The sequence below is a fragment of the Talpa europaea genome (assembly GCF_964194135.1).
Source record: "Talpa europaea genome assembly, chromosome: 4".
NCBI classification, from domain to species: Eukaryota; Metazoa; Chordata; class Mammalia; order Eulipotyphla; family Talpidae; genus Talpa; species Talpa europaea.
Genome location: NC_140070.1, coordinates 35,017,968 through 35,306,325, shown reverse-complemented (window position 1 = coordinate 35,306,325; position 288,358 = coordinate 35,017,968). Strand labels below are relative to the sequence as shown.

At 37.6% G+C, this 288,358-nt stretch overlaps 1 protein-coding gene across 1 annotated transcript; it reads left to right on the top strand.

The window, feature by feature from the left end:
• Window positions 1–118,668: 118,668 nt before the first annotated feature.
• Window positions 118,669–263,919, top strand: KCNU1 (potassium calcium-activated channel subfamily U member 1; the record flags this gene model as incomplete). The annotated part of the gene is made up of 28 exons (XM_084232597.1): window positions 118,669–118,863; window positions 121,958–122,077; window positions 131,606–131,667; window positions 132,735–132,825; window positions 135,054–135,165; window positions 136,145–136,220; window positions 138,956–139,031; window positions 141,930–142,100; window positions 143,640–143,731; window positions 147,856–147,966; window positions 150,742–150,847; window positions 152,223–152,305; window positions 153,770–153,839; window positions 158,932–159,084; window positions 162,509–162,621; window positions 162,990–163,058; window positions 164,807–164,896; window positions 165,047–165,147; window positions 175,579–175,690; window positions 212,889–212,985; window positions 216,418–216,642; window positions 218,062–218,248; window positions 223,494–223,568; window positions 226,686–226,825; window positions 230,748–230,924; window positions 232,477–232,610; window positions 234,531–234,657; window positions 263,776–263,919. 28 exons carry the CDS (start codon window positions 118,669–118,671, stop codon window positions 263,917–263,919), a joined length of 3,309 nt encoding a protein of 1,102 aa, XP_084088723.1.
• Window positions 263,920–288,358: the final 24,439 nt, after the last annotated feature.

Genomic DNA, 288,358 nt, shown 5'->3' with positions numbered 1-288,358 from the left:
AAAAAGACACAGAGTTGCAGCCTGGATTAAGAAACAAAACCCAACCTTTTGCTGTCTCCAGGAAAAACATTTAGCTACAAAATATAAAAATAGACTCAAAGTTAAAGGATGGAAAACAATCCTACAAGCAAATGGACCAAAAAAGAAAGCAGGAACAGCTATACTTATATCAGATAAAACAGATTTCAAACTCAAAAAGATAAAAAGAGACCCCAATGGTCACTACATTATGATCAAGGGGACAATACTTCAAGAAGAAATAACACTCATTAACATATACTCACCAAACGAAGGAGCACCAAAATATATCAGACAACTGTTGTCCTCTCTGAAAACAGACATCAGAGAAAACACATACGTAGTGGGAGACTTCAACACACCACTATCAACAATGGATAGATCAACAAGACAAAAAATAAGTAAAGAAACCAAAGCTCTAAATAAGGACCTAGAGCAATTGGGCTTAACAGACATCTGTAGAACACTAAACCCCAAAAAAACGGAGTACACATTTTTCTCAAGCGCACACGGATCATTCTCCAGGATCGATCACATACTGGGGCACAAGACAAACATCAACAGATACACCAAGATTGAAATCATATCAACCATCTTTTCTGACCATGAAGGCATCAAACTAGAAATAAACCATAAAAAGAAGGCAAGGAACTTTCCTACCTCATGGAGATTAAAAACCACACTACTGGAAGACCACTGGACTAATGAGGAGATCAAAGAAGAAATTAAAAAATTTTTTGAATTGAACGACAAGGAGGACACCAATATCCTAAATGTATGGGATGCAGCAAAAGCAGTAATAAGAGGAAAATATATAGCAATAGAAGCTCACATCAAGAAACAAGAAAGAACGCAAAGAAACAACCTAATCTCGAAGCTCAAAGATCTAGAAAAAGAACAACAAAAAAACCCCAAAACCAGTAGAAGAAAAGAAATAATAAAAACCAAAGCAGAAATAAATGAAATTGAAACTAAAAAAACAATTCAAAAGATCAATGAAACCAAGAGCTGGTTCTTTGAAAAAATCAATAAAATAGACAAACCCCTAGCCAGGCTCACAAAGGAAAAAAGGGAGAAATCACAAATAAATAGGATCATCAATGAAAGAGGAGAAATCACAACGGACACAGCAGAAATCAAAAGAATAATCAGTAACTATTATGAACAGTTATATGGAAACAAGTTTAACAATCTAGAGGAGATGGACAAATTCCTACAACTCTACAATCACCCAAAGCTAGATAAAGAAGAAATAGAACACCTAAACAGACCAATTACAATTAGCGAAATTGAAATGGTAATCAAAAACCTCCCCAAAAACAAAAGCCCAGGACCTGATGGATTTACAAATGAATTCTACCAAACATTCAGAGACAAATTAGTGCCTATCCTTCACAAACTCTTCCAAAAAATTGAGAAGGAAGGGACAATACCAAACACGTTTTATGAAGCCAACATTACACTAATACCAAAACCGAACAAGGACAACACAAAAAAGGAAAACTACAGGCCAATCTCCCTAATGAACACTGATGCAAAAATCCTCAATAAAATTTTAGCTATCAGAATCCAACAATGTATCCATAAGATAATTCACCACAACCAAGTTGGATTCATTCCAGGGGCACAAGGATGGTTTAACATCCGAAAATCAATCAACGTTATCCAACACATCAACAAAAAGAAATATAAAAACCATATGAAAATATCAATAGATGCTGAGAAAGCTTTCGACAAAGTGCAACACCCATTCATGATAAAAGCCCTTGAAATTCTTGGGATACAAGGAACATACCTCAACATCATAAAGGCCATGATGACAAGCCAACAGCCAGTATCATTCTCAATGGTGAAAAGCTGAAAGCAATTCCATTAAGATCTGGAACAAGACAAGGATGTCCACTCTCACCACTGCTTTTCAATATAATACTGGAAGTCCTAGCCAGGGCAATAAGACAAGAGAAACACATCCAAGGAATACAAATAGGAAAAGAAGAAGTCAAACTATCACTATTTGCAGACGATATGATATTATACATAGAGAACCCCAAAAACTCCACAGAAAAGCTAATTCAACTCATCAATCAGTTCAGTAAAGTGGCAGGATGCAAAATCAACACGCAAAAGTCAGTAGCCTTCCTATACACAAACAATAAATCTGAAGAAGAAGAAATCAAAAAGACCATCCCTTTTGTTATTGAAACAAAAAAAATCAAATATTTGGGAATAAATCTAACAAAAGAGGTAAAGGACCTATACAAAGAAAACTATAAAACACTGTTAAAAGAAATAGAAGAAGACACAAAGAAATGGAGAGACATCCCCTGCTCATGGATTGGAAGAATAAACATTATTAAAATGGCCATCCTTCCAAAAGCAATATACAGATTCAATGCTATTCCAATCAAAATTTCAATGTCATTCTTCAAAGAAATAGAACAATTATTGATGAAATTCATATGGAATCACAAAAAACCCCGAATAGCCAAAGCTCTCTTGAAAAAAAAAGAAGGGAATGGAGGCATCACACTCCCAGACTTCAAACTATACTACAAAGCCATAATCATCAAAACTTCATGGTATTGGAACAAGAACAGACATACAGACCAATGAAATCGAATAGAAAATCCAGAAATAAACCCACAGATTTATGGTCAACTAATCTTTGACAAAGGAGCAAAGAATATGCTTTGGAGCAAAGAAAGTTTGTTCAATAAATGGTGCTGGGAAAACTGGGTCGCTACACGCAAAAGAATGAAGCTTGACCACCACCTCACACCATACACAAAAATCAACTCAAAATGGATTAAAGAACTAGACATAAGACCTGAAACCATAAAATATATAGAAGGAAATATAGGCGAAACACTATGTGATTTGCATATCAAAGACATCTTTACAGACACATCACCCAAAACAGTGATAGTGAAGGCAAAGATAAACAGCTGGGACTATATCAAATTAAAGAGCTTTTGCACAGCAAAAGAGACAATAACAAAAACAAAGAGAAACCCCACCAACTGGGAGAACATTTTTGCACCCAACACTAATGATAAAGGACTGATCACAAAAATCTGCAAAGAGCTGATGAGACTCAACAACAACAAAGAAAATAATCCAGTCAAAAAATGGGCAGAAGAGCTTAAAAGAAACTTCTCTGAAGAGGAAATGCAAATGGCCAACAGGCATATGAAAAAATGTTCAACATCACTTGTCATCGGGGAAATGCAAATCAAAACTACCATGAGATACCATCTTACACCAGTGAGAATGACACATATTAAAAAAACTAGCAACAACAAATGTTGGCGAGGGTGTGGAGAAAAAGGAACTCTTCTGCACTGTTGGTGGGAGTGCAAACTGGTCCAACCACTGTGGAAAGCTGTATGGAGATTTCTGGACCTACTAAACATAGAGCTTCCATATGATCCAGCAATTCCACTCCTAGGTATTTACCCAAAGAACACAGAAACATCAATTCCAAAGAACACCTGCACCCCTATGTTTATAGCAGCACTGTTTACAATAGCTAAGCTTTGGAAACAACCCAAATGCCCAAAAATAGATGACTGGATCAAGAAGATGTGGTACATATATACCATGGAATATTACTCAGCATTCAAAAAAGATAAACACATGCAATTTGCAGCAACATGGATGGCGCTGGAAGGGATCATGCTCAGCGAAATAAGCCAAAAAGAAAAAGAAAAATACCGGATGGTCTCACTCATAGCAGGAATCTAGAAAACTTAAATAAGGGACCAGGAAAATGAATAACTATAAGAAAGTGAAAATCAAAATCAACAAAAAACTATGAACCAGAGACACTTTTAGGGGGGCGGGGGTGGGAGGGGAGGGATTGGGGTCAGAATGGGGGGGCTGCAATTGTATGGGGAATATAACAATAAAATTTATTAAAAAAAAATGGGCAGAAGAGCTTAAAAGAAACTTCTCTGAAGAGGAAATGCAAATGGCCAACAGGCATATGAAAAAATGTTCAACATCACTTGTCATCAGGGAAATGCAAATCAAAACTACCATGAGATACCATCTTACACCAGTGAGAATGGCACATATTAAAAAAACTAGCAACAACAAATGTTGGCGAGGGTGTGGAGAAAAAGGAACTCTTCTGCACTGTTGGTGGGAGTGCAAACTGGTCCAACCACTGTGGAAAGCTGTGTGGAGATTTCTGGACCTACTAAACATAGAGCTTCCATATGATCCAGCAATTCCACTCCTAGGTATTTACCCAAAGGACACAGAAACATCAATTCCAAAGAACACCTGCACCCCTATGTTTATAGCAGCACTGTTTACAATAGCTAAGCTTTGGAAACAACCCAAATGCCCAAAAATAGATGACTGGATCAAGAAGATGTGGTACATATATACCATGGAATATTACTCAGCATTCAAAAAAGATAAACACATGCAATTTGCAGCAACATGGATGGCGCTGGAAGGGATCATGCTCAGCGAAATAAGCCAAAAAGAAAAAGAAAAATACCGGATGGTCTCACTCATAGCAGGAATCTAGAAAACGTAAATAAGGGACCAGGAAAATGAATAACTATAAGAAAGTGAAAATCAAAATCAACAAAAAACTATGAACCAGAGACACTTAGGGGTCGGGGGTGGGAGGGGAGGGATTGGGGTCAGAATGGGGGGGCTGCAATTGTATGGGGAATATAACAATAAAATTTATAAAAAAAAAAAAAAAAAAAAAAGATAAATACCAGATGGTCTCACTCATAGCAGGAATCTAGAAAACTTAAATAAGGGACCAGGAAAATGAATAACTATAAGAAAGTGAAAATCAAAATCAACAAAAAAACTATGAACCAGAGACACTTTTTCGGGGGTGGGGTGCGGGAGGGGAGGGATTGGGATCAGAATGGGGGGTTGCAATTGTATGGAATATAAAAATAAAATTTATTATTTAAAAAAAAAAAACATAATCCCATCCAATCCTATCCATGTTGTCACAAATAGTAAAATTTCATCTTTTAAGTTGCAAAATAACAATTCATTGTATAAATATATGTGTGTGTGTGTATATATATATATATATAAAAAGAAGAGTAGATAGATAATATATATATCACATCTTCTTTATTCACTCATCTGTCATTGGGCACTTAGGTATTTTACATAACTTTTCTATTGTGAATAGTGCTGCAATGAACATGTGAGTGTCTAAATGTATGTTAATTTACAACAAAGGAACCAAGAGAATACAGTGAAGAAAGGAGAGTTTCTTCAAATGTGGTTGGGAAAACTGGATAGTCACATGCCAAAGAATGAGAGCAGACCACTATCTCACACCATGCACAAAAATTAACTCAAAATGGATTAGAGACTTGGATATAATGTTGGAAGCCATAATATAGGCAAAAACCCATGGCATTGGCTTCAGGGATGGCTGCCTTAAGGGAGTTATCTAAATGATAGAGAAAACAAAAGCAAAAATAAATAAATGGGACTACATCACACTAAAAGGTTTCTGCACAGTGAAGAAAACTACACTTTTTTAACACAAAAAGTGACCCTATTGGGTGGGAAAAAATATCTGCACATCATACATCTGACAGAGGCTAACAATGAAGACCCCTAAAAAACTCATGCAGCTCAACAAGAAAACAAATAACCTAATCAAAAATAGGCAGAAAATTTAGATAGATACTTCTCTAAAGGAGACATACAGACGTCCACAAGGCAAGTGGAAAAAATGCTCATCAATACTTACCACGCAAATGCAAGTAAAAAATACAATGCAATACTGACTTACACATGTTATGATCCATGACAAAGAACAAACAAACAAAAACAAAACAGAAAGACGTGTTGGTGACAATGTGTAGAGAAAGGAAACTAGTACACATTCAGTGGGAACACAGACAGGTCCAGTGGCTACGGAAAACACTATGGAGACTCCCCAAAATATTAAAAATAGATCTACCATATGATCCAGCAATTCTACTCATAGGTGTAATACAAAAGCACTGTTCTTAATATGGCCTGTCTGCCTAGAAAACTAGCTAACCAGAAAACAAGTTACTGAGTTAGGGAAACACCCAATGCCAGTCTGCTTTAAACTTCTATGTCAAATGAAAAACCTAACCTAATCTACTCTCATTATCCTCCCCCACCTAAAGGGAAGGAAAAATCCTGAGTAGCACTTGGGAAGTTCACAGTTCATTGTCATAGATTTACTGAAAGATTGAAATCTAATTATAGGACTATAGAATGCTTTCCCTTTCCATATACTTCACCATCACATTACTAAAAATGTGTTTATAGTAGGTCCTTTTACCTTATATATCAGTCCAGTAATCAAGAGAAATTACAAGATATACCAAAATGCAAAAATCACAACTTGAAGATACTAAACATAGCAGCGGTGTTGGAATTATCAGACTGGGAATTTAAAACAATTATGATTAACATGTTAAGGGGGGCCTCCCTAGTGGTGCAAGGGTTAAAGACTCAGTGCTATCAAGCAATCACCAGCCACGGCAGCGCAAGCTTGATCCCTGGCCAGGGAGCTACCCACATGGCAAAGTAGACCTCTTCTGTCTCTCCCGCTGCTCCCCTCAACAGTGTATTTCAGTCAGTCTACCTGTTCGGTTCACCACTCTGTCTCTGGTGAATCCTCTCACTGCCCCCATACCTCTGGCCTGTACCCCAGCTCTTGCATGCATATATAAATTAAAAAAAATAAAATATGTCTACTTGAATCAAGAGAATTTTTGTTTTATGTGTGTATTTATATTACATATAATATACATTATATATAATTTTCCCACTCATAAACTTGAAAACGGAAACACTTTGTTCTGTCTTCCTTCCTTGAATGTGGCAGAATATGGTTCATCACTGCATGTCAGAAATATTGATAATCATGCATATTTTCCACAAGTATTATGGAGCATTTGCAATGTGTTCAAAATTATGACTGAATGTTGGAGATACAAGGAAGTGTTGGTGATGATGTGTAGGAATTGCCCATGGTATACCAAGGCATTTACTGTATTAAAAATTACTTGGTTGAAAAAATGTCATTACCCCCGACTCAGGCATGCTACTGGGATCACCTTCAGTAGTGGGTGATGATTCAGCAAAATTTTATCAAGAATTTTATCAAATTAGAAATTGGCCTTCTGTCTTTAGGTGGGTAACAGCATCACTGTTGTGGAAAAAGGGGAGAGAAAGGGTAGATTCAGGGAGGATATTCGAGGGGAAAAAATATGTGGAAAGATAAAATAGTTGGAGTAAGGAATGAAATTCCATCCTGATGTTAGAGGATGGGATGTAAAAGAGATGGGACTGAAACAACATTTACATTTTTCCACATCAGCAAGATTATTTGAATTAAAGCATGTGGAATGATTTTCCTGATATTTAGAAGTAACTCAGTGGCCTTTCTACTCAGGTCCTGAGACCTCTGAAAAAATTCAGGGATGATATGCAGATGTGTCATTTCCAATTAGGTATAAGCAGCAGTGTCGCTGCTATCAAGGAACGGACTCACATCAGAATCTAGCCATTAAACATGTATTGCTCTGATGTAAATGGCTGAAAATGAGTTTTCTCAGTTTCCTCCATCCTCATCATTAAACAAAACAATGGGAGAAAAAAAGGCATAGAATTTTCTCTCTCCATGTTTCCAGTACTGCGATATCTTGGTAGAACAAAACAGATGAGTCAATTTAAATCTCTAGGTTTCCTTTCTTCCTGTCCAAGAAAAGTGATTATTTCTAGATACTGACATAAGCTCTGACATACACAAAATAAGAGCCTGCTTGTCCTATTATGTATGAATCCAAGTGTAATCCTCTGGGTTAGTGTGGAAAGCTAAGTCAAATATTACAAGGGACCTTTAGATTGGGAATGGAGTCAGAAATGAGTACAACACAAACATATTAAAGGGAGGCAATTAAATGCAAACAAACACTATTGCAGTTTTCTCCTAAGGAAATATAATTAGATTGCCAAGTAGATTGCTTTTGGATTATTTGGATTAAGTGTTGCATTCTTGAAAGCTTAGCGACTTCCTGGCATTTCATTTCCTTGGAAACCACAAGTTTCCACTGCTCTAGGCTATGCAGATTTTCTCATAGGCTTTGGGCATTTTATACAGTGCTTTTGTTTCCAAGACTGGGAATTTTAGCATTAGAAAATAGGACATTGACAAGAAGAACAACGATTAAGGTCAAAGAGCTCTGGCTGATTTGGAAAGTCTGGGCAAGCATCATCATCATTGTGACCTCAAAATGCACACACACTAAGTCCCACAGATCAAGTAGTATCAACAGCCTTCCTTGCACATAAAATGATCATTTAATAAAACTGTACAACTACATTAGATAGCACCTGCAATAGTTAACTCAAGACCTTTCATTTGCTTTCATTTTGCTCACTTTTCAGCCCATGAGACCTTGAGAAATAACCTTTATTTACCACGCTTTTAGTTTCACAGTGAGTTGAAAGTCACCTCTCAGGAGGAAACACTCCTGAGATTTCACCTGTGTCTTATTAATAAAGTTTTCCATTTACAAAAAGAAACCCAGGCATCTAAATGAGGAACTTTTCTGCATACATAATAAGAGATGAAAAGGAGAAGGCCAGAGAGATGCCAGTGGCAGAGATTCATTGGAAAAGCAAAAATAACACAAAACAAAAACAAAAAGCCATGTTGCCACTGAATGCCTGGTTGAACTAGATGGATCCACCAAAGAGTTTGTATAATTGGAGCTCACTGATGGTGTGAACTTGATGGAGTAAAGAATCACTTGTCAAATACATGGACATACAACTGTGAAATAGGTGCAGACATAATATATTAACTGCTCTGCTTGAAGCTGGAAGTGTTTTTTTTTTTATTTTTCCCCCTTAAATTCTGAGTTTAGTATACCCTGAGAAAGTAAGCAGTTTCTCTTCACAGGGCTGTCCTTAGCAAAATTATGACATGAGGAGTGAGGTTGTATTACTCCTCTTGTATGTTGGCCACCAGACAAAGGTATCTATAGTTTTTTTTTGTTTGTTTGTTTGTTTGTTTTTAAGGATTCAGGTAAGTCTGTCCAATGCAGATCAGTTCTGAGGTTTGAACTAACTGGTTAAATTATCCCCAATCTCCAACATGGACTTCTCTTCTGCATTCTGCAATTTTTGCCTTGTGTTCAAGTGAACTTAATTCTTTGATTAATAGATGGGTATCAACCACTCTTAATGTGAATTGGTAAAACCTAGTGGTATATTGATAGTCTTATTAGATGATTTCTGGAAGTTTCTATCATCCCAACATGGAGGTTTTAGCAAAACAATCAGTAACGGAGATATTTGGTTTACAGCACTGTTTTTGCTGCCTATCTCTGAACAATGGAATGTGGAGGTAGAAGCTCTCTGAAGACTGTCTCAAGTTGCAGTCCAGAGAACAGCCCAAAGTAAAGCTTTATGTAAGGGGTCAGCAAACTTTTTATAAATGGGCAGATGATAAATATCTTAGGCTTTGCAGGCTACAAGGTCTCTGTTGTAACTTCCCAACTCTGCTGTTGTAGTGGGAAACACCATAGACAACACATAAAAAAACAGAAATAGCCGTGTTCCAAGAAAACATGTTTTAAAAAAATAGGCAGTGGACAGTCTATAGTGTGCTGACCTCTGCTTTACACTAATCAAAGGAAAACACCACTGACCTATCTGTCTCAGATGAAAGAGACTGAACATCCAGGCATTTGGAGAAAATAACAAAAACATTCCTTTTCAAAGAAGATACTTGTGTATATATGATTGTGTCCATATATCCAGACTTATACAAATATTCACATACATACACACACACACACAAACACACATACATAATTCACAAAACTTTATTTACCAGACCCTTTAAATTATAATCTTCATCTGGATTTGCACTTTTAGTTTAGCTAAGGCAGAACTATGTTTCACAGAATGTCAATCTTTATTTCTGCCTTGACATGGGTCACAGGACATATTCAATTAAATCTTAATGAAGATAGGCTGGAAGCAACCACCATCTTTTTACATTCCTGGTATTGGTTCAGGAACTGCTGGTTCACCTTATTGGTCTGAGGCAGCTGCTGAGTCCTCAGCTTCTCTAACTCCTCTAACTCCTAACTCCTTTAAATCCTCTAACTCTAACTCCTCTAACTCCTAACTCTAACTCCTCTAACTCCTAACTCCTTTAAATCCTCTAACTCTAACTCCTCTAACTCCTCTAACTCCAGACCTCATCCTTAACTTTTCCAGATCCTGGACAGGTTTGTAAGAAGTTATATGGAGAAAGACAGCAGCTTGTTCTGCAGCAGTTCACTCGCATTAGTGGAGTTGGGGTCCTCAAAGCAACGGAGGCAGACACAGTTGCCAGTTTGTCCTTGGGGGCTCCAGCTTACCATGCAAGTTGCTATTCACTCTGCTCTCCCCACTTTGCATCCATCTCTCCTTCCCAAGTGCCATTTCAACTAAATAAGGCCCACCAGCTGGTGAAGCAACTGTGTTACACAGGCTGTTTAACCCATTCCCACAATTGCATAAAGTGAAACTCCTATTAAAAAAAATAATAACCTGTTCTATATAAGTCATAGTGATTCTGATCAACTCCTAAGAAATTCCCCATTCAAACAAAAGAAATCTAAGAATTATCAATTAAAACTAAGAGGAGTTTAGATTACTATAATAGGAACAATTGTTTCTCCTTGTGAAGTTCACATGTTTCTATTCAACCTGAAGATTCTATAAATGCTATATTCTATAATGATTATGACCTGTGTATTGACAGGGCATGAACTCTGATTTATTTCCTTCTCCTCTATGTCCAGTGACAGACATTAGTGAGGTGGCTGGTGGAAGGACAGTAATGCTGCTTTCTGACTCAAAACTAAGCAGAGCCATCTGGCCTTAGAGGAATTAAGTCTACATCATTGACCTCAATTAGCACCAGACTTTAACCAGCTGCAGAAATAAAAGCCATAATTAATCCAATTGTTCCCTCTTTATTCCCAATTATGATATCCTATCCATATTTACCTTGTGAAACCCAAAAGTTCACTCTCTTGGGAAAGCTACATTGGGGGACATTATATCATAGTATCATCACTATTACATATGAAAAGATTCCCAAGATTTTCTAATTTTAATTCTCATCAAAGTCATTTCCCCAAACCCATACCATGTTAGATAAGAAAATTATCTTCTAGAGAACCGAAGTCATGTACCCATTTAATTCATGAGAATTCATGTGCACTGCCTCTAAACTTATCCTGGCCCTCATTCCCATGCTCTATGCTCTTGCTTGGATTCCTAGGAAAGAAATCCTTTAGGAAAGAAAAGCTCATGTTAAATAAGATAATTTTGTTTGTTACATAATAATTTTCCATGTAAAGTATATTCAAATCTCATTCACTTGAGTGACTGGACAAGTTACATTGTGTTTTCTACTTTCTGCTATTCTTATTTTCCTCTTTAATAACATTTTGAATACTAAGGGAACTCTATTTAATCTGTCAACCACTTAAATACTCCTACTTGTTATAGAGGTTTGTTTACTAGACTCAGGGCATGGACTCTAGATTATTTGCAACAAGTATCCCATATGTAAGCTTCTTGATGGATTAGCTAATTTGTGTTTATTTCTACTATCCTGTAGACCAGCTTACATAAGAAACTACATCTAAATGGATGAATACCCTGTTATCTCATGCAATGCTATATGTTTCTATTAAAATCAGCAGTGATTTTACCTGAAAACCTTTGTGTAAAATATTCATAAACATAGACAAATGGTTGCCAGATAGACAAAAGTAAATGAAATGTGACTGATAGGTCAACTGCTGAGATTTTGGAAATGGATGTGGTAGGCTGAAAATAGCCCTTAAAGATTCAGTCCTAATTTCTGGAACCTGTAAATGTTACCTGATTTGAAACTCTTGGCAGATGTAATTATCTTGAAATTGGAAGATCATCCTGAATGAACTGTGTACACCCTACATGCAATCACAAGTGTCATCATAAAGGAGAGACAGATTAGACACACAGGAGAGAAGGTACTGTGATGATGAACACAGAGACTGAAGTGATGTAACAACCTGCCAAGAAATGCTGGCAGACCCCAGGCAGTGGCAGAGATGTAGAGCAGAATCTCTTCTAGAGTCTCTGGAGGCACCACAGTCCTGCCAACACCCTGATTTGGATCTAGAGATACAAGATTTCAGGGGTTTGGCCTCCAGATTGTGAAACAATGTATCTCTATTTGTTTCAAGCCACCAATTGGTGGTGATTTGTTACAATAGCCATAGGAAACTAATACATAAAGTTTGGCATAAAATGGAAGTTTTCTGTTAGATTAACTGATTCTGTAGGATTTATTGGCAGAACCTCCCAATGCAGGACAGCAAAACTGCAACTGGAAAGATTTTCTTTGGTCCATGTGGATACTGGTTGCCTTCCTTAGGAAGCTGAGGCACATACAGCAATCCTTCTAGTAATCACACAGCATGAAGTCCAACCAAGTTATTCCATGATTAGGTCTTGATGGAAGTAATAAATTCCTAAGTCTCCTGGTTCCAGGACTTTTTCCAATAAAACCCTTGAATATCTGCCATCATTTTTATGCTATAGTGGTGGCAGTGGATTTATGATATAAAGATGGCAGAATAAGATTTTTGTCTCCCACTTCAAAACCACTTTCTGTCAAAGGATAAGAAGAACAGAAATTCCATACTTTCTATAAATTAGTTGATTTTCATAATTAAGAAGGGCAGAAGTATGGATTTGTGGAAATAGGTCAAACATTTGTGTTTGCAGAGCTCAGTATTCCAAAATAGGTGATAAATGTTAAGGAGCAAGTCAGTTTCATTTTGAGAACAAATGGAGTAAAAGTAGGAACTTCTGTCTTTCACTTTCATTTCATTTCTCCAAGGGGAAAAGTGGGGAAGATAGACAATATAAAAAGCTATGTTTAGAGCACTACATTACATAAGGTAATAGTAGAGAGGTGAAAGGAATTATGGGTACAGGGGGACATATTCTAATTTCATATTTGCTCTTATGGTATACAATACTGTATGTTTTAAATGCTTATGTTAACAGAACTAAAATAATAGAAAACTTTGCAAATTATGCTGAGGAAAACACACACACACACAACACCCCAAAGCAAATCACCAAATAGTGACATACTGTTTAAAAGCATAAAATATGACAAAACATAGTCCAAACATATTTTCTAATAACATATACAAATAGGATAAGATAATCTAATTAAAAGTTCAAAGTACTCAAATTTTATCACAAACTAATGTTGAATTACATGCTATATACAACAGATACATCTAAAAGAAAGTAACGTAAACATGGAGAAACTTCATAAAGTTAAAGCAACCACAAACCAGGGAAATGCAATAAAATTAAGACAAGGTATAGGTTCTTATTGCTATAAAATGTTGAATTTAGTACCTGAAGCATTAAGTGCAACAATTAAGACGCTTTGTAACAAGACAAATAATCAACACTAAAGATATGACATTGATGAATAACTACAAGCAAAAGAACAAGACCCATGTGCAATTAGAATTATAGTAAATATTTTATAGTAAATCTTTTACAAAAATATTTATAGTAAATATTTTTCTAAAATATTTACTACAGGAATTTACTAGTCATAGGGGATATTTTTAAAAGATTTATTTATTTATTAATCCATAGAAGAGCTGGGGTACAGGTCAGAGGTACGGGGAGATGAGAGGACTCACCAAGGCAGAGTGGGGAACAGAACAGGTAGACTGACTGAAATATACTGCTGAGGGGAACAGCGGGAAAGACAGGAGAGGTCTGCTGCTCCATGTGGGTAGCTCCCTGGCTGGCCAGGGTATCAAACCCATGCCACAGTGGCTGCGGACAGCTACCTAGGTTGTGTCCCAACCCCTTGTGCCACCAGGGAGACCCCATGGAATTTAATGCACTTTTCTTCAATCCAATGTAGATGAAAATAAAATATAACTATGAACATAGAAAATAAAATGACACAGCAAGATATATCTACTTGAAACTTATCAAATTTTATAATTTAAAAAGAGATGTTTCTGTCCACTGCATAATGACTATATACAAGGCCTCAAAGAAAACCACAATAAGTTCTTCCTTTTATAAACACTCTGATAACTACCTTATAAAACTAAAAATTAATAGCAAACTTGAACATTAAAAGATAAAAAAAAAGAGGGCCTCTCCCGGTGGCGCAGCAGTTGAGTGCTGGGGTATGAAGCTGCCCGCAGCCTTTGTAGCACTGGTTCCATCCCCAGCTACCGGCAAGGGTCCTACATGGCACAACAGACTTCCTCTGCCTCACCTGCTGCTCCCTTCAGCAGTGTATTTCATCAGTCTGCCTGTTCTATTCCCCATTCTGGCTCTTGTAAATTCTCTCACCCTCCCACGCTTCTGACTGTACCCAGTGCTTGTATAAATAAATAAATAAATAAATCTTAAAAAAAATAAAATAAAAAAACTCTTCCAATTGGAAATTGTAATGCTTCCAAATAAACTTTGTCAAATGGGAAATCACAAGTAAAATTTCAGAAAATCTAAAAATAGTGATAATGAAAATGCTATAGAGCAGAACATATTTAATATAATCTTCCAGAATAAGAAAAAAAATGGTTAGAAAGATTAAAAAAAGTAAACAACACTTTTCAATGCACTTGTTTTGAGTCTAGTAGTACCAGGAATCAAGACAAACCAAGTATAAAAGAAAAAAACCTACAAATATTTCACAAGCACATAACACACAAATACACAAAAACGATTAGTAAGCCAAATCCAACAATATATAAAAAGAATTAGACACTGTGACTAAGTGGAATTTATTCCAGCTATGCAAGACTGATTCAACAGAAAATCAATCAATGTAATCCACTATAGAAAAAAAGCATATGATTACATCAATTGATTGTAAAAGCATTTGGAAAAAACCCAACATCATTCATGATAAAAAAAGTAAGCAAATGAAGAATAGAAAACTATCTCAAATTAGTGAAGAACATTTATAAAAACCCTACAGCTAGAAATACACAGATGTGAAACACTAAAGCATTTTCCCTGATTTCAGGAACAAAGCAAGTCAGACTTTACCACTCTTATTTGACATAGTACTAAAAATTTTATTTGCTCTTGCAGGATAGATGGATGGATACAGGGATGAATGGATGGATAGGTGTAAGGACAGATAGATGATAGCCCACTAGCTGGCTAATTAGAATGCAGATCATGAAGCAATAAAGCTATCATTCCTATTGTCACATGATCTTACTATCTATATGGATAACCACAAGATATGTACAAAATAACTCCTAGAAACAATAGAATTTAGCTGTCACAGAATACAAGATCAACATGCAATAATCACATTTATATCCTAACAATTAACACGCGGAAACCAAAATTAAAATTTTAATACCATTTATATTTGTGTCAAAGAAAATAAAATCCCAGGTATATACTGAGCAAAATATGTATAGGACCTATATGCTGGAAATTATAAAATACTGATGGAATAAAGCAAGAACTTTTAAAACAAAGAGAGACATATCACTTTCATGGTTTGGAAGATTCAACATAGAAAGTTTAACCAAGTTGATCTATAGGTTCCACGTAGTTCCTACCAAAATTCCACTAATTATTCTTGTAGATACAGGTTTATTCTAAAGTTTTTATAGAAAAAGGATAGTTTACAGAGTGGGAGAAAATATTTGTGAACCACAAATTTGACAAAGATTCAGTATCTGCAACAATTCCTATCAGAAAATGGGAAAAATATATAAAAAGACATCTAATAGGTACATGAAAAGATAGTCATCATTAATCATGTAAATAAATGCAAATTAAAACATTAAATGTACCTCTAAATTAATGAAAATTAAAACCAATACATACTTACTAGGAATGACTAAAGTAAAAAAAAAAAAATACTAAGACTAACAAGTGGTGTTAAGAATGCAAAGATCGGGCCTCCCTGGTGGCGCAGGGGTTAAGACGCAACCTATGAAGCTATCCGCAGCCACTGCAGCATGAGTTTGATCCCTCACCAGGGAGTTACCCACGTGACGCAGCAGACCTCTCCTGCCTTGCCCACTGCTCCCCTCAGCAGTGTATTTCTGTCGATTTGCCTGTTCTGTTCCCCACTCTACCTCTGGTGAATCCTCTCACCCACCATACCTCTGGCCTATATCCCAGTACTCATATGCATAAATAAATAAATCTTAAAAAAAAAAACAGAATGCAAAGATCCTGGATCACTCACACATTACTAGTTGGAATATAAAATAGTATAGCAACTCTGGAGAATAGTTTTGTAATTTCTTAAAGTATGAAATATGCAACTACTTCTGACCCACCAATTGCTGGCTTGGGCATTTCCTCAGAGAAAACATGTTCACACAAAAATTTGGCCAGGAGGAACAAACATAAGGGATCTTGCCATAAGTGGCCTGGATTGGGGAGCCTATTTGTCTTGGTGGGCAAATAATGTTTCCCTTAAACAACTGGAAACCTTATAGCAGCACTATTTACAATAGCTAAGCTTTGGAAACAACCCAAATGCCCAAAAATAGATGACTGGATCAAGAAGATGTGGTACATATACACCATGGAATATTACTCAGCATTCAAAAAAGATAAACACATGCAATTTGCAGCAACATGGATGGCGCTGGAAGGGATCATGCTCAGCGAAATAAGCCAGAAAGAAAAAGAAAAATACCGTATGGTCTCACTCATAGCAGGAATTTAGAAAACTTAAATAAGGGACCAGGAAAAAGAATAACTATAAGAAAGAAAATATCAAAATCAACAACTATGAACCAGAGACACTCTATGGGTGGTGGGGGTGGGGAAAGGAGGGCTTGGGGTCAAAATAAGGGGGTTGGAATTGTATGGGGAATATAAAAATAAAATTAAAAATAAATAAATAAATAAATATCCATATACTAGGGACCCATAAAAAATGGATACTTACCCTTCAATAGTTAAAATGATTGTAATTGTTTCATACATTCTAATAAATTATAATACAAAATGTATTAAATGAGAAATTAAAATCATTTATACATTATGCTACAAATGTTAAATCACCTAAAAGCATGTTTTTGTATATTACTCACATAAACTATATGAAGCATATATATACATGCATATATAAGCTATGTGTTTTAAATAGCATTGGAACAAGGTACGCACCATTTTAAATGAATTCTTCTAATTTTACAAGAGTTTAAGCTGGATTTTCTTTTACTTCCAATTGAACACATTGTAGTGATACACACTATTATACAAAACACTGTAGAATAAATGGGAAGGCACATTACAGTCTATTTTCCCATTTTCAGAGGTGTTATACATATTTGTCCCTAGCAGAACAGCATACTACAAGTAACAGAAGCATGTGACTTACCTTAATTCACCCCATTAAATTGACTCTGGAACATGGTTTTGACCAATAACATCAAATTCAGTTCTCCTAAATAAAAACACCAAAACATTGTTTCACATATTTTACAATCTTCCCCAGAAGCTTAAAAAAACTTCTTATGGGAAACTATAAGAAAGCACTATCTCTAAATTATACTAGATTTTATAAACAATAGAGATTTTCATCTTCACATCAATGTATGGACAGCATACAATAATAACTTTTAAATGGGGAGAAATTTTATCTAATCTACCACCCCTTATTTAATACCAGAGAGGTAAAATGACTTGTCCAGATCATAAACTAGTAAGAGGATGATTTAGATTCCTAAATTCAAGTTTAAAATACTTTACATTACACCATATGGCCAAATACTAAATAAAAATGTACTAAAGTGCTTCCAAAAGATTAGTGTGGATTCCTAGTCCATGAAATGTTGATACCCTAATGTAGTTCATCTTCCCTTGCTAGTGGTGCAGACAACAATATTTGTGAGGAATATCCTCTGATCTGTAAAAACAAAACCTGGGTGTTGTATAAACCAACAACCAATATCTACATATTGTTTAATGGACAAGAACAAATAGACTGTGTTCTCATTAAAGAGCTTTCTGTGATGGCTCCAGAGTATGCTCATAAATGTAATTTACTCTCTGGCTGTTAAGGTCTCCTGACTAATTGTTCCCTGGTCCCTTGATTGTCTTAAACAAGCACTGTTGACTGGCTTAAAATATCAGGTGACTCAATTTTGCAGCAATACTGAATGCATATTTTTCAGAATAGTCATAAATCTAGAGAGTACGCCATTTCCATCAAAAAGATAAAACAGCAGAGAGATATGCCAGGTTCAGAAATAAACCCTCACTAACAGTTATGAGCTAATAAAAGCATTTACAACATATATACCCAAAATAATCAGACACTATATTCTCAGATTCTGTGGTTTCACTATGACTATAGCCCAGAGTGATTTTTAAAATCAATCACCTTATGAAAGTCTTTGTCTTTGAATATGCCCTGGAAAGAGAGAATGGGGTGGCTGGAATCCAAGTTCAACCAACATGACCTTAAATGTTACTTATCGTCATGTGTGCAATAAAATTAATAATAGTTTCTATCTCAAAGTTATTTTATTTCTGAACCAGCACTTAGTCTGCCTACAATCAACAAGTAGGATCTCAATAAATGAATGCCAGCCAGGTGTCAGGGTCTTTGCTCTGTTGACATCATGTGGAGATGGGTATTACATGTTTTTGGTTGGCTAATGAAATGGTGGAGGAAAAAAAAAAAGACAAGGTAAGTAGAATACATAGTTATAAGTCAAGTTCTTCAGAGATTCAGGGAGGCATCAAGTCACAGTCAATCTAGGAGGACTGGAAATTGTTTCATGAAGGAGGAATGATCAGAGAGATAAGACTTATAAGATGAAATTTTGAAAATATGGAAGTGGAGATATATATCACATTTTTTGAGCATACTGCAAACTCCAGTTTGGTTGAAATAAATAGTGGAAATCTGAATTGGAAAAAAGAAACTGATAGCATTAGTACAGCAGGACACTGTGTGAAATATTAAACTAATTTCCTGGAAGACATGAGCTAAGTGGCTGATGTAATGGAGCTTATAGCTAAATGGAGGAGATATATGAAGTATAAATAAATTAATACTGATAATATAGTCGGGTCATGATAAAACAAGGTAAAAGTGTAGAGCAAGATAAGGGCTGATATCCTATACAGTGACGACTAGATACTGTGAGGTGGTGAATTTTAAATAAAGTTTGAATTAAGAGAAAGTCTTTGCGGCAGAAAAAAAAAATTGCAATGTTGAAAGAAGAGCAAGATAGCCAGAGTGGCTAGAAGGGAGTGAAAAGCACAGGAAGACATGGGGAAACAAATGAGAGAGGAAAGTGTAGTTCAAATTATGTAAGCCCTTTCATGTCATGGCTGGGAATTTAGATTTTATCTTCAAAAAAATGAAGTGTTTTGATTTCCTCCACACTCGAGAATATGTCGATCTTAATGCTTTTCTCTAAGTTTCTAAGACATTAAAAGCAAGATTAAAAACTGTCTCTGTCTTGGTATTCTATTTTTGACTCTACGGGAAATTTGGATTTCTTTTAATGTTCTATTATTAGAGTTAGTATTTCAGTATCAGTCATCTAAAGAGAGACAACTTTGGGTAGGGTACTGGACTTAGACAATGGCTTTTAGCAAATGTGGAAATGTCCATATTTCTCTAGACTGTTACCTTGGGCGTGGATTTCAAGAAGTTTAGTTGTTCCCAAATGCATCTCAATCACCCAGAACATGTAAAAAAGTAATGATTCTCCTATTTCATTCCCAGTCTACAGAGTTAGAATGGGTAGAGGAAAAATGAAAATGGAGCATGGGAGGAGGGAAAAAAAATACAAACAAAACCTATGTTGTGGGTATTCTGAGCAATGAGAAATTTAAATGTCTCTTTCTAGTTGATGTTCAGGGTACTCTTCTGCCTTCCGCTTACATTTCCATCCCCAGTCCTTCATGTTAGTGAACAGGGACCTCCGTCACAGGGAAGAATCCCATGAAACTTACTTTGGCTAAGCAAGTTTAGTCCATTTTTATTTTTAGCATTAGTTTCCATTTTACTATCTTTGAGACAATCTTATTTTTAATGTTACAGCCTGCCCTCTGCTGCTCTGTGGGGAAATCAAAAAAATAATTTTGATTTTATTTGAGCTCAGGAGTCATTTGTAAGAAACTAAGAAGGAATTAAGATTAAAAGAAGGAAAAAAATGAATCAAAACTTAGAGATTCAGGGTACTCACCGGGTAGAAATCTTTTCCATTGTCAGCCTTGCAAAGTCATGACATACTTTATGCAGAAATCCTGAGATTTCTTTCTTGGGGAGAGCAATCAGAATATATAATTAATCTGACACCAGAAAACCATGGCTACTTAAGCTGATAGTTGCTCTGGCCAATGCAGTACAGAACTTGTTGAAAGTCCGTATTATGCCTTTTCGCTTTTAGGAGAAACCTGTACTGAACTAGCACCTGCTTGCGATCACTGAAAGCAATCCAAAGAGGGTTTCCGCTTTTGCGACAAAGGCGAAAACAAAACTGGTCTGTCTTTGTTTTCCGGCTGTTGCTCTGGAGGCAGAGGCAGCTGCACCTGAACAGCAAGTGGGACCCGCCAAGCCCCTTCCCCAGGACTACACTCAGCGTCTCCGCATCAAGGTGCCAGAGCTTTGAACTGTGTCCACGAGCATCTTTGCTTTATCTCGATTTATTTTGTGCCTCCGTTTACACCACCTCGCGGCCTCGGGTTTGCTCGCTGTCTTCCCAGGTCTGGTAAGTGAAACTCGGCGGGACCCATTACTTGTGCTTTACACAGGCTGAGTGTTCATCCTGCATTTCCTATATGTTAGTGTTAATTTACTTTTATGTCATTTAGGATTTAGTATGATTTGATAGGTTAACTTGGGATCTAGGAATTTGCAGAAATGTTTCCATATTAGTTAATGACTCTTCCGTCTTTGCTTTACACCATTTCAGCTTATGAAAGTTCTATAGAAACTCTACTTCTGGGTAGAAAGGAAAACCTGTATGAACCTACCAGGCTGGGTAGCTTCACTGTTGGTTCCAGGCAGCTTGAAAGAGAACCTTTGAGACCTTGGCATCGTCACCACAGGTTTTTTAATAGTAGGCAGGGGACACTAACCAGCAGGGCCAAGACGAACCTCCATATGCTCCTTCCTCTGGGCTTTCCCCTGCGTTCTCTCGTGGTTTCTTCCTCTCCTAGCATCGTTTGTCCTCTCAGCCCCTCTCTGGCGCAGCCATCTCTGTTGATGCCGCCCTTATAGCCTCAGCCTCCCGGCCTAGGTGTGCCCCCCTACGCATGCGCACACGTACTCCAGGTGTTCACCATCAGGCACGCCTGGTGGCACCCAAGCGCCTCCCGCATTAGCACAATCAAGGCCTCAGGTGATAGCCACAGAGGCCAAAAGGGTAAAAGCCTGAGTATCTTCCTTTACCTTACATTGTACTTTACAAAGAGGGAAACAAAGGTCCTTCTAAACTCTGCATGGCCCGTTGAATTACCTCTTTGCTTAAGGGCATTTTTCCTGCATTATTTTGTTATTTTATGTTATGCTGTACTATGTTAATTTCTCCTGGCTTGGGTGAAACCCTAGCCGTTTTCTAAGCAGTTGCCACATAGTATTTGTGGAGATGGGTTGTGCATACAAGGGGAAACTGAGGAAACTATCACTTGTAAAAGGCAGGACTGGACACAGTGCAGGTTTTCTGATCCAGCAGACCGGGTAAAGGAGGAGTCAGAGTCCTCAGTGGCTTTTGCAGGTCTTTTATTTAGATTTACCAGGCACATGGCAGGCAGGGGTGAAGGGGGACAGGGAGGCTGGCAGTCCTCCCAGGCCCCAGCAAATCCTCACTCTATCTGGGCTCTCTGACATTCTCTGGGGGGTCTCTTCTTCTTCTCTCGGCTTCCGTTCGTTCTTGGCTTCTGCTGGCGTCCCCGTGACACCGCCCTTAAAAGCCCAGACTTAGCCCAGGTGAATCCCATCTACCTATGCCCACACCCTACTCCAGGTGCCCGCCATCAGGCATGCATTCGGGACCACAGGGTTCCGTCATCTATCCTAATGGGGGAGGGCAGAAAAGCCTGACACTTTTTCCTTACCCTACACACTGTAGACAATGTCTCAGGTCTCTGAAGCTGCCACATACTTCCTTTCCAGTCTCCACAGTCAGTAAAATCTACAGGCTGCGAACTTCCATAACTCTCAGGTATAAACCTGACCCTAGAGGCTCACACCTCCACCACTGTAACAGCATTTACCCAGCTGACCGTGACATACACGGATAAACATTGGTGGAAACACAGGACATATTTATATGTCATGGGACAAACCATAGTGTGGTATAAGACATCTCAAAAATCTCAAGAAAGGATCATTAGTGCATACATAGAGGCCTTTATAGAGAGGTGAATGTTGGCACTTTAGGAATCAAAGGAAAACAGCTGTTTGTAGTTGGGAGTGGACTGAATTCCAGTGAGGAATGTATGTAAACTGACTTTAGGAAGCAAAATCTAGCATTGATACTGAGCTAAAAGAATTAAGGAGGTGATACCAAATTAAAAGAAATCAAGTAGAACTGTCTCACAGAGAAGATGATGAGAGCCTGGATGATGATGCTGAGATGAAAAAGTAGAGATGAATATGTGGCAAGTTTTTTTTTTATTTTTCCTTTGATATTAGTAATTGACTTGCCTTAATATAAGAATTAGAGTCATAGAATGTTAGAGATGGAATGGATTCTAGAATTTGTCCTCCTAATCTATTCATTTTAAAGATAGAGAAGTTAGGGCCTCCCCAGTGGCGCAGCAGTTGAGCGCTGTGTTGCGAAGCTGACTCTGCAGTGCCAGTTCGATCCCCGGCCCGTGGGCAAGGGTCCCACATGGTGCGCAGACCTCTCCTGCCGCCTGCCGCTCCCCTCAGCAGTGTACTTCGGTCCTTCTGCCTGCTCTGCTCCCAGTTCTGGCTCTGGTGAATTCTCTCACCCTCCCGTGCTTCTGACTCTACCCAGAGCTTGCATAAATAAATAAATAAATAAATCTTTAAAGATAGAGAAGTTGGGGTCTACATTGAGAAAGAATTTTAATTGAAAAAATACTGTTTTCATTTATCTCTTTTATAAGAAAATTTTGGTGAAAAAGATGACTTTCAAGGAAATATAACAAAAATTAACTAGCAATCAAAGAAGGAAATATGAATAAAACAATAAAGTAAGAAATCTGAAATGTCAAATAATCACTTTCAAAAGATGCCAATTCCAGCTGTTTCCTGGATAAATAATTTAAAATTCTAAAATAAAATCTACTCCTATATTATATAAACTATTTAGAACACAAAAAATGTCAAGTCATTTAACTAGTGTAGCATAAACTCAATGTCAAAATCTGACAAGCAATGAACTTTGAAAAATTAAACTCCTATCCTACTCACGTATACAGATCCAGTTATCCTTAATAAATATTATGAAATCAAGCTCAGCAGTTTATTGAAGAATATATCAAACCTAAATGAGATTTATTCCAATAAATGGTTCAATAACATCTGCTAATTTAATTCTAAACATTAGATCAAACTTATAAAAACACGACTTCATATAATAGATGACAAAGATATCTGATAAAAGCAACTCCATAATTTAAATTTTTCAAATAAAAAGCAACATCCCACAAAAAAGAAGTGTATGACTAAAATATTGCTATTTTTAAATTGATACATTATATGCCTCAAGCAGGCCCGCACACACTTTAACAGAAATACCTCTCATGTGTATAGACCAGCACCAAGAGAAGAGAGGCACATCCACTATTAATTTAGGATTTTCCAGAATTTATAATTACTATGATAATATAAGAACTAAAATGAACTTTAGGTATTACAAATAAATTTTCAATTTTTTAGTTATTATAATATTATTTTCTAATGCCTACATGAAAAACTAAAAGAATTAACTGAAAAAATGTTATAATTGGAATTTAATAGATCAGAATATTGTAAATAACCCCCAAAATTCTTCCTTGTATACCTATAAAGTCTGGAAAATACAGAAAAATATTAATATTCATAAAATTTACATAAAAGAGCAAATAAATATAATAAATATAGATATACCTGTAGTAATTATTCTAATTTATTGAACAATTATTACTATGTCAGGTACTATGAGACATGCATTTATATTCATTGTTTCATTTAATACTTAGTACATCTCTTTAGATGGTTACTATGGTTACTATAATCAAGAAAACTTATACTTTAAAAGGTTAAATGACCTGCTAAGTTTACTATCAACTAAATACACAGAAATAGAATATATTTTAAACTTTCTGAGTGGTCTTTTAGTAAAAAAATCTGAATATATTGAGTAATAGATAATTGAATAGGAAGATTCAGTATCATGAGATCAGTTTTCCCGATATACCTGTATATATTAAATTCTGAAGTTTATTAAATAGAATAAATAAGGAAATATGGTGCTTAAAGTTTGTAGAGGGGAAAATGAAGCCTTCTGAGGAGAAACCTCAATCATGAATATTTGGATATATAATATAAACTATGAAAAGTTGTGAAGGTGTATTGAATGACTTGGGAAAATATTTGTCATACATATTTATGTGAAAAGCAAGATGCAATATTTTCTATGAGGTATTATTTTTCACAGTGCCTCTGCTATTTGCAGCACTGCCTCATTCTCTGCCTGCCTCTACTTATGATTCCACAGCTGCTTCAGAGAATCATGCCTTCTGGCTCATTGAGAATGGCATTGTTAGTCATATTTTTCTGTTTTCTGGATTAAATAATTTTCATAGGTGCAGTACATCTAAGTATGGTTGTAAATTTTCCTGACTCAAAATATTTTCCATATACTTCATTGCAGGAGTGTGCATGTGTACTTTGAATGTTGAGGTGCATGTGTACCTCAGTGTTGAGGAGAGCACCTGCTAGATTATGTTTGTCAACAGGCCTTGGAGTGACTGACCATCTCCCATTTGGCCCCACAACTAGACTACATTTCCCAGACTCTCTTGTTAGGTGTGGCTATATGACTAAGTTTTAGCAAATGAGATGTGGGCACAAGTCAAGTTGGCTCTCTGAATCCTGACCCAGTGAAGATGCTCTTTCCTCTCCTGGTTTGATATTTATTCACATAGAAATCTATTGTTCAAGGCAGAAAGAGACTGGCTCACTGAATGTCTGCATAGAAGGGTTAGAAATATCTGATTTGATCTTGAGGCAAGTGAGAACAACTTTCTATTGTGTTAAATGATTTATGTTACTGTTAGAGCAGATAGTGTCACCTGATAGAGCTCTATAATAATGAGATAGGTATAACACATTCTCATACCAAGAGAGCATTTTGCCACAGTAGGAGATAGAGAAATTCCCCCAATTAGATCTGAAGTGAGGGTCAAGAAAAATCCTGTTCACATTCACCATGTAGATTGCTGGGGAATCAGTTCCTAATTCCTTGTGTATTGCAGACCATGTGGACTAGTTTCCAAAGGAAAAAGAAAAATCCCAACTTCCCAACTTAGTGAGATAATGGGGATAGTATATATATAGATGAACACAAAGACTACAGTGAAATGGGATGTGACACCTACAAGCTATGCTCAAGGCTCTCAGATGCACTTCTCCCCAAGTTTTCCTTGGTCAAGATTTTTCTGTTTTCACTGAATGCAGGTCAGACTGCTTTTTGAAGGTAAATGTTATTAACCTGGTCCCATATTAGGATGATTTGTTCACAGCATGTTCTAGGATTTTATGTAAGAAGGTGTTTTATGCATTGATCATGGTAGTGGCTTGCATGCACATTTACATCTAATGCTCAGAAGCAAACTTTACACATGCTACTGTTAGACGTGTCTGACAATTGAGGGTAAGTTAAGCTCTTTATTGTCAATCAGCTTCTGAAAAGTGAAAATGTGGGGAAAATAACAGAATTAGGTAGGAAAACAAAGAAAGGCAAACTTGTATTCTCTTGATCGCACTGGAAAGCATCCCAGTCAACAATGAGATAAGGATAGACAAAGAAGAGAAAGGTGTTAGCATTGACAAAGGAGGTCTGCTGTGTTTAAGACTAAAGGTTGCTTTATGGTGTCATTATTATTGATTTTCAATATTTAAAATAGTTTACTGGCCCATCTTCCTGGTGATAAGAAATCCACTTACATGCTGGGGAAAAGACCCTTTGTTTGTATACCCAAGGAAAAAGTCAGCTTTCTCAACTAATCCAAAAGCCTAAAATTTAAGTATATAATTCATTTCATACCATGGGCTATAATTGGGCTATTAAACAGGTAGCTGGCAAGTTTACCTTCAGAAGTATATAACTATAGGACAAAATGAACTACTGGCTACTAGCTTATTTCTCATGATCAGATATTCTTCTCCAGGAGCACAACAGGGCTGAGTTCAGTTGCCTTCTCCTGGTATTTGATTTGCAGAAAAGATAAAATACAACTGTTCCCTGACACAAAGTGTTTGCCCACTTGGCATATGTTAATCAATTGACCAGACCAAATTGGAGATTCATGGCAAGAGAGTTTTATTACCTGAATATGCATGTTGCTTTAAGACCTTAACTAAATAAGCCTAAAATAGCATCAAGGATTTTTCCTGATAATATAAAGTCTACTTTGTCAACCTTCTGCCTTCTGGGTAACAGAACATCAGTCCCCATCTTATTCTAAGGCTCCTCCTCTCTCCACCCTACCCCACAGTTTATCTGTTAGGATTACTGCTCCAAAACTCAGCATTCTACCACCAAGCCCCTCTGCTTCCTATATTTTCTTTCTGAACAACATACTGGATAGCCTCAAAATTTTTTCTTGTTCAGACATTGGATCTGTTGTTTAACAGGTAACAAAGGAATAAGTTGGAACCTTAAAGTTCTTTAGGAGGAAAGTTTACTCCCCTTCATGTGTATATTGGTATCTGTCACCAATCACAAATATCTTTTGACATCACAAACCTTCCAAATACTGGGAAATCACGTTCTGTTACACAGGATTACGTTTTGATCCAAAGTCATCGTTTAGGGATGTGTGTATGCAAATGTGCTTGCATATGTATGTGTTTTCTCCAAATTTCGTAAGAATTTGGGGGGAGTTGAGCATGGCAAAATTGCCGTCTTAAACAAGAACCAACACTATACTTTGAAAGAGAGCTTAAGATGTATGCTATTTTCCAACATAAATTATATTAGTGAATTTAAACCCCTTATGAAATTCCCTACTTGATTTTCTTGCCACCTTGGGCTAAAATGCTTCAATGCTATTTATATAGGGAAATGGCCCATTATTGTCCAAAGACATATTTCTCATGGCCCAAATAATCTGACTTCCTGTGGAAAACACAAGACGATTGGTTCTTAAAGGGTAAAATCACATGAAATAAGAAGAAGAATTCTCCTGAAAGACTCAGAAACAGCCTTTCAGGATGAACCGGGTGAATCAAGGTTAATTTACATTTCTGACCCTATTCTCTACATTTTTGTATGTTGACACAATTGAGTCTCTAAGAGACAACTGTAGTAAAATAGTAAAAATGCAACATTCTTGCCATTAAAAGCTAGGAGTGGTCATGATTAATTACCTAAAAGTGGAAGGGAAGAAGGAAAAAATTCAGGAATCTGTTTAATTAATCACACAGTTTGGAATAATGAAATTCCTCTAGACTTGGTAAGAAATAAGGATGGACAGGGGATAAGTGGTATTTACTGTCAGGAAATTCACACAAACTCTTCATCTAGAGAACAATTGAGTTTTTTCCTTTTATGTCGCTTCATTTTTTTAAAGTAAACAAAGTAGACTCCGCTCCTCTGCTTTTGGTTTTAAAAGATGGCAGTGTGGTCAAGGAGGTTCAATAGGCCTTTGCAAAGACGTGATTATTTCATTTGGGCTGTGTGCAACTTACATGGTGTGCTGATGCTGGCTCTCCTCGTGATGCTAATCAAAATCCCACAGTGAAAGGCTGAATTGAGAGTCTGTGGAATGAGAAAGAGAATTTTGTAATTATATGGTACATTTGATAAATGGTCGTAACCAAATCACAGCTCCCATTCCCAGACTATATGTTTCAGCTTGAATAAATTGTTTACCCAGATGTACCCAGATGGCCCCAGAGGTTAACCAGGTGATTGCAAATGTTTTCCTTTATCATGAGATGGTAGAAAGGACCCACAAGACCAACTTTAAATTTATGAGAGAAATGATGGCATGCATTTGGATCAGCTTTTATTTCTCTAAAGTGAATGGGAATGCATATCTCTACCTGTATCTAACCCAGACTGCCCCATGCACTGCCCTACCTTACGTCCTGTCAAAGCCTCTTGCCCTTGTACTCAGGGAAGAGGAACATCAATGAGCAGTATCACAGCAGTAGTTAAAGATTGGTAAAGGCTTCCTATTTAGCATATGCAGTGTTGTCAGGATACGCCCCTGAATCCCCACAAGGACTATGTAAAACCAATATTTGAATTCAAGTTCACCTAATTCTAGGTAAAATTGCTGAAAACAAAGGATATCTTACTTGCATGTTTGTGATGTGGTAGTCGTAGTTCTTCAATCCACAATATAAACATTAAAAAATTTAAATCAACATTATTTATTATCAATGGTTAATCATTATTTCTCTCATCTGATGTACCCAAAATGAAAGTTTAGAAACTGGTGTCATTAAGGTAATCTCCCCCTACCCCAGATTTCCCTCGAAAACTAAAATCTCTATTCATCTTTGTTGAAGAAATATCTTTAGAGTTTTACATTCCAGACTGAAACTGACTAATCATGTTGCTGCAAATACCATTGAAGTTATCAAACAATAAAATGAACATGAATACTATGAGCATGATGGTTATACATCCAAGATTATTTTGGGGAGATGCCTTATGCAGAACACTCCTTATAGTATTTCTAAGACGAAACAGTAGTGAATGAGTCAAAAACTATTTTATATCCAGTTTGATTCTACCATCAATTTGTAAAACAAAACCCACGTGCATTGAAATTTATTTGTAAATAAATCTTAGGAGAATGGCACATTTGAAAGCTGTCCCATCTCATAAGTTTAATACACCAGCATTGGATGAGGCATTTCCTCTTTAGGTTTCAGATGAAGGGGTTGACTTATGCTTCAGCATATGTTCTCTAAGAAATGTTACCTCTAAATACTCAAATCCCAGTAGGTGTGGCTAAACACTTTTTACCAAACCTAATCCTGAGGCAAATGTCCACTAAAGGGGTTATTTTAGCTCTGCTATTTAAATTCTTCTCTTATCCCTAGTTCCTCATTGCCTTGTTGTTTTCTCTTAGCTTTTCATCTTTCTCTGCCAAGTATGTTTAATTTAACTCATTAAAGGTTAAAGTGCATATAATAACCTAATTTAAAAATGGGACAAAGACCTTAACAAACATTTCATCAATAAAGATATACAGATGACAAATCAGTACATGAAAGGATGTTCCACATCATATGTCATCAGGAAAATGCCAATTAAAACAAATAGATACCACTGTGTACCCATTTGAATGACCAAAATCCAGAAATGCACCTTACATGCTGGTGAGGCTATGAATCAAAAGGTGTTCTCTTTCATTGTTTGGAATGCAATATAGTAAAACCACTTTGGAAGCTAGTGTGCTGGTTTCTTATAAAACTAAACATACTCTTAACCCTGTAGTCTAGCAGTCATTTTCTTTGGTATTTACCCAAATTAAAGAGTTATTTCCACATAAAAATGTGCACACTATTTATAGTAGATTTATTCATATTGCCAAAACTTAAAAGCAAACAAGATATTCTTTAGTTGGTCATGACCAAAGATACTTTCATTATCCAGATAATGGAATATTAATCAGGCTAGAAAAAAAATGAGCTCTCAAGCCATGAAAAATAATGGTGGAAGTTGGCCTTGCCTGGTGGCGCAGTGGTTGAGCAGTGGGCTGCAAAGCTGCCCCCAGCCTCTGCAGCGCTGGTTCCATTCCTGGCCCCCGGAGAAGGTCCCACATGGCACGCAGAGCTCTCCTGCTGCCCACTGCTCCCCTCAGCAGTGTATTTCTTTGTCAGTCTGCCTGTTCTATTCCCTGCTCTGGCTCTGGTGAATTCTCTCACCCTCCTGCGCTTCTGAATGTACCCAATGCTTGTATAAATAAATAAATAAATCTTTAAAAAAAATAAAAATTAAAAAAATAATGGTGGAAGCTTTAAAGAAGCCATATGTTGGCGGGGTGTGGAGAAAAAGGAACTCTTCTGCACTGTTGGTGGGAGTGCAAACTGGTCCAACCACTGTGGAAAGCTGTGTGGAGATTTCTGGACCTACTAAACATAGAGCTTCCATATGATCCAGCAATTCCACTCCTAGGTATTTACCCAAAGGACACAGAAACATCAATTCCAAAGAACACCTGCACCCCTATGTTTATAGCAGCACTGTTTACAATAGCTAAGCTTTGGAAACAACCCAAATGCCCAAAAATAGATGACTGGATCAAGAAGATGTGGTACATATATACCATGGAATATTACTCAGCATTCAAAAAAGATAAACACATGCAATTTGCAGCAACATGGATGGCGCTGGAAGGGATCATGCTCAGCGAAATAAGCCAAAAAGAAAAAGAAAAATACCGGATGGTCTCACTCATAGCAGGAATCTAGAAAACTTAAATAAGGGACCAGGAAAATGAATATAAGAAAGTGAAATCAAAATCAACAAAAAACTATGAACCAGAGACACTTTTAGGGGGTCGGGGGCGGGATGGGAGGGATTGGGGTCAGAATGGGGGGGCTGCAATTGTATGGGGAATATAACAATAAAATTTATAAAAAAAAAAGAAGCCATATGAAAGACTACGTGCTGTATGATTTCAATGATAGGACTTTCTGGATAAGGCAAAGTATAGAGAAAGTTAAACATCACTGGTTAGGGAAGAAGGATGAATTGGTGGAGCACATGCTCCATATGACACTATAATTATGAATACATATTTATTCATCCAAACCCATAAAATATGCACCACCAGAAGTGAACCCTAATGTAAACTGTGAACTTTGAGTGGTAATGATGTTTCAGTATAGGTTTATCATTTTAACAAATGGTGATGGGAGAGATTGTGCATGAGTGGGGACACGGGCATATAAGATATTTCTGCATATTCCTCTCAATTTTGTTATGAATCTAAAACTGTTCAACAAAATGGAGGTTGCATTTTCAAAGTGCATATAAGGTAAGTTCACTCTGTGCTGCTGTAGCATCAAACTACCTGATGACTGCAGTATAGTTTCAACTTGGTAATTAGATTATGTTGTAAAGGTGAGATAATGATTCTCTCCTGTGCCTCCTGCTGCATCTTACCATTTTACCATTTGAGCCAGAATCATTTAGAAAGAATGATGGTGATAATGAAGAAGAAGAAGAAATGGTGATGATGATGACAAATATAGTAATAATAGAGGAGGAAAAAGAAAGGGGAGGAATAGAGAATGGAGGGGGAAGAGGTGCTCATATTCTAATATTTATGAAACTCTCATCATATGTCATACACTATGCTAATTGTTTTTTCTTAGATTGTCTCCTACAACAACCAAAGAACACTGGGAAAATTTTCATCCCCCCCCCCAATTTAAAATGAGGAAAATGACGCTTAGTAATGTGCCTAAGCTAATAAGTTGCATAGCCAGTATTCAAACCCAGACAGTCTGACACCAGCATTGATGCTCTTAACAATTATCACAGCTTGTGTCTGAGTCATCTCCAATTCTATCCTCTCTACCTACTCTTCACACCACCTATGTTTCTGTCAGTCTAATCATGAAACTTCTACTTCTTGAAAACTAGTTCCTTGTGCCACATCCCACTAGCACGGCTTGATTCAGCCTTACTTGGACTTCAACTATTGATATCTGCCTAAGTAACCTATTTCCTCCGCTGCCTAAGAAGCTTCTTTCCTTTTTCTAGTTTTCATCTCTAAACTATTCTTTCCAGCGTTTCCATATTACTGAAAACCAAATATCTCTTTTCTGCTCACCACTTAAAACCTACTCTATGAGTCCCATCACTGAGGAGATACAGCCAGACGCTTTACTGTGGCATGCAGAATATCCTGTGATCTTATTTTGTTCTGCCCTTTTACTTCATTCTCTTCCATATCTCTTCCACTTACCCTTGACTCAGTTATATCAAGTGACTCCCCCTTGCTCTCTTAGGTCATTGTTCATTCTGTTTCTTCTGCTTAAAATATCTCCCATCACTTCTTCCTAGAAAACTCTTACCATCTTTCAGCTCTGTAGCATTCACACACAGTACCCAATAAAATATTACAAATAACCCCATTCTAAACAGGATAAATGCTGAATTCACTGAGGGAACTTTAAAATTTTAAAAGAAACAAATGATAAAAAGTCAAGAATTTTTAGAAAGTTATAATGGTGAAAACATGGGCAGTGACATCTGAATTCTTTGTTTGGAGTGGGATGTATTGAGAGTCCTCTTATTGTCAGCACTTAAGATATTACTTCCTTGCCATAACCCTGGTATTCCTGCTCACTAGCTGAGTTTTTATTACAAAAATGGAAGTCTTAAGGCTGATTCAAGTTTCAATCATCATATTCAAATGTACCTTGAAAAGTACTATTTGTATGTCTAAATGTGAAAGGTAAGGAAAAGCAGCTCTGTGTTCTCATGGTGAGTAGTCACATTTTTTAAGGATGTTGATTTTGAAACATGCTATTGTAATGAGAACATTTTGGATATGATATGGGAAAAATCCTAGCTTCATTCCTTACTAGCTCTGTGACTTGGGATATATTACTCAATTTCTTTGCAACTTAATTTTCTCCTCTGTAAGATGAGGATAGTAATGCCTATATTGAAGAGTTGCAGGTGGATAATGTGATTTATTTTCTCCTCTTCCTCCTTATGGGATTTTCTATGCTTACCAGGAAGGGTATAAACTATTTAATGACATCACATATGCTGTTATTCCAGTACAAAGTGGTTTCTCTCCTTTTCTGTTTAATCATGGCTCATTCATTTCACCCAACAGATTGATTTTCTCTGATGATAGCCAGCAGTTACATACAGAAAGAAGTCTTGATACTGAGCTCCATTCACTTTGGGTGGCTCTTTTATGCACTTTGTGCTGCACAAATATCTGTTATTTTCTATTATTTATGCTGCTGTCATTTTTAAGACCTCACATAGCTTATTCTTTGTCAAAATAGGGCCATCATTCAGACTTATCTTCTGAACTGACTTGCGTTAGCATCCTAGGAGAAACTGGGAAGTGATGTACCAAGTCATCCACAAGACACTTAGCAGCTCCCTCTTCTTCATCATTCTCCCATTTTCTGCCCTCGCCCTCAAGGTTCTATAGAGTAACAACCAGGATAAATAGAACAGAGTAGAGGAATATAGCAAGATAGGAATTTCCTGCCAATATGACATGTTTGAGATCTGGGTGACATATAGATGGTGTTGGCTGAATTCATACTTCAATGGATTCTCCATTATCTTAAAAATCTGTTATCTTGTTCTGTCCCAGGACATTTACTGACAGAAAGTAGCATTTCTCAACTTCCAGGAGAAAATTGTGGAAGAAACTCAGAACAAGGAAACTGACAGTCTTTTTCATTCTAAATAGCCCATGAAATCTGGGGTGATTTTAAGCATGAATTCCCTGACCCAAAGGGTATTTGAGAAATATCTGTTAGGGGACACCACAGAAAACCAAGGAGGGACCTGAGTTTAGGGCTCTATACCTAGTTATATCTGAGGAGCTCAAAGTTAATCAATTTTTAATATATTAAAATTATTCATGATTTTTTAAAAAATATAAAGGAGCTGTAGTACCAAAAAGACATCTGAACACATCTAAACTGTTGACTTTGAGATTTTGTGTGGAAACTACCAATACTACCCAAAACTGGATGCATTTTTATTTTTCAAAAATCAATGAATTAAGGGCAGACCAGGCGTGCAGGGGAGCGCATCCCAGCATCGCCATTTTGCAGCAGGGACCTTTCTTGCTGGATACTGTGTGAACCCAGCAGAAGGCTCACCGAGGAGACAGAGGTAAGCTGAGAGGCTTGCCATGCTGGGCGCCTTCTAGCCTGCAGTTCCAGCCCAGAGGGGAGCAGCACCCAGCGCTGGGGCAGACCGGGCATGCAGGGGAACACGTTCCATAATCGCCATTTTGCAGCAGGGACCTCTCTTTGCTGGAGACTTGTGAACCCAGCAGAAGTTCCCCAGAGGAGCCAGTGGTGAGCTAGGAAGGTCGCCCAAGATGCCGGCCAGTACCAGCAACACAGTGTCACAAGGAATACGGCAAATTAGAAAACAGGCAGTAGGGAGTAGAAAAACCACACGCAACCCAGCAACTCCTCAGCAAAAAAGCACACCGCAAAAAGAAAACCATCTACCAGATTGCAACGACAGTAACTTGGAAGAACTTCTGAGCCTTCCAGATAGAGAATTTAAAATTGCTGTGATTAAAAAACTGACAGAAGTCATAAAGGAAAACAATGATAAGGGGAAAATAATTAATGACCAGAAGAATGAAACTGAGTCCCTAAAAAGGGAAGTAAAAGAAATGCAGGAGATCAAAGAATTAATGGAGACGCTAAAGAACTCTGGGAAAAGCAATGAAAGCAGAATAGATGAAATGGAAGAACGAATAAGTACTCTTGAAGACACAGAAATAAAAAGAACTAAAACAGAAAAGGAAGGAGAAGTACAAAGGAAAAAGACCGAAGAAAGACTGCGGGAACTATCTGACTCCATGAGGAAAGGAAATATAAGAGTTATAGGAATCCCAGAAGGAGAGGAGAGAGATGTAGGAACAGAGAAAATATTCATGGATATAATTGAAGAGAATTTCCCAAACGCGAAGAAGGATCTGAAAATTGATATACAAGAAGCAAGAAGAACACCAAACTTCCATGACAAAAGGAAAAATACAGCAAGACACATAATAGTAAAGCTCCCAAGAATCCAGGACAAGGAAAAAATAATGAAACTAACAAGAGGGAAGAAACAGATAACATTCAAAGGGAAACCAATCAGACTGACATCAGACTTCTCTGAAGAAACACTACGGGCAAGGAGAGAGTGGAGGGACATAGTCAACAGACTCCAAGAAAACAGATGCCAACCAAGAATACTCTATCCCGCAAAGCTCTCCTTCCTCTTTGAATAAAGAATAAGGACCTTCCCAGACAAACGGAAACTCTGGAATTTTATTATGACTAAACCCCCACTCCAAAAAATACTACAAGGAGTCCTAAAGCCAGAACCTCAGAGGGACGAATAACAACAAAAGAAGGCCAAAGAAAGTTATTAAAAGAATAAATAAATAAAATCAAAGGAAAGACAAACACAATGGCAAATACAGATACTAACATATCAATACTAACTCTAAATGTAAATGGACTAAACTCTCCAATAAAAAGACACAGAGTTGCAGGCTGGATTAAGAAACAAAACCCAACCTTTTGCTGTCTCCAGGAAACACATTTAGCTGCAAAAGATAAAAATAGACTCAAAGTTAAAGGATGGAAAACAATTCTACAAGCAAATGGACCAAAAAAGAAGGCAGGAACAGCTATACTCATATCAGATAAAACATATTTCAAACTTAAAAAGATAAAAAGAGACCCCAGTGGTCATTACATTATGATCAAGGGGACAATACTTCAAGAAGAAATAACACTCATTAACATATATTCACCAAACGAAGGAGCACCAAAATATATCAGACAACTATTGGCATCTCTGAAAACAGACATCAGAGAAAACACATATGTAGTGGGAGACTTCAACACACCACTATCAACAATGGATAGATCAACAAGACAAAAAATAAGTAAAGACACTAAAGCTCTAAATAAGGATCTAGAGTGCTTGGGCTTAACAGACATATATAGAACACTAAACCCAAAAAAATCTGAGTATACATTTTTCTCAAGCACACACGGATCATTCTCTAGGATCTATCATATACTGGGGCACAAGACAAACATCAACAGATACACCAAGATTGAAATCATACCAACCATCTTTTCTGACCACGAAGGCATCAAACTAGAAATAAACCATAAAAAGAAGGCAAGGTACTCTCCTACCTCGTGGAGATTGAAACCCACACTATTGGAAGTCCACTGGACTAACGAGGAGATAAAAGAAGAAATTAAAAAATTCTTTGAATTGAATGACAAGGAGGACACCAATTTCCTAAATGTATGGGATGCAGCAAAAGCAGTAATAAGAGGAAAATATATAGCAATAGATGCTCACATCAAGAAACAAGAAGGAACTCAAAGAAACAACCTAATCTCGAAGCTCAAAGATCTAGAAAAAGAACAACAAAAAAACCCCAAAACCAGTAGAAGAAAAGAAATAATAAAAACCAAAGCAGAAATAAATGAAATCGAAACTAAAAAAACAATCCAAAAGATCAATGAAACCAAGAGCTGGTTCTTCGAAAAAATAAATAAAATAGATAAACCCCTAGCCAGGCTCACAAGGGCAAAAAGGGAGAAAGCACAAATAAATAGGATAATAAATGAAAGAGGAGAAATCACAACGGACACAGCAGAAATCAAAAGAATAATTCATAACTACTATGAACAGTTATATGGAAACAAGTTCAACAGTCTAGAGGAGATGGACACATTCCTACAACTCTACAATCACCCAAAGCTAGATAAAGAAGAAATAGAACACCTAAACAGACCAATTACAAACAGCAAAATTGAAATGGTCATCAAAAACCTCCCCAAAAACAAAAGCCCAGGACCTGATGGATTTACAAATGAATTCTACCAAACATTCAGAGAGGAATTGGTGCCTATCCTTCACAAACTCTTCCAAAAAATTGAGAAGGAAGGTATAATACCTAACACGTTCTATGAAGCCAACATTACACTAATACCAAAACCGAACAAGGACAACACAAAAAAAGAAAACTATAGGCCAATCTCCCTAATGAACACTGATGCAAAAATCCTCAATAAAATTTTAGCTATCAGAATCCAACAGTGTATCCATAAGGTAATTCACCACAACCAAGTAGGATTCATTCCAGGGACACAAGGGTGGTTTAACATCCGAAAATCAATCAACGTTATCCAACACATCAACAAAAAGAAATATAAAAACCATATGATAATATCAATAGATGCTGAGAAAGCTTTCGACAAAGTGCAACACCCATTCATGATAAAAGCCCTTGAAATTCTTGGGATACAAGGAACGTACCTCAACATCATAAAGGCCATCTATGACAAGCCAACAGCCAGTATCATTCTCAATGGTGAAAAGCTGAAAGCAATTCCATTAAGATCTGGAACAAGACAAGGATGTCCACTTTCACCACTGCTTTTCAATATAATACTGGAAGTCCTAGCCAGAGCAATAAGACAAGAGAAAGACATACAAGGAATCCAAACAGGAAAAGAAGAAGTCAAACTATCACTATTTGCAGATGCTATGATAATATACATAGAGAACCCCAAAAACTCCACAGAAAAACTAATTCAACTCATCAATCAGTTCAGTAAAGTGGCAGGATACAAAATCAACATGCAAAAGTCAGTAGCCTTCCTATATACAAACAATAAATCTGAAGAAGAAGAAATCAAAAAAACCATCCCTTTTATTATTGAAACAAAAAAAATCAAATATTTGGGAATAAATCTAACAAAAGAGTTAAAGGACCTATACAAAGAAAACTATAAAACACTGGTAAAAGTAATAGAAGAAGACACAAAGAAATGGAAAAACATCCCCTGCTCATGGATTGGAAGAATAAACATTATTAAAATGGCCATCCTACCAAAAGCAATATACAGATTCAATGCTATTCCAATCAAAATTTCAATGTCATTCTTCAAAGAAATAGAACAATTATTGATGAAATTCATATGGAATCACAAAAAACCCCGAATAGCCAAAGCTCTCCTGAAAAAAAAAAAGAAGGGAATGGAGGCATCACACTCCCAGACTTCAAACTCTACTACAAAGCCATAATCATCAAAACTTCATGGTATTGGAACAAGAACAGACATACAGACCAATGGAATTGAATAGAAAATCCAGAAATAAACCCACAGATTTATGGTCAACTAATCTTTGACAAAGGAGCAAAGACTATGCATTGGAGCAAAGAAAGTTTGTTCAATAAATGGTGCTGGGAAAACTGGGTTGCTACATGCAAAAGAATGAAGCTTGAACACTACCTCACACCATATACAAAAATCAACTCAAAATGGATTAAAGAACTAGACATAAGACCTGAAACCATAAAATACATAGAAGGAAATATAGGCGAAACACTACGTGATATTCACATCAAAGACATCTTTACAGACACATCACCCAAAGCAGTGCTAGTGAAGGCAAAGATCAACAGCTGGGACTACATCAAATTAAAGAGCTTCTGCACAGCAAAAGAGACAATAACAAAAACAAAGAGAAATCCCACCAACTGGGAGAACATTTTTGCACACAACACTAATGATAAAGGACTGATCACAAAAATCTGCAAAGAGCTGATGAGACTCAACAACAACAAAGAAAATAATCCAGTCAAAAAATGGACAGAGGAGCTAAAAAGAAACTTCTCTGAAGAGGAAATGCGAATTGCCAACAGGCATATGAAAAAATGTTCAACATCACTTGCAATCAGGGAAATGCAAATCAAAACTACCATGAGATACCATCTTACACAGTGAGAATGGCACATATTAAAAAAACTAGCAACAACAAATGTTGGCGAGGTTGTGGAGAAAAAGGTACTCTTCTGCACTGTTGGTGGGAGTGCAAACTGGTCCAACCACTATGGAGAGCTGTGTGGAGATTTCTGGACCTACTAAACATAGAGCTTCCACAGGATCCAGCAATTCCACTCCTAGGTATTTACCCAAAGAACACAGAAACATCAATTCCAAAGAACACCTGCACCCCTATGTTTATAGCAGCACTATTTACAATAGCTAAGCCTTGGAAACAGCCCAAATGCCCAAAAATAGATGACCGGATCAAGAAGATGTGGTACATATATACCATGGAATATTACTCAGCACTCAATAAAGATAAACACATGCAATTTGCAGCAACATGGATGGCGCTGGAAGGGATCATGCTCAGTGAAATAAGCCAAAAAGAAAAAGAAAAATACCGGATGGTCTCACTCATAGCAGGAATCTAGAATACTTAAATAAGGGACCAGGAAAATGAATAACTATAAGAAAGTGAAAATCAAAATCAACAAGAACTATGAACCAGAGACACTTTTTGGGGGGTGGGGAGCGGGAGGGGAGGGATTGGGGTCAGAATGGGGGGATTGCAATTGTATGGGGAATATAAAAATAAAATTTATTAATTAAAAAAAAATCAATGAATTAAATAACTACAAAGATGCAAAGCTTGTCCACAGGAAAGAAGGGAAGGGGTCAGAAATTCAAATAGTCATTGTACCTGAAAACTCGTGAAAACTAACATCTGCCTTGTCTGTGTTTTTTTTTCCCCGACAACACAATTTCTCAAATACTTCATATTTCTCACTGCCCTTACTTCATTAGCACTCATTTAAAATTTAATCCTGTCTTGCTTGACTTCTGTCTTCTCTGACCAAAATCCTCTTTGTAATAAATGAATGTTTATCAGTTCTTATCTCACACTGTATCTCAGAAGCATTAGGTAGCAATGGCCAATTGTTTCTTGACATCATGCTGTACAATAAGATTCTGGCTTCTAGCTGTCCTGCCCCTCATCCATCTTCCATGAGGATTCCTTCTTTTTTTCCAACTCATTAATTCTACCATCTCTTGTCTTAGTGTCCCCTTTGCTTGGGTGACTTTTTCACTCCCCCAGTTTCAATGATATCCAACTACTAATGACTTAAATGTTTCTTTCAGTTCTGATCTGTAGACAACAGCATAACCTTCATTTGTATTTCCTATGATCACCTCATTTTCAAAATATCCGAAGCCTATTTTATCATTACCTATAACCTGGCTGTAGGATTTTTAGCATAGCCATCATTGTCACTGTACTCAGCACTACATGCCAACTACCGCTGACTTGGTGCATAATTACCTACGCCAGAAAACTGAGCATCATCCTTGACTCCAGAATTTTCAACTTTCCCTTGCCTTTCCACCTCCCTCATATTGAATCAATATTTTTTAATATGTATAATTTTGATTCCTAAGTATTTCTCATGTCGTTCTGTTTCCTTCTTCCCCACTTTCAGTTCTTCCCCATGTTCATGATCATTTGAATGGCATACGTAGCCTCCAAGCTCATCTCTCAGTGCTCAGTTGTGCCTTCTCAAACCCATTCTCTATACTGATCTTTCTAAAACATGCTCTTTCAGGCCTATGTTTTAACAGTCCTCACTTGTTTCTCACTTTTCTTTGATAAAGTCAAATTACTTTTACATGGCTTACAAAACAGTGTGTAAGGTTAGTCAAGCTTAGGTCTAAAGCCTCATCTCTTGAATTTTGTTGAAATCTGAGTTTAAACATTGTCTTTGTTTTAGTGTCTTACATTGAACTTGCGTCTTGCTGGAATCTTCTTCTCCCAGTTATTTACTTAACTAACCATGATTTGGTTTTCAAATTTCAGTGTGTATATTACTCACTTCTGGCTAATTCCCCAATTTAGTAAATTTCCCATTCATTGTTTCCATAGCCATCCTTCCATTCTTCATATGAGCATTTACACCATTGAATTATCTGTTTAGGTTTTCTATCGCCCTTCTGGACTCTAAGTTTGAAGAAGACAGAAATTTGTTATGTCCCTCGCACTTAGCAGTGTGCTTGGCATTCAGTGAAGACTCCCAATGAATGAGAAAATGAACACCCTCTAGAGAACGAAGGAGAAAGTGTCTTAGATTTGGGACTCAAGATATATGACATTTAAGGCATATAAAATATGTACTTAAAACAGGCAACTAGAATGAAAGGAATTGTTTAATGAAATTCAAAGTATCTGCCCTGTAAATCAAGTAAGACAAAATATGCAATATTTGAGGTGTTCTGGAATTGACTAGTAGCTGTAAAAACAAATTATATTTTTTGAACTGGACATATGGAACTGAGATGAAAGATAAATGTTAGAAATAGAAAGACTAGAAAATGACCGATACTCCCAAACATAAGATATAATTCTTTGATGGAGAAGTGCTCAGTCAATAAATACTCAACAACAATTACTTTCCATAAGGTAAGGCTATGCTAGACCCTAAGGATTCAAAAATTAGGAAGACATGTTTCTTCATAAGTTCACAGCATTGAGAGAAAACCATGCCTAAAAGAGATGAAAGTTAAACTAAGTCATGAAGAACAGATGAATAGGATTTAATCTCATTGATGAAAGGTAGGGGAACTTTAAGAACTTCTGGGCAGAGGAAACAGCAATCAGAAGACAATAATCATAAGGAAAAGTATGGCATCATGCTCAGGAATGAACATCAGGGGAACTATGGAATCGATCGTAAGGGTCATGAATAGTAGTGTAGGGTAATGAGACTGAAAGGCCAGGAAAACTGACCTTGACCACCTTGCCAAGGTGACTAAACACATTGAATAGACACTACATTGTTTAAGGAAATTAATAACATAATCGGATAAAACTTTTAGAAAATACCCTACTGATTGTAAAGTGAATCAATTAGAAGAGACAGTGCTTAGATAAGTACAAAGGCAACAGTCCAAGGATTTGGCGCTAACTTTAAACATAAATGCCTTGCTCATAGAGACAGTGGAGTTATGTGTGTGGGTAGGATGGGGAAGGGGTTGTTTGTGTGACAGATGGGTTTGTTGAAGGAAAATAGCTGAAATACATAACCCCTACTTTTCCAAATCCTGTATTTTTTCACTAGTGGTACCTTAGCAATTTTATTCCTCCACACAGTCTGAAAAGGTCAAATTCCTCTACTAATTTCAATAGGTGAAGGGTAACTCAGAGAATAGATAATGAAGCAAATCACAGGAAATAAAATAAGATATTCCTTAATCTTCAAATGACTTTGTGCTATCTAAATAAGTCCATCCGCCAGGCTTCATCTTATCTCTATGGAGAACCTTCTAGGTGCTGAAGCAGTATTTTTCCTCAACATACTATATATGAAATATTAAAATTCCAGGTAAATTCAGAATGCTAAGATCAATGCATTTGTTAAAATATCAATACAATGAGAACAGCTGGCTAGTTCCCTTCTCTGGAAAAAAAAAATAGTCTTCCTGAATGTTCCTGGCAGATCTGTCATCTCTTCCTCAAGCAAGTGACAAGTGAGTTATACAATGGGGCTTCAAAAGGTTCTAACCATATTGCACAGCAGATGCTCTGAAACTATTATTCAGAAAGTCTGCCCAGGCCTCCTATTGCCCTCTGATTCCCTTGAAGCAATTTATGACCTACTCTTTCTTTGCATCAGTTACATTATGACTACATTAATCCAAAAGATGCATTAACCTCTCCTCTACTTCAATTTTTCTGAATCTCATCCCCCCCCATACACATACCTTACATCTTTCCACCATATATACACATTATGCTCTTTCATATATTCTCTAAAGCAGGATTATTTCAGAAATGCATTAGTACCAAAATGACCAATTTGATATATACTGAACTTTTACTTAATTCACTAGTTCTGTTCCTTTCTGTTTTTGTCCTACCATAAATCCTGCAATACCTTTCACTTTGGAGGATAATGATATTTCTTCCCATTTCTATTTCATCTTATTTCCCAATCAATTTCACCTTAAAATTAACCCAGGTTACCACTTCATATGATTCTCATCCTACAAAATTCTATAGATCGTCCTTAGATCCATATCTTTCAAGTACTCAATAATGTTCATTATAATGCTACTTTCAATGAATCCTTATCTTTGACATATTGAGAATACAAAATACTTTGCATTTATAGATCTTGTTAAATTCATGACTATTACCTATACAGCAGCAAATCATGAAAATTAGAGTTGGAAAAAGTCTTATTAGGACTTAGAGTCCATCCCCAGAGGCTATGTAAGAATGTTGCTTATAATTCAACATTTATTAAGCCCCCAAAATGCACTTGGCTTTTTTACAGAACAAAGATCTGGACAGAATCAGCTTCTCAAGTTGTACACAGTATTGCTTTATCACCCTGTCCATTTTTCTCTTTAAAGGACATCTGAAATTGGCTTCTAATCTTTTCCACAAACAATGATTCTATGACTTGATAAATTTTTCTGATGAGAAGGGTTTTTTATGGCATCTAGCCTATATATTCATTTGAAGAGAAATTTAATTTTACCTTATGCCAGTTAATAATCAGGAATAAAATAAGTTTACACAATATGAACACAAGAAGTAACCTTTGAGTTTCATCCAATTTCCTTTCCTATCTTGAAGTAGGACAGAAGAAAACCAATTCTCAGTAAACATTGTTTATATATTTTTAAATAATTGAATAGTTGAATAATGTCACCATATCTTTCTCTTCTCTTTTTCTCTTTCTTTGATAAAAATACCTGTTGCTTAATATATGTACATAGTGCTTGGCACATTGTAAGAACTCAATTTTTTTAAGTAGATATATAAAGCCAATTTAAAAAATGTGATTGTGATATATTTGTTTCATCTTTGTATTATTAGGCTGAGAGTGCTATAGAAAATATACTAGTGCTTTGAATATTCAAAATGATTTAAAAAATCCAGTCCTTCAAATACATAATTTTTTAGACCACCTCTAATATATAGAGTCACACATCATAGGGAGTTTAAGTAAACTAAAATTCACAGAAGGGATTTTGATTACCACTCAAAAATTATTTTGACTAAAATATATTATTGTCTACTAAGTGAGAAGCTTTAAAACAAAATCAGAACACTGAGATGGATGGGTGATGGAAACAAGCAAGCAAACTAATCTTGTCTTTTTCTATTTCATCGATTTGATTGAAATCAGATATACACTTATTATTAAATAACATATGCATTCTATATAAACTAAATATTCAGTTGATGAACTGATATATTACTATATCTTGCAACTATTTCAATGCCAGGACCTAAGTGTTTGGTGGTAAAGAATATGATCTCATACCTTTCTTGATTCTTCTAGGCTGGCAACTACTTAAACAAGCAACAGGCATAGTAAGAAGATTTTAAAAAGTCAAAGAGAAGTTCAATAATAACACATATACATGGGAGAGACCCAGCAAAATGGGTCTTACCATATGACTTTGAATGCATCTTAGTTTAGCAATAGACAATGGAGGTTGGAGGGAAAGGAAAGGGAAGGTCAGTAAAGGAATTTACCAAGGAAAGCAAAGTAATCAAAGGTATGCAGATTAAAGTTCTACCTTCTCCTTTGAAAAGATTCCCATTATAGGGCCTCCCCAGTGGCACAGCGGTTGAGCGCTGGGCTGTGAAGCTGCCCGCAGCCGCTGCAGTGCCAGTTCAATCCCGGGCCGCTGGGCGAGGGTCCCACATGGCACTCAGATCTCTCCTGCCACCCGCTACTCCTCTCAGCAGTGTACTTCATCAGTCTGCCTGTTCTGCTCCCCGCTCTGGCTCTGGTGAATTCTTTCACCTTCCCACACTTCTGACTGTGCCCAGTGCTTGTATAAATAAATAAGAAAATCTTTAAAAAAAAAAAAAAAAAAGATTTCCATTATTGTGAAGGAGATGTCCTTACATAGAGTAGTTTACATGTAAATGTCTTTTTCGAAACTAACCTCCACCCAGCCTTCAGAGTCCTCCCATAAAAAAATCAATGTTTTGTCAAAAAGACAGATCTTAGGGTGGTAGATTTTTACACTTCTACATATGTGATCAATGAAAATACATCAGGCTACAATTTTTCAAATATCTTATCACTTTGACTATAAAAATAGAGTGATTACTTTAAGATTATTTGAATCTTATGATATTTGCCATATGATATATGAGATATTTATTCTTAATTATCCTGCCAGAGACAAAATGGGCACTGTGTAGTATTTCCTCATGCATGTGCTCTCTTGATCTATCACTTCATTTCTCCCCTTACTGAAGTCCCCCACCCCCAAGCAAATAGGGGATAATTGGAGAGCTATCACTAAAGTATTTGTCTGAAAACAAAAATATTTTCCTTCAAGGAGACCTATATGTTGTCACTGGAGATGAAGAAAATTCAGGTATGTATGAAAATTGCAGTTTAAAATATAAAGATCTTCATTATTTACATTGCATGGTAGGCATTTGCTATAGACTTAGATGTTATTAGAAGTCTTGCTTGGGAATATAGCTATGGGAGAAACCTGAAGCAGAGCTGTCTGCTAGTCTGAGACCTATGTCCTCAGATCTGCCATTAATGAGGTTACCTTCAGGAACAAAGTACCTGCCTTTTGTTGGCTGTAGTTCAAAAAAAAAGTTTGAAACTAGATATTTCTAGATTTCCTAATAAATGTTCTGCATTTAAAATATTATGCTTTAAAAATATTTCATATGTCTTGATAAGGTATAAAGGATATGATTTGACACTTGGAATCATAACTATAAATAATAAAAAAACTTGCTATGACATTGACCATCCATAAGGTAAATATGAGAAATGCCATTTCTTACTGAACAAAGCATTTAATCTTTGTCACTTTTTCATAGCTCTTCAAGGAAGACACCATTACCTTCACTTTGCAGATGTGGAAAACAAATCTGAAAGAAAATATAGCACTTGGTCACACTGTCTAGTAAGAGGTAGAGCTAGAATTCAAACTCAGGTCCAATGCAAAGCCCTTGCTCTTTACATGACACCAAAATGAATCTTAAGCAATAAATTAGAGTCTGGTACCATATGTAAAATATACAGTTTTGTAGTCTAGGAACCACTGAAACATAATAGTACCTAATATATTTGAGACATTCCATTGTCACTGCTCTAAGCACATTATATGTTTTATATCTTTTAAGTTTACAACAATCCTAAGAGGAAACATCAGAGGGCCAATGGACAGGCAGGCAAATGTCCAACAGCAGCAAAGTTTGAAAGTTAAGATTTGAATCCCTGAATATGATGTCAGAACTTGGTACACATCATTCAGCTGCTAGACAAAAAAAACCTCTGAATTTGAAAGTGAAGTTCTTTCTTAGGTAAACGGAGAAAATGACTTAAAAGTTGGGTCACTGTGTTGTTATTTGAAGGAAAATATTTTTTGGTGTGTTTTCCATTGTGAGTCCTACTTTCAGGCATATCCCAGAATAGAGTAATTGGTTAAATTGCTGCTCTCTGATACTCGTGAGTGCTCAAAACATTTCCAGGAACCCTGGGTTACTGCTACATATCTCCATGCCCCACCAGCTCTTTTAACCTCAGTCCTCATCTCTAACCTATTCTCATTCCATATTTAACCTCTGACGGATAACTGAAGACATAAATAGGTTTATGTAGTCCATCTCAATAGTGAATATGTGCTTCACGATTTTCAATAGCTTCCTGTTTAGTAAATGATACATAAATTAGTATAAAATAAATCTTGCAATGTGTGTATACATATGTAAAACATAGAATCATTTTCTTTTCAAGTGCATCTGCATTGGATTTTAATTTTCATACATCAAGTTGTCATGAAGTTTGGCATAGCAAAAATCTGAATGTTTGGGAAAGACCAATTTTTAAGGAAAAGTCACTGCAAACCCTGTTGACATGCTATTCCTTGGTATGATTTGCATTTATACTAAATATGTCTAAAGTGTCATCTTCAGAGGATAGAATTCATAGTCTCTTATGACCTAGAAACACAAAATTGTTCATTTCCTCAGAAAGGTTATGCTTCTGACTGTGACACATGGAATAAATCCATCATATCTTTGTCAGAATGTAGTATCCTAATTTACATTGCTTAACCCAAACAATCATACTGTTTCCACAGATAAAAACTGACATCAAAGAAAACAACTAGCTATTGACTAAGTTCAACAAAGGTTTCATTATGCCATCTTCTTCAGACAACTAGTTCATTAAATTTATCCACTTTCCTAAGCGTGTATATGTCATCAGAGTTTGAAGACCACATTGGCTTCTAAGAATGTTTTCACCTTACATGGTGTAGAGGTGACATTTACTCTTAATACCTCCTTAGTTAAATAAATATTGTCAACCAATTTTGATTCTTTAGTCTCCAAATTGAAAATCTGGGAATCCTGCACTAGCTGCAGAGAACTGCTCCTTCAGTTTGTAATATGTGTAATGTTCCTCCCCCATGTCTCTACAGAACTCACTCCCTTTTAACTTCAAACCTTTGCAAAAAGGTCACTTTACCTGTGAGGTGCCCTCTGATCAGCTAGCTTAACTAACCACTGCATCCCCTATCTCTGTCACTATTATATCTGACTTTATATATAGTTCTCCTATATGCTTTATGTGTTTTCTTGTGGTGTCTCTCCCAACTAAAGTGAAAATTCCAGCATAGCATGTTTGTTCACTTCCTTACCCCAGAGTACATAACAGTGTCTGATACATAGTAAGAGCTCATTTTTTGTGAAATGAATGAAGAAATGATATCCTCCAAGTAGACTTTTGGCATATCCTTTAATGCCCAAGCTTGTATCTAAAAATAGCTTTTTATATAGTCTATTAAGAAATTTACTTTCTTTTCATATGAACAAACTAAGAACAGGCCTCCCCAAGATACACCACTTTGGGAAGCAGATTATTTTAAAGTAAGGTAAATTGAGACTCTGGAGACTCAGGGGAAGCTATTGTCATTCTTTTAACCTCTTAAAAGAATGAAAATTGGGGGTATTATACAGGTATACTGTTATATTCAGAAATGATATTTCTGTTAGGGAATGCATTCTATACAGTAGGGCAAATGTGTAACTATAGAGTCTCTGGTTTTGTCTTATGAAGTTTCCCTCTCTTTCTATTCAGTCCCTGTCCTCTCTTCTTGATGCCTCAGACTCCTATGTGATTACTTGGTTCAGAATATAATCTATGTAGATTCCCCATGCGTAAATAATTAGTTGATCTTTTTCTCGTGCTAATCCATCTGATGCTTTTTTGATTACTCACTCAGCCCAACCTAGAAGGGAGAGGGGAATTCTCATATGCCCCTACACAAAATAATAACAGAAGTATTAAAATAATACCCACCATCTTTTTTAAAAGTTCTCAAAAGTCTAGGTATCTGGGAGTTACAAGATTTGGGTCGTAGTCTAGTTCTACAACTGTCTCCTGAGCAGTGATCTTATTCAAGTCACTTAGAGTCTCAGAAGCTCAGCTTTCTGGGAAGTAAATTAAAGAACATAAACTACATGATATTTGATTGTTCTGAACTCAGCAATTCCATGATTCTTTAAATACTTTCTGCAGCCCCTCTAATGTTTTAAGCATTTCTTGTGTGTATGATATGTACTGGCTGATAAAAAAAAAAAAGGTGTAAATATATTGACAAAATAGAAGAGCTAAGTGTGTGCTCAGTGGAGATAGAAAATAAAGAATCAGGGAGATCTATCATCCAGGTTTTTAGATGTAAATTTATGTAGAAGTTATTTAAAAAGTCAAACGCTTTAGCTTTCTTGCCATTACCTCCACCACTGACAGTTCTGAACTTGTGAATTACACCCTACATGAGCACAGCTCAGAGATTCTTTTTTTATCCAGATTACAAAGCCACTGAACTGTCTTTTCATCTGGGATGCTCCATTGAACATACTATACAATTTTTCAACACCATAATTTGATCTGAGAACATCTGCAAAAAATCTGGAACACATTTTTCCCCTTCTCAGCACTTGACTTCAAGCTTCACATATCAGTCATTCTTCCAGAGTTTCTGTGACATATTATTGGGCAAACCATCAGCAATGCTTCTGTTTTAAAGAGTGTCAATAGGAACAGAAAATGAGCCAGATTAACTTCATCATTAACAGAATTCTTAATTACCTGCTTAAGCTTTGGATAAATCTGTTCTTTTACAAATAAGAATCTGGTGGCACTTTCCACTGTTACTTGTCATTTGAAATTGCTTCTTACATACCATCAAAATTATTTCTCTCATATACCTTTATTCTCCCAAATAATCTAAGTTTCTTGGACAGGACTATAAGTTCCCCTCTAAAGTGAATATTTCCAAAGGTGAGGAAGTTCAAGAAAACATTCAGATTTTACCTCAATCTCACATATAAAACCCATGTTTACTCTCCTGTGCTTTCATTCCATGCAGATTAACCCTTGGAGGCCTCATTTCTTCCTTCCCACAGAAATTCAACAAGAAATGCCATACTGTCTTTTAATTTACTCCTCGTTTTCTGCCTTTCTTACTCGCATCTTGATAATCATTTATATTCATCTTATTTTCTTGTGGATTGCTAGTTATCTGTTTAACTTTATTCTTTCTATTTATCCTAGGAGAATGTTACTTACTTTCTGTCTGTTTTTGATAGACTAGGTGGCTTAAACACTAGAAATTTATTTCCTCTCATAATTCTGGGTTTAGAAACTCAAGATAAAGGTGTCAACATGGTTGGTTTCTTCTGGGGTCTCTCCCCTTCCCTTGCAAATGGTCTCCCTTCCTGTACTATTACATAACCCTCCCTCTTTGTGTGTATTCTGTGTCCTATTTTTATAAGGATACTATAAGTTGGATTAGGATCCATCCATATGCCCTCATTTTATCTTTATCTTTTATCTTTATCACCACTATAGAAGCCCTACCTACAAGTACACCTACCTTCTGATGTACTAGGAGTTAGAACTTCAATAAATAAATAGGTGAGAGGGCACAATTCAGCTCAAAAATGGTCCCCCCCTATTTTTCATTCTTTTCATTATTAAATTACTATCCTATGATTTCCTTTTACGTGCACACACACAAACCCTTTATATTTTTATAATGTTTTTATCCCCTTTCCATGCCTCAGTGGCAACTTTAATCCACTACTCTCAAGGAATACAGCTCCAAGAACCCCAGCAACAACAAACTCTATTTTTTTTTAAAGATTTATTTATCCATGAAAACAAGAACTGGGGTATAGGCCAGAGGTGTGGGGGTGAGAGGATTCACCAGGGACAAAGTAGGGAACAGAACAGGTGGATCTATTGAAATACATTGCTGAGGGGAGCAGCAGGTGAGACAGGAGAGGTCTGTTGCACCATATGTGTAGGTCCCTGGCCAGGGATCAAACTTGTGCTGCAGGGGCTATGGATTGCTTCATAGGTTGTATCCCAATCCCTTGTGCCACCAGGGAGGTTCCAATAAATCCTATTTTGATCTTGAGAGTAAAGAGAAGAGTTAGAGGGCAAGATGTAAAAGTGATCATGCATGACTCCTTCACCCTGATCCAGCTCCTTAGAGGTCTTTTCTGCCCCCCAGAAACAAGAAGGGAGACAAAAAAAGTATAAACTGCCAGATTTTATCTTTGTCTTTGTTTCCATGAAGGATTCGAGGCATATTATCAATTTTGTTCATTTCATATTGCACTTGAGTCTTCACACATAACAACCAAACAAAACTACATCTGCTCTTTCATAAGCAACATCTTTACAGAAGGGAAACCTACTGTCTTATCAATTATCTGTAGACACACTGCTCAGTGATCACATTGCCACAGAACTCCAGAAAAACTTTCCATGAATTTCTTACTCAGAGGTACCACATTCATTTTCCAGCTAACCCTTTCCACTAAAAGAGTCTTGCCTCCATTTTATGAAGCTGGAATACAACCCATATTTTAATGACTCCTGAATAGATTTTGATTTTGTAAGCATAAGACATCGGTAAAAGTCATGGTTCCAAATATTCACTAGTTCTGGGCTTACAGCATTTTTATTTTATTGTGAATTGTACTTATATTTTCAAATGCTCTTAAATTTCTACCTATTGATGTCTCTAAGTATTTTGTTCACGGGAACCAATCCAACATGAATTGTTAAGATGTCTGCTGTCTCCCTGAGGATTAAAGTTATAGAGTGACAACTCAGTCTTCAGCCTGACCCTATCTGCAGTCTTCAACTCCATGTAGACATGAGGACATATTCTCTTCCCATTAGGGAAACTTGAACAACTCTAGGTTAAGAGTTAAAAAAATCCAATTAACCTCTTTCTCCTCCTTCATCTCAAGTTCATGTAACTGAGTCCTAGTCCAAGAAAACTGTCAGCTCCCAGCCCTGCTGGAATTTGGAGCTTTTATCCTACTCTTACCAGGGAACCCATTTCAATTCTTACAGTATATTTTTCACCCACAACTCAATCATCCTAACAACAATACTGAGAAGGTCTTACAGCAGTAATTAGCTTCTTTTTTCTCATTCTTTTCTGCCAGTTTATTAATAAGGAAAAGAAAGTGCAATGACTTGCCCCACATTCCAAATCTTGACAAAGATATTTTGATTTGACATCAGGTTTACTTCGACAATAGTCCCCACTTCCTCCAGAGAGTAAGCATTTTGCTTTGCAAAATAAAAAGAAGAAAAAAAAATTGGCACCCAGTATGATCACCCAGGGATTTTTTTTTTAAGATTTATTTTTATTTATACAAGAACTGGGGTACAGGCCAGAGGCGTGGGAGGGTGAGAGGATTCACCAGAGACAGAGTGGGGAGCAGAACAGGCAGATGGACCAAAGACACTGCTGAGGGGAACAGTGGGCATGACAGGAGAGGTCTGCTGTACCATGTGGGAATCTCCCTGGCCTGCTGGGAATCAAACCCATGCTGCAGAGGCTGTGGACAGCTTCATAGAGCTGCACTCAACCCGCTGCGCCCCCGGGAAGACCCTATCACCCAGGGATTATTCAAGGGAAAAAATTAGCAAGAAGAATCAAAGAATTTTCTCTAGATGTTGGAGCAGCTCAGGTATCCATAGTTAAACACAGATTCTATACTTGCCCTGTATATTTCAAGATTAGAGGTAGCATTGGTACCTATTTGTGACTGCTTTCACTTCCCTGCCCTTATTGCATTATTTATAAAGACCCAAGGTTCAAAGTCTACTGCTGACACTATCCATGTGTATTGAAAGTATCTTTTGTTCAGCTACTCTTGTTTAGCAGTTTGTAGTACTATTTTTGTGCTGAAAACTGCAAAACTCAGAAAGGAAGGTAAATACTAGAATAATTTGAGAATCAATGTTGCATTTACTAGAAATTTCTGCTTTTAGTTTATCTAAATATTTCCACCCAAATGAACTATAAATGACTTGTATATAGTATATGTCCCCATTTCTGCAAGAACCACTTGAATAATGTTGTAATTAATATGCATAGTCCCACAAATTTGCCCGTGAATATAAATACATTCTCCACAAAGTGTGCCTACATTTATACTTATTCAACAGAATAAACATCAATTGACTGGAGTGATATGCACAATCTGCAACAGAATACTGAGCGTGCAGAATGTACTAAAAAAGATGCATAAATGATGGAGTCAATATTAAACATGTAGCAACATGACTGATGGGAGTTCACTGTAGCAAAGTCCACTGAGTGGGGAACATCTTGGTGTGTTGTTAAATGCAGAGCAATGTCTGAAAGCTCATGTATAATACTTGTACAAGCAAATGATTTGAATGAGTATTGAAATCTCCAAAGGGCTATAACTGACTTTTGGTTTTAGTTTTACTTTTAAATCAGAGCAAAATAATCACAATTGGAATCTTAAGGCAGAGCTTCCTCTTTGTTGCTGCATATGTCACTTGCTGGAGAAAGGGCTGAGTGGTCAAAGCACAACATTCATTCTTTCCCAGCAGGAAAAAAGGAAGGAGAAAGTTATGAATGACCTCTGTGTTCAGTCTTCAGTAGGGCAGTGTTTTGACAAATGGGATTGTGAACATCTCCTGAGATAGTCAATATGTAGTAAGGAATAGGAATGGGAAATGTGGCATTTTCCTCAAATATCTTCATTTTACTAAGGTGCAATTTAAAATTCAGCAAAGCAGGATAACATACTTATAATCATACAAGTAGTTAACGGCAAAGTCAAAATCTAATCCAAAACTAAATTCACCGACTCTCCATGTTGGGTATTTGGAGATGCAGCAGAAGTTGAAGATAGTCAACTTATCATCAATACATAAGGCTATATGATAATTCATATCTGAAAATTTATTTCTAACATTGACAGGCTGGCCTCCAAAAAGTGATGAAGTGAGTATTGATATCCAAAGGACCAAGTACATTTACAAAATAACAAACTATCATTTTCATCTTCTCCAAGAGCTGTTCACACCTAACTTCACAGAGATCTTCAGTTAAGTGTGAAGGTCAATTGTCTCTGCTACAGTGCTCTGGGAAATCATGGATCAGTGGCACAATTTCTGGGTCAGAAAGGATCACAGAAGCCACCTTTTCCAATGTCCCACCACCCACCCATCACAGCAATCTTCCCTGCGTTATTACTAGTAGATGATGCTGATTCAGCTTTTGTTCTAAAATTTCTAGTGGCAGAAGTTTGATATTCTGAGGCAGTGTGATCTATTGTGTTATCCTGTTTATCTAAAAATATAAGCATTTTGAGATCTGCACAATGATATCCTGCTGAGCAGAGAAAAGGACAACTCAAATACAGTAGCCATATACCCTGCAATTAATTGTGGCTACTTATATGAAGGGGCATTCGTCACTGAAAAGTACTGCTGACACTCAAGCCATGCATGGGGGGGGGGGGCTGTATGGTTTTGGGGATAGGAGAAAGATGGAAGACCAATTTTATTCAATTCCTATAAACACAGTACAGGCTAGAGGTGCCCCTAGTGGTAGTATGTATAATGCTCTCGCCTATCAAGTGACAACTGAGTAGAATGGCAATATGAGAAGAGTACTAACTTGGTACTGAAGTCCAGAGGTGATTTATCCAGTAACACAAGTAGTAAAACAGTCCTTTGCTGTTGTACCACTAGTGATTTTTGCATTCAAAAAGCTGCGGTTTCTGGATCCCCTTAAAGATGACTGTTGGAACACAAAGAAAACATCCCATAATCCTCTGTGTTCTTCTATGCTGGCAAATAACCAGAAATATTGATAAGAAAAAAAGCCAAAGAGAAGTTCAATAATAACATTTATACTTCTATATACATTGGAGAGACTGAATGACTGTATAACGATCCACATAGCTTCAGATGCCATAAGAAAATAGCTTAACTAAGACAAAAGGACTTTGTAGGGGAGAAAGGGAAAGTAAGGTTGGTTACCTGAGAAGACACAGTAGACAAACATACACAGATTTAAGTTTTGCCATTTCTATGGAAAAGAGATAAGGAGACTAGATCTTCCTAGTAACATGCCCCTACAGAAAACTTTACATGTAAATATATTTTTTCAAAAGCATCCTCCACCCAAAAGAAACCTATAGAAGCAATTAATCTGCACAGTGAGGTAGGAGACTATAAAATAATTATATAAAATATTTTATATTCCTATATATGAATAACAAACTAGGATAGAAACAAAAAGCAATCCTATTTACATTAGCATCAAGAAGTATTAAATACCTTGGAATAAAGTTAACCAAGGAGGTGAAAGACCTACGCAGTGAAAACTACAAGCTGTTGCTTAAAGAAATAGAAGAAGACACAAAGAAATTGAAATATGTTTCATGCTCATGAACTGGAAGAATTAACATAGTCTAAATCTATCTTACCCAAAGCAATTTATAGATTCAATGCAATCCCTATCAAAATACCAATGGACTACTTCAAAGAAATAAAGCTAATATTATTGAAATTTATATGGAGCCACAAAAGACCCAGGATAGCTAAAGCAATTTTGTCAAAAATGAAGAACAGAGGTATCATACATCCAGAATTCAAACTATACTCTAAGGCCATAGTAAACAAAACAGTATGGTATTGGAATAAAAACAACACAGAAACCAATGGAATACAACTGAAAGCCCAGAAATAAACTAATATGTATATGGATAGTTAACATACAACAAAGAAGCCAAGAGTATACAATGGAGAAAGAAAAGTCTCTTCAGTAAATGGTGTTAGGAAAACTGGAGGTCATGCAGAAAAATGAGACTAGGGCCTCCCCGGTGGCGCAGCGGTTGAGCGCTGGGTTGTGAGGCTGCCCGCGGCCTCTGCCGCGCCGGTTCGATCCCCAGCCACCGGAGGAGGGTCCCGCCTGGCGTGCAGACCTCTCCTGCCGCCCGCTGCTCCCCTCAGCAGTGTACTTCGGTCCTTCTGCCTGCTCTGCTCCCCGCTCTGGCTCTGGTGAATTCTCTCACCCTCCCGCGCTTCTGACTGTACCCAGTGCTTGTATAAATAAATAAATCTTAAAAAAAAAAAGAAAGAAAAATGAGACTAAATCATTCTCTCACACCATATACAAAAATCAACTCAAAATAAAATCAAGGAAGAATATGACTTTATTTTAACCTGTGACCTTTATTTACAAAATAGATAGTTGTTTCTTTGACATTTTGGGAACTCACTTCCAGTTCTAGAATCAACCAGAATCTGATAACTGGCTTTCAATGACTCAGTACCCTTAATGCTATCTAGAATTGAAACATGTAGTGGAAGAAGTATGGAGCTGGTTTACTCCTGGTGCATTTCCCTTTGTGGCTTGTCACATAAGTTAAATATCTATACTAGAGAGGAATCCTGTCCAATGCATAGTTAAGTATTTCATGGAGTATTTCAAATCCATATCCATTGCTTTGACTTTAGCTGGCATTAAAACCCAACTATCACTTTCACACATAAAATGAACTTTATTATAATTTTAGGTCATAGTTTGTGATTTAAGCTTTTCCTTCTTGAGGTTAACTCATCTCCATTCTGCACAGACCCCATTTGCCTGGTGGTTTTCAACTTACCTCTTTCAATTTAAAATTACTCTATAGCATATCAAAATGGTACCCTGAACATGTTTTCTACTTAGTGAAAACCAGTATCATTGCTACATCCATATGTCTCAAAGAACAAGTTTAATCTTATCCAGATTTGTCACAATTATTTGTTAGACTGAAAGCTATTGATTATTAATGGTAATTACTTGCTTAAGGAATTCCTCCCCAGGTTCTGAATTTCAAATCACAGTACCTCCAGGCTTGCTGGCAAAGGCTATTACTGGGTGTGAAGAGGGAGGGAGTTGAAACAGTAGGCCTTTCCTCTGGGAGGCCACCGAGGAGATTGATGGAATCACAGATAGTCTTTAACCAAATACCAAGCCTACCTGACAGAAACCACACAGCAATTCAGAGGGTCCAGGAGCAAGAGCGATGCATTTTAAACACACTCCCAGTCGTCGGTCTGTCAGTAACAAATTAGACTTGTCACTTTCTGCAAGCAGATTTAGTGAGGACATTACCAATGTTAATGATCTGTGCTTGCCAGCAGAGGAAGAAGCTGGAAGCAGAGTCTGGTAGCACCCTGGGAAGGCTTGCATTTCCTCTTCATTTCTTTTCTTTTGGCTGCATGGTAGCATGACAAGGGCCACTTTTCTACCTTCATCCATGTCTCAAGTTTGGAAAATGTCAGACAATATGAAAACCTCTTATGTATTCTACTCAACAGACAGGCTGTACCCACTGTTTACTGCTTTGCATATGTTCAATTTCAGGATGTCAGGGGAATTAACCTCCAAACAGGGGAGGGGTGGGAGAGAGGGAGAGTGTGTGTGTTTAAACAAAGAGCTTTTTTTTACAGGGTGCAAGCTCTCCAAATAAAGGTGATGTTTGTTAGAGTAGTGTGTTTTGAATCGGATCCAAACTCCACTGAACTTTGTTTCCACTGAATTCCATTTTCTAGAGGAAGTTGCTAAATCTAAAGTACACGCAGGAGCCCTTGTTACTATGAACTATCTTCATGGCACATTTCCTTTAATTTATATCCAATAATTAAATATTTCTTTCCAATACATAGATGCAATGCTTTAATAAGTATACTTTACCTTTCCTACAGCATTTTTTTCAAAATGTGTTCAGAAAAACATACAACAGTAAAACAGAGTATCTTTCCCTCTCAATTGTAGTCATTTCCCTTGTGGTACATATACAGTAGGTCTTGGAATCAATCCATCTAAACTTGCTAAGCTCTAGCAATTACTTGTGACCCAAACTCCAAAAGTGAGGGAACAAAATTAATGTTGATGACTCAGGTTGAAACTGATCGAAAATTAAATTTGTCAAACACCCACAAAGATGACTAAATATATAATAGACTAAAATGTTGCATTCAGTAAAGGACATTATGGTTTTAAAGAGAGGGCTATAAGGCTGTCATATTGAAATTGGGCTAATTATAGACCAAAGTCTCCTGAGTTTGTCAATAGCTTTGCATTTGCCTTTGAAATCAAATAGTTCCTTGTACAACTCTCAGGTCTGGGCCTGGCAATCCAAAAAATGAGTTAATAAAAGCCATAATTATGGATGAATCAGGAGGGAAATTTATTTCATCTTCTTGATATTATGGGTTGTTCATTAACCATTATGATTCTTAGGGTTTTGGGAGGAAAAATCAATGGCTAACAGAATAGGGATCAAAGGAATAAACTTTTATGTGCTCATTTTCCTGGAGACTTGATAGACTCGAGTTTGCTTTCAAGTCCTGAGTTTACAGGGACCTGATAGCCTGAAAAGCACAATGAACAAGGGGGAAAACAAAACAAGAGAGCAAACAGGTAACTCCTAGTAAGGCTTTCAGAAGCAGCTCTAGTTTATTCTCTTCCTTTCTTTAGTTCATGCCAGCACCTGCCCCGGTGCCCAGGCAGCAGAGCTGTGGGTCATCTCTTACTGGTGGGCAACACCTTCTCTGCTTTGATTCTCTGGGCTTTGAAGTCTTTTTCTACACACACACTCACACACACACACACACACACACACATGCACTTGCATTCGCACACACACACGTACACACAGAGTTGAATGTCTACAGGCATACATCAGTTTTTGTTTTTGTTTTTCAACTTTTTCTCTCTTTTTTTACTAGCTTCTAGACTTTTTCTCATAGAAATTTCTTCAGCCTGCACTTCACCCTCAGCCCCATTTTCCTTTTATAGCTGTCATCTTTAACTAGCAATTCCTAGTCAAGAGATGACTAAACTCTGTGAAGCATCTCCCACTGGGAAACTGCCTTTGCCAGCAGGTTTGATTGCAGGTTGGCTGCATTTTTGATAAGTCCTGAACACAAAGTACTATCAACCAGGCATGGAGGAGCCAGTGGCATTTGGACTGCACATATTTTTCAGAAGTATTAGATTTTGCAAATCCTGCATTGGATTTTGCCCCACAGGTATACTACTTATTTATTCCTTTAATTTCAAGGCCATTGTGGATTTAAGAGGGCCTGAATCCATAGGAGCAAATTATAATGAAGCCTTTTAAAGTTCATCGTGCAAACTAAGACTCCAGAGAAAATCTAAATGGATGACAATTTTGAACTCAGTGAAATGTTTTGTTTCCAACATGTTGTATAACTGTGTTCAAAATCCAACAATAAGCAAAGGATAATCATGAAGTAATAGATGTTGATGTATATATTTTGTCAGCTTTTGCTCTAGTGGCAACCAAACTTAAGATCACAGTAGATTATAACACAAACATTTATTTCTTACTCATTGGTCTATGAATTGAGTTGTTCAACTAGCCTTGGCTCCAGGCCGTAGTTCTAGTTCAGGGCTCTTACACTAGTTCTAATTCTGGAAACCAGACTCAAGGAACAGCTTCAATCTGGAGCACATCCAATCCTGGTGACAGTGAACAGAAATTCAAGAGTCTGAGCAGAAAATAGGCTCTTACTTCTTTCACTTGAGTAGACACAATAATTTTATTACTGCAAACAAGTCACATGACCAAGTCCAAAGTCAATGGGTCATGAAAAGTATGATATAATAGCAAATGTTTGGTCTTTGTCCTTGGTTCCAGGTACAGAACTCCTGAGACACTTGGAATTTTCTGTTTTTTGTATGTAAATGGGATGACTCATAGGGAGGGAGTCCTGTGTAGCTTTGGGATGGAGTCTGCTCACCAGAAAAGTCAATGTGATTGCAAGGTAGAACTTCCTTCCTACCAGGGAGGAAAAAAAGTTCTGGTGATGGAGCTCACCAATATTCAGTGACTTAATCAGCATTGAATCATTTAATCATCACCAACATTCAGTGACTAAATCACATACTACCTATGTGGTGAAACACCCATAAGAATTCTTCTCATGGATTCAGGGGTCTTCTGGGTTGGTGATTGCAAATGTTCAGGGTGGTGACATTCCTGAAGAATAATGAGCTTCTACACTTCCAGTTTCCATCTTGCCATACACATCTCTTGCATTTGCCTTTTTCTGAGCTGTAACCTTTATATCAATAATCATAAATGAAGTGTTTTCCTGAGTTCTTTGAGTTATTTTAGCAAATTATTAAACCTGAGCAGGGGATTATTGGAGCTGCTGAGTTGGGGGTTAGCAGGCAAACATGTGGGTAACCTGGGAACACCATTTGCAGCTTAAATCTGAAGTAGAGGAGGCTTCATTGAACTTTAACCTGTGGATTCTGTGCTGATTACAGGCAACTTGTGTCAAAATTGAATTGAACTGTTGGACATCAGGCAATGTGGAAGAATTGTGGCCTTGGATGACATATTTGGCATTGGAAAATACTTTATAGAAGGACATTCTAATAACAGAAAAACCAAACTTAAGGAATGAATAAATTCTTAGGAACAGATAGTATAATCTATAAGGTAGATTGGAACAAATATAAATATTTATAAATAGCTAGACTATTGAGGATCCTCAAGTCCCAATTTCCCAGTCTATTCCCCCACCAAACTATAACAAATAACATAATTTCTTTTTATTTTTCTTTTTTCATAAAATCATCAACACCACTCTTAGCCAGAGGAGGTCCTTTGATTCCCTATAAACATTTCATAAAGCTTGAAATGATAAAAGAGAAAATCATAGGTATATAGTCTGGGTCCCTAGCTAGGTTTCAAGTGCTTGAGGAAAGATGTTGTACCTGATATATTTCCTGTGCTCATTTATACAAAGTCTACACTTAGGCAGTACCAGGCATATTTTACTCATTGATAACCTATAGTTCTAAGTAGCATAACTTTTATCCTGTGTTATAAGTAAGTATACAGGCATGTACTTGGAGTGTTTAAAAGAGTCCCCCAAAGAATATTATATATGTTTTTTTCAAGTTCTACACACATCTCCAGTTTGTCTTTCAAGTTAAAGAGTGGGGTGGGAGGAATGACAGGGAAATATAAAACAGCACAGACAGAACAGATAAAGTGAGGTTGTGGGTACTCCTCTTTGATCCTCATGGCAGCTCTGTAAGGGGCTATCATTACCCCCATACCCGCAGTTGTCCAGATGAGGAAAGATGCAGAGTCACAAATGATTTGCCCACAATGCACCACAAGCATACAGTGAAACCAACATTTGAACTTAATACTATAGAAAAAAAAAGATTTTTCTCTCTACTCAACATTTTTCCACAGCAAAGATCCCAGACTCAACCTACTTTCACATCAACGAAGAAATGCTATCAAATATCACCTGTGTTTTGAGAAGAAAGGAGAAATTAAGACTATGTTAACCTGCATGAGGGAGGTTGGTATTAGATATACCTGACATAAGTTATTGGTCATGGCAGAATTTGTTTGCTTTTATTTCAGAAACCTCCAGAACCTACATTTCACAAGTAAACAACAAACTCAAAAGAGAGCAAAAGATCTTGAGGCAATTCACCAAAGAAAACAAACAGATGGCAAATAAGCACATGAAAAGGTACCCAAGATCACTAGTCATTTGGGAAATGCAAATGAAAACCACAAGGAGACATTGCAGCATGCTTAATAAAATAGCTAAAGTTAAAAAAAAAAGACAATAACAAGTATTGACACCAATGTAGAGTAACTGGAACTCACACACACTGCTGCAAAGTAAAGTTCTATTATCAAAATTGAAAAACCACTTAGTAAAACAGTTTTGCAGCTTTTAAAAAATGGCAAACAAGCCACGTGATCCAACTATTTGTCTATTAGAAATTTATGCAAGGGGGAAACAATTATGTGAATACAAAAATATTTGTAAGCAAATGTTCATAGATAGCAGCCTGATTTATAACAACCCCAAATGGGAAACAACCCAAATATCCATCAACAGGTGTATGTATAAATAGAGTGTGGAATAGTCATGTGATGAATGAAGTATGGATATATACATCAACGTGGATTAACCTCAGAATATGGTGATAAAAGACAGACCTCCCCCAAAACACTGTTTTATGTGAAGTTCTAGAAAATGCAAATTGAACTATAATAGAAAGATCAATAACTGACAGGGATGGGAAGTAGGAGACATAGGAAACAGGAATTAAAAGAACATGAGGAAGCATTTGGAGGTGATTTTTTTTAAGTTTTGATTGTAGTGATATTGTTGCACAGATGTATACATATGTCAGAATGTATTAAATTGCATCTCTTAAGTGTGTGCCACTTACTATATATTATGCCACAATAAAGCTTTTTTTAGAAAAGTAAATCATTTAGGCCTGTTTTGAAGAATGTATGATTTTAGACATGGAGACTTATAACAAGTTTCTGACACATGGTAAGACCTCAATATATGCTAAAATCTTCCTACCATTATTCTTATTGTTATCAAGAGGGATATTGCAGTGTCATTGCTGCATTAAGTATAATCTGCAAAGATCTGCTTTCTATTTTCTGCAGTAATTTGCCTTCCTACGTCACTGCTCAACCATGACAGAGCTGACAAAATCTAGGGCAAAGCCTTAAGACTCACTCTGACCAAAGGACATTTTCTAAATGTCTGCATTTCACAATGTGAGAGAGATATTAGGAAAATGTGATCTGTTCCTTGTGATGTCAAATGGTTTCTGCTAAGGAAGGCATTTGATAGTCATTAATGAGCAAGGATAATTTCTCATTACTGAGCTCAGAGTTTAAGTTCTCCCCCACCATATTCCCTTATACCAACCCTGAATGCTGAATGAGACTCATTTTTCGGAATGTTTCACTGTTTCTTAGGAAACCAGAGTGAAGCTAGCCTAGCTGTAAGATTAATCAGAATCCACATGCTTTGACAGGTACGCCAGTTCCCCTGATATTAAAATATATTTTCTTTTCATTCCTTTATTCATACACCATCATGTAGTAAGTAATTCACCTTCATGGGTTACAGATTCTTGTTGAGACTCTTGTATCAAAGACCCTATAGGAAGTAGCCTTGGAAATGTAACAGTTTAATTTCTATTTAGATTAAAGTCAATGACAAGAAAGGACATGTATTAAGAGCACTGACCACTGGCCAGTGTAGTGACTGTAGTCTGGGTTTTAGGTCAGAATGTACAGGCACTGCTTTGAAAAAAAAAACATATATATATTTATTTATACAAGCACTGGGAACAGTCAGAAGCGCGGGTGGGTGAGAGAGTTCACCAGAGTCAGAGCGGGGAACAGAACAGGAAGACTGACAAAGTACTCTGCTGAGGGGAGCAGCGGGCATGACAGGAGAGGTCTGCATGCCATGTGGGACGCTCGTCGGTGGCCGGATATCAAACTGGCACTGCAGAGGCTGCGGGCAGCTTCGCAGCCCAGCACTCAACCACTGCGCCACTGGGGAGACCCATGCTTTTAAGATTTAGGTTCAGGCTTCATAGATATCAAAGAGGAAAGAGTGAAACATGAATTCTAGTGATGAGGCTTGAAGAATATCAGTGGTATGGATATTCCTGAGCTTTTCTTACACACTACTGATACTTTCATCTTCATTATTTAACAGCAAGAACTTTTGTTCTCAACTTTGTTCTGACTACTTAGTATATACGTTTCATTTTACTGAACTGTAGGAGGAGACTGAGGGGGAAAAGGGTGAAATATATATCATCTTTATCTGCATCATGAATTTTCCCACTTTTTAGCAGCACTGTCTATGAAGGTTAAAGGAGAGGGTTTAATTCACTGTGAATTAAATGTGATCTTTGTCCTCATTTACAAATAACAAACAAAATGCAACTCATTGAAGGGAGGAAACTATCACTATTCTATACCCCAATACCCAGAACATACTGACTAATCAACACACTATACTTATAAGAGAAAGAGACAGAGGGCCTCCCCTGGTGGCGCAGCAGTTGAGCACTGGGCTGTGAAGCTGCCCACAGCCTCTGCAGCGTCGATTCAATCCCCAGCCACCGGCGAGGGTCCCACATGGCGCAACAGACTTCTCCTGCCATGCCTGCTGCTCCCCTTAGCAGTGAATTTCATCAGTCTGCCTGTTCTGTTCCCCGCTCTGGCTCTGGTGAATTCTCTCACCCTCCCGAGCTTCTGACTGTACACAGTGCTTGTATAAATAAATAAATCTTAAAAAAAAATCCTTAAAAAAAAAAAAAGAGAAAGAGACAAAATAAAAATCCTATTTCACACACTCTGAAACATTAACCTCCATTTTTAAAGGTAGGAAAAATAAGATACAGACTATAAGTAACTTTCCAAAGAATACAAAGGACACAGAGCCAACAAACTTTTTACTTAAGTATAACAAGCATATAAAAATGTCCACCCTTCATAGGCAGCTAACTGGATAAATTGTCACAAATTGAGTACATCCATTAACTTCCACCTAGATCAAAGACTAGAAAATTACCACCATTCCAGAAACTTCCCACAGGCCCCATCCTGGTAAAATATTTTCCACAAATTTATCACCATTTTAGCAACTTATATCATTTATTTGCTTTTAAGCATCTATAAATTAAATGGTTCTGTTTTTTTTTTTTTTTGGTAATAGGCTTCTTTCATGTAACATCTTATTTTAAGATTCATACACATTGTATTTATTTGCAATCGTTTGTTCGCTCTTCTATTGTATAGCATTATAAATATATCACCATTTATCTATTTTATTGCTGATGGGTGCTTAGAATTTCTTACAGCTTGAAAATATTACAAATACTGTTACTGTAAATATTGATGAAATAGTGTATCTTCTAGGTATATATTTAGGGATGTAAATGCTGAGTCCTGGGGTATTCAGCTTTAGTAGACATTACCAAAGAGGTTACTAAAACAATTGTTCCAATTTATACTCCTACGTGTAGTATGCAAGTATTCTTGTTCTACAGTTTTGACAACACTTAAAATGTTCATTTTAGCAATTATGGCAAGTGGTTATAGTACTTCTTTGCACTTATGATTTGCATATCTATGATGACTAATGTAGGCTGGGTCCCTTAGATATATTGATTAGCCACATGAATAACACTTTTGTGAATTGCCTCAAAACAACCATTGCCCATTTTTTCTACTGAATTTTTTTCTTACTAAATTGTCAAAATTTTATACAATCTGGAAATAAAATTTTTGATGGAATGATATATTTCCAATCTCCCTTACCATTCTGTAGCTTGCGTTTTTATTTACAAATACTACTTGCTAGTAAAAATTCTTCATTTTACTAGGTCTTTTATTCAATTATTTTATGATTAATACTTCTTCTGACCTATTTAAAAAAGATCTCTGTCTATTCTAAGATCATGAAATTATTCTCCTTTGTTTTCTTTAAATAAATCATTTTATTTTCACAATCATATTGATATCAAATTTAAATTGTTTTGTATAATTGACCTTACATCATTTATTGGGGGAAAAAAACTACTCCCTCCCATTTCTTTGTGTAGCATTTTTTTCATAAATCAAGTGAGTATGTTTATATGAATAATTCATTCCATCAACCTGCTTGTCTTTCCTTGCACTGATGCCATACTATTTTAATTATTATAGCTTTATACTAAGTCTTAAAATGTGTGGAGAAATGTTCTCTATTTTTTTCTCTTTTAAAGTTTATCTTGGCTATTGGACATTCAACCTACCATATAAATTTCAGAATCTATCAGTTTTTAAAAGCAAATCAAAAATCCTGAAATTTGGACTGAGACAGTTTTGAGTTTAAAGTATCAATTTGTGGGAGAATTGTCTCTTCTACTTCAATGGAACAGTAATTTCTTTATTTTTTTTAAATCTATTTCATCAAGTAGTTGTCAGTGTAGAAATCCACTCCATATATCATGATGTATTTCTAAATAATAAATGTCATTTTTGCTACTACAAATGATATTTTTATAAATACAAATATTTTTTTATTTTAGATGACTTACAGAAATGCAAATGATTTTATATGTTGACTTTGAATCCAATAACCTCATTTAATTAGTACTTCTTTTAATTTTGCTCTTTCTTTGTGTTTCCCTTTCATACTAAGTACTTATAAGAATAAAGACAATTTAACATTCTTTCAAATACTGTTTTCGTTTTCTGACCTTAATGCATTATGTAAACTTTTATTTTATACTGAAGAGAAATAGAAAATAGCATAAAGCCCTACCCTATTCTCATTTTTAGCACTGTAAAGCACTGTTAAGTGTGTGTGTGTGTGTGTGTATATATATATATATATATATATATACACACATATATTTTAAATATTTATTTATTTATGCATACAAGATCTGGGATATAGGCCAGAGATGCAGGGGGTGAGATGACTCACTAGAGACAGAGTGGGGAGCAGAACAGGCGGATCTACTGAAATATACTGCTGAGGGGAATAGCAGGTGAGACAGGAGAGGTCTGCTGTGCCATGTGTGTGACCTCCCTGGTTGGGGATTGAATTCATGCTGCAATGGCTGTGTATAGCTTCATAATGCTACATCTTAATCCCCTGTACCACCAGGGAGACCCCTGGTGTTAAGTATACATTGTTAAATATATTATCTGTTTAGGTTATTTTTTTATAAATACTGATTAAGAATGTTTCCTTCAGTGACTAGTTTGCTCATAGTTTTTTTTTTGTTTGTTTGTTTGTTTTTTGCTTGCATCATATTTGCATTGTACAGCACTGCCATCCAGAACTGGTTCTCAGATGTGATTGGTGATAACAGAATCACAGATCATAGCAGTAAAGATTCAGAAGACCAGACCTTATCCTACTTTGATGACATTAGCACTCTGTCAATGATGACATTAGCACTCCCCAGGTCAGTGCTTGGAGTGTTTACTTCAACAATCCCTTTCCACCGAAATCTGAAGTCTCTGGAACCAGGAAAGCAAAGCCCCAGGATAGGCAGGACCTTTTACACTGCCTAGTTAAGGTCTACTATGGGCTTTATATCTCAGTTTTTTCATCCTTTGGTTTTTTGTTTGTTGTTTGTTGTTTTAGAAGTGCTAATTTGTAAATGCTTTAACCTTATGTAAATTTGGGACAGATTTTTTTTTTTGCTCTTGTCATCCCTTTCACCCTATTAATCTCAAAAATCTTACTTCCTTTATTACTCCACAAGTTTTTATAAATACTTTGTCAAAGGGTCTGACATGTAAACATCCAGTGTTTTTCTTTCCATTTTGACTTGTTTACTACAAATAATTTCCTCAAACACCTTCCATTTTTCTGTAAATGGCAGCATTTTGTTTTTAAATTGTGATAGTAGTGTTCCATTGTGTGACTGCATCACTACTTCTCCATTCAATATTCTATCAGTGGACACTTAAATTGTTTCCATGTTCTAGCTACTAGTCATAATGCTGCAACAGACATTGTAGAACATACAAATTTTTGAGATGTTTTCATGTTCTTTGAATAGAGGCCCAAGATTGGAATTTCCAATTTATAAGGTATTTCCGTTTTTAGCTTTTTAAGGTAAACCCAGTTCATTTTCCAAAATGGCTCTACCAGTTTACATTCCCACCAGCTATATAATAGAATTCTTCATTCCTCACATTCTCTCAATGCTTGTGGTGGATGGTCTTTTTAATATTTCATGGATGTGAGATGAAATCTCATTGTGGTTTGACCTGTATCTCCCTTATGAGAAGTGATAAACATTTCCATGTATCTATTTGCCCTCTGGATCTCCTCTGTGGGAAAGTATCAGTTCAAATATGCTGCCCATTTATTCATTTTTTTTAATTATTAAATAAGTTTTTTGTGTATCATGGATATTTTCCCTCCATGGGTTAAGTAATATGTAAATGTTACTTAATTGGGAGAATGAATTTCTCCCATTCACTAAGATGTGTTTTTAATTTACATATTTTCTTTCACTGTGTAAAACTTTTAAATTTGAGGTAATCCCAATTACCCAATTGTTTATTTTTGCTTTTATTTTCTTGGCCACAGGGATTAAATCTCCAAAGACATCTTTATTACTGATAGCATGAAATGTATTACCAAATGTTTTCTTCTATGTATTTTATTGCTGTGGACTTTTTATCTAAATCTTTACTCCTTTTTTTTTTTTTTTGTGCACAGAGTTAGAGAGTGATCCAACTTTATTATTTTACTATAGCTGTTCACTTTCCCTAGCACCATTCATTTACTAGAGACTCTCCCTATTATATAGCCATTGCTCCTTTATCATGAATTAAAAATTGATATATATGTGGGTATATTTCTCACCTTTTGATTATGTTCCATTGATCCATGTATCTATTTTTGTTCCAATACTATAATGTTTTAATTACCATTGCTTTCTAGTATAATTTAAATGCAGATAATCTGACACCTCTGTTTCTTTTCTTTTCTTTTTTTTTCTTCAGGATTGTGTTTGTTATTAGAGCTCTTTTATGGCTCCACAGAATTTTAAAAATTTATTTTCAATTTCCTTGAAGAACATTATTGGTATCTTAAGAGGAGTTGCATGAAATTTATGTCACTTTTGGTAGGATAGTCATTTTAACTATATCAATTCTCCCTGTCTAGCATGGAATGGTTTTCCTTCTTTTTATGTCATCGTCTCTATCCCTTAATAATGTCTTCTAGTTTTCATTGTATCAGTACTTCACCCCTCTATTAGGTTCATTCCTAGGAATCTGATTGTTTTTGAAACAGTTGTGAATGTAATTTTTTCTTAATTTCTCTTCCTCTTGCTCATTTTTATATAAAAATGCAACAGTTTTGTGTGTTTATTTTATATCCTGCCACTTTGCTGTATTTTTATATTTTCTAATAGTGTTTTTGGTAGTCTGTAGGGTTTTCTTTTTGCTTTTATAATTAATTTGTGGGGTTTTCATATATGTATATCAAATTATCTATGAATAATGATAGTTTTGGATTTTTTCCAACTGGATTATTTTTATTTTCCATTATGTCCTGATTACTCTAGATAGTTAAAACTCTCGTAGTAAATAAAATAGAAGTGGTGACAGTAGGCATCCTTGTCTTGTTCCTGATCTTAAAGAGAAAGCCTTCAGTTTTTTCACCATTGTATGTTATATTGGCTGTAGTTTTGTGATATGTGATTTTTTTTATTCTGATGAGGTTCCTTTTATTCCCATTTTGTTTAAGGTGTTTATGAAGGGTACAGGAGCTTATTACATTCTTTCTCTGCATCTATTAATATAATAATAGGATTTTTCTTTTTTCTTGATGTAATTTATCACATTGATTAAACTATTCTTTCATCTTTGAGATAAATACCACTTTTCATGATGTATATTCTTATAATGTGTATTGTTGAATTTGATATTCTTGTATTTTGTTGAAGATTTATTTATCAATATTCATCAAGACTATTGGTCTGTAGTGATCTAGTGCTGGGCTTATCTTTGTTGATAAGATGGATTTCCTGTAAACAGAAAGAGGTTGGACTTTGGTTTGAAATATACTCAGTCTATAGCTCTTTATGGGTGAATTGAAGCCATTTACATTTCAGGTGGTTATTGACATGAAAGTGCTTATTGCATTTTTGTAATTCCTTTAAAACTGGTTTATCTTTTTGTTTTATTTCTGACGTCTTCCTTTTATGTTTTATTTAGGTTTTGTTTCTGTTGTCTTATCTGTTACTTCTCTTTTTTTAAGATTATTTATTTATACATGCAAGAACTGGGGTACAGGCCAGAGGTGTGGGAGGGTGAGAGGATTCACCAGACACAGGGTGGGGAGCAGAGCAGGCAGATTGACTGAAATACACTGCTGAGGGGAGCAGCGGACGAGACAGGAGAGGTCTGCTGCGCCATGTGGGTTGCTCCCTGGCTAGGGATCAAACTCATGCTACAGAGACTGCTGATAGCTTCATAGGCTGTGTCCCAACCCCTTGAGCCACAAGGGAGGCCCCTTATCTGTGGTTTATCATACAGTCTAATCTCAAACTCATTCTAATGAGCCACATTTTTATTCTCTTCCTCATCTATGTTGTATAATTTAGGTGTTTGTTACTTTCACATTTGTTTTTTAATTGTTGCTTTATTATAGTCCTTTATTACTTATTTTATGTTGTTTGTATGCATCGATGTTCATGCTACAAGTAAAAGCAGAAATAGACAAAAATCACAATTATATTTGAAAAAGTCAACACTCCCTTCTCAATAACTAACAGAACAAGTTCATATGCAATGTTTCCTTTTTTCCTATTCTCTGAAAGTGTCAACATAAATTCTTATTTTCTAAGTTGTTTGATCATTTCATCTAAATATTTTAATTTGTTGGCAAAACATTATTAAAAAGATATCTTGTCATTTTTCAATAGCTATAGATTTTCTAGTGATGACCTTTTTCTATTTCTGATATCAGTGATATGTACTTATTCTTTTTTTTTAAATCTATCTTGCTAGGACTTTATCAATCACATTAGTCTTTTTGTGGAACAACACTTTGCATTGCTGGGCTTTTTCTATTATTATATATGTGTATATATATTCCTATTTTTCATTTATTTCTACTCTTAGTTTCATATTTTCCATTATCTTTGGGTTAATTATACTGTCCTTTTCTTAACATGTTGATTTTGATTCTCTGATAATTTGTTGTCTTTCTTTTTAATAAATATGTACTATGAGTACACATAAAAATGGATGTAGTTTCAGTCAACACTGTATTTTGTATCTTGTATTGTATTTTCATTGTCATTCTTATAGTAGGATTTAAATTGAGAATTGTAATGTAGAATTCTTTCAACTAATGTGTATTGTTGTTTCATTACTTTGTCAGCCATAAACCAATCTTTTCAGATTTTATGTGAAAATACTTAGAAACCTAAAGGATTAACATGGTCATTTTTTGGTTGTATATTCTGTTCCAGTACATATGTCAAACTTTCTTCTTCTTTTTTAAATTTTTTTAATTTTTTAATTGTTGCTAACAACATGTAATATTTAATACTAACAATATGATATGGGAGGGTGTGCATTATTAATTCCTCTTTAAGAAAAATAAACATGTATGAAGTAATTAAGGTATTCTTTTCATCTAACACTATATAGGTCAACTAGGACCTAAAGATTAATGAGCTTCTCTAGCTCTCATATCTGTGTTCTTCCTCATTCATGTTTTCCTATTCCATACCATTTCTACACATATAACTTTCTTTTTCTTTTAAAGATTTGATTATTTATATAAGAACCGGGGTACAGGTCAGATGTGTGGGAGGGTGAGAGAATTTGCCAGAGACAGAGCAGGGAACAGAACAGGCAGACAGACCGAAGATACTGCTGAGGGTAGCAGCAGGTAAGACAGGAGGTCTGCTGTGCCATATGGGTAGCTCCCTGGCTGGCCAGGATCGAACCCGCACTGTAGAGGCTGCAGACAGCTTCATAACACTGCACTCAACCCACTGCGCCACCAGGGAAACCCTACACATATACCTTTCATTAAGGTCATGGAATATAAGAATTAAAACTAGATTGAGCTAAGTGTATCTTAGAACTTTTTATTTTACAGATCAGAAAACAAGATTCCAGAAAACTGTCTGGTTCTTCCAGGATTATTTTGCTGGTTAATGGTTAAGCCAGAACCAAATCTAAAATATCCTAATTTCTAGGGCACTCATCTTCCTGCTGTCCTAAATTGATTCATAGTTTCACAGGAACAAACCCTGTTGCTACATCATCAATAATGCTTATATAACCACTCAATTCACTATTTTACAAACGTTAATAAGTTTGTTTGTCATTGTTACTATAAAAATGTATAGTTTTCATTGATCTTTAGAAATATTTTAATAACTTCTTCTAAAGTTTATTTGTCTCCCATTGGTAGTCACAGAGGGAAGTTAATATGGATAGTAGGAGATGAGAGTTCCCAAATTGTCGGCAAGAGCATTTCCTGGAAATACCAAAAAACATTACCTAGGTATAAACCTGACCAGGGAACAGTGTTCAGGTTTGTATATTCTATTAGAGTTGACCGATATTCTTCCTGCCATTTTTTTTTCCATCTCTTGACTTCTGTCACTTCTATCCCCTGAGGAATTCTTTTAAGGGTATGCAGAGCATGCCTATGGGGTCATTATAAACCATAAGAGGGAAGAGGGCATTATAGCTGTATGACTTACCATCTCCACTATCCATATTTCTTGCCAGAGTGTAGACTTTCGCATAAGCTTAAGGCAGAGGCAAGGCCCGTGAGAGAAACTGTAAACTGTAAAACTCTATTCTGAGAAAACACATCATCCAATGAATGCCTTGTAGCTTTGGCTGAGAGACAATAAATGTTACTACTTTACAATAAGGAGAAATGAGAAATCCTATTCCCAAGAGAAAGAAAATATATTTCCATGTATGACAAGTAGTTAATATTATGGATAGCATCTGCCTGGGCTCTTATCATGATGTAAATTTGTTTTCTATTCACTGACTTGAACAGTAACAAAATAACATTGAAATGTGAATGAAGCACCAGATACAAATTTTATTACAACTTTCATGGTAATCTGACTGTGGAGGGAAAAGTTTAGTAGTGAACAAAAGTAGGCAATAGTCAACTTTAGTATTTATAACCCAGATTGAAAAGTCAGTCTGTTTATTAATAATAAGCCAAATGCTTTTTGGAATGAGTAATATTTTTAAGCTTTGCCAGAGTTATATAATCAGAGTTTACATATAGTTTCCAAAGTGGTTTGTACTAACTTGTTGACAAGATTGTTTATCATCTCTGTTGGATGAAACACAAAATAAAATTTTGGCCACAAGATTCATAAAAACTATCTTATGCCTTTTTTTCATCCGTAGGAGTAAACATACTAGTTTTGAAGTTCTGGATAAATCTGCTTCAGATTTATCCTTTATATTAAGCTGCACAGAGACAGGACTCATATTTCTTATAAATGTAGTATAGTGCATAAGTTTAGGTGAGGTCGTAGGTGTACATTGACAATAATGAGCTGAGGACTTTCAAGACTTACAGGATGATAACAGAAACCCTACTTTAAGTGAACTCTAGCATTTCAAATTGATGTAGGAGGTTTTATTTCTTTTTATTCTTTATTCATGTGGTTTTTTTAGGTGTATAGATTTCTAGAAGGTTACTAATTTTTACAATAGCCATCGGCTGATGGCTTTAAAGAAATAGAGATATATACTAAAGATATTAAACTATACTTGAAGAAAAGAGAGATAGATGTTCACTCACTGCTAAATTAAACGTTATGATACTTTACTTGAAAAAGGAAAATTTAAATATGCAGCAGAAACCTTGGAAGTGAGGTTACTGTGTAAGAGAACATTAACATACTCATTGCTGCTTCTAGGGAGGTAACAAGTCAGTATATCTTAAGGAAATGCAGTAAGATCTGCTTCTACTGGTGAGGTATAAATACAATAAGACATATTTATCAAATATCATGTAATCCATAGCAAAAATCATATTTTGAAATCATGTTCTTCGTTACATATAAAGTTTAAAACACTGTCACAGACAAGCTTTAATTCTGGTTTCTGTTCCTCATAACAGCAAACATCCACTAGGTTAATTGTGTTAAATTCTTATTGGTAATAGTCTGATCCCCTGCTGGAAAGTGTCAGTGCTTTGTATGATCAAGACTCTTTACATCTATAAATCCATTCCAAGAGCCAAGAGAGAGCCCTTTTAAAGTGACAAAGTTAAATTAACTTAAACATGTGGAAACTCTCTAATTTCCTAGTCCACTTTACTAGGAAAAAAATCAGTAACAAGAATAGCAGAACACTCTGAAAATATATTACTTAATAAATTTTGATGTCCTTTCCATTCCAATATAATAAGTAAGCTTAATATGGAAATCTTCATAATGGTTTCTGGCTTGCACATATTTTACAAACAATTCTCAGGAACACTATGGTAATTAGTTATTGAAATAGCTGTCTCCAATTATACCTCCTTGTTCTGACCCATTCACTACCCAGCAGCTACAGGGAATATTAGCTCTGACTACTCACAGCCACCTTCCTCTTGTGGTATCCCTTTTGGGGGGTCCCTATGTTCCTTAGGGAACTGCCATATCTAAGTGTTTGCCTCCTTGCAAAGTGTGGACACCTCCCAATGTCATTTATTCTACTAATCTGGTAATGCATTCTTTTTCCACTCTATCAGAAAAGAGGTTCAAAAGCAGTTCTCACTCACCTGGATGGACTGACAACAGAATACATTTACAGGCACCTAATATTTCTTCTCCCCTCCCAGTGGTCCTGGACAATCTGAACTTTTTGTAGAATATTGTATTGATACAGTCTATTAATAAAATACTAATTGGTCAAAGTAATCCCCCAAAATGGCAGTTACAGGAATGTGCATGAAAGGATGGAAGATGAATCCTATGAACACTTTAAGGCCTATCATTGTGTAACTTTTGAAGGGTTCTATGGTCTAGGTGTGTTAGGACAGCCTACCCAAAGTAAGAGAGACATTGCTTCTGACTCCTCCATCACTAAGAAGGAAACACATTGTCTGTTAGGTCTCTTTAGATTTTGAAGGAACAAATTTCCACTTGGAAATACTTTCCTTAATCGTGGTTGTGAATGCAGTAGATTCACCATGAGCCAAGACTAGTTCAAAATTCCATATATTATTGTACTCCTATTAGGGGGTGGATAGGCATGAAAATTTTTCATCCTAAATTATCAATGGCAGCTTCAATCAAGTATCATTGAAAGATCTAAATATTTATCTTTCCACACATATATTTAAATGAATAAATGGTGTTAGGTTCCTCTGGGGAAGACTTGGGGAACCACTACTATGTGTTCTTGCCAGAGTACTTAAGATACTTCTTTATTGCAATTTACCTCTCCTCCATTAAATGGATTCTGCGTTCCACAACAGGAACTCATTGGAAACTGAACAAGAATGCTAACTATTTATTGGGGTAACTTTCCTCAACCTCCTGATCATCTAGTCTTTATTTACTTACTATATAAAATAAGTATTAATCTTGGTGACTGCCCATTTATCTTGCCCCCAGGAATAACTGTGTCCTATTAACCATTTTCACAGCTCTCCCCAGGCCAGCCCTCTCTGCCATAGCTTAAACCTTAATATTTGTTATAAGATCTGTGCTCAATTGACTACATTCAGTTAAGTAGAGCCACCTGGGCTCTATAATATCAGACCCTCTTATTCCCTTGCTTTCAAGGAGCTCAGTTGTGTATCAATATCTGCTATCTTCTGTGGCCTATGTAAGGAATGCTATCATTTAGTTTTCCCATCTATTTTCCCAAGGACATTCCTTATTGCTTTTGTAAATATAGTCCTTCAACCCTTCCAGAATGCTGTTGGCAGGTGAATTTTCTGGTCTTCCTCTAGCATTCTCTTTTCTCTGGGCTTTTTGATTCATCCTTCCACTGTATATTATGGAAGTCCTAGAATTTCAGCTTGGTGTGAACCTTAACTTTCTCTAAGATTCTGCAAGCATATGTCTTCTCCTATGGTCCTTGCCAGGGTGTTAAATACTATGTGTCCGCATCTATAAATCATCTATAAATTTGGATAGCTTTATGTCCTGCTCCTCTTGATTTAGTACCCTCACGTTCTATTTCCAGTATATATGCTCTTTGCTCTTGCCAACTAAAGCCCTAGTTCCCTCCGTGAATAGACCTGTCCTGAGCAAAAATAGCACTTCCCAAGCAGATCTGTGTTAGGGCTTGACCTGTTATTGGACTAGTGAAACTTATGGAAGGATGTGGGGTAGACAGTCTTTAAACAAATGGGAGCACTTGTCTTGTATCAGTGACCCCCTTAGTCATAGCAACATTGCTGGTTGCTTCTCTTCCCAGTAATGTCCTTTCCAATTCCTAAAGGTCATGTATCCAAGTGTTACTTTCAGTAAGCTTTTAGCATTCAATTCTCCATCTTGAAAATTGTTTCTACATGGCCCAATCTAAAAAAATCAATAAAGATTCTTTATGTTGCGCACCTGAAACTTACATAATGTCATGTCACATTATTTTTTTAAATAAAAATACATAAAAAAGTCATAATTATCATTCTTATTTATAATTGAAGCTTGCCAAAATCCCAGGTGATATTTGACAGAGTTAGACTACTTATCCAAATTTTCTAACATCAAATCAATTTGTTTTCTACTCTATCACAGTTCTTGCATTTGCCTCCCACTCTAGCACTATGCCTGAGGAGAGAATTGGATTTCCCATTGGCTTTCATTTGAGTTATAATGGCACAAAGAGAAAGCATTATCTCAACAGATGGAGTAATATGCCATTCAAAGTTAAACAGCTAATTACTTAGCAGAATATTCAAGAAACCTATTTTCAATGGCATGATTTACTCCAAATTGATTAATGAATTCATCATTTTCCTTTCTATCTACCAGTATCCCATATAGGTTTAACATCCAATTCAAGTCCTCAAAGCATTTTCTATCTGTTGCGTGCCACATTTTTTTTCTCTCCACTTTAATGCAAGCATCAAGTCCTCAATGGTAAAATAGAGAAAGTATCAAGCTTCATACTTTAATGGATTTTTACCATAAGAATTCATAAATCCCACTTGGTCATGGTGTATAATTCATTTTATAAATTGTCAGATTTGAATTGCTAATATTGTGTGGAGGATTTTTTTGTATCTATATTCATGAGAGATACTGGTCTGTAGTTTACTTTAAATATCTATGTCTGGTTTGGGTATTAAAGTGAGGCTGGTCTTATAGAATAGATTAGGAAGTATTCTGTCTGCTTCAATCCTCTGAAAGGGATAGTAGAGAATTGTTAAAAGTTCTTCAAATGTTTAGTAGAATTCACAAGTGAACTCACCTTTCCTGGTGCTTTATGTTTGGGGAGATTAATTATTGATTTAATTCTTAAATAAAGATCTATTCAGATTGTCTGTTTCTTCTTGAGACTTGACAGGTTTTATCTGTCAAGGAATTGGTCCATTTCATCCATGTTTTAAAATTTGTGGGTATAGAGTTGTTCAGAGTATTCTTTCATTATAATTTTAACATCCATGGGACTTTCATGATGTCAAATCTTTCATTTTTGACAAAAGTGTGCCCTTGGTTTTTTTGTTAGTCCTGCTATAGACATGTAAATTCTATTAATGGACCAGCATCTGGCTTTATTGGTTTTCCTCTATTGATTTTTTGTTTTTAATTTTATTTTTTTATTAAAGATTTATTTATTTATGCATACAAGAACTGGGGTACAGGCCAGAGATGCGGGAGGGTGAGAGGATTCACCAGAGACAGAGTGGGGAGCAGAACAGGCAGATCTACTGAAATACCCTGCTGAGGGGAGCAGCGGGCAAGACAGGAGAGGTCTGCTGCGCCATGTGGGTAACTCCCTGGCCTAGGATCAAACTCGTGCTGCAGTGATTGCTGGTTACTTCATAGTGCTGATGCTTAACCCCTGTGCCACCAGGGAGGCCCTGTTTTTAATTTTACTGATTTCTATTTTAATTCTTATCTCTATTCTTCTGCTTATGCTAGATTCAATTTGTTCTTTTATTTGTAATTTCCTTAGATGGAAACTTAGGCTATTGCTTTTACCATTACTTTTTATTCATTGAGCATTGGTTTACAAAACAAGGTGTGGGGAATATAGTGCCAGACCACAATCTGTGTACACAGCACACTGTAGCCACCACCTAAGTTGTAAGGCCATTCACACATCCCATCTTCCTTCCCCTTCCCCTCTGGTAACTATTTATTTTTCTTAGGGTCTAAGAGTTATTTTTGCTGTGTTTTGTTAGTTTGTTTGCTTATTTATTTATAGTCCACATATGGGTAAAACCACCTGGAGGTGATTATGCTAAGTGAAATAAACCAGAAAGTGATAGATTATTGACTTTAGGTCTTTCTTCTTTTCTAACATTTGAATTGAATGATGCAAATCTCCCTATGAGCACTGATTTTGCTGCTACTACAAATTTTGATAAATTGTATTTTCATTTAGTTCAAAATGTTTTTAAATTACTATTTAAATGTATTCTTTGACTCATGTTTTTAGAAATGCGTTGTTCAATTATGTATTTTAGGATTTTCTATTTACTATTACTGTGTCTTTACATTTAAAGTGGGTTTCTTAGAAAGAATGTATAGTTGGTTTTGCTGGGTTCTTTCTTCTGCCCGTTTCATTTCTATATGTTGCAATAGTTCTTTGTTTTCTTTTTTCCTCATTTTCTCCCTTAATCAAGAATTTTATATAATTGTGTGTTATCTTCTCTTAATATGTCAATTATAGTTCTTTTTAATAACTTTTATTAGTTGCCCTATGTTTAGCTTAAGAAACACTATACTCTGTCACCTGTAAAATACCTTGTAACAGAGTATTCCTAATTGTTCCCTCTCATCACTTATTACATTGCTGACATTTATATCACTTAATCAGAGGTTATTGTCACTCCATACATTACTCTTATTATTTTTAATGACTATTATTTATTTTAAAAAAGCTTTCTTTTCGATCAATTATAATATGAGAAATTAAAATTATTTTATTTCACCCTTCATTTAACCCTTCTCTGATGGTCTTTCTTCCTTTATATGGATTCAAGTTTTTAACCCATGGTATTTTTCTTCTTCCTGAATAACAACATTTCTTGTGGGTTCAGTCTTCAAGTGATGAATTCCCTCATTTTCTTGCTTCTCTAAAAAATATTTATTTCTCCATTTTTCAAGTGTTACTTTGCTGAGTAAACAATTCTAGATTTGTGGTTTTTAATCTATCAATGCTTTAATTATTTCACTCCATTGTCTTATTGGTTTTGACAAAAAGCTCATTGTAATTATTTTTATCGTCCTTCAATTGTTCTTCAGACTAAGGTAGGTTTTCCTCCCTTTGGCTTCTTTCATGGATATTTTTAATATTAGTGTGTAGATTCCTTAGTATTTATCCTACTTGATGTTCTTGAAGTTTTGTGAATCTGTAGTTTGGTGTTTGTGATTAATTTGAAAATCGCCCTGCTATTATTTAAAATACATTTCTGTTATATTCTCAATGTCTTCTCTCATCCCAATAATGTATAGTCTATATCTTTGATTTTATCCTACAACTCTTAGTGTTATGTCATTTTTTTTCATGCTTTTTCTCTTTGCATTCCAGTGTGATTTCTATTGTCATAATTAAGTTCATTGACTCTTTCCTTAGATGTGTCTAGTGATGAGTCCACCAAAGACATACTTCATTTTATCATAGAGTTATTGATTTCATGCTTATTTTTCAATTTTCAAAGTTTCCATTTCTCCATAAAGACTATCCTTCTGTCTTTGCATATTTTCCATCAGAGCCTTTATAATATTAGCCATAGGCATTTCAAATTTCCTGTTTGATGATCTCAAAATATTTGTCACATCTGGTGGGTTTGGATGCTTGCTTTGCCTCTTGACATTGTGTTTTGTTTTTTCTTTCTTATAACATGCCTATATTTTTTTGTTGAAGGCATAACATGATGTGTCAGGTAATAGGACCTAAGGTAAACAACTATTTGTGTGATGTTTTATGTTATTCTGGCTTGGTATTATACAATTTTAATGCTTGTTATAGTTGTGGGTTCCAGAGCCTTCAAATTCTCTAGCAAACTTGTTTTTGTTTCCCCTATTGTCTAAGATTCCTTATATAGATTTTACAGGTTGTAACTCTTTCAGCTGGAAGTCAACATTATACTGAAGTACGGTTAAGGTAGAGGTATTGTGTTAATTAGGAAAAGTTGTCTATAATCTTCTGGTTCAATCTCAGTCTTTCAATAGGTCTCTGTTCTTAACATGTGACCTTCACAAATACTTCTTTTTGTTTCTCCCCACCACACTCTCCACCTTATGTGAGGCAGAAAACCTAAAAGGGTCTATCTTGGAGTAAATTCCCTTTTTCCAGGTGAGAGAAAGTTTGGGTAGTCTTTTTCTCAGGAAAGCAGAGTTTTGGGAAAATAGTCTGCATTTTTCAAAATGGTGTTTTTTTTTTTCCTTCTGCCTTGCCTGTATGAGACTCTTTCTTGGTTTTTCAAAGTATGACTCTGGAGATGTTCTTGAAAGTAAAGAGTAAAGCCTCCTAAAGCATGGTGGTTACCCTAAGACTGTAGCTTCCAGTAGTTTCTAACTCTCATACTAGTCTGTAGTCAGCCTCCAATAATTTGTCAAAATTAACTTTTAATTTAAATGTTCCTACCACTTTATTGTTCAAGTTGACAATTACTACAAATAAGGAGAACTTGACTTGATTTTGAATTTTCCTATGTCTCCAAATTTTGGTATGGCAGTTTTTCATGTGAACCCAACTCTGATAAGTCTAAGAAAAGTCATTAATATTGGCTTGGGGCCTCAAATTGAGGCCTCGCTGTGGTGCAGCAAATTGAGCACAGTGCTGTGAAGCTGTCCGCAGCCTCTGCAGTGCAGGTTCAATTCCAGGCAAGCCAGGGAGATTCCCACATGGCTCAGCAGACCTCTCCTGTCACGCCCACTACTCCCCTCAGCAGTGCTTTTGGTCTGTCTGCCAGTTCTGCTCCCTACTCTGTCTCTGGTGAATCCTCTCACCCTCCCGGGCCTCTGTCCTATACCCCCGCTATTGTATAAATAAGAAATAAATCTTAAAAGAAATAAAAATTCACTTAAAAAAAATAAAAATCAATATTGGTTTGTTCAGCTTTCTTCTGTAATTTTGGGGCAGATGACTTATAGTTCTTTATATGTCAGAGCTGAAAGAAGAAATGACTTAGTCTTTTTTAAAAAATTAGAGTCCTTAAGAAAAAAAGGGATGGAGAGAAGACATTTCTAGAAGAAAAAAGCATTAACATAAATATTACTGAATGAAATTTGTGTTATTTTATTGGATACTAGTTTGGACAATATGTATTTTTAATGCCACACATATTAGATACAATTGAAAACATTTTAATAAGAACATGGTATTAGATGATATTAAAGAGATGATGCTATATTTTGGTGCTATAATGGCAATGTGAATAGTTATTTTAGAAGCTGCTCATTTAGATGTGTACTGAAGAACTTAGGGTACAGAGTAATGATATCTATAATTTATTTTAAAAACTAGAATAAAATAAAAGTAAATATAGCAAAATGTTAAATTATTAAATCTAGTTGATAGACATATGGCTGTTCATTATACTATGCTGTCTACTTTTTAGATGTTTAAACTTTTTCCTTCTAAATTTTTAAGTAAATTTAAAATAAAAATGTAATAAAATTAAAAAATAAATTAGAAGTGAATCTACTTTGTCATGTTAACGAGTATAAAACTGTACACATATGATAACAAAGTACAATGCAAAACACATAGAAGGTGCTCAATAAGTGCTATAAAATATTATTTCCCATTTGGGAATTTGCTATTCTAGAGTAGAGAGTGTTTGTTTGCCTGGAATAAATAATGTGGTCCTCTGAAATTAGTTTCACTTCACCTAACACTCATCTTTTTAGAGTAATGAAGGGTAAATCAATGTTGCTTGTCAAACAAACACTATTAGCATGAATACAGCATATGTTAATGCTATTTCAACTTAATGATAAATGATCAATAAGTGGGGTAGACACCTATGACACCATACCAGCTGTGAATTTCCTGATTTGAATTTTCTTACACTTTGTAGACATCCATTAAGTGACTAATGCTTGTTGAGGAATTGGCAGGTCAGCAAATTTCTTGACTTTCTGTTCTTCAGAGCCCATGAAGATACACATTAAGGAGGTGAATATGTATTCAGCCTTACAAACTTGGAGTTCTATATCTTCTTACAACCTATTATTTGGCAATTCTTTATTCTATGAACTACGAGTTGCTTTCAAATTAATGGATGTGTAGAAATCATCTGACACGACTGTCTCATTTCAAAGACAAGAAAACTGAAGTTCAGGAAGTGAAGGAGCTGTTCAAACCAGGAAATTCGGCTCTAAATTTTCAGTTCTGTATTCTGAAAGATAAAACACACACAAAGAGTGCATTAAAAAAAAAAAAAACTTTGAATAACACTTTCACATAACTTGGAAATTACATTGTAGTATCTAGAAAATATTTTTGGTTCACAAATACGCATTTATTATTTACCATCTTACAAGCAATAAGGATGCTAAATGAAGTGAACTGTATCTCTTGCCCTCAGAAAAGATCACAATCCTGGGGGGAAATTAAGTAAACAATGGCAAGCAAGTCAACTGAGAGCTGTGGAGGCACACAATAGGGAGGAATAGGTTATGCCAGAGTTGGCTATGCAAATAGGGTGAATGTCCTGGGGAAATGGATTTTTTCTAGGTCACAAAGATTACAGTAAGTCTGAATTCACTGGATGAAGTGACCCTTACTGGACCTAACTGAAGATAATTTCCTAACCAATGAACAATGGGACTTATTTAAACTAGTCACACTCGACCTATGGCCTCATTCTGTTCTACCCAAAATGCTAGTCTACAGTGATTAATTAATATAACCACCATTAAGTCCTCTTTTCTACCAACAAAAATCCCTGATTTCTTCTATCCAGTGAGCAACTAAGTATATTTTTTTTCAATGTCATATATGCCCTTGAGGGCAAATTAATAAATTCAGCCTTGTATTCATTCTTTACAACTTCTGCTGTGCCCACTGTTTCCAGATGCTACAAATAATGCACATCTTTATGAAAGACATTTTGCATCCCTTATAGACAATACATCTGTGTGAAAAGAGCTGAAATTAACTATATGAGATTTCTACACACCCATTAATTTGAGAGATATTTCAAGAAAATAAAACATTTCATAAGAATGGAAGAAACCACCAAGCACTGGGTCTTTTTATTATTTTTTTTTACTTTAATTTATTTATTTTTTTCTATTTTTATTATTTTATGTATTTTTTACCTATCTTCATTTTTATACAATATATGCTTTATCATCTCGGGTATAGTCCCCATGGAATTCCCACCACCAATTCACCCGTGCACCATCACCATAGTCCCTTGTGCTCTTCTCACCCCTGTTTTGGTCCCACTCCCCCCTAGCCACCTGTAGAATGTCTCTTGTAATAGGGAAATGCAAATCAAAAACCACAATGAGATATCATCTTACACCAGTGAGAATGGCACATATTAAAAAAATCAGCAACAACAAATATTGGCGAGGATGTGGAGAAAAAGGAACTCTCCTGCACTGCTGGTAGGAATGCAAACTGGTCCAAACACTATAAAAAGATGTATGGAATTTCCTAAAACTGCTGAAAATGGAGCTTCCATGTGATCCAGCAATTCCACTTCTAGGAATCTACCCAATGAACACAAAAACACTAATTCAAAAGGACACCTGCACCCCTATGTATATTGCAGCACTATTTGCAATAGGTAAGCTATGGGAACAACTGAAATACCCAAAAGTAGATGACTGGATCAAGAAGATGTGTGGTATATAGCCACAATGGGATATTACTCAGCAATCAAAAAGGATAAATTCATCCTATTCACAGCAACATGGGTGGAGCTAGAAGGTATTATGCTCAGTGAAATAAGCCAGAAAGAAAAAAGAAAAATACTGGATGGTTTCACTTATAAGAGGAATGTAGAGTATCCAAATAAGGGATCAGGAAAAAAAACTAATCATAATAAAGTAAAAATCTAAATCTATAGGCAACTATAAAGCACTGGGTCTTTTTAGATGGGAGAAACAGGATGAAAGAAATCTTAAGCAGGAATATGGTGTACACTAGTGTGCCTGTGTCTAAGGTTGATATAGCTGAACAAGAAGTTGTGGGGTCAATCACATGCTGCAGTTAGTATATATAACTTGCATCTTATACTTCTATCCTAATACACCTGGGAATACATCCTGTTCATCTCAGTAGTAGGAGTTGGCACATCAGTGGCCCTCAAAAAGGGTGGGATTGAGAAAAGATTAAAAATTAACCACAAGGAAACTGAGAATTCCCTACTTTTTTTTCTTTCATACCTGTGTCATTAGATATTCTAGTGATAATAAAGATTAGGTAACAGTTTTGTAATTTTAAGTTGATTGTTTACCCTAATCCTGATGTTTACCTTATTATAGAAAGTTGGGAAGTGTTTAAACAATGAAAATGAATAGTTTCAGTAAAAACTAGATCCTAACTCATCAGATGAATTTATTGCTTTTAGATTGAGACTACTTTGTCAGAAATTAAGTCATTTAATGTTCAGGATCTGATGCTGGATCAAATCAGCACGGTCCCAATAACTATTAACTGAAAACAATTTCTTTTCAAAGTACAACTCACCTGTATTTACTGGTATTCAGGTTTGCCGCAAAAATCATCTGGGGGAACTCCTCAAATACCCATGCCTGCTGCCTTCAGATAATCTGGTATAATTTAGCCTGAAAGTAGGACCTGGACATCCGTATTAATTGAAAGTTGCTTGGTGAGTCTAATGTTCAGTAATAGGTGAGGACAACTTCTGGTAACTTCATCCCACACACACCTGAACTGCGCCATAGGCTTTGCATATTATGGTTCCAAGTTCATTTACATTTTTTGTACCATTTTCTCATGCTTTTCCTTGTCACTCCTACTTGTGAAATGTTCATATAGTTTTCCAGGTTCTAACTGGATTTTTGGTTTGGTTTGATTTTTATATTGTTGCATGTAAGAGTGCTTCATAAGTACTTGTTCTTTGTTAGATATATGGCTTTCAAATATTTTCGTTATGTTAAAGGATCTTTCAAAAATTTTAATTTTGATGAAGTTCAATTTGTTTTCTTCTTTTATCAACCATCAAGCTTATGGCTTTTTAAGTCATTTTGTGTCAAGTTTAAGATTTTTTTTTTTTTTTGGTAGGACCCTCACCAGTGGCCGGGGAACAAACTGGCGCTGCAGAGGCTGCGGGCAGCCTCGCAGCCCAGCGCTCAACCACTGCGCCACCAGGGGAAGCCCGAGTTTAATAATTTTTACCTAGCGGGCCTCCCCGGTGGCGCAGCAGTTGAGTGCTGGGTTGCAAAGCTGCCCGCAGCCTCTGCAACACCGGTTCGATCCCCGGCTGCTCCCCAGCCACTTGAGGAGAGTCCCACATGGTGCACAGAATTCTCCTGCCGCCCGCTGCTCCCCTCAGCAGTGTACTTTGGTCCTTCTGCTCCCCGCTCTGGCTCTGGTGAATTCTCTCACCCTCCCGCGCTTCTGACTGTACCCCAGTGTTTGTATGTATGTATGTATGTATGTATAAATAAATGAATGAATAAATAAATAAATAAATAAATAAATAAATAAATAGAATTTTTACCTAGCCTTAAATCCAAAGATATTTTCCAAAGGTTTCTCTGTAGTTTTTTTGGCACTATCTTTTTAATTATTAATTTTTGCCTCATTAAAATAAATGGAAATTGTTACCTCCTCTGTGTTTTCTTGGAAAAATTGTGTAGAATTGTTAGTTTTTCTTCAAAAGTTTGGCAGAATTCTCCTATGGAGTCATCTGGGCCTGGGGGAGAGGGGTCAGACTATGATCTCAATTTGTTAATAGTTATAAGGCTATTGAAATTATTTGACATTTGGTGACTTTAATACTTTGTGTTGTCCAAGGAATCATTCCTTTTGATTTAAGTTATATGAATACATGTATGTAGAATTCCTTGTAGTGGTCCCTTATTATTATTTTAATATTTCCAATATCTATAATCATACCCTTTTTCATTCCTGATTTTTAAAAATTCTTTCTCTCCCCCCCCCCCACACACACACCTGTGTTGTCAGTTTTGCTAGAGGTTTGCCACTTTTATTTATGTTTTCAAAGAACCAGCTCTGTGTTTTACTGGCCTTGTCTATAGATATTCTGTTTTGATTTATTTCTCTCTTATATATTATTTCTTTCTTTCTGCTTTCTGAGGTTTATTTTGCTCTTCATTTCCTAGATTCTTGAAGTGAAGGCATATGTTAATGACTTGAGACATTTTAGGACATTTCCTCTTTTCTAATATATGCATCTAGTGCTACAATACTATCTTTGCAGTGCTTTTGCTGTGTCTCACAAATTTTTATGTTGTTCATTTTCATTCAGTTCGACATGTTTCTTTCTGTCTTTTTTTTATTATTATTAATGTAGCATTGGTTTATGACATTGTATATGATTCAGAAATATAGACCTTACTTCTTTGGGTGTATGTTACCATAATACATCCACCATCAGGGCACACACATAGATCCTCCCCCATAGTCCATTGTTTTCATTAATCCATTGTATTGATAAATCTGCTCTAGTCCATATTATTTATAAGTGTGTTGTTTAGTTCCCAAATATTTATAAATTGTCTGTTATCTCCCTATACTTGATTTCTATTTATATTGAGCTGCAGTTAGACAACACACACAATCTGAGTCCATTATTTTAAAATTTGGTAAAGTTGGATTTATGTCCCAAATGTGTCTTATTTAGTACGTTTTCTCTGAGTCCTTGAGAATAATATGTTCTGCTGTTGTTGAGTGAGATGCTCTATGAAAGTTGATTGTATCTTTCTCATGGATAGTAATATTGAGTTTTTATACTCATGCTGATTTTCTATGAAATTGTTCTGTTATTGAGAGAGTTGACTTTTTCAAATATAATTGTGATTTTGTCTATTTCTGCTTTTACTTGTAGCATTTTTATAAAGAAATATAAACTTTATTTCTTAGAGAAGTTTTAGATTCATAGCAAAATTGAGCAGAAAATACACAGATTTTCCCTTTATCCCCTGTCCCCACATATGTATAGCCATCCCCTCCAGAGTGGTACATTTGTATTCAATCAACCTGCACTGACACATCATTAAAACCCAAAGTTCATAGTTTTTGCCTATAACTACATATAATATCCAAAATCTTTAGTTATATTTAGTAAAGTAGTGGCAGTAATTTATCTTCCCAAAAGTGGAAATCCCTAAGCAATACTTTTAAAAATCAAAATATATGCAAAAATAAACCTGTGTAAACAATATATCAAAATATTTAAATAGAATCATTATTGAAATTCCTCTATTTCAGGCTACAATATCATCCTTCATAGCACTGCTATTTATTTATTTCTTTGTAGAGGAATAAAGAACCTCTTGCTCTGAGCTGGTAGACAGCGCCAATGCACTATCAGAGATTTGGGTTCCTGCTTTTTTATTCCATCTTTAGACTGTGGCTTCTTTTTCAAGAACACCTTGTTGTGTGTTCTTGAATTTGTTCAAGAACAAACTTGTTCATGAATTTGTTCAGCAAGGAGAAGGAGGGCTAAAGGAATAAAGAGCATGGAAGGTCTTCTTTCAGCTAAAACAGCTTTCTTCAAGTGGCCTTTCCACAAGTTCTACACATTTCCACTTACATCTTTCTGATAAAAATTATTCACTTTGCCATTTCTAACTGATAAAAATGTTTGGGCTACAGTATGCTCAGCTATAAGTCAGCGTTCTCTGTCAAAATAGAGGAGACCAGCTATTGGGGGAAGGGATAGAAACCTCTAAAATACATGTGATACTTCATTAGATCCCCAAAATTTAAAGCTGGTTGACTCAACCCCTATTTATTATATTATTACATAGATGTCAGTAAATAGCAATAATTTTCTTTGGAAAGAAATGCAGTCAAAATACACTATAAGTGCAAGAATTCTAAGTGTAAAAAAAAGCCTAATGTTTTTGCCCACCTGTCTGGGGAAAAGCAGTTCTTCCCTGCTGTGTGTTTCTGCCATGTGTGTCTCCTTTACTTTCACCCAGAACATTTCACTCTGACACTTGTCATCACTAAAGATACAGAGGATTTTCCCCATACTAAACTATCTGCAACACCAGCTGGATGTCCTACAGTTTAACTCGTTTTGATGTTATCTCAGGAGACAGAGTCAGATCCCACAGGTTAAGGGCTGAGTCCCACAAGATTGCCCCCATAACCCCCCCCACACACACACACACACGCACTTCAGAAGACAATCATAAGCTTATGCTGTCATCTATGCTTCTAACCAACCAGCTGTAGATCCAAGGTTCAAGTGACCCCCTCCCCCTCATTGGGTTTGATTCATTCGCTAGAGTACTCACAGAACCCAGAGAAACACTCAGTTACCAGTTTACTAAAGGCTATGATAAAGGATACAAATGAACATAAAGATGATAGGTGTTTTCTACTATCTTATACTAAGTTACAAGCATATTGAAAACTGGTGGGAAATATAGCACTAACAGTTCCTGTCTACCCGCTTCCTGGGACTGACTTGGAAGTTCTCACCATCCTGGGCAATATGATTGAGCACTATTTTAGATCCAAGGGGCAATTTGTCCCTTCTCTGATAGAAAGCATATGGTTATTTTTTCCTGTATCAGGCCCATTCCTTTGTATATTCTAGAGGCAAGTATTCATCAGCATTCATATGGTAGATATAGTATAAACTAGCATTTTGCTCATACTTCCTTGTGGTTCAACTTTTCCCTTCTTAATGCTAAGGGCTGTGTAAAGGTGGCTGGAAAGTTTTCCAGGGCAGTTCATCAGTTCTGGAGCACCATATCTACTTGAGCAAGAATCTCGCATTATAACCATTTTGAACAAGGTCATAGTTTCGTTTTGTTTGGATGGGATTGTTTGTTTCTTTGCTTCCCCCAAACCAATACAATATCAAGATGGGTGCTAAAAGGCAGGAATTTAATAAATCTTTAAGCAAAAACCCAATACAGCCATGAATCTGCAATAGGAACATTTTTTTTTCAAAGCCAAAAATATAAAATAAATAAATAGTGTCACAGAAAGACTGTAAAGCACACATGGAGTAAAATAAACCATTCTGGCTGTTCTTGCTTATACTTACATGATTTATAGCTTTTGATGTGACCAAGCTTTGTTAAAGACAAACTTAGAAAATATTTTAGTATGCTTCCATTTGGGAGAACAAGGGAGCAAAGAAAGAAATAATAGCTGAAACAACTCTGTCATTTGAAAAACACCATCCAGATGTTCAGAATAGGAGCCTGGCATTTCCACAAGGCAAGTGCTGAGCGTGTGATACCAGTTCTATAAGAGGTGAAGATATTCCCGCGTGGTTACATATTTGCAGTGAGTCAGAACTAGGATTCAAGCAGATTCAAACATTTAACTGCATAAATACGTGCTGCTGTCTGGGTGTGGGGACATCGCAGGCATGAAGAAGCAAAAGTGCAACAGAAAGGGGAGGAGCTCAAGGACCCCCACGGTTAATGACTTAGGACATCCCATCCTGCCATGTACTTGAACTTGGGAGCAGCGATTTTCCTTTACCTGCTACCACAAATTTTTGAAATGTGATATTCCTATGAAATCACTGTTCATAGTTCTATTTTTTCCTGCTCTCAGACACATAAGGTACTCCCAATGGTGACTGAAGAGAGACTTGTGCTCAGGTTTAAACAAATGGACCAAATCTACTTCACCACTCAACCCCAGAAGAAAATTAAGTGAGAGGACCTTTCTTCTCCTAGGTTTATTGTTTCAGAGCCTGATTTATAGGGTGGCAGGAAAAAGCTACACAGTACCCAGTTCTACTTCACTCATAATATGACTGTGTACAACTGCCTGGAGGGGGAGACATGTCCCATTTTGTCTTTGGAAAATCTCTCTCTTGCTCTCTTTCTGTCCCACCATCTCCCCCCATCCCTCCCTTACTTGTATGCCTGTTTGTGGTCACTTGTACCGTATAGTCTAAGCTCTGACACATGTTCCTTCACTCAGGATTCATCTCTCTCATTTTCCTTGTGTCTCTGTTCTGTCATTTCCAAGAAAACAGCTTTGTGGGGCCTCCCTGGTGGTGCAAGGGGTTAAGACGCAACCTATGAAGCAATCAGCAGCCTCTGCAGCACGAGTTCAATTCCCCAGCTGGCCAGGGAGCAACCCACATGGCTCAGCAGACCTCTCCTGTCTCACCCATTGCTCCCCTCAGCAGGATACTTTGGTCAATCTGCCTGTTCTGTCCCCCACTCTGTCTCTGGTAAGTCCTCTCACCCCCTACACCTCTGGCCTGTACCCCAGCTCTAGTATGCATAAAGAAATAAATCTTTAAAAATAGAAAACAGCTTTGTAATTCACTAGTGTCTTGTTAGTATTGGGTTTTTATATTATTACTTATGAGGGATTTTAAATTTAATTAGAAAACTTGAGGGGAAAATCTCTTGATCAAAAGGTAACGCTTCCTGGTGAATAACGCATTGTGGAGAAAACAGATAAGGCTCTTAGGACTTCTACTCACTCCCTAGAGACCGTTGTTACTATGAACCTGCTCTCAAGGGTGGAATCAGGAGCTCCCTGGCTGCCAACAACTCCCTAGTTGCCCTTACAACTTGATGGAAATACATGGAACAAGGCAAAGTTCTTCTCAATGGATTCCTTAGGCAACCCAAAAACCTACAGATGAAGAATGGGAAAGGCAGTGCTCTCATCTTTCAGGAAAATGTCTTTACCTGTACAGGAGGTCTCCTCTCTGTACAACATTGAAATTCAAGACAGCATGGGTAGGAAAAAAAAATTACATCATATATCAGAAACATGATGTAATCTTAAAACAGTAGAATAATATATTCAGGCACAGTGAGGTATATAATCCTGTTTAAGAAATGGCTTTTTCTTTTGTTTGTTTAGTCTAGGATTCTATCAGCTACCTGTGGCATTGTCATAAGGTTTTAAGCCAAGGAGATTAGCTGACTATGTTAAAGGGAGAAAAAAAATCTCTTTAGAAATTTTAGGAAAAAATGGGTTGGAATGTTTGATATCATTCTCTCAAACAAATATGACAGAATATAAGTCTCTCTTAATGTGTCTTAACATCTTTTCAAAAATGGGAAAAATGGCCTCTTCACATACTTTAAATGGATTTAATCCTCATTTGTCTCTGACTCTTAGCTGCTAAACAAAGTACACTGAAGACCCGGGTAGGAGCTTAGGTTCTCACATAAAATTGGAATTTGGTGTGTACTTAGGATGTTGCTCAATCCAGAAGAAATAATAATCTTGGAAATGGTCGCCAAATTTGGAGTTAATTATGGGCTTTTGTCCCTTGGCATTTTCTGAGCTTGCCTTTCTTTTGTCCAGACTCAGAATTCATTGAGGTTTTAATCAAGTGAAGATAGGCTTCTTAGTTCTCAGGACATGGTATACCCCTTACTCCTGCTAAGAGCTGGTTCTCATTCTTTCTTTCTTTTTTTTTTTTTTTGAGATCTCAGATGCTAGTTGAATTATAAATTTTATAATGCTCTGTCTCTTAATGACAAAATTAATAAATATTTCCATTTCTTCCAAAGTTTCCCAAATTCATTATTGTTTTGAAATATACTTGACATATAACATTGTGTAAGTTTAAGTGTGTGGTGGTGATTGATACAGGTTTATATTATTATTATATACCACAATAAGGTTACTTAACATATCCTTCACCACATGTAGTTACCACTTTGTAGCTGTTGTTATAGTGAGAACATTAAATCTCTGCTCTCATAGTACTTTCAAATATGTAATACAGTACTGCTAATTATACTCATCATGTTTCCATGGGAACAGCAACATTTTATCCTTGAGTCTTGTCCTGTCCTTGTCCCAGAACCTCTCCTGTCTCATAAGAGCCAAAGTCACTTAGACTTTATTGACTGCAAGGACTGCAAAGGGAACTATTATTTGGGGAGCATCTCTAATACAAGACAGAACCCCAGATGCTTTGCATATCAACAATTTTGTGATGTATTATTAGTTTAAGGTCACATAGTTTATTAATAAGTTATGAAATCAAGATTCAAACCCAGACCACTACAACTATAAAATCTGAGCATTTCCACTGCATGATAGTACTTGAGTGGAAGATGGAGAAGGCACTGGGCAATAGGTAAATTTGACTTAGCTAGATTACAGTTGCATTTATACTTTGATTGAACAATTCTATTCATAGTAATTTACTTTGAAAACATACATCTACAAGTCCAAAATATCATTCACAAAGTTATTTGTTACTGTACTATTAGTAATAATAAAAACCAGGAAAAACAAAATGTCTCACAGAAAGAGAATGATTGAATAAGATATGATGCATTTGCACACTGAATTATTATGAAGTCACCTAAAAGAAAACTAATTACGTGAAATAATCTGTAGAAATAGCTGTTAATTTAAAAATAGGGTACAGAATACTGGATATAGTACAGAATACTGGATATAGTACAGTAGAGTATGTTAACATTTGAGTGAGAAAATAATATGTATATTCTAATTTTTCATATAGAAATATATATATTAATGAAGAGAATCATCAGAAAAACCAACCCAAAATTAATAAAAATGGTTACTTAAAGGTGGTAGAGGGATATGAGGATGTGAGGAAACAAAGATTGAAGCTACATTTCTTTAAGTTTGCAATATTATTTTTTAAATTATAAATGTTTTACAATGCTTAAATGTAAGTTATAGTAAAATAGGAAAACAAATGTTTCAAATCCTAAAATTAAAAACTATCTAAAAAAATCAAATTACATATAAATTAGCCACATAGAAGTAGTTATTTCACTGACATTAGAAAACAATACAGTGACCCAACACCCAAAATGGGAAAACATACGAAAACTTAAGGGATGCAACAAAAGCAGTCTTAAGAGGGACTTCAAAAGAAAAAAGAGCACAGATAAATAACCCCCTAGTTCAGTGCCTAGCGCAGCAATGGCTTATGGTCCCAAGAAACATCTGAAGCAAGTCACAGCTCCAACTGACTGGATGCTGGATGAACTGACTGTGATGTTTGTTTCTTGGCCGTCCACCAGTTTGCACTAGCAAAAAGAATGTCTCCCTCTCATCATTTTCCCAAGGAACATACTTCAGTATGCTCTAACATGAGATGAGGTAATGAAGATTTGTATGCAGTGGTTCATTAAGATTGATGGCAAGGTTCACACTGATATACCAAACCCTGCTGGTTTTATAGATGTCATCAGAATTGACCAAACTGCAGAGAATTTCCATCTGATCTGTGATAGCAGGGATCACTGTGCAGTTTAACTCATAACTCCCAAGAAAGGCCAAGTACATGTTGTACCATTGAGAAAGATCTTTAAGGGAACCAAAGGAATCCCTCATCTGGTGATCCATGATGCTGGTGCAATCAACTATCCATCTCCTCATCAAGGTGAGTGACACCATTCAGATTGATTTGGAAACTGCCAAGATTGTAATTTGATCAAGTGTGATACTCAGAACCTGAGAATGGTGACTGGAGATTGGGAAGAATCAGTGTAGTCATCAACAGAGAGAAGCATCCTGGTTCTTTTGAGTTGTCCATGTAAAAATTCCAAACACAACAGCTTTGCCTCTTACCTCTCCAAAGTTTGTGTTATTGGCAGAGGTAACAAGCCATGGATTTCACTTCTCCAAGGAAAAGGTATCTGGCTCACCATTGCTGAAAAGAGAAATAAGAAATTTACAAGGAGTGGAGTCAGTGAAATGCTTTCTAGATGGCATGATTGGATGGAAGGGTTTTGATACTTAAAATTAATCACCAGCCACTGCAGCATAAGTTTGATCCCAGGCCAGGGTGCAAACCCACATGGCACATGGTACCCCAGAGCTCTCTTGTCTCGCCCACTGCTCCCCTCAGCAGTATATTTCAGTAGATCTGCCTATTCTGCCCCCCTCTCTGTATCTGGTAAATCCTCTCACCTCCTGCACCTCTGGCGTACACCCCAGTTCTTGTATGCATAAATAAATAAAATAAATATTTAACAACAACAACAACAAAAAAAGATTAGAGCAGGGATAAATAAAATAGAGAATAGAAAATGATCAGGGAAAAAATTATTTGAGTTTCTGAAAAGATAAGCAAAATAGACAAACCCTTAGCTAGACTAACTAAAAAAAGAGAAGACTCCTGAGAGGAGAAATCAAACATTGTACAAGAATGAACAATGATGTAAAAAAATATATAAGTAATTTTTTTTAAAAAAGAGAAGACTAAAATGAAATCACATGTGAAAGATAAGACATTATAACTAATGTCAAAGAAATTTAAAAAAGCATCATAAGAGATTTCTATAAACGAATATATGGTCAGATGACTGGGGAAGAGGATAGCTTGGAATTAAATAGAGGAAACGGAGCATAGAAACATCTGACCTGCTTTTGCTTCTGTAATTTTGGCTTCAGCCACCATTCTCTTGGATCTTGCATTTTTTCATTCAGTGTACTGCTCTGACAGATCAAAATAAAGAGATTAATGCCAATACATTTAATTCTGCTTATCAGTATTCCTAAACCTGTCAAGCAGTCAGACTGCAGCAGCCTGTGCATTTCCATGGCCTTACCAGCCCACCGTCTGTGCCCCCAGGGGAGGAAGGGTTGGAGGAGACCACAGTTTCGCCACATATTTGTGCAAGGGAATTGCCCAAGATACTTAATAAGAAAAGTAGGCATCTCCGAGGAGATTCAGAAAACTTCATTTTCTTTAACTAGTCATCCAAATGCTGGTATGTAACCAGATTTTTGAAAACCAATAGATAAAATGAAATTAAGGTCAAGATGAAATGCAACAGAGTATTTGTGGAGTATCTGATAGCGTGTATCGACTTTTGTAGAATTAGTTTGGGGACTTCCATAAATATACCCTTTGAGTGAGGCACTGAAACAGAGAACATGAATATAAATACAGAATGAAGTGAGCAAGTGGGAAGATTGAAAACTGGAGCTCACTGCCCTCTCTCTAAAAGTCCTAGCCTACTGCTGCCACGTGGGAGTGAATGCAGTAAAATTTTCAAAGACATCCAGAAATCCAGCTATTTTAAGTGATTTTTTTTATTTTGAAGTGTTACCAACCTACTTTTTTTTTTTTAACTTAAAACACTGTCCTTGGGCTCAACTGGATGTTTCTCCAGGCATGTACATGGCTGCCTTAGAAGGTACCTTAGTATACCTACAGAGGTGATGTTGCCTTTATAATATTGCCACTCTGTAATAAACATTCTGAAGTATTCCAGTACCAAAATACTTCAAACACAACAGAGAAATCACCCTACATTGAATAAGAACTAATCCTTACCAAATATAACTTTTTTGCCTTACTGTATGTTATCTTAGTGTGACTCCTTCTAAACAGAATGATGTTGCTCAGCAACAACCCTCTCCTCACACAAACATGCACCTGAATTTCTCTCTGAGTGTTGATTTGTCTGATTTTATATACATGGAGTGTTTGGCTGGCTGGAAGAAGGCACCTTATCCAGGAATATTGGGTGGAGTAAGGGACTAGAACGGCTACCTCTCTCAAGTGTTTTCTGAACTGCAGCTTTTCAGTTCTTGTAGAGAACAGTGTTAAAATCACAGAGTAGAACAGCTCTTTCCTCAAGAGATTTTGTGAGCTTCTGAGTCCAAAGAGTGCTGCTTGGGGCCAGGGGAAAAAGTCACCCTAAGGCCATGAAGGTTTTTATCTCTATTTCTCTTCTGATACCACATGGGTTAGAATTAGAATTCAGCATCTTATGGAGGGAAGCATAAAATTACCTACCCAGGTGACATGGCTGAGCTACTTCCACAAGGAGATAAGAATGAACATAAATCAGCTCATTCCCATATATGAGTAGATGCTGGGAAATTGATCCCTGGCCCCTGTATACCTGCCACCATCACCATTTGTGATGTGACTTATTCCCTATGTACTCTAATTGTATCTGTTATGACTAAGCCAGTTTAGTCATTCAGTGTTGTTAGGTTCTTTTTGGTGAATCAATATTTATTTCCAATGATTTGTCATTAATTTTAGCTTCAAGTTCCAAGCCTAAAAAAGACATCAAAACATGCAAATAAGGTCTTGCAAATCTAGTGAAGTCCCCTCTCTCAGCTTCTACCTTCTTTTCTTTGGGCACTCCACAAGCCTCTGGCATAAAATGTTCATCTTGCCCCAACCTATATTCTGATGGATAGACAGCAGTGTTTAGTCTGATTAGAGACAAGAATTCTCTGTAAAGTAAGAAACTCAGGAATAGGTGGTGTTCTAGAACGAGGGTGCTATTCAAAAATTGTTAACCTGCTGTGTTTATCAGAGGATTTACCATAATACAAGGATAGATTTTTCTGTACAAATTTTTCTGGTTGGCATATGTTAATACTATTTATTACCCAATGATATAATTTAATATTCTCTATGTTAATTAATAAACCCTCTTTTGCTAAATCAGACTGTGGTAGGTGGAGTACCTTCTGCCGCCCCCTCAGGTAAGTGTGAAATGTGGAACAAGGTCTTTCCGATTCTGACCAACCACCTCTGAAGTGAAAATTACTAAGTAGCGTATTTTACATGTTATTTCACCATCTCTGCAGTGCGGATTAATATTAGACACACACAAACCTCACACCATCAAAGTGAAGTGCTTCAAATAACTTTTAGAAAATAAGAGTAACATTCCTCAAAATATTTTTTGCCAAGTAATTCACTTTTCAGTGAACTAACTTTACAGTAAAATAATCCAACCCCATGGGATTCACTCATCTTCCCACATAATCCATCAATTAGAAGCTGATTCTATAAAACAGTAGAATGACTTACTAGGACACAACATTAACTAGAAGAAAACATCCTTAAAAAGGCAGGGTATAGTGCACAGATTTGGTATTAACTCTACACCAGTCCCCAGCAATGGTGCTCTTTCTCCTGAATGCACAGATGCAGGATCCTAGAGCTTCAAATGAAAGAAACCCCTCTTAGTTTTACACACATATTGGCCCTCTCACAAATTTTTATCTTGTGCAGAAGTGGATATGTACCCCCTTGATAAATCAATACCAATTTTCTTGTCCAATATCCTAATACCACAAGCCTCCTTTGCTTTCTGTTTAATTGATGGCTAGAGAAGCCACAAATAGTCAAGTGTATGTTATAGCTTCAAATTTAATGGAACCATTGTTGAGCCTCTTGGTAGAAGCTCTTTTCTCCTGAAATATTAAAATCTTAAAACCATAGGAGCCCAGGGTCTATCTTGTTACTGAAGAACAAAGAGTGCTATACAGCAATAATAATATTTTTCCATCATTTGAATCTTGTAATGCTCAGGAAACTCCTCACATTATGAGTTGATAAGAGGCAGCGTCTATCCCCCAATACAAAAACTGGATATGCCAGGGAGTTACTTTCGAGCTTCCTTTGCAATTCGCACCCAGGCATATGATTGCAAAGTCCTTAACAAGCACTTACTTTGGTTGGATAAATGACTGATAAGTCAAAGAAGCAATACAGGAGGGAACTCATTTGAAGGTAGCTATGGGGTGTATCCAGTTTCCAAGAGCATCAATATTTGAAATGTTAGCAGAAGCATTCAGGTGAAGGTCTTACTGACTATGGTGCCCAAGTTGATAGTGGTTTCCTAATGCTGTATAGTGAATTACCCTCATCTTAGCACTATTAAACAGCATTGAGCTATTCTCTCACAACCTTTAGGTCAAAAGTCTAAACTTGACTGATTTCTATACTCTGTCTTCTAGGAATGAAATGAAGGTAGTATCCAGTCTGAGCTTTTATCTGAAGGTTCTGGGGGAGAATGCATTTGGGATGCATTCTGCCATCACACCCTGCTGACCTGGCATTACCCACAAAGGCCACACAAGCAAAGGATTGAGCCACAGCTTATCTGAATCTTGGCATATTGCCTTGTGATGCACCCAGGACAGGAAAAGATAGGGGGGATGTAAAGAATTTGTAAAGGCCATTTCCTACTGGTACTACCCACCTTGGAGACTTCCATATGTTTCTCTTCTACCTCAGATCTTTCTTCTTTGTTCCTCCTCACTCCTGTCAAAAGAGTGGTAGGATATAAAGCTGCTTACCTATTATCTACAACTGGCTCCTTAATGGTAAGCTATCACACAATTTGCATTCCAGAGATCTGCCTCTTTTGCTTAGGTGCCATCCTTTCTGGTTTATAAGACAAGGAGTCAGAGTATTTTGCTGCTCTTCCTTATGCTTTTTATGTAAGAATTAAGTGAATTTAAAAGTGGCACATTGTATCTTTACCAGTGAAATGCTGGGTCACGGTCTTGACCTTGTCTTATTGTGGGTGTGCTTGCTCATCCATTTCCAAGTTTATTCAGGTTGTTGGCAGAATTCAATTTTTAGTTCCTTGTAGTTTTATCTCCCTCTTTTTCCTAATTGTTATCTGCGAACCTCTGTTTTTTAATGCCCCTGTACTCCTCATTATGCTGCATTCATCTTTTTTTTTAATTTTATTTATTTATGCATACAAGAACTGGGGTACAGGTCAGAGGTGTAGGGGGTGAGAGGTTCACCAGAGACAGAGTGGGGAACAGAACAGGCAGATCTACTGAAATACACTGCTGAGGAGAGCAGTGGGCAAGACAGGAGAGGTCTGCTGTACCATGCTGATTAGCTCCCTGGCCGGATGGGGATTGACCTCATGTTGCAGTGGCTGTGGATAGCTTCATAGTGCTGTGACTTAACCTCTTATGCCACCAAAGAGGCCCCCGTGCTGCATCCATCTTAAACCGAGTGGTCTTATTCAGGCTTCTAATCTCTCTGACTTCTGCCACATAGCTTCTTCCAATCATAAAATGTTCTCCATTTTAGGGCTTATGTGATGATGTCAGTCTATCTGGACAAAAAAGAACAGTCTTACCCTGCCTAAGGATTTATCACCTTGAAAACATCTAAGTCCCTCTTGCCATGTAAAATGACATATTCACAGATTGTAGGGGTGAGGGTGTGGACATCTTTGGGATTCCATTCTACCTACCACAATTCTCAATAACATTGGTATCTTCCAACAGACCAGATTTGTGGCATTATTTTGATTATTGCTTTTGTTACAGGGCAACCTCAATATAAAACGGGTTGCCTGACTGTGGGTCCTCACTCACGCGCTTAAAAGGGACTTATTAATACTCAACTGCAGGCGCACACAAAAGGTTAATAAAAGGTTTATTTACAAGGGAAGGGGAAATGAGGAAATGAACAAATCAGGGAGAAAAGAGGAAGATAAAGTCTTAAATGCGTCCTACCCATTCCGCCAAACTGGAATCCCAGTGGCTCGCTGAGAGCAGGCAGAGAGCCAAGAGCTGTGAAGCTAAGTGAGAGCCCCAAGGCCCACGTGTCTGGTTTTATACCAAACCTGGTATAAAAATTGGTCTGGTCCCAGCAATCCTCCCTTTGGTGATAATGGGATTTGACATTCCCAGTGTCTTGATGGCTTTAGTCTGGAGTGGGGGTGGAGTCCACAAAGCCTGTATGGGATTAGCTCAAAACATCCTTTCCTCCTAACACTTTGACTATATGTTCCACCAGCTTGGTCACCAGCACTTGTGTTAGTTTCTCACGCTACTATGTGTTGTCAGTATTCTTCTATAAATCCCTTTTCTTCTTATCAGGGTCAGTTTCTGTTTCTCATAATAAAACTATAAGAATTCCAGCATTGTTGACAAGTATTAGATGAAATTTCTTGGGACCTATAATTCTTTTTCAAAGAATTATAGCTCATAGACTGACTGACAAATATCTTCTTCCAACTCCAGTAGAAATGACAGTTTATTTCTCTTTTTTTTTGTTAGATAGTTCTACCTAAGAAATGTGGCATCAGTGTCTATAACCCAGTCTTATGAAAGAGTTCCTATATGTGCCTGATTGTCCATTATAATAGAAAACAAAGTACAAAATAGGTACCCAGGGCCAACATTTTACTTCTCACTCACAGTGGGAAACTCCAGTCTACTCCCCCTTCCTCAACCCATATCCCCTCAAAATTGTCACAAGCTTCATGTGGAGTTGCAGTGGTGAACAATCATTCCATATCATTTACTTAATTTCTTGGAATTATCAGAGGAACTAATTGTCCATCCTGTAGGAGATGATCAGAGGTCGTCCCACAAGGCCCTGCTTACCTTGAGTGTCATCGGCACTCTCCTATCTTCACTGCTGCCCCTACTCTCATCCTCCTCCTGCTTGGGATGCCTCAGAGCTTCCTATATCCCCCACATCCTCCTGCCCCTGCCAAGCCGCCCCTGTGCACATCGGAGCCCCTCACCTGGAAATAGTAAATTATTCTCTAACTCTTCAAGACTTTGCCTTTTTTGAAAGCTGCTCTCTCCAAAGGACTCCATTTCTCTGACTTTTTCTCATTTGAAGGACTTGTTCTCCTTCCCCCCTTTACCCCATGCTGCAGGACCATGAGCAGAGGGAGTGTTCTCCCTGCTCCCTGTTCTTCCATATCATTCCTCCTTCCTTTGGCATTATCCCAGTTCTTCTGGTACGCAGGCCATCAGAATACACCAAGGGTGCCACTCTATCATATTGCTGCAATCTACAGATATCTTATTTTTTCTCTTCCCTTTACTGAAGAGGAGTTTCTTGTACTCTCCGTTCAGATTCTAACTTCTTGGAGGAGCTTTCTATGACCACCCACTAGAGGTCAATCTACTTCGTCACCATTTCTTCTTCTTCTTTTTTTTAGATTGATTGATTGATTTATACAAGAACCAAGGTACAGGCCAGCCGGCCAGCGAGAATCCCACATGGCAAAGCAGACCTCTCCTGCCTCGCCCTCTGCACCCCTCAGCAGTGTCTTTCTTCAGTCTGCCTGTTCTGCTCCCCACCCTGCCTTTGGTGAATCCTCTCACCCTCCCTATCATCTGACCTGTACCCTGGTTCTTGTATAAAAATAAATAAATCTTTTAAAAAATTATGCATCTAATTCATTACATGAAGTTCTACCTTGATATTCTATCTAAATAAACAATTTTCGAGATACTATTCATAGAATAGGTGGCTTCTTACTAACATGCAAGGTTTTCTTTTTGACATATTACATACTTTTATGGGGCCTATTTTATGATCTACCCTGTCACTTGGATGCACTTGTCACAGTCTTTTTGTGAAAGTCAATCTACTATAATTATGGTGACTTGATAAACTTTGTAAAAACCAATAGGGCAAGCTTTCTATAGGAGGTCTTTTCCAGATGGACATGGTATAGTTCAGATTATTGGGGGCACTTTCAACATAGGATGAGAGTGGAACAAATTAGGAAGGAAAAATGGATATATATTTGATTACATCAAATATAAACTTCTGTGCACTGAAAACATAAGAAACAAGTTTGGGGGCATATTTTTGCATACCATGTGGCAGTATTGAATGGGGATGAGGTGGTGAGTCTTTAGGGCATCAGGTTATACCCCTCTACCTCTCACAGAACACTCCATGTGCTCAGGAAGGACCAGCCTTGACCTGATGACAAGCTCCCCAACTGCCATGGAATGTCCAGTGAAGGGAGGGATGCACAAGTCATCTTTCACTTGGAGGGATCTAGGTGCTAGTCTGAGAGAACATGAACTTTGACCATCTTCAGAATATGTGTATGTCCACAGATATGACTGATGGCTCGACAGAGAGGAGAAAATTAAGTATGTCTAGGGAAAAAGTACCAGAGCTTAAAGATCAGGAGGAAAGTTGTTTGAAAGCAAGATGTGAAGCTGGCCTAGCCATTGCTTGCCAGGACACCACCTGTGACCTTGGAACACCTGTGCTGTTTAGGAGCAACCTGTGGCATTATTGAGGAGCCCAAGTGTCCTGATATGGGAAATCCCTTCTGAACAGCTGGTTAAAGGAAAACAAATAGAGAAATCTTCCTGCTGGTCAGCCAGAGAGAAGAGTTCCCATGTTGGTTCAGCATTGGGCCAGTTGTCAGGGACTCTAGTCACAGGAGCAACCACCATGGAAAGGTACAGATGTCTGATATTTATGTGAGTTCTTCTCCTTCCCTGACCCTTTCCTAGAGAATGATGTGGCCGGGTACTCCAGAGTGCTTGTTCAGGATCAGGGAGAATAGGAACATCAAGGCTTATAGAATTACAGTTGTAATCACCAGGAAATGAAAGAGCCAAAGGGTTACTATTATCCTTAATAGAAAAGGTGTTTTTAACATTGAAACAAAGGAAGAACTGGCTATGTAAAGGATATAAATGTAAAAAGTAATTTGCTAGTGAATGAAGGAAACTAGAATATGTCACCCCAAATATTCTTCTTTGACATAAAATTTATTTTGAGTTGAAAACAGTTAAGAAAGAGTAAATGGAGAGAAATCTTCCCGTTTGCTGCCTAGAGGCAAGAAATAATTCTTTTATAGGAGATATACCCTTATCAGTTAAAAGAGGACACCAGAAGAATCTACAACTTTTGTTAAACTAACCATTATCTTCCTAGTTACATCTTTATCATTTATTTCCCCTTGTGTCAACCCTTATGTCTTGTCACTTCCTCCCAAATGTATTATTTGTTTATTCTCTGGCCATGTCTTTGGGTCTTCATTTTCTTGTGAAGGCAGCCATATGAATGTAAAACTTAAATAAAATGTGTACGCATTTCTCCTTTTATTCTGTATTTGTCAGTTTAGTTTTCAGACTCAATCAGAAAATACAAAAGTGTCAAAGAAAACTTTGTCTTCTCCTGTGTAAAGAACTGTAAAGAACTTATAAATTCACATGTACAAACATTCAATTTAAAAATGAAATAAGAAATAAAAGAGATAAAATGCATCAAATTATTAACTGAATATATGAAAAAATGTTAAACTCAGCAGTGTAGTGAGAGAAAGAGGCGCTCCCGTGGGAATATAGATGACACAAACTTTCTAAGAAGAGATTTAACAATAAATATTGAAATACTCAAAAATGCTAGTATTTTTGGACATAGTAATTTTAGTTTTAGGACTCAATTCAAGGAAGCCATAGAGATGGGGACAAATATTTGCAAAGCTGTCTAGTGTCTCATTTTTACAATAAAAATATTGAAGAACTAAATAGGAAATGACAGAAGTTATAATAATGCAAACAAGTACTACACAGTCATTGAAGTCATGTTTTAAAGTAATTCTAATGAGATGGAAAACAGTCAATATCTAATGCACAATTGATGGAGAAAAAAAGATTACAAAGCTCTATAGTGTGATTAGTTGATTACTTACAAACCGTAAAAACACAGAGGTGGGCCTCTGGCTTGAGACCCAGATCCTTGCAATCATTCATGGATGAATAAATTAAGGTTCAGTAAGGAATGTTTTAAAATAAAAGAAGAAATTGAGGAATGGAGGGTCTAATTGACTTCCCCAAAGTCGCAGAGTGAGTGAGTAGCAGAAGCAGGAAGTATACTATCTCCTCATGACCCCATTCATAGTTCCTGGAATTTGTTCACATAACTCTGCTGACTCTCACTGTGTATTTTTTAGGGACTTTCAACCTCCCACCTGCATCACCACATCTTTCTTTTCTTTAACTTTGCCCTTCTCAACCTGTTATGATTCTTATAAACTGCCTTATTGCTAAATCCATCTCACTGGGAAAGGAAATTCTTTTTTGACTACTTTGCACCCCCTCTAAATTCTTTTCTTCTTATCTGTGCCATAGCATTAATTCTTTAAGAAATATTCCCTTCTCTCATTTCCTGCAGGAAATGTCCCCAGGCCTTCTCAAAGTCACAAATTTGCAAAATGCCATTACATAGCATTTCCTCCATAAAATGCCATAAAGTACAACTTAAAAATTTAAATGATGCCTTTAGACAATTAATGATTCTATAAATTCAGTACTAAAGTTTTTTATACTGCTATTAAAATAAATTCTGGTGGAAGCAATTGCTGATCATTTCACAGGTTGCTTACTCCTGTTTCTTGGTGGAGCACATCATTCTACTGAGTTTAACTTGTCATTAGATTCCTTAATATTATTTTCTGTCTAAGAAACATGATATTGAAAGCCACTAACTTTCATTCCAAATTTAGTTGTCCACTTCCTTTCCAGGTCGTTTTTCAAAAGGGGTGTGTGTGTGTATATGTGTGTGTGTTTGTGTGTGTGTCTGTGTGTGTTGTGTTATGTTTTTCTTAAATTAAAGCACAATCAGAAGTGAAAAGATGGTGCTAAGTAGAGAACAGAGTTGTCAAGAGTTACCTACAGGGACACCACCAAATCCACCCACTAATAGATGCAGCATCTTAGCACATTCCAGAACATTAAGTTCTAATTCATGAGACCTAATAACAAAATTTCTAGTTTTTCCAAATATTTGGAATTGTAAATATTCAGAAATGCCAAGAATCTGCTGTACTGTTTTGTATTCTTACATTTCAGATCCCCAGCAAGACATTTTATTACGTAACTTTTTATTTACCCTATGCCCATTTTTCCATTCATTTCCAATTATTTTAGGTGTGTCCCTAACGCTATCCCTGGCACAAGGTTAAACATCATATAGCTGTTGCTCAATGCTATTTATTTGACTCTCTGACAAAAACTCTACATACACAGCAGGCTCAGATTATTAGTGGGACAAGAAAGGAAGGACTTAAAATGCATGTTCTTGGGACACCCTATGGTCTTAGGCAATCAAACCTTTGATTTCCTACATTATCCCAAAGTGAATATTTTACTCTATTATTAAAGAGTACAATGTGTCATGATCTATCAGATTCTCTCAACAAGGAAAACAATGAAATTGCAAATGTTTAGTGGAGTAAATGTAAGGGAAATTTTTAGGACATCTCCCTTTACCTCCTTAGTTCCTTTGGCTGGCCTAATAATAAATTGATGAGAGATTAGTAAGAGAAGAAACAAACTTAACTTTGTGATCCATAAAATAAGAAAAATAGTGAGTGATCAAGACAGACAAATTCCTATCATTTTTAGGCCAAAAAAAAAAAAAAGCAAATCTATGAAGAAGAGATAAGACAAAGAATTCATGAAAGTTCTGGTTTGGACAACTGATTTCGTGAGCTAAACAGGGATTTTTTACATAGCTTCCACCCCTGTCTCACAAGAGAGGGTATCTATCTTTCTATCTCTGCAGGGAGGATATCTTTTACATAGAGTTATTTCCTGCTTTCAGGAAAAATAGACAGGAGGGCAGTAAAAAAAAAAAAAAAAAAAAAAAACCTGCATTTTGGGTAAAGAAGTACAAGGAGGTATCATTCATTTACCAAGTGTTTCTCTAATTCAAAATAGTCAGTGTGCTATTTTGGCAGCATCTGGAGGAGGCCTGATTCTAAGACTAGGCAAAATCAAATTCCATTTCTATCTCATTCCTTTTATTTATTATCACATGAAGCAAAGTATAAGTGAAACTTTTAATAGTCATGCTCTTCCTTCCTCAGCAAATACCAGTTTACTTCAGAACTATTGAACATACATGTCAAAGCAGTCTGGTTCTGTCATGCTGAGGATTGTGAAAGTTTGATCTTGTGTGCAATGAGCCAGAAATCTATGTCACCCAGATTTCTCACTGGTGACATAGAGATGGGACCTGTTCATTGCTACACAGGTGTTTGCAACTTTGAACAAAACAATTATTTTGATTTGGATGTACTCATATATTTTTCTGGTATAACTTTACTTTAAGGGAACTTTAAAAAATATTCTGTAATGAGTATGCTAAAACTCACAAACTTTTAATGATTCTTTGATGTTTAGTATATAAATTTCAATTAGACTTACCTAATAAATACTAGTGTGCTTCACCACCATTCCCATGTGAAATCCTGATCAAATCCTCCACTCACACATATCTACTCTTGTGTTTCCACCACTGTCTTTCAATATTGCACTGCAAACAGCTGGCGTGGACTTTGACGATCATTTCTATTATGGTTCCACACCAATCTCTTCACCCCATTACAGAGGGAGCTTTAGAAAATATAAATCTGATGTTTGGAGTGCTCAAAAACACTTTCAAGTGTTCCCAGTGCTCTCAGGATAATGATCAAATGCACAGGATATAAACAGTACAGTCCACAGCACTTAGTCGGGTCCTGCAAATATGGTGGTATGATTCCAGCCATCAGGCCTTCCACTGTCTGCCTCCTCCCTCTGCTCCTCTCTTCAGCCTACTTGTTTTTGGTGTTTCTACCTGGAAAATGGAATCTGGGTCAGAGGAGGGTGACTGTAATTTTACACTTGTTTCAGCAAGAAATCAGTACGGAATCCAATATGTGCATGAGTGTCTAGGCACCCTCTAGTGCAGCTCAAGTTAGGACTTGTTCAGCAAGTAAATGAATAGCTACAAACCAGTTGATTATTATAAAAAAAAAATTACAATATATAGTCACTATAGTGAATTGGGCAAGGGTCTAGGAGCCAGACCCCAAAAGCTCAGTCCTTGTCTTGGTGAGGAAAATATTCAACATCAAAACCAGAGGTAGGTAGAAAAGTAACAAATTTCTTGTCAGATAAGGAGGACAGGAAAGCTTTCCAAGCAGAGAGGGGTCCAAAGCAGGTAGCTGCTGAGGGGCAGGAAACAGAGGCTTATATGTTTTATTAAAAAAATGAGGGGGAATGTTGATTGACTCTACATTGTGTCTTTTTGATTGGTAGGAGCTCCAGGATAGGTTTTTCTCGGGTTGTTTTTGGCCATCTGTCATCACTGTGGTCACCTTGACTGGATGGCACCTGGCTCTTGGAAGACAAATGGTGCTGTGCTTGTTCAACACACGTGTTTGCTCCAAGAAAGGGCCAACTTGTGGAGTGTGTATATGTAAATATTATTTGGGATAATAGTGTAGATTCAATGTTACCACTCACTGCCTTCTTAAAAAGAACTTAATGTTATTTTGTGATAACTTCCTATATTCTTGAGTGGTTCCATAATAATCCACCATGAATGTCTTTTTCTTGTCTTCTTTCATTTAATGTTTAGGTACTTCCTATTATAAAATCATCTTTTTGAAGTGTGCATTTTTAAAAAAAAAAATTCTGATTACTTCCTAAGGATCAATACCTTAAAAACAAGTTATTGTGTGAATGTTAGTATTTTTATGCTTTTGTAACATTTATGTATTCAGCTTCAGTATTTGAGGCAACATGCTTGACTACACCATGAAAAGACCATCATCTATTAAAATTTTCAGATTTTCAAATATTTGTTTGTATGCTCGTCACTGAATTTTCCAGTAATGTTTAGTGTCTCTTATAAATATTATGAGTTATTTATAAGAACTAATCAAAATATGAGCCAATTATTTACAGGAAAAATGTATTGCTTGATTTTATGATATTTGTAACATATTAAAAAATAATTTTCATATAATAAAATTAATTCATTTTTGTTTTGTTTTGTTTTTTAATTTTCTTCATGGTTAGAAAATCTTTTCCTTGCCAGATTTAGATAAATAGCAATGGCAACTGAATTTTCTTATGGTTTTAATTTCTCTTCCCCTCTCCTTCCCTGTTTCTCTTCCCCTCCATCTTTGCACTTTTAGATATTTATCTGTAAATCTCATTTCTTTTATAGAATTAAGCTCTTAAATTAAGAGGAGATGTGGATTAAGTGAAAGAGCACATGCTTTATAATCAAAGCGTTAGGGTTTCTGTTCCTAATTATGTCTATGATCTTAGAAAAAGTTAATTTACATCCTTGAGTGAATTAAGTCTCAACACCCACCATACAGAATTAATGTAAAGGAAATGTGAAATGACTAGAGTCCCCAAATTTTATTTCTGCCTCTTCACCCCTTTGCCTGTACTTGCATTCCATGCCATTTTCTCATCTGGAATAATTTTCTGTTTTCTTCATCATCCAAACATCTACCTGGTCCTCATTACTGCTTCCTTCTGAAAAATATTATCTGATCCTCCTGTCCCTCCTTAGGGCCACATTCCTAAGGTTATCATTAAGAACTAAATGCGTCTTTATAGCTTCTCACTGCTTTTTGTATATTTGTCTTCTCTGCAAAGCCACCTCCTCCAATAAACTCATCTTATAACATGCAAAAAAAATTTGCAGAATGTCTTGGAGGATACAACAAAAGAATATCTACAAAGCTCAGCTGACTGATTTTCAGTTTATCATGATACAATCAGTACACAAGCAAGTTAACCTCCTACTTACCCTAACCAAGGAACTTGGACCTTAAAATCAGGTCTACCTAATTCCAGCTATAGACACCCAGCTCTCAATGGCATATGATTTTATATCTCCTTCCCCATGCATTTTTTAGCTAGGTGGCCATTTCCTGGTTCAGAACCCCATCTCAGACGTGGGACATCAAACTAAAATACTTCTAGAGGACCACCTGGCTGACCTCCTGGAGTTCACTCCTCTCTGTTTCTTATTGTGTTACCAGGCAGAGTGCAGGGCAGCCCAGGGTCCCCAAACCTGCCTGTTGATGCTTCTACCATCAATAGCATCAAGACAAAACAAATTCTAGTGCATAAGACCTTTAATGGAAAGGGCCTCCCCGGTGGTGCAGCGGGTTGAGCACTACACTGTGAAGCTGTCCGCAACCTCTTCCGCGCGGGTTCGATTCCCGGCCGGCCAGGGAGAAACCCACATGGCATGGCAGACCTCTCCTGCCTCACCCACTGCTCCCCTCAGCAGTGTATTTCGATTGTCTGCCTGTTCTGCTCCCCACTCTGTCTCTGGTGAATCCTCTCACGGTCCCGCACCTCTGATCTATACCCCAATTCTTGTATAAATAAAAATAAATCTTAAAAAAAAGACCTTTAATGGAAGGTAACTGGAATACAATTAATATGGAATAAGAGAAGAGAAAGAATAAAGTTTTCAAATCAAGCACCCAAAGTTATCCATTACTTGTGGGTAAATGCCAACCAAACAGGGTTGGTCGAAAGCAGACCACTAAGGTCTGAAAGTTTGCCACCGGTCTAAGTTTGCCACCTGGTGGGGACCCATAGGAAAAGAGCACAAGAGGCCAGAGGAGTCTGGAAGGAAAAGAGCAAAATCAAGATATATGCTGCCATAGTTAACCTCGCCACAGATCTCTCACCTGTTTCAAATGTCTCCTTAATGTCACTCAATTCCTGGTACAAGCCCAAGGCTGAGAAGCAAGCTTAGCTTCACTGGTCTCCAGGCTCCATGTGCCACCTCTAGGGATTCCTTCTTGATCTCCAACTTTCTATTTTTTTTTTTCTCCCAGTCTCCACTAAAGGGTGGGGCAAGGAATCTGGAACCTCCCCTTTCCCTGCAAACTACCCTCTTACAATAGGATAGCAGCATCATCTAAGTACCATCACCTCCCAGGCTGATTTATTAGGAGAGTTCTCCATGCAGACAGCAAAATGCTGCCAATTAGCTGAGGTGACTGGCCTCATCCCTTCTGTGTGCTCCCTTCCTTTTCTCCATCCCCCACCCTTGCTTTCAACCTTCTCAGACTGAAGCCTTCCCCTTAGATACACTACGGATTTCCAATCAGGGCAGGGAAGCCAATCAGGGAAGTTATTTAAAGCCATTAAAGATCCTTCATTAGCATCATGGAGGGCCCCTTTGTAATGAACCATGAGGCCTGGTAGGAGGAAAGAGGTTTAATCTTACTGCAGGGAAGCAGCCCCAGAGGCTAAAGATTTCTCTGCCAAGACAAAAGCAGCGTGCCACAGACTAGTCTGTGAAGCAGTGTTGCTTACTGGTGATAAACAGTAGGAAAAATTTCCTTACCCCCATCAGACCTCTGATTGGGCCTGAAAATTAAACTGACAAATAGAGAAAGTCATACTGATGTCATTGAATGTTTATTTTTGTGACAGAGTACCTGTACCCTCATAAGAGAATGAAGCCCTGAGCTCAAAAGAGCTGGAGGCTTTTTATGCCCTATAGACAAAGAAACAATAAATTTGCAAAGAATTAACATGACAAAGGAGTTTGGGTTAATGGTGGTAGAGGGTAAAGAAGTAACTAGGAAGTTGAGGGCTGAGTTAAGGTGACTTTCCATCTCTAAGTTCCCTGTCTCTGGTCATAAGAATGTTCTTTCCCCCTAATGCAGAGAATCACCTGGGATTTCATGACCTGTATTGAGGCATAGAGCAAGCAGAGAATCCTTAGGCTTCGAGAGACACTAATCCATGGCAGTCTAGTGGCTGGGACTTAGCGCAGCCTGGGATCCATTTCAGGCTGGGAGACCAGGCCTGAAAACCTGAAATTACAGTATCAGTATCTGGGAAGAAGAGACAAGGGATCTGGGGCCCTGGGAGTGGGAGATCAGAGTGGCCTTCTTGTACCTGCTATTTAAAAAAGTCCCTTCAGGATCATGCTCAGCGAAATAAGCCAAAAAGAAAAAGAAAAATACCAGATGGTCTCACTCATAGCAGGAATCTAGAAAACTTAAATAAGGGACCAGGAAAATGAATATAAGAAAGTGAAAATCAAAATCAACAAAAAACTATGAACCAGAGACACTTTTTGGGGGGTGGGGGGCGGGAGGGGAAGGATTGGGGTCAGAATGGGGCGTTTGCAATTGTATGGGGGAATATAAAAATAAAATTTAATATTAAAAAAAAATCCCTTCAACTTCATATAATAAATATGCCTGTGTGCCATATCTTAATGTTGAGCCCCATCTGTAAGAATACTGTTTCTGGAGTCAACTAGATTGTAGACTGGGCTTCATGTTTCCAATCTCTAGGGTGGGGAAATTTTTATCTGTTATGTATAGTTATGATGTTTAATGAGATGACTTATAAAATGTTTAATGTGGAAGGAACCATGTGCTCAATAAATGACAGCTTGTAGTACTGAGAGTCCATAGTGCTATTCCAATGAGGGCTTAGTACTTTAAATGTACTGTGTTCCTCAAAACACCTAACCCCTTCCTCATGTGATCTAGGAGGCAGATGGTTTAGGTGTTTTATATTCCAGTAAAAAGTGTGTATTTGTATTTTTCAGATCTGATAAATCACAATTCAAAGCCATCCTTTAAGCCCCAGAGTGCTCTTCCCCCTCACCCCCAGGCCTCCATAATAACAAAATAGGAGGAGCCACCATCTGCAAAGACTGATTCCCAGTTTATAATGGGTTTCTAAACAATGAGCAGTGGTGTGTTTTGGTTGTGTTCATTCAGTCTACTTGAGTCAGCGATGCAGTATTAAAGCTGAGAAGTCCAGCTATTGTGTTCTGTCAATTTGTTTAATGATTATTCTAGGAGCAGGCAATTCTATTAGAGAGCAAGTGACAGATTGCTCGTTAAAATAGAAATGTGTGTTTTTCAAACTAGGAAATCTCAGCAAACAGGGAAGCACAGTGGGCTCATCCTCACCAACTCCACACCCAGTGGGAAGTTAATGATGTAATTATCTGGGAGTGGTTTGGCCAGGTTGGAGTAGTAGGCTCCAAACCTCTGCTACTAGCTGCTGCCTTATTGTAGCAGTGAGAAGTATATGGGACAGATAGGATAAGAGTAAATGGCAACCAGTGTGTGACAGGTTTAGAAAGAAGTGTCTAGAAGTCAAAAGGTTTCCCAGCAGCTTGTTTTCCAGCTGAAGAAGGGGTTAGTGAGGATGCACAAAAACAAAGAGATACTGGACCATATTTCTGCTGCACCAAAGACTCTGTGGGAAACTAGTTAAATGACTTTTACCATTTTGTAAAACATCAAATGGATATTTGAATGGAGACACAGTCAAAGTGTAACAGGGTGGTCCCCAGGAAAGGGGGAGGTTCCAGGTTCCCTGCCCCACCCAAGGGAGGGTGGAGCTGAGCAGGAAGAGAAGAAGCTGCAGAAGAGACTGAGGAAGGAAGCAGGATGGAGCCAGAAGGAGACCTGGAGGAGGCGCATGGAGCCTAGAGACACGTGAAGAAACTGTGCTTGTCTTTTGGTTGTGGACTGGGTGACACAGATGTGGATGAGACCCATGGGGAGGTGACAATGGCAGCTTTTATCTTGATGTTGATTTTGCTCTTTTCCTTCCGGGCTTGTCTGGTTGTTTCTGACCCTTTTCTGTGGGTCCCCACTGGAAGATGCTTTAGACTTGTGGCAGGCTTTGGGGCCTTGTTCTGGGCCAATCCCATATGGATGGACTTTTACCCATGAGGGGATGGGTAACTTTGGGTGCTTCATTTAGAAACTAGACTCTTTGCCTTGCCTGTATTGTTTCCTAGTTTTATTAAAGTTCCTTCCCATTAAAGTCTCATATGTTTTGTGTTGATGCGGCGGATGGCAGAACCCATTTAGAATAGGCAGGTTTGCGGGGTTTGGGCTGCCCCTCTCCCTGTCCTATAACAAAAGAATGTATTATGTTGGTTATTTCATTAAGTTTAATAATCCAGAGATGATGGTTCAGGGTAAAGATTAAGTGTGAAAACATAAGTTACAGCTCTCTGACTCATGAAAATCAAGAATAGGAAGGTTTCCTGAGCAACCTTTTCCAAATTAGGAAGCTTCCTGTGCACAGACCCAAACATCTGTCCTTCCTTGCAAATGAAGGAGGAGTCAAGGACTCCATTTCTTTTCCCCTACTCTGAACATGAACCACAAATGTATGATTTTTGAAGGGTATGTTTGGATGTACCCCAGAGTGAAGAACTCAGACTTTCCCTTAAGAAAAAGTAAGGGGGAGGGAAGGGCACCTTCACGGCAAAAATTAGTCGATGTTGCTCCCTAGTGTCAAGATTTCCAAAGAACAACTTTTGCTTTAGAGAATAAGCAACAAGACCACTTGCTGTGCAGAATCTAAACTTTGACACTAAAGATCACAGATTGCATAAAGAAGAAGAGGAACAGGGTTACTTACTCAGTGATGGACATACCCCAGAGTTTGACTTTTCAACATGCAAATAAAATCTTGTCATCAAATTGCTAATTCTCCTGGCCAGGAAGAGTAAAGAGTAGCTCTTCTGTAACAGTTTTTACTCTTTTAGTTCAATACTTGTTAAATGTGAGATTAAAAGATATTTTATATACTCTCGAGGCCCCAAGATTTTACCAAATAAAGTTAACATTCATCTTTGAAGACTACTCACCATGATAGGTTTATCTTTTTTCTCCAAAATGTTGTATAATTGGGATTCCTTGGGGTACCTCTGCTTTCACAAATGAAAGAAAAGATTCCTCTGGGTCTCATTTTCCTCATTTTTAAAAACAATGAATAGTAGTACTTAGTGATAAACAGATTTAATGTTTAATAATTTTTGTACCTCAAAGTCAATCTGCATAACTTTTGCATACTATATAGCAAAAGACCCTTACTTCAAGAACAACCTTAAAAAAATGTTTTAATGCATACTTATCCGCTAAGTCTATAGCAAAGACAATGCTTATGGAGGCATTTGTGAGATCAATGCAACTGAAATTTTAATACTGATGAAGAAAGTCATAAATACCAAAAGAGGGCAAAGTTACCCTTTGAAGAGTGAAAGAACCAAGTAGGGTGAATAAGCAAAGCTCTGTCTTAGAAGATATTAACTCATTCCAGTGCATTTCATTTGCCTCATGCATGTACCTTATATCCTTTGTTTGTATTTTCTTTCAAATATGTAGAGTAAAATAAATCTGGCTTTTACGAAGTTATTTTGTATCAGCAGAGTTTGTTTTTTCCCCTGAGATAATTGGAAAACTGCTGGGCTCTTCCCAAACCAAAGATGGAGCTAAAAGCCAATCCTTTCATCTCCTGCCAAAGCTTGCAAGGAGACAGGGTGGTTGGGAGAGGAGTGTTTGGGTGACTGTGCCAATTCAACAGGAACTGATTCAGAAAAGATGGCTTTCATCTCCTGTGCTGCGGTGACAACTCAGTTTTTCAACCTAATCTTCAAATTGGATACAACTACTCAGGGACTCAAACACACACACAGTTCATTAAATTGGAATTTTGGAAACATACACAGTACCCAGAGGAATAATGCAACCAGCTGCCAAGACAATGCTTGGTGATTCAACTTAGCTTTTCAATGGTGGACCAGTAATACCAAACAGGAGCAGGACAGACAAAGGGATGGATGGCATAATGATTGTTGCATTGCAACCTTGGCCAAAATCGCTGGTAAGAGCTGCCAGCAGTGAGCCTCTGCTGTTCTTTCTCACACACCCCTTTTGCTGGTGGGCATTAAGCATTCCGATGAAATCACCAGCTTGATGTTCAGCTGGCCTGATTGCTGAAGAGACTGATTGCATTATTCATTCTCATGAAAAGATTTTTGGGACTCTCAAGATCCATAGAGATTATATTAAAAAAAAAAAAAAAAACTCCAGAGTTATCAACAGTTTAATTTATCCTATTCTTTCAAAAGGGACACAGTCACAGAGGATAAACAGAGAGAACTTGAACATAATACAGGTTTTTGGTGAGACTGAGTTTGGAAGTCCTGTGTTTTATAGGATTAGGTGTCCCTTTCTTCATCTCTTAGTTTCTGTTTTTTTCATTTTCCCTTTCTACTTCTCTTTCAGACAGGTCTTCCATCTTCTTAGAGAGAGAGAGAGAGAGAGAGAGAGAGAGAGAGAGAGAAGCAGCAAAACCAAACAAACAAACCCTGTTGCTTGCTAATTCCCTATGAAATACTTCCACCTACTGGCAATATGGAGAAGATTCGTGCCTTAACTTTTTTTGTTATACTTGTACCAGGATTTATAAAGACTATCCTTCCAAACATTTGGCAGAATAATTAGAAATCATGTATCAGAATATTAAAGAGACTGAGGAAATTCTTCATTTGCACTTAGCAATTCACCCAAGTTATACATGCCCCCATGAATTTAATGTACATGTGCATGCACACATGGAGTTTGCAAACACCCCAAATGAAGTATAACTCTGTAGTAGCAAGGAAAAAAGTTAATAAGAAAAAGAAATAGGAGACTAGACAGAGAGAGAAGAGATGATCTCTCTGGCAAACCAGTTAGCACATTTCTAATCCAATCACAAAGAGATGAGACTCTGGCTGCAGAGAAGCAGAGACCATGGCCAATGTAAACATATTCCTGCTAAGAAAAGTGGTCCATGACATCTAGCAGAAATTAAATTGGATTTAAAGTTAATTTATCCAAAGGGACATCTCTTAAATTTAAAAAATCCACTGCAAAATGATGCTTTTTCCTTTTTTTCTTTTTTTTTATAGAATCCATTTGTGGGAAATGAGGTCAGACACTAGAATATGGAATATTGACAGTCTATTAGGAAAACAATCTAGGATTATAGAATCGAAGATTGGTAATGTGTCAAAGACTGGCAGGAATCTCAAACACCAATCCAGTCTCTTAATTTTACTGATGCAAATGTTAGATCCAAGGAGCACTAGAAGCTTGTTCAAGGCTTACACTTCATAAGTAAACCAACAAATTTGCCAAAAAAGTAAAAACAAAATAAGAGACTTCTGCATGAATTTTAGATTTTATTACATTGTTTATAATCAGCCTCTCCAGATCCGATAGTTCCTAGAAACGAACCCAGAGTCTCACCAAAATAGTGTAGACATTCTATTGGGTTAGCTTGCCCTTCACAGAGGGCAGAGAGTGTTGCTTTGTTTTGTTCACTTAGAATTGACGGGGAATGTCAGAGTGTAGACAAGAGTACAGGGCCCTTTTAACAGCTAAGTTGCAAGAGGTCATGTAGCTAAGTAGAATAGGGCTTAAATGCAATTTCCTTAAAACTAAGCTTTCTCTAAAAGTAGTTGATATGCACTATCTCTCTATTCCATGAAACATGAAGAAAATTAAACCAAAAATGAAACCTTCAGAAGGAGACACAAAGACTTGATGACTTAAGTATCTCCATGTAAACATCTTGAAACACCAAGATTAGAACATCTTTAACATTTCCAAAGTACTAGAGGCATGGATTACACAAAAAGATGTTTACCCCAGAAACAGCTTGCTGTGCTTTGACTTCACCATAATGTGAGTGATCAGCTGAGGTAAAATCATCTTCATCCTTGAACTGGTCCTGTCATTTAACAAATGCATGAACTCAGGCTGAGGATGTCTTAAGCAGTGTGTTTCACTGGCAGTGTGATTGTTCCTGGGGTGTGAGATAAACCTCTGCTGGTAGAATAGAAAACAGTAGAGTTATATCATTGAGACTGACAGATTTAGGCCCTTAAAAAACAACATGACAATATATTTAGTACTTCCAGAAGCTTTAAACACTCATGCACACACACACACACACACACACACACGAGTGCTGCTACATACATTTGAAAATGAAATTCCCAATTTCCTTACCAGATATGGCATGTTTCTTTTTTTTTTTTTCCCTCTCTTGTGTGGCTACTTTATTTTTTTTTATTTTATACATTCTTTACCTCATTTTTTCATTTTTGCACAATGTGTGCATTTTCATCTTGGTTATAGTCCTCATACAATTCCCACCCCCCTTGTTTTGATCCCACTCCCTCCTCAACACCCCCCACCCCCATAGGACCTGGTTTATAGTTGCTTGTTGATTTTGATTTTTACTTTATTATAATTAGGTTTTTTCCTGGTCCCTTATTTAGGTTTTCTAAATCCCTGCTATGAGAAGTCCAACCACTCTGGAAAGCTGTGTGGAGATATTGCATGTTTCTTGAAGAGAGTAAATCTCTAAAATGAAACATTTATTCAAACTCATTATACAGTATAATTTTTCCAGAATATTTGAGTGCCCAGAGGTAAATTACAGAGATGTGTACAGAGTAAAACTATTTTTCTAATCAAATCACTGGCATGTTAAAAACTTCATCTGTACTTAAAAAAAAAAAATATTCTTCAGCAGCAAAGTCAATAGCATAGCCTTATTTCTTATCTAGTTTTAAAGGCATAGCATTGAATGTCTCCAATTCCAGCCCTGAGGGACCATGAAAAATGCTGGGTCTGCTTTGGCACACCCTCACCAGCATCTTCTACCTGAAGTGCAGATGTCGCCTCCTGGGCTATACTCACTTGGCACGTCTGGCTCAACCTACCTGTTTCTTGCACCTAAACCCTCACTCAACATCAGTGTCTTCTCTGTATGGAACCCGAGGCAAACTTTTTTAACATCAAATGGTAATGATTTAATTTGACTGCAGAATTGAAGCAACTAGATGAGGCAAGTAGGGAGATGGGAGCAGAAGGGGCAGGGGATCCAGTAGACTATGGTGAAGGATTAAAGGTGTTTTGGTGGTGGGTATGATGTACTTAAATATCTGAAAGGTATGAACCTGCACCCCTAAATCATATCCAATGTTGTAAACCAATGTTTTCCCAATAAAAACTAATACAATTATAAAAAGAAAGATAAACTGGCATTGATTTTACCATTCATTTTCAAAACTATAATTTCAAGAGTACAGCTTTAATCCTGTCTCTCTCTATATATATATTGTGTTTCATATATAGTGTGTGTGTTTCATTTGTCCACCAGCAACATTCTGGGGCAGGGTGCTCATTTGTAAAGCTGGCATCAATCACTTAATTCCCTTAGTGGAAACCCTTTAGTTATTTCTGCTTGTTCTTAGGATAGAGTTTTTCTGTTTGTGTTTTCTTAAACTGGAAAACAAGGCGTTGCCTGATCAGATTCTTTCAGTACACAACCAGCTTTCTCCTGGGTAAGTTGCCTCCCAACTGAACAGCCTCTTCAGCAGCATCAGCCATCTTCCCCTGTGCCCACCATAATGCCTCAGCCTGACAGCGCATTTCCCAGCCTCCTGAGCCTACTGGGTCATGCACCTTACATGCTGCAGACCAAGCTTCAAACACCTCAGGCAGCCGCCACTCCTCAATCCCCCTACACAAGTTTCCTCCTGCCAGTCCGTCTTCCCTCCAGGACACTGTTCCCTGTTTCTAATTGTAAACATCTTCCCAGGCTGACTACATTCGCTGTGAGGGATGAACTAGGTTTGTTTTGTCAACTATTGTGTTTCCAGTGCCTGAAAGAAAGCGGTTGCCCAACACACACACACACACACACACAGAGATTCTGGCTTATAGTGGGTAGCCAAAAGTGTAGTTATATCATTTTATAAATTTCTTTATAAAGTGCAAACAACATGCTTTCTTGGTTGTTATAAAGAGTGATGTTGCTTCAAAGTAGTCTCCCTTCTCAGGTTCTGAACACTGAATTGCCAACAAGCTATAAATGGCAGCTTTTCCTTCAACACACACTCCCAGCACTGCTCAACACTCAGTAACAGGAAAGTCATCGAATTTGACCCATCAGCATGATAATCTTCCTTCCTTCCCTGCTTCCCTTCATCTCTCCCTGAGGGTTCTCCCTTCCTCCCTTCCTTCCTCCGTCCTTTCTTTTTTTTTTTTTTTTAATAGAGGCATGTTTTATTATTTATTTATTTGTTTGTTTGTTTTATTTATACAAGCACTGGGTATAGTCAGAAGCGCGGGAGGGTGAGAGAATTCACCAGAGCCAGAGCGGGGAGCAGAGCAGGCAGAAGGACCGAAGTACACTGCTGAGGGGAGCAGCGGGCGGCAGGAGAGGTCTGCGCGCCATGCGGGACCCTCCTCCGGTGGCCGGGGATCAAACCAGCACCGCAGAGGCCGCGGGCAGCTTTGCAACCCAGCGCTCAACCTCTGCGCCACCGGAGAGGCCCTCCTCTGTCCTTTCTTTGTAATCAATGCCACTCAGAAAAAGCACTGAAATAATGGTACCTTTTCTTGTACTGAGTTTTATACTTTTCAGATTATAACAACATGTTCATGTTAAATCCCCACAATAACTGAATCAAGTAGGTAATATCTTCAACATAAAATAGGATTCTGGAAAGTGAATTGATGTGTTAGACATCACTCAGTGACTTACAAGAACTGTGGCTGGAACTCAAGACTCCTGACTCCTAGACTAGAGTGCTTTCTAATAGCACCCTAGGTGAGTTAGCTAGCTCAATGACAGGACCTTACAGAAATTATAGGTAAGCTTAAAGGAAGAAACTATAACTGTGGCAGCAGTTCTAGAAAGTGTTAGAGTTATTCTAGAAACAGTTTGTCACAGAGCAAGGTCATGGCAGGTTGCAAAGGACAATAAAACTTACGGGTCTCATCACCTCGTGTTAGGTCATCTTTGCAATAACTGGGGGGAACAAGACCCTTCACCAGGCTCTGACATTTTGCCTGCCACTCACATGCACTGAAAGACACAACATTTCTTACACCTTTGAAAACATCAGAGAAGATAAAAGGAATTGCTCTCATTCTGAAATTTACCTCTACTTGACCAAAGGGTTTGCCAGTAGAGCAGGGATAAAAAACAAAAAAGGAGAGGGTCCCATAAAAGATAGAGCAACTAACAATTGGACTCAAATAACAATTGACCACAGTTCACACTGGTGAAATTGCCTTCTATAATATGTGCTCTCCACACTATTCCTTTCTTATTGAAAGGATGAGCAAAAATCTTGCAGTACTCCCCTCATCTGTCCTTCCAAGATTACTGCGAATTGATGTCCTCTCAGGTGTGGAACCCACAGTTTGGAAAACATTTCACTCAAAAACAGTTGTTTTGAGGTTGTTCGACTACACAATCCAGATCGATGACCTGTTGACCATACCACAAAGGGAGTCATTTCCTCAAAGTCACAAACAAATCAACTGTAGAGTCATTTCTAGAGTTCGTGTTTTCTGAAGGCCCCTGGTGTAGACCCTGGCCTTCTCCCTCTGTCCATTCACGTGCACGCTGTGAGTGAGTACTGTGGTGGTTAGTCAGCCCGGGTTTCCAGAACCACATGTTGTTATCACACGCAGTGGTGATAGGACTCTAAAACATTGGGCTCTGGTTGCCGGAATTATTACCATGTGATCATGACGTCACAGAAGGCTGACAATTCTGTCTCCTGATGTTTCGAGCACAGTCAAAAAATGATAGTGGGAAAGACTTGGGGAAAATATACTGCACCTCAGAGATCCAAGTAGCCTTTATTCTCTCCTCATTTGTGACCTTCTTCAGTGGACTCCTCATCTTATTCATTTTCAGGCTAATTTGGAGGGTCATAAGAAAATGGAAAAACATCAAGGGAACAGGAATACTCTTGGTCAGTGTTCTTATTAGGGATACCGCTGTATGAAGATCAAAGACAGGTTTGGCATGTGTTTTGTGTTTAGAAAAAAAATCTAGGTTTCACTCAGTTTCCATGGGTAAACAGAGTTAGCTCTGATCTGGTGCCTTAGAAAGAAGCAGATCCTGCTTTTGGGTGCAAAGCAGAACCTCTGGCTAAAGGGACAAAGTTAGGGCTTATCTCCTGCTTTCAGAGAATCAATGACTTGTGTGGATGATGATGAATGTTAGCTGTGGAAAAGCAGAGGTTGTTGTTCCCAAAAAAGTGCACATGAATGTTGTCTTCACCTTCCTTTTGTATTTGAAAATGACCATTGTGCTAGATGCTACGAGGGAGGCAAAGTGGATCATCGTGGTCAACCTGACTTCACAGATCATTCTGCACAATCCACTGGCACTCATATGGGCAGGCTGCCTCCCATGTGCCCTGTTAACACAACACACTGAGCTGCACATGCCCTGCTGACCAGCCACAAGCCCCAAACCTCTTTTCATACCCAAACCGTATTGTGAGGGTGGGTGGGAGGGTGTGGCTGACTAAAAGCTGCCAAATGGTAATGACAAAAATTATGGTATTTTACCCAGACAAGACTTTAAGAGCTTATACTAAAACTCTCGAATGTTACACAATGACCGCCCTATTCCCAGGGGTTGAAGGCAAAGAACTTGATGTGTCATGTGTGGTTTGTTATCATTTTTATTTTACAAATTTGCTTCTCTGATAGAGTGTAATAATTTCCATAATAGAACACATTTCACCTGTGTGTTGTAATAAATATTGAAAAGTTACTTAAGAATTTTAATGCTAAATGTTAGGATAAGATAACAGAATGTATAATTATTTGGTAACTTTTTAAGGTCATTGGAAATATCCTCTGGTTTTTGGATTGAAGAAGTTCATAGATTTTGTTGCTAAATGAGTTCACTCTTAGTAATTATTTCTAGATTAAGGATTTTAAGCTATGTCATTGAAGAAATTGAAGAAAATTCTTAGGTACCAAATTCTTAACAAGACTGGTAGTGGCCACTGAGAAAATAGTACAGTGAGTCTTTCTCATGGTCTTAAACTTCTGAATTTTCAATACACACATGAATTGGTAGAATTTTTTAATACCCTTGGACTGTTGCTATAGGAAGTATATCTTCTTCCAGTTATATTCGTTTTATGTGTGGTTACAAAAATGTGAGAAGCCATTTGTCCATAGACATTTGCTGTATTTTTCACGTTTCTTTCGATAGTTCATGTCAACCACTCAGTCCAGAGGTATCTTTTAATTTCAAATAGGAAGCAAATGTTACAAAATGTTAAGAAGAGGGATCTAAGCAACCAGAATGCCGTACTGTTTTATTTTTGAAACTTGAGGCAAGAGTTTGATTAAAGTTGAATGACTTGTCAGTGTTATATTCAATTAAATTGAGACTGCTATATTTTTTCTCTAAGTCTTAGGGAAGTTGACCTAATGCAAAAATGTCACAAATCTAGGTGCTGTGGAAACGACTTTCAAAAATTAGAAAATCATAATTTTCTCCTTAAATGTGCATTTTTAAAAGATTTACTTCAGGGCCTCCCCTGGTGGCGCAGAAGTTGAGCGCTGGGCTGCGAGGCTACCCGCAGCCTCTGCAGCACCAGTTTGTTCCCCGGTCGCTGGCGAGGGTCCCACAAAAAAAAAAAAAAAAAAAAAAAGATTTACTTCACTAAGCACAGTTAAATAAGCCAGGCAGAAAAAGACACTGTATGACTTTACTCATATGTGGCATGTAGAGAAATTAAAACAAATAGAAGTAAATGTCTGGACTGTATGAACAATTAGTGGTTAGCAGAAGGGAACAGGATGGGGTGCAAATCAGGAAAAGGGGGACAATAGTATGGTGAAGGACAGCTTTGAACTTTTAGTGGTGCATTTAGTGTAGTTATATACACATGCTGATTCTCAAGGATGAATACCTAAGACTTCTGTAATGTTATCACACAATGTTACATCAATAAAAAATTCTAAAAAGCAAAGATTTATTACATTCCTAAGTCCAGTTTTTTATATCTCAGGTCAATTTGCTTTCCCATAGAAGTTATCTCGGATGTGATGATGGAATCCAAATGAGTGCCCTGTTGATGTCATAGTGAATGTATTTTTAAAAATCTGTTCTCTGACATCATCTCAGGAATGCACATGATGAGTCACAGGCATTCGAGGGCAAATCGTTGATCAATGTGAACTCTATCAAGTAGTCATTCAGTGAGACTTTCCTTCCCTCCATTCAGAATATATGAGTAGAAAATTGAGGCATTTTAAAACCCTGGTTGCACATAAAATGAGCTTGTTCAAATGTCAGAGGGTCTCAGCATGGTGTGGTCATTCCTTGCTCACTTTCTTCTTTCTCTGGTATTTCAAGACCAGTCACTTTCTCAAACTCCAGCCCTTCCTCATTGCTGGCTCATGGGAAAGTCATTTAATTTATCTACACCTTGGCTTCCTTACCAATTTTAAGTGGATTTAATCATACTTACAGTGTCTATCTCATAAGATTATTATAAATTTTAAATAAGTAATGGCATTTTGTAACTGTGAAGGAGTATAATTTCACCAGGACATCATGCCAGATAAGGCAACATGAAATTGCTGAAACTTTCCTTCTTTTGCTCTATCAAGAAAAAGGAGGAGAGGAGGGCAGATACTTAAGCAATCATCTGAATATCAATTTGTAATCTTTTTCTTTGTCCATGTATGTTGACGGAAAAGGATAAGAGACTTACTCCCAAGGCAGAAAAAAAAGCATGCTGCTCTCAGTCTTGATCAGCACAATAATATCAGTTTAAAGGGTCTGGGACTGAGAACATGTGAGAAAGGCATGATGAGGACTGCAGAATTCAGAATTAAAAGCTGTGTAGAAAATGCAAGCCCAGTAAAATTAATTTTATGAAATACTGAATAAACAACTTCACAGTTCCCTGAGTTGGACAAGGTGGAGTGATTTCTGGCTGGGAGCACAGCAGGGGACTCCATCAACATACATAAAACTGATTACTTGCTTTGAGATCCAGCTTACTCTCAACTCCTTTCTCTTGCTTGTAGGAGCTAATCTTATCAGACCGCATCCTCAAAAAACGTTTCAACGCTCTCCACTTCCATGGAATATTCCGTGATCGTATAGAAATGTTGCTTTCAGCACAGACCGTTGTGGGGCAAGTGTTGGTAAGTGATTTTTGCTGTTAGTTTACTAATGAACTTTAACTGTGAGGCTGATTATAGTCACTCTATATAATTTTACCATCCATGTAAGTATCTGGTGTTCCTTGGTAGGAAACCCCATCTCCCTGTGTCCATCACTCTTTCTGTTATTTTATTTGTTTTTAATTTGGAGTGACTATAATTATTTAACATACCTTCCATTCACTGTCAACCTATTCTGTAGAAGAAATATCTTTACTATGGCAAAGGTTGGATGCTTTTTGTTCTGCTTGTGTGTAGATGCTATCTGACTTGTACTAGATATTCAAAATATGTGATGTTCAGTGGATCATCTGGTGTGAAAAAATATATTATGTTCCCTTTCTTTGATTCTAATCACCTCTTTTATTTATTATCCAAACTAATCTTTTTGCCCCTATATGATACTTAGTGTTTTACTTCCTGTTTTAATCTAAATAACTTGGACAGTTCAGTATCACCTTTGGAGAAAATCTTAACCTTATTTCCATAGATTGAGTCCTTAGCTTCTTCATAGGCTAAGAGTCCTTGGAAGCTTCTGTAATATTCATTGAACACAGTTATTAAAATTACCTGTACATATGTCTATGGCCCCCAGTGTACTGCGAATTCCTCCAGACAGACAGTTTCAGTGAGGTGTTTATATCCCATTGTCTAGAAATAGCAGGTGCCTCATCAAGGAATATTGCACTGATCATCATTTGAGTAGTATAGTTTGATCTGAAATATTTAAGAAATCTGTAATTTGAGAGTATGCTGCCATCAGATGGTGGTATGGTGGAAGGAGATGCGTGTGAACTAGAGAACATCCTGTTCTTTTTATTATTAGTAAAAGTGTTGCTTCATTTCCAGTTACTGATGCTTTATTCAAACATAATTAATTTTAAATATCTGTTTGGAAGTATATAAATAAAATTGCTTTCATGAAATCTGCAGGGAATGTGCAATCACCTGGGACAGTGCCTCTCCTCTTCCTGCCTTGTCAAGTTTTGGTCTTTCTCTAAAATCCCTGTTGGTTTTAGCTGTTGTAGGAAGATTTGTGATTCTTTCTGATCATATCAGGGATTTCTTGGTTAGGAGCTTTTCAAGTATTCAAATCATGTTTGACTGTATGACAATAATATTGGGGATAATGTTTAAACGATTTCGGGGGTAAAGCAGAAGAGAGCTTACACCACTAACTGTATGAGCCCTGCATATGGAGAGACAGAGAAGGAAAGATCATTGATATCAGTAAAAATTACGGTTTTAATGATTAAAAAAATTGTTGTTTCAATCTGATTATATAGGTAGAACCACAGGAGGCATGGTGTAAAGGTCAAATGAGAATAAATACTCTAACACTGAAACATGTAAATGGGACTCTCAATAGGAGTCCCACACAAATATTAAATGAGATCATCCTTCCTTGTTTTCCACCTTTGTAAATCTCTCACATCCTCCTTTCAGCAAATAGTTATCGTTTGCCAACAACATGCACGGCAGACAGTTGTATGGAAATGCAAGTGAAAATGAGGTTAAGGGTCTTGCATTTAATGGGACTTAAATTTCCATGGCACTAGAAATAAATAAATAAGATAAATTCAGATGGTGATCAATGCTATAAAGGTGTAATGAGTGATATGTTTGAGAGTTTGGGTAGTTAAGAAGTCAGGTTACATTAGATATAGCGATCAGAGAAGAAATCTCTGAAAAGGTAAGATTTGAGCTGATACATGAAAAATCAGAAGGACCAATGGAAGAGTGGAGAGTATAAGAGTCCCAAAAAGAGCAGAGTACAGAGCTTTCATTATTGAAAGTATCAAAATGAGACTCCAGTGAAGAAGTCAGCAGGGCAGAGGAGGATGAGGACTGAGAAAAGCCTAGAGAAGCATGCACTTTATAGTAAGCAGCAAGGCTAGTCAATAGGAATGCACTTATTTTAATGCAACAGGAAGTCTATTAATGCTTTTTCTTTTTTTTTAAGATTTATTTATTTATGCATACAAGAACTGGGGTACAAGCCAGAGGTGTGGGGGGTGAGAGGATTCACCAGAGAGAGAAAGAGGGGAACAGAACAGGCAGACGACTGAAATACACTGCTGAGGGGAGCAGTGGGCGCTACAGGAGAGGTCTGCTGTACCAAGTGGGTAGCTCCCTGGCAGGCCAGGGGATTGAACTCATGCTGCAGAGGCTTTGGATAGCTTCACAGTGCTGTGCTTAAACCCTTGAGCCACCAGCGAGGCCCCATTAATTCTTTCTCTTAAATATGGGGTTGACATGGTCTAATTAGGTTTTAAAAATTTAAAAGGTGCTGAGTTTGAAAATAAAGGAATTGTCAATAAGTAAGTTGCATACAAGGCAACTTATAATAGAAATTAGGAGTACAGTTTTAATATCAAATAAGTTTGACTCAAGGCAAAAAACAATAACTGAAGCCAAATAATCTGTATTAGTTTACTAGGACTGCTGTAATAAAGTACCACAAAATAAATGGCTTAAATAACAGAAATATATTGTGTCACAGTTCTGGAGGCTAGAAATTTAAGAGCAAGGATTCATTCTTTTTACTTTTGCCAATTTCTTTACCTCCATGCCAATACTTGTTATTTTCTGTTTTCTTTCATTTTTTTTAATTGAAGTAGCATTGTTTTATAAACATTATGTAATTTTCAGATGTACCATGTTATATTTTGAAATCCATGTATATTAAATTATGGTCATCAACGAAATTCTAATCTCTGTTCACCACCATATGATTGACTCTTTTTACTAATTTTACCCACCCCACCATCACACTTCCCCTTTAGAAACCACCATTATCTTCTCATTATCTGTTTTTGCTTTGTTTTCTTGGTTCATGTGTTTGATTATCTACATGTGGAAGGTCCTGAGTGAAATTGTACAATAGTTATCTTTCTCCACCTGATTTATTTCAGTCTGCCAAATACCCTCTACATCCATCCATGTTGTCATGAATGGCAGAATTTCATCTTTTTTGTAGCTGAGTTGTATTCCATTGTGTATATATGCCACATCTTCTTTATTCATTTATGGACATTTAGATTGTTTCCATATCTTGGCTATTGAAAATAATACTGCAATGACAGGGGTGCATACAGTTCTTCAAATTAGCTTCTTTTTTGTATTCTTCAGATAAATCCTGGAAAAGGTATAGCTGAATCATATGGTATTTCTAATTTTAATTTGTTGAGGAATTGCCATACTGTTTTCCACAGTGGCTACACCAGTTTACAACAGTGCACTCCATGTCCCATCTTTACCAACTCTTGCTGTTTTTTGTCTTTTTGATAATAGTCATTATGACAAATGTGAGCTAGTAACTCATTGTGATTTTGATTTGCACTTCCCTAATGATAAGTGATAGTGAGCATCTTTTCTTGTGTCCGTTGACCATATATGTGTGTCCTGGGTAGTAGTGTCTATTAAGATCCTCTGCTTTTATTTTTTTTTTAAAGATTTATTTATGTATTTATACAAGAACCAGGGGACAGGCCAGATGCGGGGGAGGGTGAGAGGATTCACCAGAGACAGAACACCGAACAGAACAGACAGACTGACAAAATACACTGCTGAGGGGAGCAGCGGGCGACACAAGAGAGGTCTGCCGCGCCATGTGGGACCCTCCCCTACCGGCTGGGATGGAACCGGCGCTGCGGACAGCTTCACAGCGCTGCGGACAGCTTCACAGCGCTGCAGACAGCTTCACAGCGCTGCGCTCAACCGCCTGCACCACCAGGGAAGGCCCACTTCTGCTTTTTTTTTTTTTTTTTAATTGGGTTGTTTGGGCCTGAACTGTAGCAGCAGAGGTGAAAGGGAGAGTTGCTATCATGCATGTTTTTGCTGCTGCTCCCCTCACCAGTGTCCCAGCTTGGGTGGTATGCATTGCCTCCACCACCACGGGATTCTCTTGGGGTGAAGGTATAGGCATCAACACCATCTGTGTTGTCCCCTCATTGGGATTATAGACTGGGCTGCTGGCCCCGCCCTCACTGCGCCCCTAGGTCTGATACCTTCTCCAGTCCCTATCTGCCCACTGTCAGACACACACTGTGTATCACTCTGTGTCCTGATGTGGCAAAAAGAGAACCTTTGATAAATTATAGCTGTCTGATTAGTTGTAGATTAAAGGAAAGAAACAAAGGAAGGATTCCATGCTACCATAATGCTGGTTCCATTCTCAAGATTTGGTTCCTTCTGGGCTTGTGAAACAGCCATACCCCTCTGCTAGCTTGTGGGGGTTTGTTGGCAGTTTTTGACATTCCTTGACTTATAAGTGTACCAGATATTTGTCTTCATTTTCACATGTAATTCACGGAGTGTTGCCTCTGTTTTTCTCTACAAAAAGCTTCCCCTTTTTATAAGGACACTGATAATATTGAATTATACTCAGTCTTCATGACCTGAATTTGATTATAGCTGCAAAGATTCTATATCCAAACATACTCATTTTCTGAGGTACTATGGGCAAGGATGTTGACATAACTTGTGGATATGACATGTTCAACACATAACTTTTGTGGTATCAGTGAAAGACATTTCAATCAAGATATAGCATGATGAGTATCACTGCACCAAAAATATAACTTCAAGATTATTAATTCATGTGATATTATAATAAAAGCAAAACATTACAAACACATTGGTAACAGGAGCTTTTACTTCACCTATTTCATATCACATCATACTAAATATATAGCATACTATATAGAAAAGCATGAAGCATAAAAATAAGCATAAAGAAGACTAAAATAGTTTAATTAATAAGAAAGAGTTGATGGAAGTGGAAACTCCATATGCTAAAAACAGAAATCAAGCTTACAAATGTCTACAGATAGTTTGTAAAAATTCAATATATATTAGGTCACCAAAAACAATCCCAGTTATAAAACTTACAAAGTACAGACAGATGATGCTAACTGCAGCAAATAAAATACATTAAATGTAGGAAAATAATGGATAAAACCAGGAAAAAGAACCAGAAACAAAACCCTAACAAACTAACAAACAAAAATTTTTAAATCTCTGTTAAATTACTTTTAAATCAGAGAAATCAACAAGATTTAAGAATATTTAGAGCATAACAATAACGAAAACACATCCTATCCCTCACAACAAGAGTTGTTCTAAATTTATTGCACAACAATAAAATCTTAAAGTGATAGATATTAAATAATTAAATAAATGAAGTATAAGTCCAAAAGGCAAAAAAATTTTAAATCTAAGCACAATACATATAAAAAGATAGTAAGAAATAAAGGAGTTATAAAACAGCTGATTATTTAAAATAATTCAACAGAGAAAATAACAGTAAGCCTAAACAAGAAAAAAAAGAGAAAAAGCAAAAATGTATCCAAAAGAATATGGTCTCTCATTCTTAAAAGCCTATGTGTTTGGACAATAAATAATATAACTGCCTTGTTGTCTTTCCTAGAGACAACAGAAGCAAACATTGTTTAAAAATGAGCAATGGGGCCTCCCCTGGTGGCTCAGGTGGTTGAGCACAGTGCTGTGAAGCTGTCGGCAGCTTCTGCAGTGCCGGTTCCATCCCAGCCAGCCCGCAAGGGTCCCACATGGCATGGCAGACCTCTCCTATCTTGCCCGCTGCTCTCCTCAGCAGTGTATTTCGTCAGTCTGCCTGTTCTGTTCCCCACTCTGTCTCTGGTGAATCCTCTCACCCTCCCGTGCATCTGGCCTGTATCCCAGTTCTTGTGTAAATGAATAAATAAATCTTTTTAAAAAATGAACAATGATGTAAAATATAAATAAATAAATAAAAAATAATACAACTGCCTTAGTTTTAAATGAAAAGTTTTGTTTTTGAAGTTCAGAGAACATTTTCCAAGGAAACTGAACTGTTTTAGAGAACATGACTTTGAAGTTGTTTTTGTTCACTCCATAGACTAAATTCCACTGTTGTTAGAATCTTTTTTCTCATTCTACTCCTAGTTCACATCCATCTCTTCCTCTCATCATAGGTCATGTACCCCCCTCCCTTTCTGGTCCCATTTAATGTTGCAGAGATTTAAATATTTCATTTGTCTCATGCTATATGTATATACTTTTATTTACCCATATATGTACAAATACTATGAGTACTTCTTTTATCTTTCTTAACTTTAGCATTCTTGCTGACTTTTTTCCCCCTTATACTCAGTTTTAATGAGTGATGATACTATATCACATACAACCCCACCATTTCAGGGGGAGAATGTTCTAATAAAAATTTTTAGATACTAAATCTGCTTTTATGTGTATCATCCCAAGTTTTACTCCTTGAGTTTCTTGGGAGAAATCCACAAATCAACAAATTAACTTGTTTCTCCTTTGCTAGAAAATGGGACAGAGAAAAAGGGTTCTAGCACCCCCTTCAAAAAAAAAAAAAAAGTAAAGAAGAAATAAACATGCTTCTCCATCTTGTAAAGTTTGCTCTACAAAAGGGGCATTCTTGACCCACCATCTGTTTTTCTATCATGGCAGTGGCTCACACTGTGTCTTGAGGCAGAGGACCCTTTACCTCCCTCCTCCACCAAAAGTAGCCAGCCAGATGCCATTGTTCTTAGCCAGTTTATGCACATCATACTTCCTCCTGAGTCCCGTGAGTTCCTCAATCTGAGAATCCCTGTGTTCAGGACCAGAATGGCTCCTCCCCTCACCCCACAGCCTGGAAGCCACAGGCCAGCAGGGCACCCACAGAGCACCAGGTCCCACAAGGTTCTTGCAGCCTTTACCACTAGCCGGACACCTGGGCTGTGCTAAACCTTCCAACTTCTTGAGCTGAATTTGGTTTATAATTTGTTTTTCCCTTCAGAATACTTCTTTGACCATATCTCATAGATTTTGGCAAGTAATGTTCTTATTTTTATTGATGCATAATTCAAATTTAAGTTGTTTTAAATTTTAATTTGATATCCCATTCCTCTCTTTAGAGGAATGTTGTAATCTTTTATTTTCTAGAGGATATAGTGGCTATCTTTTCTACTTTGGTGAAATTTATGGTCCAAGAATATCATTGCCTTTATGACTTCTAGTTTATGCAATTTATGGGGAAATTTTTTGTTGCCTAGTGCATGATCAATTTTTACTACTATTTAATGGATTTTTGAAAGCATATGTATTATCTGTTTGATATGTAAGCACTATTAATTATGTTATATGTATTTTCCATACCCTTAATTATTTGCTATCTGATTGAAAGGGGCATGCCAAAAATTCTCATTTATGATTTTATAGCTTTGTCAAATATCTTACATTGCCAACAGATTTTAAATTACATATTTTATATAACATCAATTAGTGCATAACATTACCTATTATATCTTCTTGGTTGGTTGTGTCTTTTAACAATATGAAATATTTGTTTTTGTCATATTTAGTGATTTTTTTCATAGTTTTTTTTTTTTTTCTGACTGGAGTACTGTAGAATATAATGTTAGAATGTAACATTGCTTTCATGTTATTCATACTTGATTGGAATGTTTTTGCCCAGCACTCTTTCAACCTCTGTCCTATTGCCTTTTAGGTATGTATCTTGTAAATATCATATAGCTGGATTTTTGTTATTTTATGAGTTAAGAATGCATTTAATTATTAATTTACCAGTAGAATTATTCTCCATAAAGGTGATATTTTATTGACCATTAGGGTGGTAAGAGATTGAATTTGCTACATAATAGTTATCTAGATGTCTGTGACTTCTAACAAATGGGAGGTCTGTTAATAAAGAAGGGAAAGTCATGTTGGACACACATTAGGAACTCCCTCATACCTTAGTCTCTTACTAGAGAAGCAGAATTATGTGATGATTGTGAATATAACATTAGCTTCTCTACTTCCTACAGTGTAATTTTGAGAAAGTTTCTCTAAATTGGATGCTATTCATGTAACAATAATAATATTAACAGTAATAAAGTAATACAGGGAGAACTATATAAAGCCTGTAAACCATACAGAGCATAGTTAGTACTTTCCATTGGCTAATTGTTAATTGATTCCATTATTGATTGATTGATTGTTACTTTTTTGCATATTTTGATTTTAGTAGTTCCATTTTTAATAGAAAATCAGAGGCATAATCTCAATCCACTCATCTTGTTGGGCTCTTGTTTCTATAATTTGTTTCTATAACTTGAAAAGTCCTAAATAGTCCATTAAAATAACTATTAGAAGCAAAAAAAGAAAATCAGTATAGTGAATTTGGCAGGCCACAAAATCCATATACAAAAATTGGGTTCATTCCTACATGCAAACAATAAACCAAAAGCAAAATAAATAATAAAAATAACATTTATGATCTCATCAAAAGAATTAAAAATATAGAGATAAATTTAATAAAGGAGATGAACAAATAGCATAATGAAAACTGTAAGACATTATTAAAAGAAATAGAAGAGGACCAAAGAAATGGAAAGCTACTCCCTGCTCATGGAGTTCGAGAATTAACATTGTTAAAATAACCATCTAAAATGACCACAGCAGGCCTCCCTGGTGGCTTAGGCAGTTGAGTGCTGTGCTGCAAAGCTGTCTACAGCCTCTTTAGCACTGGTTCAATCCTGGCCGGCCGAGGAGATGACCACATGGCACAGCAGACCTCTCCTGTCTTGCCCGCTGCTCCCCTCAGCAGTGTATTTCAGTCAGTCTGCCTGCTCTGTTCCCCACTCTCTCTGGTGAATCCTCTCACCCTCCCACACATCTGGCCTGTACCCCGGTTCTTGTATGCATGAATAAATAAATCTTTTTAAAAAATGACCAAAGCATTAGACAACTTAAGTGTACTATTAAAGTTTCAGTATGTTGCCTATTCATTGCCAAACTAACAACAAGCCCTAGAAAGCTAATAGGACTGAGGCTACCACAGGGGAGAGGGAGGGCCAAGAACCAAGTGGGGAGGGAGGACAATGAACTGTGAAGGTGGGCTATGGATGATTTGACGGTGGGTGTGACAAGGTAACACAACCTGAGGGGAGAGCTCTTATGCTTCTAAACACAAACATGTAAACCAATGTTAGCTCAATAAAAAGAAAAAATGGGTAGGTACATTTACTTATTGAATATTCGTTAAAGGTCCAGTTAGTTTTTTTTTGAATGAATGCTACCATAAATGAATGTGTAGAAAAATCTCTTTCCACATAGATAGCTAGAAGATAAAAATTAAAAAATAATTTTGGTTTGTTTATTCATCTATATTCATGTCAATAAAATGGATTTGTTTCTGGGCCTCCCCGGTGGCGCAGCGGTTTAGTGCTCGGCTGCGAAGCTGCCCGCAGCCTCTGCAACACCAGTTCGATCCCTGGACTACGGCAAGGGTCCCACATGGCGCGCAGACCTCTCCTGCCACGCCTGCTGCTCCCCTCAGCAGTGTATTTTTTCATGTCTGCTGCTCTGCTCCCCGCTCTGGCTCTGGTGAATTCTCTCACCCTCCCGCGCTTCCGACTGTGCCCAGTGATTGTATAAATAAATAAATCAATCTTTAAAAAGAATGGATTTGTTTCTCTTTTTGTTGTTGTTTTTTAGATGACCCTTGTCTTTGTACTAAGCATCGGATCTCTCGTGATCTATTTCATCAACTCTAGCGAGTAAGTAAACTCCCCGGTCACCATTGTCTGCTGTATCAGTAGATTGCCAGCTAATTTGGGATTTTCTCTCAGGAGCAAAGCTTAATATACTTACACACACACACACACACACACACACACACACACGGATAAATGTTTAACTCTCCCTAGGAAACACTAAACACAATTCCACAAAAATCAAAACCTGCCTGAGCTTCACTGACATTCTTCCACGTTGCCAGGAACTGGGTGCTTTGCACACTGTAGTGTCTGTGGGACTCTAAGTCTCCATTTCCTCCAGTGTTCTCTCCTGAGCCACTTAGGAGGTTATTTTAGGCCTTTGGAGTCCTTAGGTGTTGAGGCACACATTCTGTAGTGATTTCAACATTTTTCAAAGGGTTCAAACAACTTTGGATGGTTTTTGAGGGAAAAAATGCTAGACCTCACCTCACCTGGGAATAAAAGAGCAAGTTACTGTTTCTCATCTCCGAAAGCATCCTCTACTCCTATTCCAAACTTAGGAGACACAATCTACCAAATCCAAACTCTGTGCTGATACTCCAGAAATATTGGAAATAAAATTGAGGTTGCAAGACCACAAAATTCAGACAACTTAAAATATCCTAGGGAAACCAGTAGTCTTTGCTTTGTGAATTCCTTACAGATCTTTTAGGAAATTCTCCATTGAATTTGGTTCAGATCAGTTCATTTGAACTGGAGTAACTCTGTATCAGAAGGGCATGAAGGACAAAATGTCCTGACTAGACAAATGATCACACCAACTAAGAGTCCTCTGAATACTCATTTCCACTGATAAAATGGAATAGAACCAATAAACCCTGAAAGAAAGAACATGTAATTTTCCTGTTATTTTTAGCTCCATGCACACACAACTTAGCTGTGATGTTCATAGATATTTCTACTCCCAGAAAAAAAAGTAATTTCCCTTCATATCTGAACTGAAGCATCTGGGTGGACCATTCATGCTGAATAAATAGAAAATTGTTTACCTTTCCCTTTTTAATGGTCCTATAGAGACGCAGTTTTTAAAATGTTCATTTTTGTAAACTGTCTTTTTTCTTTTCCAGCCCTGTTGGAAGCTGTTCTTCATACCAAGACAAAACCATTCCTGTTGATTTGATGTTCAATGCTTTCTTTAGTTTCTATTTTGGGTTGAGGGTAAGTACCTATTAAAAGTGGGAGTAAACAGACAAACACAACAGGCACAACATAAAGAGATTTGTGTGTGCTTTAGTTATACAATCTGCCTGTATTTTCAGTCTCTAAAACTAGCAAGGGTCCTTGCCCTAAATGTTAAATGTATGAGAAGTCAAATTCTCTCTCGCACTTGAAACTGTGTATCAGGCCAAAAATTCCAATGCAAATGAAGACGATTCCTGTTTTAAATATCATCACCCTGTCACAGGGTCCTCATTATTGGCTTCCCACCTCCCACTGAGTAAGCTTAACTGATTGTCACAAGCTGGCAGAACCTGAGTAAGCTTCTGGAAATGTCACTGACTCCCCTGATGGCATATGTGCCATACAGCTACATAAAATATCTTTGTATCTTTTTATACTCATTTATTAAAGTGTTCTCTCATTCCATATGCATTTATTGAGGATCTGTCCTATATCTAGATTTCAATGTAATTATCCATTCCATGCACATGGGTAGATAATGTATATATTATATATGAATATATATATATAGAGAGAGAGAGAGAGAAAGAGAGAGAGAAGATGTGTTTCACATGTTTATAGGTAGTTTCTCCACAAATATTTTTGCCACCAAACTAATTGATCATAAGACAATTTTGCCACAAAGGAGAAAAGAAAGAAAAAAGAAAAATGGCATCAGAAGGACATAATGAATCATGAAGAATTAGCAACAAAATTAAAAAGACATTTTTGCATGTGTGGGTAGATTCATGGCAATATTACACAAATAACTGCTTTTCTTTTGCAGTAAAACAAAACAAAGAAAAGAGGGACATTGAAAGTACATCACGAACATGAGAAAGTAATAACAAAGTTAAAAAGACAAAATATGTTCAAATATGTTTACAAATACTCTATGTGTAGATTCATGCCAAGCTATACTGAACAAAACTGCTTTCCTTTTCTGGATTGCACCTAAGCACTAGTCTTCCAAGTCTTTCATTTGTTCACAGTATTGTATACTTTTTTTTTGTATTTTTCAGTGATCAAACTTAACTAAAAGTGTGAAATCAGAGAATATAAAGTCAGAGAAATGAAGCCAAACTGTCATCCTGTCAGCTATTTCTTTCCTCTTTTATGGCAAAATTGCCTCACACCCAATTCCCAATTAGTTATGTGGTGAAAATGTTTGCAGAAATGATGCTTGCAGTGCAACTAGTGGACCTGGTTTTACACACACACACACACACACATACATCCCTGACCTTTGAACAACACGGGTTTGAGTGACTGAGTTCAGTTATTCATGGATATCTTTCTCTTCAGTTTCCACATTCAGAGATTCAACCAACCCTGATGTCTGTTGGTTGAGTCCCCGAATTTGGAACCCTCCCATAAGGAGGGCCAATGATAAGTTATAAGACAGGGGGCAATATCTCTATGTCCTAACCCCCATGTTGTTTAAGGGTCAATGGTATATCTGTGTGTGTGTGTATTTATACATGATATGTATTTCTCTGATCTTCCTTCAAAACTTACTCTGACCACACTGACCTTTAAAATCTTTTTACAACAAACTACTCTCTCTTCTGAAAATTCTTGCTTTCTTAATCTAAATAGAAAAGTTCATTAACAAAAACTTTGATCAACTATGACTATACTTTTTCCATTGAAGATTATCTTAAATCATATATCTTCATTGTTCACAGTAGGAATTTCTCTATATAATTACACATAACATAAAACTCTGGAAATAGAAGGAAGGTCAAGGTGTTTAGTGTGAGGTATGTGAGTCTATCGGAGATCTACTTAAGTAAAATAGGTTCATGTTACCTATTGAACATCCACTAAACATACCATCTAGCTATATATATATATATTTATCTATATAGCTATATAAATATACATGTATAATAGAATGACATCAAATTTTCAGCTGATGAATAAAATGAAACCACGCTGTCCACTTTAAAATTATTTTTTAAAAAAGATTTTATTTATTTTTGCATAGAACCTGGGTACAGACCAAAGTTGTGGGGGTGAGGGGTGAGAGGATTCACCAGTAACAGAGTAGGAAAATGAACAGTCAGATTTACTGAAATACACTGCTGGGGAGCAGTTGGCAAGACTCAGGCCGTTGTGGTGATAGAGCTGAGACTTAACCCCTAGGCCATCAGGGAAGACCCCACTTTAAAATTCTTGAGGGTAGTGAAAGCCAATGGGAGTCTTTTGTTTCCATTTCACAGTTTCTGGCAGCTGCTGACAAGATCAAGTTCTGGATGGAGATGAATTCCATTGTGGACATTTTTACCATCCCACCAACCTTTATTTCTTATTATTTGAAGAGTAATTGGCTAGGTAAGTGTGTTGGAGGAATCAGGAACAATCTCTAAAAATATCCTCAACACTCATCCATAAGTATCCTCCATTTTCCTCGAAAGCATAGTTTAAAAAAATCTCCCCGCTCTGATTGCACAGTATTGTAATATATTTTCAGAACTCATTATTTTTGTACTCAGTAGCTATGGATGTACCTGATGCACAGTCAGTATTTATTGTTTATTAACTGATTCATCCACAAACTGAAAGGCAAGGCCCTAATATCCCCCATGACACCTGTGTGCTGGGATACTTTATGGATTGGGAAAGATGAAAGTCCTAACCCCTATGTTAAGAGGAAATGTCTGCTTCAGTTTTTGAAAGCAACAAATCATCCTATCCGGACATGTTGTGATATGTTAAAGATTTGTTTAATTAATTGCTTCACCTTTAAGCTGGATATATTGACAGTGCACGAGAGTTATGTGGTTTCATCATTTTTAATGTATTTTAGAATATTATTATCTATGAACTATTTCTCAAAATCATTATTATCATGCTTTATAAAGTAAAACATCAGGCATGCACTGATATGCATATCGCAGATATGTTATACTATGGAGTTTAAGTGGATTATGGATAATTTGTTCTCTTTTCTAAAGAAGAGTGAAATAGAGTAAAATATGAGTAGTGCTTATTACATGCAAGATGTGCTTCTACATGCTTTATAGAAACTCAGTCATCCTGAGCTTAAAGGTATCTTATATGAAGAGGTAGGTCCTCTTTAACCCCCATTTTACAGATGAGCAACTAGAGAAGTTAAGAGTATTGCTTTAGATTACAACAGCTTTAAGTGTCAGGGTGAGGATGTGAACTCAAGTTCATGTGACATTATAGTATATATTTGAGCATTTCAGGGAAGGAATGAATGTAAGCAGCCCCAGCAGAGTCATAATTGAGAATACTACCTGCAATGACCCTTTTCTTTGGGCTACTTTCTCCTATGGTTGTATTATAGGTTTAAGATTCTTAAGAGCTCTGCGGCTGCTCGAACTGCCTCAAATCTTGCAGATGCTACGAGCCGTCAAGACCAGGTAACTATGGAGAGCTGTGTGGAGATTTCTTGACCTACTACAGATAGAGCTTCCATATGATCCAGCAATTCCACTCCTAGGTATTTACCCAAATGACACAGAAACATTAATTCCAGAGTACCTGCACCCCTAAGTTTATAGCAGCACCATTTACAATAGCTAAGGTATGGAAACAACCCAAATGCCCCAAAATAGATGACTGGATCAAGAAGATGTTGCACATATACAGAATGGAATATTACTCAGCAATCAAAAAAGATAAATGCATGGGCCTCCCCAGTGGCGCAGCAGTTGAGCGCTGGGTTGTGAAGCTGCCTGCAGCCTCTGCAGTGCCGGTTCGATACCTGGCTGCTCCCCGACCACCAGAGTAGGGTCCCACATGGTGTGCAGAACTCCCCTGCTGCCCGCTGCTCCCCTCAGCAGTGTACTTCAGTCCTTCTGCCTGCTCTGCTCCCTGCTCTGGCTCTGGTGAATTCTCTCACCCTCCCGCGCTTCTGACTGTACCCAGTGCTTGTATAAATAAATAAATCTTTAAAAAAAAAAAAGATAAACACATGCAATTTGCAGCAACATGGATGGAGCTAGAAGGGATCATGCTCAACAAAATAAGTCAGAAAGAAAAAGAAAAATACCGGATGGTCTCACTAATAGCAGGAACTTAGAAAACCTAAATAAGGGACCAGGAAAAAAGACTAATTAATACAAAGTAAAAATCAAAATCAACAAGCAACTATAAACCAGAGACACACTACAGGGTTGGGGGCCAAGAAGAGGAAGGATTAGGGTCAAAATAAGGGGGGGTGCAATTGTATGGGGACTATAACCAAAATGAAAATGCATACATTGTGCAAAAATGAAAAATGATGTAAGAATTATATAAAAAAAATATTAACGGGCCTCCCCGGTGGCGCAGCGGTTGAGCGCTGGGTTGCGAAACTGCGCGCGGCCTCTGCGGCGCCGGTTCAATCCCCGGCTGCTCCCCGGCCAACGGAGGAGGGTCCCACATGGCGCGCAGACCTTTCCTGCCGCCCGCTGCTCCCCTCAGCAGTGTACTTCGGCCCTTCTGCCTGCTCTGCTCCCCGCTCTGGCTCTGGTGAATTCTCTCACCCTCCCTCCCACACTTCTGACTGTACCCAGTGCATGTATAAACAAAACAAGCAAACAAACCAGCAAACAAATAAATAAAGCATGCCTCTATTAAAAAAATAAATAAATAAATAAATTAAAAAAAATAAAATAAATAAAAAAAATATTAAAAAAAAAAGACCAGGTAACTGCCAGCCCTGCCTGTGTTACTACTTACGTACTGCTTTGGTTTGGAAAATTGCAATGTTAATCATGCCTTCTATTCAATTGGTTTCCCATCAGAATTTCAGAGCAAAAATCATGAAATCCTTGAGCCCCCAAGATATTCCTCAATTTCTCCCATTACATTAACATCATACACTAGCTAAAAAGTTTGTAAGCCTTTTTTTCTTCTCTGTTGTGTAGTTACAATCCTTAAGTTCATTTAGACTTTAATTCTGGACTGAACATGTGCAACCCCCACCCCTCCAATCAAAACAATACAGAGGCTATATTCTAACACTTTTGTTTCTAGGTCTCAGGACTCTCTCCTGCCTAGAAATATAGGTGTATTCCTCCGAGTGTGAGGGCTGCCCAGAAGAAGCAGTAAAACATTTCTTATAGAAATAGTGACCATGTGCCTCAGAAAAAATACCTCTGAGCAACAATATTTCTAAGGCGTGAAGCTGCTGGGTCTCATGTAACCTACTCAAAATCTCCATGTCTCTATATTTTCACTAGAAACTTCAAATTCAACAGACCAGGTGGATTTCACTGCTAAATGTTTATGTGCTAATGGGATCAGGCAGGGGTATTCTTGTGTGCTAGGTGGCCCTGTTTGAAAACCACAGAGATTTCAGATCAAAGATCCCGATATGAACTAGAAATAAGAGAATATATCTCTGTGATCTCTCGAAAATGTCATTTTGCAAGCCTACTCTCCGGATTCCTAGGATACTGCATTTTGTACTATTACTAGATAATGCAACAACCTATTAAGCTGATTTTATGACAAACCACATAATGGTATTTTTAAAAAGCACATAATAGTATGTTTTAAAAAGCAATGTAAAATGAGGCTAGTGGCTATCAGCCAAATCTGCACTTTATTGAACAAATGTGTGATAGGGTGTGTTTTAGTGTGTGCATCTCAAACTCTATTAAGAATATGAATCAAGGGCCTCCCCGGTGGCGCAGCGGTTGAGCGCTGGGTTGCGAAGCTGCCCGCAGCCTCTGCAGCGCTGGTTCGATCCCCAGCTGCTCCCCGGCCACCGGAGGCGGGTCCCACATGGCGCGCAGACCTCTCCTGCCGCCCGCTGCTCCCCTCAGCAGTGTACTTCGGCCCTTCTGCCTGCTCTGCTCCCCGCTCTGGCTCTGGTGAATTCTCTCACCCTCCTGCGCTTCTGACTGTACCCAGTGTTTGTATGAATAAATAAATAAATCTTAAAAAAAAAAGAATATGAATCAAGTAGAGGATCTTGTAACAATGCAGATCTGTAGGTCAAGGGTTGCACCTGGGGTTCTGCATTTCAAACACCCTCCAAGGCAATATCATTACTTCTAGCCCATGAACCACACTTTGAGGACTAAGGTTTTAGAGGATGAGTGAGGTATTTGTGTTATTCTGGAACTTGTTAGGACCCAACAGTTCTTTGTCTTTCTTTTTCTAGCACTTCAATAAAGTTTTCCAAGCTGTTATCAATAGTTCTCAGTACCTGGTTCACTGCTGCAGGATTCATTCATCTGGTAAGCGTCTCATGAAACTTTCTATATGTTGCCTGGCAGCATGTATGCCCATCCTCTGAAAAAATGGGATGTAAACCTGAACTTCTACCTCAACTCTGTAACCAGCATGAGTTAATCTTTCTAATCCCCCAGGTTCTTTCCATCCCCATGTTTCTCACAAATACGTATTTCCTACTCTCAAGATATGTGAATCTAATGAGCTCACCATTCAAAAGTACAGCAATAGGAAAAAATTATCACTATATTTTCATTAGTGTTCCAGAATTTTAAAAAAGAATAAAGAGTCAAATAAATGAAAAGCCTGGAGAATTGTGGGGGAAGGAATTGCTGAGTTGCAGAGAGGAACTTTGGGGCTTTTTTGGTTCTCCTAAAATCAATCTGCATATGTAGTTGCCTCCTTTGCCCGTAAAAAAGCTAGATCTTATTCCACACAATCAACAATGTAACAAATGGATTTCAACCATAGAAAAGAAACTGCACTTTGTTGCCCAAAGGACAGTTGAGGAACAGTCATTAGCAAAGGCAGAAATTAAAGTGGGATATTAAAAGCCCACAGAGGTTTTTGAAAAAACACAACAAAAAATATTTAGCAGAAGTCTGTTTTTGCTCAAATCTTTCTCTAAAAATTAATTAAAACAATAACAAAGAGGAAAACTGTGTAACACCATATCTAGTTCACCAAGAAAAATGTCAAATGCCAAATGCAAATTATGATAGGAACCTTGAAGAAATATGAAGATAGTCACATCCTTCCTCATTATAAAGCAGGAGAGAGATTTCTCTGAAAAGTAGTGTCAATGCCATAAAGGTGGATCTCTGGATCTGGGATTTGACTGAGGCAACTGGGCCCACCATGGGAGCAGCGATCACTGTTGTCCCTGCAGAGACCCTCCCATATCACAGAACTGTAGGCAAGAGAATGCTGAAGGAGAAACCATGATAACAGGACTCTCTTTTGACTTCAGTAACCATCAAACATGGATGCTCAGGCTTAAGGTAGTCTACATACATATTTTATTTGATATACTTATTTTTAAATTTTCTGTGTTCTATTTATTTTTATTATTTGCTAACTTTTATGAAAAACTAAAATAAAAACCCAAGATTCCTTGGGAAGAGACAAAGTTCTGGTAACCTGCTCTGCCATGGTCATCAGCAGTTATAGCCAAAGACCTGCTGTTCCTTTTAGCTAGCAAGTGTTCTTGGATTGGGCACAATCCCCCTCCAGTCTCACTTTGAATCACTTAAGTCTCTTGCTCAGTCCCTCTAAGCGTGTGAACATACACCCATTCTGGTCATCTAGTCTCCCATATTAGGAGGCATCTAGCAATGATGCAGGCAGAAAAAGAAAGAGAAACAGTCAGATGGCTTGTGGCTTAAGAGAATCCATGATCTGTCACACCAACATGTGGGATGGTCAAAACCCAAAACAACTGTAATGCGGAGCAAAGAAAATAGCAGATTTTATTGAGAGGATATTTGAAATGATAAAAATTAACACTATTTTTGTCACAGCTCACCATCTTCCCATATCCACACTGTTCTTCAGCCTAAAATTGATGCCATTCAAAGATAAGTATTAGATAATAATCAATAAGAGCCCATGCTTAAATGTTGCCAAAATGAGCAGTGCGGATGGTGGAGGAGGGGAGACAGCAGGATAACAATGGTCACAGGATAGAACAGTTATAGGCACAGCAATCGCAAAGAATAAGGCCTTCATAGTAGAGAAATGTACATAGCAAAGCATCATAATTATGGAAAATTATAATTAAAATGAGGAAAATAAGGTTTTGAAAGATTATTAAACAGTAGCAGTTGAAAAACAGGTTGAAAGATAACAGAGAAAAAGAAAAAGTATACTGCAGAGCAGAAAACTAGATAAGAGAGCCCAAAATGCAAGAAATGTGGAAAAAATATGCTCTGATACATGGTCAACAGGACTGAAGCAAAAATACTGACATGGAAAAGAACAAAGAAGCTTAAATGATTGTAGAGAGGAAACATGAAAGATGGACATTATTGTTACTAAAAAAGAGCTAAAAGCAAATGCTATAACAGAAAAAAAAAATTAAATAGTCTTTAATCTTAGATTAAAGGGTATATTGTAACCCAGGAAAAATAACCCTAAATTATTTATCCCAAGCATATTTTGGAATAGTTACTAATCTTTAAAGACAAGGAGTGTATGCAGACAAAACAAGTTCTAAGGAGAAAAAATGAAATGTCTCAGATTTCTTGGCAACATCAATCCATACAGGAAAATGATGGAGCAATGTCTGTGAAGTTTGTGTGAAATAAAGTGTAAACTATCCTGCCATGTTAAGTGCTCAGGAGAAAGTAATACCTTGGAACTCCTTCAAAGAAAATATATCTCAATAAAATCCCAGGTGAATCCAAACTAAGAACTCAAGAGTGAGGAAACCATTATAAAAATTAATAGAAGGTGATTGCTGAATGAATTTAAGATAGAAAGAAGGCAGAACCAAGAGAATTTGCATTACAGACTAGAACACACACGTGTAATGTAAAGATATAACTAATACAAATGATGGGGAAGTAAGAAGATCTGGGAGAGTGTGCTTTTATCATCTCATAACATTTTATTTAAGTGGAAAGATACAGTTTAAAAATACAGTTTTGAAATATGGCATTAAAAATAAATAATAATTTGACATCTTAACATTAGTCCATATCCCATCTGGGATTATAGTGGCAAAGCTAACGTGGCCAAGAGGAAGGGCAGGGTGGACAGTACACAGGCAGGAAGCTGAAAGCATTTTGAGAAGTGAGGAGGGATTTGCAACTCTAAAATATTACTCCCAAAGAGAGTGAATTAAGCCTTAGAGGTTATTGAAATTATCAGAGAACTTTCCTGAGTCTTCTCTCTTTGGACAGGTGGAAAATTCTGGTGATCCCTGGCTCAAAGGTACAAATTCACAGAATATATCCTATTTTGAGTCCATTTACCTGGTGGTGGCAACAACATCAACTGTTGGCTTTGGAGATGTGGCAGCCAAGACATCCCTAGGACGGACCTTCATCATGTTCTTCATTCTAGGGAGTTTGGTGAAGAATTTTTTTTTAATTATCTATTGACTATAGTAGCTACAGGGACCAAAAATATCAATTAATAGAAGTGAAGAACTGTAGGTTTGCATTGTTCAGCGCAGGTGTCAGATGAGAAGGAAAAGACACAGATTCCCTATTATCCAAAATTCATGCCCTTGAGTATATATTGTAATTGCTTAGGTGCCATGGATAAAAGATGGTAGAGTCAGGAGAGCATATGTTCTCTATTATCATCTAAAGTGACTTAAGCAACCCCACTTCATTATTTTGCCCACTGAATAGTCTTTCTTCTATAGAGCAAACTTTTAATTATTTTTTAAAAAATATTTATTTATGCATACAAGAACTGGAGTACAGGCCAGAGGTGTGTGTTGGGGGTGAGAGGATTCACCAGAGACAGAGTGGGGAGCATAACAGGTGGATTGATTGAAATACACTGCTGAGGGGAGCAGCAGGCGAGGCAGGAGAGGTCTGCTGTGCCCTGTGGGTCACCTCCCTGACCAGGGATTGAACTCTTGCTGCAGTGGCTGCAGATAGCTTTGTAGTGCTGAGATTTACCCCCTTGCACCACCAAGGAGGCCCACATTTAAGTAAGTTTTGTTCATTCCTACCCAAATAAGTAAGCTGTCTCACACAAGCATTTTTTTTAATTAATAAATTTTATTTTTATATTCCCCATACAATTGCAATCCCCCCATTCTGACCCCAATCCCTCCCCTCCCGCCCCCCACCCCCAAAAAAGTGTCTCTGGTTCATAGTTTTTGTTGATTTTGATTTTCACTTTCTTATAGTTATTCATTTTCCTGGTCCCTTATTTAAGTTTTCTAGATCCCTGCTATGAGTGAGACCATCCAGTATTTTTCTTTTTCTTTTTGGCTTATTTCACTGAGCATGATCCCTTCCAGCGTCATCCATGTTGCTTCAAATTGCATGTGTTTATCTTTTTTGAATGCTGAGTAATATTCCATGGTATATATGTACCACATCTTCTTGATCCAGTCATCTATGGGCATTTTATTTCAGATAAGCAATCATCCTTGTTTAGTCAAGTAGCTGATAAGGACAAAGGAAGCCTTTTCATTTAATGATTTTAATTTAAATTCCTTGAAATCATAACAAGAAATTCTCTACTCCACCTTTCTGATACTGCCAGACTACATTATCACAACTGCACATTTTCAATCATTTTCCCTTAATCACACTCTGTACCACATAATTTTATTTTTTACAGGGTCCCCAATAAGAATCAAGTCAGAGTCAAAAGGGCAAAGTGATGAGGGGGAAAATTGGCAGGGAGGGTGCTTTGCTGTAAATCTGCTCAAATCATTTTCAATGTTTAAAATCATTTTGTTAAATTTTAGCCAAAGGCAAAGGCTAAAAGTAAGAAAGAAAAATAGTCTCTCTTTTATCATATAGCTCTTAATAATGCCCCTCTTAATAAAGTGCTTTATATTTTATTTATCTTTCATAATCTCATAATATTGGAATATCCTTGAAAAATAATAAATTCTAACATTTAATTTGCTATCATTTTAGGTATTATTTGCAAACTATGTCCCTGAAATGGTGGAATTTTTTGCTAATAAGAGAAAATATACCAGTTCCTATGAAGTGGTCAAAGGAAAGAAGTAAGTTCTTTACTTAGCTTTCAAATTATAATTTCTATAATTTGAGATATTTTTTAGTCATAAATTTCTAATTATCTGTTGTCTGGCCTATGTGGATATATTGAAAAAATCCTCCATTAGTTTATTATTATTATTTAATATATTTTATTTTATATAATTCTTACATCATTTTTCATTTTTGCAAAGTGTGTGCATTTTTCATTTTGGTTATATCCCCCATACAATTCTACCCCCCTTATTTTGACTCTAATTCCTCCTCTCCTCCCCCCACCTCCCCGTAGTGTGTCTCTGGTTTATAGTTGCTTGTTGATTATGATTTTTTTCTTTATTTAGGTCTCTTATTTAGGTTTTCTAAATTCCTGCTATGAGTGAGACCATCCAGTATTTTTCTTTTTCTTTCTGGCTTATTTCGCTGAGCATGATCCCTTCTAGCGCCATCCATGTTGCTGCAAATTGCATGAGTTTATCTTTTTTGATTGCTGAGTAATATTCCATTGGGTATATATACCACATCTTCTTGCTCCAGTCATCTATTTTTGGTCACTTGGGTTGTTTCCATAGCTTAGCTATTGTAAATAGTGCTGCTATAAACATAGGGGTGCAGGTGCCCTTTGAAATTAATGTTTCTGTGTCCTTTGGGGAAATACCTAGGAGTGGAGTTGCTAGATCATACGGAAGCTCTATCTTTAGTAGGTTGAGGAATCTCCATACAGATTTCCATAGTGGTTGGACCATTTTTCACTCCCACCAGTAGTGTAGGAGAGTTCCTTTTTCTCCACATCCTTGCCAATGTTTGTTGTTGCCAGATTTTTTTTAATATGTGCCATTCTCACTGGTGTAAGATGGTATCTCATGGTAGTTTTGATTTGCATTTCCCTGATTACAAGTGATGTTGAACATTTTTTCATACGCCTGCTGGCCATTTGCATTTCCTCTTTGGAGAAGTTTCTTTTTAGCTCTTCTGCCCATTTTTTGACTGGATTATTTTCTTTGTTTTTTTGAGTTTCATCAGCTCTTTGTAGATTTTTGTGATCAGTCCTTTATCATTAGTGTTGTGTGCAAATTTTTTCTCCCAGTCGGTGGGGTTTCTCTTTGTTTTGGTTATTGTCTCTTTTGCTGTGCAGAAACTCTTTAATTTGATGTAGTCCCAGCTGTTTATCTTTGCCTTCACTATCACTGCTTTGGATGATATGTCTGTAAAGATATTTTTGAGGTGCATGTCATGTAGTATTTCACCCGTATTTCCTTCTGTATATTTTATGGTTTCGGGTCTTATGTCTAGTTCTTCAATCCATTTTGAGTTGGTTTTTGTGCATGGTGTGAGGTAGTAGTCAAGCTTCATTCTTTTGCATGTAGCAACCCAGTTTTCCCTACACCATTTATTGAACAAACTTTCTTTGCTCCATTGCATATTCTTTGCTCCTTTGTCAAAGATTAGTTGACTGTAAATCTATGGGTTTATTTCTGTATTTTCTATTTGGTTCCATTGGTCTGTGTGTCTGTTCCTGTTCCAATACCATGCAGTTTTGATTATTATGGCCTTGTAGTGATGTGTGAAATCTGGGAGTGTGATGCCTCCATTCCCTTATTTTTTTTTTTTCAGGAGAGCTTTGGCTATTCGGGGTTTTTGGTGGCTCCATATGAATTTCATCAATATTTGTTCTATTTCTTTGAAGAATGTCATTGAAATTTTTATTGGAATCGCACTGAATCTGTAAATTGCTTTTGGTAGGAAGGCCATTTTGATAATGTTAATTCTTCCAATCCATGGGCAGGGGATGTCTTTCCATTTCTTTGTGTCTTCTTCTATTTATTTTAACAGTGCTTTGTAGTTTTCTTTTGTATAGGTACTTTACCTCTTTTGTTAGGTTTATTCCCAAGGATTTGATTTTATTTTGTTTCAATAAGAGAAAGGTATGGTTTTCTTGATTTCTTTTCGTTCAGATTGATTTGTATAGAAAGGCTACTGATTTTTGTGTGTTGATTTTGTATCCTGCCACTTTATTAAACTGATGGATTAGTTTAATTAGTTTTCCTGTGAGGTTTTTGGGGTTCTTTGTTTATATTATCATATCATCTGTGAATAGTGATAATTTGACTTCTTCCTTGCCTATTTGTATTCCTTGTATGTCTTTCTCTTGTCTTATTGCTCTGGCTAGGACTTCCAATATTATAAGAAACGCAGTAGTGAGAGTGGAAAAGTCCTCCATTAGTTAAAGGGGTTTTTGTTAGAACAAACACCATAGGAATATAATATTTACTACTTGATGCAAACTACTATGTAGGTATCCGCATGAGCAGAAATCAACTAAAACAAAAGATAATGTTGTCATTCACTGTCATTTATTGATTTAAGCAATATTTCTATGTTCTTTATCATTAACTATTATCTATTACTTATTATCATAATCATTTTAATCATAACTTTACATGATGGATCAATTTTCCCCTCACCATCATCCCTTGTCTCTCCTTGTCCCTTACCCCTAATAATCCTCAGAGCCTTCATGGTGTTATTGATGGTATTTATTGAAATCTACCACATTTTGAGTGTATTTTACATTATCAAGTTATCTTCTATGTAAATGTCCAGTATTTGTTATTACTATTTTGACTTGCTTTACCACACATATTTCTCTCAAACTCTGTCCATTTTGTTGAAAATGGTTTCAATTTATTCTTTCTTATGACTGTATAGTATTCCATGGTATGGATTCACGGCATTTTCTTAATCCAATCATCAGTTGTCTGTTTCTTTGCCCCAGTTATTGTAAATAATGTTGCTATGAACATCAGGGAACACATGGGTTTTTTTTTTTTGTTGAGTGTTTCATATTCTTTGGATATATACCCAATAGTGGGATTGCTGAGTCATGTATTTATAAAACAATTTGAGCAAGATGGACATTCTTTTTGCTTTAAAGATTTGATAAAATTGATTTGTAAAATCAAGAAGTAGAATAGAGATTATACTGCTCTGAGACTTGTCTCAACACAGTTGGATGAAAACTATGGTTGATCAAAGAGTATGGGGGGGAAATTAAAAATAAATAATGAAATGAATGGGAAAAATTAAGTAAGCTAGATAAGCCAAAATTTGACCCCAAAGAAGGGATATAGAACATGTGCAAAATCACCTGATAATATCTGGAAAATTTAAGGTTACCTGGCTAAAATTAAAATTGTAGTTGATTTAAGTGATGATTGGCGGGAAGGTAGCTTCTTTAAATACATTAAGTCTAAAGAAATTAGCAGTTACTGTTCACCATCAAAGTTACATGTATCAATTTTTGCCCCCATCCTAGAGGTCTCTCTTTTAGACTGCTTTTTTTTTTTTTGGATTACTAGATAGTTTACATGTGGAAATACCTTAGAATCCAGTGCTACCTGAGTCACACAATAGTGGGAAATTAATGAACCATCAGAGCCTCAGTTATTCCTCAATGAAAACATGACTGTGCCAGCCAATCTGATTTCAATGAAAAATTATGTGAAATAACATGCATGGGCCAGACCATGATCAGTTAGAGATAACTATAAAAAGAGTCTAGAATTTTAATAGCTGTTGTTGTATTCATTAAAAACTATGTCATTCAATGTGTGGCACCATACCCTGCATGAGATGAACTGGACAATAATCTGACACTTCTTTTCATATTGGAGATGCAATACTTTATGTTGCTATTTTTAAAAGGTGGATGATTTAAATCATCAATTTAATCAATTAAATCAATTTAAATCAATTTAATCAATTTAAAGTAAACTTTAAGTAAATTGTCCATCTCTTAAGTGTTAGCAGGAAGATAGTCTTGTTCCTCCAATGAGCTGCCTCATATTTTGTTTTTTTTTTTAAATTTTTATTTATTTCTCACAGAAGAACTAGATATAAACCAGAGGTGCAGGGCTGAAAGGATTCACCAGAGACAGAGTGGGGAGCAGAATAGTTGGATTTACTGAAATACACTGCTAAGGGGAGCAGCAGGTGAAACAGGAGAGGTCTGCTGCACCATGTGTGGGTTAGTTCCATGGCAGGGGATCAAACCCAGGCCATAGTGGTGATAGCAGTGATACTCAACCACTAGGCCACCAGGGAGGTCCATTCCTCACATGTTCTTGTTCCCTAGGTTTATTGTAGTCTGTGGAAACATCACTGTGGACAGTGTGACTGCTTTCCTGAGGAACTTCCTCCGTCATAAGTCTGGGGAGATCTACACTGAGATTGTTTTTCTGGGAGAGTAAGTGTATTTGTGTGGTCCATGGGTTCTAATTTAATGCTGTAATTTGTGTGAATATATTCAGTAGAAGAAACTTACCCTGTAATACTTATAGAAACTATAAGAAATAATAAGCAAAAGGAAAGGCAGCCTCAGGATCTGAGTTAACTTTTGAAAATATTCTGAAGTATATCTTGCAATATGTTTTCCTGTGTATGTCCTAATATTATTTTAGTGGTTCTGTATAATTTAGGCTTTACACTTACTATTATAAAGGATGTAGTTTTGTGCACATATCTGGTACATTTTATAGTTATTAATTCTCAGAACTGGAAATGTGAAATTCAAATATAGAAACAGTAAGAATTGTTTTTGCTGATGATTTTTGTTCTATGCAGTTTACCATTCCACAAGCTGAGTACAAATCAAATAGTTTATAAAACACTGGGAAATGTATATTTTGTACAAAAAAGATATTTAAGTAGGTAAAATAGTTTCTCATTGTTTTATTTTATAATTTTGTTTCCAATAGCTGTGTTTTGAAAATTTTGCTTTCCTTTTGAAATACCTCATATCTTTTATCTTCTTTCTATTAGGATGGTCATATGTTGCTGTGTTGATTTTTAAATATATTTTGATGTTAGCTCTTTTATGTCATATGCTGTAGATATTTTGTCTCCTTCTTTACTTTTCAGTTTTTGGTGTGATTTTATTTTATTACAGAAACATTTGACTTAACATGTACCACACACCATGCTTCTTGCTTTGCTGACATTCTTAGACCTCTCTGTCCTAGATATATTGCTCTAGAATTTTTTTTTTAAGATTTATTTATTTATGCATACAAAAACTAGGATGTAGACCAGAGATGCGGGGAATGAGAAGATTCACCAGAGACAGAGTGGGGAGCAGAACAGGTAGATCTAGTGAAATACACTGCTGAAGGGAGGAGCGGGCGAGACAGGAGAGGACTGCTGTGCCATGTGGGTTGCTCCGTGGTTCTCTGGGGATTGAACTCTGCTGCAGTGGCTGGCAATAACTTGATATTGCTGTCTTTAACCCCTGTGCCACCACGGAGGTCCGCTCTAGCATTTTTATATTGTCATATAGTAACTCTAAATATGTAAGCAATCTGTAACTGGTTCTATGTAATCTGTGTACACATCATGCAAGCTGTGTACTCATTCATTTTTATTTTTCCAAATGGTTAATGTCTAAACATTAATCACTAAATAAGTCAGCCAGATCTGAAACATTGATTTTATATAGGATTTTGAAATTTTGATTTTATATAGGATTATATATTAAATCACCTCAACCTTTATACACTTTATAGTTTAACACTCTATTTTTTACACTATACCATAATCTGTCCACCATAACTTTGGGACCTCATATGTGAGTCAAACATGTAAACATTTTTAAATCTTTTATTATTTACTATTGATAGGTAGTCAATACTTCTGCTTCATCTCATTGTTATGCCTTTTTTTTATTTTTAGTAAGTTGTGCATTATTTTAATATTTAGTTAAAAGTAGTAGAAAAATACCCAAACAACTAATGATAAGAGGCTGATATTAACCTTTATTGTGATCAGAGATCATACTGTGTACAGATACTGTTTTTTTTGCAATGTAATGATAATTTATTGACATAGTAAATTGTCATTTTAATGAATATTTGTGTACTCTTGAAAAAGATTATTCACAATATCCAAAGTATAGAAACAACCCAGCTGTCCATGAATGGATTAATGGATAAAAATGCATTACACAAACACACACACACATGAAATCCTATCATTTGTGACAACATGTATAAACCTGGAGGACACAACGTTAAGTGAAATAAGTCAGACAGAGAAAGACAAACACCATATAATATCCCTGATATCTGGAAAGTAAAAAAAAAAGTCAAATTCTTAGAAATAGTAAATTAAAAGCTTATCAGAGGCTGGGGGCTGGGGAAACAGGAAGTTTGGTAAAAGTGTAAAAGTATATATATTTTCAGATTTAACATGGATATGATCTGAGAATCTAATGTGTAACATAGTATTGCAATACTGTATTATTTATTTCAAATTTGCTGAGAGTAGAATTTAAATATGTCACCCTCCAAAAAATGTAAACACGTGATTTAATTGATGTATCAGTTAATGGGGGGATCCCGCATTACAATGTAATTGTATATCAGATCTTCGTGCTGTACATTGTAGATATCATAGCCTTATTTGTCAATTATACCTTAATTAGGTGAAAAAAAAAGAGAAAAAGATTACATATCCAAGATGTTATTTGTAGAATTTATAAATATGAAACTTGATTGTTTTTTCTGCTTGTGGCATAAATAATTAAGAAATATATTAAAACATCTATTTAGGTTGGCAGACTTACCAATTTCTCTGTCTAGTTTTGTCAATTTCTTCTGCAATATTTAGAAGTTATTGAATTCATTGTGTTTTTAAAAAGCTGTCTTTTGAATAATTAAATTATTTTCATTTTATACTGAACTTCCTCACACTTAGTTAAATTTCCCCTTTTTAAATAAGCATTAACCTGATGTTTTTTTCTTATCACTATGATTGATTAAACCTAAGAATTAGGTCCATCCTTGTAATTAGGCTAGAGGTGTCAGCATAACCTAGCCATATAAATGAATAATCACAGATGCTTATTTCCACGAGGAGATTAGGGTTTCTATTAAATGCTCTAAGTAAATGTAACAATCACTAAATCACAGTCACTTATCTTTTTTTTTAATTATTACTCACTTTTGGCACTACATTGTTTGTCTAGAGTTCCTCCGTCTTTGGAATTGGAGACCATACTTAAATGCTACTTGGCCTACACAACGTTTATTTCTGGATCTGCACTGAAGTGGCAGGATCTAAGGAGAGTTGCGGTAAGATTCACTTCTTCTTGTATTTTTCCTAAGCTGCAACAATTAAGATGAGAGGACTTATTGCTCTTTCAAAAAATATTGCTTGAAACCCTTAAATTAGGGAAAATATGATGTCCTCAATTTTAAAAACTGATCATAGCACTAATATAGCAAATGACCACCAAAATCTCCTTGACAACCATCAAGCCAACCTCACTGTTTACCTAGATATATATTTAAATTATTTCACCAAATTCTCTATCTAAATACTTGTGTTTTGGGTCTCCCTGGTAGTGCAGCGGGTTGAGAACCACGCTGTGAAGCTGTCTGCAGCCTCTGCTGTGCAGGTTCGATTCCCAACTGGCCAGGGAGAAACCCAAATGGCGCGGCAGACCTCTCCTGTCTCGCCCACTGCTCCCCTCAGCAGTGTCTTTGGTCTGTCTGCCTGTTCTCTTCCCCGCTCTGTCTCTGGTGAATTCCATCACCCTCCCACGCCTCTGACTGTAGCCCAGTTCTTGTATAAATAAATAAATTTTTTAAAAAAGATTTAAAAAATAGTTGTGTTTTATCAGTCTAGGAGACATGAAAAGTAGATAGCAAAAGTGTATTTCATCATGCCATCTAAATAAGATTTTTACCAGATAACAGATTTCTAAGAGTCCATCAGCTTTTACCAACTTTTCCTAAGCACACCAATGTGGCTTCTGATAGAAGAAACATGAAGGAAAACTGCAGAGATCACATTAAAGTTGAGACTAAAACTAATGAGCATCAGATAACCCTCCAGAAAGCTTTCATTTAAGATCAGTCAGTCTTCTCATGTTTCAGGTTTCACAGCATTATATAAACCAAAAACCTTCTGCTTTTTTAATGCAGAGCTCTAGAGAGTTGATATAAAGAATTGAAGCAGAAAATGTGCTGTAACTTGGAATTATAAGCACCAATTCCAATAATTTTCTAGAACCTTAAGATTCATAATTCACTAATATTGAATGGCTGTTTACTTTGGGTCAAGCAGACTTCCCACTCCTCAATTCTTTGCTGCCTGAAAGAGAAATAAATATACAGGCAATTGCTTAAAAAGATCCCATTATTTATTGCTAGGCATAAATCACCAGTAAAACATAAGTATATCCTTTACCTATTTTAAAGCAATCTTATATCTATCTTGGAGACCCTATGCCCTGGCCCATCTGCTTGTAGCCCTCATGGTCCTTGCAGTGTCTGCAGAACTATGATCCTGATGTAAAGACATTCTTGTCACAACTCGTTTGCAGTTGTATCCTCTTTCTTATTGAAAAATGTATGGTGAAACCATAAGAAAGCTCAAAAGGGGAACCCTAGCACATTACCCATGTGTTTAACAAGATGGCTGTTGTTTAATATTGAAGAATAGGTGGAATCTGCCGAAGCATGCCTGATTATAGCCAACCCTTTGTGCAGTGACTTACATGCTGAAGACACTTCAAACATCATGAGGTAAGAAGGTGGCACTGTGTATTACATGCCCCAATATTGACTTTATTTGTACTTCTTTAAAATAAAGACTAGTACATAGCAAAAAATAAATTAAAAAAACTAAATAAAGAGATATAACATGTTAAAAAAAAGACTAGTACATAACATTTATCAGAAAATGTCATCTGTCATAATATTCAGTTTATGATGTTCCCAATTCTAACTAATTGTTTGTCCCCAGGTGCTGCAAAATAGTGTTTAAAAGGAGAAAGGAAGTTAAAATAGGGTATCCTGAGTATCTGTGTTTTTCTCCATATACTTTCCTGAAGTTTCATATGGATACTAGCTATCTAAGTCTAAAAAGCAAACATGCAAATAGCTGATAACTGCTCAGATAATAACACAATTAATATCTATAATGTTATTTAGGAAACACCATAAAACAAATACATATGTCACTTAGAATTTGTGAGCCAAATTATATTTTATTTCTTGGGGTTTTTTTCTCCAGTAGTTTTGGTGAAAGATTCTATATGGTTCAGGATGATCTCCTTGTGATTATTGGAAAGTATTTTCAAGATGGTGAAAGCTAGTATTACATCTGCAACTGTGAAGTATCTTGAGCAGACATTTGACTTGTGGTAAAGGAGTTACACTATTGTTATTATATTGTTGTTATAGTTCAAACATACATAAACTGTTAGTCCCCTGAGCAAAATAAATATACATAGCTGCAAGTGACTTTATAAATAGCAAAAGATAGCTGACCATAATATAGCAAAATGCAGTAAATGTGGCCTAGATCTTAGTTTCTTAATTTGTAAAATGAAAATATGTGACAGTATATGAATTACTTTAACATATAGACAGCTATTCAAACTCTATATGTTTTCCTATAATTATTGTGTTAGCATTTGAAAGCTAAAAAAATATAAAATGTTAACTTCCTTCTTAAGAATTAGGAGTCTCAGGCCTCCCCGGTGGTGCAGCGGTTGAGCACTGGGCTGCGAAGCTGCCCGCAGCCTCTGCAGTGCTGGTTCGATCCCCGGCCACCGGTGAGGGTCCCACATGGCGCGGCAGACCTCTCCTGCCACTCCTGCTACTCCCCTCACCAGTGTATTTCAGTCTGCCTTTTCTGTTCCCCACTCTGGCTCTGGTGAATTATCTCACCCTCTCGCGCTTTTGACTATACCTAGTGCTTGTATAAATAAATAAATAAATCTTTTAAAAAAAGAGAAAGAATTAGGAGTCCCCTAATACAAAGAGCTGACCTTTCCATAGGTTTAGTTTATTGAGTCACTAAAACAATAGCACTCTTCTGTGTGTACATCATTAAACAGAATATTTTGAGAGAACAGCATAGTGATGAACTTTATAATCTATTTTATATGCTTACCTATAGATCAATTTAACTCTAAATTGAATTATATTACAAAGTCATTGAATATGACCCTCCACTGATGAGCATATTTGTTGTTTATGTAGGGTGCTCTCTATCAAGAGCTATTGCCCTCGGACCCGAATCATCATACAGATACTTCAATCCCATAACAAGGTATTATAACATCCTAGTTATCCAATCTACTCTTTTATTCTGTGTAGCTAGATAAACTTATCTAAGTAATATATGAACTTATTACTTTCTAATAGGTCTACACATAAAAAGTTTTTCCCAATCATGGATGGCATTTGGAATATCATTAAAATTGTTAATCACTTAAGAATGTAAATTCAGTAAGAGGTATATCTGCATACTTTAAAAGCACCACTGCCTAGGGGCTGATATCTAATCAGCGTGAATCTAGGTATAGACTGAGATATTCCCATAGGGAGCTGACAGGTCTTGGCACACCCCCACTAGAATGAAAATTAACTCATTGGATCATCACAAAGACTTAAGAGACAACCAAGATCTAGGGCAGGGTTGATTGATTAAGTATATCATTGTCTTAGGCCACTCTTTCAAGACTGGGAGTGGTTGACTATTTTATAAATGCATAGCAACCAACAGAGAGTCAAGATAAATGAAGAAACAGAGTAATATGTTCCAAACAATAAAGCAAGAAAACTTCAGGAGAAGACTTTAATGAAATGAAGATAAATAATGTACCTAATAGAGAATTCAAAGTAACAGTCATAAAGATGTTCACCAAGGTTGAGAGAAGAATGAATGAACAAAGCAAGAATTTCAACAAAGACAGAAAAGATATCAAAAAATGTTAAAGAAATGAAGAGTAGAGTAACTGAAGTGAAATATACAGTAGCAATTTCAACAACAAACTTTGTGAAGAAGAACAAAAGATCAGTAAATCAAATATAAGATAATGGAAGTAACCTAATTAGAGGAGCAGAAAAAAAAAAGAATGAAAAAGAGTGAAGATAACTTAATGGAAGTTCAGAACAACATCAAGTGGACCAACATTCACATGTAATTAAAGGTCAAAAGTTAAATGGAAGGGGGCTTCCTGGTGGCACAGCGGGTTGAAGCTGCCCGCAGCCACTGCAGCACGGGTCTGATCCTGGCTGGCTGCGGAGATACCCACATGGTACAGCAGACCTCTCCTGTCTCTCCCACTGCTCCCCTCAGCAGTGTATTTCAGTCCATCTGCCTGTTCTGTTCCCCACTGTGCCCCTGGTGAATCCTCTCACCCTCCTGCGCCTCTGGCCTGTAACCCCAGTTCTTGTATAAAAATAAATAATAAATTTTTATAAAAAAAGTTAAATGCAAGGATAGAATTTTAAAAACAACAAGAGAAAAATAAAATGCATATAAGGGAACATCTATATAGATATACTTCCATTACCTTATATTAGGAGATATTTTATTGGATACTTTGCAGGCCAGAAAGGACTGGATGATATACTCAAAGAATGAAACAGTAAAACAATGCCTACAAGAATACTCTACCCAACAAAATTGTCATTTAGAATTGTGAGCCTCCTGGGAGTAACAAAGAAATACCAATAGTAGATACACAAAAGATTAAGAAAAAGGAATCTAAGCACACCACTACAAAATTTTACAATCACAAAGGAAAGAGCAAGAGAAGAAATAAAGAGAGGAATTAAAAATAATTAATGAATGATTATAGATACATATCTATCAGTAATTACTTTAAGGGTAAACAAACTAAAAGAAGATACAGGGGATTAAACAAAAAAATAAGACTCACCTAGATGCTGCCTATAAGAGGCCCAAAGGTAAGGACTGAATGTGGAAAGATGGGAAAAGATATCCCATGCAAATTGCAGCCAAAAGATTCCCAAGATAAATAAACTTATACCAAACAAAATACACTTTAAAACAAAGACTGTAATATAAGACAAGGAAGTTTATTCTATAATAATAAAGGGGTTAAGTTAAAAATGCTGGGATAGCTATACTTATACCAAACCAAAAGAATCTAATGAAACAAGATCTCTCTAAAATGATATAAAGTGGTCAATCAAATTTGTAAGTATTTATTCAGCCAGCATAGGAATGCCTAAATATATAAAGCTAGTATTAACAGACTTAAATGGAGACAATGAGAGCACACATGATAATATGAGGCTTTAACACCCATTTACATCCATGTATAGATCATCTAGACAGAAACTCAATAAGAAAACAACATCCTTATATAACATTATAGACCAGATGGATTTAATGGATTTATTTTATATATGTGTGTGTGTGTATGCAGCATTCCATTGAAAAGCAGCAGAATATATATTCTTCTCAGGCACAAACCAATTTTTTTTGGACACAAAGCAAGTCTCAATAAATTCATGAAGATTAAAATGATAGCAAGCTCTTCTCCAAACACAATGGTATAAAACTAGAAAAAAATATAAAAGGAAAACTCAGAATTTCCCAAATATGTGGAGATTAAACAATGTTACAGAAAAACTAGTTGGTCAAGTAAGAATGTAGAAATTTTAAAAAGTACCTTGAGGCAAATGAAAATGGGCTACAACATATAGAAAATTTTATATGTAGCAAAAGCAGTTATGAGGGATTTCCTACAGAAAAAGGCCTACATGGTGAAACAAGGAAAATCTCAAATGAACAACCTAACTTCATGTCTCAATGAACTAGAATATGAAGAAGTAAAGTATAAAGTTAGCATAAAGAAGAAAATAACAAAGACCAGAGTGGAAACAAATAGGATAGCGACTATAACAATAATAGAAGAATTCAATTTAATTGAAGTTGCATCTTGGAAAAGATAAAATTAAACTTTAAAGATTTATTTATGCATATAAGAACTGGAGTACAGGCCAGATGTGTGTGTGGGGAGTGAGAGGATTCACCAGAGACAGAGTGGGGAACAGAACAGGCAGATGGACTGAAATACATTGCTGAGGGGAGCAAAGGGGGAGTCAGGAGAGGTCTGCTGCACCATGTGGGTATCTCCCTGGCTGGGGATCGAACTCATGCTGCAGTGGCTGTGGATAGCTTCATAGGTTGCATCTTAATGCCTCGCGCCACCAGGGAGGCCCTAAAATTAAACTTTAGATAGACTCAGGAAGAATCAAAGAGAACTCAAACATGATCAGCAATGAGTGTGGACATCACAACTGATACCACAGAAATTCAACGGATCATTAGACATTGCATGAGCAATTACATGTTAACAAGTTAGATATATATTCTAAAAATAAATGGATAAATTCCTAGAAACATACAATCTATCATCATATAGAAAATATTAATTATTAATAAGTAACTTAGAAGTAATTTCTATTATTAGTAAGGACAATCAGTCATCAAAAATTTCAAAACATGAAAAATCCCATGTCCAATTAAAGTCTTGAATATTAGTCCTGAAACCATAAAACTCCTAGAAGAAAATAGAGTTGTAAGCATCCTGCTAGGGTCCTGCAGTTATTTTTTTTTAATTTAGCACCAAAATCAACAAAAGCAAAAAATAAGCAAATGGGAATTCATCAAACTGTAAGTTTTTACATAGAAAAGGAAACCATCAAAGTAAAAAGGCAACCTATGAAATAGGGAAAACCTATTTGCAAATCATACATCTGATAATGTATTAAAATCTAAAAATATATAAAGAACTCATATAGCTCAAGGCTAAATAAAATTTGATTAAGAAATAGATATATGATCTGAATTGACATTGTTTCAAAGAAGACATACAGATGGCAACAGATACATGAAAAGGAGCTCAACATCACAAGTCATGAGGGAAATACAATTGTTTTTTTAAGATATATTTATTTATGCATAGAAGAACTGGGGTGTGGGCCAGAGTTGCAGGGGATGAAAAGCATTCACCAGAGACAGAGTGGGGAACAGAACAAGCAAATTGACTGAAATACACTGATGAGGGGAGCATTGGGTGAGACAGGAGAGGTCAGCTGTGCTATATGTGGGTTAGCTTCCTGGCTGGGAATGGAACTTGTGTTGCAGAAGCAGCCCATAGCTGCATAGTGCTGAGACTTAACCCTTTGCACCACCAGCAAGGTCCCGGGAAATGCACTTATAAACACAATGAGATCACCTTAGAATGACTATTATCAAAAAATTAGGAAATAATAATGTTGCAAGGATGTGGATAAAAGGGAACCCTGTGCATTGCTCGTGGGAATGTAAATTAGTGCAAACAAAGTGGAAATTTTTATGACACATCCTCAAAATTATTTTAAAATTAGAACTACTCTATGCTTCATCAGTTTTACTCCTGGACATTTATTAGGGAAAAAAAAATGAAAACACTAACTTGAAAATAAGTCTGCACTGCCATGTTCATTGAAGCGTTATTTATAATAGCCAAGGCGTGGGAATAGTCCTCAAATTTCATCAATGGATGAATGGATAAAGAAAATGTACACATACACACACACACACACACACACACACACACACACACCTGGAATATTACTCAGATATTCAGATATAAAAAGAACAACATCTTGCCATTTATAACAGCGTGGATGGACATTGACAAATTATGTTGAGTGAAATAAATCAGAAAAAGACAAATATCATATGGGCTTACTTATGTGTGAAATTAAACAGAACAAAACAAAACCTAACTCATAGATAACAGAACAGACTGATGGATTTCACAGGTAGAGGCTGAGGGTGGGGTGTGATTGATGAAGGCATAGGGGAAAATGGGTAAAGATGCAAAAGGTACAAACTTTCAGTTACAAAACAAATCATGGAGACCTAATGTATGGCATGGTCATTATAGTTAACAGTATTCTATTGTATACTTGAAAGTTGCTAAGAGAATAGATCTCAAAAGTCCTCATCATAAGAAAAAAACTTAGAGCTACTGTGGTGATACTCATTAATTACATTTATTATGGTGTTTTACAACATATGCAAATATTGAATCATAATAGTGTATACTGACACTAATGTTATATTCAGCTTTGTCTTACTAAAAGCAAATACCAAAATAATAAAATTATAAATTTGAGGTCAAATTAGACATATTGCAACTCAAGCAATTTTTTTTAAATGAAAGCAGCTGACCACTATCCACTTTTAAATGCTCATTTTTTTTGTTGTTATCACTTCAGTTGTCCTGGGTACAATAATGCTTTCAAGTAATGAGAGAAAGATATCCATCCAGAAAGAACTTTCTCAGAGTGTGTTTATTCCTAATGCATGACCTACTTTCTACCTGAAACAGATGTTTCTGCCAAAGATTCCCAGCTGGAACTGGACTGCTGGAGACAACATCATCTGCTTTGCTGAATTAAAGCTTGGATTTATTGCCCAAGGCTGTTTGGTGCCAGGATTGTGCACCTTTCTAACATCTTTATTTATTGAGCAAAGTGTAAAGGTAACCTTGTAAATTGATGTTGAATTTTGGCTTTATCCCTATGTCTTCACACATTAGTATCAGAAATAGGAAAATAAAAATAAAAAAAGCTAGAAGGCCCCAAGAAATAAGCTTTAACTTCTACTTAAGCTATGGAAGGGTTGAAAGAGCTAGTTTGAAGTCCCAGGCACTACATTGACCTTGGAGTTTTTCTCATTCTTGCCTAAGATATTTATCTGCAAAATAGAAATCTTAACTTCTTTCTACCTGCAGTCTATGATGTCATGAATTCGAATGTATTCATAAATATAGAGACACTTTCAGATATTGAAAGTAGATGTTTAAGTAAGGATTATAATATTTTGGAGAAATCATATACATATAAATTAATTACAAAATAATCAGCACAATAGTAAATAATTATACTCACCAAATAGAAACAACGGAGCTCTTTATAATTAAAATCTAATTTTCCAGGTTATTTTTGGGGAAATTTCATGCAATTTTAAATAGACCACATATTGAGTGCCTACAAAGTGTGCTGTATTTTTAATACATTATGCTTTTCCCCTCAATGGTATTTCAAGACTTGGTGATGGGTTAGTGGAGGTAACTAACATGATTGCATTGTAAGTTATTAAGTAGCACAGCTAGGCTAACAGTTTGGTATCTACACACAATCTCCCGTATCAGTTCCTTGATAGCTTTGTCGGAGACAAAATAAGTGACTGAAAGAAACTTGCACAAAGGTTTCCAAATGCATCTGGATGAAATGTCCAAGAAAAGGTGTTCTAACCCTCGTGGGACCAATTATCCCCTTGTCCAAAGCCTCTCCAGAAAGTGCTTTTATTTCCATTTAACGACAAGTCCACATCTCCCTTTCCTTTTTCTCTGTTTCCCTCTTGGCTTCTCTTTTGCACTTGATTTCCTCTGTTCAATAAATTAAAAATATGTGTACATCTTTTCCTGTTGCTTCACTGATGCTATTAAGGAAAAGCAAAAGAGATGTTAACAGTAACAATTCTTTTATATTTATTTATATTTTACATCATTGTTCATTTTTGTACAATGTATGCTGTCACCTTCCAGGTGTAGTTCCCATAAAATTCCCAACATCAATTCACCCATGCACCATCACCCTGGTCTTGTGCTCTCTCCTACCGTTTTGATCCCTCTCCCTACTCTTCCCCTGCTGAATGTCTCTTATTTTAATTTTAATTTTATGTATTTATTAATTAATTTTATTTATGTATTAATTAATTATTATTTTCCCTGATCCCTTATTTGATTCCCCTATATTCCTCTTATAAATGAAACCATCCAATATTTTTTTTTTCCTTCTGGCTTATTTCACTTCCAGCTCCTTCCATGTTGCTGAAAATGGCATGAGTTTACCATTTTGATTGCTGAGTAATATTCCATTGTATATATATATACCACATCTTCTTGATCCAGCCATCTGTTTTGGGGCATTTGAGATTTCTTCTATGAATGTGGGGAGGTATCACATTCAGCTGAATAGGGACTGAGCCCTGATACCATCACAAGGAAAATGCTTTGATCTTCACTTAGTGGTGTGAAGATCACTCTGTATGGTCCTGGGAATGACTTGTAGGGAAATTGTCTTTGCCTCTGCTGTATGCTAGAAATATCTGTTGTGATGGCTGAGATTGTAATCTCCATTACTGGAGAAAATAAATGGAATGAGAATTCAATGTGAAGACTTCATCTTGTCTTTGAAATGTAGAAGTTACACATGTAAATCAGCCCTATTATGTTTCTCTCTCTCTCTTTTTTAATCTAAAGTTGTGAATCACTGAATATGGTCACCTGTCAGCAGTTATCACAAGATGCTTTTGAAATATAGTAACTGAGAATTGTGGCCACAATAAAACAATCTGGGAGACGGGCAGGGAATAAAAGACTGAAATTCACTTTCAGAAATCCTAAACTGGGAGGAGTCAGAGAAAGATGTTTTAAGCTTGTACTTTGCCCTGGTGCTTTAGGTTCTGTAACCGTATTGACTTAAGTTTAATGGCCAGAACGCCAGTGTCTTATGTCCCATTTTTCTTAGAATGGACACTTATTCTCTCAGTTTTCATGTCTATATAATGAGTTATTAATCTCATAAACTGATTTTTTCAAGTATCAAGTTAATATTTGTAAAATTTCTGAGTGTGCAGATTAAAATGCCTTGAATCAATGCCATGTGTTTTGAGTATATTGATTATAAGGTGAGAAATTATAATCCAAAAAAGCATTTCTAGTCAGTTTCAGGCACAGAGCACTGGTATAACTTACGCATAGATTATGTTTTGTCTTCCTGTTTCCTTTTCTCATCTTTTAAAAACTGACTCAGGAAGTCTTCTCCATCTCTATGGTTGTGATTTTTTTTTTACCTTCTTTCAAAAACTGAAACATAAAATTTAGAACCCTAAAGTAATATGGCCTAAGGAGTGCAATAAACTGTCCACTGAGGTGAGCCCTCCTCAACAGAGATGGAGAAGAGCCAAGAGATTGAGCTGACTCAGGGTATGAGTGGAGGTACCTTGATTGTTTGAAATCTGTGGTCCTTTTTAGCAGGGAAGAAGATTTTGTTTGCTTGTTTTCCTTTTGTATTGTTTTTCTGAAACTACAATATGGTGTGCTGAGGAGTATTTCTAAAATAGTCTTTACTCTCCACAGCCACCATGTTTCAGGATCTATAAAAATTTCAGACTTTCATCTGAGATTCTGGGCTTTAAGGGCCTGTCCTACAATGTCAGAGCAGTATGATGGTGTTTCTTATGGCTGGGGGCAAGGTGGGGGCTGAGGAGAGAGTACAACATGCAGAACATAACATTCCAGGGGAATTTATGCAAATGACAGAAGTGAGTTACCCCGACTTGCTCAGGCTGCCTTTCGCCTCTTTGAGAGATACCCTTCTGCCTTCACACCTCCCATTTCTCTTAAAACCTGTTTTTCATTTTACATTTTCACTTCCATTGGTCAGAATGATTCTGATTTCATTTGATCTAATACTGAGCAGAAACCGTGAATATATTTTTTCTCCTTTGTGGCATATGGTTTGTAGGTAGAAAACTAATATGCTTAAAAACCAATCTTGAGTACCCAAATTTTGAGAGAAGCAATCTGACTGACTCAAAAACCAGTCTACTTTGCTGCCATTATTAGAAGAATTCTAATTTTCTTTCAGTCTTGAATGCCACCTGGGAAGACATTAAGTCATGATGCTTCCACTTCATTCTCAACTTTAGTGAAAATAGCTGAGATGTAGGTTAGAGTTTTAGTTCTTCTTTTGTCAGTTCTATAGTTAAATCCCGGGACAAATCCCTTCTTATGATGTAAGTGTGATGGGTACTGATTTGCTGCTTGTCAGAATATCCAGCTTGCATAGTATCATCCTCTATTTGATGCCAGTGAGCTCCACGGTTGTGTGTTTCAGGTCTCTCCTAGAGAACCATGGCAAAGTTATTTCATTGATAGCCTGAGGAACAAAATCCTGACTCAACGTCTCTCTGATGATTTTGTTGGAATGACTTTTGCTGAAGTTGCCCGGTAAGTTAAGAGAAATGATTCTCCTCATCTTTCATACAATGACATCTGTTTCAGCAGTGTTCATTGAGCGTCCACTATCATGTAGGCTCCATGATACACACTGAAGGTGTAAGAATGAATAATTCTGAGTCGCTACAATGTAGAAGTTTACAGTTTGGTGGGACAGTTTCTTTTCTGTCCCAGGTGAGTCACTTGGGTCTGAGTGGCTTCAAGGTGGAGTCACTTACAAGTGAAAATGGAACATAGGGGAAACCTCTCCTTTGCTGAGGTGCTGGTGTTTTAGAGGCACCAGGTACACAATGTTATCATGTGAACTAGCTCCTATCTTGCTCCCAGTCCTCACAACTGCTACTTGTCTTTCTTCCCAGGCTCTGCTTTGTGAAGATGCACCTAATGCTGATAGCCATCGAACACAAGTCCATGTTTCCCAACTACTGGTACCAATGAGGCTTTAAGTCTCTTTCTTTTTTGTGAAAAGTATCTTTTTCATTAAGACTTTTCCCAAAACACAGCTATTACTAAGATTTTTGCTACTTATTGAGAGTCTTCCCAGTGGGCACACAGGCTGTTGTGGCATATTTAGAATCATCTCTAATGATTTGAGTTGGAATCTGATGATTGGGGTCAGAATGGTTTCCCTAGTGAGTAGACAGGAGCTTTGCCTTTCTCCTCACAGTGCTCATGATCAGGGGAGAGAAGAAATGGTCGCTTTTTTAAATGTTTTCTCTTAATATAGCATAGATCTTGCAAGCCTTACCCATGAAACAATACTATGAGTTAGAATTATTTGTGATAAAAATGTTCCCGTAAACTCCAGCCTTAGATGTAAAATCTGTGAAATGGGTACTTGGCCTACTGTGCAAAGTCAGCTATTGATAGGGTAAATAAAAGAAAGTGCTAACATTATCAGGCCATCACCATTTCCTAAGAGCCCATGTTAGAGAATATGAGGAGTAAGAGAAGTTGTCATGTAATAAAAATAATTTTAAAAAATCCAGATGAAAGAAAGAGAACCACCTACAATGACAGAAATAAAAGATGCTGAGAAATAAGAAAAAATGAATTTTAAATGGGACAGGGAACACAAAAGGCTATTATGTTAACATACGTGTTCTTTAGTGGAAAACTAACTTGAATTAAATTATAATCAACAGACTGAACTCTGATCCTGATTATGATTTGCTAGCCCTATGGCCTTGGAGAAGTGTTCATCATCTTTAAAATAAGGATGTTGTGTAAATTAATTCCTAAGACCCCTGCCAACCCTAAAATATGACATTATCAGGAATCCTAGAATTAATAGGCAATTTTTAATGATATCAGATAGACTACAAATAAATGATGTTATATGAAAAATTGTACAGAGAGAAGATCTGTCTAAGTAGAGAAGATATAGAAGGTGTCTGGGCAAAGAAAACACTGGGGTTCTATTTTTTTTTAAGATTTATTTATTTATGCATACAACAACTGGGGTATAAGCCAGAGGTGCTGGAGGTGAGAGGATTCAACCAGAGACAGTGAATTCACCAGTAGAGCAGCTCTACTGAAATACACTGCTGAAGGGAGTAGCAGGTGAGATAGGAGAGGTCAGCTGTACCATGTGGGTTGCTCCGTGGCCAGCTGGGGATGGAACTCTTGCTGCAGTGGCTGGTGATAACTTGATAGCACTGTCTTTAACCCCTGCACCACCAGGGCGGTCCAAGAGGTTCTAATCAAAGCAAGTCATCAAGTAGAGAGAATAACAAATAGTGTTGTCTGATGAACTAAATTCTTCTCAACAGTCCTTCCATGCTCAAGAATATCTCAAAGTCTGGACATATGCACAGATGGCCTTTCTGCTGAAAACAAGGCAGGATAAAAAGGATGAAAGTTTGAGTTTCAGTCTGGTTCAAAAATTGATCAAGTTTTAATCCAGAAAAGAACTTGTCCACAGCTCAACCAAGTATGCAGCTCAGCAATTGTGTTATAATCAGACTCCCCTCAGTATATTTGCACAATCAAACAAATAATTAAATGTAGTCAAATTCACATTTTCTGCTGTGTTGGGCAGTGATGGGAGATGATAATTCCTACTAACTCTGCAACAGAGAGAATCCATTCTGGATGTAATAACAGAATTTAGTACCAAATATTGCCACCAAAATCAGCAGGAAAAAATGACTGTGTTTTTATTTTCTGTCCCCAGTCGCCTGATACTAAATCCGTCTACACAAATTAGAGTGGGTAAGAACACATTAGGGTTCTTTATTGCTGAATCTTCAAAAGATGTCAAAAGGTAATTTTTTTTTTCCTGTGGCTACGTTGGAGTTGGGGAGGAGGAGAGGGAATCCCTAAAGCCAAAGCAACTTCACAGCAGGCAGACTGAGTGCTGTGCTCCCTAGTTAGGTCTCACGTCAGTTATCCTTGATTTGCTTTCACTGTCCAGAGCCTTCTTTTACTGTGCCACCTGTCACAATGATGTGCACACCCCTGAGCTAATTGGAAGATGTAGCTGCAAAAGCAAGACCCCCCGCTCACATGCCCAAGGTAAGTGCACTTTATATCTGGCTGTCCTCAGCCTCACTTCCAGGAAAGTGGGAGAGGAAAGGGGAGAGTCTTTCCATCTCTTAAAAGACAGTGCCCAATACCATGAACTGGCAGAGAAGTGAGAGACATTTCCCCACTGGGCATGCAAGACCTCAAAATCAGTCTTTAAGAGCTTGGAAAAAAAAAAAAAAACAACTTACTGTTGGGTATAGCATACGAGGCTCCTTTCAAGAGCAGAACCCTTGATTGCCCTGGGGCAATAGGTATATATCATGAGGTATGACCGAAAAGGCTGGGCCCTTAACTGATGTACTTTGTGTCCCAAGGACTGATCAGTGAAATGCCTGGTTAATAAGATTGGAGTCATGAGTGGGGGTCAGGAGTATATCAGCAGACTTGCCCTCCCTAAAGCCCTAAATCTGGTTTTCAGTTTGACCCACCCTTTTCTCTGTCAATAAAAAGGCCAGGGTCAGGCGCTTCAGGAGCATCCTGCATCCTACAGCCTGCTCGACGACTCCTGTTTCTTTTCTCCATCAGGCGGTGTTGCTGATGCAAAGCTTATGACTTACCTAGTTCAACTCCATCACAGGTCAGGGCAAATAAGTTCCAAAACATATTCAGTAATGTTGTCCAAAGTCACAGGGGCCAGTTAGAGGCACCAACTCAATTCCAGGCATGCTGCCTTTCAGCCCGTTATTTTTCATGAAATGATACACTAGGTGTGTATGGAAGGGAGGTGGGAGCTGAGCCTCCTTTAGGAGTCCAGGTGCTCTCATTGTTTTAATAACAGCTTTATTTAATAATTCAAATTCCATGATATAAAAGCCATATCCATATACAGTATACACAATTCAGGGGTGTAGGGGCAGGAACGACACTGAGCAGGTTTTCTAATCCAGCAGACCGGGTCAAGGAGGAGTCAGAGTCCTCAGTGGCTTTTGCAGGTCTTTTATTTAGATTTACCAGGCATATGGCAGGCAGGGGTGCTGGGGGGCCAGGAGGCTGGCAGGCCTCCCAGCCCTCAGCAAATCCTCACTCTATCTGGGCTCTCTCTGGCTTTCTCTCTGCTTCTCTTCTTCTTCTCTCGGGTTCTGCTGGCGTCCCTGTGACGCCGCCCCTAAAAACTCAGTCTCTCAGCCCAGGTGTACCCACTTCAGGTGCCCGCCATCGGCATGCATTCAGGACCACAGGGTTCCCTCATCTATCCTAATGGGGGGAGGGCAGAAAAGCCTGACACTTTACCTTACCTTACAAGGGGGTTTTAGTGTGTAAATAGATTTTGCACAACCACTGCAATAATCAATTTTAAAACATGTCCTGTACTTAAAAAAAGAAAAAACAAACTTGATATCTAATAGCAATCATTTCCCATTCTCTTCTATCCACACCTTGTCAACCAGTCATCTTCTCCAGGTCTGTAGATTTACCTGTTCTGGATTTCATAGAGAGTCATACAATACGTGGCTGTGTTGTATCTTGTATTGATACTTCATTTCTTTTTTATGGCTGAGTAATATTGTATAGATAAATATCATTTTGTTTATCCATTCATCTGTTTATGGACATGTAGACCATAGGATGCACTGGATATTTTTGCTAATGAGTATTGCTACACAGATATCTGGGTTCCTACTTTATTTGTAAATTTGTACCCAGAATTAGAAATACTAAATCAAATATTAAATCAATGTTTAATTTTTTAAGGAACCACCAAATTGCTTTCCATAGCAATTATACCACTTTGCCTTCCCACCAACAATACCCAAGTGTTCCAAATTATTTACATTCTATCAACACTCCTTTTCCTCTTTTTCTTTTTATAGCAATAGCCATCCTTATGGGTGAAAATTTGTGTCTCATTGTGTTTTTATTTTAATTTTCCTGGTGTCTAATAAGGTTAAATACTTTTTCATGAAGATCATATTCCTCATTTGTATCTTCTTTGAAGAAATACCCATTCAGGTCATTTGTGTATTTTAAAATTAGGTTTCTTTCCATTATTGATTGTATAAGGTCTTTTACAGTAAAGGTATCATGTCATAGCACATGGCATTATAGTATTAATAAAATAGCATGGATTCATGCAATAGCCATGTATACCTGTAAACATAGTATGCTGTAGAGGTAGGAATGACCACAGTGCAGGTTTTCTAATCCAGCAGACCGGGTAAAGGAGGAGTCAGAGTCCTCAGTAGCTTTTACAGGTCTTTTATTTACATTTACCAGGCATATGGCAAGCAGGGGTGCTGGGGGGGCCAGGAGGCTGGCAGGCCTCCCAGTCCCCAGCAAGTCTTCACTCTATCTGGGCTCTCCGGCCTTCTGTGCTTCTGCTTCTTTGCTTCTCTCTTGGCTTCTCTTTCAGCTCTGTTCCTTCTTGGCTTCTGCTGACGTCCCTGTGACGCCACCCTTAAAAGCCCAGTCTCAGCCCAGGTGAATCCCATCTACCTATGCCCACACCCTACTCCAGGTGCCCACCATCAGGCATGCATTCAGGACCTCAACGATCCATCATCTATCCTGATGGCGGGAGGGCAGAAAAGCCTGACATTTTCTTTACCCTACATATGCAAAAAGTGAATTACACATACATTCATGCTCTGATGTTGATTGTCTTGCAAAACAAAAGGGTTTTATAAGAATGAAGAATCATTCCCTTATTTAGCTGACTAGTGTAGTTTTACCACAAATGAGTTAAGACAGGAACTTGTTCTAGTGTAAGTCTGAGAAAGTTTTTGTATGAGAAAGGCCTACTTTCATATTTGCAGATAAGCCATATTTTACCCACTTCTTTGATAAGTATTTGGTAATATCTAAGGAATAAATCAGCACGACTTTTCAATTTACAATCTAATGTTTTAGTTTCAATGTATTTACCACATTCCTCAGACTTTCATTTTTCCCATAATAGAGTCATTTCTTCTTTCTGCCCCTACTGATCCTCAATCACCGTTGATTAAAGCTGCAGTCTGTCTCTTATTATCTAGGAGAACCTTACTTATCTAGTACTGAGATTCTTTAAAAGGCCAGTAGCTGTTCTTGACCACAATTTGCCAGATGGTGGCAGCAGAGTACCATGAAATACTCAAGGGTCTGGTACTAGGGAGTCGATGTATGTGAATTTGAAACTGGAGAATTAGTTCTAGCCAAAATGTGTCTAAGGGGACATCACCGGATAATGGGACTTCTTGGTCTTATAAGTGTAGAAGTCATAATAATATTTGGAATTGCTTCCAGAGAATTAGCTTTCAAAAAGACCTTGAGATTACCAATCAGTGACATAATAGAAAACACACTGACTTTCAATTAGTACAAACCTCAGGTTGACTATTCACATTTCCAAAGCCAGATGAAGGGTATTTCCAGTCAAATAATTATCCCCTTCTAATAATTATCTCTTTGTTGGGATTATTAAATTTAATTGTTCCCACCAGTTTCTTTCTTTGGTGTGCTTAATGAGAGTTCAGAAGAAATGAATTTTTTTGACCACAACTATGGTACCAATTCGCTAGGGTTTAGGGAAGGCACATTAACTCTTAGGATCTCAGTGTCATCGTTTCCAAAGCAGGCAGTCCTCATCACCTCTGAGGCTGTTTTCATTTTAATATCGTGTGATTTGTAAACTGTCTACCTTTAATTACTTCCGTTTTTCTGAATTAGAACCACAACAAGAGGTTCCTTACATTCATAAAATAATATAATATAGAGACGTAGTATAGTCTTTGCTTTGCTACTACTTACTGAAAAATTCTGTCTCCTACCTATGCAGTTCACCCCCTGTTATTTCACCGCTGGAATCTCTTACTGCCACGGTTTTAGAACAGAGACCCATATGCAGGGCAGGGAGAAGCACTAGAGAATCTTTGTATTAATGGAATGGAGGAAGTGAACAATATGAAATTAGGCTGTTAGGAAAATTGTGTCCAAATTCCCCTCTTCTGTAATCCCTGACAACATCCCTAATCCCACATTAAAGTGTTACTTTTTTTAATAAATTATTTTATTTGATGTAATTATTACATCATTTTTCATTTTTGCATAATGTATGCATTTTCATTTTGGTTATATTCCCCATACAATTCCCACCCCCTTTTTCTGACCCTAATCCCTCTTCTCCTCCCCCCGCCCCCCGCTATAATGTGTCTCTGGTCTATAGTTGCTTGTTGATTTTGGTTTTTACTTTATTGCAATTAGTCTTTTTCCTGGTCCCTTATTTAGGTTTTCTAAATTCCTGCTATGAGTGAGACAATCTGGTATTTTTCTTTTTCTTTCTGGCTTATTTCGCTGAGCATGATCCCTTCTAGCTCCATCCCTGTTGCTGCAAATTGCATGAGTTTATCTTTTTTGATTGCTGAGTAATATTCCGTTGTGTATATATACCACATCTTCTTGATCCAGTCATCTATTTTTGGGCATTTGGGTTGTTACTTTTTGTGGTGCAGTCACATCTAAAGGAGAGGGGACTTGCAAAAAGGAAATTGAAAAGGGGTGAAAGGCATTAGGGACGGGGAGAAAAGATAAGAAAGAAATGGTTTAAAAAGGTAAACCAAACCTGAATTTATCCTACTTCAGAGTTTGCTTTAGGTTTGATGCTCAGTCTTTTTTCTAAGCCTCTAAAACTAATTGACCTCTTTAATAAAGGAGTCACCCCAATCAATGTTCCTTAGGGAGAACAAACCCAGAGGTTGAATATAAGCTACCCTAATGGATCTACTAGCTTGACTGCCTAACTTGGATTGGCTGTGAAGGCCTCAGCACTCACCAAGGGTCTTTGTAGGAGAGACAGTAGAAAATGTTACCACATGACTTGGGGTGGGTCAGGATCTGCAGGCCCAGAGAATCAGAATAAAAAGATAAGTAACTTGGTGTTAAGTCCATAAAAACCAATCACAAATATCTTGTATTCCTGTTATTGTAACAGCTGATATCATTCTTCTCATCCTACATTTGACTGGGGCTCCATTTTCTTCAGTCCTTAGCATCCATCACCAGCTCTTACCCTCTTTATTTCCAATCCTGTTGATTGCAATAGCTTCCTACCTTGTTGCTCTTGATCTAGCCTCTTCATGCTAACCCATGCCATCTTTCATTGCTATAGAGATTTTCTTGAAAAAAAGTTCTGATATATAAATAAAGCTCTGAATATTTACAGAAATTTACAAACAGGGATACAGGTAAGCCCTACTTTTGTAAGAGCAAGTCATTGGCTACATCTGTTGTCCTGCTGTATCTTCAGCTTCTAAGAGCAGTGGTTCTTTCCTGGAACACTTAATATCACTTTTCAGGAGTGTCACAATGGTTAGTAAGTACTAAATTTTGTAAGTAATTGCAGCAAATTAGCTACTTAGTAAGTTGGAATAGATTCAGAGTTATACAAATAATACAGGAATAGTTTTCACTCATTTGAACTATGATTAAAATTTCTTAAGGAAGTTAGAGGGAATAGAACTATTGTTATCCATATGGAAATTCCATATATTAGGAATATATATATATATTTAAAAGATCTGGTTTTTTTTTAAGATTTATTTATTTATTTATACAAGAACTGGGGTACAGGCCAGATGCGTGGGAGGGTGAGAGGATTCACCAGAGACAGAGCAGAGAACAGAACAGGCAGACCGATGAAATACACTGCTGAGGGGAGCAGCGGACGCAAAAGGAGAGGTCTGCCGAGCCATATGGGACCTTCACCTGCCCGCGGGATCAAAACCAGCACTGCAGAGGCTGCAGACAGCTTCACAGCGCTGCGCTCAACCACCTATGCCACCAGGGGAGGCCCTATGAGGAATATCTTAACATGTGGTTCTCTCATGTATGCAAGGAAAGGAAAATGTTTGCCCATAGCTTCAAGAAAATGACTTATTAAAAAAGAAATATAATTAAAATGTTGGCCATGGATAGAAGGCCTTTAATTTTTTTTTTCAGTCATTCACATGTTTTATATGCCTTGTCTTCTTTTGATGTATAGTGCTTTACTTGGAAACATCTATATCCATAGAGAAATCATAGTAAGCCATGGCAAGACATTAACATAAGCATACACAGTTTGTTTAGGGTGTTATATAACAATCCATTCTATTTTTCTAAAATATAAAAAACTAGTGCTTGTAGACTGTCAGCTGTAAATAGAATAAATAAACAAAGTAATCAAACTGTTTCAGAATAAAATCAGAGACACTCTATTTGCTAATCTACAACTTGGAGAGATAGGACTTTATCTTCCTATTTTTATTATATTCTTTGCTTTTTCTCCAAATGTTGGAAGCAGCACAGTAACTAGGGTAAGTGCACCAAGGGTTTGCTGCATGTTCACTACTCTCCGATCTACACCCTGGAATAGAAAACACATCTACATTTTGAGGGGAGATCAGTCATTAGGAATACAGAATTTAGAGTTGGAAGGGACCAAAAGGGATCTTAGTTCATCTCTGAGCTTCAAGCAGCCAACACACAGCCAGAGAGACCTCACCAGTCCATACAGGATGCTCTTCCCCTGACCACACCCTACAATCATGTACACACTTCATAAGAAAGCTTATGAAATTATACAATTCATTAATTTGCTTTCATAAGAGTTTTTCTTAAGAGTGACACAAAGGAAGACTCACAGCTTCTTCAAGAGGCTCATACACGACACGCATCTTTCCCACTTAACTCCTTCCCCCTCCCACCCCCCACCCCCCTTTTTTTTCTCAATGCCTGGCAAATGTTGTTGGCTAAAAAGTTAGGTTTTGAGATGGCAGAGACTTCCCAAAATGCCCATTGTTCCAGGCCAGTTTGGGCATGTTGTCTTTTCCATTCTATTAACGGCTTCTATTACCTGTAAGAAACCAGCTAGACTTTAAAGATTGACAGTTGGTAACACACTAGTTCTCACTCAGGCTTTTCTTTAGAAGTTCTCTTCTAAAGCCATTTCCCCCAGGGCAAAATGTAATCACAGAAATAAGGAAACATCCCTCAACCTGAAAAGCCCCCATCAAACAGTTTGCAAGTGAAGGCTTTGCAGATTACATGAAGGGGGCAGTCTTATTCCAAACCTGCCTCTTACACACCTGTGTGATGTAGTTACTGCTGATTTAAGCCAACAAATCACATATCCAAAGAATGTCCCCCTTCTTCCAGTTGATATTTTCTATGGATTAGAAGTGGTTCGAAAGAATTACATCAAGGGGCCTCCCTGGTGGTGCAAGGGGTTAAGCACAGCACTGTGAAGCTGTCCGCAGCCTCTGCAGCAGGAGTTTGATCCCCACCATCCAGGGAGCTACCCACATGGCACAGCAGACCTCTCATGTCTCATCCGCTGCTGCTCCCCTCAGCAGTGTATTTCAGTCTGCCTGCCTATTCTGTTCCCCACTCTGCCTCTGGTGACTCCTTTCACCCCCCACACCTCTGGCCTGTACCCCAGTTCTGGTATGCATAAATAAATCTTTAAAAAATACCAGATGGTCTCACTCATAGCAGGAATCTAGAAAACCTAAATAAAGGACCAGGAAAAAGAATAACTATCATAAAGAAAAAATCAAAATCAACAAACAACTATGAACCAGAGGCACAATATGAGGTGGGGGGCTGGGAAAGGAAGGAATGGGGTCACAATAAGGGGGGTGCAATTGTATGGGAAATATAAAAATAAAATAATAAATAAATAAATAAAATTCAAAAAAAATTCAAAATGTATTAAAGATTTGGAATAAGACCTGTAACCATAAAATATCAATTGAATTAAAAAATAAACAACTATCACTTTAAAAAAATGAATTACATCAAAGAAAGAGGGATATCAATATTTTTGTGGCTGCATCTGTCTGCCATTGTCCAAAACATGATATATGTGGGTTTATTTTTTTTTAAATAATAAATTTTATTTTTATATTCCCCCATACAATTGCAAACGCCCCATTCTGACCCCAATCCTTCCCCTCCCGCCCCCCACCCCCCAAAAAGTGTCTCTGTTTCATAGTTCTCTGTTGATTTTGATTTTCACTTTCTTATATTCATTTTCCTGGTCCCTTATTTAAGTTCTCTAGATTCCTGCTATGAGTGAGACCATCCGGTATTTTTCTTTTTCTTTTTGGCTTATTTCGCTGAGCATGATCCCTTCCAGCGCCATCCATGTTGCTGCAAATTGCATGTGTTTATCTTTTTTGAATGCTGAGTAATATTCCATGGTATATATGTACCACATCTTCTTGATCCAGTCATCTATTTTTGGGCATTTGGGTTGTTTCCAAAGCTTAGCTATTGTAAACAGTGCTGCTATAAACATAGGGGTGCAGGTGCTCTTTGGAATTGATGTTTCTGTGTCCTTTGGGTAAATACCTAGGAGTGGAATTGCTGGATCATATGGAAGCTCTATGTTTAGTAGGTCCAGAAATCTCCACACAGCTCTCCATAGTGGTTGGACCAGTTTGCACTCCCACCAACAGTGCAGAAGAGTTCCTTTTTCTCCACACCCTCGCCAACATTCGTTGTTGCCAGTTTTTTTAATATGTGCCATTCTCACTGGTGTGAGATGGTATCTCATGGTAGTTTTGATTTGCATTTCCCTGATTACAAGTGATCTTGAACATTTTTTCATATGTCTGTTGGCCATTTGCATTTCCTCTTCAGAGAAGTTTCTTTTTAGCTCTTCTGCCCATTTTTTGACTGGATTATTTTCTTTGTTGTTGTTGAGTCTCATCAGCTCTTTGCAGATTTTTGTGATCAGTCCTTTATCATTAGTGTTGGGTGCAAAAATGTTCTCCCAGTTGGTGGGGTTTCTCTTTGTTTTTGTTATTGTCTCTTTTGCTGTGCAGAAGCTCTTTAATTTGATGTAGTCCCAGCTGTTTATCTTTGTCTTCACTATCACTGCTTTGGATAATGTATCTGTAAAGATGTCTTTGATGTGCAAATCCCGTAGTGTTTCGCCTATATTTCCTTCTATGTATTTTATGGTTTCAGGTCTTATGTCTAGTTCTTTAATCCATTTTGAGTTGATTTTTGTGTATGGTGTGAGGTAGTGGTCAAGCTTCATTCTTTTGCATGTAGCGACCCAGTTTTCCCAGCACCATTTATTGAACAAACTTTCTTTGCTCCAATGCATAGTCTTTGCTCCTTTGTCAAAGATTAGTTGACCATAAATCTGTGGGTTTATTTCTGGATTTTCTATTCGATTCCATTGGTCTGTATGTCTGTTCTTGTTCCAATACCATGCAGTTTTGATGATTATGGCTTTGTAGTATAGTTTGAAGTCTGGGAGTGTGATGCCTCCATTTCCTTCTTTTTTTTTCAGTAGAGCTTTGGCTATTAGGGGTTTTTGGTTTAAAAGCTTGTCCCACGTGAACTCCCTATTCTGAGTTGTCAGTGCATCTTCAATTGACACAGGAAGAAAAGGTCATGTCTCTTCTTTCTACGTGGCTGGGCTGGGCAGGAGGAGTAGCTGTGATGGTGACTCTGACTCTCTCCATCTCCTTGATGACGTCTCAGACAATCTCCCATTTTTTTAATCACCCAGCAATCAAGTTCATGCAAACAGGTAATGCAGGGTCCTTGAAGAGTACAAAGGAAGCATTGGACTTCCAAAACACTTTTCAGAATTTTTTTTTTATCATAATAACAAGTGCCAATTCTTATTGACCAACAACGACTTTCTTGTCCAGTGTGTTGAAAGGATTCCTAGGTTGACCCTGGGTTCTGGACTAAAACAGCATGACTGAGTACCAACCTATAGGCACAGGAGGAAGTAATAACTGGTGTCAGTTTTTTCCATCTCAAAGAGACTTCACCTTGCTCTTTCAATCTATTAAATTTAATAATTCTTGCATTTGTTTTCATAGTCACCCATTGAAGCCCCAGTATTATCCAGTCCCAGAGTTATTCCCATTTTGCTGATAAGTACATTTATTTTTTTTATTTCCAGGTTGGAAATTAACAAATGTTTTGAGACATATTCATGTAAGATCAAGATTCTTCTAAAGTTAGGATTTGTAATGAATCCTTAAAGGAAAATTAAAGAGACAGTGACTAAAGAGCCTGCATAGCACCTGCAGAAGAGAGAAGGGAACTTGTATAGTGATCCTTTTCTTAGAGTCCCATAGTGATTCTAGATCCTGCCTGCAGAACAAAGGCTCCCCAAAATACCACACTCTTGAGTGAGAGAGGAGAAATGATGAGTTGGAAAGGTGCAAAGTGAATTCAATACTTATTTTAAGTATGGCATATGGTATCAATATCCTCACAATCATTTTTCACCCACTTTCTAACTCTGTAAAGGAAATGAAAGCATTTTCCAAAATGTAGCCTTTTACATCTGGTCTGTAGCGGAACATCTCTGGTCTCTCCCTAGTCAAGAATCTGAAAACGTCTCAGCTAATAAGAATGATCCAAAAAAAAAAAAAAATCCCCCATCAAGAGATATTTTGCCAGATCAATAAGATTGTTTTGCTTTTGCAGGGACAGTGGTGGTAAGGAAAAATTTGAAGGATTTCTTCAGTGATACACTAAAACACCAATTTTTTCAAAGGAGAATTACAACCATGTTTAGCAACATGAGCCTTGTCGCCAGGTAAGTCCCCTATCATTTTCTGAGAACCTCTGGGGAAAAAAAAAAAAAAAATATATATATATATATATACATACACATATATACACACACACACATACACATATATATGTGTGTATATATATGTATATTTTGTATATGTGTATATATATATATATATATATACATAAACCAAAATATTTCCTTTTTCAGTTTCTATCCTGATAAACGGAATTGTTCTTTACCACTATGGATCCATTTCTACTTCTAAAAATATCATTACATTACGCAAATATACCTCCCATCCAACATCATACTGATGATAATCAAAGATTATATACCCAATTTTCTTTCAGATCACCTTTTGGTATTATACATGTGTGTAGTTATATGTGTATGTTGTGTTGATGTTAGTTCCATGTGTTACAAAAACATCATTGAAATTTGAAAATTGTTTTGAGAGTATAAACACAATATGTGTGATAACACATAAACTGCTCCAAGCACGTTTATGGTTTCATTTATTCTTTCCCATGTCTTCTCTGCCATAATGGAAGATTGGCAAGTCATGGATAATCAAAAGTCACAGAAAAATCCTTAAATATAATTTACCCATTCAGTTTTACTGAATTTAACCACTATTTTTTAGAACAGCTATAAAAACAAAATAAGTTGGTTTATTGGGATGTTCCCCATGATCTTTAATTCCCTTGTTGTCTATGATAAATGAGGAAGTGGTCTAAGCAGGCATCTAGAAGGTGAATTGATCCTAATGGTCTGGTCCACTCTGAGACCGGGACTATCAGCCATATATCTGGCTGAAGGGCCCCTAAGGATGCTTTAAAAGTCCCCATTGATGGTCAAAGACAGTGATAGTTACCCATTCAGATCATCTCTACAGATGATGCTTAATTCATTTGTACCTCTTAATGCAAAAGCAAAGTATGTTCACATGAACGTCAGAACTTAAAATCTAATGTCATACTGCTGACTAGACAGTGGTATGTGCTTCGATAGAGAAGTGTTATCTGGGGTGAATTTCTGGTGTTTCATCAATGGTGTTGGTCAGCTCAGTTGATTTAGTATAGTGTTAATAGGATCAATGAAAAATCTTGCTGCCATTTAATACTAGAGAATAGGGTGTGTTTTGGTTTTTGTTTTGTTTATTTATTTATTATAGGAGAAAGATAGCTCTGGTTAGTGAATTGGCAAACATTTGTCTTGGAAAGCAAGGAGTGGTAAAATAAACTAGATGACTTAATAGAGACAAGCAGACATTATCGGGGAAAAATATAGAATTTGTGGTATGTGCTATTTGTGATTCTTTTTTGGTATATTAATAGTATTATACTCATGTACCAAAAACAGTATAAGATTTTTACATTGTTTTGCTGAAAATGGGCTTGATGCTTTTAAAGATGTAATCTTCAGACCACCAGCAGGTTTTCTGGTAACTTGAATCCTCAGTACTTGAAAGTACAGACAACCCTAACTTCCACAGAAGTTATAGTCCAATATTTCATTTAAACCCTGGTGTCTTTCTTTGCTTATAGATTAAACAATGTTATAAAAAGCAGTTAGGTTCTCAGACTAGCACATAAAAATCTATTTAATAGATAGTAGTTAAATATGTATTTTGTTGAATAAATAAACAAACATTAGTTCTATTTGCCTGAGTTCTGTTTCCTTAAGTCAAAGGATCTGTAATATGAAGGAAAGAAGACAGTCCTTTTTCCTTTTTCCTAAAGTTAGATCTATGCAAAATTTAAGATAGATAAATAAAAAGAAAATAAAGAAGTAAAAAATAAAAGTGCATCTCAACCATCCTGGAGGCCCTTTGCCCCAACTTCCAATTTCTTTAATGTGGCCACCCTATTTTGGGTGAGCTTAGTCCTTACCCAAATTACAGAACCTTAGTTCTATAATTATCTACTATTCTCTACCTCTTCTCTATAAAAATTCACTTCTTCAAGAAACCAATCTTAAGTTTAGATATAAGCAATTCATACTATCTTGTAACTGATCAATAACACAATAGCCAGACTAAATCATTCAGTATTTTAAAAAGCAGGTGTTTTTAAACTTAATGAGATATTGATAGACATCAAACCAATGAAACAAGGAGAGACATGCATTTCCAATCAGCATATGATAGATCTGGGTCAGGAGAGAAAAAAAACATTTGTAATAAAAAAGATTTGCCTTCTTTGGGCATTGCTCAAAATCCTCCCTCTGTGTCTATTCAATTCTCCTCATATAGACTATATTGAAATCTAAATACTTTCCAACATAACTTCCTTTCCCACATTATCTTTGTTAATACCTATATTTTTAAGATCATATTTATCACATCAGCTTTATCTTCATACTCTCCCTCCTTTTAGTGACATGAGAGATCATGAATAGCATTTCTTCTCTTTCTAAATGCACATCCAGGCTGTAGTTCTCAAAGATCAAGTTGCACACAAATGCCAGTCCTGAGCATTGCCCCTAAGCAGTCATGGGACCCAGATCACCATCCTCTTTAGTCTTTAAACTTCAGTTTTCAAGGCCTCCCTGGTGGCAAAGGCAGTTGAGCAACACGCTGTGAAGCTGTCCGCAGCCTCTGCAGCGAAGGTTTGATCCCAGCGAGAATCCTACATGGTGAAGCAGACCTTTCCTGTCTTGCCCACTGCTCCCCTCAGCAGTGTCTTTGGTCCATCTGCCTGTTCTGCTCCCCACTCTGTCTCTGGTGAATCCTCTCACCCTCCCGCCCATCTGGCCTCTACCCCGTTTCTTGTATAAATAAATAAATCTTTAAAAAAATAATAAAATAAAAATTAAAAAAAAATAAACTTCAGTTTTCACATCTACAAATTTCAATAGTGTTAGAACCTAAGTAATAGGAACGCTGTGAGGACTGAATGAGATAAAATGGATTAAGTTGTTGTGTAGGGCCTAACGCATGGTAAAAACTGAACAAGGGAAAAGTGATTGATGTTGCTCTATCCCCCCATCCCACTCTGCTATCTTTCCCCTGGTTTTTAGATTTCTATGCTTTTGCTATCAGTTTCTTTCATCTTCAGGAGAAGATACACAGTTCAAGACCTCCCAAAATTTCAATCACTCTCTGCTGCCCACTAGCCATAGACCATCAACAGTAGGGTTTTCAGTTAAGATCTATAGCACTAGAAGCTCCCACTGGTATGGTCACTTTATACATCCAATTCTGCATAGAGCTTATCAATCTTCCTCTACACTACTTTGTTCCCTGGCGGTTCCAGCTCCTTTCTTTCCCCAGCGCTTCCAGCACAGTCAATCCCAGGGAAGTCTGCAGTTTCTGAGCAAACTACATTTCATCCAAAAGGTCTGCCAGGGCATCCTCTGCCAAGCCAGAAGCTTGTTGGTATATATGGTACAATGACCATAAGTGGTGGTAAAATCCTTCCAAGTGGGAAAAGTGTTTCTCTCCTGGCACACCCACTCCCAGCACCATTGGATTTATGCCCAGTCATGGCTCCTAACACCTCTGTTCCTGTGGCCTCTCACTGTCAGATTCCAGCCTGAAAGTTGCCCACCATACTCACCACCCACTGTTCTCATAGGAAAGGAAACTGGAGCCTTCCTTTTTAGCTCAGTTTTGCACATCTTACTGAATTCTGTACCCCAGATGCTCCAGCAAGAGCAGGCTGCCTTTCAGCCTCAGTGAGGTCTATATTCCTACTGGGGCCAACTTCCAGGGTCTTCCAGGGTCAGAACATTGAATATAAAACACTGTAGGTGGTTCTTCTCACTCCACAGTCCATCTGAGATTTCTGCAGAAAATGATCATATGAGATTATCTGAGCAGGCACTTTTTGCTTTTTTTCCTAGTAAGCTTTTCAAACAACTTTCTCTCTAGACAAACACAAGATTTTCTAACTGAGTCCAGTATATTCCATACCTATTAAATCAAAAATGTGTTTTTGTTATGGCAGAATTCCATCAGGGAAGCAGGCATCACTCAGAGAGGAGGGGGGAGGCTCTTCATTTACACCAACAGGTTTTATACTGGCAGGCCCAGAGGGATCTCTCTCCAAAGTCTGAGCCCCAAGCAACTAGATTACAAAGTATTTATTGACTAAAGCAAGGGATACAGTCATGTATCAGGGTGTGTGTGGCCTTGAGGGTCCTTATCAGTTGTTCCCTCAAACTTTGAGTCTACAGGCTATGTCCCAACTTCAGCTAATCAACAGATCAGCCTGCCATTGTCCACTTCACTTTGATTCTTGCAATCCTGTATACTTATGGAGTATGTTCATACCGTGGAATTTCAAATCATGTTCTAAAAATCCACATCTAATTAACTGATACCACATTGCCAGCATATTATCTTCCAGAATTACCTTTCTCCAAGAATCCAAGTGACACTTTTGTTCCCAGTCCTATGGTTTCTTGCCTGAGATTCCACTAAAGACACCTTTAATTGGTGAAGGCATCCTCACTTCAGATGGTGTTATTTGGGTACATAGGAATCACTAGCAAGGGTGCATGTCCGCTATGGAACTTAATAAGCATCTTCATCGAGTCGCAATACAAAGACTAAAGAGAACAGTTAAGACTTACGTATCTAAAAATAGTTGTAGTTATAGGGGTAGGATTAGAAACAATATTTTTAAGTACAGTGAATCTGCATCCCAAAGAGAGTAGAAAAATGACAGGGAACAGAAGAATAAAAATTTGAAAAGAATGAGTAAATACTTCCCTTTCAACCCTGCAAATACTGCTTTTCTAGTTCTCGGCTTGCACTTATAGGCAGAAATCAGATTTCTGAGAAGCAATGTGCCACAACTCAAACAAAGTACCATATCTAGGGGATAATTCATCAAGCATGTATTGAATAAATGAGTTCATTAGATTAACAAACAACGTTTTACTCTTACTACTTAAATAGAGATGGCAAAATAGCTTCAGACTTCATAAAAGCAGTAGAGAAAGGCCATAGGTGAAAAATCCCACAGATCCGTTCCTTTGCTCTTGCCTTCAGCATCCTGCCTGCTTGACTCACTGAAAAGATGGTAATGAAGGTGGGACAAAGGCTCTTTTAGACCTCTTTGTGAATCTATGGGCAGGTCTTAAGAAAAACGTAACGTTCTCCTAGGATTTGTAGCTATGGAAATTTCCATTGTAACACGGAAATAAAATATACAAGGTGACAGCAGATCATTTTCATTTTCTGAGTGTACATGTACATTTGCATTAAGTAATTAGTATTTTACTAATTTACATGTTTTCATTCCCATTCATAATCTTCTCAAAGGCAGGGATGAGACCTTGTCTGTTTAGGTCATATATAAAAGACCGACCAGACAAGACAAGGTGAGCATTATGGGAAGCTTAGTCACTGTTTCTAAGTAAAGTTCTATTCCGGGACTAAGGATGTGACTTATATAGCTTCTAGAAAATAAAATACCAAATAGGCATTTGTCACAGTTTTCATCCTGTATTCTTACCCTCTGTTTGATACCCCAAAATCATCTTTCACAAGCACCCACACCCCCATCTATTACTCTCTCCATCAACAACTACTATTTGAACCATTATTTGCAAAAAAGCAGAAGTTTAAGATATTAATCCTTTCAGGACTTGCTTTTCTTTCATCAGGGATCAAGGACTTCAACTGTGAAACAAAGCCTTCCTGGGGAACTTCAGGCATCAACCAGAAAAGGGGGCATGATTGTAGGCAGCATCATGAAGGGATTGTAGGTGCAACTAAAACCACGCCCCAAACCCTATTGTGTGCTAGGGCATGTTAGTTTTTAGATTGCCCCAAGAGTGACAAAGGAGCAGACCATCCAGTCCTATAACGCCTATGACTTAAGTGCAGGGGCTAGGGGAGATGAGGGCCTGTAGGGAGAGGAGATGCTGTTGAGGTGGACTGTCAAGGATCAGATCTCAGTTCTATGACATCCACACTGGGTGATCATGAGCAAGTCACCTACTCTCCTGTGGATCAGGTCCCTCTTCTGTAAAGCTATTGGCACTAACCTCTTAGGACTGAAAAGATTCTTGGCAAAGTTCCTAGCAGAGAGTAAGCACTCAATAAATGTTAGCAATTGCCAAAACAGAAAACTGGATTGTCCCACAAATTAATTGAATGCATGATCTGGACACTCATCTCAGAGCAGCTTTCCGATAAAATCTTATTCACATACTAATATATGTTAGCACCAAAGTATGAGTAATAAACACAGAGTCTTAGGGATTAACGCCATTTTAACTCCACTGGAGCGGGGGCAAAGCTGCAGCAGAATTCACCTCTAGTGATGACATTAAAGGAGAGCCCCATTCCAGTCTCCCCAAGAAGTAATATGGTCTCTGCCTGATAAGGATGATTATTAGTTTTAGCACTTTCTTTGGACTTGAGAATATGACTTTCCACCCTTTGTGAGACCCTACAGCTTTGAGAGTGAAAGTCAAAGACAGGGCCAAAATCATCCTCAACTCAGCATGAAATTCAAGGATATTTACCCAGCTTTCATACAATTATTTATAACTTCTCATCCAAACTTGCTAAGAACAAGTACATGTTTGAGTCTGTAACAGAAAGAGAAACTCTTTGTCTTGTCAAGAGAGAGTTAAGGAGATGCGTCTTGACAAATGCTTCTCCTTCTCACTCTGTATACCACTTTGCTTCCCTCTGAATTCAGCCCTGTTCTACAGCTGGTTGGTGAAGGTAAACACGAGGCAGGCAAAACTTGAGGGTTGCTGGGTAGCTTTGAACCTCAGTAGCTGTCTTTAGCACATGCGCAGCGAGCAGGACAATAAAATATTGTTCATTGCTTCTACCCCACAACCAATTAGGTCAGCTGTAAATATTAGAATTGCTTGGTAAACATGCTGGAAGATTGTGCTGACTTGTTAATATAAGTGAAAATGTAATTAGATTTATAACACTTTTTTTTTCCAAACCATAATTTACAACAACAGAAGAAAAAAAATCTCTTGCAACCTGCTGAAATATCATTATTAAAATGCACATGAAAAGTCAATTATGCCAGAGGGAGGTATTTAAGAGAAGTGAGTTTCTATACCCTGGGATTACACCATGGGGATTACATATTTCTTATTTATTTTTTTTCCCTGAGATCTTTGCTGCTGCCAAATGAAAAGGAACAGATATTTTACTTATTTCACTCTGAAATATTGCTGCAGATAGTGCTAAAAAGTAAAGTAAATAACCTGGCTCCCTGGAAACCTACTTTGTTCTCCTCAGAGCCCCAGGAAAAGCCGGGTTGTCACCATTCTTTTTTATTTACAAGCCCGTCTCTCTTTAAGCAATAGTCATATTCTTTAAAATGTGGAAAATCAAGTGTATATTTTTTCTAAATGAGTAGATCATTATATAATTCTATACAGAATCCTTATGTCAAGATAAGAAGTAAACCCTTGTTTTTGTTTTAAAACCTGCAGTTTCCTCTACTCCCAGATCATATTATGAGCATGTACCAAGGAGCCGTGCCTTCACACATGATGGTATAGGCACCACGATGCCACCACACATGATGGTATAGGCACCATGATGCCACCACTCAAGATGGTACAGGCACCACCACTTTTCCAGGTTGGGCCAGGAAACACAGGCTCCCGTGCACTGGGCTGGGCTTTCTTTATGCTGGATTTACTGAGTGTCAGGCGAGGAAGCTCCACGCCTCTTTTAGAGGCTGCAATTTCTAATCTCAGATACCAGTTTTAACCCAGAAGATTTCTGCTTCTCTGCTTTCTGGTTTCCTCATAATGAAGTGTGGGTATTATTATACTTCATCTGCATTTAAGGTACCAGTGGGGAAAAGCTACTTTAAAAAAAAATCATGAAGCAATTTATAAGTTGAGAGAAGCTGTCTTTTTTCACTCTCAAGCTTCTCCTAAAATGTTCAGATTAGATAATGGAAGAAATTTTTAATACATATTTCTTGGATTTCTAGTGCATATATCATGGATAAATTACTCTGTGGGGAAAGATTCTAGTATTGCTATATAAGGATCAATCAAAATAAATCACATAGCTGTTCATATATATATATGATTTACTTTATATATTTATACTTTATGCACACTTACACATACATACATTACAGATATACAGATATGCAAGAAGATCTAGAAGAGCCAGAAATTAGAAGTGGCAAAATTTGCAACTTTGATTCAAAGTAACATCTTAACCCATTGCTATGGCTTAGTTATTGAGAACAACGCAAATGGTCTCCCAACATAAAAGTGTCCAGTTATGTAATCATCATGATCAATACCTTTACATTTGTATTTTATTATAAGAGCACCTTAATATTTCCAGTTCTTAAAATAACATTTTGTGTAAAGCCTTTTTGCTCAAGTAAACTAGATTTACTTCAATTGAAATATTTTGTTTGATTTTACAGCCTGGTGCCTGGCTTTTATACTGTTTGGGGGTAAATCTGAATATTCTCTGGACTTTCTAAGTAGCTCTGGTTTTAGCTTTGGCCCACAGCATAGATATTTAACTGCCATAATGATGAGTAACACAGTTCCTTTTTTCTCACTTGAGTTCTTTTTTGATCCTTTGAGAAATGCTTTTTGAACTAGCATTGAAAACCAGTTTGAAGAGACTTAGAGATAGTATACAGGTTTAAAAAAAAAAAAAGGCAACTAGAAAGGATTTGTAGGGCCACTTCAGGCATCTGCTTGACCTATGAATCTTCAGTCTTCCAGGAACAGTTTTCAGCACCCAATGAAATTGATTCCATCTGCATCCCTTAAGCTAACCCAGGACCAAGCTCTTAGGTAGGAAAAAAAAAAAAAAGAACCACTGAACCCAGTGGCTTAAGACTTTTGTTGTTGTCTTTGTTTCTATAGCTAATTTGTAGTGGAGAAAGGTGAACATATTTAAAAATAAAGCAAGCAGAAACCATCCTGGATGAGTTTACATTCATGTCAAAGACCTGTGTCAGAGACTTAATCATAAGGGTTGTTTGTGACTGGGAAAAACACAGGAGAAACATGTTTTATAACCTGCAATAGCAAGTGATCTCTATCAACCTGATTATATTCCTACTTCAGAGGGTCTTTCAAGGTCTACCTTTCCATGTGGAACCTTTTTCTTTTTTGTGTGTGGAGGGAGCAAGTAAAGGAAAATCACTCTTCTTCCATCCCTCTTTCACCAAATATTCTCGTCAGCCCCTTCAGATTGCTGGGACAGCCTCAGGTACTCCTTCTCCTTCCCCTTCATCCTGCTTTACTGTGTTCCATTTTATTATTTAGCTGCTAAACATTGTCAGTATTTTTTCAGTTTTATTTTTCAAGCCAAGAAATAACAGTCGAGAAGGAATGAAACAATAATTCCCAAGTGGTATGATGTGTATAGGTGAGCATGAATACAGGAATTTCAAGGGACAGGAAGTTGTATCCCAACCCAGGACCTAATACTGCCCCTCCCCGGCCTTGTTTTCACACTGAGAATTATGGTGTGCAAGGCTAGTTGTCAATATGAGTGTACTGGGGGTAAAAGGAAGTGAGCAAATGGAAAAACAGGAGGAGTACCTGGGTATGGAACAATTTCAGTATGCCAAATTAGGCATAAAATCTAAAAACTAAAACCTTCCCCAAGTACCTACTTTGTAACCTGCCTCTATTGACTGCATTCCGTAGGCACACAATCTTTAAGATAGGCCAAAAAAAAAAAAAAAGTGAAATTAAACAAAAGGAACAATAAAGCAAATAATGCACCTAACTGGGTCTCTTAGCAGCTAAGATCTGGCCTAGCAGTCTGGGGGGGTATTAAAAGAATCAAGTGAGGAAGCAGTGGATTGGTTTCTCTCTTAAATCAGTTCTTGTGTTTGATTTGTTTTGCCCTAATCCTACCCTTTCCATCTTCTCTTCCTAGGCCACTGTTGAAATGGCCTTAACCATATCACTTAGAATAGATCTCCCCACATCTACTTTTGCCCCTTCTTACCTATTTATATATGAAACTTAGAATGATTATTAAAAATGAAAATTTGACAGTGTTGCTTCCCCTTCATTGGTTTTCCAGTGCCATGAGGGATGAATGTCCTTTGGCATGTAGAGCCTGCCTCTCACCTAGTCCTTGGAACTCAAATAATATTCTCTCATTTTTCCACTCTTCCAAATATGCACTATACTTCTTTTCATGGCCTGGGTCTGTACATAAACCTAAAATGTGTTCCCTTCTCATCCTTTTTCTAGTAAATTCTTACTATGTTCCAAGCATACTCTGAAACTCAATTCAAAATACCCTGAATTACCAAGATACAAAGGACCTTATATTTGATTAGCATTTTAAAAAAAAAATACAGCTTCTCCTTATAAGGAAAGAACTCCTTTCAAAGAAAATCTCTCTCCTCTAGTCTTTTATGAAGCTAATTTACTAAAAAGATATATTTTCATTGATGGCCAATCAATTGCAAGTAATGGAAACTTTTAAACTAAAGAAAGACCAGAAAATATCTAATGAGGAATCATGAACAAAAAAATCTATAAGGGAGGTAGTGGCCTCTGTCTTCTAGTGAGACTGGGGCCAGGGATTGGAAATCTACATGCCCGAGGCTCCTGCTGTGATCTTCCCTCTCTTTCTCTCTCTCCTCTCCCCCCACACCCATGTGTGTGTGTGTGTGTGTGTGTATGTGTGCAGTGAGTCTGGCCATCGGTGCTGTCATACAGACTTCCTCCTCTGAATGCAGGGTTTCTGAAATTGTGCTGCAGAATTGGCTGCTCCTTTCTAAAGCCTCATTGCAGCTCCAGCGCTACACACTGTTGAGCAGATTCCCAGTGTCCCAGTAGGGATGATACAGTACAAGAGGGCCTCTTGCTCAGCTCATCTCAGGTTCCCTGACTTGTTCGACCATATCCAGGAAATGAGTTGTCAGGAACGAACTTGGCCACTGGATGGAAGACACAAGCCAGCTCTCAAAGAAGGAAAGAAGTGCAGATGGCAGGGATGTTGCAGACACCCCAGGGAGGATCTGTTCCAAATAAACACCAGAGCCATCATCATAATAAAGAAATACATTTAAACAATATCATGTCAATTAGGGGATAAGTATGTGTGTACAGATGTATATGTATGTATTTTACACACACATATATGTATCTAATATATATATATACATACACATACATACTGGATACACAGTGATATAGTGAATACTTACCTTGCCCTTTAAGCTATAAATCTATCCCCAAGAACCATGACTATGCAAGAAATGTCTGACTGATACGCAAGAAAAAAGGTATCAATTAATTATAGGATGGACAAAAATCAATCAATGTATAGCATATTTCCATCTATATCTGGTGAGTGCCTTTAGTGTGCATTGTATTTTCATGGTTTCATTAATTAGAAAGTTGTGTCATGAGATGGGTCAGGTTTTGTGCCAGAGATTAGAAAATTAGTGAAATGAATAAGGAAGACTTCCTGCAGGAGGCAAATTCTGAGCTGTCTTTGAAACCCACACATTTTCACAGCTGGCATACTGTGACCTGCATGAATAACAGATAATTAATAGCAAAGCAGACCTGACTGAAGGAAAATGTGGGTTGGCTTTCCCTCAGATAAAAGTTACCTAGTAAAACATTAGGACTTTGCTCCAGTCCCCTTTCTTGGGTCCTCTGGGATGCCTGTCTAAAGTGGGAACAGTAAAGATTGGTTTATGGCTCAGATATTTGTTACATTTTAATAAGACTTGGAAACTTAGATGTTATTCACTGCAGCTGCCAATCAAGTACCTGCGTAAAAGCAAGACAAACATAACAATAAATGTTAAGCACTCCAGCGTTCAGTCACTCTGGCAGGCTGCACTGCGAGCTTTATGAATGTGTGAAAGTGAATACACAGAAGCTTGGGAAAAGGTCATTGGTATTTTTGGAGCAATAAATCAAGTATGGAAAGATTTGCATTTTGGCTGTATAACATAACAGGACTGGATTAGAGGGAGAGAATACTTTGAAGTAATATTTCTCCACTGACTTGTTTTATTAGCTTCCTTTAAACATGTTACATTATTGCTTATAGAATTTCATTTACTCGGATTGGCAGCTTGATAAATACGTCTATTGGCGATGATTTGGATTGCTCTGGGCATTAATATTATTAAAACCTGTCACAAGGAAATGTCTGAAAGATGACTTACTGTAAAGATTACAGCATGAAATAAATCATCCAGTGGTATTTGTTACCATTTATGGCCTCTTGGAGCTGAGTCAATCCCTTTTTATGTTGCATTATTTTTCAAGTTTTTATAGCCCTACATTATATATTGCTGTCAGAAATGAACAGATGGGGTGTCGAACATGAGCTTTCTGAATAATTCCCACCCTCCAGTTATTTGTATGAAGGACAAGTGCAAAACTGTGTGTTCTCGAGCAAAAAGGAGAGAGAAAGAGGTGGAGAAGCTGCTGTTGAGGAAAGGGATCCCTTTTGTCAAATTGTTTAGGCCAATTCCACCAGCTGGTTGGAATCCCTGACTGGCAATCACCCTGTTTGGATTTCAAGCAAGAGATGAGGTGGCTGTATTTGGCTTCAGTGAGCCAACAAATGTGATTTTCAAGTGCATTTTCTCAGAGTGCCTCTTGCTGACACGTTTCCACATTTGGAGGTGAATGTGTCATACTCTCTTCCTAAAGAGCTGAGACACTTGGGAAAAAACACAATGGAGCAATAAATAAAACAAATGGAAAATATTATTAAATATTCTATAAGTGGCAAATATGCAATCATCCTAAGGAGGTGTACAAAGAATTCTGTGTGATCCTGAGTTGTTCAGCAGGGCCCTGGAATCATCATAAAAGGAGCCCCATGGAGGTTTTCATCCCCTCATGGAGGAGGCAGGAACAGAAGCCTCCAAGGCCTTGTATAATAGAAGTAAGACACCCCTTGCGTAATCTCCTGTGTCGTCCTCTGACTGAACCCAAGCACCTTCCTCATTGCCACATAAGACTTTCCACAGAGTCCCTTACAGTTGGAGAAGAGAAAACTCTATGCCACTAAAAATCCAAGCATCTTTTTTTAAAACAATGGGGGGAATATGTGTGAATTTTCCTCACCACCCTCTGCACTACATCTATTCTGAGCAGCTCTATAAAGTACCAGCACCTTGGAGAAGAACAAAGAACTGACAACAGAATCTGAGTGACTGGAATCCAGAGTCAGTGCTCATTCTTTGAAACTTAGGTAACTTACATTAGATAAGAATATTTTTCCTTCATCCCTCATGCTGTTGCTGCAAAAAAGTCAAATCATAAAACACAACACACATACACACACTTTAAAGTCTGCTGACTTTGACATTTGTCAAAGGTGAGAATTTTAGTCACCTTGTTGCAACCTGACTCTTGCCTTCTTTCCCTAAAGCTCCGTGTTTTCTCCAGCCGGTCATTCTCTCTTATCCAAATCCTCACACCCATGTGCCTTTCTGTGAACTTCTCCTTCCACCATCTCTTAAGATAGGCACTTTACTAGGGATGATCCGTAGGCAAATAATCTGAGTTTCAGCAGCCCCCTACCTCCACTGGGTTCCCATCTCTACTTCTTTTTTTTTTTTAAGTTTTATTTATTCACGCATACAAGAACCAAGGTACAGGCCAGATGTGTGGGAGAGTGAGAGGATTCACCAGAGACAGAGCAGGGAACAGAACAGGCAGACTGATGAAATACACTGCTGAGGGGAGCAGCGGGTGAGACAGGAGAGGTCTGCTGCACCATGTGGGATTCTCACTGGCCGACTGGGATCAAACCCACTCTGCAGAGGTTGCGGACAGCTTCACAGTGCGGGGCTGAACCCCCTGCGCCACCAGGGGAGGCCCCCCATCTCTACTACTTCTGTGTTATCTTCCCAAGTCCCTTCCATATGAGTTTGGTTTATTTGTCACATTTGTGTGAGGCTATCATCTGGATATGCCCATGCAAATGTTGACATTCACTGTCACAACTCAAACAGGCAGAGCTAAGGAGGACTGCTTCATTCCAGCAAAGCTTCACTGCCTTTTGTCTGAGATACCACTGGCAGCAGAGAAAGTTTTCTGGTTTTAACTAAGGGAGAGAGGGCAAAAGGGGGAATTTTGATGGTAAATAAGTTGATAAAGGTAGTTAGTCATGCAGAGTTGAAATTCTGTAGCCCTATAAGAAATATACCTTTTCATCTACCTCTCCATTTCTCTCCCTACCTCCCTCTTTCTCCCTCGTTTGCCCATTAACCCTTACAAAGGGACATTTTCTTGAGCCACATTCCCAACCCAACCAAACTGACAATGCTAAGCCCCCTTGTCTAGCTGATACGTCGACTTATAACTCTTAAATCTTGCATCTATAAGAATGCTTTTTTTTATTTTCTGCCCTCTCTCCTTCCTTATTTTTGAAGTTTTATTTACTTTTGCTTGCCCAGAGATATTGCTGATTGAATCATCAAAGTACTAGTGTCCTTTGAATAAGCAGCACGATATGTGTTCTGATAGAGTAGTTCTCTTGTCCCAAATAAGACCATGATTCACCAATCAGTAAACTATCTATTTTGAACTCTAGAAACTTAGTATGGGCCACCATTCATTTTCTCTCATCTAACCCCATGCTGGGAAAATTCTGACACTGATTTCCCCATCAGCTTACCACCAGTTAAGAAGAGGGGTCTGACACTGAGCTTGGGGCCTCTTATTTACCAGTAGTCACATACTTCCTCTAGGCTAAATCCCCTATCTGCAGAAATAGAGAGGAGATGAGACATGATCATCTAAAGCTCCTTCATGCTGTGACTTACCACTTGCTCCTGTGCCAGCTGCCACATCTTGGAATATCCTGATAGCAAGTGATTTTTTGTGGTGTTTTGCTTTTTGTGGATCAAAAAGATCCCCCCCTAATGATAATTACCAAATCTTCTTCTCTGATCAGTTTCAAGATACCTCATGCAGAGTTTATAAATCCTTCTAGTTTCAGCTCTCATTACAAGTTATCATCAATCCACTAAAGCCATGAAGGCATTCACTAAGCTATTTTAAAGGTGTGGGTGAGTGTGCATATGTGTGAGTGTTTCTGTAGGCATAGAGTGTGGGATGTGAGGTCAGGAAGAGATACAATGCAACCCAGAACGACCTGACATAATAAAGTTTCATAATATTGTCTAATTACTGCTACCCACCTCTTTGTTATTAATTCTACAATTCCAGTGCATAAAATAACTTAATCATTTTCAGAATTTGCATGACTAATGGAGTGAGTTCTGATAGAATAAGGATAAGTTTCATAATTAGGTTTTGCCAGGAACTTGTGCAAACCAGTCTATTTATAATTTGGTCAGCTCCTGATATTTAATGAGGGCACTGAGAGTGACTGAAGCCTCTGGCAGCATTCACTTCATATTTTAATTACCCACAGTAATTCTGACAATTATACACATGTGATAAATCACACCATAATGACCCATAAAGAAAGTATATTTAATTACTGAAGGGGGACTTCCCAGATGAAACAGGTAAATGGGATGTACAGAGATGTGAACCATATTTGAAACCTGAGCTGCCTGATTCTGTGCCATGGAAGAACCAGTCTCTGAACTTACATTGTAGACAGTAAGAAAAGTCATGGCCACATTTCCGGTTTCAGCTTCAACATGTAAAAAGCTTTGAGGTCATCAGTCTTGTCCTTAAAAGAAAATAAAAAAAGCAAGCTGAAAATGAAAGATTTCCCTTTGCCCATCAGAGAACAAAGGTTTCAGGGCAAACCACCACCTGCTGTGTGGAGTGTGGCAGTTGAGACCTGCTCTCCCATGAAGGAAAGTTTGGAGTTGGAGACTGGTAGGAACACTTAGAAGACAATATTAATGAACTGCTGGAGGTTGAGTGCAGACTACGTGAAGAATGAAAAATTCCTCAAGGCTGCAGACTTAAGGAATGATCTCCACATAAGGGTGTTTTTGTTTTGTCTTTTTTAACCTTTAGAAACTACCAAATTCACAGCAAAGATTTTAAAAAAATTCTCTCAGTAACTCTGGCAGAGAGAGAGGAAGAGTAGCTATAATGCAATATACCCAGAGGGCTCTCCATAAGAAGGATACTCTTTACTGGAATTGATTTTATCAGTTCCTTCTCTCAGCTGAGGGAATGGAGCTTCTTCCACACGAGACCCTCTGGCTAACCTTCCTGTCTCACCTGATGAGAGCAAGGCAGAGGTAAGAGGCACTTGTGAAGATCAGAGACCGAGAACATAAACTCATCCCAAAACTAAGATTTAATCACAAAATTACATCCTCTTTCCCTCTCCTACACATCCCCACTACACCAACAGAGATCCAGTATAGTTGAAAGAGTTATAAGATGCAGACTATACAAAAAAGAGTTCTTAAAGAAAATCAAAAACAATGAAAGAAAATAAAGCAGAAATACTAAAAGCTTCAGAAACCACAGACAGAGAAAATATTAAACAGTGGAACTCCAGCCAGATTAACATCAAATGTCATACTACAGATCTATTTACCTTAGTTCCTATTATCCAATATTTCATATCCCATTGTAAAAAAAAATTGCAAAAACCTGCAAAAAAGTAAGAAAAAAAATAGTATCTGAAAAGACAAAGCAAGTATTAGAACAAGACTCAGATATGCAGATATGCAATAATAGGACAGAGAATTTAAAATAAGTATGGTTGTTATGGTAGAGTGCTAGTGAAAAAGGCAGACACCATGGACATATAAATGGATAACGCAAGCAGAGAGATGATCCCTTGAAGAAAAAAATCAAAAGGCAATGCCACAAATCAAAAATACTGCAACAAATTTTAATTGCCTTGATAGGCTCACCAGCACCCTGGAGAGAGTAGAAGAGAATACAGAGATTTTGAAGATATGTCATCAGAAATTTCCCAAACTGATATGAAAGTGAAAAATAACAAAAAATACTAAAGAAATGTGGAACAATTTCAACATGTGATACAGGAACATAACTGATATATAAAGAGAGGAGATATCAGAGTAGAAGTATTTGAATTAGTACTGGTTAAAAACTTTGCAATATTAATAATACCAAATCATAAATCCAGAAGGCTCAGAGAACACCAACTTATCTATAATTCTGCATGTCATATTCAAACTCAAAAAACAAAGAGAATTGTGAAGGAAGACAAATGAGGGGGGAAACACTTTACCTACAAAGAAACAAGAATAAAAATTACAGTGGTATATTTGTCAATTTACAATAGAGAGTAGTGTGGAATATTTAAAGTATTGAAAAATAAAAATCAACCTGAAATTCTATATGCAGTGACATTTATTTTTCAAAAGCGAAGGCTTTTCGCTTTTCACAAACAAAAAATTAGGGAATTCATCACAAGCAGACCTGCCCCACAAAAAAAATGTTGTCAATAAAAGGTAAGAAGATGTTCAGGATGAAGGAAAATGATACAAGCAGAGACATTCAGATTTATATAAAGAAGAGTATTTAAAAAGGAAAAAATGAGGGTAGAAGAAAATCTTTGATTTTGCATATTTTTAATTGCTCTACAACATATGTTAAGGTTATAATAAGTAAAATTGAAAAGGCTATCAATACATGAACTGAATAACAGCAATGCCATAAGAGCTGGGAGGAAGACACCAGGGATACTTTGTTATAAGTGACCAGTGCTGCACATGCAGTAGAGTGTTACTTGAAGATGGACTTAATTCAGTTAAAAATACATATTGTAGGGCCTCCCCTGGTGGTGCAGCGGTTGAGCGCTGGGTTGCGAGGCTGCCCGCAGCCTCTGCAGCACCGGTTCGTTCCCTGGCCACCGGCGAGGGTCCCACCAAAAAAAAAAAAATACATATTGTAAATTTGAAGGCAACTCCTGATTTTTTTTTAAGAAGTATAATTGATGTGCTAAGACAGGAGATAAAATGGAATCATATAAAATGCTCAATTAAAACCACAGGTGACAGAAATAATGGGGGTGGGGAAAGAACACATATAACAAGTCATGACAAACATTCCATGGACATGAATTCAATTATCTCAGTAACCCCCTTTTAATAAGAATAGTATAAAGGAAACTAAAGACAGATATTGTCAGAGTGGGTGAAGAAGTATTCTCTCTATAAAAGAAACTTAATTTAAATATAAATATTTGGACAGGTTCAAAATGAAAAGATGGAGAAAGATATGCCATACTAACACTGATGGAAAGGAAAGCTTGAGTAGCTATGTTAATTTTAGTCAAAGAATATTCAGAACAAGAAAAAATGTCACAAATAAAGAGGGATATTACATAATAATAAAGAGGTTAATTCTTCCAGAAAGTATAACAACCCAGAACATGCATAAGCCTTAAAATAGAACATCAACATAATGAAGCAAAAATTGTTAGATGTGGTCATGTACGTGTAAAAATGTGTGAACCTGTACCCCTAAATCATATACAGTGATGTGACCAATGTTAGATTAATACAAAAAAGATTCAATTTAAAATAAAATTTTAAATTGTGCTCCAGGCAAAAACCTGATATTTGTAATCTCTGTCAAAAAAAGAAATGCTAGAACTGAAAGGAGAAATAGACAAATCCTCTGTGAAAGTCACCCTTTTTTGAATAATTAATCCAGTGAGCATAAAATCAGTAAAGATATAGTTGATCAGAACAGCAGTATCAATCAACTAGATCTAATTGACATTCCTGGAATGTTCCAACAAAAGCAAAATGCACATTCTTAAATGCACAAAATAAACTATATTCTGTGCTGTAAAACAAAAATTAACACTTTTAAAAGAGTTGAAATCACACCAAGTATATTCTCAGAACACAATGGAATTGAACTGAAAATCAATAACAAAAAGAGAGCTGGAAACTCCCCCAAATATGTGGCTAGACACAACTTCTAAGTAACATGCAGGTCAAAGATAGCTAAAGAGCAATTTGAAAGCATTTTGCACTACACAGAAATGAAAATACAAGTTACCAAAATTAGTAAGATGAAGTAAAAATACTGCTTAAGAGAAATTTATGACACTAAATGCATATATTAGAAAAGAAATACAATAAAATCTAGCTTCCACCTTAAGAACTCCTAGAGGAAGAAAAGTCAAAAAAAGAAAAAAAGCAAGTAGGTGAAAAGCAATAAAAATAACAGAAGCTAAGTCAATTAAAATGAAATCAGGGAAATAAAACTATCAAAATCAAAAGTTAGTTGTTTGAAAAAATAAAATTATGAGCTTCTAACTAGATTAAATGAATAAGGAGACATAAAAACTGATTCCTATGGATATTAAAAAGATAATACAGTAATTCTATGAACTTGATGCAAAGATCTTGATAATTTAGTCAAAATGGAAAAATTTCTTAGAAGACAGTAGTCACAAAAAATAATTTGAATAGGCCTGTATTTATTAATAAATTGATCCAATATTTAATATATTTTAAAAGCATCAATTCACTGGTGGGTTCAAGCAAACATGGGAAATGATATCAATTCTCTATAACCTTCCTGATTCAAGATCAGCATAACCCTAGTTACTAAAACCAGACAAAGATACCACAAGAAAGCAAAATTATGGGCTAATATCTCACAGGTACACAATGCAAAAACCCTTACAAAATATAGGCAATTCTAGTGTGACCATGCATAAAAAGAATTATACACCTTAAATAAATAGGATTTATTCTAGCTATGATGCAAGACTGAATCAATTTTGAAAATCAATAATATAACCACCTATACCAACAAACCAAAGGGGCAAAAAATCATATGTTCATTTCAATTGATGCACAAAAATACGTTTAACCAAATACAACTATCACTCATGATTAAAAATAGCAAACTAAGAAAACAGGAACTTCCTCAACTAAATAGACTATCTAAAAACAATATTGACAGATAACATCATACTTAATGGTGAGAAACTGGATGCTTTTCACTAAAGAACAGGAACATAGCAAATATACACTCTCATCACCATTTAACAACATACTGGATGTGCTAGCAAGTGCAGTAATGCAAGGAAAGGAAAACAGAAATTTTACGTTGGAAAGGAAGAAATGAAATTATCTTTCTTCATGAATGACATGATTGTCTCAGTGAAAATCCCAAAGATTCTACAAAAACACACCTGCAACTAATTAGTGATTATAGCAAGTTTGCAAGCTAAATGGCTAGTATACAAAAGTCAAATATGCTTTCATATATGCCAGCCAAAACCAACTGGGATTAGAAATTTGAAAATAACATTTATCATAGAGCCAAAAGCAAAATTTTGGCTGTTTCAAAAATACATTCAGGAAAAAAGAGATTCTGATAAAAGAAATTTGAAAAGATCTAAGTAAATGTAGAAATAATCCATCTTCATAAAATAGAAGGCTTAGTAATGTGAAGATGTCAATTCTTCCCAACTTGTTCTATATAGATGCAATACTGCCCTAACCAAAATTCCGGTGAGCTGATTTGTAGACACTGATCAAGTGATCCTAAAGCACATTTGAGAAGGTAAAATTATTTTTTAAAAAGATTTGTTTTATTTATCCATACAAGAACTGGGGTGTAGGCCAGAGGTGCAGGGATGAAAGGACTCACCAAAGACAGAGTAGGGAGCAGAACAGGTGGATTTACTGAAAGACACTGCTGAGGGGAGGAGCAGGAGAGACAGGGGAGGTCTGTTGTGCTATGTGGGTCAACAACCTGGATCAAGCTCGTGCTTTGCTGCAATGGCTGTGGAAAGCTTACCCCATGTGTCACTAGGGGGTGACACAACTTAGTGCTGCAACTTACCCCATATGTCACCAGGGAGGCCCTGAAAAGGTAAAATTACTTAGAAAAGTTGATGCAACACTGTTGTGAGACTTACTGTAATGCTTCATTAATCAAGACATTAATCAAGACATACTGGTAAAAGAATAGACACATCAATAAATGGAACATTTGACAAAACTAAGAACTAGAACTACATGGATAAAGTCAACTGATGTTTGACAAAGGAACAAAGATGATTTAATAGAAAGGGTATAATCTTTATGACAACTGATAATGTTGTAAGCAAAAAGGAAAACAAACAAAAAAAAACCCTTAGAAGTAGACATTCCACCTTTAATGAACATTGATTCAAAATGGATTATTTCTCTAAATGTAAAATGCCAAACTATAAGACTTCTAGAATGCTTCTTCGGATAGGTGTCTATTCAGGTCTTTTGCCCATTTTTCTATTGGGTTGACTTTTTGCTGTTGTTGTTGATTTTTAGTAGTTCTTTATATATTTTGAAAAGTAATCTCTTGTCAGACATGTGATGTGTAATTATCTTCCAGTTCATAGGTTGCCTTTTTGTTTTTGTGGTAGTTTCTCTTGAAGTGCAAAAGCATTTTAGTTTTATTTATTTTTTTTATTTTCATTACTCTTGTCATTGAAATTGCATCCCTAAATACATCTTTGCAAAAAAATATCTTCATCCCTATGTTCATAGCAGCATTATTTACAATAGCCACATCATGGAACCAACCTTAATACCCACTGTCACTTTACTGGATTAAAAAAAAAATTGTGTAATCTCTACTCAGTGGAATACTACTCAACTACTAACAAAGATGAATGTGCCTTTCAGGAAAAATGAATGGATCTTGATATGCTTATGCTAAGTAGAATAAATCAGAAAGTGAAAGTCAGTTACCGGGTGGTCTCGCTAATTTGTGGAATGTAAACAAATGAACTGGCAAACAACAAGGATAATTCTTAGATTCTATATGAAACATGTTGATTACCAGAGAGAAGGGGATAGGATTATGATCATAGATTTGGTGGAGGGTAAGGGAGGCAAATACACACATAGAGGTGAAAATTCATACTCCCAAAATTATAGTTATGTAAACTAGTAGAAAAATCAATAAAACTTATTTTAAAAGTCTAGAAGAAAACATAAAAGAAAATCTAGGTGAACTAGGATGTGGATGAGATTTAAGATAAAACACCAAATATATAATCCAGAACAGAAACTACTCTTGCATAGGTAAGTTAGAATTGATTAAAATCAAAAGCTTATGCTATTTTTTTAAAGACATGATTTAAAAAAAAATGAAAAGATAGATAAAACATAGATTGGGAGCAAATATTTGCCAAAAAAAAAAATCTTATAAATAGTTTGTATCCAAAATAAATGAAAGGCCCTAAAATCTCAATAAGAAAGCAAATGGTCTAATTAAGGAATGGGCAAAATAACTGCAAAATCACCACCAAGGAGATACATGAAAAACAATAAACATACGAAAAGCTGCTCAACTCATTTGTCATTAAAGAATCTCAAATTTTAAAACAATAAAATACTGCTGCCTGCCTATTCATTTGGCTAAAATTCAACAAAACTGACAATGCCAATTGATAGAAACAGCAATTCGCAGGCATTGATGGTGGGAATTCAAAACAGCACACTGTGGAAGACAGTTTGGCAGTTTCATCCCAAACTAAACAGTCTCACGCAGTTCAATAATTGTGGTCCCACATATTAACAAAAGTCTTTGAAAACTGATGACTGCTCCCAAACCTACATGTGAATGTAAAGAGCATTATTCATAATCACCAAAACCTGCAAGCAATCAAGATATCTTTCAGCAGATGAATGGACAACAAACTGTGCTATATATACAGAATGCACTTTTATTCAACCATTTTTATTTTTAAGATGATCTATTAAGCCATGAGGAGACATGGATGAGTCTTAAACGATCATCACTCAGAGAAAGAAGTCCTTTTAAAAAGGCTATCTATTGTGTGATGCAAATTATGTGACATTATAAAAAAGCAAAAAAAAAAAAAACACTGTGATAATAAAAGCAAAAACAATCACCTTCCCACAAAAACTGAGGCTGAATTATTGCCTATAAAAAAGATAAACTTTTTGTATGTTTTGAAATATAGTATGTTCTCCAATGAACTCATTATAAGGAATGAGTTCTACAGAAATGCCTTTTGTTGAACAATTTCCAATGCTGATATCAATATTTAAAAGAAAGAAACAGGCAATATTTGTGTGGTTTCAGACGTGTGGGAGGCTGGTGTTCATAATGCTTATTTGCTACATATCGCAGGCTGACTTCCAGCTTGATCAGCTTTGATTTGACCTTTCCAGAGAGGACTCTTATGTTACTTTACTAGCAGAACACATGTGAAACTATACTGTTCAGGTGGGCATGGCCAGCTCATCCTTCCTTATTCACAGAATAGTGATAGGATCTTGACCCAACTATCTAACTTCCCCAAATCCTTCTTCTGAAAATGTGGTCACTGCAGGGCTGCTGTGAGGATCAACTGAAAGATACAGTGCCTTCCAACAGTACTTACCCAATATGTGGGGCCTATTGTGAAGCAGATTATAATATGAAATTTGAAGAACATATTATGCAAGCAAAATGAGTTAGTTGAGTGATTTTTTATGCCAAAAATACCCTGTTGCACCTGTATCTCAGAAATAGAGATATCTCTCCAACTTGATGCCACATGCATTTGAGCCCAAGAAGAGATTAGGCAGGGGATTATCTTAAATGTCTTGAACCAAGAAGTCTTTCTGCCTTTGTCATGGGAGCCTGTGTGCATATTGGGGAATGACTTTGACATTCTAGTGGTTTAGATCTCTGCCTTAGCCTTCACTTCCTGCTTTTGCAGAATCTCAAGGTCAGGTTAAAAGATACTCACGGTTCTTTCCTAGGAATCATCTGCACAACATCAAGTGTGTGTGTGTGTATGTGTGTGTGTGTTTACATTCCTAGAATGACTACATCAAAGCTTTGTAAACCTCCCTATTGACTTCTGAGTCTCCAGCTTTTTCAATTAAAGATTTTGGTCAGTTTCTCATTTGTGGCACTATTATCTGTGCCCCAGATATCTATAGTTTTAAACAATGGTTGCTTGTCATTTATAAATCTCCCCAGGAGAACCAACTATTTCCACTGAGGAATCTCTGAGTCAGGTCAACTAAGGACAACCTTGAAGACTCGGTATCTTCAAGGAGCTGCCATGAAGCTGAAATAATTGCATTTTCTGTGAATAGAGTTTATTTGAGGGTCAAATACCTTCTTCCCTCCCATGGCTACTAAACTGCTGGTTTTCATGGCCACTGTAATTGTGAGGCTGTTGAATTTCAAAGCTAGTGTAGAATCGAGGTGAGGGAGATGGGAATAAGCAAGTTAAAAAAAATGCCGCACAATTCACTGTTCTTATCAAATACTACCATTTTTCATGAGCAAATACTTCTCAGATTGCTTTTGGTCTCTGTTAATTTCCATAGTTATGAAAAAGTTTGGTTTTAAAATCCTTGTTTGCATTCTCATTACTTTTATGAATAAGGGGAGTTCTGAATGCATTCTGGAAGTGTGTTTTTCCATGACTAAATATAATAATTTTTTTCTGCCTTCCTTTTAAGTAATTTTAATGATCTCTATAGGTGATGTAAAACTCTCTTTGCCACAACTCCTCTCTTCCACTATAATTTTTCATTTTTATTTTACAAATCAAAAAACCAAACCTGATAGAAATTATACATAGTACATGTAAACATTTACCACGAACATGCCACAAGTACGTTGTGATATTTATGGTCTGTGAAAATCTTACTTTGAGTTGCATTCTAGATTAGGGACGAGAAAGGTTAAATCCACTCATCACCTGTTTTTGTGTGGCTTGCAGTGGAAAAGCAGTATGTTTAATTCACAGTGGTGGTATAGCTATGCTAGAAGAATGTAATATATGTTATCAGGTTAGAAACATATCACAATATTTCTAATTCACAGTAAAGTACCAGTTAGAAAAATTAGAAACTTAAAAAAAAAACAAACCTGTTTCATCACAGTGGAATTTGCAACCATAGTTTCTTTATGAGTGACTCAGATGGTAGTCAAGCAAAGGAAGTCATTTACTGATGGTGAGTCAATTAAAAAGCTTTATGCAGCAACTAACGAGAATGTCCAGACAGTATATAATTATTTAACACTATTAACGTTTTAGCAAAAACAGTTGCTTGAACAATTGACATTGAAAACAATATCAACAGTCAATTTAAAAAATAAGGAGAATCATCTTATGTATGGTGTCCCTTGACTCTTTAAGAGTCAAAAATATTACTGATAATATTTAGCTGTTGTTTATTAAAGGAACCAATGTTGAGTTTGAAGTACTGAAATATTAATTTCTGTGAACAGTCCCTTTTGGCCCAACTACCAGTAAAATATTTATTCAAAAAAGTTGCAAAAACACTAACTCAGTGGAATTTCCAGAGATGTATTACAACTGATAGTGGTAAAAATACAAGTGAAGCATAAAATATTCTTAGAAAAATCTAAAAAGCTTGTGAAATGTAAGGTGTGTGAAGATTGTATTTATTCATTGTATATTCATCAGCAAGTGTTTTGTTGAAAACATTTAAATGTACCATGACTTATTCATCCAAAAGTATCCAGCCAACTTATTCACTCTCATGGATTTCACCATTATGAGTTCTGTGGGCTTTTGTCAGAAATCAAAGCTGAGTATTCTGACTTGCCTTACCACAAAATAGGTAAAGAATTTAGCAGTGGTAAAGACCTACTGGGCTATTTTGATCTCTGGGTCAAGGCTGACATTGTTCTCTGTGTGAACTTCCCTCAATCACTACTATTGAATTCTAAGTGACTATTTTTATTTTTTTAAAAGATTCATTTTTTTTTTTTTTAATATAAGAACCAGGGTACAGGCCAGATGCGCAGGGAGGGTGAGAGGATTCACCAGAGACAGAGTGGGGAACAGAACAGGCCGACTGAAGAAATACACTGCTGAGGGGAGCAGTGGGCGAGACAGGAGAGGTCTGCTTCGCCATGTGTGATTCTCACCGGCCGGCCAGGATCAAACCCAGCCAGCTTCACAGTGTAGTGCTCAACTGCCTGTGCCACCAGGGAGGCCCAAATTCTAAGCGACTTTAAATCTTAGCATTCTCTGTAGGTTTGATAATTTTTCTTAATAATACCAACATAAACTTAAAAGAAAAACTAGGGCCACCCTGGTGGCGCAGGGTTTAAAAACAGTGCTATCAAGCTATCGCCAGCCACTGTAGCAGAGTTCGATCCTCAGAGGGCCAGGGAACAACCCACGTGGTGCAGCAGACCTCTCCTGTCTGGGCCGCTGCTCCCCTCAGCAGTGAATTTCAATAGATCTGCCAGTTCTGTTTCCCCACTCTCTCTGGTGAAGCCTCTCAGCCCCCCCACCCCCATACACATCTCTGGCTTATACCCCAGTTCTTCTATGCATAAATAAATAAATCTTTAAAAAAAGAAAAATCTAGAGATTACATGTGAAACTTATTCTACAATGAAATCATTATAATAATTATCTTTCTTTGGTTCACAAGTAATGTCATGTTTCTTTATGTACTTCCCATGTTGTCAAAAGTTAAAACAAGTAATGAGATCACTATTTCCACATAAATTTGCAGTGGATGCATTTTCTGATCTCATTTCCAGTAGTTTTTTTTTTTTTTCTTTTCTTTTCTCTTTTTGGAACTTGATGCAAGTACAAAGGAAATTTCTAATATTTCTAAGTTAATTTAACTGTGCAATTAAGAAGTATCCACCTAACCTTCCATTGCAAGTGATTAATCTGCAACATAATGGCATGCTAAAAGGGAAATATCGAGAGAAGAGTCTAATAGAATTCTATAAATGCCTTCTATTTGATGAATATGCTCAATTAAAATCATATGCTCATGCAACACTATCAGTATTTGGCAGTACCTATCTGTGTGAAAAGACATTTTCAAAGATGATATATGTTAAATCTCATTAGGGTCATCATTAACATATGAACATTTACAATTGATTTTAATGATAAAGAACACTAACTTTGAATATCAATTAAGAAAAATCCCTTTAAAAATCTCTTTATTTTCATGAATAGACCTGCAACACAAAATACTTTGTTATTTTTATTATATTTTAGGACTCATCAATGAGAAATTATGAAAAAAAATTTCTCTTTTATTATACACCTTCCTGCATGATGTCAAATTTTCTTCTTGACCTGCAAAACTTAACATATTTACTGTCTGGTCTTTACCAAAAAAAAATTGTCATTCCTGTTCTCAATAATTTAAGTTGACCTGTATTCCATCAGATGTCTGGAAATGCTAGGTAAAAGTTGATTGTAGGATAATTTAGCAAAGGCATTAATTCTAATCCTGAACTGTTACTGAAAGATTTTAGTTTAGATTAAAAGGTGTTGAAGAACTTTGAAAAGTCAGGGTAACTAAACAGTATTAACATGAAGACACTTAACTCTTCAATTACATAATCTCAATTTTCCACCAAAACCAGTATGTGTGTGAGTGTGTGGGTGTATATATAGAGAGAATACAACGAAATCAAATAAAATGGTGAATAAGACACCTGAAAACCTGAAATTTGACATTAATGTTAGACCTTTGCCAGAAAATCCTGAGGGAGACAGAATCTGTTCCTTTCAAAGGGTCAAATGGAAAAGATTAGGAGATTTCATAGAACATGTACTTTCCTTACACTTTCACTGAGTGATGAAAACTCAGATATAACTTGGAGTCTATTTCCATGGAAATTTTCATATGAAAGAGAAAGAAATGATAGGAAAGCATTTTACTTGCAAAATAGTCAGAAAACTGCTCACCAGGAAAGAAAATATTATTTATATTGGTATTAAGTATCTGTAGTGTTTTATAAAGGTGCAAATGTATTCTAATCTATGAGCCAAAGCTGAAAAACTTGATACTATTTTGGTAATTCCAGTTGAACTGCAAGGTTAATAAAGAAGGCCATGCATGCATCGGCGTAGATGACTAGTGGTAGAAGATAGGGTGATCTTGTCCCTGATCTAAGACATAGAATAATCCAAGTCACAACACTTATTAGCATGCACGATGATTTTCTGGCATACAGCGTGTTTGGGTGACACTTAAGAAGAATTTTATTGCCAAAATGTGTGTGTATGTGTGTGTATGGTGATTTTTAAATGATAGGAAAATTCCCAGAAAATTTATAAGTCATTTTGTCTCCTTCCCTTTTCCTCCCTCCCACTCCCTTCTCAATATGGTTGCAACTACATTAAAAAAAAAATTAGAAAGGCAAAAAGTAGCTTCCATAACTTCATTCTGATGTCTAAGCAGTAAGGTAAAAGGTGGGGTGTCCGATGATTTCTCCAAGCACCAGGACATAACTTCAAGAAATTCAGATGTGAATGTCATCTATGCAGTCACACATAAGAAAAATCAGGGACTTGAAGTGTTGCCAAATATTAATTTTAAATTAGAACAGAACAGGATGAACATTCTCCTTCTTCCCCTGCCTCTTTAGTTTTTCATCTTTAGTTTAAAGAACTAAAATATAGGAAAGGTCTAAGTAAGAATGATCCTGACCTCCTGCCTTATTAAAACTGTCTCATCCTGTGGCCCCTATATGGCACTAGAAAACCCCAGTTCTCACCTCTCATCCCTAATAACAGCCCAACTTTAATCACTTCTGGGTAAAGAATACTAACCACAACCTTTTACCTCCCACCAGAGACCCACCCCCTCCAATCCTAACTTCACCTTTAATCAAGGCACGCCACTTTTGAAAAACAGCCGTCCTATAACACATAGAGCAGAAGGAGGGCTCCATGTCATGGATGCTCCCAAGTGGCCTCTGTCTCCATTATCTCCATTGCTTCTTGACAGGTCACTAGTGCTAAGTAAAATGTTGTAACACTCAAGATACATTTATTCAACAGGATTCCCATGTGATAGCTTCCAGATGTTAGGAAAATTTAAGTCTATGGCCCTCAACACATCATTAGGTCTTTCCAGGGTTTCCAAAAACCTGTAATCACCAGCACACTAATCATTTGTCTCCCTTTCGACATTCAGCAACAGGGATTTCAGAGAAACTAAGGAATGTGGATAAGAAGACCTCAAGTAAGGCCTATCTCCAGGGGAAAAAATATCCAATCATATTCACTGTACCCTGAAATTATTTTTGCTTCCTCAGCACAGTTTGTACCTTTCAATTTGATAACCCCCCCCACCGGTTTCTTGCTGTCACACTCACACACAAGCACATGTGCATACTCATACCAGGAACATTTTAATGGATGCTCTTTTTATGGTCCTGATTGCTTGCAGGGTGGGGGCAGGGGGAAGGGAGTTATTTTGTTAGTAATTGCCCAGGCTAGTCCTTTCACCCCTCTCACCCCACTACATAAGGAAAACATTTTTGTCACCCTAATCTCTGACCCAGACTCAATCCCATGAAACTGTGTGAAAATCTATCAGTACAATGAAAAATAAGCTGGTTTCAGATATTTCGAATTCCTACTTCCCACTTCCATACCCCACCATGAAAATGAAAGGAAAGTCTTTTTCCTGTGATTTGCAATTGTTTCAGTGATGTGCTTTAGTATCAAAACCATCAGAGTAACAGACTTAATGGCTCAGTCCCAGTCTACTGAACAGAGATGACTATCCCAAACTTTCTGGAAAGAAATAGTTTTTCATTTAGGTCATCTTGTATATCATTTGCTATTTTAAAAATGTTGGGTGGGGCTTGAAACAACACCTAAAATACAACTTTGCGCTGAAAGGATTGGCTAAGGTGAGGCTTAGCCATGACAGGTGAAGCTTGCCCTAAGCCCCAGGATACAAATGCCAGGCTGTATTAAAGGTATCTGCTACTCTGGGTAGTGGCTCATTGGCCTGCATGTTGTAGGAAATCCCAAATGCTATATATAATAAAAAGGGAGTTTAATGATGATCCATCTTGGGAAAGGGTGAGGAAGAGGGAGATTGTCTTTTTTTAATCATTCTCCTTGATCTTCTCTCTAGTAACAATTTCAGTTTGGGGATACCTGCACACTTGTTTTTATAAGAACTCTTTGTAGAAAAGCCCTAAGTTTATATTCATTTGGAATAAAGTAAAATTTAGCAAAGAGACATTCAAATATGCGCTCAGAGGTGGGTGTATCTAACAGAAACACCATCCTATTCTTGCCTTTGCCTGCCCTGGAGACACTCTGACCTCAGGTTTAACTTCTAAGCAAGAGGATGGGAAAAACATTTTTGTGCAGATTTTAAATCTAAAGCATTGAAAACAGAATCCATTAGTAAAGCAGCATTTTTTTTTTTTTCTGTCTTTGTCACATTCTTTTTTTTTTTTTTTTTTTTTTTTTTAAATAAATTTTATTGTTATATTCCCCATACAATTGCAGCCCCCCCATTCTGACCCCAATCCCTCCGCTCCCGCCCCCCTAAAAGTGTCTCTGGTTCATAGTTTTTTGTTGATTTTGATTTTCACTATCTTATAGTTATTCATTTTCCTGGTCCCTTATTTAAGTTTTCTAGATTCCTGCTATGAGTGAGACCATCCGGTATTTTTCTTTTTCTTTTTGGCTTATTTCGCTGAGCATGATCCCTTCCAGCACCATCCATGTTGCTGCAAATTGCATGTGTTTATCTTTTTTGAATGCTGAGTAATATTCCATGGTATATATGTACCACATCTTCTTGATCCAGTCATCTATTTTTGGGCATTTGGGTTGTTTCCAAAGCTTAGCTATTGTAAACAGTGCTGCTATAAACATAGGGGTGCAGGTGTTCTTTGGAATTGATGTTTCTGTGTCCTTTGGGTAAATACCTAGGAGTGGAATTGCTGGATCATATGGAAGCTCTATGTTTAGTAGGTCCAGAAATCTCCACACAGCTTTCCACAGTGGTTGGACCAGTTTGCACTCCCACCAACAGTGCAGAAGAGTTCCTTTTTCTCCACACCCTCGCCAACATTTGTTGTTGCTAGTTTTTTTAATATGTGCCATTCTCACTGGTGTAAGATGGTATCTCATGGTAGTTTTGATTTGCATTTCCCTGATGACAAGTGATGTTGAACATTTTTTCATATGCCTGTTGGCCATTTGCATTTCCTCTTCAGAGAAGTTTCTTTTAAGCTCTTCTGCCCATTTTTTGACTGGATTATTTTCTTTGCTGTTGTTGAGTCTGATCAGCTCTTTGCAGATTTTTGTGATCAGTCCTTTATCATTAGTGTTGGGTGCAAAAATGTTCTCCCAGTTGGTGGGGTTTCTCTTTGTTTTTGTTATTGTCTCTTTTGCTGTGCAAAAGCTCTTTAATTTGATGTAGTCCCAGCTGTTTATCTTTGCCTTCACTATCACTGCTTTGGGTGATGTGTCTGTAAAGATGTCTAGTAAAGCAGCATTTAAAGGCAAAGGGAACACTAATCACAGCTGATTTGGTTTATCTTAAAGTCCAGTTTACGTTCTCCTATGTAGCCTGAAATAAGATTACACTGAATACAATGCTATCCTGAATTTTAATACATCTCCTTTTTAAACTACAATTTACAGATGTATTTTTTAAACCAAACTTATAATCTTTACTGTTTATTACAGTTTACAGTCCCTCGATGACTTTATGAAATCTTTGCATATTCAAACAATCTGGGGACAGGAACCAGAGGGAGGTTGCAAGAGGGAATTCACTGCAACTTGATTATCTTTTTTTTTATTTTAAGATTTATTTATTTATGCTTACAAGAACTGGGGCACAGCCCAGATGTGTGGGAGGGTAAGAGGATTCACCAGAGTCAGAGAGGGGAACAGAACAAGCAGATGGACTGAAACATACTGCTGAGGGTAACAGCGGGCGGAACAGGAGAGGTCTGCCGTGCCATGTGGATATCTCGCCAGCTGGCAGGGATCGAACCCACACTGCAGAGGCTGCAGACAGCCTCACAGTGCTGCGCTCAACCACCTGCGCCACCAGGGAGGCCCTGCAACTTGGTTGTCTTAAAACTTATAGGGCTCTGGCTACGCAACTGTCCTCTCTTCCATTGAACCTCAACCAAGCTCATCTATAGACACAGAGGTGTGCAAAGTTTTCTGTGCATAGTGTTTTCTTCTTCTTCTTCTTCTTCTTTTTTTTTAAAGCACTATGCCATTTCTTTTTTTTTTTTTTTCTTTTTAAGATTTGTTCATTTATTTATACAAGCACTGGGTACAGTCAGAAGCGCGGGAGGGTGAGAGAATTCACCAGAGCCAGAGCAGGGAGCAGAACAGGCAGAAAGACAGAAGTACACTGCTGAGGGGAGCAGCGGGCGGCAAAGAGGTCTGCGCGCCATGTGGGACCCTCGCCAGTGGCTGGGAATCGAACCGGCGCTGCAGAGGCTGCGGGCAGCTTCGCAGCCCAGCGCTCAACCTCTGCACCACTGGGGAGGCCCCGTGTTTTATTCTTTCTTCCCCTCTTTTCCTCCCTCCCTAGCTTCTCCCCCTTCGGCAGTAGAGTGATAGTTTTAGTGATGAAAGTCTCCAGTTCCAGGAAACTCCAGTCCTGAGCAAACCAGATTAGTTTGTTAACCTAGCTGCTGCAGTGGTTGTCTTTCTCCCTTCCCTTCCTAAGGTTTTCTCCCAAGGCAACCATGAGGGTGTGCTGCTTGGGAGATAACCAACCTGCTGTCGATGTCTGTCACCTCGTGCATGGTATTTCATGGCAGCTTTTATCTCATTTCACCCAGTAAAGTAGCCTCAGTCAGGGGGTTTGGTCAAACTGGAGGGAAGGCACAGAGGTTGGTACTCGCTTTCCCCTTCTCACGGGATAGAAAGGGGCTAAGTGAGACCTTGCTAACATGGGTGCTGGATTGTACCCTCTGCCCTCTTGGGGGTTCCTCCATGGTGGGTTGGTTCTGAAAGTTTCTTCAAGCTCATACACAGAACTTGTACACATGATCCTAGGGGAATGGACTGTAAATATGTATCCATGTTTTCAAATCTCATGATTCCCTTCAAAATGAAAATAATGCCTTGTGATGAATGAATGACCACCAGCTAAACTCAGAAAAATGATATCACAATGTGGCCATGGAAGCTCACATTCTCAGATTTGACTACAGCCTGTGTTGTGTGGCTATGTCAGGAGCGTGTGTATTGTACAAGTCAGGAGCAGGCAGAAGGTGGTCTGGCTTAGCACAGAACTGGAAGCACTAAATCTACAATTTGCCCTCACATCCCCAAATTTTAGGTGTTTTTACTCTTTCCTAGAACATAAAAAGTGGTTGTCAGAATTTAAAATAAATATTTCCAGGTTTGAATAACCTTGTTATATGAGTTGAATAGCCTTATTGTTTATGTAAATTCATTGGAGAAAGGGAAGCTCTAGCTATAAACATACAAAATGCTCAGTAGCACCCAGTGGATCCTGGGCCTTAGGTCTTTCCCTCCATCTTTGCTGATCACTACTTTCAAGAGGAAGTTGCAATGCACTTCTCCAAAGATTGAGCCAAGAAATTCCTAGATGCAGGGACACATTCCTCTTCTCCCCAGCACTCAGCAAGAGGCTGATCCTCTCCCTGCGCTAAAACTATGAAACTTGTTATTTTTATTTAACCCAAGCCTTGAACCAAAATATATATCATTCTGCAACCAGGCAAGACAATTCTCTCCTAAGTTTTTATAAGCTACCTGTGAAGTTTTAGAAAGGTTTCAAAAAGTTTTAGAAAAGGTTTTAGAAAGTTTTAGAAAGGTTTCAAAAAAGTTCGCTATGAACATGGGTAAATGAAAGTTCTCTTTAGAATGGTTCCAGGAAGCAGAGAGGAAAGATCCCTCCCCCTTCCTTGTTTGGGACATGTTAAAGCATGTGATCACAGCCCACTGGCTTTATGCATATCAGATCAGTCCAAAGAGAGTCGGTCCTCAGTAAAAAACACTGGAGACTTCATTCACATGATGCTCTGCAAGTCCGCAGGTGGACTGGCTGTAAAACTCTTCTTACGCAGCACAAAGGATCCATCAGCTCACAGATGTGGTCAGAGACCTGACTCTGAGGACATTTCAATATGCAATGCCTCCTGGATATTCGGAGACAGAAATACCACACTTTGTGTGGACAGTATGAAGCTTGCCTTATGGCCAGTGAACTAGCCCCACACACAGTCCAGTAATGCCCTGCTGATGACCCTCTCTGCTGGCTTCCAGCACATTTCTTGCCAACCTCTCTTAACATAAAACCCTCTCATTCAAGAAACGTCTAACTGTGGTCAGGATGTGAGTTGCATTTATTTTCCCCCTGAGTGAGCTGGAATGGTGCATTGTTGCTGCCTTTCCTCCCATCACCTCAGTTTTTATGTTTTGATCCTTGTTCCTGTGTTCTAAGATTGGCAATGCTACACATTTTCATAGATGACTTATTAGTCTCTTTAAGAAGGTATATTTCTACAAGAATCATGTCATTTGCAAGGCATATGGCAGAAGGGAGCTTTCGTTAAGGGATGGTGAACTAAATTGCATCAGGTTTTACTTTGGCAAGAATGCCAGATGGATGCCTTTATGATGAAGTGGGTCTCCTCCAGCTTTTTCTTTCACACAGGTCTCCAACAGGTGTTTCCTCTAAGGCGTATCTGTTTTCCATAACATCAGAATGAGGAAAGATGTTGTCTGTGACAGCTTGTGTACATAGATCATGCTTTTATTATCATAGAGAAGTGTACAGTGATTGATTTGCTATTTTGAGTCAAGTTAAAATGTGTTTGGGAGAAGATCACCTTCCATTTGCCAGAAGGGCATTTAATTATCAGACCAAGGACTCCTCACTCACTTGGGGGGCAGTGGAGAAGAGAATGAGAGGGGTGGGGGGTAGGAAAAAACAGAGGAAGTGGGAAGAAAATAAAGTGACCAGAAAGAAAAGCAGCAGTAGTTGTAGACTTGAGTGCTCAGGACAGCAAGTCAGAAGCTACTTTCCTGAAGTGACCTTGAACACATTGCTTCAACATCTGAAGGACAGTAGCTAGGAAATAATGACTGGAGAAAAAAAGAAGAGTCCACGAATGAGTAGCATAAGCAGTACTACAAATCCTGATAACAATCAAGACCAGTTTCAGCTCTTAGCTGTTTCCCATGGGGAACCTGTTAACAAGCGTGGCATAAAGTCACCACCACAGTTCTGACTAGTGCCATTAAGAGAGTGTGCCTCTTATGAGTGTGAACTGGGGTATGTGACTTATATTTAGACCACCAAAAGGCATGTTAATTTGAATGAACAAAGTATCCCATTTCAGTTCAACTTACCTTGAGACTCACATTACAATATCTTCTGGCTGGGTACATGACTCAGATCCACTAAGTTTATAAGTAGGTCTTTAATGGAGAGGAAAATAATTGTGTTGTGGCCTTGGATGATCTCATTGGCAATTAACTACTTTTGAAGCCTTTGCTCATTTCTCCACCCTTCCACCCCAGCTTCTCTTGCCCTGCCATGACTTTAACTCTGACACTTCAATCTAAGCTAAAGTAAGTAAGTCCCTTTGAAAATTATGCCTAAGACAGCAATTTATAAACTATCCTTCTTAGAGCAGATTGCTTGTCATTATGTTGGAGTCTGAGTCTAGCATTGAATAACAAGCTGTATTCATTCACAAGGAAGACCTCTAGACACTCAGCACACACAGTGGTGAGCTGCATTCTTTCCAGATGTGTAGTGTAATTTCACCTGAGAGTGTTGCTGCTACCAGCTACTGATCACCAGAGCTATAGTGTCACATAGTATGTCTCAAAAGGTGTTTGAAGGGGTAGTAAGAAATGATTTTAAATAAGGAAATAAGTAAAATAAGAATATAAATAGTAAAAGTTTTTGTGGTCAAATAAGTGTGTGAAACATTGGATTATAGATGAATTTCTTTTTTTGCAAGACTTTGCAGAAGTTTTCATCTGCTAAAGTGCAGTATGAATCACCATGAACACCTTAAAGAAGGAACTTTTTTTCCTCAGGCTTTATTTGACTAAAGGAAACATTTCCTCAGCACTTCTCCAGTTACTGATATTCCATGGAACATGTTTTCTTTTTTTAAAAACATTTTTATTTTTGTCTGGATAGAATGGACTTATGCTGGGTATAAGACCCCAGTGACTTAACACAACACGGGTGTGTTTCTTCTTTGTGTTATATGTTCATCCAAGGTCAAAGAGGTCAGGCCAATCTCATCCCATAACCATTCTTGTACCCAGAGTGGTCATATCTATAGCAGATGAGCAGAGAACCTCAAGAATCAAATGGAAACTTTTCACGACATGAGCCATCACTTCTCACATTTCATTGGTCAGAACTTGTCTTGTGGCCCCACTGATCTGGCCACATGCTTAGGAAAGGACAATAGGATATTGTGAGCACCAGTAATCTCAACTTCAGCTTGACATTCAAATATACCCTTTACAACATGTTAGCTTTTTAACTTTTATCATAAACTCTAAGGAAAGTCTTTAAAGTCTCTAGCAGAAACATAAATGCTCCCCAAATATTTCATTTGCTTCCCACTTTCCTCAACTTTTCCTCACTGGCCAAGCAATCAGTCCTGGCCAGTGACATGTGAGTGGTAGTAAGGTGGGTCATTTGGGGCCAAGGGAATTAGAAACCTGGCGTAGGGTCTCCAGTCTCTTCCCCGTGTGTGGATAATGTGTGTTCTGGTGGGGCATAAGGTGTTAGAATCTCTGTCATCCTAACCTCTGAGTGGCTGTGTGGCACACAGGCAACTGCCAAATTGAATAAACCATACAGTGTGGGTGAAAAATAACCTGTGTTGCATTAAGCCCCTGGGATTTGGAGGTTCTTTGTACAACCTACACTTAGATTTTCTTAACTGAAATAGGTCCTTTCTAACCCTAACTTCTCTAGGACTCTAAAGGAGTTTCCTCTCTTGTCTAGCAAGCAAATATGCATGTGTTAGGATGTGAATAAGATTTTTCAAAATATTCATCTAACCCCCTTTTTCATAATTAAATATATTGCCTGGCAAGCATTGTGCCTAGCTGTGGTGCAGGGTGATTGCTTGGAGGCTTTGCCAGGGCTTAGATCAAGGTTAGGGGAAGTCTAGTCAAATGCAAGCCTGTGCTGGAATTAAGGAATGCAAAAATGCATTTCATAAGTGAAGATATTTCAATAGGGATCCATAAGGAGAATAGAGGGAAGGAAAACAGACTAAGGAGAGAGCTTTCACCATGATTCAAGCTCACAAACTTTTTAAATTCTGTATTAGGATACATAGTGTAGCTTGGCTTCAGCTACAATACAACCTGGACCTTCAACTTTTGGTGATCCTCAGATACGCATCTTTATTCTGGAGTCTTGCAGACCCCAGTCTTTCTCCTTGTGTTTTGTGTTGTTTTTTTTTTCCCCACTCTGGGCTCAAGATTCTAATGAGCTTGACTTTTTGACTTTCTTACATCAGAACCCCAACTGTTCTCAGGCTCTCTGTTCTTCCTATGTAGACATCAACCATATGAAACATACCAGGACGTCGACCAGCTTGATAGCAGTGGCATGTTCCATTGGTGCAAAGCAGTCCCCTTGGAGCAGATGATTCTGGTAGGTAACCTTGCACCAAATTTCAAACAAACCAGATCTTCTCTATGGTAGATAATATTCTTCTCCTAGTCATAAGCACCTGCCTTTTCTCTTTGTAAACTGAATTTTGAAAGGAAAACATACCTCACCCCGCCATGTGAATGCCATGTACAGAAACAGAGGAGGCACTTGACACACAGACTATGAGTGATATGCTGGGATTTAAAATGATGAGCTGGAATTCTACTTCTGCCTCCTTTCACAGTTTAACCAAGTCAGTCATTCAGAATGATGTTCCCTTGAAACCTTGCTCTTTTGCTGGTGAATCTAAATTAATCCAAATGTGCCAGAGAAACCTAATTTACAAGAATGCTGCAGGTTTTAAGAAAAAAAAATAAAAGTAAATATTTGCCTAATTTATAGGTTTTAAAGTTTGGATTTTCTATGACAGTTTTTTTTTCTTAAAATCGGCTATATTTTTGCTTAATAAAGTGGCCAAGAATGTATCTTCTAGATCACCCTATCATATATCATGAGTGCATCTTTGTATGTATTAGAATCCTGTCCCTGATTCTGTCCTCTCAAGGAGACTAAATCAGTTCACGGAAATGTTATCAACTAAGATGTGAAAAACCTAATCTAGGCTGACACTTGGTTTTGGGATCCACGTCTGTTCCCCTTTTCCAGAGTTGGAAACTCCAGTAGAGTCTCAGTGGTTTACTTTGCAAGCTGTAGTTGGTAAATTTAAGTAATAAAAATGGTTGTTTTCACATTGTGTAAACCCTATTTATGTTTTCAACTGTGACTAATTGATAATTACATATTTTTTCATGCTTTCCAAAAATAGTTTAGTTCACTTTTTTCTATTAAATATGCACACACTCTTACACACAAACTTTGTGACTAAATGCCAGGGTCCTGACAGAATATATTCCAATTTTTGTAAAAGCATGATCAATCATTCGATCAGAAGCACAAAATTTCACAGCTGTCATATTAACTGGAAGACTATTAGGGTTGCTGAAACTCACCATTTTAGCAATTATGTCTTATTCTAAATTAAATGAAATAAACATCCGTTGAGCAGGAAGCCAAACATGTTTCCAGTGGGAGGGAAATCTTTGGAAAGGTTGGGAAGTTGGTTGCAAATAGAGGCATCCAAGAGACCAAGAAATGGAAGTAGTGGACATTTTATTATAACATATGCACTAAGCATGCTGACAGGTTGCTACGATACCTCTCTTCCTTACTGATGCTTGATATAGGATACAGTTGAGAACAGAGTCCTTTTTCAAAGTTTAGAAGATCTTACAGTTTTAGAAATTCTAAGTGTTTTGTGACCCTGAAGGAGAAATGTCCACGTTGCAACATTTAGAGAAGCTTGGAATTTGGTTTAGTTTGCCAAAAGGCCAAGTGGAAGTCATTGATTTAAGTTACTTTGAATAAACAGAACATCCATCCCTTCCCCAAAAGTCACCATCTTTCTCAATTGGGAAGCAGTTTGTGCCACAGTTTCTTGGAGAAATTGCCTCTCTAGCTGTGCCCATTAATGCATTCTGCCATGTATCCTCTTTCTAATTGTTTAGTTCTACCCAAAAGAGCAATTGTTGGACTTTAGGCATGTTGCATTAAATACTGTTAGAGGCTTCATTATTCAAGTTAAAACTAATCGGATTAGCTGGAGACAATTATTTAATAGATTTGGTTAAGATTCATATCACTCTCTAGGAAAGCTCTCCCGACAAGTAGCTTTATTTCCCTCACAGGGCAATTCCCCTTGGAAAAAAGAGTGTTTCCTAGTATATGCTAATTTGACAAACTCTAATTGTTGCCATGACAGATGTTACTTATCCTGTAAGATTTTGTCAACTGCTTTCTCATAGAAACTTGTCATTTAACCCTGCAAACGACTGGCATGAGGGAGAACCAGCCATCCATTTGAAACATTTTGAGTTTCCTTGAGCTTAGGAATGTGAACACACTCATACATGAAGTGCTTTTAAATACATTTAACTTGTTCTCCACCAGTTTCTACATGTCTTTCTCTGAAAATCTAGGAACACAATAGGATTCAGATTGGATGAGTAGTTATTGAATAACCATTAATGAGTCAACACTGTACTTCAATCAATGTATTAATTGATTTCCACACTGCAATTAACTTTTATTTTTAAACTGTTTTAAACTTAAAGAAAGTGAGAGTCAGAGAGGTTAACTAGTTTGTTTGTAGTCATACAACTAATAGGAAAAACCAAAACAAAAAATCAGGCCTCTGATTCCAGTCTAGTGTGTGTTTTACTCCATCCCAACAGCATGGGAGAAGACATTGACTCATTCTGAGATAAATCAGATAACAACTTAAAATAAGTTTCCTAGGAGTATAGTTTAGTTACATTTTATTGGTTTTATGAGTCTGTGAATGGATGAAGCCTAATCTAAATATTAGTAATGTATATTACTTTGTTTTCAGTTTAGAAATACAAGAGAGATGTTAACAATTGGTAATGCTGATAATAATATAAGACATATTCAAATGTTTGGACTGAATGGAATTTTTTTTAAATATTTATTTATACAAGAACCAGGGTACAGGCCAGATGTGTGGGAGGGTGAGAGGAGTCAGAGACAGAGTGGGGAACAGAACACACAGACTGACTGAAATACACTGCTGAGGGGAGTAGTGGGAGAGACAGGAGAGGTCTGCCTCGCCATTGTGGAATTTTTGCCGGCTGGCCAGGATCGAACCCATGCTGCAGAGGCTGCGGACTGCTTCACAGTGTGGTGCTCAACCGCCTGCACCACCAGGGAGGCCCCTGAATGGAATTTTTATAGCCTTCCAATTTCTTTTGTGTACTTTGAATGATGAATTTCCTCAACTCTCGATAAAGTATATTGAATCAGTTCAGTGTATTAGTTTGAAACACATGAAATGGCCAAAATTTAGCCATTTTTGATCCTGTCAAAAGGCAGTTTCATATGGTTTGAGCTAATGTGTGTTTTCACATGTATGAAAATCCAATGAAAACGGTAACATGTTCTACAACTTGATTAACTTCCAGGGCTCACCAGAAGACATAAGTTTAGCAATACAATGTGGAACATCTTGGTTTTTCAATGACTCTTACTATGGCCCACACAGGGCTGAAAAACATAATGAAAATAAGGGCTTTTTTCCTCATTTGGTTCCATGATTTCATAATCTGAGGAATGAGGCTGCTCTAAGTTTTAATTGTGGCACTCTAGGCTAATAGAAAACTAAAATATGAATAAGGAACTATACCAAAAGACGAGAAGTATAATTCCCCATTCTTCTGAGAAATATGAACAATTTTGTTACCATGTGAAAGGACTGCTGTGCTGTGCCTGGTAGAGTGGGGGAGAGGGAAGGAATTCTCTCAGAAGGGTCCTCATCTTGTTTCTAAGAATGACTAAACTCTGGCACGCTTTGCTTAGAAACGAACTGAGAAGCCAAAACACGAATTTCGGAATCATGTTGTAGCCTGTATCTTTGGAGATGCCCACTCAACATTGATGGGGCTTCGAAACTTTGTGATGCCCTTGCGAGCCAGCAACTATACCCGGCAGGAGCTGAAAGACATAGTGTTCATTGGGTCTCTGGATTACCTGCAGAGAGAGTGGCGGTTTCTCCGGAATTTCCCCAAAATATACATTCTGCCTGTAAGTATCACAGAAGGGATAGTGAATATTTACAGCGATCATGACACTGATAGCACTGTCACTACCACTAATAAGTTGTTAATAAGCAATACTAATAAGTTAATAATTTAAATATTAACTATAATAATACATTGATAGCTTGTAGTTATATAGTGCTTAGTGGGTACCCAAAACTGCTCTAAGTACTTTGCCTGTTAAACTCATTTAACCCTCAAGGTAATCCTATGGGTTAGATTTCAAAGATATTGAACTTTAAGCATGGAGAGAGTAAGTAACCTGCCCAAGTTTACTCAGCCTATAATTAGCAGAAGTAGGATTTAAATCCACACAGGATCTTACCGTGCTCAGGGGCCACCATGTTTCGCTTCATGTTTCTGATCATGTTTAATTGACCTTGTATAAATAAGAGTTTCTCTGCATTTCTGATCAGATTCTGACTTAATGGCCTAAACTTAAGCTGATACTGGCCAGGCTTTGTGCTCTTTCTCATCTTTTCTGGAGACACATCTTTTATGGGATACAATGCCACATGATCCTTGATAGGTATATGAAAAGGAAGAGTTGCACTTACATGTCTAAGAAATGGACCCACTAGGCACACATGGCACTATGGTTGTAGTTACATTTGCTCTGAGCCTTCATGGGTCAATATGCTATTCTAAGCCACCATTTCCCTGGTCAGAAAAATAACATTATGTACAGTGTAAAACTCATCAGAGCATGGCATTTGATATGTCCTGAGATAATGCTGGAAATATATAAGAAAAATGGTTCTCTCAAGCAGTAAATTTTATTTCCTTTGTAGAAAAGACAACATAAAGTTGCCTACTCTGCACTATTGCTTTGTCCATAGAATGGAGAAAAAAATAATTAGAAATCTCCAGAGTCAGTTAATGTTAGGAATTACCCATATTCAAGTCTAAGCTACCTGAAGGCAGGACTAAATCTATCCCTATTTCTCCACCACCAAAAAAAAAAAAAAAAAAAGCAACGGTCATTTCACTAGGTCATCTGAAGAATACAAGCAAGGTCAGTTGTTAGCAAAATTGTGAGGATGCAGCATTTGCTTATAGATTCATAACATATTTCTTGAAATTTTTTCCACATCACTGTTACCCTTACTCCTCTGCTCTTCTCCCACTTGAACTATGTAATGGATCTGGGCTCCTAACTCTCCCTGCTCCATTATATCATCCCCACTTGATCCCAGGAAAGGCTCTTTCTAAGTCACAGTGTGATATTAGTGATTGATAAGGCTAAACATGTCAGATGTCAGGAAACTAAGTCATAAACCAAATCAGTGGAAAGTGGAAAAGCTGTGGCTCAAAAATTGCATCACCCACAAAGAGCCACACATAGCAATGATATAAAATCCTTCCCTCTCAGAAGTTCCTTCTTAAGCTGGATTTCTCTCATTAGGGATCTGCCCTCTATTCTGGAGACCTACATGCAGTCAACGTAGAGGAATGTTCTATGTGTGCTGTCTTATCGTCTCCATCCAAGTCATCAAGCAGTCCGACTTTGGTAGACACAGAGAACATCATGGCCACCCTCAACATCAGATCACTGAAAGTTAGCGCTTCTGCTCATACACCTTCAGAAATAGGTAAGGACAATACCCTGAAAGGAATAGACTAGGAACAATGGACTAAGAAAAGGGCACTAACTCCTTTCTGAGGTATTTTAATTATGGGAAAGAATGTCTTAATCCAAATGTCTTCTAAGATCCCTTCCAACTCTGAGAATTCTTTAATCCAAGTAGTGGATAGTTCACTGCTTTGGAATCCTACATCAGATGCAAATAATATCCATCTTTTTTTAAAAGATTTATTTATTTATTTATACAAACACTGGGTACAGTCAGAAGCGCGGGAGGGTGAGAGAATTCACCAGAGCCAGAGCAGGGAGCAGAACAGGCAGACTGATGAAATACGCTGCTGAGGGGAGCAGCGGGCATGGCAGGAGAGGTCTGTGCACCATGTGGGACCCTCACCAGCCAGCTGGGGATCAAACCAATGCTGCAGAGGCTGCGGACAACTTCGCAGCCCAGGGCTCAACCGCTGCGCCATCGGAGAGGCCCAATATCCGTCTTCTCAATGGAATGCACATAACATTGTTTTCTCAGGTTACGGAATATCATGGAATTACAAATATTATTATTAATCAAATACCAGTGAATTAACAATTGGCATATTGCTACAATTGATGACTTGTGTTATTAATCAATTCTCATTGGATCTTATAGATGTTCAAGCCACTGTTCTTAGTTTTATGGTTGACAGAATAAAGTATAATTTTAGAAGATTAGATCTAAAGTTACCTTCCAATTTCTATAGGCTAAAAATGTCAAATTCCAGTTTCTGATTGGAAAGTGATGGTGAGCAGTGGGGTTTTTTTAACGCCTGTAATTGCCAAGTGCAATAATGGACACTTAGTTGCTTACCAAATACCAATGAATTGGCACATATAAGCCAGTGGACTGGACCCTTAGGAGTTTCCAAACATTTCATTGTACCCAAAGTGTGCTCACGGTGAATTCCCACAATGAAATTATGGTTCCCTTCTTCCACAAGGTGGGGAAAGGCTTAATATTAGGCTACTTCTGAAAATTGATTACTAGCCATTCACTTAATATGAATTATTACTGAAGAGTTATCTATATCAAAAAATTTTCAACTCAAGGAAAAAAAAAAAAAAAACATGATTGCAATTACCTGGACCCAACCCTTAGGTTCTCAGTTCTCTGGAAACATAGCTCGTGATTATAGCTATTCTACATGACACAGAAGTTGGGGAGTTCAAATTCAAAGACAGTACAAAGCCACTTGTGTGATGGGGAAACACAAGTCCAGATGGACGCTACTGAGCCCTTAAGGAAGCTCTTAAATTCAGCTTATCTGGTGCAAATGGCATCAGTAAAGGCCCACCCAGAGCACATTTCCAGGAAATCAGAGTAACAAAGGGCATTACTTGGAAACTTGACCGATTACTCTGGAATCACAGGCTGTACCTGGAGGGAGTCTATATATCAGAAATTCCCTATCTTCAGATGAACCCATTTGGTTCTATCATTCTCTTAACCATTCTTTCCATTTCATATGAATACTCCTCTTGCACCATCTTAAGTGGTGGAAATGGGAAGAACCACCGCCAAGAACTGATAGAATAAAAATTGTGAAATTTTACCAATAGGTAGGACATATCTTCCTTGCTGAGCACCACAATAAGACCAGTTGATAAGATAGCATTCCTGTTCCTCCTTTAAGACAGTGATGCTCAACTGGGGAAAGTTTGCCCCCCCAGAGATCATCTGACAATGTCTTGAGAAGGTTTAGGTTGTCACAACTTGGGAGAGGGATGCTATTGGCATATGGTGGCAGTGGTCAGAGATGCCCCTGAAAATCCTACAATGCATAGGATAGCCCCAAATGACAAAAATATTTCTTTGGAACTCAAAATGTGAATTGGGCCAGTACTGAGAAATCTTACCCTAGCAAATCTGGTGAGCCTTTGTGGGATCTGGGAACTTTCTCACACCTTCACAGGTGTGACTTTCTCACACCTTATTTTTTACTGAAAGTACAGATGAAGTTCACCTACAACCATCAAGGCTAATGCAGACAGTGAGTCATTAAGGCACATTGGGGGTGAGGGGAAAGCAAGAACTTTCCAGGGGATCAGTAAGATCCTGGACATCTCCATGGTAAGCCTCAGATTTTTCAGTGATGCTCTAATTATTGCCCTGTCACGTCACACAGAGAACAGGTTGGCAAACCTAGGTACTGAACTAAATAATCTGTGGCATAATCTAAACATATAATGGTAATTAAGTCTGACAACTTAATATGCTACTGAAATTTAAATGTACAGTAGTAATCTGCAATTAAGCAATCTTTTGTAATGGCACCCTGCCAGCCTGGAAGATTTCAGGTATAATACTGTGTACTATTAGGTAGCAAAAATATTGACATTAGTATAATGTACCCAGGCTATGATCTGACACATATTCAAATTAACCATTGCTCCACAAGAAGAGATGGAGTTAAGGCAGAAATTCAGCTGCTGTTCTTGAGCTGGTGTCAGAAGCAGATAAGCAAGCACTATCTGCAGTCAATGTGGATGTGTCTGTCACCAGTGAGCACAATTGACTCTCAAGTTAGGATATTCCAAGTGCTTTTTGAGAGAGACTGGAATCAGGCTGTGGGGTTCAAATGAGGATTTCCCCTTTAAGGAAAATGGATGTCACAAGTTTAGTGAAAATGCCAGCCAAACCTTGTGTTTGTTAATAGGCTGCAATGGAGGTACACTGTAAAGTGTGTAGTCATTGAACTTGGTGCTTATCCTTCATTTGCAAGCCACTTAATCTTGGGCAAGGTATAGACACTCTGTGTCACTTTTCTCATCTTCAAAGTTGGTGAAGATACATTTAATTCACAGATTTGATGTGACGGTTGTATAATTCATATCACCATATAGTTTCTACTACACATAGCAGCCACAGAGAACTTTTAGAAATAATTCTCCAATAATGTCATCTCCCTTCTTTAAGCCCTATAATGGTGATATAGATGACAAATATAGGAAAACCCTGTAGGTTTTTTTCAGACACATAGAAAGTTTGAATTTTCTCCTACTCTCTATTGACTCTCCTCTACTTTACATTCCCATTCCCATTCCCTCTGCTTGGCCAGCTTGTTCTTACCCCACTCTCCAGATCCTGTCTAGAGTTATCTCCCTACCTCAATAAACCCAAAGTTTGGATTTTGGGGTTTTTTCAACAGTACCCATTACTATATGAAAATATATTGAAATTGCAACATATGATATATAACTGGGGCAAGAAGTGTTCAGGGCATTAGTATGGAGTAGATACTCTATAGATATTTCTAGAAGGAATGAAGGAAGGAAAAGTACAGAAAGCAGATAAAGCATTTGCTCCGTTCTGGGAAGTAGAATCTTAGTTCCCCCAGGTCCTCCTGTATTCTGGAAACCCTAAGATGTTTTTATTAATTTTTTTAAGAAAAATAGTTTAAGGTATTCATGGACCATCATGGATAAGTTTTGCCAATCAGCTAGGATATCTGATCTCTAGCCATGGCTATAAGCCTTCCTCTTAAGTAGCTGTGGGAAAAATTACTCTCTTGACTTCCATTTCCTCATGTGAAGCTAAAGGGTTTTACCAAATTCCTGAGATCACTGCCAGTTCTAACTACAAACTAAATAGGTTGGACTCTTCATGGGAAGCTTGAAATTTTATCCTGTATTCATCTTGAAGCTGGACTCAGAATTTTAGTGATTTTCAGAAATATATTCAGTTCAACTTTGCATTAACAAGAAGTAGTTCTTTTACTGAGTATTTCTTGGAGAGATGGAGCTGTTAAATATTGCAGTACATAACATTCCCTCTGAACAAAAATCTCCCTTTGGATTTGGATTTTCCCCCTAACCCTATTCAGGGGCAGGTTCACCATAGCCCTCCCTGTCTCTTTCTCAGCCTGTCTTCCTCACCCCTCTCATCTCCATTTACTCCAAATCTCACCCTCCCCTCCCCTACTACTTGTCTAGCTCAGTACAAAGCAGTGGGCCATTTTAATTACCAGTAGAATTTTAACTTTCACATTATTTCCCACCATCACATAACATTCTCAGAAAAGTTCCAGAAAGGTAATCAACAGTTGTAAAAGCATAACTCCCAATGAGATCACTGTGTGTGTGTGTGTGTGTGTAAACAGGACCATAGCTTCCCATTACTCTCTTTTCTTTTTTTGCATTCTTCAGTTTAACTTGGGGATTAAAAATCTGACGCTATGCTTGTTGTCAACACACTTCATACTTTACCACGTGATAAAACTGTGTTTCAAACTAGTGCTATGAGTTGAGACTCACAAAGGTAAATGAAATGTCTCATCTCCTAAGGCAGGAGGGAAATCTGTCTCAACATAACACTAAGGTCACAGGCCCCTTTTAACCTTCTCCCCTTGGTCTTTAAGGACTCCTGAGGCATTCTGGGTTGAGGCAGGCCACCCAGAGACCAGAGGCAGTCAGTTATGCTGAAGAAAAAAGATGACACGAGCAGAGGCTCAACCCAGGAGGATCTCAGAAATGCAGACATCCCCAGGAGCCAGAGCACAACTTCACTGTCTCCAGAAGGGCTCCTGGAACTGCACCCAATATTGGTTTAATTTCCCAAAAGTTCTGCTGGTAAATGGATGTGCTTTAAGACACTACCTGCCTGGGCCTCCCTGGTGGCGCAGCAGTTGAGTGCTGGGTTGCAAAGCTGCCCGCAGCCTCTGCAGCGCCGGTTCGATCCCTGGCTGCCGGGTGAGAGTCCCACATGGCGCGCAGACCTCTCCTGCTGCCCGCTGCTCCCCTCAGACTGTACTTCGTCAGTCTGCCTGTTCTGTTCTCCTCTCTGGCGCTGATGAATTCTCTCCCCCTCTGGCGCTTCTGACTATACCCAGTGCTTGTATAAATAAATAAATAAATCTTAAAAAAAAAAAAAGACACTACCTGCCTGAGCCACTATCCAGCACTGCCACTCCATGGAGGGTAATCAGTTATTTAGGATGTTGATAAGCAACACAACATTTGGAATTGGAATTTTTGAAGCACTATTTACAGACATACACACACACACACACACACACACCTCGTCTCAAAAGGAGATGCTAAGGAGGCCAAAATTAATTTTTTTCTGGACATAAATACAGACTTGGAATTTGGGTATGAGTGTATAACTTTGCTAAGATAAGGAGCCAAGTAACAAGATGTGCTTCTACATCCTTGTCAAGGTTTGCAAGCTAAGTGGTTTATATTTGTCAATCTCTTTTCTTTGTTTTTTGTATCCACAGAGGGGTTTTCACACTCCTTCAATGCAGCAAATGAGAAATTAAAATACCGGAGAATCCCCATCATCACTGAACTGAGTAAGATGTTTTAAGGACAAGTTATGGGAGAAACCTTTATGGTCTATAACTGATGCCCCAAAGTTCATTTTAGAATCCACAGTCAGAGAAGCAAGGAGCCAAGATGGGGCCTGGAGAGCATTAAGTTCTTGACAGGATGTTATACCAAGCTTTTCCCAACTGGTGACATCATTCGGCAAAGCCTGATACATCTATGCATGGGGTGTAGAAATACCATCTGCCTTCGTGCTTCTGGTTACCTGAAGGGAGACCTGCAGCTGCTCAGTCTTGTTCAAACTGGCTCTCCCCTAAGTGGGGTCATAGGCTTAGAGTACTAGAAAGGATCTCAACTCTTCTGCCCATCTTTATGTCAGGCACTTTCCTCTCCTGGAGAGATGGCAGACAGAAGCAAGTGAGGCACCTAGAATGCAAACTCTAAAGAAGTGCTCACTCTTGGGGTCCTTGCATTTTGTGTCCCAGGTTGGCCCCTTCATCCTGGCTCTGTGGTGCCCTTCTAAGTGGATATTCTCCATCCATAAAGAACAGAATGAGCTGTTCTCTCTCACCAGCACCTCAAGAAAAAATGCACATGTATGAAAAATTCCTAAGCATGAGGAACTCTGGAAGCAGAAAGAAGGGTAGGGAATGCAGGCCAGATGCCTCTGTGTATTTGAAGGTGTGCTTGTGAGCTGTTGGGGGACACACTGGGATTTAATACCAGTAATACCTGATGAGGAAAGGGGGAAGCACCCAAGAGTGAGACAATGTTGCTAACACAGATTGGACCAACTCAAATATGACTGCCAATGTTAGTCCCCTGTGGGTGAGTTGACTTAATTCCTTAGGAGCAAAATTCCTGGTGGGCTTTGATTTAGAGTATCGAAGCTGAGTGAGACTTACACCAAACTAGATGAACTGGCCTCTTCGTCCTAAAAGCAAGAAGGCATAGAGCGGAATCAGCAGGGGACACCAGTGGGTGATTTGGGAGTGACAGCAGAGGAGGAGGAAATGATTCTGATCACCCTGGATCCTAGGGTAGAAACTCTTCAAATTCAGCTTTGAAGACCTCAGAGTCCTTGATCCTGACTGCTTCCTGCCAGCTTATCTATAACCACCTTGAATTACCTCTCAGGCTTCCTTCTGGGGGATGTCATAGTCGTGGGCCTATGTAGATATGGCAGTGGGTGATTTGGCCACTGTCATACTTGTCTCAGTCAGATGATTCTCTAAGTCTCTGCTGCTCCATGTGTAGTCCATAAATCAGCAGCATCTGGGGACTTTTTGGACATTTAGAATCTCAGGTCTCATCAACCCAGGGAACTAGAATCTGCAGTGGAACAATATCCCTGGAGGAACCACAGGTTCATTAAATTTTGAGAGTTTTTAATTTATATTTTCATTTTTTTACCCTTTGAACCTTTCTAACTGAAGAGGTATCTATACACTGTGTTCATTAATGATGGTAATGTAAATTGAGTGGTTGGAGGGGTCATGCAGCTTTTCGCTGGTGGGAGTGCATCTGGTCACTCCCCAGGGACTTCCAGCCTTGTTCCACTAAATACTTTCTGGTCCCAGGTGGCCCTTGTCAAATTAGCCTAACAAATCACCTGCCAGCTCACTCAGCTTTTTATTCTTTGGCAGATTGGAAAGGGTCACAAAGACACAAAAGCTGCAGGTCTGACTGTCAGCACTTTAGAGCAGAATGCACAGTGGCCTATGGGCAAATGGCTAGGAAAGCTAAGGCCACCAGCTTAGGATGGCACAGTGAGATTTAGATGAGCACTTCTAGGATGTGTGTGTGTGTATTGAGGGCTGGCCGTGCAAGAGAATGAATGTATGTGTACATGAGAAATGAGGGCTCATATTAGCTATGCCTTGCTCATCTTTTATAAAAATGTGTCATTCTTGGAAGTACATGATTCACTAAAACCACCAATATGCCACTTTCCCCAAACTTACAATGGAATAATCAAAAGAATTATGGACTAATCCAGAAATATATTCTGAGCCGTATGTCCAGGAGATTTGATGTGCTCTGTTATATGACTGTCAAAATGTGAGGGGTCTAAGACCTTACACCACTTGCAAACAAAAATATTGTCTATACAAACATTCTTGAAGCCATAATTTTGGAACAAGGACAGTCAGTGCCTTTGTCCTCACCCCCAACCATGATGAACTGCATTACCTCAGATGTTGCCTAGCAAGGTGCTGGGGTGCAGGGGGCTCCAGGAGCATCAGCATCACCTGGAAGCTTTTTGGACATGTAGAATCTCAGGTCTCACCTAGGCCCAGGGAATCAGAATCAGCAGTGTAACAAGACCCTCCGATGACTTATATGCCCACTGAATTTTGAGAGGTGCTGCTTTAATTCATTGAAGGCCCGCATAAGAGGAACCCAAGTAAATACCAACTCATCTATGGCAAAGCATTATGAAAAGAGACTATAAGTGGGGTAGTACTACATTCCTACTTTTGCCTGGTCTCCTGTAAAATTATCGAGAATGCCCCTTTTACTTCTGAAAGTGTCCTGGTTTGAAAAATAGATTATATAAGGGTGAAATCAGGACATATCCCTGAAAACCTTAAATCTGAGTTATAAGTTTTTTGTTTTTTTTTTTTAAAGATTTTATTTATTTATACAAGCACTGGGGTACAGGTCAGAGGCACAGGAGAGTGAGAGAATTCACCACAGACAGAGCAGGGAGCAGAATAGGCAGAAGGACTAAAGTACACTGCTGAGGGGAGCAACAGATGAGGCAGGAGAGGTCTGCCACTCTATGTGGGACTCTCCCTGGCCAGCCCAGAATCGAACCAGCACTGCAGAGGCTGCAGACAGCTTCACAGCGCTGCGCTCAACCTGCTACACCACCGGGGAGGCCCAAACCTTAAATCTGAGATCCAAAGATAACCCCCTTGATGATGACAGTGCCTCCATGGGTACAAGGCTTTAGGGGAAGAAGATATTTGGAAATTAAAAAAAAAATGTAGAAAAGCAGGGAGCAGATCCCTCACTGACCCCAAAGAAGGCATGGAATCCTTTGAACAACAGGCCACTCTTGGCCTGCCTCATATAGCTGTTCCTCTATCCTTCAGCTTGTCTGCCTGCCTTTTCTTTTTATCTCTTTTGCCTTGCAGAGAATCCTTCCAACATCCACTTTATTGAACAACTTGGTGGAATAGAAGGAACCTTCACCGGGACCAGCCTGCATCTCAGCACTTCCTTTTCCCAAGGCTCTGTCTTCTCTGGCAACTTCTTGGATTCCCTTCTGGCAACGGTAAGTACAGATAAGCAGGGAAAGCTCCCAAGACTAAGCCCTTTGCAGAGGGGAGACCAGATGGGTTAAGGCTTGGGTCAATGATGATAACATTTCACAATTGTAACTTTTCTTTGATGAACCCAAAATGCTTGTTCACATACAGTATTTTACCTTTTCTCACCACTACCTGGCAAAGGATGCAAAATTTTCACACTTTCAAGATTAAAAAGCTGAGGCCCTTAGATCTGGATCATTTGACAATAGGAGGAATGAAAATATAAGTGTCAGAGGGTCCACCTCTGTTTTGAGTGCACCTGGATAGACCAGATCCTTTGGTGTTCAAGCTTAGGAGGTACTGCTTTTTCTTCTCTCCAAGATTCCCCCAACATCTTATGTAAAATCAGCCATTTAAGGAGGGTGCTGAGGGACAAAGCACTACCTTTGGTAGTGCAAATTTTGTTCCAAGCCAAATCCAGTCTTCCTCCTTCTTATCCTCCCCTCTTGGAGTGCCTATTTGACTACATGGTTGTTCTTTGCTTACCAGCATCTCTACAGCTGCTGAACAGATCCTTTCTATCTATTACAGGATTTCCATAGGTGGAATTAATTCATTGTATGAGCGCCTATTGGCCATCTGCTGTGTGTAGGGTTTTTATTCTAGGTGCTGAGAACAAGCAGGGATGAAATAGTTAAAAGCCTCTGTTCTTGGAGGAGCCTGAAGGAGACTGATACAGACATGACACATAGGCAGTTCCACAAATATAAGGGCCAAGATGATATGAGACAGAAATGAAGGGGTTTGAGGATGGGTCGCAAGTTTTGATAACTTGGCCAGGGAAGGCAGCACCAAAAAGGTGGCATAAGAGACAAGTTCATGAATTGCTGAGAAGACAGGCAGGAAGGGGAGACCAGGACGCGTCTACCCCCTTCCCTCAGTGAGAATGACTCTGTGTTCTCCCATGAGATTTCATATAAAGAAAGATTCCCGTCATTACGATGACTTTGGAAACCACTCCATAGAAGTTAGAATATACTGCCAACAGAGAGGCCTCAAATAAAAGAATCAGAATCCTGTTCTCTATTCCAAACCAGGTTTCCAGATTCCCAACAGGAGTCTGGCAGGGGAGACAGGAGTCAGCCATTCCGCCCCAACTTGTGTGTCCCATGTGGCCCATCATTGCCTCCCCAAGAACGTCTTCCAGGCTTGGCTTTTCCACTCTGCTGCCCAGATTAATGCACCGAGAGCTGTTTCCTGTGGCTGCACAGTCAGAGGTTATAATTTGAATCAAAATATTTCTTTCCCCCATCCATGCCCACACTCCACAGAAGGGGAAGACTAGAAACAGATGCATTCAGAACAGACTCGCTTTGTGGGGGCGGGGGGCTGACAACTCAGCAGTTTCTGAAACAGGATGAGATCACCAATCTTGACTCCCACGTTTGGGAACCCATGTTTCTGACCTCACCCATATTTAAAGGTACCTTTCTGTCTCACGGGCACTCAGAAGATGTGGTTCTTCTCTACTGTTTGCTCCAAGTCTCTCACAAGAAACCCAGAGTACAATGAGCGTGCAGGTCCCCGGGATAAAACTAAGCTGAGATAATGTACACTCAACTTGTCACTGCTTGGAACTACTAAAGTTTTGTTTTTGATTCTCATGCAATTTTTTGCATGATCTTCCCTGATATACCTGTGATTTTTTTTTCAAAATTAAATAATAGGTTTTGCCTCCCTATCTCCTGACACAGTTGACAGCAGCTTCAAGTATCCTCTGCTAGTCTCCTGTCAACTGCTGCCTCAGTTGGAGACACATGTCTATAAAGTATAAATCAGATTCAATTTTAATCCCCTGGTCAGTTCATTGCCTTAAAAATTAAAATATGGAGAGGCCCTCACCCACATATGGGATTCCCATGTGGCTTTACAACAATAGAACTTCAGAAACTGGACGTGAGCTCAGGGAGCATGTGCCTTTACTTATAAGGAACATGAGGCCCAGAGGAGTGATGTGACTTTCTCGAGGTCCTTCAGCTGACTACCTGCCGCTCACCGGTCACAGATCATCATTCTCAATTAGAAGTATGTGTAAAGGATATTCCATCTTAAGACCTTTTGAGATTCTCAGAATAAAATGCAGCAAGTGGTTAGGATGTTAATATCTTTCTTATTAAGTAATATTTCAGGTTGTGAGGGAGACACCAGAATTGCCCTTTAACTTCTCAAACCCACTCCTGCCCATAATTCTGATCCAGTAGATCTGGGATCCCAGGAATCTGTTCCCATGACAATCACTCCAGGTGATTCAGACCCTTGAGACCCAGTGTTGGAGAGAACAGCATTTCATAATGTGTGCTGTGTATCTCACGTAATCTTGCCAACAATGCTCAAAGGTGGGTCATAGTATGTCAGTTTTAAAGATTGTAAGACTGCCAGAAAGAACACTTGTACTGTCCAGAGGTATTAAGTTAGGAGCTAACAGTTCAAAATTCACTCAGGTGGGTTCAAACAATCAACATAAAATACAGAAAAATGAAATAAGAGTAAAAGCCAGTGGCCATGGATCACAAAGAAAGGGACACTCATTCTGATGAGAAGGCCAACATGGAGTCCGTCAAGTTGAGGACAGACCAACCAGATATGCAAAGGCATAGAGGACAAGTAAAATTGGACAGCTGCAGATGAGTGTGCCCCCGTTCTCGGAGGGAATGAACTTGGAAAGGGAGTTGTGCAAGTCAGGAGTGCTTTGCGTGCCAGGAGCTAGATTTCAACATAGAGGAATGGCACTAATGGTACCAGCAGGTGGATGGCAGGACCCAATTTGTGTTTCTAAAGCATCAATCTGGGAGCATGTTGAGCAATGAATTGCAAATGAGAACTACAATAGGACAGGAAGCCCAGTGAAGGGCTCTTTATCATTATCCAGGTTCAGAAGATGAGTCCTGAATGTAGGACTAGAGAAAGTAAATGGCAAAATTTCTAAAACAGTAACAATTGAAGTCACTGCTATTATTTACAATAAAAACAAACTCACTGATTTCATAGCAGTGATGCATAAACATATAAATTCTCATTTCTACCTAAGAAAATTCTAATTTCATACTTACATTACACTTTTATTCCATGGAGACTAAATTAGTAAGAAGAAAGGTAATATATTTAGAACATTGTATATTCAATAGATTTGCAAAAACCTAATATTAATACATTACAATGCTAGTTACAAGCAAGTTAATGCTTAGTCTACACTGGATGGATGTGCTAGGAATGTTTGGGAAAGAGTTGAAAAAAATGGCTGGATATACTCAGACTCAAGTCAATTTCAGACAAAGAAGTTGGCTCACATGGCGTCCTCTGACTTTGTTTTTATGCCAATGATTCTAAAATTCTACCAATTTATTCAGTCCCTACAATACAGGATAAAAGTTATGGGAGACCTAAATAATAATGAGACTAAGTCAGAAACTGCCCTGACGGAGGTCACAATCACAGAGAGCATGCATAGATACACAGAAGATGGAGGGTACAAGTATGGATGGTAACCACAGTCACTCTCTGACATCCTCCAAGGAAAAAGTTGTTTAAATGCATGTCTTTAAATACATGTTGATGATGATTAGGGTATCTGTGCTCTGACATGCTCTTGTCATTTGGGACAAGGGGACAGTCCTGGTGTCAGTATTGTTACCCGTTTTCTTCTGTTGCTACATTGTAAGCCCCCAAAGAGTAGGGATCTGGGAGGTGTTGCTTTCTCTGCACTTTGCATAACTCAGAACCCTGCCCAAATTGCCAGACTGTAAATGATTTTAATAATGATGTCACAAGACACTGCTCTGTGCCATCAAACCCATTTCAAGCGTCAATGTCCATGGAGGATCTCAGTCTCCACTGCGTACATACTGGCTCTTCTGACATTGCACATTACTTATCCTTGCTTTTCAGGCCTTCTACAATTACCATGTCCTGGAATTTCTTCAGATGCTGGTGACAGGAGGGATAAGCTCTCATCTAGAACAACACTTGGATAAGAACAGCAGCAGCACCACACTGCTGTCTGGGAGAATGCGGTGCAAGCTGGGGCTCCTGCCCTTACACCAGACCATCTTGTCCGACGTTCAAGTGAGTGTCCTTGTATCATATCAGAGGGCCCCCCTTCCTGACCTCTCTGAATTTCTGAAAAAATTCCAGGCTATTTGGGTTGTTAGAAAGCTGAAAGCACAGAAATAATAACAAAAAAATTAACACAACCGTATACACACAAGAGTATTTCACAATTTACAGTACATTTTCCTCATTTATTTTCATAACAACTTTGAGAAGTAGAGTTGTTATTATCCCCATATTCCAGATAATAAAATCCAAGTTTATAGAAGCATCAGAGAGGACCAACAACTTTGTACCTTGAAATAGTTATTAGTAATAATTGGAACAGCTAATATTTGCTGAGCATTTTCCCTGCACATCTCTACTTTGATTTTTCCAATTAATCTGCCCAAGGATTTACGTCATTATTAATGACATTGAACAGACCATGAAGCTGAGGCCCAGAGAAACAAGTCCTTCTCTGAGGCCACACCATCTGCCAATAGCAAAGAAGGGTCCTTCTAAGACAGTCTCTGCCCACCCTTCCTGTGCCTGAACTGCTAACGAAATATGATCAGATCACCTGAAGTCAGGCAGAAAGTTACTGTGTTTGGGCCTGAGATTCTGATTGGACCTAGCCAATGGAAAATGCTTGTTTTTTCTTAGCCTATGGCACCAATTATCAGCAGATTATAGCAAGGGAAAAGATAGCCATTCTTGTAATTCCAGTGGGACATCTGGGCATTTGGGACCAAAGCAGAGTCAAGCCTGAAAAGGAATAATCTATTTATGAGTGCTGTGCCACATGCTTACTATACCTGCCTTTTCCCAGTCCTGTAGCCCTAGATTCCTCACCTGAGGTGACTCGTGATGGATTATAAGCCGAAGAAATCTTCCACTGGCAATATCCTGTTGGCATCAGAGATAACTGCAGACCAGTCAGCACTCCTTCCTTTCTCCAGTTTTGTATTATTCTTGTTTTGTTCCTAATCCTGAAGAATCAGAGAACAGAATAAATTGTTCTCTGTTGACTTTACTGACTCCATTTTTGTTGCTTTTGACCCTGTTGTCTACTTGTAGAGCCCAGGTTGGTTCTAGTGCAAGAGAAAGGTCAAGAGAAGTGCTTGGGACTGCAGTCTGTTGTGGAATGGGATAAAAAGTGATTACTCTCTAGAGGTCAATTAACATATAACTTTTTATATGCCTTGAAAACTGAGTTTGTTAGCCTGTTGCTTACTGTTGATTCCTAATGGTTACTGAAATAACAATAGTAATAAAAACAAGTATAACAACATGCCCTACCACACCCACAAGAGGCTTTTGAAAGACCAGTGACAAAAACAATCACTGGTTTAACAAAACATTAAATCTTGCAATCAAAATCAAAAACATTGGGATTAGATGAACAAAACAAAACACAAACCTACTATCCAAACCACTTGATGCTACCACCATAAAGATAATAGGAAATGGCCTTCAGGTCTTCCAAACTTCTATTACACAGAAAGACAAATGATATTCCAATAAGTACTTGTGTATTTGCTTGGTTAAAATGCCATCACTTAATGTTTTTCTCTTCTCTCCCCAGCCAAGAGTAACCTTTGGGCAATTGTTCTGCGGCTCATTGGATGATTTTGGAATCTTGTGCATTGGCCTATACCGCATGATGGATAAAGAGGAGGCAAATCCAGAACACAAAAGGGAAGTATGCTGCTCTGGAAGGTGCTGACCCCTACACAAGCATAAGAGCCAAAACTACTTACTTCAATGTGAAATAAAAGTCCAGAGCTCAAAATTCATGGTTTCAAAGAAGGGTATGGAAGTAGATCATGATGCAGGAATAGGGAGAATGGGTTTAACAACATGAATGAATATTGATGATTAGAATCCAATTAATATCAGCCATAGAAGGAGAATGGCAACTTTCTCCCCAGAAAAATTGAAATATGGACCCCTCCTCTATATATGTGTATCTTTGTAGAGCTAAAAATGTCACTGTCCATATGGAAAAACTTAATTGTTTTCTGCTGAACTCATTTGCAAAACATTTATTGAGTGCCTTGTTCCTATGAGTGATATGAGTGAAAGAAATTTATCTGGATGTTGGAACTATAATCACAGGGTAACTGTAAACAGGTAAGATGATGGTGGCACTATTGTTTGAAAGAGAAAGTGTCTCAAGTGACGTGGGCCTCAGTGAATGTGGAAGCCTGGAGATGAGGTGGATGAATCAAGAGGAGGGTTGATATGGCTGGAGAGCATTATCTCAGATGGTGCAGGAGAAGTCATGTTCTGAAGCAGCATTGAGAAGCATGATTTTCTCTCATCCCCCCCCCTCTCTTTCTCTCTCTGAACATCATCACTTTCCACCAATAAAACACTGAAAAACCTGAAGCATATGGCAATTGGGAGAATGTACAGCCCATACTTGAGAGAACCTCAGGGGAGGAAATGAGCTTTCTCTTTTAGAGGGAGTATGTGATTATAGTAGATCTTGCTTAGAAAATTGTAGAGCATACAGGAGACTCAGTGGAAAGATAAAAGCGGGTCTTCTTCTCAGGGAAAGAAGACCAATGGTGTATTAAGGTAGGTGTTTAGGAAAGAAGAGGTGATAATTTGGGGCAACAATGAAGAAATACAAGATAAAAATCATGAAAGATTATCCTGCCTCAGTATTATCACATGATCACTGGCATAGTAATTAATTAAACTCACATTTATTGGGGATTTGCTATGTGCCTGATACTGTGCTAAGACGTCCTTCTCCCCACAGTCTTTCCATACAGGTCCAAGCTCTGGCTGATCCTTAAGATCCTTAAGACTAACATTCACTATTTACTTACCAGCCAATGTTTCCAATAGAATTCTAATTTCTTTTTCTTTATTAGCCACACTACTTTTTGTGTGAAATTTGGTGGCATAAGCATTAGGGCATCCTAAGCCAAGATGGAAATAATGGGAATGCAAGTAATCTGGTTTGATACAGTTGACTAAGTGCTTAGCGTGGTACCAACCAAACTCACTAGTGCAGTGGTTATTAAAAATCAGAGACACCTGAGATCAAATAGACCATTAGAGGGCCTCCCCTGATGGTGTAGGCGGTTGAGCACAGTGCTGTGAAGCTGTCCTCACAGCGTCTGCAGTGCCAGTTCGATCCCAGCCAGCCAGCAAGCATCCCACATGGGGCGACAGACCTCTCCTGTCGCACCCGCTGCTCCCCTCAGCAGTGTATTTCATCAGTCTGCCTGTTCTGTTCCCTGTTCTGTCTCTGGTGAATCCTCTCACCCCCCTGAGCATCTGGCCTGTACCCCAGTTCTTGTCTAAATAAATAAATAAATCTTTTTAAAAAAATAAGGCCATTAGAGACCATTCAGTACAAACCATATCCTACCCTCCCATTAAAATGAGAAAAGCAAGTTTAGAGAAGATGCTGTGGCGGAGGCCAAAGATGGTAGGTTTCAGAGACAGGATGAAAATCAGTCCCTAGTTCCTTGCCTAGGACCTCTCCTATTGACAATCAGAAACCAATGAATTAAGCAAAACAAACAAAAACATCTCTTTTGCCCCTTAATTTGGTCATTGCCTGTGGCCCCTCTGTCACACTTGCAGAAACTCAGAACTCATCTCTGGATTTTCTTACAGGTTTGTGATTACTCGACCGGACAATGAATTTAAGCTGCTGTCCTCAGATCTGGTGTTTTGTGCTATACCTTTCAACACTTCTTGTTACAAAAAGGAGTCTACCCCATCTCAAAATACCTATGAATCAGTAATTATAGTTCCACAGACAGACACACTTGACATAAATCCTCTAGCAACTGATCCAACTGAGACGACAATACAATCATTGAAATTAGAGTCTTCTTCAGAGCCTGGAACTTCCCAGGGTGCCACCAAGCAAGACCAATTGGTTCAGAACGTTAAACTATCTCAGACAGAAATATATGAAAATAATAAAGAAAGGGAAAAGAAAAACATGAAGGAAACCACAGAGACAGCCCCCACATATTCAAACTAGACCTGTTGGGCGTCTCACATGCTGCTATCTTGCTCCTTGTAAGGCATTTCCAGAGATGGTGACTTCAAATTAGAAAACTAAAAATTGAAGCCTGGCATTTCCATTCCCATTGCTTAGTGGTTGATCAGCAAACCACACTGTTTGGGACGAGACAAAAGTCTGATCTAGCCCCACTGGATTTGATGTGTTGAATAAAGAAATATATGGTAAGTACCCTTTGTCAGGCAAGTTCATTTCTCGGTGTCCCTTGAACACAAAACACCTTTGTTCGAGCTGCATTAAAGAAGTCCTTCCCTACTTGCTCTCGTTCCTCTAGTCAGAGAGTGAAGATAATCAAGATAAAAGTGGAAAGGACGTGGACACAGGAAATTGGAAACAAGTTCAGATATCTAGAACCTCACATTATTTATCCTCAAACAGGCAAATGGTAAACTTATTTCTTCTTTTCTTTGATCATACTTTTTCTTTCTTCATTTCTTTCTACAGAAGATAAGAAAGAGTAGGTGGGGAGATGCTGGGTTTGAACAGGAACCCAATTTCTGTAAAACTAAGGTTGATGCCTGGTAAATACCTGGCACAGGAAGGATTATTAGAGTATGCTGGGATGAGGAGCCTGGGTGATGACTCTGACATTGAAATATATAACCTTCTAGATTCTCTAATTCAACCACATCATCACATAAAAATATAAAGCATTTCCCCAAATTTCCAAAGGTACTAGCCTATTGCTTTATAAAACTTATCTCCAATTAAGTCATTTCACCTTGGCATTAGTTTAACACAATAAAAGTTCAGCACACAGGAAGTATTTACTCACAGTCAATGTTCTTATAATGATGAACTTTGTGAGCAAATCCTTCTTGTGTTAAAGATAGAACATAAGTAGAAGGAAAGAGGAAAGAAAATAAACTTTCTCATAAACGATTTCACACAATATGGCATTTTTACCATCTGTGTTGATTTTATATTATTACTACCAATTTACAAGGGAAAAACTTTGTCACCTATAAGGTTCAAAGATACAAGAAAGGATGCCCAGTTAATTTGAATTTCAGACTAAGAACAGGTACATTTTTAGTATGACTGCATCCAAATTACTACACTTAGCTAGTAAGTGATCAACATTTAAAACTGGTTTATTTGATTCCAACACTTAGAGACATTATGCCTCCAGGCACACAAAGGAAATAAAACAAAAAGAGAAAATATTTTCATAAATATTATGTCTTTATCAATAAAATGTTTAAGCTTTGATTGTAAAGAAATCAATTCTGTGGGAAAAAAGCAACAAAGGAAAGTTGTCAGAGATCAAAGAAATATTATTTTTTTAACTTACCTAAATTTTCTTCACCTGCCTTATCCTTTTTCTCCAACACTTTCCCATACATGGAAAAATATATTTTCCCTGCAATCTAAATATGTAGGTGGCATGATAGGTACACCAAAGCTTTAAATGGCTTACTCTGAATCGCAAATCCCAATTTTGAATGTAAAGTATGTGGTGGCCCCAGCATTAACCACTCCATTCCAGCTATAAATGACAACAGAGCAAGTGCCTCTGAGTGGGGTACTGCCGCAGGGGAGGAGGCAGGTGAATGGCCTGGGAATAATCACCAGAAAATGCCCCCTGAAATACAGTATCATTCCTTGTCGCTCCTCCCCACTCCCCAGACCATTTGATATACATAGCCAGCTTACTAGAAACCAAATATTCCTGAGAAACTAAGTATAGATTAGCCATGTGGATATTAAAAATTCACAGACGTATTGCTGAAAAAGCTGTTTAGCACCTCAATATTAGTTTCTGGAATAAAAGCTTATTCCAAAAATGACCTCATTTCCATCATAATATTTTAGGGAAACAGGACAACAGATATATGGCTAAAGAAAATTTTGAGGTATATGCAACTCTAGTCAATGTATGAGAATTCATATTGCCAATCTTTTTTTTAAATAATAGATTTTATTTTTATATTCCCCATACAATTGCAACCCCCCCATTTTGACCCCAATCCCTCCCCTCTCACCCCCCACCCCCCAAAAAGTGTCTCTGGTTCATAGTTTTTTGTTGATTTTGATTTTCACTTTCTTATAGTTATTCATTTTCCTGGTCCCTTATTTAAGTTTTCTAGATTCCTGCTATGAGTGAGACCATCCAGTATTTTTCTTTTTCTTTCTGGCTTATTTCGCTGAGCATGACCCTTCCAGCGCCATCCATGTTGCTGCAAATCGCATGTGTTTATCTTTTTTGAATGCTGAGTAATATTCCATGGTATATATGTACCACACCTTCTTGATCCAGTCATCTATTTTTGGTCATTTGGGCTGTTTCCAAAGCTTAGCTATTGTAAACAGTGCTGCTATAAACATAGGGGTGCAGGTGTTCTTTGGAATTGATGTTTCTGTGTCCTTTGGGTAAATACCTAGGAGTGGAATTGCTGGATCATATGGAAGCTCTATGTTTAGTAGGTCCAGAAATTTACACACAGCTCTCCATAGTGGTTGGACGAGTTTGCACTCCCACCAGCAGTGCAGGAGAGTTCCTTTTTCTCTACATCCTCACCAACATTTGTCGTTGCTAGTTTTTTTTTAATATGTGCCATTCTCACTGGTGTAAGATGGTATCTCATGGTAGTTTTGATTTGCATTTCCCTGATTACAAGTGATGTTGAACATTTTTTTCATATGCCTGTTGGCCATTTGCATTTCCTCTTCAGAGAAGTTTCTTTTTAGCTCTTCTGCCCATTTTTTGACTGGATTATTTTCTTTGTTTTTGTTGAGTCTCATCAGCTCTTTGTAGATTTTTGTGATCAGTCCTTTATCATTAGTGTTGTGTGCATTTTTTTCTCCCAGTTGGTGGGGTTTCTCTTTGTTTTTGTTATTGTCTCTTTTGCTGTAGAATGAAGCTTGACCACTACCTCACACCATACACAAAAATCAACTCAAAATGGATTAAAGAACTAGACATAAGACCTGAAACCATAAATACATAGAAGGAAATATAGGCGAAACACTACGTGATATTCACATCAAAGACATCTTTACAGACACATCACCCAAAGCTGTGATAGTGAAGGCAAAGATAAACAGCTGGGACTACATCAAATTAAAGAGCTTCTGCATATTGCCAATCTTGACAGATAAAATGGACGGAGTACCCCTACTCTCATAGGCCAAGAATTCCATAATTCCATAACTCCAAAGAATCCTTTACTTATAGATGTCAACATTTTAATACATGTAACCAAACTACATCCTTTGGCAGTATGGTGGGTATTGGGTATTTAATTCATAGCAATCATTCTGTCATTTATTATAGGAAAATGGATATGAAGTCAAGAGAAAACATGCAAGAAACGATATTTTATAAAAAAGATGTGTGCAAGTAGATTAGGATTTTTCCTTAGTTTTTGAGCCTTTTGAAAACTGAGTGAAAGCTATAGCCTTCCTCACCTGAAAAATTAATATATACATATTTTTCACAAAATTCATCATAAACATGGGAGGGAGGTCATTGATCACCATATACTCTATCCATCAGTCTTCCAAATCCCTGAAATAACCCTTTATAACTAGTGGAGTGGTCATCAGAAAGAATATAGGGCAAGGAAGTCAGGAGACCTGAATACTTGTTTTTAATATCTCATTACATATTTGTGGGTTTGAGCAAGTTCTTAAAATCTTTCTCAACTAATCCCCCACCTACTTTGTAAAAGCAGTTCAACTAGAAGATTTTGAATATGACTTCCACCTTCACCGAGCATGTATTTATTCACTACCTACTTTGTATCAGGCACTGTGCTAGATGCTGAGGTATGAGCAATTAACAAGACAAAATTGCTTTCCATACAGAGTATACACTCTATTTGGAGGAGGTAGGGAAAAAATAGAACACATAAATGAAAAAGATAATTACAGACTGTGTCAAATTCTGTGAAGGAAATAAACATGTTGACATAATAAAGAATGTGCTGGTCAGGGGCCCTTGAAGAGCAGAAAGGATCCTATGGGGAAAGATTTAGGAAGGGAACTTGGCATGTTCAAGAGAAAAATAAGCCTGTGTGGACAGCGTGGAGCCAGCAAGTTAGAGGAAGAGTTTCGTGAAATGACACTAGAGTAATAGAAAGAACCTGATTAAGAAATATTCTATAAAACATGAGAAATAAATTTGATTTTATTCTAAGTGCAATGAGAAACTCTTACAATTTTAAATAATAGAATGATGTGTTGTAATTTACATTTTAAAAGACTACTCTGGTACTTATGGTTTCAGCAGTATAACTAATTGTATTCAAATGGATTTTATTCCTGCTACAAACATTCAGAAATTCTAGGTAAATTATAATTTTAAATATATATGTACATATATATATATATATACACATACATATATATGTATGGAGAGAGAGAGGGAGAGTGAGAGACAGAGTGAAGTTTTTTAAATAAATTGGAACTTCTAATGAAAAGCAAAATGGAGGTCATTGTCCAGAGGAGGAGGGAGGGGGGACACTCATGTAGAACTGTTTAGTCAGTGGCTGGAATTATAACACCTTGTGGAACCAGGGGATGTCGATGAGAACTGAGACCCAATTTAACCATCACCTGGGAAGGGCCAGCCCATCTGTGTCAGAAGCAATAAACAGACTCCTCTTATAGCCCAAGAAGGAACAAGAAAATTTATCTTTGCTTAGGGATCTGGATGTAAAAAACACCAATCATGAGAATTTAAAGCCCCAAGCTCATATCATGTGCAGATGGAATATCCAAATTTATACCCTATGTGTCAGGAATTTAAAACTGAGAATGTAATGGGGAAAAAGTCTGATTCCATACCAGTAACACCCTTGAGGTAACTGGTAGAAATTAATAATACTTTACAGCAACAAATTTTACAACTTGGGGCAAACACCCACTGGGGGAGGGTGAGAGGATAGGGGAAAAAATTCATAACTTTTAAAAAGCTGACCATAAGCCTTAGTAGAAATTTATAAATGAAATGCGGACATTATTTTCATAAGGTAGAGTCATCAGACAAATCAAATAAGATGGTTATCATGACCCTAGTCTTTGAATACTAGAACAATCTGAAAAAAGACAAAAAAAAATTTAGCTATTTTTAAAATGATGGAAAATGTTAAAGAAAAACTGATTGGAAGTTATAATAAGATAAGAGAATACAAGATACTGTGAAAAGATGAGTAGGCAGTTGAAAAATCAAAATTTCCAGAAACAGTTGAGTAAATTAAAAAAACAACACATGCATTAAGCAATAAATTAGCTAATGCTAATTCTGAAGAATTTACTTAAAATATAAAAGTGGAGAGCTAAACAATTAGAAAATATGAAAGATTAAGAGATCTGGAAGAATGAACAGTTCAATCTACAAATAACTCGATGTCCAGGTGAGGAGATAATAAAGATGCAGAAATAAGTTTTAAAATGTTTAGAACTGATAAAATATGAGAGGTGAGTGAGTCATGAACAGGAAACTTCAATAAATCTTGAAGTAAATCCACATGCAACCATATTCATACATAGAAAAGTAGATTTCCTACAAAGAGATTATCACTGAGGAATGGAGAAAAAAAATGAAACATCAAAATGCTGAAAAGAACACCACAGAATATGCAAACTTTCTACTGTACTATTTGTACTGTACAAACTTGTACTGTGCTATTTAAACTACCATTCAAAAGGGAAAGGCAAAAATAGAAGTAGTTTTAGATGAGAAAGACTGAGATCATTATGCTTAGAGAACTTTATTGAAGAAACTAGTAAAGGATATACTTCTTCTGTAAGAAGATAATGAACCCCAAACAATGAAGAAATGTATATGAAGGAATGATTAGAAAACAATTGGAAATTACTAAGGTAAATATAAATAGATATCAGTTGTAATAACTGTAATAATTGTAATAACTATAGTAATAATATTAGGTGGGTTAAGAATAATTTGGAAGTAACATATTAGAAATAATAAGGGACAAGAAAGAGATATGATTAAAATTATTGTAAGAGTATAGTATTGTTCAGGAGGAGCACAGAGATGATTATTAACTTTAGTATTTGTTAAATCTATTAGCATGTGGAATTTGGGGGAGAATAAACCCAAAAGAAAATATGAAAAATACATTGAGAGAAAACAATATTAGACAAATGGAATTAAAAAATGTTGACTCAATTTTTGGGAAGGCAATATTTTTTATAAAAGCAAACTTACAGAATATAAGAATATATTCTATTTATAGTATATATGTTTCTATGTAGAGAAAAAATATATATGAAGGGTAGTAATAAATGTAAATACATACGATATTTAACAATTATAAATGGATCAATCATGTAAAAGAGGTAAAAGGTAAAAAAGGTAAAAAGGTAAAAAAAATAAGGTAAAAGAGATATTTTCAGATTAGCTTTTATGTTATATGTTGTTTATACCACAAAATATATGTTGTTTATACCACAAAATAAAATGATTCAGAGAATATGAAACTGACAGAAAATAAAGAGGAATACTAGGAAAATATGGACCAAAAGATGCGGTACTACTAGTGTCAGACAAGTACATCTTAAAGCAAAAAGTCATTTTCATTCCATAATACTAACCTTCAACTAGCAAACAATTTAACAATTTTAAACTTTATGCACATAACTGGGACTTAAAGGTATAAAACTGAAACTGACAAAATTACAAAAAGTATTGAGAAATCCACAAAGAGATAAATTTTAACACAACTTTTTTAGAAAATAACAAAATAAACAAGAATAAATAGTATTGACATCAAATAATATGCATTACATAGTGGCTTGATTTGATCTAAGGGAGAGTATATGTAGAATATCTAGTAGTAGTGACTCTACTTATAATATTTATATATATATATATGTATACTCTCACTCTAATAAGTAGCTAATGGACATGCTTTTCACACATGCTTTATTTTTTAATTTCTCATGAAATCACCAACAAAGCCACTCTCTATGAATCAAAGATATGCTATAAAACTGGAGAGCTGTGTGGAGATTTCTTGAAGTACTAAACATAGAGCTTCCACATGATCCAGCAATTCCACTCCTAGGTATTTACCCAAATGAAACAGAAACAGTAATTCCAAAGGGCACCTGCATGCCTATGTTTATAGCAGCACTGTTTACAATAGCTAAGCTATGGAAACAACCCAAATGCCCAAAAATAGATGTCTGGATCAAGAAGATGTGGTACATATACACAACAGAATATTACTCAGCAATCAAAAAAGATAAACACATGCAGTTTGCAGCAACATGTATGGAGCTAGAAGGGATCATGCACAGCAAAATAAGTCAGATAGAAAAAGAAAAATACCGGATGGTCTTACTCATAGCAGGAATTTAGAAAACCTGAATAAGGGACCAGGAAAAAGACTAATTGTGATAAAGTAAATCAAAATCAACAAGCAATTATAAACCAGAGACACACTGGGGAGGGGAGAGAGCGGTGGGAAAGGAAGGACTAGAGTCAAAATAAGGGGGGAGATGCAATTGTATGGGGAATATAACCAAAATGAAAATGAATACATTGTGCAAAGATAAAAAAAGATGTAAGAATTATATAAAATTAAATATTTTAAATAAAAACAAAACAAAGCAAAACAAAAAAATCTCCCACAAGAAAAAAAAAAAAAAAGGAAACTCTTCATTGGATTTGGCAATGATTTGCTGGATATGGCACCCAAATTACAAAAAGAAAAGGAAATAACAGGGCAAAGGAATCAAACAGCCAAGTAAAAAGGCAGTCAATGAAATGGAATGGGAGTAAATATTTGCAAACCAGATAAGGGACTAATACCGACAGCATTTAAAGAACTTCTACAATTGAACAACAAAAACATCCAAACAACCAAATTAAAAAATGATCAAAGAACTTGAATAGACATTCCTCGTGTGTTTGTGTGTGTGTGTGTGTGTGTGTGGTGTAGACACACACATATACTAAAGATGGCCAGTGAGCATAAGAAAAGATGTTCAGTATCACTAATTATCGGGGAAATGCAAATCAAACACACAATGAGATACCACTGCACACCCATCAGGATGACAACTACCAAAAAAGATGTGTTGGTGGGGATGTGGAGGAACTGGGATCCTTATGCACTGTTTGTGAGACTGTTAAATGGTGTAGCTAATATGGAGAAAAATAAGGAGTTTGCTTAAAAAAATTAAAAATCACCATATAATCCAGTCATCCTACTTCTGGGTATATATCCAAAAGAACTGAAAACAGGATCACCAACAGCTCTTTGTACACCAAAGTTCATTGTGGCATAATTCATAAGAGGCAAGGAGTAGAAGCAACCTAAAATCTATCAGTGGGTGAATTGGTAAAGAAAACAGTCATTTACAAATAATGAAGTATTAATTTAACCTTAACAAAGAAGGAAATCCATCATATGCTATGACACAGGCAAACCTTGAGGAAGTTATACTAAGGGAAGTCATTCAGTCACAAAAAAGACAAACACTGGAGATTCGACTTAAGTAAGGTATCTACCATGGAACTCTTAGAAACTAAAAGTGAAACGATGATACTTACGAATGGGGAAGAGAGGAAAAGGGAGTGTTCAAGTGATATAGTTTAGTTTTCCAAGATAAAGTTCTAGAAAGCTTTATACAAAATGTGCATATAGTTTTCACTACTATAGAGAATACTTAAATATTTTTTAAGATTTATTTTATTTATGCAAGAGCTGGGGTACAGGCCAGAAGCGCGGGAGGGTGAGAGGATTCACCAGAGACAGAGCGGGGAGCAGAACAGGCACAAGGACCAAAAGCACTGCTGAGGTGAGCAGCAGGCAAGACAGGAGAGGTCTGCTACGCCATGTGGGTATCTCCCTGGCCGGCCAGGGATTCAACCCATGCTGCAGAGGCTGCAGACAGCTTCACAGCATTGCACTCAACCCGCTGTGCCACCGGGGAGGCCCTGTACAGAATACTTTAAAAAGGTTAAGATAATACATTTCATGTTTTTGACCACCATAAAAATATGCAGTATATACATGTAATCAGTAGGAACAAGTGAATTTATAACCTTATATGTATATGTGAAAATAGATGAAAATTAAAAATTGATGAGGCAATTGCTTAACTTAGTAAATTAAAGAAATAACATAAAGAAATAACATAAATCTAAAGAGATTTCACATCATCCTTCATTTTTCCCTATGTTCTATCTGGAAGAAAAAAACAGAACACAAATTCAGAGGCTATTTTACTCAATAGCTAATTATTTGTTTCAAGAAATAGCAAAAATTCTTTCTACCAAATGGATTTTCATGTACCCCAAAGAAATGTTGGAGTAACATTTGAACAGAATTGAAAAGTAGGGCAGCTTGGTTAAAATAAAGAAGTTGGACTCCCACCAACAGTGTAGGAGAGTTCCGTTTTCTCCCCAACTTCGCCAACATTGGTTGTTGCTAGTTTTTTTAATATGTGCCATTCTCACTGGTGTAAGATGGTATCTCATGGTAGTTTTGATTTGCATTTTCCTGATTACAAGTGATGTTGAACATTTTTTCATTTGCCTGTTGGCCATTTGCATTTCCTCTTCAGAGAAGTTTCTTTTTAGCTCTTCTGCCCAATTTTTGACTGGATTATTTTCTTTGTTTTTGTTGAGTCTCATCAGCTCTTTGTAGATTTTTGTGATCAGTCCTTTATCATTAGTGTTGTGTGCATTTTTTTCTCCCAGTTGGTGGGGTTTCTCTTTGTTTTTGTTATTGTCTCTTTTGGTGGGAGTGCAAACTGGTCCAACCACTATGGAGAGCTATGTGGAGATTTCTTGACCTACTAAACATAGAGCTTCCATATGATCCAGCAATTCCACTACTAGGTATTTACCCAAAGGACACAGAAACATCAATTCCAAAGAGCACCTGCACCCCTATGTTTATAGCAGCACTGTTTACAATAGCTAAGCTTTGGAAACAACCCAAATGCCCCAAAATGGACGATTGGATCAAGAAGATGTGGCACATATACACCATGGAATATTACTCAACATTCAAAAAAGATAAACACATGTAATTTGCAGCAACATGGATGGCGCTGGAAGGGATCATGCTCAGCGAAATCAGCCAGAGAGAAAAAGAAAAATACCGGATGGTCTCACTCATAGCAGGAATCTAGAAAACTTAAATAAGGGACCAGGAAAAAGAATAACTATAAGAAAGTAAAAATCAAAATCCACAAACAACTATGAACCAGAGACACTTTATGGGGGGTGGGAGGCGGGGAGGGGAGGAATTGGGGTCAAAATAAGGGGGTCACAATTATATGAGGAATATAAAAATAAAATTTATAATAAAAAAATAAAGAAGTTGGAGAGGAGAAGTTGGAGAAATCTCTTAAGATCTATTCTTCAAAATATGGTCCCCAAACCAGCAACATCTACCTTACCTAAAACTGAGCTTCATCCCACACAATCAGTCTGTATTATAATAAGATCCATAAGTGATCCACACATTAGAGTTTGAGAAGCTGGGTTTTCAAGAAAAAAATACATTTATCATATTTATACATATGTATGCAATTGTATTATGTACCTGTAATATATATTACATGTCCACATATACACATGCATATATGTATACACATATATACATAGCTATGCAAACACACATGTGTACATATACACGCACAGTCACAGTGTTTTCTGGGAAAATTAAAAGATGTAAAGATTTGATTTTATTGACACTACCTTCTTTAATATTTAGTCATGTAGCATGTAACTTCTATTTAAGACTTACAGTATATTTCAAACATCTCTAACTATAAATTAACTATAAAATCCTTAAGCTGAGTGCCTTCATACTCTAAGTTAAGGGAGGGTGGAGTTCAGTGAAGTTGGTGCATATTTGCCCGGAGCAATTATAACCTACAGTGCTTTCAGACCAAAGGTAAAAGAGCCCAACCTTTGAGATGCTTCTTCAGTTTCTGGATTTGCATGCTTACTGAGTCTGGGGAGTAAGAAAGAGGGGAGGCAGAGAAAGGAAAGAGGGCTGTGGGGATGAAGGCAGAGAGGGAAGACGGGCCCTAACACTAATTAGGTTTGAAGGGATGCAGGAGGAGTCCAGCCTCTGCTGCTGAGAAGAAAGGAACCTGGCAGACTAAACTAACTGTGAGTCCCCTGGGGATGGCACAAGGTAAACCCGATCATCTCTGTCATTTACAATCATCGTCAGGCAGGCTGCTCTGTAATTTTACTGGGGAGCCAATTAACAGATCCCTGAAGCTAGGAGGGAACTGTCCCAGCTTTCCTCCTGTTTTTGAAAAAGAAAAATAAGACATTTAAAAAAAAAGATTTATTTGTTGATGCATACAAGAGCTGGGGTACAGGCCAGAGATGCGGGGGGGGGGGGGAGAGGATTCACCAGAGACAGAGTGGGGAGCAGGACAGGCAGACTGACTGGAATTCACTGCTGAGGAGAGCAGCGGGCAAGTCAGGAGAGATCTGCCTCGCCATGTGGGTTGCTCCCTGGCTGGCCTGGGATCAAACTCATGCTGCAGAAGCTGTGGATTGCTTCATAGTGTGGTGCTTAACCCCTTGCACCAGCAGGGAGGCCCCAAAATATGGCAGTTTTCGTGCTGCTGTCTTCTGACTGCTGCATCTTGTAGGCAGGGAAAGGAGAGAAACTCCGCCCAAGGCTGCACAGGTCAGATAAGCTTAATTAAAGTCAGCCTTTTTCCCCAGCAACCTAAATGAACCTCCACATTGCCTCATCTGTCTTCTTTTTTTCTTTCTGGAGCTATGGAATGCTGACCATCTTTCACTCTTTCTTGCCATCAAGAACATATCTTTGTAGAATTTCATATTGCAAGAAAGAGGAGAAAGCCAGCTAATGCATGAGAAGAAGGCAGTCAATAAGGGCCTCTATTTTCTTAAATGTACTTCTGAGCTCCCCATCTTACCCCCATTACTGTGCCCTACTGCCTTCCTATCCCAGTCAGACTGTTTAACTACTTGTCTACATTCACTGCTTTATGTCCACATTTCTAACTCACCACTTCAGCTGCCCCAGTCTGTCTATAACCTTCATTATCATACTAATTCTTTCTATGATCACTAATTACATTAAGTCACTCAATATAACAGAGTGTTAGCACCAGCCTGACTTAAAGCCTGAACAGGATTCAGCACAGAGGGTCTTCTCCCTCATCCTAAAATATTGCATTCCTTTTGATTTTCTGACCATGATTCTCTGTCACCTTCAGCTCTCCTGTAATACACCACAGGTTACTCCAAGTGTGATTATGGGCCCTCTCCTTTTCTGACTCTCAGGGATCACTGAGTAAGCCACATAAATATGGAAAACTGGAGAGCGTAACCCTGAAATGAAAAGGACAGCAGCTACTTACCACTAGTCATTATTTCCATGCAAGAATGTGAGCCCAGTTCTGCCATGTTTTATTTTTAAGAGAAACAGAGAAGTCTGACTTTTATATAAAAATGTGCTTTTTAATATTTATTTATAGCTATAGTAGAATAGCTACAACAGACCAAGTCTCACTCCAAGGAAAAAAATTAAAACTGGATAAAAAGTGCTCTAAGTATCTGTTTGAAACAAACATGGAGTAATAGAGTCAGTAAAAACTTGAAAGACTGAGATCCAAGAAAAAAGAAAAATATTATAATTTATGCACTGCTATGTTCATAGCAGCATTACCCACATAGCCAAGTCATGGAACCGACCTGAGTGCCCAAGGATGTGTGACTAGACAGAGAGCTGGTGGAATACATACTCGATGAAATACTACTCCACTATTTAAAAGATGAAATAGTGCCTTTTGGGATGAAATGGATAGATCTCGAGGTGATTATGATAAGCAAAATCAGTCAGAAATTGAAAGATGGATAATGGATGGTTTCATTTATCTGTGGAATATAAATAACAGAAACGTATACTGGCAAAAAAAAAAAAAAAAAACAATTCTTAGCCTCATGGAAAATTTTCTGGTTACCAGAGGGCACAGAAGTTGGTGGGAGGAGGTGATAAGGGAAGAAAAGGGATAGGACATTGGCAATGAAGGTTTGGTGGAGGGTGAATGAAGCATGTGCACATATGGAGGTGCAAAAATGTACCCCAAAGTCATATAGATATGTAAATGATAGACAAATTTTTTAAAAATTAATTTTAAAAAATGAAAAGTGAGAGTGAAAGTTAAAAAAAAGGAAAAAATTGAGGTGAACTCAACTTTCTCTACTGTTTTTCCCTCAAGGCATCTGTCAATTAAGTGGTACTAACCACGAGATCAAGTCCAATCGTAAGGCTAAGAACTTTCACCAGTCTCATAGGACTGGAAGAAATATTTTAAAAAGTCAGTTAACCCCAATCAAAACTAAGACAAAATAAAAAAAGAAAATTCTTTGTTTTCATTCCTACAAAAATTATATTAAGAAAAATGATCAATATTAGGATTTGAAAAAAGAAAAGTCTTTGTAGATCTTACATATTAAAGAGATATGAGCAATGCTATACAATAAATTCAGCAATCTAGATGTATTGTTATGTATTAGTGCAGGATCCTCAGACCAACTGTTTTCCTGCCCCTTCTCAAAGGGTGGAGGGATTTATTTTCTCTTTCCTCAGGGCAAGTGTCCTTTTGCCTGTCAACAGTGGTGAGTTTATTGCCTGTCCTATTGCTACTTTTACTCACTTCCCTGCCGAAGGCTTATGATTAAAGGTATTTCCTGCATCTTCGTTAGGAGACTACAGGTGGAGAGTCCACTCTGTCTTAGTATCAGGACCCTGGACAAGAAGACATCCTAACCCTTTACCCAGAGTCAGACTGCATTTGTTTCTCTTTCTACCCCAAAGACAAGGGGTCTTAGTGAGCAGTCCTTTTCGGCAAGAGGTTTCCTGTACTTATCCCAGTAACTTAAGTTTTGATTTTGTATGAGAAAAAGGGCCTGGGGAAAAAGGAGGGTTTATGCCTGTGCAACCTTGAATAGCTCTCTCGCTCAGGTCTCCTGCACTGTCCATAATCTTCTGCACAGACCTGGTGAAGGGACACAGAGAGAATTTGCCAGTGTGGGACATTTCTGTGGATGGAGTCTGCAGGAATTCTAGTCTATCACAGTGTAATGACTAAACTCTGTCTTCATCCGATGATTATTCCCCTGGCAAGAGGAAATAGAGCCCACAGATACTTGAGAGATGGAATACTTGCTGTGGAGACTTAAAGTCATCACAAATAAAACAGCTTCTATCTTAATGGACTGAATTTCCGTTATCCTGGATCATAGAAAAGCCTTGAAATAAGTATTATTTTGGTACTAAAGCTAGAAAACACACATTCAATAAGCTCTCAGCTCTTGCTGAAGGAACCAGAGGCTTGATCAGAACCAAAAGAAATTTTGACCTTTATGCAAATTGTATAGTTAGGGATTTGATTTAAAAGTATCCTTTAATATATATTCACACATAAGCCCTCCCTAAAATGCACCTGTTTCTCTACAACACTATCAATACTGAGTTGACTGCTACTTGCATTTAAAACTGTGGACTTAAGAGAAATGCTAGCTAAAGCATTTAGATTGCAAACAACAAATCAGGCTGTATACTATCTGTCTAGAGAGAGCAAAGCCTTTGATCAGCCACCCTTCCCTGACATTGTGTGTCTTCCAATACTAGTTGATATACCATTGAAATGCTTTCATGCTAATTAGTAAACTGTCATTACTTTAAATAGCACTAGTTCTCTTTCTATACCAATGATCCAGCCTTCAAGAACTATTCAGGATTCAATAACGAGAGAACATACTAGACACATGCACACTCTTGTCCTAAGAAATCTAAAGTGTCTGCCATTTATTTGCAACAAAACTTGCCATTCTATTAGAGATCAGACCAATCTTCTTCTATAAATCCCTATTATTTTCAGATATGACATGTGATATTTGTTTAATTCTGCGGTTGAGATTATTTTGAAAGTCCTTGTAATATTTTTTCAATCAAAATGATTGCTACTTGCAGACTTCTTTACCCCTTCTTAAGCTGACTCCAACTTAGTTCTTCTATCATATAATTCTGTTGAAACACTTATTGTCAAGGTCACCAGTAACCTGCATGTTATTCAATGGAATGACTATCTATTCTCATTTCACTTGACCTCTGGGCAGCATTTTACATCACTTATCATTGTTTTCTGAAAACCCTTTCTTCACTTTGATGATATCTCACTCTCTCCCCACTGCTCACTCCTTCACAAGCATATCGAATAGATCTCTTTACACTTTGGTACTGGAATGTTCAAAAGATCAGACCTAGGCTGTTTTATCTTCTCTGTTCATTATCTTCTTTATGATGTCATTCAAGTCCCTAGCTTTAAATATCTGATGTAAAATTCATATCTTGAACCCTTAAATCTCCTCCAAGTTCCCTGTGTCTACTAACTTTAACAACAGGATATAGGATAGCATACGTAACAACATAACCAAGAAGTACTGAGTCCACCATTCCTTCATGCTCTCCTGAGTCCACCCAATGCTCCATGATACCACATCTTGGTTAACTCTATCAACCTGTCTCCAACTGCTCCTTAAGCTCATATTCAATTCATGAGCAAGTTCTCTAACTTATACCTCTGTAACATCTTGGTTCCATTTACTCATTGCCCGTCTCTTGCTGCCACCCGTTTCACCTTAGTTTCTCACTTCACAATTGTACCATTTTCCTGGTCTCATAAGTGAGCTTATCTTAAGTTTTAACTAAATTTGGTTTAAGTGGGATTTCTTTAAAAGGGCTATTGTCTCATTTACTGTTGTATTTTCAACACTTAGAATAGTGTTTTACATATACTGGGTGCTGAATAGAAATTAGATGAATAAATTAATAATAAACAGGAAACTTCATATCAAAGGAATACTTTTTGTAGCTTTACAAAATCTCACTTAATTCAAAAATAAATTTGTAATTCTTCGTTAGAACATGTGTCCTAAGTTTCATGCCACTAAAGACATGAATAAAAGCAGTTCAGAATAATGGCAGCTCATTATTTTATCGCTATCACAGATACTCTGTGTTTAGCCATCTTCATGCATGGGACTCTGTTCCAAGACCCTCAGGAAATCCTCTTAGCCTGCTGTCAAGGAATTAGTACTCTGAGATGACTGAAAATAATAGTTCTTTTGAAAACACTCTAAAAAGTGTGTCCTCTTAAAGTGTGTGCTATAAGAGTAGATTATTAAAAGTACCACATTTAATAGAGACTACTACTTTAAGTCATTCTATCATTTGCCAAATACCTCCTTCACTGCATCCTCATGTTTTTTTTTTTCTTGACTTTTAATAACCCCCAACCCAAATGACCTAATAAACCCTCTTTTGCTAAGCACTGTCTTCCCTTTGGGGAGGGGAAGTCTGAGAATCAGTCGAGTAAACAATATGGGATGAAGAAAAGAATTTGGCTTTAAGGGTAGAGGGGCCCAGTCTCTACTCTGTTGGACATGAATTTGGAGAAGTAGCCTAACATTTCCAAACACATTTTCCCAAGCCAAGAAAGGTTGCTGATAATGCCTCCCTGATACGTGCTTGTGTAGTGTGGGCACATCCTCTCTAGGCACTGCATACAAGTCAAGGTTAAGCACCATGCCTGGAGATAGGTTGTTGAAAGCTCCCTTCTTCTGGATCTTCCTTCCAAGGGCCCCATTTTGGTCACTGTCAGTCAACTATTACTGATTACTATTATTCATGCCCAGAGGCAGAGTCTCCAACTTCCTAGATCCCAGACAACAGAAGACCAGTGAGAAGTGTGGGAATCCTGAGACAGCTGTCATAAGTCTCACTCATTAAATTAAATGTAACTAGCAGAGCTGACTGCATTCACACTGGAGATAATCAATGAACAATTCAGATGAATGAACAGATGAAGATAGATGTTCTATTTCATCACTTACCTACCAGATAAATCTGGCCACATTTTTCATCAGTTTGCTGTACTTTACAAGTCAGAAGCTCTTGTATTTGCAAGTGCAGAGTGAATGACTAGAAGACAAGGAGGGATCGGAGTTTAGGGGATGGGGCTGGAAATTAGGGGGGGAGCAGAGATTTGATTTCTGCAGAGAAAACCCTTTTTGAGTCAAGGGCACTTTTGCATAATTCTATTATCACCAGGAAGAGAAGAAATAATCATATTAGATGTGAGCTATACCACCCGAAGTGGCTTGTCTTACCTCACTTTTGAAGTCAGATGGGTTTAAATGCTTTGTTTGAGTGAGTTGCTCAGAGGCCCCCATCAATAAGGCAGGTGCTGCCAGAGCAAAGCAGGGAAGTTTTTGATGTTGACAATGACACACATTCTTGTACAAAAAGTAGTAATCCATTTGGTCACAGTTAGAGAAAGTTATGTGTGTTGCTTTGGGGGAGTCAGGGGGAGCCATCAGGAGGATGGCTTCCAGGCAGGCCAGCTGCAGAGCATCAGTGAGGTGGTAGGTCAGCCCAGGAGGAAGGGCAGTCCTTCATTGAGCCTCCCTGTCCACTGCTCAATGACATGGGCTTCCATATGAGCAAGAGCGCACAGTTGTCAGCATCAACTCCACCTCACCTTGTGTTTACAGAGACTGGGTGCCTCATCAATTTGCATTCAGTTTCTTCCCACCATTGCCTCTACTTGAAGCCCAGCACATGCTACAGCAAGGTCCACAAGGTTAGACTGAAAGCATATAAAACCAGAGACGATCTCAAGGAAAAGAAAGAAGATGGTTATCTAATGGCCTTGGCCTACAAAAGAATAATGGAGAAGAGAGGACAGATAGAATGGATGTCAGAGAGTTCATAGGACTTTTTGATTCATTGAGTGCCAGGATAAGAAAAAGAAAAGAGTAGATGATAACACTTCAGTTTCATAAAATATTGCTTTCCTTTTTCTTTTTTTATAATTTTATTTATTTATATACAAGAGCTGGGGTACAGGCCAGAGGCACAGGAGGGTGAGAGGATTCACCAGAGACAGGGCGGGGAACAGAACAGGCAGACTGACTGAAATACACTGCTGAGGGGAGCAGTGGGCGAGACAGGAGAGGTCTGCTGTGCAATGTGTGAATCTCCCTGGCCCTCCAGGAATCGAACCCACGCTGCAGAGGCTGCGGACAGCTTCACAGCACTGCACTCAACCCACTGCACCACTGGGGAGGCCCCATAAAATATTGCTTTTCAACCAGACAAAAGGAGTAGCAGTTTGGTGGTGAACTGTACACTTATATTTAGAGTATGTTGACATGCCTGGGAGGCAGGTAGATGGGGCTTAAGCTCAGAGGAGCACAGTTGACTAGAAAAAAATTTTCACGTTTTCTCATAGTGGTGAGTGATGATAGCAGATGATTAGCAGGGACCACTCAGGGATAGTACAAAACGAGAAGAGGTCCCAGGAAAGAAACATGCATGGAGAACAATATTTTAGGTACAGGAAGAGAAATAAGCATGGGGAGTGAGAGGATTCACCAGCGATAGAGTGGGGGGGAGCAGAACAGGCAGACTGACTGAAATATACTGCTGAGGGGAGCAGCACGCAAGTCAGGAGAGGTCTGCTGTGCTATGTGGGTAGCTCCCTGGCCAGGGATCGAACTTGTGCTACAGTGGCTGCCGACAGCTTCCCAGGCTGCGTCTTAACACCTTGCACCATCAGGGCGCAATTTAAAATTGTCTAAACCTGTCGACGAAAATGCAAGGCTCTTCCTTCACCCAACAGTCTCTAATTATTGATTTTTTTTCTTGTTTCAGGGACCGTGTCCTTTGAACACACCACTGCCTAGTGTTCTTCATTTCGGGGTGGAACCTGTGGGCCATGTGGCAGGATTACCAGTGTCCCTCCCCCAAACTGTTCTCTGGTTCTTGGACTGAAACCCCCATGGTCTAGAGACTGAGGCCCAGTGAAGGAAACCAACTCATGTCGGATGTTTCCCTGCATTGTGGGTTTTCTAGTTGTAAAACTGCTTGAAATTGCCAGCGCTCTGCTCTGACAGCGAGAGAGAAGCCCTTCAGGCAGGCAGTGAGCACGGCTCCCCTCTGCCCTGTTCTGAGATGTCCCATAGCAAATGATAGTGGCAGGGAAATGTCTTAATACAGCGTGTTGTTTAGCATAATTGATGTTCAGATGCAGCATTGGTAGAAACAAGCCCAGTTAATTGGTCTCTCAACCTACATTAGCTCTTGCATTGCAGCCAATTAGGCCGGGGCCAGAGGGCCCTTTGCTTGGCGGTCAGAGCTCTCCGCGCGGGCAGGGAGGTGCTGGTGGAGGGGCCGCGGAGCCAGTATGAATGACTGTGCTGGGCACGTGTGCAGCTGCGCCACTGCCGGAGCCATCTGTCCATTTAGGAACGTGAGACCTTAAACAACCAATCTTAAAGATGAAAAAAGGAAGAGAAATGTTCAGGAGAGGGTGCATGGGCTTTCCCCACGTGCTAGAGCACCCGAGGAATCGCTGAATATTATTAGAGATTTGAAGCATGTAGATCTAAAAGGAGTCCTACTGCAACATGTCTACTGAAGTGAGCACTCCCTTCTGTTCTTGAGCCTCAGTGCTATTCGAAATGTCCTGGACACAGAAAAGAAGGATGCAGTTCAAGAAAACACTGTGGGGTTGCAGCTCTATGTGAGTCCATGGACCAGCGGCACCCCTTCCATCCGGTGGGGTTTAAGGATGCAGGTCTCTGACCAGCTGAAACAGAATCTGCATTTTAACAAGGTCCCAGGTGGTCCACAGGCCAATTAAAATCTGAACAGCGCTCTGGGCCAGGGGTCAGCAAACAGGTTTTTTTGGAAGCCTGCCATGCTCATTCATGTGTCTCTGGATTATGGTGCTTAAACACAACCACAGCACAGCCAAGTGGACTGGATGCAGAAGACCTTATGACCCACTAGCCTGTAATATTCACTCTCTGGCTCTGCAGAAAGCGATTGCTGACCCCTGCTCTAGGCAGATGTCTCTTTTACTCAAGTGAATGACATTTCTATTAGTCCTCAGAGGCAGGCTGGTACCAGATATTTAACTTGTGGTTTAAATATCATCATGGACATTAAGAATGGTGGAGCAATAGATGTTAGGTGGTGATGATCTCAATTCTAGGGGCTTAGGAGTTTCCAAGTGTATACAGATACTTCAGCAAAAGTTGCCAAAGTCTTTGAACTTTCTGCTGCCATGACTGAGTCAAACAATTTAAAGGAGACTTCCCATCCTCATTTTCACAAGGAATTTGAAAAAAGAAAAAAAAAAGATAAACTGGCATTCATAATAGAACAATGACCAAATTTCTACATTGCATCTTTGATTGTATGTTTTTTGTGAATGGAGGTACAAGCTATCTTCCAAATACACCAAGAGTTTGCTGTGACTTTACACCACATAATTTGGGGTAACTTTATACACAATGGATTATCTCCCAAAGTTGTGTTCCTTCTGATTTTCACCAGGATGAAATGTTAAAGAGACATAGTCTCTCTTAAAATAGGTATGGCTGCTCTGCTTAATATATAAGAAAATAATTGTTGAAAATATGCATTCCTTACTGCATGTCATAAAGACAGCTTATGCAAAGATTCCACAAAGGACTGAATGACTAATGGTGAGGAAGAGGCCTGCTAAACCAACATTTCTGAAATTGCTGAGATATTTTGATAGGAGCTTCTGGCTGGGAGCTTCTAGACTTGCACTTGCAAGAATATTAAAGAAGCACTTCATTGTTTTTGAAAACTGGAGATTTTCCAACCTTGTGCTTTCCAAGTTCTAACCTCTTTTTCTCTCTCTCTCTTTCTCTCTCTCTCTGTCTCTCTGTCTCTCTCCTCTCCTCTCCTCTCTTCTCTCTCATACAGACACACACACACACACACGCACACATGCACACGCACACACCACCAACACTACCAACAACAAAGGCCAGGCTGCAGCCTCAGACTCCAGACGCATGCATCAATCATAATTGCAGCACTGCCAGCAGTCATGTAACTGCTTAAAGACCTCAACAGCCTTCTGGCACTTAAAGGGAAAAAAAAAATCATCTAATTAATCACAGGTGAAACAGCTTGGACTGTCTCCAAAAGCCCCTGAATTTACTGCCAAGCTTTGATGCTAATTTTCTTTCTAAGTAACCCCCTAAAGAAATTTACGATTAGGTAATTAAAATAATGAATAAAGAGATACTTAGGTGGAGGGAAATGAGGAGAGGGAAAAAGACTATATTTCCATCCTGCAATAAACGCATCATTCGTGAGCCCCAACTTAAAGATTCCCAAGTGACTTTCTCCTGGAGAATATTTTAAAAATCAATATTTGAAAGACCAAAATGAGGAATATAAATAAAGTTGGAAACAGATCATTCTTCTAAGGCTTGTATGACAAGGAGGAAAACCTGCTTTCTGCCATATACTTACTCTTGACTTTTTTTTTTTTCTTTAATGTCCTGACTCGTATATTATGTGTGGTTCCTTCTGTGAGCTGATTGGCTAGCATCACTGGATCTGATTTAGAGAGCTCACCTTCCTCATGTTTCTCATGTCCCTACTGGGAGAGATCCTAAAAATCTGGGTTTAATTGGTTGAAAAGAAATAGATCTAATCTTTTGTTCAGGAAGCATTTTGGATTTTCTCATCCCAGTCCTGATCCTTTTGTTTCTGATATTTACCATTAGAACAGTCCAGAAATGGGAGATTTAGTTAACTGATCACATTAGGTTTCAAAATTAAACAGTAACACTCCTCATTTAAACAATGATTCAAACAAGTTTTTGCTAAACTCCAAAGTACCTAGAGCTTCAACACTTGCTGAAAAATCTTGCCAGTAACTATTTTTCTGTCTTAATAAATATAGTATAATACGCATAATGCTTTTTTAAATAATTCAGAATCTTGAATTTTTGATCAAAAAGCTCTTGGCTCTGATTTATATTTACCTTCAAGATAGCTAACAAGATTTTTGCAAGCAAAAATAAGAGCAGGTACCCATTCCGTCTCATTATCAAATCTAGCAGAGTACGAGTGCTGATTATTTATGATTGTTTAGTTGTATCACAGATTTATAAGTACTAACTCAAACATAGTTTGGGAATTTAACTTTTGTTTCATACTATACTGCCTCTATGAAACTATGTGAAAATAATAGAATAAGAATTTTGATTTAAAAGGTTAGAGATGTTATAGTCTTTGGTTTCATTTTAAAATGGAGAGGACTGAGAATCAGAGAGGTAGCATGATTTGGTAAAGATGCACAGCCATGTAATGGGAGTTAAGGTTATAGACTCTGAAGCAAGATGGATCCATATTACTTAACTGAGCTGCTACTTTACAGATATGGGCTGTGAGAAGCTCCTGGCCTTTTGAGCTTCATTTTCTGATCCACAAAATGAAAACAGCAACAGTACTGAGTTAGAATAAAGTATAATGAACTAGTATAGGTGAGATGCTTAGCTTTGTGCAAACACTAAAAAATACTTAGTTCTTACCAGTTTTATATTTTTATCATGTATTTAATTGCAATTTTATTTTTATTGAAAGGATTCTTTGTCATTATTCACATTTCCTTACCGTCTTACAGGAATGTGGGGTCACTATCAAAAGTGGTTCTTTGGTTGCTCAGGGTCAGACAGGTGTGGAGCTTGCTATGTGCAGCTCAGTTACTCTCTGCAAGAAGAAGCCATGCATTTAAGTGCCCTCTAACTCAGAGCACCCTCTTCTTCCCAGCCAACACAGGAGGAAATGAGTTTTGAACCTTATTGTGGAAGAAAAATCCTTTCCCCAGAGAAAGCAATTTCAGGGCACGCGCTAACCCCAAAAGAGAGGCAGTGGGTGAGGTGGGGCTCATTCAAGAATTTAGGTACCGTCTTAGTTCTCCCATCATTCAGGGTTGAAGGTCATGATCCTCTAAATTCCATCCCTCTGATCTACTCCCCAGCCCTAAAAGCCTCAGGGTCTCCTCCTCTGAGCCTTTATCTAGAAGGCCAAGGAAGCTGGAGCATCCTGCCAAATAGGAATTTAAAATGACAAAACAACTGATTAGATCTGAGGTGACAAGAATGAGAAATAAAAGCCATTAGAGCCCATTTGCAACATGCCCTCAGCAAGTGAAGTTTCAAGGTGTTCCTCCCAAGATTATTAATGGCATGACAGTGTTTTCCGTGCAGGAATCTGATACATGAAATAACACCAGTGTACACTCACTGCATTTTGATGGGAAGAGGGGCCTGCCCTCATTTATTTAGTTTCACAGATTTGAAGAGACACCCTAATTTGGCTGTCAGGGTGAGGGCTCGTGTAAGCACCCAGTGCTCGCAGGAACCCATTTCAACAGTAAATAGTTCTCTTCTGCAGCAGGGGCCGCCCACGATGGCCCATGGACTAAACCTGCTCTGCTGCCTAGATTTTCAATGGCCAATGGGCCAAAAATGATTTTTTATTTCAAATGGTTTTAAAAAATCAAAAGAATATGTTATGACACATGGAAATTTTATGAAGTTCAACTGCCAGTGTCCATAAAGTTTTATTGGACTATAGTCAAGCTCATTTGTTTATGTATCATCTGTGGTTGCTTTTGTGCTATAGCAGCAGACTGTGTGGCCCACAAGCCTAAATTATTTAGTATCGAGACCTTTATAGAAAAACTTTGCCAAACTTTGTTTTATAGGACTTCACAGCCAAACTACTTTCCTTAGCAAAAAAAAAAAGTCACAACTTAGCAAAAACTACAAGGTGCTATTCTTACAAGAATGTGGCCTCATTTTAGAGTCACAGCATGGAAATCAACTTAGTCATTTCTCGCAGAGACAACCATCCAATCCTGAGAGCAGTGAGGAAAAGTTTTCCTGAAAGGTCATTGGAGTTGAGGTCCACCAGACTCCATGCGGAGCCACACACCTGGGAGGCACAGGGTAAACATCGTATTCTTTGAGGACTAGTTGGTTAGGAATCACAGGTAGTTGGTTAGGAATCCCCTATGGTAGGTGCTGGCATAGTTTACCTTCACCTTTAAGAGATCAGTGCGGGTCTAGAGAAGACTTAAATCCTCATTAGGTTCGTATTTACCTCTGAGTCCTCCTATCTAATCCCTATGCCATGCAAGGTACTACACAATTTCCTACACTCCCCCACTCTCAAAATGGTTGTGTTTCTTAACTGGCATGACTCCAAGACACTCATTGTTGTAGAGTTTCAGATTGCTTACAAAGGCCTTTCCCAATCAGGAAAACAAATGCGGTGATCTGCAGATGCAGAACAATGTCACCTTTGGGGGAGAGGAGACTCTGCAGCGTGGAGAGCTGCAGTGGGACCTCATAACCGCCTCCTCAGAGGAGTAATTGTGAAGCCTTCACTCCAAACATGTTTAGAAGAGGTGCCAATAAGGGGCTGGTGAGCAGGACAGGTGGACGCACACAATCACCAATCATGCAGGGGAAAGGGAAGATGGATCAAAGAGGAGGGATGAACAAAACAAAGGGGCCTTAAATGAGGGCAAAACCCCTTGGGCAACTTCACCACGGGAGAGGTGGTATTGGAATTGGATAAAAACAAGGGGTTGGATTATACTAGTCAGAAAGGGGAAATAATGGAATTTTTTTTGTGGTGTTTCTCACCCTGAAAAAGTGAGTTATTTAACATCATCTTGATAGCGCGTTGGTGGCAGCGCCTGTCCCTTGGTTTCCTAACGGGATGTGATTGCAAACAAGAGAGACAAAAACTCATCAGTCAGTGTCTCAACTGCTTGAAGTAGAAAGTTTTGTTGTAAAAACATGAAAATGTTTCTTGGGTAGCCTGATCTTCGGTGAGGAAGAGAGAGGAAAATGAGAGATTTTGAATCCTGCTCTTTTATCAGAAATGAAGAAATTAGGAAAAAGAGTCTCACTCCTTCACTAATGAAACCACAATGATCTCAGTTTTTAGGTCTCCTCTGCAGGATAAATGGTCATTAGACTGAAATGCCAGAACTAGGTCAAGTGTCACCCAAGAGAATCCTAAGCCCATAACAGGGGTGGGATCATAGAAATAACTTTCCTTCCCCTTTGTCCTTTAGGAGATCTTTCTCATAGATCGTCACAGTATTTTTGTCACCTCTCCACAGTGCATAATCTCTTCCTTGTGGAGGTTGAAATTTCTTTCTATAAAATTTGGAAGAAAAAAATACATTGGATGGTGTCTTCAGAAAGGTAGATGGGAGGAGAAGAGCAGGGCTGATTTAGATGACTTCAAAGGGTCCTTTCTGTTTTCTCTAAATTTCATTCTTTTAAAACTGCCTCCTTGTGTTATAAGCAGGTACTGTCACATCCAACCAGAGAGAAACTGTGAGACATTCAAGTTAATTGTCTTGCAAAAAAAGTAGGTCTTTTTGGAAGCTGGCAGAAATAGTGCCTGAAAGATGGAACCTTGGCATAATATCTGACTTCAGAATAATTTCAATCATCCAGAACCTTGCAAGGGAACAGAGGCCTCATGAGCAGGAGGCACCACTGGAGGCAAGCCCCCATGACTCCCTCTGTGGGCTGCCACCAGGTAAACTATTGGACATTGAAATTCAGGTGAATTGGTCCCTGCCTCCGGTGCTTGTACTGCTCTGCACATGCAGTCACATTCCTGTCCTCTGAGAAATGCAGAGGACTGTTCACGTCAGCACATTATGTCCAGTGCTTCAGGCTAAATTTCCTAATAATTGAGACCCCTGCCAGTCCTCCCACCTGGTCATCCAGTTAATAGAAGGGCAGCCTCACCAGAGGCTTAGTGGTAAGCATGTTTTCCTGCTTATTGCCTTCCAAACAGCCAAAATGAATCTTCCAAGAGACTCAAGACTACCTCAAGCCCAGAAATACCAACAGAGCAATGAAGGTAAGAACAATTGTTCTATTTAGGAGCAAAAGTATATATTTCTATATATAGACAGTTGATGCTTCCATCTTATAGCCAGGAATGTATATGAGTTGTACATGGCAACTACCCTTCAGGAAAAAAAGAGACTACTAATTGGCAGTGTGTGGTGGTTGTAATCAAATGCCTCTTTAACTAGAACAAAGTTTATTGCTGTTGAAACTCAAAAGAGGAAAAGGTGACTGTAAGTTTCACCTAAGAAGTGTCAGCAGGTTTGAACTCGCCTTTCTGTTCTCCACTCTCTGACAGTCACAGGAAGCCTGAAACCCTTTGACACTCACTCAATGATGACAGATCCTCCCTGAAGACTCTGCAGCCGCAAACAAATGCATTGTTCTTCCTGTCAACCCACCACTGAAAGGTGAGCCACAGCCTCCTGCAATTGGCTTCATTTGTTAGTGTTAGCAAGTGGGAGGCCAAAGTTCATTACCCTGAGGAAGGCAGAAGGCTAGGAGTCCTGAAGAAGATGGGCTGTGGAATCAGGGCCTGTCAGCAAGCTGGGCATCAGATAGCACCACCTCCACAGGTGATCCAGGTCTGCTTGTCCTGCCCTTGCTCTTGCCTATCCCTACCTTGAGCTGTCCATCTCCAGAAAATGCAATCTTGGAAGTAGTTTTGATTGGGAAATTAAATATTTGGTTTTCTTTGCCTCGCAACATGCTACCTCCCTATGAAACTAGGGTCGCCAGTATTAGTACTTTTTTTTTTTTAATAGAGGCATGTTTATTTATTTATTTATTTGTTTGTTTGTTCTGTTTACACATGCACTGGGTACAGTCAGAAGCGCGGGAGGGTGAGAGAATTCACCAGAGCCAGAGCGGGGAGCAGAGCAGGCAGAAGGACCGAAGTACACTGCTGAGGGGAGCAGCGGGCGGCAGGAGAGGTCTGCGCGCCATGTGGGACCCTCCTCCGGTGGCCGGGGAGCAGCCGGGGATCGAACCGGCGCCGCAGAGGCTGCGGGCAGCTTCGCAACCCAGCGCTCAACCGCTGCGCCACCGGGGAGGCCAGTATTAGTACTTTTAAAGCCCTCTGGTCATGTGGCTGTCTCAGGCAGTGGCGGTGGCTCCATCATCTCAGTCCACACAGTGAGGCATTACCCAATTCCACATCACAGTTACATCTGCCCTTTGCAGCATGCACTAGTAATCTGCTCACATGGCAGTCATTCCTTATTACACTGTCATCTGTAAGACAGGGTCTTTGAGGACAGGTAGAGACCATTGAGGACATGGACTGTGGCCAGGATTCAAAAACTGGCTCCAACCAGCTTATCCACCTTTTCAAGACTCAGTTCTCCCACCTATACTATCGAGAAAATAAAGAACATTATAAGTTGCATTATTTTCCTCCCCAAATTCCTATGTTGATGCTCTAACTCTTGGTACTTCAAAACATGAATATATTTGGAGAGGGAATCTTCAAAAAAGTAACTAAGGCTAAATGAGATCACTTGGAGCAACCTGTTATGATGTGACTGGTGTCCTCATAAAAAGAGTTTAGGACACAGACACACACATACACAGAGAACATATGAAGATACAGGACAGAGACCTTGAGAGAAACCAGCCCTACCAACACCTAATCCTTAGTCCATTCAGGCTGCTGTAACAGAAATGACATAAACTGGATGGCTTATGAAACACTGAAATTTATTTCCCTCAGTTTTGGGGGCTGGAAATCTGCAATCGGGGTGCCAAATGGTCTGCTGAAGGCCCTTTCCTGGGTGCAGGGGAGCCTCTTTTATATGGACACTAACCCCATATAGGGTCATGAGGCTCTGTCCTCATGACTACATCACCTCCCAAAGGTCCCATCTCCTAATACCATCACCATGGGGATTAGGATTTCAACAAAATGCATTTTGTTTGGGGGTAAGGCAAGGAAGGTCACAAACATTGAGATCTAGCACATCTTGAACTTCTAGCCTCCTGAATTGTAAGAAGAAGAAAAAAAACTGTTGTTTAAGCCACTTATACCATGGTACTTTGTTTATGGAAGCCCAGACAAGTTGATTCAGGGATGCAGAAGCTAGAGTTCATTCAGCTCTAACAATCTAGATTGGTGGTTTATAATTTTAAGGATCACATACCCCTTTGAGAAAGGGATGGAAACTAGGAACTCTTTGGGAAAATGTGCAAACACACAGACCTTTTCAAACTACCCAGAGCCTCAGTGACCTTCCTTTGTGTTCTTAATGTCTTAGGGCATTCTGGAAGCTTGTTTGATAACTTCATTTTTCATGAGGCAGGAAGAGAAAAGGAATAAAATCTTCAGGTGGTAATAAAACATATCTGAGTGAATAGGTTTTTAAGAAAGAATTAAAAACTGGGAAAAATCGAACCCACTCTTACTTTAACTCACATTCCCGAACATGACTTTAGTCCCTTGTTTTATTGGGGGAAAAAATGATACTTAGGTTTTTAAAAAATATCTTTGTAAACATCAGAAAACCCCTCAGAACATTTCCCTTACTTCTCAGCTCTGCTTGAAAACAATGAACGAGCTCCGGGAAATTTCCCTTGTCTACTTAGCTCTAAAGAATAAAAACATTTGGCCATCTCACCTTATTTAAAGAACAGTGAGATGTGCTGGGCAGGGAAGGGAGTGACCTAAGTTCTAATTTCTAAAATGTTTAGCCCCTTCAAAGTCACAGCACTTTCATTAATAACTATAGGCTCAGATTTTGGTGGGAAAAGCCTAAAATTTAGCTTGTTCTTCCTTTTCGTCCCATCCTAGTCACCCACTCCATGGTCTAGCACTTAGCATCACCAGCAGGCCTGGACATTCCTGGTTCTCAGCTCCCCTTCCTCAATTCCTCCTTCCATCCTTTCCCCTCCCCCTCCCCAATGTTTCCCCATCTTGTAAAATCAGCAGGTTGCAAAGATCTCTGTGGTCCTTTCCAACTGAAAAAATTCTATGATTTTATGATTCTCTGAATCCCAGGGCTGTGGTAGCTCTAATTCCAAGCTTGTCTTTAATTCTTTGTTTTGCTTCACAGAGCAAGAGAATAGCTTATGTTGCAAAATGCGTCCTAGAGAGTAGTGCCTCTGAGACCGGAGCATGGCAAGTGCAGGCGCTGCTAATGCGGGCACAGAAGCCTGACGGAGAGGAGGAGGGAGTGGGCCTTGCTTGTGGGCTGTAAAAAGCTTTGCTTGGCAATTTGGCCATGCTGATAATTATAGGCCAGGAGAAGCTGGGATTCATGGTGGAGGTTTTGGTGAAGCGAGCTGTTGCAGAGATTTCTCTGTAAGTTACCTCTGCTGGAGAATTAGGAGAGGGGCGGAGAGCGTAAGATCAATGGTGAAGGGAACAAGTCAGCTTCTTTACCTACCAAATTAAAGGAGGTGATGTGCTGTGCACTTCGGTGGTGGTGTTTAAGATACTGAGAGAAACTTTCCTTGACGTGAAATGGAAGGTCACTGACTCACCCTTACACTTAGGTGTGTGTCTCCTCAGACAGTCTGAGCAGACAGACCCCTAAGACAAGTAGAACATCACTAAAAGAGCATGTCTAAAAACTCAATGAGATGAAGTAGGCAAGTATGATTTGGAAGGTATCATAAGCTAAGGCAATGAGGCAGGGGAAGCAGCTGGGTTGATTCTTTGGCTCTACAGACTGCAGATCTACCTAAGAACTGGCTTTGTGCATGACACTTAGTGAGACCTTGTTCTGAATCCTCTGTGGGTTGGGCTTCCCTAAATTTACAACAGTCTGGAAGTGATCATTGTAATAACAATTACAGGGTAAGTTGGGCTTGGTCATCAACCACATCACTGTTTGCTTTGAAAAAGAATTATTACATTCTCCAGAAATTTCAGCTTTATTCTTGACTCTGATGGGTTTGCTCCTAGAAGGTATCTCTCCTTAGTATTGGCTGGGCCAACAACGCAGCAATAGCTGCAAGTAACATTATCAAATTTCTGAACCAAACCTTATATCAGTCTTTAGTTAAAAAATAAGGCAAAAGGCCCAAAATGGAGTGGCTTACGCTAAGCCTCAGGTCACTGAACGGAGAAATACAGTTTTAGCTCTTCCAGTCCATCGGAAATCACCTGATCAGCACTAGTCAGGAAATCCTCCTAACTGACCCGTATCATCCCCTGAAAGAACACAAACTTGCAATAACCAACCTGATTGTTTGCCTAGTATAACTGCCTTGTTCCTGTTCCCTTCTACATAAAAAGGTTTTCCATTTTGTACAGCTCCTTTCTATCTGCTGGATTGGATGCTGCCTAATTTGAATAATTTTTTTTCTTAAATAAACTTGCACCATGTTTAATGTTCCTCAGTTTGTCTTTTAACACTTTAAAATCATCCAGTGAGGAATCACTCACTCTGGCCACCAAGCAATGACTTATCTTTTCAAAATTTCTGCAGAGGGCATTGGAAAGGTGTTGAAGTAGGCAAGTATGGCTGGAAAGACTGCACAGTCTTTTATGAGACTGCCAGTATAATAATGTCAATTGCAGGTGTGACTTTTATTTTTGTGAGTATTATGGACATAAATACATGTCACAAAGGCAGAGAACCTCTGTGATGGAATAACCAGGGGTAGTTTTTTGCCTCTTTTTTATCTTATTCTTAATTTTTCTAAATATGTTTTTCATTCTAACCATGAAAAAAGATGAAAATTTTCCAGAATGGTTGGGTTGGTCCAGCCTTGCCCAAATACAGGGTCTTCTCTCAATATAGTTATGTATCATTTTACTGATAGATTCTATGACCCCGCAATCCAAAGGAGCATCTTTCCTTGGGGCGTCTTAAAACTATTCAGGAGAAGCCAGTGGAAAACATCACTCACTTCTTCCTAGACCTATAATAACTGCATTTCACTTCACTTTATAACTCCTTAGCCAAGGAATATGTGGATTATATCATGTAAGAAAAACAAAATAATACAAAAACAGAATCTACAAAAGTGTTTAGAGTAGGTAGAGAGTGGAATTAACTCAGGGTTGGGGGTTTGCCAGATTAATATTATCAAGGGAGAGAAGGCAAGGGAGTTGAGGGCATATAAAAAAGAGCAATTGTAGTCATGAAAGATGGCATCTAAATTGGGTAAAGAATAGGGTGCAGTTACTATGGGTGGTGAGCAGTAAAGGATCATGAAAAGTTGACTACTAGAGTTGATATATCAGTGATCTTGTTAATCTAAAATTTTGTTGAAGTTACATTGCTTAGAAGAAATGAGCAGTATGTTAGGAAGTGGTGATTAAAGGGTAGGATGCTAGAAGTCAAGATTTGTGGTTAATGCTATTAATAATGATGAAGACTAAGCTAAAACTAAAGGAGTATATGACTCAAGTGAAGTAGGAGATAACACTCCCATTGAGACGGAAGGAAAGGAACTGAGAGGTCAGGGCGTTTGATGGATTTTCTCATCTCCGTGTTGAAGTCACCAAGAATGAAAACAAGAGTAGTTGTGAGGGGGACTCCAATCGGAGGGGGAAGAAACAGTTTTAAAATATTCAGTAAATGAAATTAGAACCCCCAGGAACATTTTGTAAACAATGATAGGGAGGTAAAAACAAAAGCCTGAATCTGCAAAGGCGGAAAGGTGGCCTGTGCTCCACATCTAGGCTCTGCTAAGAGAAAATATGGCCCCCTCTGGAGAGTACAACAGGGGACCACTGTCCTCTGGGCAGCCAGACCTCATCCAGAAGAGGGAAGTAAAGAAAACAGAAGCATTTGAATATGTACGGGCTTTCCCCACTGTCTGAGAGTAGAGTGTTCTATGAAATTACTCATAAGCCAAATGGTGTCAAGTGAAGAAGCAATTACCATTAATTTATATGGAAAAAATGTTTGAGCATTCCCAGACCCAAAAAATAGTCTATCAAATTCATTCTAAATAACACGTAAGACCTAACATAATACTAACATATATTAAGAACAGGAACGATGTGATACATGCCCCGCCCCTATAAAGTAGTACCTGGGGAAGGAGCTTGGCAGCCCTCCTCATCACTAGGGGCGCCACTACCTCTAAAACAGTTGCTCCAAAACAAATGCTGACACTCTTTTCATTTATTTATTTATATTTGTTTGTTTATTTATTTTTGTCTTTTGTTGTAAAAGCAAAAATCGGTCCCCTGGATTTTTTTTTTTAGGTTCATAAAATCATATACTAATGCAGGTGTCTTTTGAAAGTAAATCTTTCATAAAAGTGAATTGACATACTTTCAAAAAGCAGGAGACATCTATACAGGTTTGCTGAGGATAAGCAAAAGGATTTGAAGAGATTGAGATGGCTGAAAGTCTGCAGGGGATTAGATCATGGACAGAGACCTGTGGAATGAAAATCTTAGTGTCAAGAAATGCTCAGGGAGGATTACGGGGAATATTGGAAGTAACTGATGGTCCCTAGGGTGAGCTAAATAAACCTGACTTGGGGTTGAGCTATCTGAAGACAAAAGCAAGGGGATGGGACTGTCTCAAGGGACAAAAAGAGTGAGTAGGGAAAAAACATCTGTGACACTACCCTATACTGCCACGGACAGTTCCAAGGTCTGGGTGGAGGTCATGAGAAACCCAGTTATTCTTTGGAAGGGATCTGCAATTATACAAGGGCAAAGGGCAAAGCATTTTAAGACAACCCAAGAAGAAGCTCACCCACATACACACATGCACACAAACATATACCTAATTCTAGAAATTTAAATCATTAGCCTAATTTCCTAACTTTCTCATAGTAGGCAAAGGAATACTAAAAATTTCACCTCTCCAGTGGCTAAGGGCTTTATCTTTTATTCCAACTTGAATATTGATTTTATTTACTCTATGGATTAAGGAAAAAGCAAAATGGACTGAGTAAAATTCCCAAATAATGCCCAGTCTTGCTTCAAGGGGAAAGGGGGCGCCTAAATGTTAGCAGAAGAGGTGCATGTGTGTCCAGTTCCTCATGAGAGCCAGCCCTGGTTTCTATTGCCTTATGGCAGACACATGAAGGATTCATTGTTTTTAACCTCTCTTGGTTTGTAATAAAGTTTTCAGCAGATCTTTTTAGCTGCTGCAACCTCTTATCCTGTAAACACTCATACACCAACACACACACACACACACGCGCGCGCACACACACACCCCAACACACACACATGCACATACACTGACTTCACTTTGTTCTTATTTCACATAATGTCAACTCATAAAGCTTTCATCAAGTCAACCAGGTGGGGGAAAAATCCCTTTGTTGAAAGAAATATTCATCCAGGGTGGTGGAGGGGGCCATTGGACAGGAGAGGGAGTGGTAGACAAGGTGGGGAGGAGAAGAAAGTGTGCTGATGGAAAAAGTTTTATGCATGAGGAAGTGAGTTAAGCTTCCCAGGGGCGTGCCCTCTTGATGAAAGGTTGCCTCTCCTTCGCATACCCCATCTGCCAACATCCACAGAAGCTGACAAATCTGTCATTACAGGACTAGGGGATGGAATTCATAATATAAGTGTTCAAAGAAGTGAAGCTTTGGACCTAATACCCAAAGATGACAAAAACGCTTAAACAAATGCATGTATTCCTCCCTGTGCTAGAAACCAGCATCTGTGAGGTGGCAGCTTTCTCCTTCCTTCTTCCCATGACCTCACTCATCTCCTGTTTCCAAATTCAGTTCTGTTATATCCTGCAGTGGTCATGGTAACTGCCAGACGCCATCCTGCCCCTTGGAGCCTTCTTAGCCCACTCAGTTAATATGGACCATAGCATACTGCAGAGCATATGGGAAGGAAAGGAGTGCTAGAAAACAACTTTATGTAAAGAAGGAAGGGCCCAGAGGGATCAGGAATGCAAAGAAAGGGGCCTCCCCTGGTGGTTGAACACTGCTCTGTGTAGCTGTCCACAGCAGGTGGTTGAGCACTGTGCTGTGTAGCTGTCCACAGCCTCTGCAGTGCAGGTTCAATCCCGGCCGGCCAGAGAGATTCCCACATGGCATGGTAGACTTCTATCTCGCCCGCTGCTCCCCTCAGCAGTGTATTTCAGTCAGTCTGCCTGTTCTGTTCCCCACTCTTTCTCTGGTGAATCCTCTCACTTTCCCATGCACCTGGCCTGTACCCCGGTTCCTGTATGCATGAATAAATCAATCTTTTTTTTAAAAAAAAAAAAGAATACAAAGAAAGTTCAAGTAAGAAGATTAGAAGATTTGTGATGTCTTTTATTTCACAAAGACTAGTGTTACTACATAGGGATTTAATATTTGGGGAAAGAATTCAGTAGTGATGAAACCTGTATTTCTTGATTTTCCTTGCACGTTAATTTGATGGACACTCTTAATTTCCTAAGATCATGATGAAAGTCCCATATAAATGAGGATTTCCAATCATCCTGTGAACATCTAGACATTAACCTCACTCATCCAGAAGTTAGATGGAGAAGTCTCCAGTCTCTGAATTCTGATTTTTTTTCCTTCCTTTTCCAGGACATTTGATGATAAAAAAGAATATCACCAGTTATGCAGAAAATCAAATTTGTCCCAGAGTCCTGCTCTAAAATTCAGGACAAGAAAAAGCAAAGTTGGGGCCTTGCTGGTGGCGCAAGAGATTAAGCACCACACTACGAAGCAATCTGAAGCCTCTGCAGCACGAGTTCAATCCCTGGACAGCCAGGGAGCAACCCACATGGCAAAGCAGACCACTCCTGTCTTGCCTGCTGCTCCACTCAGCAGTGTGTTTCAGTCAGTCTGCCTTTTCTGTTCCCCATTCTGTCTCTGGTGAATCCTCTCACCCCCCACCCCTGGAATTTCTGGCCTGTACCCAGCTCTTGTATGCATAAATAAATAAATCGTAAAAAAAAAAAAAAAAGAAAGAAAGAAAGAAAAGAAACAGCAAAGTGGAAATATGCAAATACTAATAGAGATATTAAAGTATTTGATGACTGTGTGATTGTCTCCTCAATCCAATAACATAATGGAATTAAAAAAAAAAACTGATAGAGTCAAAAAATGTTATTACTTTTTTAACTGTTTTTTTCCCTCTGATTTTCAGCACTTTGAATATAATGTGTGGTTTTGTTTGCTTACTTTGTTTTGATTTTTATCCTGCTTGGGGTTCACTGAGCCTTGTGATCTGTGAAATTATCTCTCACCAAATTGGACAAATTTTTGACCATTATTTCCTATAAATATTTTTTCTTCTGCTCCACATCTCTCTTCTTTTTTCTGGCACTTCACTTTTGTTAGTGCTTTTGAAATTGCTATTATTTCATTTATCACTAGGCTTCTGGTATTATCTAATTTGTCTTTTATTCTCTTCAGAATGGATATTTTCTATTGCTCAGTCTTCAAGTTCATTGACCCTCCTGTCATGTTCAATTTGTTTTTAAGTCTTTCCAGTATATTTTTAAAAATGAACTATCTTATTCTGAAATAATTTTAGATCTGCAGAAGAGTTGCAAACATAGAACACAGAGATTTCTCTGTATTATCACCTTCACCTAGCCTCCTCATAGTTAATATCTCTTTTTAAATTGAGGTAACATTAATTTACATCACTATATGATTTAGGGAAATAGCTTCACACTTCCTCAAATATATATATATCATCAGACCATATCCGCCACCAAAGCACCCAGAATCCTGCAGCGCTATCAGGCCTCCTCCCCACTTGTTCCTACCCTCATCTTATAGTCCCTTGCATCCTCAATTCTGTAGTCAGATTTCTAGAGTTTGTTTTGGTTTAGTTCTGTCAGTCCTTTATTTTGTTTTCTTATTCCACATATGAATAAAATCATCCAGTATCTGTCTTTCCTCTTCTGACTTAATTTCACTCAGCATAACCTCTTCCAGTTCCATCCATATTGTTGCAAGCGGCAAGAGTGCATCTTTTTTGTTGTTGTTTGTTAAAGCTAATAGCAGTTCATCATGTGAACATACCTTATCTTTCTTGATTGCTTTATCTCCACACCCTCACCAACATTTGTTGCTTCTGTTTTTTTGATAATGGCAATTCTCACAGGAGCTAGGCGTTACCTCACTGTGGTTTTGATTTGCATTTCCCTTATGGTAAGTGATATTGAACTTTTTTTCATGTGCCTTTTAGTCATTTGTATGTATTCTTTGGAGACGTGTCTATTTAGTTCTGCTCATTTTTTTTTATCATGTTGTTTGTTTTCTTTATGTTGAATTGTATAATTTCTCTTCAGATCTTGGCTATCAACCTCATAACTCCTTGGTTGAGTAGAATTTCCTAACACCAACTGTCTGTGAAAGAGGTGGGTATTCAAAAGAAAACTAGAACCACTCTGAAACTACCTAGACTGAAAATTTACCTTTTGGGGGCCCTTATTCTCTTAAGACTATACTTTTTTTGTGTTTCTGGAAGGTAAGAGAAAGATTAACTCTTTCACAGAGAACAAGTTGGTAAAATAAGGAGATACTCATACTACAAGCTTAATGAGATCACAGATGTGCATATCCATGTAGTTCAAAAGCCAAGGACTTTTACAATGTCTGGCAAATAGTACACACTGAATATCTTTGGACATATGTATAAAAATGAGTGAACAGTACCATAAAAGCTAATTGCATGTAGCTCCTTATGCATATTTTCCCATTCCTCTTCTTTATTATTCAAAAATATTTTAGTTTATGAATTCAGGCTTAAGCATTAATTAATAGTGAGCAGTGGTGTTAAGAGTTGAAATTAATGATAAATCCTCAAGGAGAAGATAAATCTTCAAATTCACAAATTTTGTCAAATGTGAAGCTTCTGAGCTTTTTTTTTTCACATTCAGAAAGCTGAAAATTTTCCAAATTGATAAATAAAAATATTTTTTTCATTTTACATATATACCAGTCCTGTGAAGGTGATATTATTATTTTAAAGATGATAATTATGGGATCCAGAGAAAATAATCACCTGTCCCCAAAATACAAAACTTGGAGGTAACAAAGCTATCATTTAGAACCAGATAATTTTTGATTTGACCATCAATCAGAACTGAAGACCTGGGCTCACAACTTGTTGAGGTGATATTTCAATGATGGAGTCTTCAATTGAAGAGAAATTTACCCTAAGAAGGGATGGTAGGAGGAATAGGCTGGAGATTGAGAGCCACAATGGGACAGACTTAGTGTTAAAAAAAATGAGATAAATAACATGAAAACACTTTCTCTTCTTGACACAATCCACAACAAAGTATAAATGAAAAGTGTACTTTCTAAATTTTCTTGAATTAGCTCCATTACTAGAGTTTACTGTGCGCAAACACTAAGACTATAAAAAGATCTTCAAATGTTGTGATAAGAAAATTGTTATACCCTCTTTCTAGAATAATATTTCCCATTATTCCTTTCTCTTTTCCCCAGTAGTGTGAATTTAATTTAAATTTGGGTTGAAACTGTCATATCTTTTGATATTGTAATGATCTTAGCTGATTGAGATGTTATAGGAATTGATATTGCAATAGCCCTAACTAATTGAGAGGAGGGGGCAGTGGAGCTAGAGAAATTTAGGTTATCAATTGAAAACCTACCATTTGTTTACAATAACACTGATTAACAGACATGTGAAAGGCAAGGATAGAGAAAACCCTGACTGTGCCAAGCAGCCCCAACGAAATGAAAATTAACTTGTAATCCTGATAACATGACTCTGAAAAGTGGTGTAAATATAACCAACAAATTTAATCCACATTGAAATGCTTATGCCTCTACGTAGCAGTCCTGAAGACTTCTCTATGTTTTAATAAAGTTGCTGGGGACATTTGCTCTGAGAAGTGACTTTCCCTCCCTGCAGACAGATGACTGCCAGTTGCTCTCTGAGTCAGGCCCTGCTTGGTCTGCATCGCCAATGTCCTGAATCTTACCAAGAAGTTCATAAACTGCTCTCTTTTGATGCCAATTAAATTTTATGTTTATTTCATAGTAAAGTGCATTCCCCTCCCCCCAAATAAATTCATGTTGTGATTATATACATTTGGCTTGAGTCATAAATGAAACCTTTCCACTCAGGTGGAAGTTAGAACTTTAAAGATTCAAACTTCAGTTCAGAAAATCACTGAAGACCCAGAACTTATCTCACTTGATTTACCTCACAAAACAAATCTTCTGATGGACTAGGCAGTTGAATTTGGTTCTAGTTCTCTCTCACTTAATTAACTCATTCAACAAATTTATTGAAGACATACTATGCTCCAAACATTTTCATTAGCTTGCAGGACAGGAGATACATGCTTACCATCAAAGAGCTCCTCGTACAATTATATGATCTAAAAAACGTAACTTAACTGTACTCATTCTCAATTTGTTTATTTGTAAAACAGAACAATCTTCATCCCTTTTTGGGAGGCTAATTAGTCCCATAAGTGTCAAGGCAGCCTGTACTGTATTGCAGAATGAAAAGTAACCTGTGAGAAAATTATTTTTACCTTTTATACACTGCTTCATTTAACAGTCAATAAGCTAAGCCTAAACTATATGGATGAATTAGGCAATTTTCTGCCAAATGCTCTAAATTCCTATGAGATGACTAACCGAGTAATATGAAATCACCTCCTCTTCTTAAAGGTTGGGGAAGTAAAAGTACTAGAAGGGGGTTGTTTTGCATAGTTGGTAAGGAAAGCATTATTAAGGATTGGGAGCTAACAGGGACCCAGGATACTGTAATTCAAAGAAGGTACACTTTCATTTTTCTTTTTCTTTTTTTTTTAAAAGATTTATTTATACAAACACTGGGTACAGTCAGAAGCGCGGGAGGGTGAGAGAATTCACCAGAGCCAGAGCGGGAGCAGAGCAGGCGGAAGGACCAAAGTACACTGCTGAGGGGAGCAGTGGGCAGCAGGAGAGGTCTGCGCTCCATGTGGGACCCTCCTCCAGTGGCCAGGGAGTAGCCAGGGATCGAACTGGTGCTGTAGAGGCTGCAGGCAGCTACGCAACCCAGCGTTCAACCGCTGCGCCACCAGGGAGGCCCACTTTCATTTTTCTTTTCCATAAAAGGAGGTAGATAAGTATAAGACTCAGTTGCTAGTTCCAACATTGCCAAGATGGAATCAGTCTCCTTCCTATTTGTAGTTCAACAAAAACCCAGGATGTAGTTTATGTCCACTTGGTCCAAAAGAGTTACCATATTTACTTCCAAGTAGCATAATGAACAAAGAAAAACATACCCTCTTTCACTTGACCAAGCCACTTGGCCACAACTAAGGTAATGTAACCATGTGTAGTTGTGATGGAAGTCAGGATATTTATTCTTTAGTTTGGACGCAGTGTGCTTAGTAAAGTAAATTTTTCTTTGAGAAGGAAAATTGAAACGAATATTTGTAAGGTAAATGATAGTCTCTACCATAGGGAGTATCAGAAAAAAACTATTAAAACATATTAACAACACTTTAGGCCTATTTTCTATCTTGAGAGCTCATCAGCTACTGCATAGTATAATTCCAATTTCTAGCCAAGGATTTTCAAACTTTAGTAATCCTCAGAGGTCCTTAGAGGACTTGTTAAAGTACAGATTGCTTAGACCCAACCCAAGAATTCCTTGTTCAGTGGGTTTACATTTGTGGCCAGATAATTTGGATTTTAGTAAGTTCCCAGATGATGCTGATAATGCTATTCCAAGAACTATACTTGAGAATTATTGATCTAAGAAAAGTGGGGTGAGTATTAATATGGAATTGTCTCCATATCTCGGCTATCATGAATAGTACTGCTATAAACATATGAGTGCAGATTTCCTCTTATTTAGTGTTTTTTGTATTTTTTGGGGTAGAAACCTAGGAATGGGATTGCTGTGTCACATGGCTGATCAATTTTTGTCTTTTGAGAAATCTCCACACTGCTTGAGGGGAAAGGAGAGGGGTAAGTACAGGGGACAAGGGAGGAACATAATGGACTACAGAAGAGGACTATGGGTGCTTTGGGGTGGGAGAGTCATGGTAACTTCACCTGAGGGGAGAAATCCTATACTGTCAAAATATTAAGAAAGATGTTAAATAAAAAGATTAAAATAAAATGGAATGGGCAATAGGGAGTAGAAATGATAAGTAATTATGACATCAAACCATGAAGATCAGAACACTATAGTCAGAACCTCTAATCTAGCTACTAAGCCTCAGAAGCACTCTCCCAGTGTTCCAGGATATTTTGACAGATAACATAATATTGTTGTTGCTCAAGAGATTCTAGGTGACTGTGCCCTGACCTGATCAACTGCTCTTTAATTTTTTTTTAAGAAAGGAAAGCCTTTATTTCCTTGTTTCACAAATGGGGCTTGCTTAGTTGGTTGCTTTTGGTGCTAAGTCAATAAGACATAATTCCATATCCTTATCCGACCACTTTGACTCTTCCTTTACTTCAACCTTGGCCAGGGCTACAACTGCAACAGGATCAACAATGATTGCAGCAGCCACAAATGCAATGGATCAGTCAAGACAGCCTTGACTTTTTCAGCAAGTGAAAAAGTGTACTCAGTCTCCATAGACAAAGCCAGGACTCACTTTCACCCATTGATAATAGAATGGGGCATTGATACAACCATCGGGTAATCCATCTGCAGACATACTCTTGCAACATTATGGATGCCCTCTAGAAATAGAGGAGGCAGAGTTTGTTCTGGATGTCAAGCACTGCAAGGATTTAGATGTTGCCATTGTCAAGCACTGGCTGGATAAACCCAAAGGAGAAGGAGGGGATGTTCACATGTTCAGCAGTGTTGTTTCATTTGCATTAGTCAGCTTCATATCACTCAGGATTTCAATGGTATCACTGTAAATTTTAGTTCTGATGCCTAAGTACTGGCACAATGACTTCATGTGGGGCAATGGCACCAGCACAGGTAGCAGCTATCACAGCTATCACCAGCACAAGCCAGCAGTGTCCCTGATCTCTGTGAGGTCCACCTAGGTAGACACAATGTCTACCCCTCTCCTACTTGGTATGAGGCAACAGTTTCTCCACACCTGGGTTGTTTTCCAGAAAGCCACTTTGGATGTATGTCTTTCTGAAGTATAATATTAAAAAAACTGTGTGTTGTTTTAAGTCATCAAGTTTGTTACTATTTGCTACAAGCAGCATTAGGAAACAAATATAGACATGAAAGCATCCCTCCTGCAGAGACATATTTAGGAATTTGTATTCTGCCCCTTCTTTCATTTACTAATAAATTGTGTATGGAAAATCCCTAGGCTTACTGTCAACCATTCAAGCTGTAGGGATTGCCTAGACACTGGGCACTGTGCAGGATGCATTATGTGCTCACTTTGGCAATAAGAGAAAGGATACATAAAAAAAGAATTGACCCTGACCCATCAAATCAGCGGACATACAGTGAGAAGTTGTTTTACATTGTGTGTGTGTGTGTGTGTGTGTGTGATAGGTAGAGTATAGAATTAGATTTGTCAGCTATATTCCCTCTCTGACTAAAGTTGCCATAAATCATATCCTTCCAGTGCTGTCATATTGTAGACCCCTGGAATGATTCACTGGGAGATCTTTGAGGGAGGTGCAAAAATCAGGAAAATATTAATGCTCTTAACAACTTGCTTCGTTCTTTTTCTTTCCTGTTATTCTATTTGGCATTAAAAACCTAAAGTTCAGCCAGAAAGCAAAAACAAATCAGGTTTTAAAGTCACCTGTACCTCATGTGCCAGGATGTCTATGGAAAATGAAATTGATCTGTTTTAAAGACTTGATTGGGTTTAGAAAGATAGTTCCCTGTGCTCTGTTCATCTGCCCTAATCAGTTGCATTTTTTTTTTTTCAGTCTCATTTAACTTTTCTTGCCACAGGGATAAAATGAGTGTGAACAATAAAAAGGGAGGGATAGAAGGAATTAAAGGGCTCCTGAGTGAATAGGTAATTTGATTCACTGTTTACATTGCTGGAGGAGATATTTAAGCAGTTGACCTAGTGATGACCCTTTAAATTGAGATTTCAGAGAAATTTTTAAAGTCAAATAAACTTTAGAGTAATGAAAACTATTTTGTAGACGCTAAGCTAATCCAGGTGGTCAAACTAGGAAAAGGTTGGGTAAGGGTCATTATTGGGAAGGGATCTGAAAGATAGTTTTTCTTGCTTAAAAGCTATTTGTTATAAACCATCAAAAATTTATAGCAATCTATTACATGCAACACATTATGTTGGGCCATTAAAATACAGCTGGGGAGAAAATAAAGTATTAAGCACAGAAAGATATTATATCTTTCTATGTTTCAGGTGCCAAATGTTACACACAATATAATGTAAAATGTTGGATCAAGAGACATTACCACAGGGTGTGATGTTCAAGAAAGAATTAACATAGATAAAAGTCTATTAGGGTCTTATATGATATATAAAACTCAGTCAGAAGGGCGGTCATTGTTAGTATGAGAAAGAAAGCATGAGGTTAGATAACAGAAGAGAGAAGGCACTAGATACAATTGTATTAATAGCTGCTTAGCAAATTAATGAGTAAAATCCCATAGAGAATTTTTGAGAAGGATGGTAAAATAAGTGAAAGTTTACAAAACTCCCTTCTAATAGACTATTGCCCAAAAGAACCAAAACGAAGCAAAACAGAGGAAAAAAGTTTCATTACTGCTGAACTGAGGGAATGATTCTTACATCATTAATTCCTAAGAAATCTGATCCAATTTCAAATGAGTCATCAAAGGTCAACAATCCACCCCCAATTCCCAAGAGCGCTAAGCAATGTTGTGGGAAGATGAAGGAATTCTCTATAATGATTTTTAAAAGATTTTAATCTACAATTTATTAAAATGAGTTAGTACATGCACCACCCATAGACATAATAGTAAATATCCTACTCTGATTTTCCTTCCTGGCTATAGTCAAATGTATCCTGAACCAAACAGTTGGGATAAAAGATTGCATAGTCATGCCAAATCTTTTTCTCCCTAACATGACTTTTTTAATAGTGTCATAGACTCACTTTGAAACAAAGACAAACACTACCTAATATGGAGAAACATGGTTTAAAAGAGAAAGTGCCCTAGAAAAGCCATGTCCACTATTGTGGAGGGACTTAATGACACTCCAAGTTCTTTAGCAGTCCATGACTTCAGTTCCTTGTACATGAAGTACAAAACAACTGAATTAATTATTTCAATCCATTACTCTGCCTCTAGATAAAAGTTAATGGGGGAAATTAAAAATGGTATACAAGTAATCTGAAAATGGAAGCAAAATGAACTCACTTCAGTTGGACAAATAGCAAGCAATCCCAGAATGTTTCTCTCATTAAAAAATGATGAAAAGGAAAATAAACAAAATAAGCAAACAAACACAAGACATGTACAAACATCCTACAGTGATAAATTTATATCTCCCAAATGAAAATGAATATAAATTATAAATTATAGATGCAATTCATCTTAAGAATTATATATAAGAAGAAGATATAAGAAAAACTTAGACTATCACTTTTGCAAGGAAACTAAAGAAATATGCTATATGAAATTAATTGAAAGTGGAAGTAATTAGTAGGTAGAGCCTTTAAAATAGAATTGCTAGAAATATTGAAAAAAATTAATGGCATAGGATCCAACAAAGATCAAAATTAATAATACAATAGGATCAAGAATATAGGGTATATACTTGCAAAAATATCTATCTAAACATAGGAAAAAATCACAAACAATAAAAAAGTCATATGTATGGAGAAAAAGCAGAAAACAAACATATAGGTGATAAGTGATCTTGAAGAAAACAGAACCAATGTGATAAGAAACAGTATTCAAAGATATAATTGAAGAAAATGTTAACAAAGTTGATGATGATTTCAAGGTAAAAATAAAAAGAATTTACCAATAAACTTAAATAAATTATCAATACACATCAAGACACATACTAAAAAATGTTCTGGGGCCTCCCTGGTGGCATACTATGAAGCAACCCACAGCCTCTGCAGCACAAGTTCAATCCCAGGCCAGCCAGGGAGAAACCCAGATGGTGAGGTAGCCCTCTCCTGTCTTGCCCAATGCTCCCCTCAGCAGTATATTTCAGTCAATCTATCTGTTCTGTTCCCTGCTCTGTCTCTGGTGGATCCTCTTACCCCTCACATGTCTGGCCTGTGCCCCAGCTCTTGCATGTATAAATAAATAAATCTTAAAAAAATATATAAAGAATGTTCTGACTTCCAAATACCGGATGGCCTCACTCATAGCAGGAATTTAAAAAACCTAAATAAGGGACCAGGAAAAAGACTAATTAATACAAAGTAAAAATCAAAATCAACAAGCAACTATGGACCAGAGACACACTGCTGGGGGTGGGGGGTGGTCCAAGGGGCAGGGTGGGGAGAGGAAAGATTAGGGTCAAAATAAGGGGGGGGGTGCAATCATACAGGTAATATAACCAAAATGAAAATGCATACATTATGCAAAAATGAAAAATGATGTAAGAATTATATAAAATAAAATATTAAAAAAAATAAAGAAAAACATGCAACAGGCAGCTAGGCAAAAAAATTGCAAAAGAAATCAGTTAGACAAGCTGGATCAAAACTTCAAAACAATATAATCCAGACAGAATTTGCACAATATTTACAGTTTTGAAGGAGTAATGTTACATGAACACAGAAATTTTCTTCTACTCAAATTTATATTCATGTGTGTTGACAAAAGAAAAACAAACTCAAAGACTGAAAAACAAAATCTCTTGAGAATCTTTCTTGAGGATAGAGTCCAACCAAGAAATTAATGAAAATAAAGAGGTCATGAATAAAGAATATTGGGGGAAAGCTAATGTAATTATATTGACCCAACTTCAATTAAATATAACGTATATAAAACAGAGTTGAGCCCAAGTAATTTTGTTAATTATGTTGTAGAAAAGTATTATAAATGTCTAATCCTTCTAGGATAAAGTATATATTATAGAAAAAAATAACTTAAGTATAAGTTAATAATTTAAAGGAGTGATGATTTTACTGAGGGCTATATGTGAATGTAACAAAAAAACTCTGGCAGGAAAGTCCAAATGACCTATTTCTTTATCTTTAATAGGAAAAAAATCAATATTGTTTACTTTCTCAAATATATTAAATGGTAATTGTAGGTCTTACCACATTAGTTAAACACCTCAAATATTCACAACCAGAAGAATTGATTCAACATGAATATTAACATATAAAAATGTTATACAAGCAAGTATATAACATAGGTTAATAGAAAAATATTTTCAAATAAAAATACTTATTTTACATAATACATAATAAAGTAAAATGAGAGAAAAGGCAGAAACATTGTAAAATAATATCATATATTATATAAACATAAATGCCAATTGATAACTCATGATTCAAAGAAAACACCTAGGCATGATTTTTGCAATAACATAACTTTGGTCTACAAAACAAACCTGTAAAAAAGATGTTCATTAACACTGAAATTAAAATGCTGTGCAATTAGAGATAGGTTAAAGGAGATAGGTTAAAGAGTAAAATAAAGTCATATATAACTAAAACAGAAGGAGCCAAGGTTTCAGTAGCAACATCTTACAAGGTTGAACTCAAAATTAAAGGATTTGATGCAATGAAGAGAGTCCTATTATTGATGAGGACCTAACGCTCAGTGAATATATCTCTCCCCTCTACCTATTTGTGACAAATAAAATAAAACTAAATACATAAAATAAAACTTTGGTTAAAATACAATGAAAACTGCTACTGGAACATTATCAGTTAATTTAAATGTTGTTCAGAATCAAGCATGAATATCCCTGTTCTGAATGATATAATCAATAAAGATATAATATATACTATACATTATAACTTCAAACACTCCATGTATCAAACACCATGTCTGATGAATAAAAACATGCCTACTTTTTATGTGCTAATGATATACTTCTTAAAAAGTTGATGATAAAAAATATGAAGAAAATTTGAATTAATTCCAAAGACAACTCAAAACCTTTTTCACCATAATGTAACAAGATAAGAAATAAATTACAGAAATACAAATAATTCACAGACTGAAATATTTTAAACTCAAATAAAAACTTCAGGCCAAAGGGAATTTCAAAATCTCACGTGTTAAATAATCATAAAGCAAACTTTCACATACAAACTTACTGAATGCAAACAAAATTGTACTCAAGAGGAAGGTTCAATTGTACTCAGAGGAACATCATTACTATACAGAAACTGGTATAAATGCCTACTATTTATTTTAAAAATAGTGGAAGAATAAGCAAACAAACACCAAGAAAAGATATGAAATAAATCCATACAGATAAAAACAAAATTTAATGAACTGGGGTTTTGTAAATTTTAAACAAGCAAATCAATCAACAAACTTGCTTATCAAGACATCAAAAATGAAAACACAAATATGCAATTCCAGTCAAGATAAAGAGCGTATTCACAGATTTAATGAAAACTGGAAGATTTTTTAAAAATATCAAGTAATACTTCACTAGCAAAATTGAAAAATGGAGAAAATTGGGATTTTTATAGAAAATTATTAATGATATGTATTTGCTCAACAAAATTAAGTACATTTAAGTTTATTAATAACTACTAGGAGGGTGGAATCAAGAATATTACAAAAATAAATATAACATGATCCCCTTCAAAAAACAGAACTCAGATTGTTCCAAATGTAATTCATAGGCACTCAGTAGTTTTTGAATGAAATACCTAATTCTGAAAAAATGAGGATTCTTTCTAATGTTTTCGTGATGTTATAGTCTTGGGAATAGCCTAGACTCATGGCCAGCTAAATCAGAAATAAATTTTAAACCCTCTATTTTTCTAGGCAAAATCCAGAGCCAGCAGAAGGTGGACAGTTAAATAAAACATCAGTTCACACCTATTAAAAGCGGTAGAGGCTAGTTTCCATGCCAAATTGGCTTGAAGAAATAGTGTGGCAGGTATGTTTTTAATGAAGATCATTTCTCCGCCTTCCTGTTTTAATTTGATTTCCCTGGCAGAGTTGTGCTTCCTTGGCTTGAAGGAAATCTCCTTAACTACCATCATGTCAACCACGAGGTAGACAGGACTGGATTCCTTCCCTTCTTTGGCAGTTTGGCTTTTGACTTCCTAGGGGATAATGGCCTTGCTACCACCTAAGGCCTGCAGGGGGTCCATCAGGAAAGGAGCAGCTCGCCCATGGGCTGGGCAGGATACTTGATTGTCATGCAGAGGTTTTGCCCTCTATAAGAAAATTTAAATAGTAAACTATATCTCTTCCCAGATGTGTGGCTGTTAGAAAGACTCTCTTTGTAAATTGTTCCAAACCACTCAACAAAATGCCCCTAAGGTCTAAGGTTCTGTTTAACTTTAGAGCAGGCTGGGCTGCAGTTTTAGTTAGCCTCTGGCTCCATTTATAACCGCACTTTCCTTCTTGATTACATAAAAATTTCATGGCCATTTCATTGTTTTCCAAATAGGTTCAAAATTTTATCAGCCTGCAGAATGTCCCATTAGGCCTTAATCCAGGCAGACAAGTGTTTGCTAAGCATGTCTGTATTTGTTTCCTACTGCTGCTTGCAGCAAATTGCCACAAACTTGATGACTTAAAACAACACACATGTTTTTATCTTACACTTCAGGAGGTCAGAAGTCCAAAATGGGCCTTATGAGCTAAAATTAAGGTGTCAGGAGAGCTTACCCCTCTGCAGGTTCTAAAAAATCTGTGTGTTTTCCAGCTTTGAGAAACCACCTGATTTCCTTCATTCTTGGCCTTTCCTTCATCTTTAAAACCCATTACTCCAATATCGGCTTCCAGTTTCACATCTCTCCTGCTTTTACCCCCTTGTCTTAGAAAGACCCTTATGACTGCATTAGGCCCAGTCAAATAAGCCAGAATAATGTCACCATCTTAAATGGAATCACATCTGTAAAATCGCTTTTGCCATGTAAACACCTGAAGATCAGTAGGGGCCACTTTCTGTCTATTACAATGTCTCAATAGATAACCTATCTGACCAATAGAATTTAATGAGGCAAAAGATGACACCATGTTGTATATGATCAAGATCCTGTGAAAAGGCAAGTAGTGTAACAAATGCTAAGAAGCCAAGAGCAGAGCAGAGAGGGCACATCTGGTTTGGGAGAGGTCAGATGAGCTATCACGGAAGGAGGGTCAGGTAACTGAACTGGATCTTGAAGGATGAGGGAGAAATTTAGGTTTCTGGCTGTAGGGGCAGGAATGGACCACAGTGCAGGTTTTCTGATCCCATGCAGACCGGGTAAAGGAGGAGTCAGAGTCCTCAGTGGTTTTTTGCAGGTCTTTTATTGGCGTTCACCAGACATATGGCAGGCAGGGGTGCTGGGGGGCCAGACATATGGCAGGCAGGCCTCCCAGCCCCCAGCAAGTCTTCACTCTATCTGGGCCCTCCGGCATTCTCTGCTTCTCTCTTGGCTTCTCTACTTCTTTCTCAGCTTCTCTTTCGGCTTCTACTGGTGTCCCCATGACGCTGCCCTTAAAAGCATAGTCTTGGCCCAGGTGTACCCACTTCAGGTACCCACCATGAGGCATGCATTCAGGATCACAGGGTTCCCTCATCTATCTTGATGGCGGGAGGGCAGAAAAGCGTGATTTTTTACCTTACCCTACATTGGCTTCCAAGAGGGATTCTTGAAGGACAGTAGTTAGGTAAGAATATAAAATACCAGCACATTCCATCACAGTCTCCTTAGAGGCATCTCCAAACAACAAGTACCTGACTCGAGAGTGAAAGAAGTCAGCATATACTGGAAGTCACTGCTTTCACTCAGACATACACCCTTCCTCAACCCCAGAATTGTCTACCTTTATTGCTCAGAATACACTGGGAGTACTTGAGCCTGGGTCATGCCTACATGGAGCCTCTCTGCTGTTCGAAGAGGACTCATCAATTCCTCCATTCAGCAGGAAGGGAGTGTGTCCTGATTTTTCTCATTTGGAACTCAGAATTCCTTTTTTCCTGAGGTAATATTCCCAAGGAACTTCCAGGTATGGTTTTCACTGGCGCCAGAGAAAGGGATTCATTATATCCAGCACTGGGCAGGGCTAGGAAGGCATTGAATCCAGCTGAGACTAAAGTCTGTATTTGGAATCAGGTGTGTACTTTTTGTTTCCTCGCAAGTAGGGCTCTATTTCCAATCAAGGTATAGCTGCTCAGGTGTTATGAGGGTGCTTCCTTCAGCACAGCACAGAAGAGATTCAGGCAGCATGGGATCCTGCAGGTATTTGAGAACAGGGAGAAGAGTAGCTTCCAGTTGGATCAGTGGGTAGCATTTCTGTGATGTTGGATAAATACTCAAGTCTCCTCAGGAGATGAAGAACATTTCATGTGATTACTCTTTCTCCTCCTAATTTGAGGAAAATGTACCTACCCTTTCAAGTTTCTCGGTTATGCCTTAGAACTCTGTGATGAAGGAAATGTTCCCACACCTATGCTCTTAGTTATGATAAACACTAGACACCTGTAGCTATGGAAGACTTGAAATGTGGCTAGTGTGACTGAGGAAATGAATGTTTAATGTTATTACATTTTAATTAATTTAAGTGTAAATGCAAATAGTCACAGAGGGAGAGTGGCCACTTGCATTGCACAGCACAGTTCTGGATACTCAAGTTGTGGAAGGCTGGCAGCCATGATTGAGTCATCCTTCTGTTCCCAGCGCTATCACAGTGCCTGGCACCTATTTTACACTAAATAGATGTTTCTTATTTGACCACATGAAAAGAGGAAAAGAATAATTATATGATCCTACTGTGCTAACATGGAAAGAGGACCACTCATTCCTTGAATTCTATCTCTTCCTCTTACCAGTTCTATCTATTTTTTAAAATTTTCCACCCAAGTTGAATGTATTTTCACAAGCTATAGTTTTAAAAATATAATAGTATTAATGACATAATATTAATTGACAATAATTAGTACCATGTATTAAACCCTTAATGTGTGTGATATTTTAGTTTATAAAAAGAAATATATATATATATATATATGTATATATTTGGTTTTCATCCCAGTTTCTGGTACAGAGCTCCTAAAAAAACTTCTAGTTTCCTAAGAGGAGGAAAAAGGTAACATTTGTTATGTTAATGACTTTTGGATTCCACCTAAGGATGGGGCCTGGTTTTCAAGAGAGTCAATCAAGAGATTGGGAATTTTCAGTCACAACCCTGATTTCCAGGAGGGGAGGTTGCTGAAGGTTGACTCAATAGACACTGACCAATGATTTAATTAATAGTGCCAATGTAGTGAAGTTTCCAGAAACAAACAAAAGTAATCTATTTTCTGGATTGGTGAACACATGGTGATGTGTGAAGCAATGGCATGCTCAGAGGGCATGGAATCCCTGAGCCCTTTTCCCATACCTCCCCCTGTGCATCTCTTCCATCTGGCTATTTATGAGTTATATCCTTTTATAATAAGCTGGTGATCTACTACGTAAAATGTTTTTTTGAACTCTACGAGCTGTTTTAGCAAGCTAACCCAACCCAAGGAGGTGGTGTTAGGAACTTCCAAATTATAGCCAGTTGGTCACAAGCAGTGGTGATAATCTGGATTTGTGATTGGTGTCTCAAGGAGAGGTAGGGAAATCTTATAGGACTGAATTCTTAAACTATGGGATTTTACGATCTCCAGGTAGTATCCACATTGAGTTGAACTGTAAGATACCCAGTAAATGTCTAAAAATTGCTTGGTGGTATGGGAAATTCACCCCCCCTACATACACATACACACATACACATTGAAATTGATAACCAAAATCCATTGATGACTAATATTGTATAAAATCCTTTATAAGGATTAGTTTATTTGATCCTCACAAGTTTATTTTTCAGTGAAGAAACTGGGAATAATGAGAAGTCAGTGATTTCAAAGTAAAGGTTATGACTCATCACTAGATATAATATCTATTAAGTTAATTCCAAATAATTTGTGAATATTCAGGATGTATACACATAAAAACACATATGTAAATGTATGTGTGTATACATATTCAAAAGTGTTTGAAAGTACTAGATTAAGTATCTTTGTCAAGGCTATGTCCTTACATAACTTTAAGGCAAATGGGAAACAAAGTCCAGTTGAGCACCAACTATGAAAAGAAATACACATATTGGTGAGCCCTAGAAATGGTTTGGTAAGCAGGGATTTTCATCCAGGTTATCTGACTTCAAGCCTTATAACTTACCTGGTATAGTCTACAGCTAACATACACATAAATCATCCATCTATTTGGTATGGAAATGTGAACACACACACACACACTTTCTTTGAGTAATACCTAATATCTTTTAGATTTTGTCCATTGTCTCTGGCTACATACCAAAGAAAATTGATCTGAATTTTAAAAGTTTCTTCATCAACCTAAAGGTTTCCATTTGGCATTCCATTTCAAGGGCTCACCAATATATATATTTCTTCTTTTCATAGTTGGTGCACAACTGGGCTATATTTTCCATTTGCCTTAAATTTAGGTACAGTCATATATATGAGTTTTGTTCCATGAAGTATAGGTAGAAACCCTGAGGTACTAAGCCATGCCTAAATCCAGAATGTGGAAGTAACAAGAATATCCAATATGAAAACCCAAAAGACATCAAACTTATAATAATTGGTATAAAAAATAATTCCAAATTGAATTGTTCTATGAAAAAAGGTAGAGTATGAGGATTATAATTCTAGATGACTTTGGAAACTGAAACAATAAATCAGTGAGTAGCAATAAATATCTCTCAAAAACATACCACTTTTGATCTTCCCTTCACAGTCAGGGGAGAACCCAGGAATTGGGGAGAAGTCAAGTTAATGGTAAAAGATTTTAGATATAATCCATAGTTACATGTGTGTAAACAGATGTTGGTAGATAATTTTTTTAGCATATTGTAGTATTTCAAAGATATAATGGGAAGAAAAGTGTTACTTTATACAGACTTTTTTGAGCAACAAATTCATCTTTGTACAATGAGATGTGAATGATTATTTAAATATTCGGCGAGAAAGTGAACTGTTGCTGAAAAAGAGAAAGACCTCTCTGTGTATCCACCCACCTACCTACCCCATTCTTATCTGCCAAGGTCACAGAAGTTCTTATTTCTCCTCTGGAACAACAAAATTGAGCAGAAAAGGAAAAACAATAAACTCACAGAAAGCACTAGACACAGGTAATTTGCACATCAAATATTGGTTGGAGTAGTATGTTGGGAAAAAATGAGGGTAGAAAGAAAGTATTTGTAGGGAAGGCAGGGTTTAAAAAAAACAGAATGCAGGCTCCTGGGAGAAGAAGGTAGCATCTGTGTGGAACACCTTCTAGAAGCTCAGAGGGAAGCCTCATGGGATACGTGATGATCTGGCCATGTGGTCCCACTGTTGCCTACACTGAAGGGAATAAGGCACATTCACTCTCAACCTCCAAGCCATATCCAGGTCAAGCTCTGTGCAATCTGAACCTACTGGGTGGATGTGCATGCATTCCCTTTGCAGATGCGAGTGACCAAAGTAGGATCCAGAACACAGAGGGCATTAATCTTTCCACGGCCCATAGGGTAGAGTGGGGGAGGAGTATCCACAAATAATGGACGATCCAGGGAGCAAGACCATAGTCTGATCTTTCCAACTTCTCTGCCCAGAAACTAACGTAAAAAGGATAGTTATAGATTCCATAAAAACTAAAGTATTCATTTAACCTCATCACATTTTTTTCCCATGTCCTATGGGATGTTTAGTGGAAAGGAAACAAGCATTGTCATCAGACAAATGGAAACCCAGTTCTAATACTTAGCTGTGTGTCTTTAGGCAAATTACTTAGTATCTCTGAATCCCATCATCTAGTTTACACAATTTTAAAAGTAAAGAATGATGTGTGTGATTCAATTCAATAAACACTAAATCAGCATTAGATCTATTTAAAAGCAGTATTGGCTTCAATCTACCATGGAACCCAACTGATATCTGAGATGGCCTTCTTTAAATGAGGAACTCACAATTGATCCTGCTCTTCATCAGCAGCAATTACTTCCTTCAAATCTCATGCTCCTGGTGCAAATCTAAACTGAGCCATTCATTCCTAAGCCAGTCATCATGGAACATATTTCTTACTGCCAAGAAAACTCAGATTTAAAACTGGACTTTCCTTCCCTTTTATTTGATGTCTTCATTAAATTTTATGTTTGCAGAGACCCTGCAAATCATTGACAATCATTTGCTTTTATTGCCAGGGTTGGCACAGGGCAATGGAAACCTCCTATTTAGAGTCTATCTACAAATCAGGGGCAGTAACTGGAAGACTCGCAGTCTAGAACTGGGTCTGTGGCTGCCACAAGCCCCTTCCTCTGAGCTTTCTTGCTCCAAGGGAGCCAGCAATGGCTTCAGACCTCAGCTTTCTTCCACAAAGAAAAGCAAAACAGAACACCAGGCTTTGTCTACTGTCCCTTTCCAACTCATTAGGTCAGTGAAAAGCAGAACCAGCAAAAAAACATTTTTTTCTTTTAATTTTAATGTTGTCAATTGTAATAAACTGAACTAAGTTTCACTAGCAAACTGCTTTCTGTTTGTTCAAGGGAATTAAGCTGTAGTCTTCAAATACAGCCTTAACTAGATATTTGGTTTTGGAATAAGACTGCAGCCTCACTGCACTAATGAATTCTGCTAGCTGCTAAAGATCTGAAGCTGAAGCTGAGCTTGTGGGGCTGTTCGATTCATTTACCAGGAG